This window comes from Phocoena phocoena, chromosome 4, assembly GCF_963924675.1.
Source record: "Phocoena phocoena chromosome 4, mPhoPho1.1, whole genome shotgun sequence".
Classification (NCBI taxonomy): domain Eukaryota; kingdom Metazoa; phylum Chordata; class Mammalia; order Artiodactyla; family Phocoenidae; genus Phocoena; species Phocoena phocoena.
Window position 1 is genome coordinate 24696648 of NC_089222.1, and position 221771 is coordinate 24918418.

At 36.5% G+C, this 221771-nt stretch overlaps 2 protein-coding genes across 4 annotated transcripts; both read right to left on the minus strand.

Annotated features, from left to right (window-relative positions):
* Positions 1-398: 398 nt before the first annotated feature.
* XRN1 (5'-3' exoribonuclease 1) lies at positions 399-97366 on the minus strand. 3 transcript variants are annotated; one of them, XM_065876018.1, is made up of 42 exons: positions 97198-97366; positions 88988-89220; positions 85519-85616; positions 84241-84350; positions 84040-84150; positions 82004-82086; positions 79658-79745; positions 79407-79575; positions 78430-78497; positions 77974-78111; positions 76211-76277; positions 75896-76001; positions 72521-72610; positions 70119-70275; positions 68227-68346; positions 63353-63522; positions 62034-62154; positions 61836-61934; positions 57559-57662; positions 55062-55193; positions 52217-52379; positions 51321-51434; positions 48900-48998; positions 46366-46481; positions 45706-45852; positions 39558-39647; positions 39033-39168; positions 28167-28223; positions 27895-28027; positions 25265-25334; positions 22490-22697; positions 20860-20955; positions 14313-14415; positions 11315-11376; positions 9295-9417; positions 8720-8876; positions 6197-6378; positions 4242-4355; positions 4045-4147; positions 1703-1741; positions 1181-1341; positions 399-698 (listed from the first exon to the last, which is right to left on the minus strand). In XM_065876018.1, the coding sequence occupies exons 1-42, from the start codon at positions 97270-97272 to the stop codon at positions 399-401; spliced, it is 5112 nt and encodes a 1703-aa protein (XP_065732090.1). In that variant the 5' UTR covers positions 97273-97366. The 3 variants fall into 3 exon arrangements, with proteins under 3 accessions (XP_065732090.1, XP_065732089.1, XP_065732091.1); XM_065876017.1 differs by having other exon boundaries at positions 8720-8879; XM_065876019.1 differs by lacking the exon at positions 1703-1741 and having other exon boundaries at positions 8720-8879.
* Positions 97367-98702: 1336 nt separating this feature from the next.
* On the minus strand, positions 98703-194532 carry ATR (ATR serine/threonine kinase). The gene is made up of 47 exons (XM_065875798.1): positions 194525-194532; positions 191617-191708; positions 190333-190482; positions 188011-188888; positions 187011-187189; positions 186205-186396; positions 184666-184859; positions 183804-183956; positions 182858-183050; positions 182370-182632; positions 180660-180850; positions 180431-180531; positions 179606-179777; positions 178810-178980; positions 177022-177216; positions 175265-175450; positions 170643-170735; positions 169011-169141; positions 167456-167599; positions 165348-165441; positions 164235-164360; positions 156728-156934; positions 155536-155649; positions 151247-151362; positions 147402-147522; positions 145910-146047; positions 144868-145078; positions 142661-142839; positions 140640-140804; positions 139482-139573; positions 136962-137053; positions 136548-136725; positions 135181-135360; positions 134575-134734; positions 132232-132411; positions 127806-127948; positions 116584-116681; positions 115767-115999; positions 114697-114831; positions 112981-113181; positions 111488-111631; positions 109100-109250; positions 106310-106466; positions 106042-106195; positions 104657-104808; positions 100115-100220; positions 98703-98876 (listed from the first exon to the last, which is right to left on the minus strand). Exons 1-47 carry the CDS (start codon positions 194530-194532, stop codon positions 98703-98705), a joined length of 7887 nt encoding a protein of 2628 aa, XP_065731870.1.
* Between the last annotated feature and the right edge of the window lie 27239 nt (positions 194533-221771).

The following is a 221771-nucleotide window of genomic DNA, read 5'->3' on the forward strand; positions in this document are numbered from 1 at the left end:
TCCCTCAATGATAGTGTAAAAAATGTTTATAATTATTGCAATATGATGTCTAATTCATAGTTTAGGATGCTTCTAATGATGAGGCCAATGATTAGAGTGGTACATCTGAATGCTTAGTCCGTTGATATTATTTTAAAACAAGGTTGAATTTAGTCTTTTTTTACAGCTTTATTGAGGTATAATTGATGTAAAACAAACTGCACATACTTAAGATGCACAATTTGATGTATAGTCTTTTAAATAGCATGAAAAGTGCCTGACAACTAAAAATTTTAAAAATTTTAATTGAAATATATTGTTTTAAAATAGTACACTGTAATTTGTTATGAAACACAGATACGGATTTATAAAAAGGTGGGAGGAAAGGAATGAAATTAACTTAATTCCAAGTACCAAATTTATTCAGAAGGTTTAGAAACTCCAAAATTGACAGCCAGTTTTCTTGATTTTCTTCTTGAGGAGCTTGGTGTTGACTTATGGTGAGACATACTATGGCCTGCAGAGGCAGCTTCAACTTGAAAAGGAGACGCAAGTTGAGTAATCTGAGGGGACTTTAAGGAAGCTGATAAACTCTCCTGTGGAATCACTTTGGTGACATCAGAAGATGCTGACTGGCTAGTCTGAAGTAGGGTGGCTTGACAACTCTGGGCATCCTTGTTCTCAAAATTCTTTTTGTTTGCAACCCTTTTTTTAGTTACCTTTGAGGAATAAAAGCATCATTAATTAACAATGTAGACCAAAAAAGCTAGTGTCAGAAAATACCATAAACCATGCTGCTAATACTTGTCAATCACTGCTGACTTGTGACTTCCACTTATAACCTCCAAACCAGACTTTAGAAATTCAAGGAATATGGCTACAAATAAAATATTTAAAAATTATCCATAACTTAAATATAAAGAAAATTGATATTCCTGATTTTAAATCCCTTTGTTCTAGAAAAGGATGTTATTACTTGTTGCAATTATTATTATCTATTAGAACACAAACTCAGATAGCAGGGAACAGGTCAGACTGGTCACCACTGGTCAAAATATATTCTCAGTACCCAGACCAGTACTGAATGGACCTCTAGTTGGCACTGAATAATTACTGAATAAACAAAATTTTATCAATGGTCTTTGAGCAGTGAGAGACTAATTCTGTTAAAAAAATATAATAATTCTCTTTCAGGTCTCACCTGTAGAGGTATGAACTGACTGTGCACACCAGCTGGCATTCCTCCAGCCATGGGCATGGTCCCAGCATATGAAGTATGATGGAAGGGCTTCCCAGGAACTGGCACTGGTGGTGCCCATGGCATTGAGCCAAAGAGATGAGATGATGAGGGCATTATATTAGCTGTTAAAAATTATGGAAAAGCTGTTTTAGTAAAATGGTATCATAAAAGCCTTGAAATTTAAGACCTCCTTCTGCTACCCTTTTTTGGCTTTTTTTGCTTTGGCAAAGGGCATATACACTTAATTTCTGATTACCCTTGCTTACAACGTTCAACCTCAGGAGCCCCTTAAGGACTGTGAATCATCTATAGAAGTCAGCTTATCATTATGCTGTCTGGCATACGAAGGCCAATAGTACCATATACTGATATAAGCTTTAGGAATATTTGTAATAATATTTTAAAAAATAATAAAAGGGTCATGAAACTGTCCCTTGGGGGAGAAAAGCCAGGGCACAAAGAGAGAAATCTTAAGAATCTCACCTGCCCCCAATGCTAAGTTGCTTCCATAGTGATCCCAGCCTACAAAAAAACCAAAAAAGCTCAAGTCTTGAAATCTGATCACTTTCATATAACAGTAGAATCTTTCTCCCTACCCTAATATTTGTAATTCAAGAATTTTTTTAAAATTTACATTTTCTTATTAAAAGCACATTGAATCAGTGGTTCCCAAGACTGATTTGTGTATCTGAATCACATAGGGAGCTTATGAAATACAGATTCCTGGGCAAGGCTCCAGACCTAGTACATCAGACTCTGAGGGGCCCAGTAATCTGTATTGTTAATAAGCTCCACAGGTGATTCTTCCACAGTCAGCACCAGTGCAACATTTGGGAACTACTGCATTAAACAATGACAATCGAGACACCAGCCCATTGCCACCAAAGAAGGTATGTACTGTGCTCAAACCTTCTTTTTAAAGCGATAAAAAGGCAGCCAGAATTATAAGACAGTATAGCTTAACTAAAACTCAGCTACTTAAAAAATGTTTGGATCAGGAGAGAGGATCATAATATATTTCAATGTTATGAATTACACATGTAAAAATTCCAGGATAAAGAACAGTCTTAATACAAAACACACTAGTAAGATTTAGAAAGTTATGTGCAAGTTTGGTGGCAGTTATAAGACTAAGAAGATCTATTTAAAAGATGCTACAGTAATCTTATGCATAGGTCAACTCAACAATTTCCCAAAATCACTGTCCTAAATATAAAATATATTTTTCTCCATTGGGACCCTTTCATACCGTAAAGTGGAAATCTACAAAATAACTTTAAAATCTTAATCTGATGCATAAGTTGTTTTCTCCTGATTAACATTCAAATCTCATGGCTTTTATATCATATATTATTATTGGAACACTGGAGAGCACAAAACCAAAAGAACTCCAATTAAACTTTAAAATTCTTGGTAGGTATGAATACACCAATAAACATGATATAATAATGAACGTAAACATAATAATCAACATTAAAAAGGTAAAATATCAAGCTATAAAATATCGATAATAAATGGGAAAACAATCATTCCTTTTAGATAATATATTCTCATAAGACAAATCCTTTTTGAGAGAAGCTTGTGGGTAGACCTTTAGGTAACCTGCATGAACTAATTACTTAAAATTAATTGATATATAGTTGCTGGATTCATTTTTGAAAGTGAAAAAGCAGTTAAATTAGATTTTCCAGGTTATAGTGGACTTACTACCTTGAGCTATATGAAAACTTCAGATCCACTGTGTCATAAAAATTTTACGACTACACATTGTTTATACAGGCAAAGGAATGCCAGTGTAGTACAGTAACAAAATTGTGGGCTTTGTAATTAGATATATTTGCTTTTGAATGCTACTCCTGCTACTTAGTAACTTATGACCTTAGACAAATTGCATTTTTAAACAAATCAAAGTAAAGATAATTATACACATACATATCGTAATAAAAAGGGTTTTCAACATAATATAGCAGTCATCCGGTCCATCCCAGGTTTAACTGTTTTAGCTGTTTATTTCCAAACTGTTCAATAATTTGATTATACTGCTAGTTGATTTTTCAATTTTAGGCATTGTTAGACTTCCTGTTATGATAGATCAAAATTCAGTTCTTTCATACCACCTCTCACTACTTACCCTGTCCTCCCAATGTAAGTATATTACAATGTTTGTTTAAAATTATAAACAGTGTTTATGATATGTGACTGTATAAATATTATTACTGCAAAGCCAAGTAGGGTACTCTGATTATGTTTTTTTTTTTTTGTAAAACTTAAAAAAAAATTCTTTTAAGAGTAATTATCTTTTAAAAGCTCTTTAGTCTTCTATGTACCTATCCTTAATGTGAGAGAATATTAAGAAACATACATAGAGTAAGCTCAAAATCCCCTCTGCTCTTCATTTCCCTCATCACCAAGGGCAGTTTCTTTCAAATCCACAGCTTCTTATTCCCTTCATCTCTGTTTTTTCTTCCCACACCTCCCCCAACTCCCTACAACCAACCCCCGCGCCGCACCCCCCCCCCCCGCCCCCCCGCCATCCCTGTGTTTTTGATGTCTACCTTAAACCCAAATTCATGCGTTGGCAGCTACTGGGCTGCCCAAAACGGAGAACAGTCCTACTCTCTCTAGCCACACTAGAGACTGTAGGAGGGCAAATGGTATTTAGATGAACCTGCAGGCTCTGGTTTCAGGCTTACTTCTCACAACTCCTTAAATTACCTAAACATTTAGGTAATTTTTTTTGTTTCCTCAAAATGATGCTTCTTAAAAGAACTTTCTAAAAACAATATAATTCAATAACGAATATTGAGAAGAGCAAAATACCTTACCAGTAGGTTGGGGAAAAACTGGAGGAATGGTTCCAGGTGGTACAGCAGGAGGATAACTTGGAAATATTGGTGGAGGCAAAGGGAAATTCACTCCTAAGGAGCCCTATGGAAGTATTTAAAAGTTATAAAACAATGCAACAAAAACATCCAGAGGGATTAATTAAAGAGTTAGTAGAGAATTCATGGACAGTTCTCACCAACTGTTGTAAAGCAAAAAGTGCAGCTTTTTCCTTGGCTTCATTTTCAGAATGGCACTGTGGCCCATGTACCAGTAAGCCATTAGATAATTTTACCTGGCAAACTGTCATTGTCTAAAAAAAAGAACATGAATGGTTATGACGTTATCTGTCCAGGAAGTCGACCTCCTCCTCCAAAGCTTAGTTTAAACAAATGGAATAATTTCATCTAACATTTTGTAAAAAAAAATTTAAGAATTCAAAAAGGGACTATCAGCTTAAGTTCTGGTTTATGATGCAAAAACTTTACCATTGTTGCCTTATCTTTCAATGTTTACAAAGTTAAAATGATCTCTAAGCTAGCTGAAGGACCAACCATCATAATGTAAATGAAAGCCAGCAAAACTTTTTTCTTTATATCTCGGATCAGGAAACTAGGTTTTCTACTTGTTTTGTATGTAAGATTTTATTGGAACACAGCCAAGCCCACTCTTATGTATCACCTATGGCTGTTTTCATACTGGAATTGCAGAGGTGAGTAGTTGTGACAGAGATGATATGGCCCACAAAGCCTAAAATATTTACTATCTGGCCATTTATAGAAAATATCTGCTGACCCCTGCTTTCCACCATCCTTTACATAGCACATATTTCGCTAATATGAATTAACTGCTAAAATTTAAAAGACTCAGAGGTTCTGACTGATTTTATATTTACATTTAAATGATAACTCTTTACAGTATGCGCTTTTCTTTTATAAAAAAGATTTTTTAAAAATGTTACTTTTTCAAAAGGTAGCCATTTTTATGTAGTATTATTAGTTTAATCATGCTTTCTGCTTTAGGTGAGAATGTGTCAAGAATCTGGATGTAAAAAGGAGAAAACAGCCTTCCTGCTGTGGTTCTCAAGGTGCAGTGTGGGGATCCTGGAGGTCCCTGAGCCCCTTTCTGGGGATCCTTGAGGTTCAAACTATTTTTATTATAATATGAAAATGCTATTTGCCCTTTTCACTCTCATTTTTTCATAAGTATACAGAGAACAAAAAGTTCATTGATATAATTTCAGATTCTACATTGCCCTAACTTTTAAGAAAATACCATGTTTTAATGTAGTATCAAAGAATATCCACAGTTACATGAAAAGGCTATTAAAATTTTCTTCCTTTTTCCAACTATCTATTTGTGTGAGGCCAGATTTTCTTCATATAATTCAACCAAAACCACGTATTACAAGAGATTGATAGTAAGAAGCAGATATGAGAATCTAGCTTCTCTATTCAGCTAGAAGATGGATAAGGCTTGCAAAAATGTAGAGCAATGCGACTCTTCTCATTAAATGTTTTTCCAAGTCTTTTTTTTTTTTTTTTTTTTGCAGTACGCGGGCCTCTCACTGCTGTGGCCTCTCCCGTTGCGGAGCACAGGTTCCGGACGCGTAGGCTCAGCGGCCATGGCTCACGGGCCCAGCCGCTCCGTGGCATGTGGGATCTTCCCGGACCGGGGCACGAACCCGTGTCCCCTGCATCGGCAGGCGGACTCTCAACCACTGTGCCACCAGGGAAGCCCTCAAAGTCATTTTTAATTAACAACATTAAAAATTTTTTTCAGTTTTAATTTTTAATTTGGTAAATATGGATATTACACAAGTAAACAAAAGTTCTTTGGGGTCCTCAAAAAAAAGATGGGGAGTTTCTGAGACCAAAAAGTTTGAAAACTGCTGCTGGAGACCAAGATCCCTAGCTCTATCAGTCTGAAGAATCTTGCGAGGCTACCTGCGGCCTAGGTTCCTCTACCAGTTTCTCTGAGGGGTCTGGTTATGCATAAATGGAAGACCCAGAGTGAGAGGTATTAATCTATGCTGCTCATAAAGTCAAAAAAATCAGCTCCACTATATTATTTCTAGCCAAAGATTTTCAGTCAATTTATTTAAGCTCAGTGTTCAATAAGTTATGTAAATGGAAGAACGGTAGTATACAATACCTGTGGTGTTCTCAGAAAGGAGAAATCTGGTTGTGGCATTCCAACAAGGGAACAAATTCGAGAAAGTTCAGTTACTGGTGTGGACACAGCAGGAATCTGGCTGGCAGCAGGCCAGCACACACTGTCCACAGACTGAACATTATGGTACTCACTAGCACTGTGAGGCTTGTTCATATAAGATGCTGCCAAAAAAGAGAAAAGGACATATCCACATTAAATGATATCTCAAACTATGCAATTATGGCAGGGCTTTACAGAATAGCAAGGAGGACATTGTTAAAAAGCGAGAAGAGGAATCTCCCATGAAGCAAATATAAGAACTATTTAGTTTTGCCTAAAATGACTAAATTCAATGAAGATTTTAGATGATTAATTACTCATATATAATTAAGACAAAGATTTAAAAATACAAGTAGATGACTGCCAAAAATTAGCATTGTGAGAGATTAATGACTACTTAGCTATTTACAGGCAAAATCTAAACATGCAAATGGCTTTCTTGAGCTGATTTACAATTAATTCTTAAGTTCTGAGGCTTTAGCTTCAGTCTTCTCAAAATTCCATCCTATTTTCTGAGACACATGGATGAATGTTTCTTTTGCTCTAAAATAATGCTTCTTAAAAGTTTTTCTGAAATTAAGTCTTTTAAGTGCCTTTATTATGATATAAAAATTCTGAAAGTTCACATTCTTTATAAACAACAAACTCACCAACAGAACAAAAAGCACACCCCAGTGAAGAATGAATCTAAACCTCTTACTGTTATAGATTAAAAAAAAAAAAAAGTGGGCTTCCCTGGTGGTGCAGTGGTTGGGAGTCCGCCTGCCGATGCAGGGGACACGGGTTCGTGCCCCGGTCCGGGAAGATGCCACATGCCGCAGAGCGGCTGGGCCCGTGAGCCATGGCCGCTGAGCCTGCGCGTCCAGAGCCTGTGCTCCGCAGCGGGATGAGGCTACAGCAGTGAGAGGCCCGCGTACCGCAGTTAAGTGGCTTGCCTGAAGTCACACATTAGTTTTGTTACATGAGCTGGATTCCGAGTTCTTGACTCTAACGTAGATGATATTTTTTACTATACTGAACTATAGTAAAAGTTACTTGTTTTTGACAGTGGGACCATATTTATCCAATATTGTTTTAAAATTTTATTTTGCTCTATTTCAAGAGCATATCTGTCCCTATGATAGATATTGTTTCCTGATAGTTACTGGAATTTAAAATTATTTATCCCAATACTCAGTGGAGTATAAATGAAGTTAGGCTCTGATTTTGATACTTAATAAACGCAGATTAGCTTATTTCAAAATGTTTTTTACCTCTCTGAGAAACTTCTGTCCCCAACCTACTTTTACATGAGTCATTTTTCCTGGTAGGCTTTTGCAGATAATTACAGTCAAAATATTAAAGTAGAGGGGATGCAGAAGGTAGGGGTAATGATGGACATCTACTGAAATCCAGCTATGTGCCAGATGTTATGCTATAGGCTTCTTAGACTTTAGGTAAGTGCCCACTTTCCAGTGTGTGTGCCTCCATTAATTATTTTAAATTGATTTTACAGCTTCTTCTATTTTTATGTTGGTCAAGTTATTTTAACGTAATACTAATATCAATTATTTGCACCTATGATGTGTCAGACACAGTGCTAACTGCTTTATATATGTCATACAATTATCACAACCGTCATTTGCAATGTTATTTTATAGATAAAAGAATTTATAGAAAAGTTAAGTAATGTATTTAAGTTACATAATCATTTTTAAATTACTGAGAAAAAGCTAAAATGTGAAAACCTTTCCAGGTTTGGGATCTCCAGAATGAATATCTGTAATAGTATAATTTAAGTAGTCACAAGGAGGGACTTCCCTGGTGGCACAGTGCTTAAGAATCCGCCTCCCAATGCAGTGGATGCCGGTTCGATCCCTGGTCAGGGAACTAGATCCCACATTCATGGAGCCTGCTGGTCGCAACTAAGGAACACACGTGCCACAAATAAGGAGCTGGCGAACCGCAACTAAGGAGCCCGCCTGCCACAATTAAGACCCGGTGCAACGAAAATAAATAATAAAATAAAATTAAATAAAATTAAAAAAATAAACTTATTAAAAAAAGAAATATTGAAAAAACGCAGAAGACATTTAGGAACTACAGATCTATTGGTTACATAGTTACATTGTTATATAAATGACACAAGTATAAAATCGTACTCTTATTTGTTACTCTTTTTGCGGTATGTGGGCCTCTCACTGTTGTGGCCTCTCCCGTTGCGGAGCACAGGCTCCGGATGCGCAGGCTCAGTGGCCATGGCTCACGGGCCTAGCTGCTCCGCGGCATGTGGTATCTTCCCGGACCGGGGCATGAACCCGTGTCCCCTGCATTGGCAGGCAGACTCTCAACCTCTGTGCCACCAGGGAAGCCCATGTTACTCTTAATTATCCTTAATTATCTTTAAAAATCACATGATTAAAAAATAAATGAACTGGATTTTTGAAGTGATTGGTTATTAGTACTAGTACCTAGCTTACTTACTTAATTTCTTACTTTGTTTAGGCTGTGAGGAAGATCCATATTCATCTCTTCTATTGGAGGAAACAGTGACTTCATTACCAAATTGTTTCATCTCATTCTTATGGTCCACAGTGTCAGAGCCATCAATTTTTAGAATTTCTTTAAGCATCCGAGTTCCCTTCTATTTTGAAAATGATTGGTATGGAGATAGTAGGGATAAGGGAGAAAAGTTAAAAGCTACAGACCTTACTGATGTTTCTTTTAATAAGTTCCATTGTTAAAAATTAAGATGATAACTACATTCAGATAGAGAATAAGGAAAATAAGAGTTGAAAAAAAATTCACATTCCCTGGCAAAGAAACAATACTTATCATTCTGCTTAACTTTTGACCAAATTGTCTAGTGGCAATGTTTGAAAAGCAAGGGAGCTATGGTGGCTAAATTGCCCAGGGCAGCCTGATCTTTCTCACAGGATGACAATAATAATGCCACACACCAGTCTACATAAGAGAAAGTGTTTTAACTGTTGCACAGGGTATGTGTGGCTAACAGTAATGAAATTACCATAGTGTACAAGCTCTTTCAAAATACGAACCATAGCAAATGACTGTGGTGACAAATGTTCTTCGCTTGGAGGCTCTTCATGATGAGATGACTGTACTTCATTTTCTTTGGAGATATTCAAGGATGCTAAGAAGTTCTCAATTCCAGGATTAGGCTAAAAGAATAAATATTTTGTGCATGAAGATGAAAGTACAAGGACACGAAAATAGCTGAGAGTTCTATGTACAAAAATGATCATTTAATTTTCACTCAATCTTCTTCCCAGGTGTTAAAGTTTGGGAAGAGAACTTGTATAAACCAGTCTTTTAGCTTATCAATGGCATTTGGATAACTAGTTTCAACCTTTCGGTTTTCTGAGACTTCTGCACTCTCATTTCTCTTCAAAAGCTTAACATTACATTTGGCAGGCCCTTCAAACGCCTGTTAAGAGAGTACGAATGAGTTTTTGTGCAAATAAAATTATAATTCCGACGTAACAGTATTCTAAATAAATTGCTGCAAACTTTTTAATGTGTTATTTTCTCTTTTATACCATGAGAAAAAAGGGGGCCCATAAACTTGATGAGGGAAAAAATTTCCATCTTTATTTTCATTAATTTCTAAATGAGACTTAGTATTCCCTTCAATTATGAATGTAGGCAATATAACACAATGGTGGTGATTCTAATGGTATTTCAATATTACTGGTTTTCTTTCAAATCTTATGTATTTTACTGTAGCATTAAAACTATTATTCTGAGAAAGAGTCCATAGGCTTCACCAAAGAGGTCCACGGCACAGAGTTTATGAACCCCTTCTCTAGAAGAAAGGAAATTATAGCATAAGAGTTGCAGAAAGAGATGACTCTGAAAGTCATGCAATTCAACCTTTTATTGGTATCTAAAAATTAACGGGCTGAGAACCTGTTATGTGCCAAGATATCTTCTAAGGTATCTCTTTTTTTTTTTTGCGGTACGCGGGCTTCTCACTGTTGTGGCCTCTCCCGTTGCGGAGCACAGGCTCCGGACGCGCAGGCTCAGCGGCCATGGCTCACGGGCCCAGCCGCTCCGCGGCATGTGGGATCTTCCCGGACCGGGGCACAAACCCGTGTCCCCTGCATCGGCAGGCAGACTCTCAACCACTGAGACATCAGGGAAGCCCTAAGGTATCTTTTATAAATGTAATATATTATAGCTTATAAGAGATCTAATTTTTAAGAACTTTGTGTTATATAATATGCATATAAAATGCACATAAGTGTACATAAATATTTTTAGACTTAAAATGTTTTTTGATTATAAAATATATACATACTCCTTATCAAACAACAAACTATATAAAATGAAACATAAATGATCTCAGTTTCCCCCATTAACCTAACTCCACAGAATTAACTGTTAACTTTGCCATGTTGGTCCATATACTTTCATTGACTATATAAACATACTTCTACATATTTTATATATATAATGTACGCACATATATTCATATATGTAGGTATGCTTGTATGTATTTATGTATATACAGACTATATATAATGAGAGACACAAGTGATATATTTTTATCTCCATTTTAAAGATGAAGAAATTGAGGCTGTGAGAAGTGTAGTGAACTGCTCAAGGCCACCCAGCTGTTAAATGGCAGGACCAGAACTTCAGGTCTCTCTAGTTCCAAATCCTGGACTCTAGCTGTACAACCTCCCATCCAAGTGACTGACAGGCTCAGCAACCCTCCTGTCATGCACTTTATGAATCTGGCTGAAAGGGCTGCAAAATTCAGTCAGATGCCACAGAGCCACCAACTACAATAAAAAGTGGGCTACTAGCATAGTGCAGGGAGATCAGCTCGGTGCTTTGTGACCACCTAGAGGGGTGGGGTGGGATAGGGAGTGTGGGAGGGAGGGAGACGCAAGAGGGAAGAGATACGGGGACATTTGTATATGTATAACTGATTCACTTTGTTATAAAGCAGAAACTAACACACCATTGTAAAGCAATTATACTCCAATAAAGATGTTAAAAAAAAATTAAAACAAAAGTGGGCTACTAGAAATGTGATTTTGAGAAGCTTACCTGCCTATTTGATATTTTTTGTGACCGACTCTCAGTTTTAGGACTCTTACACTCTTCTTTAACTAGAGACAAGAAAACAGAAATTCTGTTACATGAAATTTGCTGCACACCAATTAAATTTACCAAGTATCTACCATAGCAAGGCACTGTGTAAAAAATTCACAGAACTCCAAGGAGACAAAGGCCCTGATCTTGAGGAACTTATAATTTAGATGAGGGTGAGAAGAGAAACTCATAGATGACAACCATAAGGGAAAAAGAAAGGTGGCATCTAACTGAGCCTTGCAGGACGGCAGGTTTCCAAAGGGCAGAATAAGAGGCTAAGTACTCCAGCAAAGGAAATAATAGGAGAAAGATAAATAATAGTAGAAGTAGAAAGCAAGGAATATTTGTGGAACTAAAAACAGACCAGTTCTGCTGGAGGTTGAGGAGTATAATGCAGCTTAATTTAACTAGAGAAGCAGGCTGCAGCCACAATCTGCAAAGGACTGAAGACTACGGAATTACACTGGCAGGCAATAGGCACAATCACAGAAAGGTTCTGAGCTGGTAGGAATCTGATCAGAATTGTGCCTTAAGAAAATTATAATATGGCAGTGGCTTATTAGCTAGGTAGAAGGAGTAAGAGACCAAGTAGGAAGCTATTTTAGTATTCCTGTTAAGGGGAAATGACAGGAACAGAAAGAAAGTGAAAAGGTTGGATTAGAAGAGGAAGGAGGAAAGGGAAAAAAGAAGAAAACAAGGAAGGAAGGGAGGAAGAAGGGAGAGAGGGAGAGACAAAAGAGGAAAGAGGATGAGGAAAGAAGTAAGAGGGAGGGAAGGGATGGAATGAGAGAGGAAGGAAGGGACAAAGATGGGAAGGAAAGGGAAGAGAGGGAACAGAGAGGGGAAAAGAAAGGAAGAAAGGAAGGTAAGGAAGAATTCTTGCAAAAAGGAGGAAAATAAAAAGTGACACCACTGCTATTCAACACCGTACCGGTGGTTTTATCCGCAGCAGTTAGGCAAGAAAAATAAAAGGCATCCAGATTGTATAGGAAGAAGTAAAACTATCTCTATTTGCAGAAGCCAAAAAAATTAGGGCAAATAAATAAGTTCAACAAGGTGGGAGGATACAAGATCAATATACAAAAGTCAGTTTTATTTCTATAAGTAGTAATGAACAATCTCCCCCCCACCAAATTAAGAACTCAGTTCCACTGACAATAGTATTACATAGAATAAAATACTTAGAAATAAATTTAACAAAAAAAGTTCAAGACTTGTACACTGAAAACTATAAGACATCCCTGAAAGAAGTAGAAAGGCTTAATATTGCTAAATGACAGTACTACCCAAAGTGGTCTACAGATTCAATATGATCCCTATAAAAATTCCAGCTGCCATATTTTCAGAAATAGACAAGCTGATCCTAAAATTCATATGGCAATGCAAGAGACCAGAACAGACAAAATAATCTTGAAAAAGAAAAACAATGTTGGAGGATTCAAACTTCCCGATTTCAAAACTGATAACAAAGCTATGGTAATGAAGATGGTGTGTTGTTCCAAAAAGATGTCATATAGATAGGTGAAATGGAATTGACAAACTAGAAATAAACCCATACATCTATGGTCAACTGATTTCTGACAAGGGTGCCAAGACAATTCAATGGAGTGCAAAGAGAATTCTATGGGGAAAGAACTGTCTTTTAGCAAATAGTTCTGGGACAACTAGATATCTACATGCAAAAGAGTGAATACAGACCCCTACCTCATACCATGTATATACTTATTCAAAAATGAAAAAAGGACCTAAATGTTAGAGCTAAAACTATAACACTCTTAGAAGAAAACATAGGTGTAAATTTGTGTGACCTTGAATTAGGCAATGGTTTCTTAGATGATACCTAAAGCATTAGCAAACAAAGAAAAAGTAGAAAAAAACAGATAAATCGGACTTGATGAAAATTAAATACTTTTGTACTTCAAGGACACTGTATAAAAAGTTAAAAGACAACCCAGAGAATGAGAGCATATATTTGCAAATCAAATATCTGCTCAGCATATAGGATATAGAATATAAAAAGAAGTCTTACAACTCAAGAATAAAAAGATAACCCAATTTTAAAATGAGCAAAGGATATGAATATATATTTCTCCAAGAAGATATACAAACAGCCAATAAGCACATGAAAAAATGTTCAACACTATTAGTCATTAATGAATTACAAATGAAAACCACAAGGAGACTCCAGTTTACATTCACTAGGATGGCTATAATAAAAAAGATGGATAATAACAAGTGTTATAGAGGATGTAAAGAAATTGGATCCTCATATATTGCTGGTGGGAATGTAAAATGGTACAGCTACTTTGGAAAACAGTTTGGTAGTTCCACAAAAAGTTAAGCATAGAGTTAACACATGACTCAATTATTCCATTCATTCATATATACCCAAGAGAACTGCAAACATATGTTCACACAAAAACTTGTACATAAACATCCACAGCAGCATTATTTATTACAGCCCAAAGGTGGAAACAATCCAAATGTCCATCAATGGATGAATGGATAAACAAAATGTAGTATTCATACTACAGAATACTGTTCAGCTGTAAAAAGGAATGAAGTACTGATACATGCTACAACATGGATGAACCTTGAAAAGACTATGCCAAGTGAAAGGAGCCAGTCTCAAAGGTCCCATATTTTATGGTTCTGTTTACATGAAATATCCAGAATAGGTCAATCCACAGAGGCAGAAGTAAATTAGTGGTTGCCAGGGCTAGGGGAATCACTACTAACAAGTATGGTATTTCTTTTTGGGGAGATGAAATTGTTCTAAATTTAGACAGTGGCACTGGTTGTACAACTTTGTGAAAACACCAAAAAACACTGATTGTATACTTTAAAAGGATGAATTTTATCATGTATGAATTATAACTCAATAAAGCTATTAATTACAAAAATAAAAGGAAGCAGTTAGCACCACAAGTATACTTTCTAACTCATAACTTACATTTTCTGTGAGGCTCATGTTTTCTTTGCTTAACACTGTTCTCATTAAAGCCAGATTTGTGATGTTGAGTTACTTGACTTATTTCTTGAGGTAGAACTGCACCCTGAAAATTAAAATTCTTATAAATGATTTAAACAAACTCTTAATATTAAAACTACTTCTCTTCCTCAATGCTTAATAAATACTTTATTATTTTTATAAAAGTTATAGAGCTCACTAGAAAAAGATTTAAGGAATGCAGAAAAGTATAGAGAATTTAAGAAAACCACTCAAATTCTACCGCCCACAAAATAACCATTAACATTACGATCACCGCTCCAGACGTTTCTCTATGCATTAGTTAGACAGTAAGGTACACAGAAAACAATCATTTTACAAAAATGCTTTCAATAGAAATAATTCAATCTAATTTTGTTTGAAGTTAATACAGAAACTAAAGATTAAACTTTAGGTGAATGTTTCTTCATAACAGAAATATCAGCCTCTAAAGATCCCTCTAGATTTGCTTCAGAATAATCCTATCTCTGGGGTATGTGGGGATAGGAAATGAATAGGTATCATGGAAGAAACAGAACTGGACATGTTCAAGGTAAAGGATGGGTACATGTAGATTTATTATACTATTTTCTTGACTTCGTGATTTAAAAAATTTCCATCAGAGTTTTAAAAAATTCATCATTCCTGTCCCTATGTTATAAAAGTTGAGGATATTATTAGCCCTTTCACATCCTTTCCCCTAATATCTGATTTTTATTAATTAATATTTATAATGTCAAGGTTTTCAAATGCTGGAAGACTATTACTACTACCAGATAGCAAGACTGATTATAAAGCTGCTGTAATTGAGACAGTGCACGAATGGACAAAATTAGCAAAATGACATGAGTAAGTTTCATATAAAGATCACAGCAGACCCTTTTGCTTTCTGATAGGGAGAAGAGACCTGAAGGCAAAAAGAGACAGATAACTTGCCACAGCTGAAGTGGGAAGGGGAAGCAGAAGTAGGGGCTGGAGATGTTCAATACAAATTAATCACTTTACAATGATTACACAATTTTGCTTTTGGTGGGCCCTATTTAATTTTTTCTGAGCACAGACAAATGAACACTGGGTACATGTGGGCTCTTTACTAGGGCTCTTTACTCTTTTAAAAAAAGGGCTCTTTACTCTTTAAAAAAAAGGGCCAAGAGATTTCCATCCACATAGCACAATGGCTTGTGGGGGACTCTGACTCTAAAGAAGGGAATTAGAACAGCAGGTTCAATAAATTGGTGTGAACGAATACTGTGTGTTTACTATGTGCCACGCATGGTTAAGATGTACTTTGCATGCATTATCTTAACATCATTATAATTATGCTATAATCATAAAAATGCTATGGTGTATTTTGATTCCACGTTATAGAGGAGTAAACTGAGGCTCAAAGTGATAATGTAATTGGTTACAGAACTAAATAGGAGAGCTGATATCTGAGCTCTAACTCTAAAACCCATGTTCACAGTACCATTTCAGAGAAAAAGTGCCCTAAGTTTAATTAGAAAGAAAATATCCTACTTTTAAGTATGTTTTTTTGAGTTCTTCTGTTTGATGTCTACATAAAGCTATTTGTGTCAGTCACATTGTCATATTCTGCCAATAAAGACTTGAATGTTCTTTTAAACACTTAAAAAAAAATAAATTTATTTATTTATTTTTGGCTGTGTTGGGTCTTTGTTGCTGGGCATGGGCTTTCTCTAGTTGCGGCGAGCGGGGGCTACTCTTTGTTACGGTGAGTGGGCTTCTCATCGCGGTGGCTTCTCTTGTGGCGAAGCACAGGCTCTAGGCGCGTGGGCTTCAGTAGTTGTGACACACGGGCTCAGTAGTTGTGGCTCGCGGGCTCTAGAGCGCAGGCTCAGTAGTTGTGGCGCACAGGCTTAGTTGCTCTGCGGCATGTGGGACCTTCCCAGACCAGGGCTCGAACCCGTGTCCCCTGAGTTGGCAGGTGGATTCTTAACCACTGCGCCACCAGAAGCCCTTAAAGACTTTTTGAAAGAGCAGTTTTAGGTTCACACCAATACTGAGAGGAAGGTACAGAGATTTCCCCTATACCTCCCGCCCCACACATGCATAGCCTTCCCCATTATCAACATCCCCACTGGAGTGGTGCATTTGTGACAACTGATGAACCTACAATGACATATAATTGTTACCCCAAGTCCTTATTTTACATTGGGTTCACTCTTGGTGTTGTATATTCTATGGGTTTGGACAAGTGCATAACGACATATATCCACCACTATAGTATCATACAGAGCATATTCAATGCTCTAAAAATCTTCTGTGCTCCACCAATTCATCTCTCCCATTCCCAATAATCTCTGGCAACCACTGATATTTTTACTGACTCTATAGTTTTGCCTTTTCCAGAAGCATGAATACCTTTTTTTATAAAAAAAAACATGTTGAGTTCTCTATAATTTGCTTATCAGATGAATTCCAGGCTGCTTATTAAGGCTTCATGGATATAAGTGTTATATGTGGTGGCTCATAATTCTTAGAATATACAAGAGATAAAACATGGGGGTGTTCAGCTGATATAAATAATGAAATAGCACCTAATAATAAGAGATGCATACAGAAGATTCTGAGGAAATATAATATCAAGTGTGGCATTCCATCTCAAGGAAATTGGTGGTCACAGCTAGTAGACTTTTCGGCAGTGAGAGAGGAAAGGGCATCCTAAGTGGAAGGAACAATGCAAACACATAATCTGAAATGGAAATTACCTGTTTATGGGAAAGGGAAAGTTAGGAGACCAATCTGATTAGAACAGACCATTTTACCAAATAGTTGACATACTTTATATAAGAACTAGGCAGAGTTGGATTATAGAAGGCCTAAATATTAGTTTGAGTTGAGGTTGAATTCCACTAGTATTAAACAGGAAGCCCTATACATTCTAGAGTATTTGAACAACACTATTTGAGGGCTGGAAAAGACCTCAGAGTTCATCTAAGTCCAAGCCTTAATTTTATACACGAGGCCACAGAAGCCCAGGGAAATCAGATTTGTGCAACTTGAGGCACAAAACCTGATTTCCTGATTCTGAGTCTAATACCAGATTTATCTTCACTACACTGCCACAGGGTATAAACTGAGTTCAAAAGCAGGAGTCCTTATTAATTATTAGATACGTTGCTCAATTATGCCATGATTGAGCAACACTGGTGAAAGGCTCTTTAGGAAAGATTAGGCAGGAAGTACTATGTAAGAAGGACTAGAAAGGAAAGACGTAAGAAGCAGGAAGCACAGATAGGAGGTTAATCTAGGGCTGGGATGACAATTTAAGGTCCAGTTGTAAAAACTGAGAAGGGGTAAAAAGATTTGGGGACTCAATGCAAAAAATGTTAGAGAGAAGAAGCAAAAATTTTTGACTTCATGCTTTTCAGATTATATGCTTGAGTAAATGGTTGTGTTAGAAAATAAGGATAAGAGAAGAGGCTTTAGATGAGGTCAGTTGTGAGATATCCTGAAGTTGAGGTGATGGCAGAGCATCCATCTATACCTGTATTCTAGAAAGTTGGAGATATTGGGTTAGATCTTGATTGAGAGGTTGGAATTAGAGACATAGATTAAGTGTTAATTAGCAGAGAAGAAAGACCCAAAGTCACCAGTCAAGGAATAAGGCAAAAGGGAAAAGAAAACTGTTGCGTTCTAGGGGACAGCCCCCAGTGAAAGGCTGGAAGAACAGAGGTTAACAAAGAGCCTGAACAAATAGGGAAAGGAAAGAGGAGAGACTCGGGGTAATGTTTTCTCTTAGAGCAAAACTCCTTGAAAGAATTACCCATATTTGCTGCCTCCAATTTCTCTCTTCCTCTTTTCTCTTAAACTCACTCAAATCAGTATTTCGCTCCTATCACTTAACTGAAACTGTTCTCGTCAAGGTTCCCAATGGCCTTCATGTGCTAAATCCTGTGCATAGTCAATTCTCAGTTTTCATCTTAATTGATCCATCAGCAGCGTTTGACACAGTTGATTACTCTGTTCTCTCTGACATCTGTTCTTCACGTGGCATCTAGAAACCACCCTTCCCTGGTTTTCTTCCCGTCACCAGCCATTCCTTCTCAGTCTCCTTTGTTAGTTCCACCTAGTCTCACTGACTCTTGAAGGATGGAATGCTCTAAGGCTAAGTTGTTGAACTTTTTTTCTATCTATCCACTTTCTTGGATATAAATAGATATAGATATATACACATATATGCACACACACATATGCATATATACACACATATATGTATATGTGTGGGTGTATATACATATATATGTATATAATGATTCCCAAATTTCTCTCTCCAGCCTGGACAACATTGATGACCTTCAGACTCAATGTCCAACTCTACATCTCCACTCAAATATCTAACTCCAATAACTCTTCTTAAATGTTTAGTATACATCTCAAACTTACCAAAATTGAACTCCTGATCTTCCCCCACAAACCTACCAGATCTGCAGTCATTCCCATTTCAGTTAATAGCCCCTCTATCCAGACCTTAAGAGTCACGTCCTTTAATACATTCTTTCTCTTTTACCCGCCTATCCAATTCATCATCAGCTGGAAATCCCTTCCAAATATGTTTAGAATTTGACCACTTTTCACAGGATCCTACTACCCTGGTCCAAGTCAATATCAACTCTATCTTGATGATTTCAGTAGTCTCTGAACTAGTCTCTGTTTCCACCTTGGTTCCTCTACGTTCTATTCTCAAGATAACAGGCAGAGTGATCCTATTAAAATATAAGTCAAATCATGTCACTCTGCTGTGCAAAACCCTCTGCTGATTCCCTATCTCACTGAGTAAAAAGCCAATATCCTTATAATGGTCCAGGAGGTCCTACATAGTATCAATCTCTTACCTCTCTAATTACATTTCCTACAACTCACCCTACTGATTCAGCCAAATGGTCTCCTCATCCTTGTGTATGCCAGGGGTCACCACCCCCAACAGGGCCTTTGACTTTGTCTTGAATACTCTCTCCTCAGTTATCTGTATATCCACTCCTCATTTCGTTCAAATCTTTGCTCAAATGTTACCTGAACATTCCACTTAAAACTGCAGGGCATTTCCCTGGTGGTGCAGTGGTTAAGACTCCACACTCCCAAGGCAGGGGGCCCGGGTTCGATCCCTGGTCAGGGAACCAGATCCCACATGCATGCTGCAACTTAGAGTTCTCATGCCACAACTAAGGAGTCCATGTGCTGCAACTAAGAAGCCAGTAAATCGCAACTAAGGAGCTGAGGAGGCCACCTGCTGCAACTAAGGAGCTGATGAGCTGCAACTAAGGAGCCTGCCTGCTACAACCAAGACCCAGCACAACCAAAATTAAAAAAAAAACCCAAACCAGAAAACAAATCAACAAAGCAAAAAACCAAAAACAACCCCCCCCTAAAAAACCAATAACAAGAAAACAAAAACAAAAACCCTGCAAAACCTTGCCTTCCCCCTCCCCAAAATTCCCTATCCTGCTTCCCTGCAATTTTTCTCAAACTTATATTATCATCTAATATACCATTTTTTTTGGTCTTATTTATTGTCCTTTCCTCCCTACAGTACTAACTGTATGAGAGCCAGGATTTTTGTTTTGTTTGCAGCTATATTCTCAGTGCATAGAACAATGCCTGGCACATGGTAGGCACTTAATAAATACATGTTGAATGAATGATAAAAAAGCACTCTTGAGGAATTAGCCATATTAAATAAATAAGAGAGGAAAAGAGGGTTAAAAAATCTGGTTATGGATTACATTTATGTAGAAAGATTTATGAATGATCTAAGGAAAACTTAAAAGAGCATATTGGCAGAAGTGACCTGTGCGTTGTAACTCTCACTTTTTTTTTTTTACTTTGTTTAGATTATTTTTCCCACTTTATTATTATTTATTTAAAAACTGAAGTACAGTTGACTTACAGTGTTGTTGTCACTCTCATGTTTCATGTTTACTTTACGAACATTCCCTTTGCTATTTTCCCCTCCCTAGCACTGATGATGCCACCATCATGGGAGGACATTAGAATAAATGAGGCCCTCATGGTGCAGGCTACTGGTTTATAAACCTGAGAGGACATTCCTTTTTGACCTAAGCTGAGAAGTTAGGTTAGTAATTAGCAAAAAATGTAGTAGGAATTCATTCCTTTTCTTTTTCCTTTTTTTTTTGTGCCTGAGTCTACTCTTTTAGCCGAATTTCTTTCCTTTTCTTAAATTCTATCAAGGAACGTGAATTTGCTCATTCACATCTAAGACAACCAACTGCCAGCATAAAGCTATATATTCAAGTGGAAGTGAGTAAGTTAATGAGTGCCATTCAAGCCTTTATTAAAAAGAAAAATTGTCTACATTCTTATTCATTAGTCCAAAAACACATGTAGCCTAGGAGAACTATGAAAATTCAAGATCAAAGTGTTATTTCTATTTTATGAGATTTCAGGAGGAAAATTAATCACTGTATACCTAAAATAGAAATATAAAATAAATTTAAAAAATTTAAATGTCCATCAAGCAAGGTATACTAACCTTCTCTTGTAGAGGTGGCTGAAAGTGTTGAACCTTTCCAGATCCCTGTAAGGATTGCCAAATGTTGCAAAATTCATCATCATCTTTACCAGGTACCTGGGAAAGTACAAAAAACTTCTTAAGGAAAACTGAAACATGAAAAAATAAAGATTCAGACTAAAAATCAAATAATTTACTTATTAAAGCTATTTAGCAGTAGACAGGATATTTAAATTTCATTATCTGTTATCTTAGTTCTTTTTTTCTGGAGCTCTGTATAGTAACCATAAAAGTATACTGCTGGAGTGAAAATGTTCTTCTACAGATGTAATTGGTTATTAAAAAATATTTAAAGCATAACAAATGCTATAAAAGATTATACTGAATCAATATCCCACCAAAAGATTTTTTTTTGGTCTTCCAGTGTACTGGCATATTATCTTATTCAAGCTAACATTTAATAATATTTATTTAAAAAATTTTTGGGACTTCCCTAGTGGCTCAGTGGTTAAGAATCCACCTCCAATGCCGGGGACACAGGTTCAATCACCGGTCCAGGGAGATCCCACATGCCGTGGAGCAACCAAACCCGTGCACCACAACTACCGAGCCTGTGTTCCAGAGCCCATGCACTGCAACTATTGAGCCCACACGCCACAACTACTGAAGCCCACATGTTCTAGGGCCCACGTGCTGTAACTACTGAAGCCCGTGCACCTAGAGCCTGTGCTCCACAACAAGAAAAGCCACTGCAATGAGAAGGCTGTGCACCACTACAAAGTAGCCCCCGCTCGCTGCAACTAGAGAAAGCCTGCGTGCAGCAATGAAGATCCAATGCAGCCAAAGATAAATAAAATTTAAAAAAAATTAAAAAATTTTTTATCTTACACAAAAATAATCTGATTTAAAAAATCAGCTATTACTTATGGAGAACTGATTTCATGCAAATTAAAAATCTAGAAAAATATGCAACAAAATTTGACAGTGGTTACCTATGAGATTTGAGAGGATTTTTGCTTGTTTCCTTTGTTATCATCTACTTATCTGTTTTCTAATTAGTCTATAATAAACATGTGCTATTTGGATTAAAAAGTTTGGCTAAATGTAAAACAGATAGCTAGTGGGAAACAGCTGCATAGCACAGGGAGATCAGCTCAGTGCTCTGTGACCACCTAGAGGCATGGGATAGGGAGGGTGGGAGGGAGGCTCAAGAGGGAGGGGATATGGGGATATATGGGGATATATATAGCTGATTCACTTTGTTATACAGCAGCAACTAACACAACAATGTAAAGCAATTATACTCCAATAAAGATGTTTAAAAACAAACCAAAACAAACAAAACAAAAAGTTTGGTTAAAATTTGGGGCCATGGAATTAAAGTTAAGTATCTCACACAAAACAATTCAAGTTTTGCCCTCAGGAAGATGAAATAAAGGAAATCACTCATGAGTTATATGGTGGGAATTTGAAAATTGCTTTTGATAAACATGATATAGTCCTCTCCCTTACCTTTCAAATTAATGTCATTTTGTAGGAGATAATATAGGACATTTGGGTGATATAAGACAAAATAAGTGTTAGTCTACCAAGTAAATATACAGAGAGAAAACAGATATTTTCAAGATCATTATTTAAATAAAAGTCTTACTTGAGTAGGAACAAAAAGTGATTGAGGGGAATGGTTCAGACCTCCCAAATGCCCAGATGAAATTGATGAACTTGAGCTATAGTGATTCACAGCTGGCTGTGGTTTCACAATGGCTGTCAACTTCTGATTTCCTGTTTCAGAGCGACTCCCATGAGAAAGGTTCACCAAGGCACTTGTTGGCAGTCGATAACCTCTACCAGGTGAGCACCTAAAGGTAAAAAGTTTTATCAGGGTCAGAGGAAATTAATACTAAAGGGAGCTAAAAGAATCAAATAATTTTGGGGTGGACACTCTGTAATCCTAATTAAGAAATATTACTTTTAAATTCAGTAGAGGAACTTGAAATCATAGAAAGAGCTCAATTTATAAGATTTCTGAAAAGTTTCCGAAAATGTTCTAGAGGTATAGTTGTATGTGTAGAGGTGTGTGTGTGTTAGTTTGTCCTCAGAAGGCTTGCAACATAATAGCTGAGTTAACCAAAAATTCATGAATTAAATGTCAAACTTCTTTAAAAGGTTATGAAGCTACCCTGTGTGGAGCTAGTGTGGCTCTACCTATGCAACAGGGCAAATGTTAGCTTTGATCACTTTTGTCTCCTGATCAATTGTTGAGTCCAGCTCTTTTTATCCTCATCTTCCCATCTTAATGTTCCAGAACTGGGAAGGCTAAGAGACAAGTATTTGCGATTTCCTTCCTTCCCGGCCTTGATAAAAGTGTTTAGATATTAAAATAAGCCTTCTCTGGTCAAAAGTTTTCAACTCTATCACCTCTTCAGAAAGTAATTTTCTTATATTCTGAGATCATGGGGAAGTAGAATTCCTTCATGAGAAATCTTTGTAAGATTTCTAGAAAATATTTTTGTGAGAACTATAGTTTAAGATTCTGCATTATAGAAATGAATATATGGCAGGCATGTAATCTTTTACACAGCTCTCAGTCAGTCAAGAAATCCGGTGTCTCTACGTAGGAGAGGAAAAAAAAAACCCTGAGAAAAAAGTTAATCATCTTAAAAATATATTTCAAAGTTATTTTGCCTGAAGTTATTGGTAATCAAACATTTTCATGAAAAATAAAATCAGATATGGGATCCAGACCCTGCTGCTGCATTTAAGAGTGCAGACAGTAGGGCTTCCCTGGTGGCGCAGTGGTTGAGAGTCCACCTGCTGATGCAGGTCACGCGGGTTCGTGCCCTGGTCCGGGAGGATCCCACATGCTGCAGAGCGGCTGGGCCCGTGAGCCATGGCCGTTGAGCCTGTGTGTCTGGAGCCTGTGCTCCACAACGGGAGAGGCCGCAGCAGTGAGAGGCCCACGTACCATTAAAAAAAAAAAAAAAAAAAAAAAAAAGAGTGCAGACAGTAAAGTCTTTGGGTAATAGGCACATTCAAGTTGAAAAACAATAATAGTATTCTGAATGTGATCACTACTTGTAAGGACTGAAGATTGTGATTTTATGCAAATAGGCTAAATAATAGTAATTAATTTTTTATTTTAATTACCACTAATCAAAACAGAGGAGAAAAAGAAACTAAGCTAACTTCAGTTCAGTTTTCCAGTTGGTGTTTAGAAGGGAGAAAGGAAAACTAGAAAGGATTTCATTTAACCCTCACAATCACCTAGTGAAGTGCACATCTTCATTATAGATGAGGAAATTGAGGGTCAGAATGCTTTTAACTAACCTACCTAAGGTAACACAAAGGTTAAGTGAAAGAGCCCACACTTTCTAATATTCCATGGCACCTCTCATTCTAACATGATCTTTTTCCTATAATTTTAAACTTTCTTTCTATTAATGCTCCCCAAAATAGATTTGAACAAGTCTCCGCCATGTTAAATTAAAAACAAACAATCCAATCCTCTTCCTTTAAACCTCCTCACCCCCAGTTATCTTTTCTCCCCTTCATGGTCAAACTTCTCAAGGGTCAGCTCAGTTTCTTGCCTCCCTTGTTGCACCTGCCATTCACTCCTCAAACCAACCCAATCTAGCTTGAGCACCCACAACTCCACTAAAACAAATGACAAAGACTAAAAATGTCACTCAATTCAAAGAACATTTCTATTCCTCAAGTTATTTAACCATAAAAAAAATGCAAATCTGATCATGTCACATTTCTGATTTTGATGGCTTCACATTGCTTTAATGATAAAGACCATGATACCAAGATCCTTAGCATGTCCTGAAAGTGGCTTACCAGTTCCTGCAGTGTGGTCCTTGCTCTTCTCCCTTACTCTAATCTTACACAGTTGCTGAAGTTGACACACCTGCGTTCTTTTAGTTTTTAAATGAGTGAAAATGTCCTCTGTTGCATATGCTATTCTTTCTTCCTGACCACTTGTCACTCTTCCTCCAGTTACCTATTCTTCATGTCCCATTTTAAACGTCACTGCTTAAAGCCTTTCTAGAACTCTCAGGACAGATCACACTCTTACAGACACCTGAAATACTTCTTCCCAGCACTTGTCACATTTTAATTAAAAAATTAATATTGTAGTAAGTTAATTATTGGGTTGGCCAAAAAGTTCATTCGGGTTTTTGGTACCATCTTACCAAAAACCCGAGCGAACTTTTTGGCCAACTCAATGTATCCCCCCCCTACTAAAATGAAAGCTCCATGAGGGTAAAAACCATGTCTGTCTTATTCACTGTTACACTCCTGGTAGCAAGTATGATGTCTTGTACATACTAGGAACTGAAATTGTGGACAAATAAACAAGTAATGTAGTTATTGGCCACATGGGCATATTTACAAAGTATAATTATCATCTGGAAATACAAACCTTATTGTTAAACCTCCAGGAAATTCTTCATCAAATAACACTTCAAATAGTACATCAGCTTCTCTATTAGCTGTTTAAAAAAGAGAGAGACTGAAAAATCATACGATAAAAGAAAAATCAGCATGTAAGCTTTTGGGGTATAAGAAGCACTACAACTATCAGAGAGTGAATGAAAAGAAAATAAGCTCACAGAGTAAAATAATACTATTTTAAATTAGATGCTGTGAGAATTAATTATATTTTTCTCTCTGTTTTGGTGTACGTTGGAAATTATTCATAAAAAGAGAGTTAATAAGAGATAACTTTGGAATTTGCGGTTTAGAAGGTCTTACAATCAGATAAAGGAAATGAAGATTTGAAGACATGGCAGTAATGAAAGGAACAGAATGGAGAGAACGGATATACTACTAGATAGAACTGGCAGGAGTTTGTGACCTGTGTAGACAAAAAGAACAGAGATGTCAAAGACTACTCCAAAGTTCTGGCTGAGATGACTTGGTAGATAATGGATGGCATGACTGAGACATGAGACACGTGAGAAAGACTGTGGTGCAATAAACTTAAGGAGGAACAGAAAAGAATAAATTTTGGCAGAGAGGATGATGGGATATAACTGGAAAGTTTAAATTTACTAAAATGCCAAGATAAAGTGAAATAATTAACTATAATAATATTTGAATTCTAAGCTCAAATTAATAAGTCTATCACATAACTTCACAATTGACTGTCTCTCTCTCTCTCTCTCTCTCTCTCTCCCCATCTCTATCCCCACCCCTTTCCATGCTATTGGTTCTGTTTCTCAGGAGAACGCTAATACCATACCTGATACTATGTTAGGGGTTGGGGGATGTTTCCCTCATTCTTGGTCCCTCATTGCCCAAATGAAACCAGGCCTGCAGAGCTTACTCATTCTCCCCCATCTGGCTGTACCTTTCACCTGACACTTTTACCTAAAATCTAAACCCAAGAAAGTGGGGCTCAATGGGAGGCAGGAGTTTCTCCTCTGAAGGCTTAAGGTCCACTTTCTAAGTTCCTGTTTCCCGTCTGAGGGAGAAGCCACTTACTCAAAAGATTATTGACAAGAGGATTGTTCACCCCCTTTAGTGGAGATGACAATGGAGATGAGGTTATCAGCTGAAGGCAGTAAGACAAATATTTCCCTTTATATTCCATGTCCATGGCAGACATGGTTAATCAATGACAGAGCTTTTTCCACTCAGAGTAGATGTAGCTTTAAAATTTTTGTCAAGACAAAATTCCAAGTGGTCACTACTACTGACAGGGGTTGTCAGAAGAAAGGAAACTTCTATGTTATCAGAGTCCTAAGGCTTTTTCAGGACAATCTAATTAGAGTACAATCCAATAAGCTCAACATTTGAACTGCCAATGCCTAAGGCTGAACAGATAGCAGCAGGAGGGTTGCTTCATTGCACCCATCTGACCCTTAACATACTTAGCCTGGGCTTAACCTACTTAACCTTCCCGCCTCCATTTTCAGCACCAGAAATGTATCCAAAAAAATTCAAAGAAAAATCAGGGAAGAAAATTTTCTTTTTAGAGGCAGACCCCAAGAAGATGTGCAAATGTGGAGAACCACTGCTCAAAGTTAGAAAAGAGACAGGGCACAGAGTTCAAATCCCAGCTCTGCCACTTATTTGTGTAAATTCGGGCAAGTCACATAAACTCTTAGGCGAGGAAATAATATCTCCCTCTCAGGTGGTTGGGAGGGTTAAATGTAAAGTGTAAAAGTGCTGGGCACAGTGTTGGCAATAAATAAGCAGCTCTCTTAGGCTCATGGCCTGTCTGCTCTTCCTTCTTTCTGGCAGTGAGACCAAGGCTGAGTGCCTGGGATATGGAGGGACAGTGCTGCCAGCGCTCTGACCTCTAGGTACCTGATTTGCTGCTTCATGTTGGGTTGACTTTTTTTGGAATCTATGCTGCAAAGCTACTCGCTCCAGGCATCCCTTTGAGGCATTTTTAGATCCTTAGCTAATTCTTCCCTTTTCTTTCCATACTCTCATTTTTCTTTCTTTTTCTTTTTTTGTAAAAAACATATAAAATTTATCATTGTAACCATTTTTAAATGTATAGTATTGTAGTGTTAACTATATGCACATTGTTATACAACAGCTTGGTAGGTCTGTTTTACATACAATATCTAGTTGTATTCATAAAATTCAAATAAATATGCAAATCTTTTAACCACAAATAAGCTGAAGCACCATGTTTGTTTATTTCTCCACAGATACCAAGAGATTACAATGACAATTAAGGTAAAGCCCTGAACAAGGTTAGATGAAGCCCGATGAAATGTTTGTCTTAGTTTCATGAAAACACAAGTATGTATTCTAAGGTTTTAGATAATTTTAATGTGCTACACATAAGCTACCAAATTTTCAGCAGCCAGTCCTCAAATTCCCCACGTTTTAATCACTTCCCAGATGATTACACAAGATAAGAAGAATTTTCTCTGAAAACCTAAAGCTGGAAAAAACTTAACTAAAACATAAAAGGATTTAGTGTTTTTCCTGATTTATAGTTGCTTACTGCTTACGTATAAGACACACAAGTTTGTGTTTCACTCTACAATATAAACGCAGCTGGAGACACGTCAAATATTGAGTTATTACCCCCTTTAATTCCTATGATGGTGCCCCGAAGGCCAACTGGAACGGAAAAGTTCTCTCTCACATTTACAACTCGGTCAAAGAGACGAAACTCTGCATCCCGATCAGGAATGACTCCATGTTGCTGTTCTAAAGGCTGAAGAGAAGAAAGATTTAATTATTATTATTAACTCTAATTTTAAGAAGTTTTTCTACTAATGTATTGAAAACATTTTGTTCCTTCTATACTTTCAAAGCAAAAACAACAACTTTGAATTCTCTGACAGGAAACTTACTCTGTATAGCAAATGGGGCTTCACTGTCACTCGAACCTTCTTATTATTCTTTCTTTGCTGAGGAAAGAAGAATTTGAAAATATTAAAATTATTTTTCAGTATGTGGACATGCCTGAATGTTAAAAAGCCAAAAGAAATGAGTAATTTTAAGATTTGTGAATTTCTTTAGATGCAAGCAAGGATGAATAAATAAATTCTTACATTTTTTAAAGTAAAATTTTTTTGTTGATATATAAGACATATAGAAAAATGCAAACTTATAAGTATAAAATCTGACGAATTTTTATAGTATGAGCATATGTATGTATATCCACACTCAGTTCAAGAAACAGAACACTACTAAGCACAACATAAAAGAACTTGAAAAAAGAAATTAAAAATAGGGAACCCTTGTATTGTCTTCCAGTTACTACCCCTCCCCAATGTAACCTTATTTCTAACACTAAAGATTATACGTGTCAGTTTTGAACTTTATGTAAATGCTATCCTATTCAAATGCCTTTTTATCCTAAGAAGAATTGTATATAATGGTCAATAAAGATTAATAGTAAAGGAAAAACAGGTATAAAGTATTGATCTATGTCAATACTTTGGGTTTTGTGGCTACTTATAAAAATTAAGGTAACATTGATACAAAGTCCTTGCTTTTGGAAACTGGCTTTGGTGTTTAAATTTTTGACTATCTAAAAATGCCAGAAGAAGAGTTTTCTCCTCTATTTGCTACTTGTTAATTCTGTGACCTCACACTTAAGCACCAGCTTCCTTCAATCTGTAAGATGGAAATAATATTACCTGTTCTACCTAATAAAAATGTGAGAATAGGAGTCAAGATGGCAGTGTGGGAAGATGCCAAGTTAGCATCGCCCCACAACTAGGGTGCCTGCCGGCCGCTGGTGGGGGACCCTGACGCCCAAGGTGGGGGAACTCAGGGGGGAGGAGAAGTGGAGGCCTGACAGGATGGGTGCCCCTGAGGCCAGGGAGATCAGGAAAGGCAGGCAGGAGGGGCCCTCCAAGAGGAGCAGGAAAGGAGCAGAGGGCGATCACCCGGCCCACTCTGGCCCAGGGAGCCTGCTGAGCTCCCAGGCCGGTAGCTCCCCCCACCAATGCCTCCTTCAGGCCACGTGGGTCCTAGAGGCATAGGAGGGAGGCTGGGGAGAGCAGGATAGGCAGGAGGGACGGGCCCTCTGGGAGTAATGGGAGAGGAGCAGAGGCTGTTTGCCCCACCCGTGCGGGCACAGGGAGCCTGCTGAGCTCCCAAGCTGGACCCTGCTCTCCAAAGCCCCCTCCAGGCTGTGGGGGCACAGGAGGGAGGCTGGGGAGATCAGGCGAGGCAGGCGGGAGGGGCCCTCCAGGAGGAGTGGGAGGGGAGCAGAGGGAGTTTGCCCCTCCCAATCAGGCTCAGGGAGCCTGCTGGGCTCCCAGGTGAGGCCCCTGCCCTCTGAGACCAGGGGTGGGGGGTATGCCTGGGTCCCTCCTGTTCCTTTAAGCCTAAGCCCCACCCTCCACCCCACACAGCCCTGAGGGCCTTTTCCGGCCCTGTGGATCCTGAGCACAGGCCCCACCCACTGCCCAAACCTTGCCCTTGCTTAGGCCCCGCCCTCCACAGCCAAGGCCTCCACCCCTGCCTTTTTTTTTCCCTCTTTTCCCTCCGCCTCCTTTTTACAATTGTACTGTTGTACCTTCCAGTTGTTGATTCATCTATATTTTTATTTTTATATTCTTTCTAATATATCTGTTAGCTTCCTAGTGTAATTTTATCTTTTACTTTGTTATTGTTCTCTCTCTCTTTTTTTTTGCCACCCATTTGGCTTGCGGGATCTTGGTTCATGAGCCAGGGGTCGGGCTGAAGCTCCTGTGGTGGGAGTTCTGTGATGGAACCACTGGACTAACAGAGAACCTTAGACCCCAGCGAATATTCATTGGAGTGAGGTCTCACGAGTTCCTCATCTCAGCACCAAGACCCAGCTCTACCCAACAGCCTACAAACTCCAGTGTTGGAAGCCTCAGGCCAAACAACCAGGAACACAATCCTGCTCAGTAAAAAAAAAAAAAAAACAAAAAAAGAGAGAGAGAGACGGCAAAAACATATGTCACAGACGTAAGAGCAAGGTAAAAACCTACAAGACCAAATAAATGAAGAGGAAATAGGCAATTTAGCTGAAAAAGAATTCAGAGTTATGAGAGTAAAGATGATCCAGAAGCTCAGAACCAGAATGGAGGCACGGATTGAGAAAATACAAGAAATGTTTAACAAAGATCTAGAAGGACTAAAGAACAAACAAACATAGATGAACAACACAATAACTGAAATGAAAAATACACTAGAAGGAATCAGTAACAGAATAACTGAGACAGAAGAAAAAATAGGTGAGCTGGAAGACAAAATGGTGGAAATAACTGCCGAGGAGCAGAATAAAGAAAAAAGAATGAAAAGAATTGAAGACAATCTCAGAAACCTCTGGAACAACACTAAATCCACCAACAATTGAACTATAGGGGTCCCAGAAGAAGAAGAGAAAAAGAAAGGGTCTGAGAAAATATTTGAAGAGATTATAGTCGAAAACTTCCCTAACGTGGGAAAGGAAACAGTCACCCAAGCCCAGGAAGCAAAGAGAATTTCATACAGGATAAACCCTAGGAATAACACACCAAGACACATACATACTAATCAAAGTAACAAAAATTAAATTCAAAGAAAAAGTATTAAAAGCAGCAAGGGAAAAACAAAAAATAACATAAAAAGAAATCCCCATAAGGTTATCAGCTGATTTTTCAGCAAAAACTCTGCAGGCCAGAAGGGAGTGGCAGGATATACTTAAAGTGATAAAAGAGAAAAACCTACAACCAAGATTACTCTACCCAGCAAGAATCTCATTCAGATTCCATGGAGAAATCAAAAGCTTTTCAGACAAGCAAAAGCTAAGAGAATTCAGCACTACCAAACCAGCTTTACAACAAATGCTAAAGAAGCTTCTCTAGGTGGAAAACACAAGAGAAGAAAAAGACCCACAAAAACAAACCCAAAGCAATTAAGAAAATGGTAATAGGAATATACATATTGATAATAACCTTGAATGTAAATGGATTAAATGCCCCAACCAAAAGACACAGACTGGCTGAATAGATACCAAAACAAGACCCATATATATGCTGTCTACAAGAGACCCACTTCAGACCTAGGGACACATACAGACTGAAAGTGAAGGGATGGAAAAAGATATCCATGCAAATGGAAATCAAAAGACAGTTGGAGTACCAATACTTGTGTCTGATAAAACAGACTTTAAAATAAAGACTGTTACAAGAGATAAGGAGGGACACTACATAATGATAAAAGGATCAATCCAAGAAGATATAACAATTATAAATGTTTATGGGGCTTCCCTCATGGCACAGTGGTTAAGAATCCGCCTGCCAGTGCAGGGGACACGGGTTAGAGCCCTGGCCCGGGAAGATTCCACATGCCGTGAAGCAACTAAGCCCGTGCACCACAAGTATTGAGCCTGCACTCTAGAGCCCGTGAGCCACAACTACTGAGCCCATGTGCCACAATTACTTAGCCCGCAAGCCTAGAGCCTGTGCTCCACAGCAAGAGAAGCCAGTGTAATGAGAAGCCCATGCACCACAACAAAGAGTAGCACTCGCTCGCCGCAACTAGAGTGAGCCCGCTAATGGCAACGAAGACCCAACGCAGCCAAAAATAAAATAAAGTAAAAAAAAAATGTTTATGCACCCAACATAGGAGCACCTCAATACATAAGGCAAATGCTAACAACCACAAAAGGAGAAATCGACAGTAACACAATAGTAGGGGACTTTAACACCTCGCTTACACCAATGGAAAGATCATCCAAACAGAAAATAAATAAGGAAACACAAGCTTTCAATAACACAATAGACCAGGTAGATTTAATTGATATTTATAGAGCATTCCACCCATAAGTGGCAGAATACACTTTCTTCTCAAGTGCACATGGAACATTCTCCAGGATAGATCACATCTTGGGTCACAAATCAAGCCCCGGAAAATTTAAGAAAACTGAAATCGTATCAAGCGTCTTTTCTGACCACAACGTTATGAGACTGGAAATCAATTACAGGAAAAAAAACTGTAAAAAACACAAATACATGGAGGCTAAGCAGTGCATTACTAAATAACCAAGAGATCACTGAAGAAATCAAAGAAGAAATAAAAAAATACATAGAAACAAATGACAACGAAAACACGATGACCCAAAACCTATGGGATGCAGCAAAAGCAGTTCCAAGAGGGAAGTTTATAGCAATTCAATCTCACCTCAAGAAACAAGAAAAATCTCAAATAAACAATCTAAACTTACACTGAAAACAATTACAGAAAGAAGAATAAAGAAAACCCAAAATCAGTAGAAGGAAAGAAATCATAAAAATCTGAGCAGAAATAAATGAAATAGAAATGAAGAAAACAATAGCAAAGATCAATAAAACTAAAGGTTCGTTCTTTGAGAAGATAAACAAAATTGATAAACCCTTAGCCAGACTCATCAAGAAAAAAAGGGAGAGGATACAAATCAGTAAAATTAGAAATGCAAAGGGAGAAATCAAAACTGACACTGCAGAAATACAAAGGATTATAAGAGACTACTACAAACAACTATATGCCAATAAAATGGACAACCACGAAGAAATGGACAAATTCTTGGAAAGGTACAATTTTCCAAGACTAAACCAGGAAGAATTAGAAAATATAAACAGACCAATCACAAGCACTGAAATTGAAACCCTAATTAAAAATCTTCCAACAAACAAAAGTCCAGGACCAGATGGCTTCACAGGCAAATTCCATCAAACATTTAGAAAAGAGCTAACATCGATCCTTCTCAAACTCTTCCAAAAAATTGCAGAGGGAGAAACACTCCCAAATTCATTCTACGAAGCCACCATCACCCTGATATCAATACCAGAAAAAGATATCACAAAAAAAGAAAATTATAGATGAATACACTGATGAACATAGATGCAAAAATCCTGAACAAAATACTAGCAAACAGAATTCAACAACACATTAAAAGGATCATACACCATGGTCAAGTGGGATTTATCCTAGGGATGCAAGGATTCTTCAACATACGCAAATCAGTCAATGTGGTACACCACATTAACAAATTAAGGAATAAAAACCATCTCAACAGATGCAGAAAAAGCTTTTGACAAAATTCAACACCGATTTATGATAAAAACTCTCCAGAAAATTGGCATAGAGGGAACCTACCTCAACATAATAAAGGCCATATATGACAAACCCACAGCAAGCATCATGCTCAATGGTGAAAAACTGAAAGCATTTCCACTAAGATCAGGAACAAGACAAGGATGTCCACTCTCGCCACTCTTATTCAACACAGTTTTGGAAATCTCAGCCACGGCAATCAGAGAAGAAAAAGAAATAAAAAGAATACAAATTGGAAAAGAAGAAGTCAAACTGTCATTGTTTGCAGATGACATGATACTATACATAGAAAATCCTAATGATGCCACCAGAAAACTACTAGAACTAATCAATGAATTTGGTAAGGTTGCAGGATACAACATTAATGCACAGAAATCTCTAGCATTCCTATACACCAACAACAAAAAATCAGAAAGAGAAATTAAGGAAACAATACAATTTACCATCACAACAAAAAGAATAAAATACCTAGGAATAAACCTGCCTAAGGAGGTGTAAGACCTGTACTCAGAAAACTATAAAACACTGATGAAAGAAATCAAAGATGACACAAATAGATGGAGAAATATACCATGTTCTTGGATTGCAAGAATCAATATTGTGAAAATAACTATACTAGCCAAAGCTATCTACAGATTTAGTGCAATCCCTATCAAACTACCAATGGCATTCTTCACAGAATTAGAACAGAGAATTTTACAATTCGTATGGAAACACAAAAGACCGCGAATAGCCAAAGCAATCTTGAGAAAGAAAAACAGAGTTCGAGGAATCAGGCTCCCTGACCTCAAACTATATACCACAAAGGTACAGTAATCAAGACAATATGGTACTGGTACAATAACAGAAATACAGAGCAATGGTACAGGATAGAAAGCCCAGAGATAAACCCACGCACATATGGTCACCTAATTTATGACAAGGAGGCAAAAACATTCAATGGAGAAAAAATAGCCTCTTCAATAAGTGGTGCTGGGAAAACTGCATAGCTACATATGAAAGAACTAGACTACAACACTCCCTAACACCATACACAAAAATAAACTCCAAATGGATTAAAGACCTAAATGTAAGACCAGACAATATAAAACTCTTAGAGGAAAACGTAGGAAAAATACGCTTTGATATAAACCACAGCAAGATCTCTTTTGATCCACCTCCTTGAGTAACGGAAATAAAAACAAAAATAAGTAAATGGGACTTAATTAAACTTAAAATCTTTTGCACAGCAAAGCAAACCATAAACAAGACAAAAAGACAACCCTCAGAATGGGAGAAAATACTTGCAAATGAAACAACAGACAAAGGATTAATGTCCAAAATATACAAACAGCTCATGGAGCTCAATATCAAAAAAACAAACAATCCAATTAAAAAATGGGCAGAAGACCTAAACACACATTTCACCAAGGTAGACATACAGATGGCCAAGAGCCACGTGAAAAGATGCTCAACATCACTATTAGAGAGATGCAAATCAAAACTACAACGAGGTATCACGTCACACCAGTCAGAATGGCAGTTATCAAAAAATATAGAAACAATAAATGCTGGAGAGGGTGTGGTGAAAAGGGAACCCTCCTGCACTGTTGGTGGGAATGTACATTGATACAACCACTATGGAGAACCATATGGATGTTCCTTAAAGAACTAAAAATAGAGGGCTTCCCTGGTGGCACAGTGGTTGAGAGTCCACCTGCCGATGCAGGGGATACGGGTTCATGCCCCTGTCTGGGAAGATCCCACATGCCGTGGAGTGGCTGGGTCTGTGAGCCATGGCCGCTGAGCCTGTGCATCTGGAGCCTGTGCTCCGCAATGGGAGAGGCCACAACAGTGAGAGGCCCACGTACTGCAAAAAAAAAAACAAAAAACAAAAAACTAAAAATAGAACTACCATATGACCCAGGAATCCCACTACTGGGCATATACCCTGAGAAAACCATAATTCAAAAAGAGTCACGTACCAAAATGTTCATTGCAGCTCTATTTACAATAGCCAGGACATGGAAGCAACCTAAATATCCATTGACAGATGAATGGATAAAGAAGACGTGGCGGGTTTCACTGGTGGCACAGCGGTTAAGAATCCGCCTGCCAATGCAGGGGACACGGGTTTGAGCCCTGGCCCGGGAAGATCTCACGTGCCGCGGAGCAACTAAGCCCGTGCGCCACAACTACTGAGCCCGCGCTCTAGAGCCCGCGAGTCACAACTACTGAGCCCACGTGCCTCCCACGTGCCTAGAGCCCGTGCTCCGCAGCAAGAGAAGCCACCGCACCACAACGCACACCACAATGAAGAGTAGCCCCCGCTCGCTGCAACTAGAGAAAAGCCCATGTCCCAACAGAGACCCAATGCAGCCAAAAATAAAATATAAATTAAAAAAAAAAAAACCTTTCACTTTATAAAAGAACAGATGTGACCCATGTATACAATGGAATATTACTCAGCCATAAAAAGAAACAAAATTGAGTTATTTGTAGTGAGGTGGATGGACCCAGAGTCTGTCAATAGAGTGAAGTAAGTCAGAAAGAGAAAAACAAATACCGTATGCTAACACATATATATGGAATCTAGGAAAAAAAAAAATGGTACGGATGAACCCAGTTGCAGGGCAGGAATACAGATGTAGACATAGAGAATGGACTTGAGGACACAGGGTGGGTGGGGGAAGCTGGGGTGAAGTGAGAGTACCATTGACAATATATACACTACTGAATGTAAAATAGTTAGATAGTGGGAAGCAGCAGCATAGCACAGGGAGATCAGCTCGGTGCTTTCCGATGACCTAGAGGGGTGGAATAGGGAGGATGGGAGGGAGGCTCAAGAGGGAGGGGATATGGGGACATATGTATGCATATGGCTGATTCACTTTGGTGTACAACAGAAACTAACATAGTATTGTGAAGCAATTATACTCCAATAAAGATCTATTAAAAAAAATTAACAGGGAAAAATATACTGTGTAAAAAAAAAAGTGAGAATACTTTATAACCATTGCAATCCATTACTACGATTTACATTAAATATTTTCAAAAAGTGAATTCTTACCTGATAGGAAAAATGGCAGCAGTTTACTTGTAATGATAGTCACCTATTTTTAGACTATAGCTTATGGACATAAGTACAAAAGGGCACAAAACAGCCCTAAGCTACAGAGTCCATGTACTATAGAGTTCTTGTATTTATATACTGTAAAATGCTCCAGCCTTTAAACAGAGTCTATTTTCTTTTATTATAGAGATATTTCATTTCTATCTATCAATAAATATTTACTGAGTTCTATTTATGTGCCATTTATTGATTTACGTACTGGAGATAGAACAGTGAACTGTTCTTCTATTCTAGTTGCAGGAGACATACAAGAAACGAACTAAGGGGAAAAAAATAGCATGTTTGAAGATAAAAAGCATAGAGGAATATAAAGCAGAGAAGGGGGATCAGCAGTGTGGGGAGAGACTGAAATTTTAAATAGGGTGAAAAGTGAAGGTCTTACTGACAAGGTGTCTATGTTTCCAGGGCATAGCAGACTAGAAGTACTGATAGAGTACAACTGGTGCCTACTGACAATAGCAAGAAAAAAGAATATGAGAAAAGATTTAAAGTAATTTAAAAAAGCAGACACAAGAACTGTGCTTGGAGGATTGCATATGAAAAAACAATCCATATGATCTAACACATCCCTAGGCATTATTACTATAATTACAGCATTGATTAGAAAATATGGCATTCAAACCTGACTCATTAGGCAAATTAATAGACTAGGGCATTTTCACTATAGGCCCCAACCCACAGCTACTAAAACGAGAAGTTCTGGGGAATGACTACTGAAACTGTGATCACCTGGGAGCTTGCTAGAAATGCAGAATATCAAGAGCTGCTCATCCTAGAGCTACTGAATCAGAATCTGTATTTTATCAAGATCCCCCAGTGATTCATTTGCAAAGTTCAAGAAGTACTGCTCTGAGGGTAGAGTCCAGAATGCATGTTTTTTAAAAAGCTCCTCCAGTAATTTTGATAATTAGCTGAGTTTGGGAACCACTGTCAATAAGAAAACTAGGAATACTTTTAATGATGACCCTGCATTAAAAAGAAAAGTTTAAATTATATTCAGAATGTTATGTTCATTTTTTAGTTTTTTCTCCTTCTTTTCTTTATTACTCTAATAACATTATAACACTGAAAAGGGAAAAAAAAAAAGTCACTCATAACTGCTCCTCCTTGACTCATTAACAGGTTTAATAAAAAAGTCCTGTCTTATCTATATGTACATACATTTTAAAAATGTTGTAATCAAAATAATAGACTACAACTTTGTATGTGTATCTTCAGTTTGCAAAGTAAGGGGAGAATGTGTAAAACATTTTAGAAAGCTCTGCATCCAAATGGGTTCAAATAAAATTTGAGGGCTTAAAGCTATAAACTTTTGTTAAGTGGAAAACTCATTTCAAAAACCATACTGGACAAATAGACTTTACATTGAAAGACAATTAAAAAGAAATGCAGGCTTTCTATCCTTAGCTGAATATCATTAACCTTTCAAAATATCAAACTCTTGGCTCTGAGCCTTACATTTTTTCTTAAAGAGTCATCTAGTGGTGATTTTCCAGACCAAATTCATAGCTCTTGAGCATGTCATAAGAGAATTCAAATAATAATAGCTAAGTATTATTAAGCATTAATAATAGCTAGGCATTATTAGGAGTTTATATGTATTAACTCAGTTAATTCTTTTGAGGACTATATGAGGACTATTTTATTCTTATTTTACCAATCAGGAAATGGAGGCATGGAAAGGTTAACTATCTTGCCTAAGGTTTTAAGTACTGAAAGAGGGATGGGGGAAAATGACGTGAGAGACCAGTTCTTAACTTACTCTGCTATTAGTTCAAACAAGAGAGCACTGTGTTAGGAAAGCAACATCATTTTAATAAAAAGGCAAATATATGAAAAATAAAATTGTAAGTTAAAAAAAGGAATAAAATTAACCCATTTTCTATTGCATCAAGATTGGGAATCAAAACAGATACAACAGTTAAGCCTACACAGGTTACTGCTTTTTAAAATCAAGACATAAAGGATAGTTTAAGTGGGATTTCAAAAATACTTAGTAATTGAATGAGTTTATCAGTAGGAAATAAAAGTGAAATAAATATAATTTTTATGTTCTATAAAAAGATGAACTGTATCTTTTAAAGAACTTAGAATAGGAAAGAATAGGGAATTAACCTTATTTCTCAATCACAAACTTTCTATTGACTAGACTCAGAAAATATTAATTCTTAAAATTAGAAACACTACAAGGACATAAAATTTAAATGCTATGGCTTTAGGGACTTCCCTGGTGTTCCAGTGGTTAAGACTCCATGCTCCCAATGAAAGGGGCATGGGTTCGATCCCTGGTCAGGGAACTAAGATCCCACATGCCACAGGGTGCGGCCAAAAGAAAAAAGATGTGCATTTATATTTATTTAGACAAACTTAATGGACACTGGAAAAGGCTGGAATATTTTTTTAAATTACAGAATATTTTGACATAATTTAGAATCACTAAGTATATGTTTTATCTGATTGAAATACAAATAAATTATTTGTAGATAACATGTAGTTCATTTAACTTCAAATCTCATCAGTAATCTTCGTTATTGAAAATTAGTACCTTGCACTTTTCAACTTCTTCTTCAATTTTCTCAACAATAGCTGCATCCAGAATTTGTAAATCACAAGAAGAACGAGACAAAGTACTGACAGGATGTCCCTTTAGCCAAGTAATAATTTCTTGAACTTTCTCAGCACTATATTAAAAACAATAATTTTTTCACATTAATTGAAACTTTCTGAGGGTTTATATAAAAGGCCTGATATGAACTTTCTGAGGGCTATGAATTATAAAAGATATCAAATATATAATCAATCACACCACTTAATTGGGGCTAATTATGAATCCAATATAAACATGGACATGTTATTTCTCAGTAATTATAAAGAAACACAAAAATTAGTTTAAAAGTACTTTACTGATATAAATGAAATAAAAAATTATATTAAGATCTTAAAGCAAGAACAAAACAATACAAAACCCTCCCCCCAAGAGTAATATAAATTCTTGATAAACTAACTACTACCCTTCAGTAGAACCACTAAGTTGAACTATGTGGCAATAAATCTCATAAATTTTGCTTACCCGTTCTCATTTTCTCCAGGCCAAATGTCGTCTTCATAGAACACATCCTCTTGGCTATTTTTGGCTATATAACTAAACAGTTCTGGAGCTCTAGCCGAACAAACAAACAAAAATACTGCTTTTAAAAATATGGCTAATTTCATATAAACTTCCTATCAAATTTCTGGATCTTAAGGGGATATATTAAATATACTGAGGACTAATTATGTACACATATAAGGGATAGAGACCAAAAGATTGATAGTATTCATAGGTCCTCAAAAAAAGATGAGGGAGAAATGATTCAATTCTTAAGTATAATTAAACTATGATTTTTATAATTGAAATTTTTATAATTGAAACTATGATGATTCAATTACTGACTCTATCCCTCTTAGACTATAATGACAGGTGATAAATGGACAAAAATAATGTATACAGGTTCATTTTCTAGTTTTCACAATAAAGCTAGAGCACACCACAAAAGAGCAAATGAAAATCCATTAAAAGTTTCTTCGGATATTCCTCAAAATTCCACTGTTCTCTAACAGTGTACTGTAGTACTTTCAAATACACGTAGCAGACTGAACACATGTGCTTATTTCTGCTCCCTTCCCAGCCTGCTAAAAGAATAGTAAAGTATAAAAAAGGGCATGGACCTATAAAGACAGATGAAGAGAGAAGCAGAGAATCTGATAGTACATGTCGAGTTAACAAAATTTTAGAAACTGAAAACTGAATAGATACGTATGAACTGACTTGACAGGTAGGAATAAGCTGTACCCTAAGTCACCAGGGTGGGAAGTCAGCAAGAAGCAAGTGGATGTGAACTGTGGAAGTCTGCAAAAGCTCAGGAGATATGGGCTCCGTACATTTTGATGCTGCAGTATGGGGTGGGTTTAACAGGCTTTTAGTTGAAAATTTTGTATAATAAGCAGTTAGGCAGTCACCTCCACCTCAGCGTAAATCATGTAGTTTACTTTCAGAGAGGTTAAATGGGGGCTGCTCGAGCATTGGGTAATCCAGGCACAGGAAACTGGATGGGTGGGGCATGAGGAAGAGAGGATAGGTGCCCTACTGAAAACAGGGGATCACTGAAAATATTACTATACAACATGCCACTAGGAAGCAGGCTAGGAAGTATAACATCTTTAAGAAGCAGACTCTGAGATGGAGATAAACATGGACAAAGTTTATTAGTGTGTTCTGTGGAAATAACACCTGTGGAAGGGAAAGAAGGAAGGGGAATTGGGCACAGGGAGAAGTTGGGCTGTGGTTCAATCTTAATGAACTCCTTGGCCAGTAGCATAGAGATCTCAAAGTAGGATGGCTCCTCAGACTTATCCTGAACTGGGGCAATCAGGTTGGCTGAGCCTTTACATCTTCTTGTTGATGAGGTACTGGATGTGTGGCTGTTGTGGGAAAGGGACATAACTTTAGGTGAGGCAGTTCTCTTCTGTCGGGCAATTCCTGAAGAGGGCTCACTGCTGAGGGCTGTGAGACAGCAGCATTCCTGCTGCCCAGGGAATAGGTCCTGAGTCGTGAAGAGACATCTGGGTGTGTACCACAGTATCCACTATGTAATGAGACCCCCTTACTCTGGTTAATTTCCAGAACACTGGAAGTCAGTTTTGTTCTCCATATCTGTCCTCCAAGAAAAAGGCTGCAGAATACCTTTCTGGGAAAAGTACCCAGCTCAAGAGAAAAGATATACATATAGGTAGTGATATTTGGAGATGCTCTGCTGAAACAGCCAAGTCCCACCAGAGAAGCCTCACTGAAGCACATTAAATTTCCAGTCAGCATTTTTTTTTTTTTTTTTTTTTGCGGTACGTGGGCCTCTCACTGTTGTGGCCTCTCCTGTTGCAAAGCACAGGCTCCGGATGTGCAGGCTCAGCGGCCATGGCTCATGGGCCCAGCTGCTCCGCAGCATGTGGGATCTTCCCGGACCGGGGCATGAAGCCGTGCCCCCTGCATCAGCAGGCAGACTCTCAACCACTGCACCACCAGGGAAGTCCATCCAGTCAGCTCTTTAATCACTGAATAGTAAATATGGTAAGACACTAAAGAACCACAAGACCAAAAAAAAAAAAAAACATCTTTAACATGAAAGGAGAGATCAAATCAAACACAAAAGGAAAAAAAAGCAATTTGTAGTAAACAGAAAGTATTAAGAATAGAAGAAAATCTAGATTACTATCTTCAGAGAAATACAAGACGACATTTCATTCATTATAAGAACAAGATGCTACAAAAAAAGGAATGCCAGAGAATAAGGAAACACTTCTAGAAATTAAAAATGATTAAATAAAAAATAAGTTAAAGCTGAAGAAATCTCCCACAGAGTAGAACAGGAGTATAATACAGAAAACGGATGAAAAGAGATAAGAAAACTAGGAGAATTAATCCAGAAGGTCTAACATCTATCAAAAGGAGTCCTAGGGCTTCCCTGGTGGCGCAGTGGTTGAGAGTCCACCTGCCGATGCAGGGGACGCGGGTTCGTGACCCGGTCCGGGAGGATCCCACATGCCGCGGAGCGGCTGGGCCCGTGGGCCATGGCCGCTGAGCCTGAGCATCCGGAGCCTGTGCTCTGCAATGGGAGAGGCCGCAGCAGTGAGAGGCCCACGTACCGCAAAAAAAAAAAAAAAAAAAAGAGTCCTAGAAAGAGAGAATGACAACAACAAAATGGTGAGGAGGAAATTATCAAAGAAATAATACAAGAAAGTTTCTCAGAATGGAAGGGCATCAGTTTCAAGTTTGAAAGGGCTGAACAGCAAAATGAAAGAAAAAAGACCCATTCCAAGGCACACATCTTCACATTATTAAATAGTATTGGTAAAGGGAAGATTCTAAAAAGGTTTCAGAAAATGAAAAACAGATCATGCACCAAGATTAAGAATCAGAATAACACAAGGCTTCTTGGCAGCAAAGGAAACATGAGAATGGAGCAGTGCTTTTCAAATTCTGAAGGAAAATAATTTGCAATCTAGGATTCTAGACCCAGGCGAGCTATCAACCAAGTATCAGGGAGGTTTAAAGAAATTTCCAGACATGTAAGCTTTCTCAGGAAGCCACTGGCGTAAGTGCTCCATCAAAATGGAGACATAAATCAGAAGGAATAAAGCATGAAAGCCAGGAAATAAAGGAATCCTATGCAGAAGAATGGTGAAGGGAATTCCTAGGATGAGAGTAAAGAGAAACTTGAATGAAAGCTGTACAACAGCCCAGGAGAGCAATTAGTTCACACTGAAGCAGGAAGAAAGACAGTTTTAAGAGGAAGTATACAAGAAGAAAATGGAACTGAGAGGTCACATGACCTGTTTGACTGTATTAAGTTTTCCAGCTATGGCACAGAGTTTGGGGCCGCATTGGTTACGTGAACATAGATAAGAACAAATGAATAAACAACACAGAAAAGAACAAAAGTGTGTACAAGAAAGGAAATGTAATACTCTACAAGATCCAGAGGTGACCATTTACATTTACCTTAATCAACTAAACCTTAAGAACTGATTTAATTTAAAATATTGTGATAAAACTATAATGAGAGGGGAAATGTGTTCATGTGTGTAGGGGAGGTAAGGGAATGGGGAGTGGGGCTGGTAAAAGAAAGCTAAAGCTTCATCATTCATGGTATGAAATCAATGCATATGTCAAGTTGAAAAATCAAGAAAAAGCAGTCTAAATATGACATTTTTAAGGAAACATGGAGGTAAATAGAAGAAATTATCTAAATTTTTAGATGGTAATATGCAGTTGAAATGTGTCTCCCCCACCCCCACCCCAACTGAAGTCCCAACTCCTAGTACCTCAGAATCTGACTTTATTTTGAAATAGGATTTTAAAAGAAGTAATCAAACTAAAATGTCATGAGGATAGGCCCTAATCCAATATGACTGGTGTCCTTATAAAAAGGGGAAATTTGGGCACAGAGACAGAAACAAAGGAAAGATGATATGCAGCAAAGGAAACCATAAACAAAACGAAAAGACAACCCTTAGAACGGGAGAAAATATTTGCAAATGAAGTGACTGACAAGGGATTAATCTCCAAAATACACAAACAGTTCATGTAGCTCTATATCAAAAAAATAAGCAACCCAATCAAAAAATGGGCAGATCTAAATAGACATTTTTCCAAAGAAGACATAAAGATGGCCAAAAAGCACATGAAAAGATGCTCAAATCGCTAATTATCAGAGAAATGTAAATCAAAACTAGAATGAGGTATTACCTCACATGGGTCAGAATGGCCATCAGCAAAAATTCCACAAACAGTAAACACTGGACAGGGTGTGGAGAAAAGGGAACCCTCTTACACTGTTGGTGGGAATGTAAATTGGAACAACAACTATGGAGAAGAGTATAGAGGTTCCTTAAAAAACTAAAAATAGAACTACCATATGACCCAGCAATCCCAATACTGGGCATATACCCTGAGAAAACCATAATTCAAAAAGACACATGCACCCCAATGTTCATTGCAGCACTATTTACAACAGCCAGGTCATGGAAGCAACCTAAATGTCCTTCAACAGACAAATGGATAAAGAAGATGCGGTACATATATACAATGGAATATTACTCATCCATAAAAAGGAACAAAATTGGGTCATTTGTTGAGACATGGATGGATCTAGAGACTGTCATACAACGTGAAGGAAGTCAGAAAGAGGAAAACAAATATTGTATATTATTGTATATATGTGGAACCTAGAAAAATTTTACAGATGAACCAGTTTGCAGGGCAGAAATTGAGACACAGATGTAGAGGACAAACGTATGGACACTAAATGTTCATCAACAGAGAAATGGATAAAGAAGATGTGGTACGTATGTACAATTGAATATTACTCAGCTATAAAAAAGAATGAAATAATGCCACTTGCAGTAACATGGATGGACCTAGAGATTATCATACTAAGTGAAGCAAGTCAGACAAAGACAAATATATGATATCACTCATATGTGGAATCTAATTTTTAAAAAAATGATACAAATGTACTTATTTACAAAACAGAAACAGACTTACAGGTATCCAAAACAAACTTATGGTTACCAAAGGGGAAATGTGGCGGGGAGGGATAAATCAGGAGCCTGGGATGAACATACACACACTACTTATATAAGATAGATAACCAACAAGGACATACTGTATAGCACAGGGAACTCTACTCAATATTCTGTGATAACCTGTAAGAGAAAATTATCTAAAAATGAATGAATATATGTATATGTATAACTGAATAACTTTGCTGTACACCTGAAACTAACACAACATTGTAAATCAACTATACTCCAATAAAATTTTAAAAAAAGATGATATGAAGACACATAAGGAGAAAACCATGTGAAGATGGAAGATTGGGGTGATGCATCTATGGGCTAAGGAACAAAACTCGTGAGGCTACAGGAAGCTAGGAGACAGGTATGGAACAGGTCCTTCCCTAGCACCTTCAGGGGAGGCATGGCCCTATCAACATCTTGATTTTGGACTCTGGTGTTCAGAACTGTGAGACAATAAATTTCTGTCGTTTTAAGCCAACCAGTTTGTGGTATTTTGTTAAGGCAGCTCTAGGAAACTAATACAGGGATCCTCAAATATAGGAAGGTTAGAAACCAGTGGAACAATGGACAGAACATTCAATTGCTAATCAGAAGTACAGCATTTCCTATGAATCGTTGACACTAATTCAGTAAATCTTGGTACTCAGAGTTCTCATTTTTATAACGAGGAGCTCAGACTTGTTGATTTCTTAGACTATTTATTTCAGCAATTAAATTCAGTGATTCTAGGATAGTAATCTATTGTCCAGCTGGAGTTTTAAGAAAATTCACTATGCCAAGAGTTGTTTTGTTTATCCATAACAATCCTCTTACTACTGCCACAGACATGCAGAGTAGTGAATAACTTACGATAGTAAGTTAAGGAAATTTTTAATTAAAAGGAGGCCAGTTCTCATCATCCTTTTTAATTTTGAATAATATAAGTACAGTATTTTTCTACTCTATTGTAACTAGTGGCTAGGATGCTTCATGACAGTAAATTAAGTTTATATTAACATACGTCACATTTTACTAAAGGAAACATTTTTCTTATCAGCAAGGCAAAATAGTTAATCACATTCCTACGTTTCTGGACGCCTAGCAGGATCTTGCTAGGCACTTACCTCTCCAAGTACTCTGCAAGAAGCTGTTCTGCTGCAGATGAATACATCCATTCACTTCCAACTTTCTTAGTATATCCAGGTACCTCCTCATTTTTTTTGTTGAATTTGAGATTCAAACCCACATTTGCTTTATGGTCTCCATGAGGGCTGAGTTTAAACCACACACACACATACACACAAAAGTTTTAAAATTTTGTTCAAAGAATAAAAAGCTTTGCTTTCAATTTTTAGAAAAGTTTAGTCTTGATTGGTTTTCTACGTTTTAGTTATCATGGTTATTTCCAAAGTAGCAGTAGTGGAAAAACTAGAGGAAAGGCTTCAAAACCCAAGTCAACAAAGCATACAAATAGATTATGTAATTGAGAGGAGAATGAAATAAGGAAATGTAGGGAAATATATAATTGAGATTCACACACACCATCTGATACCTTTTTTCAAGGTTCAATTTGTTAGCTGCTAAAAATAAGAACTGTCTTTCCAACCACCTAAAGCATGTGCCATTTAGATAAAAGATCACCATCAGAGGAATCTATGCATAATTTTTAAAGAAAATTCAGAGCAATTAATAAGAGAAAATAAATACTGAAATATTAACCATTTTATCTTTATTATTTAATTTTTTTCTGTCACTTTAAGTAAATTTCTCTAACATAAACTTACTTTCTCCTAGATCCTCTTCCAATAAAAATACTTCCTGTAAACCTTGAAACAAGGTATCCACTCACTCCAAGGCGACTGGCCAACACATATCCTGGGTTGTACTTTATAGAATATTTCTTTAAATATAAAAACAAAAAGGTCAATTATGGAAACACAAAGCATTAAAGCAGCATTTCTTTACCTTTAAAATCTGGAGATAAGACATCACTAACATTTTGGATTGTGGCAATGTAAGGATTCTCAAAAGTAAGTGACTTATTACCCCCCACCCTGCTTTTTGTTAAAGGATTTATAGGCAGAATATTTCTGCTCCTCTCTCTCCTTAAAGAACAGAATTCCCAAGGATGAATGAAAGGGGGAGGAAACATACAGTTTGTGAAACTGCCTCAAGAAATAAACTCTACAGTAAGTATTAAATGGCAAACTCTGTAGGCAAGAACGATTTTTAAAAAATTAATTTTCATGTTCTAAGAAGGACCTGGTAAAATACCTGGGAAAAATTGACGTCTTGATAATTATTACATTGAATTAAAACATGAGTATGTCATCAAAATAGTTGCTACTGAGCAAAACTGAGTGTCCTTCATATATAGATTTAAGTAATATTTGTTTCCCCAAATCATTTATCATATGAAAATAAGTATGAATAGGCTCATAATTAATACATTGTTAATATAATTCAGTCAATGAAATGTAACCTTTATTTGTGTACTTATGGGAAGAAACTATGAAGACAGTCAAATTCAAAAAAAAATTACCAGATCGTACAATTTTTAACCAGGAAGTAAATTACTCACAAATCCAGTACCAACTATGGTAAGCTACCATATACTCCTAACATTATGTATGTAATAATAATAATACACACTTATTTTATATGGATTTCATATACTATGTTCATGTAAATGAATATATAAATATAATATACTATATTTAATAAATTATACAAATATTTTATATTCTTATTTCATGGGAATGTAAGGATATTTTATCATCAGCAAACAAAATTTACAGAGAATGGTAAGGAATTATTTTCCACCATTATTTTTTTAATGATCATGTCCACAATGACCCCTAAATGGATAAATTTTTTTAGTGGCCTGGTACATAAAGTCACTATTAAAATACATTAATATGCTAGTAAAGAATGCAACACAATCAAAAATATTATCAGATATAGAAATAATTTCAGAATATAAAGGAAGAATTAAGGCAATAGTTCTCTATCACAGGTAGTACCACTTTTCTAATAAGTATCTGAAAATGTGTTGAGGCACATTCAGTTACAATAATTGACACAGGTTAAGAACACTTAGTGTCCAGGCACCAAGATGCCAATTGTCTTGCCATATACAGGGCAGTCCTATTTAACACACAGTAGTCCTGCTCAAAATACAATTAGTACTCCTTTTGAAAAATATTGGATTATGGTATAGTTAAAGTTAATTAAACCACCACAAATATCCTAGAAATTATAAAATAAAAAGTAGAGAAAGAAGGCTTGAGTAAAAGATAAAGAAAATATGTAAAGAGAAAGAAAGTATACTGGAGAAGGCATGCCTAGCAACACTGTACCGTTAGAATTAGGTAGGCTCTGTCAGATCTAAAAAAAGCCAGGGATGAAGCAACACGTTCTTCTGCCTCCACTGACTCCCAAACAGAGTTAAAGCTTCTTCATCTAAAGGGCCATTCTCCTAATTTCCTGACTATGCCTTCTGAATTATTTCTCCAAAAGAGATCTGATGGCAAGATTTTAGGGACTTCTCTGCTTTCCATAAAGGTTCCTCACAGGTATGCTGATGCCTAATGCCTTAAACTCATTTCACAGGAAATGAAGTTTTAGATTTTTACTACTAGCAAAAATAAAATATAAGTAGCAATGTCTGGCTGAATGTGAATTAATTTCAGTCAAGTTAATTATCTAATCAATCAATAAAAACAAATGATAGATATCGGGATTATCCCCTTACTTTAACAGAGAAAAATAAAAGGGTGCCATGAACTTAAGTGCAGTTTCCCAATTTTCTCTAGGGACTGTTCATCTTTAGCTGAGTAGGGACATATAACCTTTGCAAGAAGGTCATTTGTTACTTGTAACTAAAAATGCAGACCTTGATTAATTATGAAAGGTTTAAAAAAACCCAAGTCTATTCCCAGAGGGTATGCTAATCAATGTACCACTGGGAATTCCCTGGCGGTCCACAGGTAAGGACTCCGAGCTCTCACTCCTGAGGGCCTGGGTTCAATCCTTGGTCATGGAACTAAGATCCCACAAGCCACACTACCAACAACCATTAACAACAACCATTATAGATTAACAGCGGGATCTCAGCAGTTTTTCCCCCAAAGATTTGCATGAAGTTTTGAGCACAGATTCCACTTATTTTTAACTAATACTAGATGCAACTGTGAGAGAATTTAATCAGTGTTAAATAAAATATTTGCAATAATTCAAAGGAGGTACCAAAAATATCTTTCTAACACTTTTAAAGGTAATCAATTCTAAATTAAATCACATGGACTATAGTACTCACATGCTGGTTTTGTATTAAAGCATCAAGATTGGGTTCACATGGAATACTGAAAACCACACGAATCCTGCCTTCTGTAATCACATCCCCTGAATCCTGAACCTTGGAGGGAAAAAAAAAAAAAAAAAATCACAGTATGTTTTAGTCTCTTTCACTACATTTTATTTACTTGTTTTTCTACTTATTTGAGTAGTGTTTAGTATTTCTGAAATACAGTAAGACAATAAAAGTAGATAGTGGAAATTTTCTTTGAATTTGTAAGTGGATGTGCTTATAAATTTGAGTCATTGTACCTTGCTTTAACCAGTTGTTAACCAGCCTTTTAAAAAAAATTAACTTTAATTTGCAAATAATTTCAAACTACCAAAAAGTTGCAAAAATAAAACAAGTCAAATAACATTTACCCAGATTCACCTATTATCGACATTTAACTCCATTTAACATTTGTGCTCTATGTGTGTATTTACATACACATAATTATTTTTTGAAACTTTCTGAGGGTATATTATATATATCATGTCCATTATCCCTAAATACTTTGGTGCATATTTCCTAAGAAGGATATTTTACTATATTACCACAGTACAGTTATTAAATACATAAATTTATGACACAATACTTTTATCTAATCCACTGTCCACACACCAGTTTTGTCAGTTGACCTAAAAGTGACCTATATTTATAGAAAACTCTTTACTCCCTCCACTACAGGATCAGGCTAGGATCAGATATTGTATTTAGTTGTCATATCTCTTTAGCCTCTTTTAATATATCCAGAGCCTTTGTCTTTCACACACTGACATTTTGAAGAATATAGTTCATTCCTCCCTCTCTACCCTGACTTTTTTTTTTTTTTTTTGCGATACGCGGGCCTCTCACTGTTGTGGCCTCTCCTGTTGCGGAGCACAGGCTCCGGACGCGCAGGCCCAGCGGCCATAGCTCACAGGCCCAGCCGCTCCGCGGCACGTGGGATCCTCCCGGACTGGGGCATGAACCCGTGTCCCCTGCATTGGCAAGCGGACTCTCAACCACTGCGCCACCAGGGAAGCCCCCTACCCTGACTTTTTAAAAACATTTCTACATTTGGGATTTGTCTAGTTTTTCTCATGATTAGGTTAATGCTATATATTCTCAGCCAGAATAGTGCACAGAGGATGTGTCCTTTGTAGAGTTCCCCATCTGGAGGTACATGATGTTCATCTGTTCCTCACTATTATATTAATTTTGATCATACAGTCAAGATGTTGCTCAATTTCTTTACTGTACAATTATAGTTTTTTGTTTTCCTTGCAACTAAATAAACAATCTGTGGGGAGACACTTTCTAAGACCATGAAAATATCTTGCTCCTGATCAAAAATTCCCCTTAGATTTAGCTTCCAATGATGATTGTTGCCTGATTCAATCTGTATCATTATGCTTGTTAAATGATGGTTTTCCAACTCCCTCATTCCCTCCACAATTATCCCGGACATGATAATATAAGCAAAAGTCTTTCCTTTCTCCATTTATTTACCTATTTATTATCACTATGGAATCATGCATTCCTATTCCCTGCCCCTGATGGTTTATAATTCAATATGTACTCGATTACTTTGGTACTTAAACAGTCCCAGGTTTGGCTGGTAGGAGCCTCTTCAACCTGGTACCTGTGTTTGTCATATGCTCACATCATTCTTGTGAGTACCTCCTTGCTTTCCCGCATAACTAGTAGTTCTAGGCTCATCGTGTACTTATTCTGCCTCAGCCCTGTAATCAGCCATTTCTCTGAGAAGGCCAGTTCCTTTTTGTGGGATATGGTGTTAGAGATCAAGATCAGAGTGTTACATGCTACCAGGGTATCTTTGCTTCCAATCCTCATGAGCAAATAGGGCTAGAAAATATATGTACGTATAGGCACATATGCATTCATATATCTACAAACATACATAAATATACCCATATACATGTGCCTATATACATACACATACGCACGTATAAAGTATTTTAGCAATCATGAGTTCACATTAATACCTCCAATTCTAATCTGTCCCCACAGGTCCTTTCTTGCATTCTCCTGTTCTATACTTACAAGTACCTTTTCCCATGTGAGAGCTGGAGTTCCCCAAAACGTCAACACATTTATCAATTCATCAACCCAATAATACATTGAAAATAATTTCAGAATTGCTTCAACCATACTACAATAAATAAACCTATGAAAAAAGAGATTAGAATCTGAATTCTTCTTCCACCACCTCCTGATCTCAGTGTGCTCAACACTAAAGATATATAGCCAAATATTGTGTTTATAAATTAGATGAATGAACTCTTTTTTTCCCCTTCAGTATTATATTTTATTTTATGCCTAAATGAAGAGAAGTTAAATAACTGTATTAACTTGAAACCATAAAGAAATTTAATAGTAATAATAACAGGTACTAACTTCTCCAGTGCATCCATAATAGGGTGTTCCCAGCATAAAGACCATACTTCTAGGAGGAAACAAGTCATCCAATGTTTTAATATTGGAGAAACGGGAGTCAAAAGCTCGGATGTCCTATGTAGAATGAAATATAAAAGTGAATCGTTACAGTCAAAATTTCTATAGACTGCATATCAAGATTTTTTCCTATGGGATTATGACTATGCTGTCTACAAATGTCAAATGTAAAGATTTTCTACATAACAATACCAGAATCTAAAATTTATTATCTCCTTATATGCCAGACACTCTTCTAGGTACTTTACACATTTATTAGTTCATTTCCTGAAGTTCATTTCATTAGTTCATTTCATTACTGAACTTCACTAATGAAGTTCATTACATTAGTTCATTTCATTTTCTTCATATCCTGAAGACAACCCTCTGTGGCAGAGACCATTACTAGCCCCACTTTATAGATGAGGACACTAAAGCACAGAAAGGTGATCTTGCCCAAGGTCATATGGCTAAGAAGTCAACTCAGTCAGTACTCTTAATCACTATGCTATACTGCTTCCCCCAAATTACAAGATCACTACATGCATTTAAAAAAATTTGCCCCCTTACAACATCTAAGATCACGAACACAAAAGCAAATGCTTTTTGTATTTACTAATTTATTTAAAGCAAACTTTTTGTGAGAATAATAAATAAATACAAAAGAAAAGTTTCCTAACCATACACAGAATGAGTGTCTGAGCATGTTATACTCCTTTTAAACACTACAGTATTTTGCAAATTACATTAAATAATAATATCTATTATATATTGCTGCATATTAATATGATACAGTGTTTTCTTTATACAGTGTGCAACAGTGTACATTAAGATAGAACTGAGACCTGAAGGAGACTTACTTGGACAATAGTTTGATAAACAAATGGAAGAACTTGTTTTGACCACTGTTTCTCTAGACGGACTTCACCATTTTGATTTACTTGATATTTACGACCTGTGAGTAACTGACCATATATAACTGCAGATGTTTCATTTATTATTATTCCTTTTCTTCTCAGGTAGCTCAAAGAAAAAATAAATATAGATGTGTATGAGTGTGCATATATTCTAAGATGATAACCATCATTCAAACTACCAACTCATAATCAAATGCTTAAATAAACTTTAAATAAATATGCTAGCAGTTCTGAGTACCTAACTTAAGACTTTTTGCATTATCCTGTGGCTACCTTTCCCAAAGTCTGTAAGATTAAATAAGAACTCATAGAGTTGCAAGAAACTCCTGTGTTTCATACCCACTAGGCTGGCTATAACAAAAAACTGAAAACAAGAAGCGCTGTGGGACCTCCCTGGTGGCGCAGTGGTTAAGAATCAGCCTGCCAGTGCTGGGGACACGGGTTCAAGCCCTGGTCTGGGAAGATCCCACATGCTATGGAGCAACTAAGCCCATGTGCCACAACTACTGGGCCTGTGCTCTAGAGCCCGTGAGCCACAACTATTGAGCCCGTGTGCCACAACTACTGAAGCCTGTGCGCCTAGAGCCCGTGCTCTGCACCAAGAGAAGCCACCACAATGAGAAGCCCGTGCACTGCAACGAAGAGTGGCCTCCACTCGCCACAACTAGAGAAAGCCCACGTATAGCAACGAAGACCCAACACAGCCAAAAAAAAAGTGTTGGAAAGGATGTGGAGAGACTGGAACACTTGTATACTGCTGATGGGAATGTAAAACAGTTTCACAGTTCCTCAAAGAGTTAAACAGAGAACTGCCAAACAGCCTGGCAATTCCACTCCTAAGTATGTAACCAAAGAACTGGAAACAAGTAATCAAACAAATATTTATAGACCTATGCTCATAACAGCACTATTCACAATAGCAAAAAGGTGGAAAGAAGCCATAAGTCCAACAGATGAATGCATTAACAGAAGGTGGTATAACCATACAATGAAATATTTGGCCATAAAAAGAAATAAGTGTTGACATATACTACAATGTATATGAACCTAAACATGCTAAGTGAAAGAAGCCAGACACAAAAGGTCACATATTATGTGACTCTATTTATATGAAACATCCAGAATAGGTAAATCCAGAAAGACAGAAAATAGAGATTGACAGGGAGGGGCATTCAGTGGGCCTTTTCAGTCTAAAGTAGGGGTTGGCAAACTATGGTAATGGGCTAAATCCAGACTGCCTCCTATTCTTATAAATAAAATTTACTGGAACACAGTCAATCATTTATTTAATATCTATGGCTGCTTTTGTGATACAACAACAGAGTTGAGAAGTTGTGACAAAAACTGTAAAGTCTACAAAGCCTAAAGTATTTACTATTTGGCCTTTACAGAAAAAGTGTGCTGATTCCTGATATGAAGATGCAATCATTCTTCACGTGAGGGATATTTTCTTGTCTCCTTTCCATTTCCTCTTTCTAGAACTCCTCTCAGCTACATATCAGAAATTCTGACTATACTATTTTTATCTCTTTGTGTACTATGTGCTGAAGGAATTCCTCAGCTTGATCTTTTAGCCCACTGATTCAGTTTTCAGTATGCCCATATTACTATTCAGACCATCTACTGAGCTCATTATAGAAATCATAATTTTATTTTCGTATATGTGTTTATACAAAAATATATGTATTATATAACATACACTATATATATATATATAGTTACATAGTATATAGTTAAATAACATTATTATATATACATATATTTTATATAGCAAAATTAAAATTATGGTGAAAAAACCAGATATGTTCCCTACCCTTATGGAGCCTACTATCTATGAAAAGAGTCTTAAAGTAACCACATTCATAAATTTATTATTATGATTCTATTTATGTGCTATAAAATAAAATTCAGAATGATGTGAGCTATGACAGGGGTATCTAACTTACACTATTGGGAGGCCAAAAATGCTCTTCTCCCCCTGACAGCTGTGTTCATCTCCTTTTATGCTGGATAGCTTTTCATGGTCTTTTTATATATTTCCTGTTTAATTATCTTTGAATAAGGATATTATGGCCTGGTATTAGCTCCTATAATTGTAGAAGAGGTGTCTCCTTGAGTTCCCATTTATCAATGGATGCTACTACAGTATGAACAGGAGGGCTGACGGATATACATTTATAACACCATTTCACGTGCCACTGCCAGTTTCTATTATTCTGTTTTGGTTTAGGAAATTCTAGTGTTTGGATGAAAAAGGAGAGGTACTGTTAAGGGGGGATCATGGGACACAAAGCACCTTGAAAATTAGCATTCCAAGGAGGGTTAGCTTCTTCTTTACTTAGTTGGTATAGACCTTGCATTTCTGAATTCAGAGCATAAGGGACTTGGGTATAGGGAGGAGGGAAGGGTGAAGAACAAAGGAGAGTATGCCCTCCTATTTTTATTAGTTACATGTAGCCAAGAAATTCAATGGCCTTATGGTTAGTGAAATTAACTCTCAAATTCAGGCAACTTATGAACTGTGTATTCCTAGTGTAAGTGACTAGGTCTTTTCTTTTTTTTTTTTTTTGTACATCATGAAGTATTTTAGTGACAAACTGGGCAAGGCTCTAACTGCTGCTAACCAGATTTTATTTTAAATTAGAACTCATTACTTTTTTAGACCATAAAACGTAGATGCAGTCAGTATTCAGAGTAATCACACTAAGTGGAAAATAAGTTAAAAAATAAGTACATTAGACCACCACATTCTAGTTCAATGACATTAAATACTATTTATGACACTCACTATTCTGAAATTCCTTGTACTTCTTTTGTCCAGTTAGATTGTTCTTTGTCTCCAAGATGGACCACTTTAGAGGGTGGTGCAGTTCTTCCCAAATAAAGCTTCTGTGTTCCTGCAGGTTCTTCCAAGTAAAACCTTAAAAATTAAAATTATATTACCCGCAAATTTGTGGTTTAATATAGAGTTCTAGTAGTGTGAGTCTTCAAAGTGAAAAGATTTCTACATGGTATAACGGCAAAAACCCAAAAAACCAAAAGCCTCCTTTTTTAAAATTGTAATATGAATTTCAGAACATTTGTAAAAAATTTTAATCAAAATTTAAAACAAATTACAATTCTTTCTCTATAAGAAATTAAACTAAATACATAATAAAAATATAAATTTTTAAAGAATTAATACTCTCAAATTCAATAAAGTTTTTTTTTTCTTTTGGCGGTACGCGGGCCTCTCACTGTTGCGGCCTCTCCCGTTGAGGAGCACAGGCTCCGGATGCGCAGGCTCAGCAGCCATGGCTCACGGGCCCAGCCACTCTGCGGCATGTGGGATCTTCCCGGACGGAGGCACGAACCCATGTCCCCTGCATCGGCAGGCGGACTCTCAACCACTGTGCCAGCAGGGAAGCCCCAATGAAGTAGTTTTGCTAAAAAAGTTTAACTGATTCTAATCAAGCCACTATACCTAACTCCCAGTTTACAGGAAACATGTGGGATGGAGGACCAACCTAAATGACACTAAGAGGAATCAACTAGGTAAATTCAGAATTCTAAAAAATAACTAGCTTGGACTTTAAGAAAAAAGGCAGGGAAGTAAGTTTAGCCAGGTCCTAGGATATAAAATCAACATACAGAAATCAATTATATTTCTATATACTAGCTGGGGAAACTGAAATTGAAAACATAATACTATCTATAGTTGCTCCAAAATATTTTAAATACTTAGGTAGGTATAAATCTAACAAAACATATACAGGTTCAGTATGCTGAGGAAACAAAATAGTGATAAAAGAAATCAAAGATTAAAATAAATGGAGAGATAAATGGATCTTCATTTATCCATTTGGATCAGAAGACTCAACATAGTCAAGATGTCAAATCTCCACAAATTATAAGTTTAGTACAATTCCTATCAAAATTTCTCAAAGATTTTTATAAATATAAAAAAATTTATTCTAAACTATATATAGAAAGGCAAAGGACCAAAAATAGTTAAAACAATTTTGAAAAAAAAAAAAAAAAGTAAGGAATCGCTCTACCTAAGGTTAAGACTTACTACATAGCTACAGTAACAAGACAATGTGGTGTAGGCATAAAAAACAGACATAGAGACAAATGCAACAAAACATAGAACCCACAAGTAGACCCATACAAATATGCTCAACTTATTTTTGACATAGGTGCAAAAGCAAACTAATGGCGGAAGGAGAGTTTTTTCAACAAATAGTACTTGAGTTAATTCAATATTCATAGGTAAACATATGAAACTTGACCCAAACCTCATACCTTATATAAAAATTAATTCAAAATGGATCATGGATTTAAATGTAAAAGGAGAAGGTAAAACTATAAAACTTTTTGGAGAAAATCTTCTTTGGGACCTAGGGCTAGGTCAAAAGTTCTTAGACCAAAAGCATGATCCATAAAACTAAAAACTGATAACTGTACTTCATCAAAAAGGCAGGGGAACTGAATTTTGATGATTAAAAAAGAATGTTCAATACCAGTTCATACTGGTACTGACTTCTCATCAACAAAATTATGCAACAAAACACAACTGAGATACGTTTGCAGAGACCTAAGGAAAAAGGATTAGGCCTCTAACTCTAAACCTATGCATGAGAAAAACAACAAAAAATACCTTTTGGATATGTAATAATTCAGAAAACATTAACATCCTCACATTTTCTCTGAAAAAAAAAATTACTTTAGAAAGTTCAAGACATGATAAATAACAAAAGAACAAGATATCAGACCAAGTAAAAGATGACAAAGAATAGCTTGTCTAAATAATCACTGATAAAATGATTGTGAACTTGAATAAAATGTTAAGAAATTATTTTTAGAAGATACGTGCTTTTTAATATATTATTTAAATGAAACCTGGGAAAGGCATGGAAAAGGTAAGGTTACATATGCTATTTATTCTTGTCAGAAAGACAAGAAAGGAAAAGAAGGCAAAAGGGAAAAAATAATATATGCATCTAAAATATGCATCTCAACAATATATGCATCTAAAATATGCATCTCAACATTATAAAGCAACTAAACTCCAATAAAATTTAATTTAAAAAATAAAATAAAATACTAATAAAAAATATGCATCTCAAGGTATGTACAATAAACTGTCAATAGTGGTTGAACCTGGAGTGGTATGATTAGAGGACTTTCATTTTCACTATAGAGTGTAAATATTTTACAAATATTATATCAGTTAAAATGTATGAATAAAAGCCAACAAATAGCAAAACACATATAAACTTTAAAAATTATAAATAAAATCTTACTTAGTTTCTCCATCTGATACACCAACAACTCTAGCTTCTTCAAGATGAGGCCAATTAACAAAGAGAGACTTCCCAAGCACTGATGAAGCTATATTTTCTACACTCTTAAAGTAAAAACAGAAAAGTTCATTCATGTTTTAGGTCCAAGAGAGAATTTTACAGAGGCAAAATTAAATAATTAAAACTGGCTTGTGTTTATAACAGTGTATTTAAAATCTATAAAAACCATGCCTTAATAATTAAAACAGATATAAAATATTATTTGATGGCTCAGGCCAATTATTCCCTATTAGTAACTGCTCTTCTCAGCTTTATTCCCACTTAATTGTTCCATCCACTTGAATTCAGTTTTTAAAATTTCTCTTCTCTAAGTTGTGCCTTTATTGCCAACTACTCTCTGTCTTTCTAGTACATTTTCCAGAATTTCTGTTCTTTTAGATTTTTGTTTTTTTCCCTTTCCTTTAAGTTTATTTATTTTTATTTAAAAATTTTTTTTGGCCACGCCACGCAGCATGCAGGATCTTAGTTCCCTGACCAGGGATTGAACCCTAGCCCCCTGCAGTGGAAGCGTGGAGTCTTAACAACTGGACCACCAGAGAAGTCCTCCTTAAAAAAAATTTTTTTTTCAGTTGTTTTTACTTACCTGCCTTTCTTTATTCTTTAATTTATTATGAATCTGTGTAAGTTTACCAACTTTACCTTCCCCTCTGCCAATCTCTTCTTACTAGAAGGGAACTATGACCAACTTAACAGTAATTTTCTGCAGTATAAACATCTCAACACTAGGAAGCTTGCCTCCTCATTTTTTCAACAGCACTGGCAGTTATTAGTGAAGGATGGCCCACTGATTTTAATCCTAAATGAAATTGCTTGGCGAGAGAACAGGTTTCAGTAAAATCAAACAGAAGAACACTGACCTATAATGTGAGTATTACTGTTCACAATAATAGCCAACATTAGTAGAAATAATGTTCAGCAAGAAACCTAGGTTCTTAGGTCTGCTGCTAACTAGCTGAGTGAATGTCCCTTTTCCAATCTCCATTTAAGTTTTTTAATTTGTAAAATTAATGAGCTGGATTAGTTGCCTCACAAAATTCCATCCAGTTGTAAAATTCTATGATTCCATTATTCTCATGATTATCAGCTTATTTTTCTCATGGAAACTGAGAAAAGTGAAAAGAACAGCATAGATGTCTAGAAAAGGGCTATTATTATTTCATATCAAATAATCAGATAGCATAAAACAGAATCTAAAATATGTAATTCATTTCAGTTTGTGGCTGGTATAATTAAATAAGAACACTAGACTTATTTCAAGTTAGAAACTATGGGTCCAAAATTGGGTTCTGCCTCTCTTCAGCTATGGACTCTTAGGCAAATCCTTTAATCCCACTGAGATCAGTTTTCTTTTATGAGAAGAAGTTATAACATCTACCTCACAATATTTATTTAAGGATAAAATAATATACACAAAAGCTTTTTTAAACTATAAAACGCTGCACAGTTGGCCCTCTGTATCCATGGGTTCCACATCTGCAGATTAAACCAACTACTGATGGAGAATATTTAAAAAAAACAAAAAGAAAAAACTCCAGAACGTTTCAACAAATGCTGGCAACTATTTACATAGCATTTACATTGTATTTACAATTATTTATACTGTATTAAATATTATAAGTAAAAATGATCTAAAGTATAAGGCAGGATGTGTGTAGGTCATATGCAAATATTACACCATTTTATATAAGAGACTTGAGCATCCACAGATTTTGGTATCAGTGGGGAGTCCTGGAACCAAAACCCCATGGATACTGAAGGACAACTGTATAAATATTCTGTATGAAATAATACCTTAAGTAAAAATTCTTAAAAGGAAACATTATTATTATTATTACTGTTGGTAAGACAACAACTTTGTGGTAGAAACTGAAGTTGAAATATAAATTTTGATTCACATTTTTTCTTTTCATTATGCTTAATCATTATTAGCAAATACTTCTTTAACAAATAGAGATGACTATTTTTAGACTTTTGGGGGTAACTTTTTATTTTATTTACTATATTTAGACATCTCTTACAGTGAACATATAAAAGAATGACTATTCTGATAAATAAAACAAGTTTCAACATTAGAACTAGGCTCCCTTAATTATCCTTTTCCCTTCTTTCCTAGATTAATCCTTTCCCGTAAGCCCTAGAGGCAATCCACTTCACATCCTTTCCCTCTACAGTGCCTTTAAGAGCTCCTTTCTCCTTTAGCTTTACCTCTCTTCTTTTGTACGGATTTGCTAAATGAGCTGCCTCTTCTTTACCTACAGTTATATTTCTAGCCCTCTTTTCAATGATAAACTTCTTAACCAAGGGCTTAAGACTTGCTACCTTGACTTCCCACCTAACGAGTCCCGGATTAGTACTTAGGAATTGGACTTCTGCCTCCAACAACCTATGGGAATGGAATCCTCAAAGTCCAGTAATGATGCCCAAAGGACAAACTCACAGACGTTATTTTAGTTTTCACTCTTCTTGAACTGTATGTACCATCTACTCCATGCTTCTGTGACACTACTAAACATGGAAATTATTCTCTTTCTTCTCTGAACACTACGTAACTTTTACTGGTTCCTTTTCCACCCTTTCCACCCATGGGTACTTCCTCATGCTGGGGCCTTGAACCCTGAGAATCCCCTTTCTTCAAGGAAATGAGCCCCGAGGCCCCAGCCATCACTTCCTTGCTAATGCCCTACATATCCCTATTGCCTTACAAGCTCTAGCTCCAGGTATTCAACCGTGTATAAGTTGCCTTTCTATTTTAATTAATTAATTAAATTATTTATTTATTTTTTCATTTATTTTTTTCGGTACGCGGGCCTCTCACTTTTGTGGCCTCTCCCGTTGTGGAGCACAGGCTCTGGACGTGCAGGCTCAGCGGCCATGGCTCACGGGCCCAGCCGCTCCGCGGCATGTGGGATCTTCCCAGACCGGGGCACGAACCCGTGTCCCCTGCAACAGCAGGTGGACTCTCAACCACTGCGCCACCAGGGAAGCCCATAAGTTGCCTTTCTTCACTGAAGTTTTTCATGTGAACCACAGAACACAAAAAACAATTTGACTATGTATTTCCCCAATTCTTCCAAGGATGGTACATAACTAGTACCATTCTAAATGTACAAAAGGTAAATTAATCTATTATAAACGAATGGATGACTTAGGGCAAGAGGGCTTAAAACTCTTGTGGAACTCTGTTGAGAAAGGCTGAAAGGGCGGCTCCAGTTAAATGTCCTAGTACCAACTTAAAATTCTATTACTGATAATTAATCCCCTCAAGCCAGTGCCTCTCCCATTTTAATTTCTTTATTCCAATAAACAGTAATTGTTTTTCAGTTAATTAGTCTGATATCTAAGAGTGATTCATATTTAATATTTTCTTTTTCTTTTCATCCCCTATTTTTGAACAAATGATGAAACTTGTGAATTTTATTTAGTCCTGTTCATCTAGATCTATTACCACTTCCACAGTTTATGTCCTTATTGTCTAAGGCTTCTACAACCACAACCTCAACTTGCAGGCTTTTCCATTTTCTTCCATTTTTTTGTATGCACTTTAGTCTACTATATTGCCAAATATATCTTTATATATCTTTATTGCCAAATTAATCTTTATGAAAATACCAATTTCAAGATAACAGTCATGAAAAATAAGTCCAAACTCCTTAGCCTGGTATTCAAGGTCCTCCATAATCTGGCCTCAATCTGTTTTTTCAACCTTATTGTCTACTATTTCCCAATACAAGTCCTCTGATTCAGTCAGGTTTATCTATTCCTTCTCCTCAAATACATCACATTTACTCTAAAAAAAAAAAAATTCAGACATACAAAAAGGTTAAAAAAAATAAGATAATGTATCACATTTATTTTTTACTGTAACTCCCAGCTCATGTTATTCTTTTCAACTGGAATACCTTTCCCCTCCTTTTTCCTCTTTGTGATAATCTTTCTTTTAAGCACCCAGCTCAAGCCTATTTTCATTTACAGATCTGTACTTAATCTTTAGCTCACACAGCTCATCTCCTCTTCAAATTCCTACAGCATTTTTTTTGCTCATTATGTCACAATTATATATGTCCTTTAATTTGTGTAAATGTTTCTTTACTTTAGCCTTATTTCCTGTGAACTTCTGGAGTTACTACATGTTATACCACTTTGGAAAACACGTTGCAGCTAAAACAGTTTTATGCATAATAAGCACCTAAGAAATATATAATGAAGAAAATACTTACAAGTTCATCTGATTCTGTATTCACTAATATTTCCAACATCATGTTTTCTCCACGACTGCTTTGCTGGAATACTTGAACCCCACTTTTCTTCAAAAAAAACTTTAAAAGAAGTCATAGAATTTAATTTTAATTTTTTTTCCATAATCACTTCACATTCAATAAAGTGAAAAAATTTTATGAAAATAAATAGCCACTGACTTTGTGTTTGATGTGTTTCAAAGTAGGAAATCCACAGAAATATAATGCCTTTTGGTCAACCCTGGTTATTTTGTTTTTGCTTATGTCTACACGCCAAGCATCTAATGATATTATTCTATACCTAGAAAATAAATGGAGGCATTTAATTTAAAATTCATACATTACAAGCAATCACAGGTTTTCAGCATTCCCTTCAGTATTTTGCCAGAGTCCTCCTTGCTTTTAACAGGAGAACTAACAATTCGTCCTTTAAGAGAAAGAAAATATAGAGCAGCAGATTCTTCATTGATATTGATCCAGACACAACCATGCCTGTAAGATACTGAGTGGACGTCCTCCCCATTAATTTAAAAAAATATATAATATATAAAAATATAATATATATAAAATATATAAATTATATATGTATATATACATGATTTTTATACTAAAGGAACATACAAAACATACTACAAATCTCTATATCCTCCATGTTCCAAAACCCAGAATGGAAAATAAACATTTTATAATGCCTATTTCATCTTTCTCTTTGCTTTAACAAAAGGAAAAATCATAACTGAGAAATGTTTACTTTATCTGCAACACAACTGCCATCTAGATATTATTTGCAGAGAAGATGAGAGAAGAGAAAAAACAAGGAAGACATCTTAATGAGGAAGAGAAAGTAGAAATAGGTTTGAGGCAAGAAACAGAGGAGCTCTTTTTTTTTTTTTGCGGTACGCGGGCCTCTCACTGTTGTGGCCTCTCCCGTTGCAGAGCACAGGCTCTGGACGCGCAGGCTCAGCGGCCATGGCTCACGGGCCCAGCCGCTCCGCGGCATGTGGGATCTTCCCGGACCGGGGCACGAACCCGCGTCCCCTGCATCGGCAGGTGGACTCTCAACCACTGCGCCACCAGGGAAGCCCCCAAAGGAGCTCTTTTATTTCTTGTTCTCCTTCTTTCCAGTTGGGTGGTTGGGGAGTATAAGAGGCAAAGTCATAGCATGTCAAATAATGCTGAGAGCAGACACTGGCAATGGAAACAAAAATTCATACAACTTCTTGAGGGAGAGAACAGATATATACAGGGGCGGGACAACTTTAACAGAAGACGAAAACAGAGAAGCAGAATTGGACCAAAGCAGAGAACTATAGAAACAACTGTGAGAGAGAGAGAGAGAAAGAGAGAGATGCTATGATTCTTGGCAAGTTGCATGTAATTCATTATCAATTGACTACAACTGTCATAAATTATTTGTTAATTCTCCAAGTAGATATTCAAAAGCTTGCTTTTTTTTTTTTTTTTGAGCTCTCTGTTGAAAAATTACCAAACAACATTACCTTGCGCAGCATCGTCCTATGGCAGGGAACTTTTCTGGCCATGGAGAGGGGTACGTGAACTCTGTCTCGCTATCATACCAGCACATTAGGCACTCACTATGTTGGTTTCTTTTCCTCTCTTCTTTTTTCAGGGAGTGGTTGCATGTCTCCATGGCTTCCAACAATCGCTTCTGAATATAAAGATTGGAGAGAGGGGTTAAAAATACAAAAATTCTGTAATCTCAACATACAGAATAAATATTTTCCCTCAGAATACAGAATTACTATTTGTGTTCTTGAAAAACAAAAATCTTAACTAATACAATTCTTTTCCATTTCATTACATGAAAAACTGATGTGCTATTCTTGTTTCAAAGGGCCCTAGAATATTGCTTGTCACTACAAATTCCTCTGAAACTATCACTCCAACAGCAATCACTAACGTGAGGATAAAATCAGCAGAAAATCAAAATTTAAATAGGAATTGATCGTAATTATAATTTATCTTAATTCACTGCTCATTGATCTCTTACTTTACAAATTGTACAATGGTATAGGTATGTTCATCTTCCCAATTATCTTTTGTATTTAACATAATTCCAATCAAATCACAATGGTTTAAAATACTTCCTTTTAAAGGGCAAAATGATGTTAGTGTTCATATTGGAAGGATGAATGTGTGAGCGGCACAAAGCTACCAGGAACTTGTCTTACCAGATCCTATCACTTTTTATAAAACTACCTGTAAGCAAAACATTTAAGTATTGACACCACAAGAGACCCACAGACCAGAAGGACAAAACAGAGTTCAAAAACAAATCCAAATCTACGTCAAACATGGTATTCCAGATATTTAAATAATGCTTTTGTCATAACTAGCTATCCAGCTAGGAGAGAAAGCACATATACTTTCCAATATCATACTGTATACAAAAGCAAGTGTCAGAGTAATGAGACAACAAAAATAATGGGAAAAAATCTAGGAGATTATTGATAATTTGGAGTGAAAAACTCTTAAATAAGGCAGGAAAAAGCTGAACAGCTTTAAGGAAAAAGACATCTTTCAAGTAAAAGAAAATGTATGTGATAAAAGATGTCACAAAAAAATCAACAGGCAAATGCCACACTGGGGAAAAATATTCCTAATATAAAAAGAGTTGTTCAAAATCAAAAAAAGAAAATGAGGAAAAGGATATAGACAGACAATTTACAAAAGAGAAAATGCAAAAGACAAACATACATCAAAATATACTTAAATTAGGAATCAGGGAAAAATAAATTTGAATGAATGGCATTCTTTATCATCAGTAGACTTTATCATCAAAATTAAATAAAGCAATAATATTCAGGACTAGAAAAGCAGAGAAGTAGGCACTTAAATATTGCTGGTGTAAATTAGACCAGTCTTCTTGAAAAAGAAGACTGGTGATATTCATTAAAACAAAAAATACACATTCCCATTAACCAAGCATTCCTGCTTTGGGGATTCTACCTTACAAAAATAAAATCTCTGATATATAAGAATGCATTAACAACAACAACAAAAAAGAATGCATTAACAAACAAACAAACAAAAAGAATACATAAACACACAAGTCCTTTTTTCATAGCATGTGTACAGTGGCAAAAAACATTAAGATTCATAAGAATTTGCAGAATTAGTATGGTGTGTTCCCATGTACCTTTCAATGATAACATCTTACAGCCACAGTACATCATCAAAACCAGGAAATTGACACTGGTACATCACTACTACAGATTTATTCGGATTTCACTAGTTTTTATATCTAAATTGTGTGTGTGTATACAGTACTATGGAATTTTTATCATATGTAGAGATTCATGTAACCACCACTAAAACTGGAATACAGAACTGTCACATCATCATAAAGAAACCCCTTCATGTTATCCCTTTATAGTCACACCCTATCCCCAACCCTAACCCCTAACAACCACTGATGTGTTTTATATTACAATAATTTTGTCATTTCAAAAATATTATATAAATGGAACTATATAAAACCTTCCAAGATTGACTTTTTCACTCAAATGAACTTTTTTCCATCCGTTGTTTATATCAATAGTTCTTTTTATTGCTGAGTAGTATGCCTTTATATGGATGTACTACAGTTTTTTTACTCACTCACTCATTGAAGGATGTTCGAATGTTTTCCAGTTTGGGGTTATCACAAATAAGTTGCTCTGAACATTAGTGTACAGGTTTTTTCAACATATATAGCCAGCTGTTTCAGCACCAATTGTTGAAAAGCTTTTTCTTTACCCACTGAGTAGCTTTGATATCTTAATTGAAAATTTATTAACTGGACAAGTATAGATCTATGTTTGGACTCAATTCTGTTCCACTGATCTGTCTATTGCCATGTAAGTAACATACTCCCTTGATTACTTTAGCTTCATGGTAAGTCATGAAATCAGAGAATGAAAGTCTTCCAGCATTGTTTTTCTTCCTATAGATTGCTTTGGCTACTCTAGATCCTCTGCAATTTCATAAAGACTTTAGGATTTCTGATTTCTACATAAAAATCTGCTGGCCTTTTCATTGGGATTATATTGAATCCAAAGATCAATTTGGGAAGAGGGTACATCTTAACAATACTAAATCTTCTATTCCTTGAACATGGTATGTCCCTCCATTTATTTAGGTTTCTGTATCTCAACACTATTGTAGCATTCAGTGTGCATGCTGTTAAATTTGTAACTGTGTCTTTTATATATCTTAATGCTATTGAAAGCAGAATAAAAATCTTTTTATTTAAAAAAATTTATATTTTCCAATTGTTTACTACCAGTATATAGAAACAATTGAATTTTGTATAGACTTTATATAGATTTTGTATAGATTTTCTGTGACCTTGCTAAATTTCCTTATTGATTAGAGTATCTTTTTGAAGACTGCTTAGAATTTTTTATATATGTAATAGTGCTATGTGCATATAAAAACAATTTTTCTTCTTCCTTTCTAATTTGCATGCCTTTATTTCTTTTCCTTGACTTAATACACTGGACTTCCAGTACAGTAATAGGTTAGAATACACATCCTTGTCTTACTCTTGATTTTACAGAGAAAACATTCAAAATTTTACTATTAAGTATACTGTTAGCAAGTTTTTTTAAGATGCACTTTATCTAGTTGAGGAAGTGTCATCTTATTTCTAGTACTGTATGTTGAGCATTTCTATTAAAATTGGATGTTGAATACTGATAGTGTGGTAAATCACATTGCAAATCAACACTGTGTTTCTAAAATAAATGACATTTGGTTATGAGTATTATCCTTCTAAGATATTATTGGATTCCATCAGGCTTTATTTTGTTAAACGTTTTTGCATTTACTTTTAGGAGGGATATTAGCAAGTAATTTTCTTTTCTTGTAACATCATTTACTATGGGTATCTGCATCACGCTGGTCTAATAAAATATATTGGGAAGTGATTATTCCTATTCTATGTTCTCAAAGTTTGTGTAAAATTAGTATTATTTCTTCCTTGAATGCTTGCTAGAATTCACAAGTCAAGACATCTGAACCTAGAATTCTCTCTGTGAGAAGATTTTAAATCATGAAACTAAATGTCTTTAAAAGATATAGGACTACTCAGATTTTTACATGTTTTTTGGTCAGTTTTGCTAAACTGTGTCTTTAAAGAACTGTGTTCATTTCACTTAGGTTGCTGAATTCGTTGCCATAAAATTGTTCACAATATCCCTTACGGATTCTTTTAATAGCTGTAGAATTTATAGGACACCTCTTCTTTCATTCCAAATATTGGCAATTTATGTGTTCTCCCCTCGTGCTCTGGCTTTTCTCAGCCTTTCTTGATCTGTCTAGCTAGGATTTATCAATTTTATTAATCTTTTCAGAGGACCAACTTTTGGTTTCATTGATTTTTCTCTATTGTTTGCTCATTTTCCATAGATTTCTGCTATTTTTATTTCCTTCATTCTGCTTAGTTTGGATTTAAATTGCTCTTGTTTTTCTAGCTTCTTATGGTAGGAAGCTTAATTTATTTTAAAATGTCTTATTGCTTAGGATAAGCATCTAGAACCTTAAGTCTCCCTTTAAGCCTTGCTTTAGCTTTATCATAGATTACGATACATGTTCTCATTATCATTGAGATAAATATTTTCAAATATCCCTTTTAATTTCTTTAATCTATGGATTATTTACAAGTGTGTTATTTAATTTCAAAATATCTGTAAGTTTCCCAGAGAGTTGTTACTGATTTTAAATTTAATTCCATGTGGTCAGAGAACATTCTCTTTATGATTTCAACCCTTTTAAATTTATTCAGACATTTTTTTTTTTTTTTTTTTTGCAGTACGCGGGCCTCTCACTGTTGTGGCGTCTCCTGTTGCGGAGCACAGGCTCCAGACGCGCAGGCTCAGCGGCCATGGCTCACGGGTCCAGCCGCTCTGAGGCATGTGGGATCTTCCCGGACCGGGGCACGAACCCGCGAACCCTGCATCGGCAGGCGGACTCCCAACCACTGCGCCACCAGGGAAGCCCCAGACATGTTTTACGTCTCACCAAATAATCTTGGTGAATGTACTTTCACTTAAAAATGTGTATTCTTTAGTTGTTGGGCACAGTGTTCTACATATATTAATGAAGTTGAGTAGGTTTACAGTGTTATTCAAGCCTTTGATTTCTGGTAATGCTCCTTGTTCTGAAGCCTACTTTGTCTACTATTAGTAAAGCAATGCCAGCTTTCTTATAATTAGCATACCTACAAGTTTGGATGCACATAATGAAGATGAGAGTAGTTAAAACTCATTAAAAAAACACAAATGGTGATTAAAATCCACTGCTTATTAATTTATGTGAAATAATATCTGATTAAAATATACATGTATATATAACTATTTCATGCACTGACCTCATCAATGAAAGGTATTAGAACCACAGCTTCCCATTCCTGTTGCTTCCCATTTAGGTCAGTTTTAAAATCAGGTGGATAATATTCTATAATTGGCGAGTCTTCATTCGTCATCAAATGCTGTGAAAATATAAAATAGTGTAATAGAAATGTAACAACTAATATCAATGTAGCTTTTTGCTAATATATTTATAATATTTCCTCAATTGTAACAGTTTAAAATTTCTAAGCAAAGCAAAAGTAAATTTTTACATCTTAGATATGTTGTAATATACTTGTTATATTTTGATTTTCAAGTATGAGGCTTCTAATTTCACCACCGTTCACCACTTTCCTGTTCCACTAAGCTAGTTATGTAGCAAAACTATCTTTACTCTGAATTTTATCATTTCTATCTTCTATTGTCTTTTCACTTTACAAGGCCTATCTAAATTGTTTTCCCATTCAGACTTCAGTTCATTTCACACACTCCATTTTTAACCTTAGGCAATTTATTTTCATGTCCTAATCAACTGATTTTATTAAATTATATAAGAACTAAGATAATTAAAAAGAAAAAAAATCCTAAAATCCAAAATCTCTTTACTACCAATAGCAAAGATAAGAAGTTCAATATGACGTTTTTATTAGAGATTTTTTAACAGAAGTAGATAAAGAAAGTTAAAGATGTCTTCTAGGAATAGAATATGGAAGATTATGATATAAAAAATTTAAAGAAATAGCATATTTCTCAAGGTCATATTCAAAGTATTTAATAATCAGCAAGTTATGAGCACAGAACAATCAAAACAGATGTGGCTATAAAAACCTGCACGGTTACTGGTCCAGAGTGGTTGAGTATCAATCCTTAATGTATGTGAAGGTAGGAAAAAACCATCAAAGAAACTTAAGAAAGAAAGGCCAGGGGCCAGGATGAAGGACAGGTTAAATTTCAGAAAGATACAGAAGGAAGCCTGATACTGTTCAAGCAGTGAAGGCAGGTGTGTGTCTGTGTTTATATGTGTCTACTCCAGTTCCTTGTACCAGACCATGGAATTAGAAGAAGAGATTGATGCTCTAGAAGAACTAAATGAAGTTTACTCTCAGAATCAGCTTAGCAGGCTTGGCGTAATTTTGGTGACTCAATTACCCCGAAATATCTTTTTCTGTTACATGAAACACGTTAACCAGAGAAAAGCCTTTTATTCCACAATTTGATAAATGAAATGCTTAAAATCCAAATATAAACGGAGGTAATACTTTTGTTGATATAAATAACTTACTAGAATCATCCGTATTCTACTAGGTAGAGGGTAAAAGAGAACTGAAATGAAATCTGTAAACGTTTGGACAAAGTAGATGGCTTCAGATTTTGCCTATCTCAGTTTACTTTCATCAGTGCAGAGACAAATTGAAGATGTGCTTAAAGATACTGAAAATAAAGAAGCTATGCTCTGAATGGCTTATGAAATTTGTTTGCCTTTTTAAAACAAAGCTAACTTGGGGACTTCCCTGGTGGCGCAGTGGTTAAGACTCCACGCTCCCAATGCAGGGGGCCCAGGTTTGATCCCTGGTCAGGGAACTAGATCCCACACGTATGCTGCAACTAAGAGTTCGCATGCCACAACTAAGGAGCCCACCTGCCGCAACTAAGGACCCCATGTGCTGAAACTAAGGAGCCCACAGGCTGCAACTAAGACCCGGCACAACCAAATAAATAAAAATAAAATATAAAACAAAGCTAACTTTAAATCAAGCAACTACTTTTCAAGGGATTTGTTTAAGGAATCCTGTATTTGAAACTGAATATAAATATATTTAGCTATTAAAGAAATTTGGGTATGATGTTTCTAAGTTTGCAGGAGCTCCTAAATATTAAAAAGACCATAAACACATTTAATTCTAAAACTCACCTGGTAGCATGTAGGAAGTAAATTTTTGCTAGCTGCTGGAAGTACAGCAAGAAGCTGTTCAAATGGCTTAAAAGGTTTTCCTAGTTCAAAATGGATTTTGAGTGTACTGATGTTGCGGATATCAGATAGGAAAGGTGCATAATGGTACGGATAAAACCTATAAAACAAAACTGAGTTTTAAACAATTGGCAATTTTATGAAACAGGTCAATAGTAAGCATATACTTCTCCATATTCTATTTTAACAACACATGGCAATAATTCTAAAGACAAAAAATCGGGCTTCCCTGGTGGCGCAGTGGTTGAGAGCCTGCCTGCCGATGCATGGGACGTGGGTTCGCGCCCCGGTCCGGGAAGATCCCACATGCCGCGGAGCGGCTGGGCCAGTGAGCCATGGCCGCTGAGCCTGCGCGTCCGGAGCCTGTGCTCCGCAACGAGAAAGGCCACAACAGTGAGAGGCCCGCGTACCGCAAAAAAAAAAAAAAAAAATAAAGACAAAAAATCATTCATAATTCTGCTACTTGAATATAAAAAATCAGCAATGTTGGAGAATTTAGGTCATTTGATGGCAACAAATATTCTATTTCCTTAATTTTTTAAGTGCAGTTTCACACTCAAAATTTGGATGCATGCAAGGATATATATATTAATAATATATAAATATATAATTTATTATTTATATATATAAATAAGATAATGGCTGTTCAGTTTCAAAAATGTTGACTGTGAGTCTTCCAAACAATAGGTTCTTAGAATGAAGTAATGAGGTAGTCAGAAGACGTTCAGTTAGCTCATGTGGGCCTGAGCTTCTCTTGTAAGGACAGAGGGAACAGTGAGTCTGAGCTCATATGGCTGTTACTAGTCAGTTCTAAGAACTTTTATCTTTGCATTAGTATATATATATTGTGTTCGTGGTAAGGATTAAACCACTTATCAATCATACACACCAACTATTTTTGTTTTTAATACCTTCCCATATTTAACTACAGAAAAAATATTTTTACAAAACTTGAAACATACAATTTAAAAAAAACTTTCAATGTTCTTAATGTTTGACTAAAGATACCAACAAAACAATGAAGAAATTTTTTTTTTTTTTTTTGCGGTACGCGGGCCTCTCACTGTTGTGCCTCTCCTGTTGCGGAGTACAGGCTCCGGACACGCAGGCTCAGCGGCCATGGCTCATGGGCCTAGGTGCTCCATGGCATGTGGGATCTTCCCGGACCAGGGCACGAACCCGTGTCCCCTGCATCGGCAGGCAGACTCTCAACCACTGTGCCACCAGGGAAGCCCAAGAAATATTTTTATATTCCACAATTATGTCATACTTCAAAAGGGTGGGAAAGTTTAGGAGGCAGAATGGCATGTGAAACAAGGCAAAACGTATAGACTTTGGGAATCAGATAGCCTTGGACTTGATTCTTGGGTATATGTCATCTTGGAAAGATTACTTAACCTCTCTAATCCTCATCTGTAAAAGGCAGAGAACAATGCTTACTTTAAATAGTTGTGAGGATTATATGAGAACATGCTTTTCAAGTGCCTGGCCTTAACGCCTGGTAATATAATAGGGATAACTTATACTCACCCTCTTAAAAAATGGCAAATCAAGGATTTTTGTCATAGAATACTCTTCAGAGACACCCTGAGAATCATGTTAGTTATTGCAAAGATTTGTAAAGGCTATTAGTAAGTGAAATCATGTGAAATTAATGCCACATTATTTTGCACTGGTCTGTTTTGCTGTTGGTGCTTTAAAACAGAGCCTAGCAGGTGTTCTGAAAACAAAACAAAACAAGCTATCTCATCACTTAAAAGTCTCTGCTTTTCCCTGCAGCATATTTTGGCTTGTTATTTTTTCTATAACAAGTGGATGGTTTGGAAATGTAGATGGAACTTGCTGGAATAGGAAACGAGACAAATTATTATTATTTCCAGGAAAAGCAAGTAATTCCTTTCTCCTTTCTTCTTTACCCTTCCCAGTCTAACATTCATATAACCCATTCTTCAATAATTACTCCTGATAGAAAAATTTTTTCAAACACATAAAAATGTAGAGAAGAATATAATAAACAATCCCACTTAACCACTGCTCAGACCCATTAATTATCAAGACTTTGTCACACTTCATTCATTATAACAGAAAATTTCAAATCATTAGATTAACAGAGAGCTTTTATTATGGGCCATCTGCTATAGCTGGAAGTATCTTTGTTATAAAAGGGTCTTTTTAAAGTATTTTCATATAAAAAAAGATTACCTGTATTTCATTTAAACTTGGCTGTATGTATCTTTTAAAAAATACTATCATAAATAGAAATAAAAAGAAAAGAGATTCTCAAATGAGCTTACAGTAGAATGAACCATTATAAAAGACAAAACTTTTTGTTTTTATTCCCTCACCAGCTCCAGGACTGAACTCCATGATAGTAATAATGCAAAATCCACTGTATTGCCTGAACATAACATGCAGCTTGATCAGCCAGAAAGTCACTGAAAATAGAAAAGAATATTTTCATTATAACATTATTTTTTGAAGACAGGCCATTGTGTTTAGAGCATATCTCCTGATATCACATTCTGTCTCACGTTTTAGTTAATCAATGAATAAACCAAAAACTGCAATCAGAAAAACTCCAAAATATTGTTTTTTAAAAATTCCATCATGCCGGATTAAAGGTTTGCCTTATAGTTTTCCTAAACCAACCATGAGAATACTTAAACATGCTGTGCATATTTATTCAATGTACTGTGCCTTTGGTTTAAAGTTTGAGGATTTAGTTAATGAAACTTTCTATAATGTGGCACTACCAATTCCTTAAATATTCAGGGTGTGATGAGAGATAGGGATGGGAATCTTCTTTATTTGGGAGGATGCCTGAGAGAATCACAGGAGGAAATCAGAAGATCTTAAAATCTGGTTATAGAGCTAGAACACACTTTGAGAAGTGCGATATCCACTGAACAATATTCCCTCTAATCCCTTTTTTCTCAAAAACCATCATTTAAGGTAAAATAATGACACACACATTACACACGCGCGCGCGCACACACACACACACACACACACACACACACAGAGCAAAAAAGAGCACTCTAGGTTAGACCCCAAAGTAGCTATAAACCTTGTTAGTGTCTGTTACCAAAATTCAGGTAGAGATACACTTAGAAATTCTAGAATCTACATCATTTCTGGGAACTACGCTTTTTTTAAAAAAAATAAATTTATTTATCGATTTTTGGCTGTGTTGGGTCTTTGTTGCTGCACGCGGGCTTTCTCTAGTCGCGGCGAGCGGGGGCTACTCTTCTTTGCAGTGCGCAGGCTTCTCATGGCGGTGGTTTCTCTCATTGTGGAGCATGGGTTCTAGGCGCGCGGGCTTCAGTAATTGTGGCACGCGGGCTCAGTAGTTGTGGCTTACGGGCTCTAGAGCACAGGCTCAGTAGTTGTGGGCTTAGCTGCTCTGCGGCATGTGGGATCTTCCCAGACCAGGGATCAAACCCGTGTCCCCTGCATTGGCAGGCAGATTCTCAACCACTGGGCCACCAGAGAAGCCCTTTTTTTTTAAAAAAAAATTTATTTATTTTTGGCTCTGTTGGGTCTTCGTTGCTGCTCGCAGGTTTTCCCTAGGTGAGGCGAGCGGGGGCTACTCTTCATTGTGGTGCGCAGGCTTCTCATTGCAGTGGCTTCTCTTGTTGCAGAGCATGGGCTCTAGGCGTGCGGGCTTCAGTAGATGTGGTGTGTGGGCTCAGTAGTTGTGGCTCACGGGCTCTAGAGAGCAGGCTCAGTAGTTGTGGCGCGTGGGCTTAGTTGCTCCACGGCATGTGGGATCTTCCCGGACCAGGGCTCAAACCCATGTCTCCTGCATTGGCAGGCAGATTCTTAACCACTGTGCCACCAGGGACGTCCTGGGAGCTATGCTTTTTAAAATGAAATGCATTACTTTTTTATTATAAAAGAAATATTTCCTCATTACTGAAAATACAGATAATGACAAAAAGCATTTTTATCACCTTATAGCAATCACTATTACCTTTTGGTATTTTTCTCAATCTCTTTTCTATGCCCAGGTTTTTTTTTAAGTATTAATGAGAGGATACTGTGCATTATTTTTGTATCCTGCTTTTAAAATTTGTACTTAATGATATACTGAAAGTATCTTTCTGAATTGTTATGAACTTTCCATAAGTACCAGTTTAACAGTTCCGCATATTCTGGAAACACTGGAAATGGCAGAGATAGTGACTGTAATGAGGAGGAGGTGGAGACAATTACGATGAACATTCTTACTGGACATGTACATTGTTTCTAATTTTTTACTTTTAAAAATCTTTGTAATAAACTTCCTTGTGTATAAGGATCTTCTGTGTTTAACTTTATATTTTTAAGAGATTTTAACAATTAGAATTATTGGGTCAAAGGGATGACTATTTTAAAGGCTTTTGGATATGTAGTTTCCAAAATAATTTTACCAATTTATATTTCCACCAGTAATTAAGGGAAGAAATCTACTACCACTCCTGGACTAACACTGAATATAACAACTTAAAAAGATTTGCTTATTTGCTAGGCAAACAAATAGTATCTCATTTTCATAAGTCTATATTTTACTATATAAAAGGAAAAAGAAATAAAACAGAAGACTAGTTTCCTATCAAATTAAGCATTTAATGTCAACTGCATGTACTACAGTTCTATCTAACTGTAATCAAGGAAATATAAGAATAAAGGAAAAAAGGATTAAAAGCATAACTATTTTAAATATGTTATTTCTCAAGTCTCAGAAGTCCTACTTGCTAATGTAATAAGGGTACATAGCATTTCATGAAACTCTTATTTCACTTATAGAAAAGCAGTCTCATCTGGTGGTTAAGCATGGGCTCTGGAGCCAGACTGCTTGTGTTTAAATCCTGGCTCTCCCACTCACTACCTATGCATGTCACTTCAAGCAAATCACTTAAACCTCTCATTCCTTAATTTCCTCTATTTTAAGGTAATAATAATTCTACTTATCTTAAAGAATTATTGTGAGAATTACAAGTTAACATTTTCATGTTATATATATATTTATATGTTTATATTATTAAAATATAAATGAGTTAATATTTTTCAAATGTTTAGAATAGTGCCTGGCACTTGGTAAGCACTTTATAAGTGTCTGTAAATTAAAATAAATAAAATACATGTAATTCATACTGTGGGCTGTAGTTCAGAAGTGTGGACCACCATTCTAGAGGTCAAGTTGTTAAGGAACTTTTGTACTAGTTATTAACATGGGGCTGAGCCAGGTGCCCTTTGAGATAAGTGTATTGTGAGCTTTAGAAGATGGGAAGCAAAACACTAACCATTTTCTATTTGGCAATTTTTATCATAGGACCCTTGAACAATGCAGGAGTTAGGGGCGCCAACCCTCTGTGTAGTAGAAAATCCACCTATAACTAGTTGGCTCTCTGTATCTGCGGTTCTGCATCTGTGAATTCAACCAATTGGGGATTCAAACAACTGTGAATCACGTAGTACTGCATTAAGTATTCAGTAAAAACAGTCCGTATATAAGTGGACCTGTGCAGTTCAAACCCGTGTTGTTCAAAGGTCAACTGCATAACACATGTCAATTAATGTTACCTTGTCCAAAACGGTACCAGTTGAAAGGCTTACAATAATTTATGAAAACAAAAAATCCTTTCCACCCATTACCATAACTATCAAAATTACGTTGTTTTCACTGCAAAGTCTAATTTTTTTTCTACTTTAAAGTAAAAGCATTGGCAAAAACGTACTCAGAAACTACGTCAACTCCCATCTTTGTCATGTAATATGTTCTTTTATATTGTCTAAACTCGGTTTCAAACAAGTCATCATCTTCAGTCTCATCTTCCAAATTGTCTGGAAAAAAGACAGAAAGACAGTGGCTGACAATTACGAATATTCCGTTTTTACATCTAATGCTTTGTTATATATCAAAGCAGATGCTTATAAACTACCACAGACATCTATTTCATCCAATATTATTGAATTAGTACTAATAAAGGAAAGATATAACAACTATTCTGTCAAAAAAATTGCATCTATTAAAATACATAGTTTGTACTCACCCTTAGAAGTTACCACTTCTTCTCCATTTTTGTCTAAAGCAGCCCAACATATTGAGTTTTCCTGGCCCTATACAAATTATAAATCAATATAAAATTAAGGCAGGATATACTTTAAGGTGAGACATTTAACAGGGAGATTTAAAAAATACTAAAGATAACTGAATGATCCTTAAGTGACACACTGCAAAAGTTTGTTTTAAAAATATTCCTCAAATGCTGTGTAAATGCTTTTGGTTTTATATCACTGTTTCCTGAAGCTAAAAATCTTTATTATGTAGAACTTAACATTCAGACCCCTCAATGATAAATAACAAGTAATGTTCACCAATATAAAAGATAAATATATTTAATTATATATGTGTTCCAAAAACAAAACACTTCAAGAATATTTCATTTACTTAGAGAAAAGTACACAATCAATATCAAATTCTTTCAACTTTAACATTTTTATATGTCAAATTCTGGGCTATTGTTAACACAATCTGTTTGTTTATGATTGAATCCAATAACTACAAACATTACCTATTTTTTTGTATCTCTGGATCCCATCATTCCTATGACTCTACCAGCCACTTCTAAATTTTCTTCCATGTAACTCATCTGCTTTTCTAAAGTTCTTCCATTTCATCACATCCTTCATATCCTGCCCATCTATTCTTCCTCCTTGTGATTTCATCCTTTCTCTCCTCTACTTCTAACTGCCTATCAACTGCCGGTGCCTCTCATTAGTTCTTCCTACTCCCTTATTCCCAATTTCCTTTTCTTCATCCAAGCTAGGGCCTCTGCCAATTTCCTGCGTCTGGGCTGTTTCTCCAGCTCCTTTCAATCTACCAGTGTCTCTCATGTTAACTACACACCCATGGATGACTGGTGAAGCTTAAGGACTGAGCTGAGGTGGGTGGAGTCATGGATTATTGATATTTAAGTTCGTGGGTACGGGTCCCCCAAAAGTTGCAGAGCCTGTTTTATTAAGATAAGAAACAGAGTAGAATGCAGACTGACTACTGCTAAGCTCCACTGAGGAAAAGTTAAGCAATTAGAAAGACTGCACTAAAGAAAATCAGGACAGTTGCCCTTCCTGGAGCAAGAGATATTGGGCTTGAGCCTGAATAAAACCAGTACAGCAAAGAGAGTGCAGGAAACTCATCAGTTTCACCAGAATCCAATAACTATGGGTTAGCTGAGGAAAATTTCAGAAGAGGTTTATTTTCCAAGCTAACACACATAAGACATTCTTTAGGGCTTCTTAGAGGTGTTTTACAGTGTACTAGCATATTCTAACTGACTCTAGTCACTTATTGAGGACCTAACAGTTACCACATATCGTGCTCTTAACTACTCTTAGCCTAGCCTATCACTGTATTTTACACACGATTTTATATATAAATTACTTCTAGAGAAAAATCACTGATCTAGTTAATGTCTCATAACATTAAATGCTATAAATATCCACATTTTAACTAATTTTCTGGGCTCTTATATTTCGAAATGTTTTATACACTTATTAATAGAGTGGAAGAACAAAGAAAACACAATGTTCTCTGATGGTAAAAATAAACTGATTTTTAAAGATCAGATTTAAATGATAGGATCTAATAGAGAAAAAGAAACCAAAACAATTTTTAAAATGTCCATAGAGGAAAAGAAGAAATGAAACTAAAATGAGGCAACCCTAAAATCATAAGAAAGAAAATGAGAAACAAGGAATATCAGTTTTACCTTTACAGCTAAAAACATGAAAGGACACCTAAAAAAATGGACACCTTTGATTTTTTCTTTTCCTTGTAGTTCTTGGCTTCTTCTGCGGCGACACCTGCTGCTTCATTGAGGTACTTGTTACCAACTTTGCTTTCAAACCACTTTAGGTCCACAAAAACTTCACTGAAGTGCTCTCGATCAAACTGTACAGAAATATTTACATTTATTTTAAAATAACTTAAGTATGTTTAGAAGAATACAGACCAAACTTTTAACAGTGACTACTTCTAGGGCATAGGAAATCAGAGGATATTACTTTTTTACATGGGGACTTCATCTATTACTCTGAAAACTAAAAATGAAAAGCAAATAGAAATGAAAATAACTTAGGTGAAATTACTTATACAGAATGACCAACTTGAGTAGAATCACAAAAACTTTTTCTTCTGGTATTATGTAAATGGTTACTGACCATTTATAGCTACCCTGGGACAGGAAAACAAAAACTTCTAGTTACTTACATCTGATAGTTTCACAAGGTATTTCTCAAATCGAGGTAAGTTGAGATGTCCACTTTCATTAATATAACCTAAAAGGAACAAAATCTAAACTTGTACTAAAAGCTGACATTATTTTTTCTAAACCATTCTACAAAATTTTTACAAAACGTTGAGTTTTGACATTCTACTAATCAAGAAAAAACACTCAGTGTTGGACTATGTAAGTGGCCCTAGTTTCTATGAACTTGATGTTACTATAGTACACAGTATGTAAGAACTGAAGGAAAATATAAAAAATTCCAGGTTTACATAGTAATAATCTTCCCAAATTTCCAAACAACACTGGGAGACAGTTAATTAAATTAAATATGTTCTAGAATCTATCTAGGTCATTCATTTGATATGTTAACTTAAGAAAGAAAAGACCAATGTCCTGCTACTCTGTTGATTGACTGATTGATTAGCTGATTGATTTGCTGTGCAGCGTGACTTGCCGGATCTTAGTTCCCTGACCAGGGATTGAACCTGCGCCTTCTGCAGTAAAAATGCAGAATCCTAACCACTGGACGGCCAGGGAATTCCCTGTCGTCTGTTTTATTCAGCATCACCACTATCTGTCAGTTTCCCATTTTAACTTGAAAATCTCTCCCTCATATTAAATACTCTGATGATTATCCATTCAGAAAACTAAATTTCTATGCTTAAATATGAAACGAGCTAAGTGAAACGAGCAACCTCTGCTGGCTTTCTTAAGCCATTTAAGGTGGAGATTAGTTAGGTATCAATAAATGAGACTGCTTAACTGGCATCATCTTCTTTGCTTGTGAACCATTGAAAATTACAACTTTAGAGAGCTTGGCACCTTAGACTAAAAGAAACTCCAAATTCTTTTCCTACTTTAGTTGTGCATGCCATAATCTAATAAACTGAGTGACATTTTTAGGGTTAGTTGAGTGCTAACTTAAAGTAGCTTCAAACAAATATTAAACTTTTCTTACCCCCAAGTTCTGGCAGGATGGTAATATATGTTCCATAAAGAAGAGGCAGTGCATCATGATTAATATGTAAATGAGGTAGATGAGGGATAAAATCATTGCCAACAAGAAATCCCATCAAAATCCAATCATCTATTATCCTTTCAATATCATATTTAAATGTGATCTTGTCCTATGCAATATGAAGAGAAGAGTCAAATCCTATGGAAATTTCTGCATATTCATCTTTGGCCCATGGTTGTATTAATACTTACTTTTAATGCTGAAAACTCATAGTCAATATACTCTCTCATTAAAGACAAGTGTAGAAGGTGAAATGTGGTTTCTTCTGGTGCGCATACCCTGGAATTAGTCAGATGATCAACACAGAGCTTATTATATTTTTAAGGTTCAAGTTTAAAAACGTAGCTTAAAATAGAACATCATTAGAAAATAGTTAATTCTTGTCATTAAGGCATGTAATTTATAGGCAAGCTGCAGAGTAATGTTAAGATAAAAATATAACTACAATTACAACAGAGATAAAGTTCATAGTAATTGGTTTACAATATGCTTTCTGTGGAAGGACTCTCAGAATTGAGAAAGTCTAAGTAATACATAATAGATGTAATAAACCAGTGGGATCTGGTCCATTTAAGGCTGGCCACCAGCAGAAAGCATATAGATAAGTGAGTACATATACTTTTATATCTACTGCAGTACAGTCCAAGGCTTCAATGTTGAGGCACCATCACTTCCTCCTCTTACCTTTTCCGGGCTTGGTATAGGGGTCTATATTCCTGGCTGTGGCCTATACTCCAGGATTAATTACAAGTAAGAATATAAGCTGTTAACAGCATATTAAAAGCATTTATACACCATGAACAAATGGGATTTTCTTCAGGAATGCAAAAATAGTCCAACATAAGAAAATAAATCAATGTAATACACCATATTAATAAACAAAGGGAGAAAACCCCCCGCATAATCATTTAACAGAAAAAGCATACATCAAAATTCAACACTCTTTCATGATAAAAACATTCAGCAAAGTAGGAACAGAAGGGAATTTCCTTAATGTGATTAAGGGAATTTATGAAAAATCCACAGTTAATATCATAATCAATGGTGAAAGACTGAAAGCTTTCCTCCCAAGGAAAGGAATTCTTGTTCCTAAGATCAGTAACAAGACAAGGATGCCCATTTTCACTATAGTTATTCAACATTATGCTGGAAGTCTAGCCAGGGCAAGTAGGCAAGAAAAGAAATAAAAGGTATCCAAACTGCAAAAGAAGAAGTAAAACTCTATTTACAGATGGTGTAATTCTATATGTAGAAATCCCATAGAATCTACAAAAAAAAAAAAAATACTAGCACTAAAAAATGAATTCAGCATAGGTGCAGGGTATAAGGTCAACACAAAAATCAGTTGTGTTTCTACATACCAGCAATAAACAATCCAAAAAGGAAATTAAGAAACAATTCCACTTATAATACCATCCAAAAGAATAAAACACTCGGAAATAAACTTGACCAAGGAAGCAAAAGAAAAAGCCAGAGGCAAAAAAACTGAAATCAAAGATACAGAGAACAGACTGATGATTCACAAAGGTAGGGGATGGGGGTGGGTGAAATGGGTGAAGGCGGTGAAAAGGTATAAATTTCCAGTTATAAGATAAAATAAGCTCTGAGGATGTAATGCACAGCAGGTAACTATATTTAAAAACATTATTTTCAATTAAAGGAAAAAAAAGAAGAAAGGAGGCAAAAGACTTGTACACTAAAACTACAAAACTGAAAGAAATTAAAGAAGACATAAATGAATGGAATGACATTTTATGTTAACAGACTGGAAGACTTGATATCAAGATGTGAATGCTACCCAAAGGGATCTATAGATTCAATGCTGTCCCGATCAAAATCCCAACTTTTTTACAAAAAAACCCAGAAAACCTATCTTAAAAATTATTAACCTCAGGAGACCCCAAACAGCCAAAATAATCATGAAAAAGAAGAATATAGTTGGAGGTCTCACCCTTCCTGATTTCAAAACTTACTACAAAGCTACAGTTATCAAAATACTTGTGGTACTGGCATAAAGACAGACATATAGACCAACGGAATAGAATACAGATCCCAGAAACAAACCCTTGCATATATGGTCACGTGATTTTTGACCAGGGAGCCAAGATCATTCAATGGGGAAAAGACAGTTTTTCAACAAATGTTGTTCAGAAAACTGGACATCCACATGCAAAAGAATGAAGACAGACCATTACCTTACACCACATATAAAAATTAACTCGACATAGATCAAAGACCTAAAGGTTAAGAGTTAATACTTATAAAACCCTTAGAATAAAATGGGAAAAGGCTTTATGACATTGCATTCAGCAATGATTTCTTGCATATTACACTAAAAAGTACAGGCAACAGAAGAAAAAAATAGATTGGAATTCACCAAAATTAAAAATTTTGTACATCAAAGGATGCTATCAACAGAGTGAAAAGGCAACCCACGGACTGGGAGAAAATATTTACCGGTCATATACCTGTTAAGGGATTACTATTCCTAATTTAATTTCTGTTCTACCTTCTGATATATAGGCAGTATGATTTACCTTTGTGTCTTTTTGCCACCAAACCGAACCTCTTCTCTTAAAAGAGAGAAATGTGCTTCATGACTTGTTAATCCAAGCATAATCTGTTGAAAAATGATGAAGAAATGTTTCTATTCTCTCATTTTTTATAGCATCGGGTTCACAAGAGCAAGCAAAAAACATTTCTATATACAGAACATGCTTACTTAAGGAAAATAATTCATTAGCAAATTAAATGTATAAATATCAAAATATGATACATCTACAGGTTATAAATTGGGTAAATTCTGTGTACCTTTCTAAGAAAAAAATGTTCACTTTAGACTCACATAACTTTTATAACCACCCCACTGTACCCCCATAAAAAAATCCCAAAAATGTTCTCTTGGTTTTTACACCTTTCCACTTGCCATGGAGGAATGGGTAAGGAATTAGGGCAACAGCATTTCCATGACACAAGAATACAGGACTCTTCTGGAGGCCAAGATACCTTTAGTATGTGAAAACTCAGAAAAAACTGGAAAAGGATATTTTCAGTTAATATTCTCACATAGTATTCTAATCCCCAAAGTAAGTCAAATAGTCTAGTGAGCCATATCAACCAATCGCAATGTATATTGTTTATTTTCATTTAATCCTGATTCAAAGAAAATAAAACATTTATGAAGCAATCAGGGAAATGAGAATACTAAATTGTTATTTATATATTAAACAGTGATTTGTTAATTTTTGTTTTATGTGGGATATCACTGGGGTTATCATTTTTAATATTCTCCATCATGAAATATTTATAGATTAAATAATACATGTCATATACTTCAAGAATACAGGGGATGGGCTTCCCTCATGGCACAGTGGTTAAGAATCTGCCTGCCAATGCACGGGACACGGGTTCGAGCCCTGGTCCGGGAAGATCCCACATGCCCTGGAGCAACTAAGCCCGTGCGCCACAACTACTGAGCCCACGTGCTACAACTACTGAAGCCCACGTGCCTAGAGCCCATGCTCTGCAACAAGAGAAGCCACCGCAATGAGAAGCCCGCACACTGCAACGAAGAGTAGCCCCCACTCGCCGCAACTAGAGAAAGCCCACGCGCAGCAACGAAGACCAACGCAGCCAAAAAATAAATAAATACATAAATTTATTTAAAAAAAAAAAAAAGTCTTAAAAAAAATAGAATCCAGGGGAGGAGAAGGAAGGAGACAGATGATTAGGGAAAGGAGCTGAAGGTTACTGAAGACAGATGAAGGACACAAGGAGGTTCATTATGCTCTCTCCTTTACATCTGTTTATATTTGCAAATTTCTGTAATAGAAAGTTAAAACAAAAAGAGTCTAGCAAACTTGGGTTATGGAGTCATCAGATCAGGTGGTATTAAAAATTGTGTATTAAGAATGAGGGTAAAAAGGGCCACCTATCCTGATGTCAGCAGAGTATTCATAGCATTAGGGTCAGTCAGGTGTGAACACTAACTATAGAGATCTGTTGATCATAAACTATGGCAAAAGAACTCCTTTTCCAAATGTTTTAGAACTTTGGTAATAGCAGAAGTAACAATCATTATTATATCTCTGATATTTGTTCCCATAGCCAGAAATCTTCTTAAATGTTTTTTTCATTTTTCATTTTTTTTTTTTGGCTGCGTTTGGTCTTCATTGCCGTGCGTGGGCTTTCTCTAATTGTCGCGAGTGGGGGCTACTCTTTGTTGCGGTGCGTGGGCTTCTCATTGTGGTGGCTTCTCACTGTGGAGCACAGGCTCTAGGTGCGTGGGCTTCAGTAGCTGTGACACACGAGCTCTAGAGCTCAGGCTCAGTAGTTGTGGCTCGTGGGCTCTAGAGCACAGGCTCAGTAGTTGTGGCGCACGGGCTTAGTTGCTCCACGGCATGTGGGATCTTCCCAGACCAGGGCTCGAACCCGTGTCTCCTGCATTGGCAGGCGGATTCTTAACCGCTGCGCCACCAGAGAAGCCCAGAAATCTTCTTTAATTAAGACCAAGTTTCCTAGATATTTTAACTACAACGGCATAAGATTAGAATACAATAAACATTATACCTACCAAGTCAGCATCTAAGCCATAAAGACAGTGTCTGGTGTTTGGATCATGATCTGGCTTTGCCTTCTCGGATCTGATAAATTCCATGATTTTATGTTCTCCTTCTCCAGGAGTCTAAATATAATGTTAAAAAAAAATGTGGTAATATGCTATATTTCTCAAGATTAAATTTAAAAAACTCTTTAAATAAAATAAGATAATAACCTCATGGCCTGAGAAATAGATGGTAACTCCTTGCCACGACTTGTCTGTAGAAATTTTCATATTTACAAAATACTTCAGATGTTCGTGTAACCTGGCCATGAATTCAGTTCCTAAAAATAAGGTTTTTAAAAATTTAATCTGAGAGAGATATAAAAACAGTGAGTTCCCAGTGACAACATGAAATTGGATCTGGGTATCCAGGGAATAGCTAGGTATAAGATCTCCCAAGGAGGTCGAAAGCTCTCTTGCTTATCTTGAAAAGCGAGTAATGTTGTATCTTTCCCAACCAAATATCACAACTATTTCCAATTTTACCAGGCACCCCAAAATGAAGTTAATGTCAGATGGGGAAATTCAAAAAAGGTTACTGCTGCCTCAGGACTATGCTTCAAATATTTTCACACAAGGGCAGGGTTTCAACACTCCAACAAACTTCAATTTCTCTGCTGGATTCTAAAGTTTTTTGTTTTTTTTTTAAGGCATGTAGCTTCAATAAGATTGCCAATAACAACAACTATTATCATTACTATTTTTAACCTGAAAAATTACTATTAATCTGGAAACTGAGTCTACAATGATTATGTTTCAGGAAAAGCCCAGATAGTCAATAGTCAAAGGCAATAAGTCTTAAACTGTATAATGATAAAACTGGTTATTAAATTGGGCAATGTGTCATTAGGGGACTTAATGAAAGAGAAAACTACCATAGTAAAAATTAATGAGATAGTACGATTATAAGATTTTTTTTCAATGTAAAGAATTATAATGATGTTAGACAAAACTCTAGGAAGGGCAGACTGTGCTGTTGCATGTAAGATTAAACTTGTAATACTGATAAATTAATTCTTCCTTAAAGTCACAGAAATCTTAACAGCCTCTGAGAAGAAGAGTAAGCACTCTAGACGAGGAAAGTGGGTTTCTTCTCCTGAATTCAAGCTAGCTCTATGAACTTGGGTGAACCACAACCTCATTGAGTCAGCTTTCATACAAATAAATGGCAGGAGTAGGACTGATCTTGTAAGTTCCTTCTAGGTCAGGAATTTTGTGCATCTGGGAGAGTCCTGTCCATAGGTGCCCTTATCAGCATCTGTAAATCCCTACAGTGGGTCTCCATAGGGGCATTTATGACCAAGGTGACCAAACCATCTCATGAAGAGACATAACTGGGAAAATAGAGCAAATATAATCCTAAGGACAAAATAAATAGAGATTAGAAAAGAGAAATAAATTTACATTTACATTTCAAATCTGCCAGAATTTTTCTCTCAGTGAATTTACCTGGTGTAATGCAGTTGGAATCAAATCTGGCCTCTGTAGGAAGAGTTTCTCCTTTTTCTATTGCCTTTTTAATTTTGTCTTCTGCCTCCTTTGCTGACCTTAAATGTTAAGGGGGAAAAGAAGTGCTCAACTTTCTGGAAAAAATAGAGATCTCTACATAAAGTAAACGGTTATTTAGAAGTTTTTGTAACTAAAATACTAATTCATCAATTTTAAGTTCAAAACATATAAGTTTTGAAATGTCTATAATCAATAAAGATGAGCCTCAGAATTGTTTCTTTTCATTTAAAGAACTGAGTTTTTCAGCTAGGGACTATAGAAGTAGAACATTATAACAGTATAAAACTGACAAAGAATGTTACAAATACTTATTATAAAGTAATTCTTTTCTAATCACAAATATACAGCATATTAGTTCTAGAAATAATTTCAAAAGTATAGCATAAACATTCATTATACACACTACATTTAATAATATCAAATAAGTACATCACTAAAATGATCTCTAAGAATATTATATAAAAATAATTATAAAATTGTAATGTATATCTTTGGGTTTCCTCATGAAAACATCTAAAGCGAAAGCCTAATAACATTAATGACATCAGTAGCCAAAATGATCTCATTTTTGAGGCAACAGGATTTACTAAGAAGAACATGATTTTTAGAGTCCGACAGACACAGGTTTGAATACTGGCATCCCAATTCCAATCTGGCTTCTCCAGTAACCCATGTGTGGCACACAAATATGCCACATGGCATACAAGTTAGGAAGTCCTGCTTTATGTACATTTTCTACAGCCTTGTTATTAGCTCTATCTACTGTGCCCTGTGGAATTCTATTTCTGCGATAAACAAACTCTTCTTCGTATTTAACTTCTCTCTCTTACCAACCTCTTCAATATAACAAAGACTCTGAAGATATCAACTCATTTGTAATCTCACCAATGAAAGCCATTCTTTCCTCTTTTCTCCCCTTCCTTCTTTGACTGAAGAAATGATTATTCAATGTTACTATGTGACAAGTTCTTGGGATACAACAAAAAAGAAATGATTCCTCTTCTCGGAATTTACATTCTAGTGGGGAGATAGAAATTAAACAGCCATAATGTCTAACGTAGCTGCAATATAGAGAATGTTTGGGACAGGGGCAAGGCAAAACTATTAAAGTAATCTAGGTAGAAGATTATGGTGGCCTAGGCTGACAGTAGCAGTAAAGATGAAAAGAAGTAAGTAGATATGACTTAGATATGAGGAATAAGGAAGAGAGAGAAGTCCAATTACTCTTGGACTTTGGAGTTGAGCAGCTATTTACATGATGTTATTCACGGAAACATAGAAGGAAGGCAGGTTTGAGGCAAAGATGAGTTCAGTTCTGAATATATTAAGCCTGAAATGTATCTATGGTATCCAGAGGAGGCATTTAGCAGGCATTTGGATGTATACAAGCTCTGGAAAGAGATATCCACCAGAAAGATAAGTTTGGGAGTCATCAGTACAGATTCAGTACTTAAAGTCATTGGATAAGATATCTTAGGACCCAGGACGGAACCTTAAGAAACATCAATATTTGAGACAAAGCAGAGGAAGAGAATATAACAAGGAGATTAAGAAGAGATAAATGAAGATAAATGAAGATAAATGAAGTAATATAAAGACAGTATAAAGACAGTAATATAAAGACAGAATTATTCTCTAGATTTAGCCCCTTTAAGGAGTCTAATAATCTTGTAAGGAAGTTTCAGTGGCACGGTGGGGATGAAAGACAGATGGCAGCAGATTTAAAAGATGGCAGAGATGCGAAGTGATGAGGATTAAAGATTATGAGCGAAGAAAACAGTCGCCATGGAGAATGAGGAAAAGCTGACTGGGGGATTTGGAGGAAACATGGCACACTCGATGCCGCCACAGTACCGAGCGAACGCTTGTGGTGGTTAGGGTCAACTGGCCCTCGACGCCCATTCCTCTCTCCTAGTCTGTCTTCTGATACTGGAGAGGTTGGAAGAAAGCTATAAAAAAATTAAACTCTCAGGCTTCCCTGCAGCTAGGCTTCTGGATATGACTTAGCTTCTTAACCTCTGGATCAGAGCTAAAGGAATAAATTCCTAGAACTACCTGTTCTGGTCAGGGCCTCTGAACTCCTCACCTTCCTGAATGTTGCAGTAGTGATGCCATCAGTGGGTGAGTTCTATGGTGTTGTTCTGGAAGTCATTCTTAAAGGCTAACCTAAATGCACAACCTTTTGGCTTTTACAATGACTTTTATAAGCACCCAATTCTCTGTATTATACTTCTTTCTGCTCAGAATAGTTAAATTTCTATTACCTGCAACTGACTGACACAGTGGGCTTATATAACCCTTTCTCAACACTAGATTATCTAGCCCAGCAGCGTCCCAAAACTAGTTTAACAAATACCAGGGGAATCTGGTAAACATAGTTTCCAGGGCCTAGTTTTTAGAGGTTCAGATTAAGTAAGTCTTGGGTGGTACTTGAGAATCTAAATTTTAGTAAGAGATGGCCCTTGTCTTCAAGGATTTCACAGTTCCAATATCTTCAGTATCTTTTCTCTTTTGATATTTAAATTAGTAGAGTTTACCATCCTCTACCCATTCTCACTGCTAGCCTTCTCCAAGGTACTCTCCCACCTTCCTTGATGATTTCCACATCTGATTCATAGGTGCCCTTTCTACTTCTTTACCTGCCATTGTGATGAAAGGAAAGGATCTATTAGGCTAATGACCTATCAAACTCACTAGACTCAGGGTTTCTTTCCTTCAGTTCCAACAACCCTCTTAACTTTACTCCTGTTACTCATAACAAGGACACTGCATGTTTTCATTGTTATTTAGAAATATTCCACAGGTCCAGGATTTTGACTTTAAAATCCTCTCTGTATACAACTCCTTTTCAACCTTTTGCTTCTACTACCCAAGTTGTACACTGGGCTGATAATATCTCGAGTGTCCGAACTCAGTTCTCTTCTCATACTCTATCCATCCCCTTCTAATCTAATTTGCCTTTCTACCCAGTGGGGACCCATGTTCAAGCAGGGTCAGCATCTAAGCCCAGGGTCAAATTAAATGTCAGTGATTTTCTCATTAGAACAATCTCTCAGTTCACTCTGCAGTTCCACAGCTCAGGACAAAATACTCTAGGAACTTTCTCTACTACTACCATTTCCAAATTACCAAGTTTTAGGAAGTCTGAAAAATTTGTGACACAGAACAACAGAGTAACTTTATACAACCCATCATATACGTTGAGAAATGACACCTCATTTGAATTCCTAATTCATTTACTTGATTGATAAAACATGACAATGTAAGTCTGAGATACTCCCACTTCTGGGGGGAAATTTAAGCAGAAAAGAAACGTGAATGGGAGATGCACTGTGTTAAGTCAACTACCTTTGAAGTAATATATTTTATTAATCTAAATAGTATTCTAAAATAAACCATAAATGTTTACCTAAAACGCCTCCCACGCTGCTGGTTCATCTTTGCTCGAGGAGCCACACCGTCAACGGCCATGAAGAACACTTTCCTAGGTTTAATAATGCGAAACAACACCTCCAAGTAGTGAAAAATATCAGTAAAGATTTTATCATCTGAAATTCTGAAGTGAACATCATCATCATTAGGATGGGAACATTGATGTATAATACCATTCATATCCAGGTATAAGTTATCAAATTCAGGAATCTAAAAAACAGAAAAATGATCAAGATCATTATTATAATCAAACACAGATACCTAGACATCTGATCAAAAGCAGGATATAGGGGTTTATTCTTATATAAAAATTGAGTAAACAATCACAGTTGAATAAAGAAAGTAAACAGGAGGAATAAGTAAGACAGAGACATATTATGTGGTTACATTATGCACCAAAAGCTTGATCACATTTACTGTCAGGAAATTATCTACTTATTTAAGATAACCTCAGAAAACACCAAATAAAGCTCTTGGTTGATTTGGTACTCAAAATATTAGTTTCCTTTCTTCCTACAATTTGACATTAACTCCTCAAAGCCTCAATTTCCTCTATAAATGAGTAACATAATGCCCATTTATATCAAAAGGCTATTTGTACATGGTCATTAAAAGGTTTTACAAGTGATTTAAAGCCTTATTGTATATCTGGTTTCACTGAAACAGAATCATTAATTTGGTTATATTAACTTAAAAAGCTTAGATTATGCCAAGAAATTTAGGAAACTTTGAAAACGGATTTGTTTTTTATAGGTGGATTAAATAGTTTCTAAACTTTGGCTAACAGGCATCTACTTTTATAGAAAGGCCTTCATGGTTCTGACTCTGATTGACGTTTCCTCTATTTAAATGTCTGTGAACAAGCACTATTTAAATGTCTGTGAACACCACTGAAACAAATATAAACTAACAAGGAACTAAAATGGGCACAACTTAATATCTAGTGTAATTAAGGGATCTGAGAGTAGTCTGCCTTACATACTAATTGAAGAAAAGTATTTTGAATTTTCAAACATAAAAACATAATGGGCATTTTTGTATAAACTTAATGAAAACTATCTCTGAAACAATTATTCAAATTTTACCATATGCATAGGTAACAATACATTTTCCTGTTATTGAGAAAATAACATGCCTTTGAGTTTTAGGAGTAAAAAGTTTTGGTCTTTGAATCAATGAACACTGTAAAAATACATTTATAAAACACCTATTTACATAGGATTGGACTAAGTAAAAAAAATTTAAATGCCCTTAGTGAGTATTAGACTCGAATGAAATGACAACTGTGATCATGAGGTTTTAAATGTACATTCAAGATTTACTGTTTGTTTCAAGAAATCTAAAAACCTCGATCAAAATCTCAATGTGATTTTTTTTTTGAGGGGGTGGGGTTACTTTACAAAATGATTACAAAGTTTCCTTAGGAGAATAAACATGTAAGAGAGCATATTAAAGGGAGCGTAATGAAGGAAAACCTGCCCTATATGGTATTTTTATTATAAAATAGACAGTTTAATTGAACCAAATAGTTTAGAAGTAGTCCAAATGTACACAGAAATTTAGTATATAAGAGACATTTCAAATCAGTGAAAGAAAGGGATGGGGCACCTAGGTAACTATTTGGAAACAAAACTGTATTTTACCTTATAACAAAATAAATTCCAGAAGGATTAGAAATTTTAATGTGAGAAATGTAAGTAAAACAATTATATACAAATATTTTGGCAATTTTCACGTGGGAAAGTTAGAAATCATAAATCAAACAAATGATGGAGTTGGCTACCTAAAAATGTATTTTTAAAATCTTGTAGGGAAAAAACAGTGCCATAAACAAGCCCAACTGAAAATGACAAAATGCAGGAAAATACTTGCAAATTAGAACCAAGTCAACATTCCTAATGTACAGAACAACCCTCAAATATCAAGTAAGAAAAAGAGCATATGTTAAAAGTAAGTATGGAAAATGCAAAGCAATTCAAAAGAAGAAACACAAAAGTCTAAATGATATGAAAAAAATGTTCAACATTCCCAAATTTCTAATTAAAATGATACATCATCTTCCCCATCATGTTAGCAAAGATTAGAAAGATGGATGTTACCCAATATTGGTAAGGATTTGGAGAAATGCATATTTCATGTTATTAAAAGGAATAGCTGGCATTTATTAGCTTATTAGGTGCCAAACATTGGGCTAAACACATTCATTCTCTCACTTAATTATGGTAACAATCTTAAAAGAGAGATATTTCGATTCCCATTTTATATTAGAGGAAAATCACAGGGCTAAAAGGGAGAGAGGTGGCATAGACATATACCCAATAGTCTCGGATGGGAATATAAACTGGTGTAACTAATATGAAAATATATATCAAAATTTGAGGTGTGAACATCTTTTGTGTGTGTGTGTGTGTGTGTGTGTGTGTGTATGTGCACATCTGTGACCCAGGACTTCTACTATTGGAAATTTATCCTGAGAAATAATCAGAAATGTGCACAAAGACATAAGTACAAGATTATTCATGGCAGTATTGCTCGGAAAAGATAAAAAATTATATTATGTAACAAATGGGAAAAGAATTTGAAAAAGGATATGTGTCAATATATGTGTAACTGAATCACTTTGCTGTACACCTGAAACTAACACAACATTGTTAATCAACTATACTCCAATATAAAATAAAAAGTTAAAAAAAAGAAAAGATAAAAAATGAAAACAATGCCTAATAATATAGAAAATTGATAATGGTACATCCACACAAGGGAATACTACAAAGCAATTAGAAATTATAATATAGATTCATATTTGGCATGGGATAATGTACATAATACATATGGTCAAGTGACAAAAGTAGTTTATAAAACAGCAGGTAAATTATTATCCCACTTATTGAAAATATTTATCTACATATGTATCTGCACAGAAACTGGACCATAGTGTATGGGCAATTTGTGGTTTCTTAGAATGGTAAATGTTATTGGTCAGAGGGTTTAATTCTTTTCCCCCATCTACCTCCAGTAACGTAGGACATTGAGTAAGCATATAGTAGACGTGCAACTTCCCCTTGGATTTTCTGTATTAGGCTTTGTTTTTTGTTTGTTTGCTATTTTATAATCTTTCTGTAATTTCCACATTCTGGTCTAGTCTATTGTCCTCAACTTTAAGGAAAGTGCTTTTTAAAAAAAATAATGTTTTGCTTGGTTTCATCCCTCCTCCCTCTCCTTTCCTTCCTTTCTTTCTCCCTATTTACTTATTTACTTAACTCCTTACACTCCCAAGCCTTCACTGAACAAGAAATATGCTAACAGTAAGATAAGACTGCACAAAGTATTATATATCTCCGTATTTTTGGATCCTATGGTACATAATTTTTATATTCAATACAGATTTATGAAATAACTATAATTTTATAGTCATAATATACTTCTACCAAACTACTGGACCACTTGAACTAGGCATCAAAAGTAGTCCTAGGTGTGTACACATTCAAACACCAATATAAGTCTTGTATATACTATCCATGTCAAGAATTCTCTAAAATAGGAATAGAGTTAAGCTCTACTATTTGTTTGTGTCACCTTTCTTTCTTTTTTCTAATATTACCAGCCACTGGTGCTTAATGCCTATTTCTATTAACTTATTTGAGGTTGCAAAATGGTGATATTCTATCACTTCTTTTTTTTATTAATTGTAATACTTTTATAAAGGGGATCATTCTGCCTCTTGGTTACCCAGTGGTACAGGAAAGGTTTTCAAAATTGGGAACTGTGGAGCTTCCCTGGTGGCTCAGTGCTTGAGAGTCCGCCTGCCGATGCAGGGGACACGGGTTCGTGACCCGGTCTGGGAATATCTCACATGCCACGGAGCGGCTGGGCCCGTGAGCCATGGCCGCTGAGCCTGTGCGTCCGGAGCCTGTGCTCCGCAACGGGAGAGGCCACAACAGTGAGAGGCCCACGTACTGCAAAAAATAAATAAATAAATAAATAAATAAAATAAAAGACCCTTTAATTAGGTATTTATCATATCACACACACGAGTTTCAGAAAAACAATATTAATATTACCACTAATATGATTAATGGTAATACAATTTTTTTTGCATAACTTTTCCCCATTCTCTCTTACTCCCATTTATTTAATAGTTGTGCTATCTAAACATTGTCAGAACACATAGCCATCATATACTAAACTCTCTCTTCACTCTCATTTTGATTTTGTTCTACAGGAAATTATATTTAATGTTCACCACTGGTATTTATGTTGATATTTCCCCAGTCCTTTTGATTGTCTGAAGCTCATTCTCTAGCAGATTCCTCAAGAAAGTGCTCAAAGGAACAATACTGCCTGACTTCTACACTGATCATTTGACCAGCTTATCGTTTATACTTAAAAGTCAGTTGAGGGCTTCCCTGGTGGTGCAGTGGTTGAGAATCTGCCTGCCAATGCAGGGGACACGGTCCTGGTCTGGGAAGTCCTGGTCTGGGAAGATCCCACATGCCATGAAGCAACTGGGACTGTGAGCCACAACTACTGAGCCTGCGCGTCTGGAGCCTGTGCTCCGCAACAAGAGAGGCCGCGACAGTGAGAGGCCCGCACACCGTGATGAAGATTGGCCCCTACTCGCCACAACTAGAGAAAGCCCTCATACAGAAACGAAGACCCAACACAGCCAAAAATAATAAATAAATAAAATAAAAAAAAAAAAGTCAGTTGAGTATCTTTATGTTACTCCATTTTTTTCTGGCATAAAGGACTACTGTGAAAAACTATGATGGGAACCTGATTTTCTTTCCCTTACAAGTCATATGTTCCTTTCTTGTAGGTGACAAAAGCTTTTTTCTCTTTTTCTTTAAAGTCCATGAATTTAACTAGAACATGTCTTGATGTTGGTCATCTGAGTCAATATTCTTGGGTACATACATGGTATATTCTTTCAACATGGCTTCAATGGTTTTTTTTTAAATTTCAGGAAAGGTTTCTTTAATTATAGTTTTAGTATTTGTTCTGTTATATTGCTTTGAACCTTTTTATCTTCTAAAATTTTCTCTTATTTCCACCTTCTATTTTTTTCTTATGGCATCATTTGTTTTTGCCTTGCTACTACTTTAGGCTTCACTTCTGATGTGATTTCGCCATTTATGTCTAATTTTCTTTAGGTTCTGTCACCTTATTCCTGTGTTTTTGTAATTGATATATGTTGTTCTTTCATGTCTTATTTTCTTAGTGCCTTTAGCTCATTCTGAAATAGTAGGTTGTAGTTTTGGTCTGTTATGTGTGCAAGTTTTTATTGCAAGCTTTTACTGTCTGTATGAATATTATTTTGTTCCCCTTTTCCCCCATAATAACTTTGTATACTATTTGACCTTGACACTTTTCTATCATTCATTTTTATGTAAACTTAATTTTCCTGAACTTTTGGAATGAGAAGGGGTTCAGGAAAGCTTTAACTTTACAAAGCTCCCTCTTCTGCTATTTTGGGGTAGTATTAAAAAATATGGTGGCTTGCCTGGTTTGTTTTCTAAGATTTCTTTTTTTTTTTTTTTTTTTTTTTTTAATAAATTTATTTTTTATTTATTTATTTTTGGCTGCATTGGGTCTTCGTTGCTGTGAGCGGGCTTTCTCTAGTTGCGCCGAGCCGGGGCTACTCTTCATTGCGGTGCGTGGGCTTCTCATTGCAGTGGCTTCTCTTGTTGCATGCAGAGCACGGGCTCTAGGCACACAGGCTTCAGTAGCTGTGACACGCGGGCTCAGTAGTTGTGGCTCGCGGGCTCCAGAGCACAGGCTCAGTAGTTGTGGCGCACAGGCTTAGCTGCTCTGTGGCATGTGGGATCTTCCCGGACCAGGGCTCGAACCCATGTCCGCTGCATTGGCAGGCGGACTCTTAACCACTGCGCCACCAGGGAAGCCCTCTAAGATTTCTTGACTCTGTAACCCTCCCTCACTTTTATCTTGACCTTCATATCTCTCTTGTCCCCTTCCTGATAAAATTTTATTTCACTCCCAGCACTTTCTCCTTAGGGTGGGCTCTGCCTTAGAATGGTACCTTGCCAAGTCAGTTTTGTGGGTTCACAGGAGTTAGACTGCTCCTGCCCTTTAAAATCCCCCAGTTACAGCTACTGCTATCTAATAGGCCTGTAGAGTCTTAGTGAATATTCTGGAGTTCTGCTCTCAGGTTCATCAGATGTTGCCCCATTTCTCCTTCTTCCTCTTGCACACATGCCAGTACCAACTGGCTCTAGAGGCTATCGGTAGTCTGTCCTCACCAAATTGTATCTTGGGGTTTATGGGGATACCCTGTCACATGGTTTTGTTGTAATTGTTCTATGGATTTTAAATTTAGCTATCTAGTTTCTCTTTCTGTTTTCAAATGAGGATTCAGAGAAACCAAAAACTATGCTATGTCACCACTGCCACCATCTTCCCAGAACCCACCCCTCCATCCAGTCCCTTTCCCCAAGGACTAGCTTTTGAACTTCTGTGACTTAGGAACTACCATGTTTTAAGTACTGCTTGAGAGAGTAGCTGGTGATTTCTTTTTGAAAGACATCACTTTGATGAACCAAGTTTTAAACCTATTGTTAGTGTTCGTGTCATAAAATTGCCTTAAAGCCATTATTTTTGTTCAGTAACAAAATTCCTCAAGATGGAGAAAATCCAAGATCCTTACACCAAACCACATTCTGTGCCAAAGAGTACAGAGTAAAAAGATTACTGAACAGATTGTGCATTGTCAAGTTAGTCTGAATTTTTCAATTTAGAGATAAAGTGCCTGATGCATGGCAGGTACTCAAATATTTGAGTGAAGGATCCAGGAAACGCCTAAGTTAGTTGTCACCATTTTTATCCTCTTCTCTAGAAAGAAATGTTTCTCTAAATCTAATTCAACCCATGCTTCAAATAAATTAAAGACAAACCACCATTCTGGAATTTTTGGTAAGCTTTTCCTCATATACCAAACCTGACTGGAATCCAACAACAAAGAATCCTTTCCAGAAGTTTAACCCCATCTTCATGCTTACAGTACTTTTTAAGAATAATAAACCATCATTTAATAGACAGCATGATGGTGTTCACTGTATTATTTCCCTCCATGTTAATACAATGCTATCCATCTCAACTAATTCAATTAGCTGTACAAATTCCAAAAATGACTTTGTGTGTGTGTGTGTGTGTGTGTGTGTGTGTGTGTGTGTGCCTCCATTCGGAGACAAAAATGACTTTTTTCTGTAAAATATAAAATGGGCAAAAGAGCTACCAAAACCATTAAATGTGACAAACACTAGACCCGAAGTCCACTTTACCTAATAGACGACTGCTTACTATTTTTTTTCCGCAGTCCCAATACCTAAACTACATTTTTGAAGTCTGCACATAAACGTTGCCCTGGGGTCATTATATACCGAAATATTACTATTCCTAGTATTATTAGTGCTCTAACAATCTGTTTTTCTCTCCGTTCACCCCACGTCTCCTTCCTCCCTCATCTCCTTCCTCCCTCTCTCTCCCTTCTTTCTTTCACACACACACACACACACACACACACACACACATTCACACAATGAAGCTTCCAAATAACTGCCCCGGCCCCGTCCAAATGTATTTTTATTTCTTTTGGAACAGGGGATTGGTACGGTCCTTGGGGTAATAGAAAAAGAGTAACGAACTGTATCATAAATATGAACCATCAGCCACGTCAAAAAGTCTACGCGTTGGGGGTAGGGCGGGATGCAGCTCTAGATAAGGGAAAGTAAACAAGGGGATTCAACTGCGTTGGCCGAGTACGTAGGCCTGTTGCTCTGGCTGGGGATTGGGGGAAGGTCCTAGGAGGACAACCATCCCACCTCCAAAAAGAAAAACGAAACCTGCAGCTCCCTGGGGAGGAAAGGGAAGCACTCCCGAAAGCGCTCCTCCCCGGGACTTGATTGCGAAGTCGCGGCAGGCCCGGCCCGGGCAGAAGCTGTCAGAACAGCCGCATCCCCGCCGCTCTGCCCACAGGAGAGCGACTTGCGTCTTCGCCCCCACTCAGATCACCAGGGTGTCCTCAAACGTTCTGCTCCCCTCCCTTCGCCACTCAGCCAGCTGACGACGAGCAAGAAGGAGGCGGCGGAGAGCCCCGGTCCCAGGGTGGAGAAAGGGCCGCCGAGCCCCGGGTCCTCCGCCTTCTGGGCCTCTGACCCCTTGCTTACCCACCTGATGCTCCTTCACCACTTCGCTGAGGCAGGGATACCGCTCCGAGATCCATCGATAAAACTTGGGGACTCCCATTTCGACCGTCAGTACTAACTCAAGTCAGGGCCAAACCGAAACCAAACGCCCCGCCGGGGCCTACGCTGCCGCCTCCGGCCGTCGCTCCGCAGATGACAACACACCGCCCAGCCAACCATAGAGAGCGGCCGCCGGGCCTAGAGCGGCAGGCTTCGAGACTGCATCTCCGGGGCGGGGCTCTAGCCCCGGCGCGAATTCGCTGCCGCGGAGCCGCTTGGTTACATTTAAGAGCGCCAGGTGTTTTTGAACGCGTGTGTGAAATCCAGTTCTGAAAATGTCAGTTGACAGACCTGAGCGCTGTTAAGTGGATTTGGAAGGGGGTGAAAACCTCACGAGACGACTGGAAGAGTCCTGGCTGCTTCCGTCTTATGGGATTACTAATCTCTGTTTTTCAACACAGATTTGGAAAGGTCTGATGATTTATTTGGTTTAGTTTGTTTTGTGAGCGGAAATTTTTTCTTTCAGGATACAACAAAAATTTCTCTTAAAAACGTTCTTTTCCAAATTATTTGCGTAAAATGATTTCCTAACTCCCCTCCACCCAGCTTCCTCCTTAACTCTTAACATCAGGCCTTCGATAGGAAAGTATACGTTTAGTTTTCACATTTATACCTCTTGGGTTATTATATTTTCCCCCATCACACTTCAGCTGCACAAAAAGGCAGAATTTTGTAAGGTAAACTTAAGTGAAATTATCTGTTACAAAAAGATTATGTTTTCCTTTATTTGTATGTAATAACCTCTTTGCTTTGGAATTATTTTAAATCTTCTGCAATAAAATGTACCCCCAAATTTAACGTTAAAATTTTTTAGATTATAAAACCTCATGAAATTTTAAGTAATGCTGTTTCCCCCAACCACTGGATTCTGCATTCTGGTACACTTAGTATGGCAGCATCTTTAAAATTACAGAATGTTTATATAGTTTTCATATTCATGTTAATTGGCTAATTTTTTTTCCCTATCACATTTTCAACAAATACAAAAAGAGTATTACTAAGTGAACTTAATGATGTGCTATTTATGTTTACATCTCTCTTACTAGAAGGTTCCCAGAGGGAAGGGGATCTGTGCTTTGTCTACAGTATTTATTCAATATGATTTTTTGTTCAAATGAATCCTTATGTTAGTACTTAAAATCAACGAAAGTTGTAAAATGAAATTAGGCTGGCTTGTTTCTCACAAATACATCTTTTTAAGAGCATAAGAACATATGATATTCCATTTCTCCAGTTATACACAGTATATGTTAAGAAAGCAGTTTATTTAACAACATATATTAAATATTGTTAACAATCAGAGAGAAATATCAGTTACTGTGAGAACATAAACATATGTTGTACTTTGGAATTGAATAGATACAACCACAGATTAATGATCCAAGTGCATTAATTTTAGATTATTAACATATTCTTTGAAGTAACTCCATTTCACATATATGGGGTCCAACCAAGGTACATCTGGCATAGCAAGTTTTCATCAGTTGCTTCTTGTATAAGGTAATGCACATGTCCTTCAATAGATAACGGCAGTCCTGTCACTCTATTTCGGGTCTTGATTACACCTTGTAGTCTCTGCTCAATGTCAAGAACATGGGTTTTGGCCTAAAAAGAAATTGAAAATCATAAGGACTAAGGACCCAATGACATGTAGATGTTTATAATTTGGAATTACTGCCTTTCTTTTATCTAACAAATATTAATGCCATTTTACTGATCATTACCCCTTTTGTAAGAGCAAATGCAGACAAAGGAGAGAAGCAATGAAACAAATACAATAACTTGAGATACTGATCTCGAGGCTTGCAATGTTGATCTAACATCAACTGTTTGGACATTTTTCAGGACTCTGAAATACAAGGGAATCTCTTCCATGTTAGGAGTCTAGAAAAATAATAATATAAAAAAATCTACTCTGAAAAGTGTTTAGGACTTAAACATTTGAATATTAGTATTCTAATAACAGCAACAATACTCTAATGCCTAATGTTTAGATTATGTTATATGCAAATGGGAGTTCTAAGTGAGCTACTTGGAATTCTACATATTTTTCTCAATCAAGAAAGCATATCAGAATGCAAAAGTGAGAATGATGTAATTAGAAAAACAATCCTCAAATCTATTCTAACTTATTTAAAATAACTATGTGGAAAATTTGAGGATTCAACTAATATAGTCAGCTCTCTGCAGCCAATGATTCAACCAACCATGGACTGAAAATATTCAGGGGAAAAAATTCCATAAAGTTCCAAAAAGGAAAACTTCAACTTGCCATGCACCAGCAACTATTTACATAGCATTTACACTGTATTTGCAACTATTTACATGGTATTTACATTGTACTAGATATTATAAGTAATCTAGAGATGACTTAAAGTATATGGGACGATATACACAGGTTATATACAAATCCTACAGCATCTTATATACGGGAGTTGAGCATTCCAGGATTTTCGTATCCACAGGGGGGTCCTGGAACCTATCCCCCATGGAAATCAAGGGGCAAGGGGACTACTTATGTTAGTAAAGAGTTCTACATATTGAAGCTGAGACTTGCTGCTCTATAAATCCAGGCAATTTGTGTTCAAGTTTTTCCCACTCTATATCATAACTGTGATTTGTTTATGGTTAAACAAGCATGTGTTGAACTCTGTTTTTACTATACTAATGATAAGAATGTTAACATTAGTAATGACAATAAAGAAAACTTATGGCATTGTCATACTAGATAGAGAACTAAATTTCAGAGTATTCAATGGTCAGTCACTGACAGTATTTAGAATTAGTTCCCATTTGTAGAGATATACAATATCAGTTCATATCAAGCTACACCTTCTACTAACCTTTTCGTTGACAACTTCCCCTGTTTCATTCAGTGGTGCTTTGGAATGCCCTTTCACTGGTTTACTCCATTCCACAAGAGGATCATGTAGAAAAGTCTTTAAGACACTAAAATGGAAACAAATATTATGGTAATAATACAATGTTATCTTTGTAAAAAGAACTCTCATTAAAGTCAACACTTAGGTGAAGGATAACTACTGAAGGATGAGAAGCTAATGGTAATACTCTTACAAAACACATTACTACCGTTTCAGAAAATGCTATGCTTCCTCCTTCAGAGAACTTGCCTTTGCCTACGTCTAACTATCCAATGTATTCTACCATAATGCCTGGTAGACAGGTTTTAAATAAAAAAGTGAATAAGTGAGCTTTAAATGTCCTTTCGAAAAACTACTTCCCACAGCTAACATCATATTTAATGGTAAAAGACTGGCTTCTTCACCCCTAAGATTAGGAACAAGACAAGGATGTAGATGTCTCACCATGGCTATTTGACATTGATCTAGCTAGGGCAATTAGGCAAGAAAAAGAAAAGGCACTATGATTAGATTAGAAAAAGTAAAACTATCCCTATCTACAGGTGACCTGTTGTAGAGAGAAAATCTTAAGGTATCTGCAAAAATAACTATGACAACTAACAAATGAGTTCATTAAGGTTGCAGGATACAAGATCATTATAAAAATTTAGTTATATTTCTATACACTAGCAATGAACAATCCAAACATGAAATTAAGAAAAAAATTCCATTTAGAAATACTTAGGAACACATTTTTAAAAAGTTAAATACAAGATTTGCAAACGAAAAATTATAAAACGTTGAAAGAAATTGAAGAAGACTTAAATAAATGGAAAGATATCCTATGTTCATGGATCAAAAGACTTAAGATGGCAATACTCCCTAAATTGATTTACAGATTCAATGCCATTCCTATGAAAATCCAGGCTGGCCTTTGCAGAAATTGGCAAGATGATCTTAAAATGCATATGGAAATGCAAGAGACTCATAACAGTCAAATAGTCTTGAAAAAGAAAAAAAAAGTCAGAGGATTCACACTTCCTGACTTCAAAACATACTACAAAGCTATAGTAAGCAGGAGAATGTGCTATTGGCATAAGGTTAGACATACAGATCAATGGAATAAAACTGAGTATCTAGAAATACACCCTTACATGTATGGTCAATTGATTTTCAACAGAAATGTCAAGACAATTAAATAGAGAAAAATAATCTCTTCAAAAATGGTGCTGGCAAAAACAGAAATACATATCAATGGAACAAGGTAGAAAGCCCAGAGATAAACCCACGCATATATGGTCACCTTATTTTTGATAAAGGAGGCAAGAATATACAATGGAAAAAAGACAGCCTCTTCAATAAGTGGTGCTGGGAAAACTGGACAGCTACATGTAAAAGAACAAAATTAGAACAGTCCCTAACACCATACACAAAAATAAACTCAAAATGGGTTAAAGACCTAAATGTAAGGCCAGACACTATCAAACTCTTAGAGGAAAACATAGAACACTCTATGACATAAATCACAGCAAGATCCTTTCTGACCCACCTCCTAGAGAAATGGAAATAAAAACAAAAATAAACAAATGGGATCTAATGAAACTTAAAAGCTTTTGCACAGCAAAGGAAACCATAAACAAGACAAAAAGACAACCCTCAGAATGGGAGAAAATATTTGCAAACGAAGCAACTGGCCAAGGATTAATCTCCAAAATTTACAAGCAGCTCATGCAGCTCAGTATCAAAAAAACAAACAACCCAATCCAAAAATGGGCAGAAGATATAAATATACATTTCTCCAAAGAAGATATACAGATTGCCAACAAACACGTGAAAGAATGCTCAACATCATTAATCGTTAGAGAAATGCAAATCAAAAGTACAATGAGACATCATCTCACAACAGTCAGAATGGCCATCATCAAAAAATCTACAAACGATAAATGCTGGAGAGGGTGTGGAGAAAAGGGAACCCTCTTGCATTGTTGGTGGGAATGTAAACAGATACAGCCACTATGGAGAACAGTATGGAAGTTCCTTATAAAACTAAAAATAGAACTACCGGGCTTCCCTGGTGGCGCAGTGGTTGAGAGTCCGCCTGCCGATGCAAGGGACGCGGGTTCGTGCCCCGGTCTGGGAAGATCCCACATGCCGCGGAGCGGCTGGGCCCGTGAGCCATGGCCACTGAGCCTGTGCGTCCGGAGCCTGTGCTCCACAATGGGAGAGGCCACAACAGTGAGAGGCCCGCGCACCGCAAAAAAAAAAAAAAAAAAAAAAAAAAATAGAACTACCATACAACCCAGCAATACCACTACTGGGCATATACCCTGAGAAAACCATAATTCAAAAAGAGTCATGTACCATAATGTTCATTGCAGCAGTATTTACAATAGACAGGACATGGAAGCAACCTAAGTGTCCATCGACAGATGAATGGATAAAGAAGATGTGGCACATATATACAATGGAATATTACTCAGGCATAAAAAGAAACAAAATTGAGTTGTTTGCAGTGAGGTGGATGGACCTAGAGACTGTCATACAGAGTGGAGTAAGTCAGAAAGGGAAAAACAAATATCGTATGCTAACACATATATATGGAATCTAAAAAAAAAATGTTCTGAAGAAACTAGGGACAGGAAAGGAATAAAGATGCAGATGTAGAGAATGGGCTTGAGGATATGGGGAGGGGGGAGGGTAATCTGGGATGAAGTGAGAGCGTGGCATGGACATATATACACTGCCAAATGTAAAATAGATAGCTAGTGGGAAGCAGCTGCATAGCACAGGGAGATCAGCTCGGTGCTTTGTGTCCACCTAGAGGGGTGGGATAGGGAGGGTTGGAGGGAGACGCCAGAGGAAGGAGAAATGGGGATAAATGTATATGTATAGCTGATTCACTTTGTTATACAGCAGAAACTAACACACCATTGTAAAGCAATTATACTCCAATAAAGATGTTAAAAAAAACAAACAAATAATCCAATTAAAAAAAACGGGCAAAGGATTTAAATAGACATTCGTCCAAAGAAGTTATGCGAGTGACCAATAAACATGTAAAGATGCTCAACATAACTGGTCATTAGGGAAATGCAAATTAAAACACAATTAGATACAATTTCATACCCAGCAAGATGGATAAAATAATATAGATAGACAATAACAAGTTTTGGTAAGGATGTGGAGAAATTGGAACACTTAGACATTGCTAGTGGGACTATAACATATTACATCTGCTTTGGAAAACAGTTTGAAAGTTCCTCAAAATGTTAAGCTTAGAGTTAACATATCCACAATCCTACTCATAGGTATAACCAAGAGAACTGAAAACATATATCCACATAAAACCTGTACGCAGATGTTCACAGCTACACTATTCACCATAGCCAAAACAATCCCAAATGTCCATTAATTGATGAATGGATAAACAAAAGGTGGTATATCCATATAATAGAATATTATTTGACAATAAAAAAGAATGAAGTACTGATACATGCTAGAGCATAGATAAACCTTAAAAACATCATGCTACTGAAAGAAGACAGACACTAAAGGCCAAATGTTGTATAATTCTACTTATATATGAAATATCCAGAATAGGCAAATCTATAGAGACAGAAAGATTCGTGGTTGCTAGGAGATGGTGGGGAGTAGAGTTAGGGAGTGACTGCTAATTTCTTTTGGAGGTGATGAAAATGTTTCATAATTAGATAGCAGCGATGGTCACACAATCTTGTGAATATACTAAAACCACTGTAGTATGTATATTAAAAGACCAAATTTTGGACTTCCCTGGTAATGTAGTGGTTAAGAATCCGCCTGCCAATGCAGGGGACACAGGTTTGAGCCCTGGTCTGGGAAGATCCCACATGCCATGGAGCAACTCAGCCTGTGCACCACAACTACTGAGCCTGTGCTCTAGAGCCTGCGAGCCACAACTACTGAGCCTGTATGCTACAACTACTGAAGCCCGTGTGCCTAGAGCCTGTGCTCCACAACAAAGAGAAGCCACTACAATGAGAAGCCCACGCACTGCAAGGAAGAGTAGCCCCCGCTTGCCGTAACTAGAGAAAGCAGCAATGAAAACCCAATGCAGCCAAAAATAAATTAAGAAAAAAAAAAAAGACAATTTTATGGTATGTAAAATATATCTTAATAAAAGCTATTATTAAAAAACATCTACTTCAGGGCTTCCCTGGTGGCGCAGTGGTTGAGAGTCTGCCTGCCGATGCAGGGGACAAGGGTTCGTGCCCCAGTCCGGGAAGATCCCACATGCCACGGAGCGGCTGGGCCCGTGAGCCATGGCCGTTAAGCCTGCGCGTCTGGAGCCTGTGCTCCACTATGGGAGAGGCCACAACAGTGAGAGGCCCACAAAGCGAAAAAAAAAAAAAAAAAAAACCCCAAAACCCCCCCCCCAAAAACATCTACTTCAACCAGTATAAAGTAGCTCTATATAAAGAAAATAACTTAGAAACCAATAATCACATTCAAAGTTACTACTGTTTACAAAATATAGATGATTACCTCATTAAAGGTTCTCTCTGATCTCGCATCAGCCTCATTGTAACTTCACAAGCTCTTCGAAAAAGACCTTCTGTTCCCATAGGACCCATTCCATTAACCATATTATGAGTCATGCGAAATGGAACAATTTCTGGGACCTCAAAGGTTTCTCCCTTAAAACAATGCATTTTATTAAAAAGTAAAGATGCTGGAATTTAAAAATCTTTATGCAAAACATTAAAAGCTTTTAGGAGAGAGCAAACATACCCTCAAAATATTTGTATGTGCAACTTATGTTAGAGGCCTACATCCTGAAGGAGTCATATGACTCTACCTTTGCTTTTGAGGAGCTGAAACACAACTCCTTGTATAAGATCTAGAGGATGGATGGATTCATCTTTCACTGAATTACTAAAGTAATTATAGAGAATTATAGAGCAATATTTATGCATTCAGTATTTAGCCTTATATTAACTCCCTTAATATCCTTCTTGAATAGTATAAACTACAAACAAAATACTCTCATAATTTTCTTCTTTTCTTTAAGACTTTCACTTTAAAACAGGACGGGAAAAGAAACAGCCAAGTGTTAGATGCTCACAATCCCTGAGACAGGAAATGTAACATGTAATATAATGAAGTCCAGTTCATTTATTTTCTTCCATTCTCTAACACCTGCCTTTCCTAGGGCTTTTTCATCCCTCCAATCAGTTTCCCTAAATTCCTCTCTTGTATGAATCCCCTATACCAGTGGTTTATCTTTGATTTGTTTTCAGTTGGGTCTGTGACCTTTCTTGGTTTCCTGTGATAGCAGACGGCAACCCATAGAGAACTAAGGATGAAGGAAAAAATGGGTTTAATAATTAGTCTGCCTTTCAGGATCATGACATTGGAAAACTGGAGGGGGTCCTTAAGGAGAGCTGAATGACCTCAATTTATTCCCAGACCCCAGCTGGACCTACACAATCTGAATTTCCTGTGATGTTTCCTAGGTACCTGCATTAAAAAAAAAAAAAATTCTTAGATGCTGCTGCCAGGTTTGGAAGCAATCACATTAAACTACTCTGTCTCTCTAAAACTGAGTCTCAGTAAAATGAACTGTTCATATATTATATGAACACCCCATGTTCATATAACCAAGAACCAATAAGTCAGAACTTGGATCTATGCTTTTGGACTTCAAGTTCAGTGCTAGTTTTCCTATATGACTCTTCTGAGTTCTCTCCAACCTAAGTTGCTTTACTGAGGGCTATGGGATCCACTGATCAAAACCAGTCAACACACTCTCAATGTGACTCAACTGTGACTATAGCTGCTACTAACAGGTATGTCTAGGAAGAACAGTTGTTGTGGAAAGGAAGTTAGGAGAAAACATACAATTAACTACAGTAAGTCATATCATATACCTTATTGAAGAGACAGTTGAAATCCACATGTACACATTCACCAGTCAAAGAATCAAAGAGAATGTTTTCACCATGACGGTCTCCAAGGCCCAGGATATAACCAACCATTGACATAACGGCAGTGGAACGGCAGTATGCTGATCTGCTGCTGTACCTAAAGGAAACACAATGCCTATCAAGTATCCTTGTATCATATGGGGCCACATACATCTAAAATATTTTTTAAAAAATCTAACCATAACAATGTATTATATTTTTGGTAACTTACCATGATGTAGGATCAGGGAATGTTCTCAGAAACCACTCATGAAAAACAGGAGGATGCCTGGGCAGGAGAAATTCTTGGAATACTTTGAGTTTTTCAGACAAAGCTGCCGATTTTGGTAGCATACACTGGCGAAGTTCCTTCCCTGTCATATAAACTCCTGCAAGGTAGAGTGATTTCCATTAATCACACAAGCCAAATGAGAAAAGGGGCAATGTATTTTTTTTTTGGTGAAAATAGGACAGGAAATATCTACTTTTATTCAAAAGCAAGAATAAATGGAAACATTTCAATTATGCATAGGTAAACTTTCTTCTGATACTGTATGAAAATAATAAACACATTATCTTCACTTAATACTCATCTAGAGTGAGGCCTCTTGATGATAATCAGTGCCAAGTAAGACCACACATACCAGAAGATGCCACTCAGAATAAATCCAATGTGAATAGTGCCCCTGCATGTAAAAATGCTACAGCCCTCACTAAATTTACAGTGATCTCTCTGTTAATCAGCAGGCAGTATGGGTCCACACTGAATCATTACTAAGAAACCTACAATGGTGCTCTGAAATAATTTACTCTGTGTGAAGGCTAGCCTATAAGATTCACAGGATATGTGATTTTAAAACTAATCTTGTACAATTCAAATCATAAGTGGAAGCAGAAGAAATTTTCCCTCTGATGTATTTGTGAGTTCATATTATATGGTTGACATGACTCCAGTCTATAAAGTGCCTTTTAGGCCCACCTTGGTTTGGTGCTTTTTGGACCCAAGGTTCAGCTAAAATTTCCATAGACAAGTTTTGAGATTAGAGATTTTTAGCCTCAAATGTTACACAGTTCAACTATGTTCATGATAGGATGGAAAATATATATATATTTTTAAAAATCCAATAGCAATAACTAACACTTATATAATATTTCATCTTTAAATAAAATAGTCAATAGCAAGTTCCTTGAAATCAGATTCAAGTGTGCTTGAACTTCAGCTCTACAACATATTAGTAACTTGGATTAAGTTACTTCACTGTCCAAAAATAGTGATAATTAGGCTTGTTAACAATAATAAAAAAATGATATATACAAAATACTTAGCATAATACCCATAATATAGTAATTTATCAATATTACTTAATGCTATGGGTTGATTGTATCCATCAAAAAAATAACCCTTGTACATGTGAATGTGACCTTATTTGAAAATAAGGTCTTTGCCCATGTAATCAGGTTAAGATGAGGTCATTACGGTGAGCCTTTAATATAGTATGACTGATATTTTTATAAGAGAAAACAGGGACATACAGACTTAGGGAGAATGCTGTGTGATGACAGAGGCAGAGAATGGAGTGAAACACCTACAGTCAAGGAATGTCAAAGATTGCTGGCAACACCAGAAACTTACAGGAAGGCATAGAAAGGATTCTTCCCTTTGGCCTTGAGAGATATTGTGGCCCTACTGACACAGTGATTTTAGACTCCTTGTCTCCACAACTGTGAGAGAGTAAATTTCTGTTGTTTGTGAACAGTTTGTGGTAATGTGTTATGGCAGTCCTAGGGAACTAATATTTTTTACTTTACTCTAGTAACTTGATCTATTTGTTTTTAATGTATTACATCATAAACATTTTATCATAAACATTTTAAAAACGTTTTATTTTGAAATAATTTTAGTCTTACAAAAAATTGCAAAAAATATACAGATTTCCCATATATTCATCAGCCAGATTTTGTCAGTGTTCATCTCTTTCATAATAGAATGCAATTACCTAAACCAAGAAATTATTTTTTCATAGTATTATTAACTAACTTTCAGACTTTATTCAACTGTCCCACTATCATCCTTTTTCTGGGTCAGGATCCAATTCAGGATCCCTTACTGCATTCAGTTGTCATGTCTCCTTAATGTCCTCGAATCTGGGAAATTTCTGTTTTTGTCTTCCATTACCATGAAATTTTTAAGGAGTTCTGACCTGTTATATTTTTGTTTCTTCATTGTAAAGTTACTACTTTTTCCCTTTGTAATTAATAAGTATCTGGTGGAGAGATACTTTGAGATTCTGCAAATAACCTATTTTCCATCACACTTTTGCCAACGAATTTCAGCAGTCATTGCTAATCACTGTCTGCAACAATTATTACTGTGATATTTACTAATTGGCAATTTTCTGTTTTCATCATCTCTTCTACATTTATTCATTGTAATTCTACTCTAAGGAAGAACTTGTTCCTACCTTCCTACTTATTTATTTATTAATTCAAGTATTTGTTTACATAAGTGTGGACTCCTGTCTATTTTATTCCATGGGTTATAATCTAATACTATTATTATTTATTTTGGTGCTCAAGTTATCCCAGGTTTGGCCAGTGGGAGACTCTAACTCTGATCTAACACTTTCGGTTTCATTCTAGCTTTCCCTTTCTTTTTCTTTCTCTAATATGAAAAACTAGCTCTCATTAGCCACAATGTATTTACTTATTTGCTGAAGTCTAGTTTACACATAAAGTAGTTTCAGAATTGCTAACCAGTAACTCCTAGAAAAACACATTTTCATATACAGTTTTGTAAGCTACCTCAAATTCTTTTGGGATAAAGATAGAGAAAGAATTAAAACGCAAGGAAGGAAAGAAGAAATCACTTAACTACTTCTGTATGTATCAATAGTACCAAGAAATTTTACTATGGCTTATACCCCCAAAATGTACAATGATAATAACCATTATACCTATATTATATGTTAGCAGCTATTATACCCATATTACATACTTATTTTGTAAGAATTAATTTTAGTACCCTTTTCCTTATACAGTTTGGTCAGAATAGGTCTCAAGCCAGCAGTGTTGTTAACCCATTCAATAATCCCACATTCATCATTCAGTGGAATAACTGCATATGTTCTAATATGAAGTTCTCTTCTACGAGACTCAGCATCTTTTCTTAAGCACTATAAAAAAAAAGCACACATAAACTTAAAAGTTAAAAATTTCTAAATGTTATATCAAACCTATCTAAAGATTGTTCATTTCATAGCAAAATAATGTCCATAAAAGCTTATTATGTAGTATAGATGAATAATTCTTCAGAAAGGTAGAGCAGGAAACTACTGGGACAATATCCTTAATTTATTTCCAAATCATTAAAAATGACTTGGGTAAGTACTTCTTTTAATTATTCAGTACTAATGTGACAACAATACTGGGTTCAAAAATGTTATAGTTATATATTTAACAATGACAAAATACTCTTTAAAAATTGCTTCTAAGATATTACTGAAATAGTAAGTCCTTGGGCGCAGGGAATGCTGTTTAATTTTATTTAAAACAATGCATGAACAGAAAAGTATGAGTCTTATGATATCCCCAAAACATATATCTTATTCTTACAGTTTAATATTATAGCTTCATTTGAAAAATTATCTCCTAGCAGAAGAAAGCTTTACATATCTCATCTGATTAATCCTGAAATATACTAGGTAAGGATAAACAGTATTTTGTTTAATTCTGGAACTGTATGAAATAAACAAACGAAGCACACATCTATAATTGTAATCTGTCAAATTTTAAAGCACAATCACTGACCAAAAATACATTTTAAACTTTAGGAATAGATAGGCTACATAAATGTCAGCCAAATAGTATGGCATGAGAATCACATGTAAATATCAGTATACGGCCTCCTAGACCAACGCAATGAGAAGAGTTTTTCACAGTCAGGCTATTTTATTTGACCATGTTAATGTGGGGGAAAGGTAATGAAACAACTTAATTGGTAACAAGGCTGATTAAGATAAATTTATAAATTAAAGCCAGGCCACTTGATACTCCCAACTAGAAAAACACTCCAGGAGCTTTGGGAATTAAGTTACCAACTTACCAAACAACATTTTAAATAAAAATATTCTTTCCCTTAATACCTATGAAATGGGTTTTTATTGTGGTATTAATTTTTAAATTACTTTTGGTTAAACTAAGCACAAACCGTAATTCTCCTTTTTAAAAAATGAACTCATCTGCTGCTATTTATTTTCTATGTTAAAGGTCCATAACTTTTTCCTGTTAATAAAAGAGGTACCAGTAAAATGCAGGAAGGGGATAGAGAGGCAGAACAAAGAGCTTATAGGAAAACAGTAAAGTTTTCACAGTATGGTTTAATTTTTTACCAATGGAAAAACAGATGCTATGCACTTATAAATACCTGGCTAGCGAATAATTCAAAACCCCTAAGACTATACATTTATAATAACCCTTTAGTGAGATTTCTCATATCATCTCTGAGATAGAAATCAAGCACTTACCAACAGAACTGAAAAAAATACTAATGATCACCTCTAAAAAGTGTGTTGGTAAAAACAGAACCTAACCTTTTTTTTTCTGGCATCAAACATAAATCTGATAGAAAAAGTATATTATAGATAATTTAAACATTAAATAGAAAATATTTTCCTTTGTTAATATGTCTTATACATTTTTCTCAATATAACAAAAGTATCTTATTTTTTAAAAATTAAGTGAAACCAGCAATTCCACTTCAGGGCACATATCCAAAAGATTGAAAGCAGGGACTTGAACTGTTATCTGTACACTTATCTTCATAAGCAGCAATATTCACAATAGCCAAAAAGTGGAAGCAACCCACATATCCACTGATGGGTGAATAGATAAACAAAATTGGTATACACATGCAACTGTATATTATCCAACCTTGTAAAGGAAAGAAATTCTGATGTGCTATAACATGGATGAACCTTGAAGACATAATGCTAGGTGAAGAAAGCCAGTAAATACAAATACTGTATGACTCCACTTATACAAGGTATCTAGAGTAGTCAAATTCATAGAGACAGAAAGTAGAATGGTGGTTACCAGAGCCTGGGGAAAAGGGGAATAGGGAGTTACTGTTTAACAGATATACAGTTTCAGTTTGAGAAGATGAAAAAGTTCTGGAGAGGGATGGTTGCACAACAGTGTGAATGTACTTAATGCCACTGAATTGAACTGAACACTTAAAAATGGTTAAGATGGTAAATTTTATGTTATGTATATTTTATCCCAATAAAACAAATTAAGTGAAAATGAAAAAGGCAGTGTACTTCATTTCCTCTTTTTAAGAGAGATCTATTTGCCCATATCTCATTGATAGTAATTATGGCAATTCTAAAATAAAAGCAAACTATATCCAAACCTTATTAATCAAGGAATTGAATTCCATTAGTCTACAATCCTTTCTCAAGTCATCTTTTGGCTTACACATCATAATGTAGAACTTTCCATCAGATCCTTTTAAAGAGATCTTCTTTGGTTTCTGAAGAGAAGCAAGAATTTCTACCTAAAAGATGATGAGTTATATATAAATAAAGGTCAAAATTCTTTGTTTAAACTTCTATGTGTATTATAAATATTGTGTTACCTAACACAATAAAAAGGAAGATATAATAACCTATATTATGTAGCAAATTTATTATTTTAATAATTTATCTTAATTACGATCTATGAAAAGAATGGTTGGACATAAATAGAGACACATTTTCACCCATTAGAAATGGCTATTGAAGTAAAAGGATTACTCTGTCTGGGGCTTCCCTGGTGGCACAGTGGTTTAGAATCCGCCTGCCAATGCAAGGGACACAGGTTCGATCCCTGGCCTGGGAAAATCCCACATGCCATGGAGCAACTAAGCCCGTGTGCCACAACTACTGAGCCTGCGCTCTAGAGCCCATGTGCCACAAGTATTGAAGCCTGCGCGCCAAGAGCCCGTGCTCTGCAACAAGAGAAGCCCGCGCACCTCAACAAAGACCCAACACAGCCAAAAATAAAAACAAACAAATAAATAAATAAATTTATTTAAAAAAAAAACCAGGATTATTCTGTCAGCAGTGTAAGTAAATACATACACATTCAAATTTAGGCAGCCTCTTAAAGCAGCCGTAATGTTTAAAAGGTTTTTGAAACATTTTCTTAGGACTTTTCTGCAGAACCTAAGATGGTTTTTAAATTTCTTTAATGGTAAGAAATGTTTATCAATGGAAAGTAATTTTATTTTTGACAAAAGAAATGCCTCCAAAATCATGTCCAACTAAAGATGTAAGTAAATAAGTTGAATAATATTAAGTTAAAAACAAAGCATGACTATAAGTAACGAGAATGATTTTATTATGTGGCTTATTAACTGGTCTGAAGCAGTTAAACAAATGTTTTGAGCCACAGAAGTACTGGAATAAATACAGAGTTTTCAAAAGTATTTACTCAGAAGTGCTCTGGTACCATTTCTTTAAGATAGTAACAACAGCAACAAAAAAGAATCAAGCTCTTCCTAGCTGAAATTCACTTCCTCCCAAAATACAAATTACAAACAAAAATTGTATTTCGTTCTCTTTCTGTTCCCCATTTTTAGGACAAAGATGAATATGGAAAAATCAAATTATGGAAAAAATAAAGATTTTAGTCATATTAAAACAGTATGAACATCTGAAAAAATCAAAATACTAGGTTGAACATGAGATTTTTATCACTTAATTTTGTCCCATCACTATATAGTTTTACTTTTCTGTATTTCCAATCATTTTTTCTTTGCAAATAAAATCCACTTCGTCTCTGAGAAAAACACTTTTAAACTTAATTTGAAATTTCAACTTAATTTTAAAAGCATAGTTACAGTTATATAAAATTGCAGTTTACCATATCATCAAAGCCTGCAATATAGGCCCAATGCCCAGGAAATGGCTCATGGTTAGCATGGGCACCCGGAACTGATGGAAGAGTGGGTATCATGACTGATTGTAAAGGAATGAGGATTTCACTAAATGTTGCTTCTTCTACCAGCTTTTTAAGCATTTTAAAATGAGTGCTCATGCTCAGCGTGGAACTACTTCCATCCACCTGGGGGGGAAAAATAGTACATGTTAATTTCTCTGTTTACCTTGAATTATAGAATGCTTACTTTTACTCAAAACAAAAATTTCACTTCTATAATATCTTAATTACAATGGATCAGCAGTCTGTACTTTTCTAATTTTTAAAAATACATCACCTCATTTAAACCTCTCTGTACTCTTTTACTTATCAATAAATAGTACCTACATTATACGATGTTAAATGACTAAGGTAGGTAATAGCGGCCTACAATTTGTTATCACACATTACAAATTCCAAAGAGCTCTGTAAATCAAACTTTTTTTTTTGTACCAAATCTCATTTGGCAGCAAAAAGATATCTGAACTCACTTAGTACAAAGATTAATATGTTTCACTGAAGAAATAGCTATGTATCTGATTACAGGATACTCTACCAGATTACTCCTAGTGATGATACTTAATAAAAAGTATATGTACTGCATTACCTTTAAAAATCTAAAAATCCTGAATTTCTAAATGTAGTTGGCCACAAAAGTTTCACATAGAGAACTGGAAGTTTGTACAAGTAAAGCACTTAGAAAAGTGCCAGTGTTTAATAAATGTTGGCCATTATCATAACACTATCTCTCATAATGTCAAGAGTGTCAGGGGACAAACAGGATTAACCCAGCTAGCAAAAACAGATTACTCTTTCAAGATGTTTATTGGAAGGGAAGGTGAGAAATAGGGTAGTCTCTACCTTCTCACCTGTAAATAGATGATAGAGTGAATATTTGTAAGGGAAAGTCTAGTTATTTACCTTATAGAGTCTGTCCCTCCTTATAATTACTCCTACCCCCACTTTTACCCTTCCTACACATTCTTCAGGATTTTTTCCCCTCCAATTCCTTGGGTAGAATACTAGTTCATTCCTATAAGCATGTCTATACTCTAGTCATAAACCTACTGAAAAAAGTAGTTATACAGTATATGATAACCATCTGAGTGGCTTCCTATGAGACTGTGAGCACTTCAAGGCAGGAGAACATGTCTTACTCATCTTTGTTTCCCTTAGGCACAGTGCTTGCTCCCTGGTAGACAATGAAATGTTACTGAAAGGATGAAACCCAAAACTCCAGTCTTCTTTCCTATCATGTATGTAGGTTAATGTATATGAGCTTTGAAAGTTCAAAGATAAGACAGAAAACAATCACAGAGAGAACTTTAAGTGAGTATCTTATATTCTTATATTTCATATCCTCTATTTAAAAAAACTTCTAATAAATATGGATAATTTACTCTCAGAAGAATTTACATTAAGAAGAACTTTTAGAAATTTAGAGGATATTTGAGCGAGGGACATATGTTAGAAATTTTAAAAACAGCTTTATTAAGGTAAACTGCACGTATTTAAAGTATACAATTTGATAACTTTTGATATATGTGTATACCAACATATATGAGAATTTAAATTTAATTAATCAAATGAAATACAACCAGCTGAAATCATATAGAAGTTTCATCCAACTTGGTCTATAAGTAGTAAGATTTATGATAGTACCGATTTATTGCACAATTCTAGAAGCTTATCTGTTAGGCGAGTTGCATCTCCAACAAACTTTTCTAAGGATTTTTTCATATGAATAGCTTTATTTAGGATTTCCTTGCATCTGTTTACACGCATGGGATAAGAAGACTGTCATAAAAAAAAAAGTTAAATGCAATTGTTAAAAGATAACAAAACTTCTGATTGACAAAAATCAACTTAAACAGTATGCATGATGAAAGTTTACAGTGATAAATATTTCCTGGAAATCAATTTGGCAATACTATCAATAGCCATAAACATGCTGCTATCCTGCGACCTGATGAGTTCCCTTCTTAGGATCTATCTTGAAGGAATAATCAGAAATGAGAATAAATATAGATGTGTCTAGATGTTTTGCAACAGCAAAGAAAGTAAACAACCTTAATGATCAACAGCAGTTAAGTAAATTATAGATGGCTAACCATTATAGAATTTTATAAAATTTAAAAAATTGGTTCTTCAATGAATATTTAACATGGGAACATGATTATGGTAACAATTTTAGGTGAAAAATATGAAATTACATATCTATGCAATCCAAATTTAGTGTTAAAATATGCATAGATAATAAACATACAAAAATACATCAAAATATTAATGATATAAACAGTGAATTTTAATTTTCTTTTTTATATTTCTCTGTATTTTCTAAATTCTCTAAAATATTTATTAATTCAATATATTTACCAATTTGTACATTCCTATTAATAATGCAATAAAATTTTCTAGTATTAATAGTTCTGATACTTTGGATTAAAAAACTTGGAAAAAAAATAGGTTACTGTTTTATACCAAGCACTAACACTTTACTATACTTCATAAAGAAAACACATGATAAATCCTTCAATCTTAAACATACTAGTCACTTCATTTGATACAGTAAATATTTCTAAATTTTATAATGAGACATAGTACTATAGTTTCTTTTTAAAAATACTTAAAATTTATCTTCTTGCTACAAATCTAACATAAGAGAAACCCTGGAACTTGTATCTACATATTAGCATTAAAATGGAAAGACACTATTGTGATTAATATATCACCTTTGACACAGCTGTCATCATCCACATTGCTTGTTGAGGATAGGCCAGAAACACTTTGGCTATAATTTCCATCAAGACAACAAAAACTTCATCATGAGAATGACAAATTCGGGAGATCAATTGTGAAAAGGCGGTCAAAAATTGATATGGAGCTAAGTGATTTGTGTGCTCTGTGATAACTTTGTTTATCTTAGCTAAATCATTTCTCATTTGTACACGATCAGAGCGGCCAGCTGGAAAAAAAAAAATCAAAGTTAAAAATACCAGTAAAAAAGTATATCAATTTCACAGAAAAAAAATTTTGTTTTAAAAACAGCTTTAAGATATATGTTATTCCCATGTCCAAAGCTAGATCACTTGCCTATTTGTGAAAAGATACTTTTCTCTGTCCAGGTAGGAAAAAATATTTAAGTCCACTGAAAATATCAAGGCCCATTTCTTTTTAAAAATTTTTAAACAGACTTTATTTATTTAACATCTTTATTGGAGTATAATTGCTTTACAGTGGTGTGTTAGTTTCTGCTGTATAACAAAGTGAATCAGCTATACATATACATATATTTTCACTAGAAGCAAACAGAACAAGCCACAATCCATTGTAATTTTTAACGTAAATTATTTGGCTTAAACTAATATTTTTCAAAATGTGTTAGGTTTACCAAGGAACGAGCAGGTTTACACTTCCAGGCCCTGCAACTCCAACTACTTTAAAAAGTCTATGCTTAGTCTTTCTCCTCTTTTTTAACATTTCGTTTCTTGCTCTCACATAAATCATAATTCTTCTCAGTCCCTTAAAAATTTTACCAAAAAATTATACCTTTTTCCCATTCATATGCCTTAGCACCAAAATCAAGCCATAGTGATAACATTCGTGGCATTGATTGATATATGAACTGATTTCCATACTGTAAAGACCTGCAATTACATAGAAAATATATTAACGTAGTATTCTTTTTTACATTATATGAATTCAATATAAAGATTTAAACTATCACTTGAGAAATATATGGCCTCTGACAAAAATTTTTATAGCATCAGTATTTCTTCCTAGTACACATTATCTTTGACTCCTCTCTCCCCACTTTTTTCTTTCTTCACTCCTCACTAACGTCTATAGTATCAATACACTGACCAAAAATAATTCAAGTTTTGACCTGGTCAAACTCCTGTCAGTACTTCTTTTAAATTGTCCTTAGGATCTGTGCCTTTATTTGTATTCCATGGTCATAAGCCTAGGTCAGGCCCAATCACTCAATTTCTGGGAAATTAAAGTAACTTGGTCTCCCTAATTCCACATTTCTTCCCTTCAATAAATTCCAGGCTACCATTTCTGAAATTCTAGCTTTATCATACTCCCCCCGTTTAAAAACAGCAATCACTTACCTTTAGATTAAGACTATATGAATGACTCTGCTCGGGATTCAAATATATACAACCCTTTTTCTTTATAACTTTGCAATCTTAGTCTCTCACTATTCACCACATACATCTTCCACCAAGTTCAATTTCCTCACCATCCTCTCAACAAACCACTCAACCCTGTGTCTCTGCCAAATCTGTGAAAAGTTAGTACAGGCATACCTTGGACATATTGCAGGTTTGGTACTGGACCACTGCGATAAAGCGAATATCACAATAAAGGGAGTCACACGAATTTTTGGGTTTCCCAATGCATATAAAAGTCATGTTTACACTATACTGTAGTCTAATAAGTGTGCAATAGCATGTCTAAAAAAAGCAATATACATACCTTAATTGTAAAATACTTTATTGCTAAAAAATGCTAATCATCACCTGAGCCTTCAGCGAGTTGTAATCTTGTTGCTGGCGGAGGCTCTTGCCTCGATGTTGATGGCTGCTGACTGATCAGGGTGGGGGCTGCTGAAGGCTGGGCGGCCGTGGCGATTTCTTAAAATAAGACAACAATGAAGTGTGCTGCGCTGACTGACTCTTCCTTTCATGAACGATTTCTCTGTTGCGTGCAATGCTGTTTCATAGCATTGTACCCATAGGAAAACTTCTTTCAAAATTGCAGTCAATCTCTCAAACCCTGCCACTGCTTTATCAACTAAGTTTAGGTGAGATTCTAAACCCTTTGTTGTCATTTCAACAGTGTTCATAGCATCTTCACCAAGAGTAGATTCCATCTCAAGAAATCACTTTCTTTGCTCATCCATAAGAAGCAGCTCCTCATTCGTTTTATTGTGTTTTTATCATGAGATTACAGCAATTTAGTCACATCTTCAGATTCCACTCCTAATTCTAGTTCACTTTCACCACATCTGCAGTTCCTTCCTCCACAGTGGTCTTGAACCTCTCAAAGTCATACATGAGGACTGTAATCAACTTCTTGCAAGTTCCTGTTGATACTTTCACATCTTCCCGTGAATCACAAATGTTCTTAATGGCATCTAGAATGGTGAACACTTTCCGGAAGGTTTTCAATTTACTTTGCTCAGATCCTTCAGAGGAATCACTATTTATGGCAGCTATTACTTGTGGCAGCTATTACAATATGAAATGTATTTCTTTTTTAAAAAATTTACTTTCATTATTTATTTATGTTATTTAGGTTAACATTGGTTTATAACGTTATACAAGTTTCATGTGTACGTTACATTTCTACTTCTATATACCTTATAGCATGCTCACCACCAAAAATTTAGTTCCCATCCATCACCATACGGTTGATCCCCTTTACCCATTTCACTCTCCCCTTCCCCTCTGTAACCACTACTCTGTATCTACCTGTTTGTTTTTATTTGGTTTGTTTTGTTCATTTGTTTTGTTTTTGTGTGTCTTTGTTTTTTTATATTCCACATATGAATGAAATCATACGGTGTTTGTCTTTGTCTGTTTGACTTATCTCACTTAGCATAATACCCTCAAAGTCCATCCATGTTGTCACAATGGCAAGATTTCATCTTTTTTTAAGGCTGAGTAGTATTCTATTGTATACGTGTATACACCACAACTTCTTTGCCCACTCTTCTGTTGATGGGCACTTTGGTTGTTTCCATATCCTGGCTATTTTAATAATGCTGCGATGGACATAGGGGTGCATATACCTTTTCAAATTAGTGTTTTCATATTCTTTGGATAAATACCCAGAAGTGGAATAACTGGATCATATGCTAGTTCTATTCTTAAATTTTTGAGGAATCTCCATACTGTTTCCACAGTGGCTGCACCAATTTACATTCCCACCAACCCTGTAGGAGGGTTCCCTTTTCTCTACATCCTCTAACACTTGTTATTTCTCTTGCCTTTTTGATAACTGTCATTCTAACAGGAGTGAGATGATATCTCATTGTGGTTTTGTTTTACATTTCCCTAATAATTAATGATGTTGAACATCTTTTCATATGTCTGCTGGCCATCTGAATGTCTTTTTTGGAAAAATGTCTATTCAGCTCCTCTGCCCACTTTTTAATTGGGTTGGTTTTTGTTGTTGTTGTGTGAATTCTCATATATTTTGGATATTAACCCCTTATTGGATATACCACTTGCAAATATCTTCTCCTTTTTGGTAGGCTGCCTTTTCATTTTGTTGATGGTTTCATTTGTTGTGCAGAAATGTTTTAGTGTGATGTAGTCCCATTTGTTTATTTTTGCTTTGGTTTCCCTTGCCTAAGGAGTCATATCCAGAGGGATATTACTGAGGTGGATGTCAAAGACTGTACTGCCTAGGTTTTCTTCTAGGAGGTTTGTGGTTTCAGGTCTTACGTTAAAGTCTTTAATCCATTTTGAGTTGATTTTTGTGTATGGTATGAGATAGTGGTCTAGTTTCATTTTTTTTTTTTTTGCACATGGATGTCCAGTTTCCTAACATCATTTATTGAAGAGACTACCCTTTCTCCATTGTATATTCTTTGCTGCTTTGTTGAATGTTAGTTGTCCATAGAAGCCTGGGTGTTTTGCTGGTCTCTCAGTTATGTTCCACTGATCTATGTATCTATTTTCTGCCAGTACCATGCTATTTTGATTACCACAGCTTGGTAATATAGTTTGAAATCAGGGCATGTGATACCTCCAACTTTGTTCTTTTTTTTTTTCTTTTTTTTACGGTACGTGGGCCTCTCACTGTTGTGGCCCCTCCCGTTGTGAAGCACAGGCTCCAGATGCACAGGCTCAGCGGCCATGGCTCATGGGCCCAGCTGCTCCACAGCGTGTAGGATCTTCCTGGACCAGGGCATGAACCCGCGTCCCATGCATCGGCAGGTGGACTCTCAACCACTGCGCCACCAGGGAAGCCCCCTATTCTTTTTTCTTAGGTTTGCTTTGCCTATTTGGGGTCCTTTGTGGTTCCATATAAGTTTTAGAATTTTTTGTTGTATTTCTGTGAAAAATGTCCTTGGGATTTTGATAGGAATTGCATTGAATCTGTAGGTTGCTTTAGGTATGGGCATTTTAACAATGTTAATTCTTCCAGTCCATGAGCATGGAATATCTTTCCATTTATTTGTGTCTTTTTCAATTTCTTTCAGCAATGCCTTATAGTTTTCAGTGTACAGGTCTTTCACCTCCTTGGTTAAATTCACTGCTATGTATTTTATTCTTATTACTGCAATTGTAAATGGGATTGTTTTATTAATTTCTCTTTCTGCTAGCTCACTGCTAGCATGTATAATAGAAATGCAACAGATTTTTGTACACTGATTTTGTATCCTGCAACTTTACTGTATCTGTTTATTATTTCTAATAGTTTTTTCGTGTATTCTTCAGGCTTTTCTATATAAAAAATCATGTCATCCACAAATAGTGACAATTTTACTTTTTCCTTTACAATTTAGATGGCTTTTATTTCTTTTTCTTGCCTATTTTCTCTGACTATGGCTTCCAATACTATGTTGAATAAGAGTGGTGAGAGGGGGCATCTTTGTCTTGTTCCTGATTTTAAAGGGATAGCTTTCAGTTTTTCATGGTTGACTATGATGTTAGCTGTGGGTTTGACATACATGGCCTTTACTAATTTGTGGTATGTTTCTACTATACCCACTTTATTGACACTTTTTATCAAAAATGGATATTGAATCTTCTCAAATGCTTTTTCTACATCTATTGAGATGATCATATGGTTTTTATCCTTCATTTTGTTAATGTGGTGTACCATGTTGGTTGATTTGTGTATGTTGAATCATCCTTACATCCCTGGAATAAATCCCACTGATCATGGTGTATGATCCTTTTAATGCATTGTAGCAGCTGGTTTGCTAATATTTTATTGAGGATTTTGGTGTCTATGTTCGTCAGAGATATTGGCCTATAATTTTCTTTTTTGTGTGTTGTCTTTGTTTGGTTTTGGTATCAGGGTGATGTTGGCCTCCTAAAATGAGTTAGGAAGCGTTCCTTCCTCTTCAATTTTTTGGCAGACTTTGAGCATTAAATCTTCTTTGAATGTTTGGTAGAATGCACTGTGAAGCTGTCTGGTCCTTCTATTTCTTCATGATTCAGTCTTGGAAGGGTGTATGGTTCTAAGAATTTGTCCATTTCTTCTAGGTTGTCCAATTTGTTCATAATATTCTCTTACAATCCTTTGTTTTTCTGTGGTATCCGTTGTTATTTCTCCTCTTTTATTTCTGATTTTACTTATCAGACCGGGAACTCTCTTTTTTTCTTGGTGAGTCTAGATAAAGGTTTGTAAATTTTGTTTAGCTTTTTAGAGATCCAGTTCTTATTTTCACTGATCTTATCTACTGTCTTTCTAGTCTCTATTTCATTTATTTCCACTCTGATTGTTATTATTTCCTTCCTTCTATGGACTTTGGGCATCATTTGTTCTTTTTTTTCTATTTCCTTTAGGTGTAAGGTTAGATTGTTTGAGATTTTTCTTGTTTCTTGAGGTAGGCCTGTATTGCTATAAAGTTCCCTCTTAGTACCGCTTTTGCTGCATCCCATAGATTTTTTTGGTATGTCATATTTTCATTTGTCTTCAGGTAATTTTTAATTTCTTCTTTGATTTCTTTGTTGACCCAATAGCTCTTCAGTAGCATGCTGTTCAATCTCCATATACTTGTCATTTTTCTACCTTTCTTCTTGTAGTTGACTTCTAGTTTCATACCATTGTGATTGGGAAAGATGCTTGATATGATTTCAATCTTTTTAAATTTATTGAGATTTGTTCTTTAGAAAGTTCCACGTGCACCTGAGAAGAATATGTATTCTGCTGCATCTGAATGTAATGTTCTGTATAGATCTATCAAATCCATCTGGTTCTGCTGTTTCCTTGAATTTCTCTCCAGATGATCTATTCACTGACACAAGTGGGATGTTAAAGTCCCCTACCATTACTGTGTTGCTGTTAATTTCCATTTTCTTGGTAATTCCTTCACTTTCAGCTGATGTTTGTCTTTAGAGCTGAGCTCCTGGAGGCAGCATATAGTTGGGTCTTGTTTTTCTTAACCCATCCAACCACTTTGTGTCTTTTGGGTTGGTGAATTCAATCCATTTACATTTTAGGTGACAGATGAGGACTTAGCACTGCCAGTTTAGCTTTTGTTTTCTGGTTGCTCTATATATCCATTGTTTTGTTTTGTTTTGTTTTTTCCTTGTGTTTCTGTCTGCCATTTTGGTTTGGAGGTTTTCTGTTTTTCGTAGTTTCCTCTTTTTTTATGTTTCATGTCTCTACTCTATATTTATGTTTTGTGGTTACCATGGGGTTTGTATGAAATCTCTCATAGATAAAATAGTCCTTTTTCTGCTGATAGGATCTTACCTTCATTTACCTACGTAGGTTCCATCCTTTTCCTCTTCCCCTTTTATATTTTTGTTGTCTCAAATTATCCCATTTTACGTTGTGAGTTTGTTACTGAATTGAAGCAGCTATATTTGTTTTTTCAACATTTTCCCTCTTTAACCTTTACGCTATAACAAAGTGTTTAAAAACCTGTTGCGATAAAGACTTGCAACTTTTGATTCTGTCTACTTATCACCTTAGTCAAAGTTTTGTGTACTTTTTGCCATTCTGTTTCTGGTAGAAAAGCTCATTTCAACATTTCTTGTAAGGCAGGTCTAATGTTGATTAACTCTCTTGGCTTTTGGTTGTCTGGGAAAGTCTTTATTTCTCCTTCATTTCTGAATGATAACTTTGCTGGATAGAGTATTCCTGAGTGATGACTTTCAGTATTTTGAGAATGTCACTCCACTTCCTCCTGGTCTGTAGAGTTTCTGCTGAGAAATCTGATGGCCCAATGAGGTAGCTTTGTGGGTTACCATCCCTTTTTCCTTAGCTGCCTTTAAAATTCTTTCTTTGTCATTGACTTTTGACAATTTTAATACAATCTGTCTTAGAGAAGGTAATTAGGTGTTCTCTTAGCTTCATGAACTTGTATACCCAGTTTCTTCTCCAGGTTTGGGAAGTTCTCAGCTATTATTTAAATAAATGCTTTGCTCCCTTCTCCCTCTCTTCTCTTTGGGGATACTCATTACCCTAATGTTGCCCTTCCTAAAAGAGTTGAATAGCTCTCTAGAATTTCCTCATTTTTAAAATATCTTCTCTTTCCTGTCCTACTTGTACCATTTCAAGTTTGCTAATTCTCTCTTCCATATGGTCTGCTCTATTTCCAATGCTTTTAAATGTACTCTTCATCTCATTTATTGAGGTCTTCAACTCGAGAATTTCTGTTGGGTTCTTTTTTAGAGTTTAAGTACTCCTTCTGTTCATTAATTTTATTCCTGAGCTCACTGAACTGCCTTTCTAAGTTTTCTTGCAGCTCACTGGGTTTCTTCATGACAGCTATATTGAATTATCTATCAAATTGCAATATTCTGCATCTTTAAGTTTGGTTTCTGGAAAATCATCATTTGCTTTTTGTGGTACTGTCACTGTGGTTATTCATGGTGCTAGATGAGTTGTTCCTCTGCCAGTACATCTGAAGTAGGGACAGGTTTGAGATTAGAGGCCTTTCTTTTGTTTTCCAGTAGGTGGCACTATAGCATAGGTTTTTGGTTTCTTTTACCTGAGGCGCCTCTGGCTCTATTTGAGTCGGCCCTTTCCACCTTCCACCTCCTCTGTTAGAGGTGTGACTCCCTGCCCTCATTATCGCACCCTGTGCCTCTGGAGTCGATGGTAGCTCCTTCTCCCACTGTCACTGGTGTTGCTGCTTGGTGCATCTAGATGGTAGGCTCTGCCATCTCATCTGGGATCCCATGAATTGCAGGCTCCACTGCCATGGGGGGAGGGGAATGAGGAGAGTTGGGAGGTGAGCTGAGGTTGCATGGGCGTCTCTGCTGTGTCTGGTATTGTAAGGTTCATGGAGCTCTGCCACAGTGGACCTGGAGTTGTTGGCGCCTCAGTGGCTGGAGGGACAGGGTCTCAGGCCCCACTGCCACTGTTTCCCAGTTACCCGTGGCCACAGGAGCTGCTGGGGTCAGGAGGCTAGAATCATGTGTACCTCCCTCCTCTGCCACTGTTCAGTTCTCTGGGGCTGCAGACTCAGTTGCTGTGGCTGGAGGGCTGGGTTTTGCAGGCACCACCTCTGCCGTTCCCTTGCTTTCAACTTCTCTATGTGTTTCAGTACACCCACCTTTAGATGTACCAATGTGTGGATTCTCCGGTGTGCTGGTGTATTGAGCGGAAGTACCCTTGTTGTACTGTGGATGTTTTACTGGTTGTAGATTGATGGGGTGAGACAAAGGTAGCTTTTCACTCTGCCATAATGCTGACATCACTCCAATCACAAAATGTATTTCTTAAACAATAAAACTTGAAAGTTGAAATTGCTCCTTGATTCATGGGCTGCAGAATGGATGCTGTGTTAGCAGGCATGAAAACATTAATCTCACTAAACATCTCTATCAGAGTTCTTGGGGGACCAAGTGCATTGTCAATGAGCACTGACATTTTGAAAGGAATCTTTGTTTCTGAGCAGTAGGTCTCAACCGTGGGCTTAAAATATGTAGTAAAACATGTTGTAAACAGATGTGGTGTCATCCAGGCTTTGTGGTTCCATTTACAGAGCACAGGCAAAATAGACTTAGCATAAACCTTAGGGCTCTAGGATTTTCAGAGTAGTAAGTCACTAGCTGCATTAGGCCCTAATAAGAGAGTCAGCCTGTCCTTTGAAGCTTTGAAGCCAGGCATTGACTTCTCCTCTAGCTATGAAAGATGGCATCTTCTTCCAATATAAGGCTGTTTTGTCTACATTGAAATTCTGTGGTTTAGTGTAGCCACCATTAATGATCTTAGCTAGATCTTCTGGATAATGTGCTGCAGCTTCTACATCAGCATTTGTTGCTTCACCTTGCCCTTTTCTGTTATGGAGACAGTTTCTTTCCCTAAACCTCATGAACCAATGTCTGCTAGCTTCAGACTTTTTTTCTGCAGCTTTCTCTTCTCTTTCAGCCTTCTTAGAATTGAGGCAAGTTAGGGCCTTGCTCTGGATTAGGCTTTGGAAATATGGTGTCCAATTTGATCTCTGTAAACTACTAAAATTTTCTCCATATCAGCAATAAAGCTGTTTCACTTTCTTATTATTCATGTGTTAACTGGAGTAGCACTTTTTTTTTTTTTTTTTTTTTTTGCGGTACGCGGGCCTCTCACTGCTGTGGCCTCTCCCGTTGCGGAGCACAGGCTCTGGATGTGCAGGCTCAGTGGCCATGGCTCATGGACCCAGCTGCACCACGGCATGTAGGATCCTCCCAGACCGGGGCACGAACCCGCGTCCCCTGCATCGGCAGGCAGACTCTCAACCACTGCGCCGCCAGGGAAGCCCTGGAGTAGCACTTTTAATTTCCTTCAAGAACTTTTCCTTTGCATTCATAACTTGGCTAACTCTTTGGCACAGAGGCCTAGCTTTTTGCCTGTCTCAGCTTTTGACATGGCTTCCTCACTAAGCTTAATCATCTCTAGCTTCTGATTTAAAGTGAGAGATGTGTGACTCTTCCTTTCAACACTTCCTTTGAACACTTAGAGACCATTGTAGGGTTATTGATTGGCTTAACTTCAATATTGTTGTCTCAGGGAATAGGGAGGCCCAAGGAGAAGAAAAGAGATGGTGGAATGGCCAGTTGGTGGAGCAGTCAGAACACACACAGCATTTATGGAATAAGTTCGCTGTCTTGTATGGGTGCAGTTCATGGTACCCCAGAACAATTACAATAGTTAACATCAAAGATCACTGACCACAGATCACCATAACAAACACAATAATAATGAAAAAGTTTGAAATATTTCAAGAATTACCAAAATGTGAGTATACAGAGACCTGAAGTGAATAAATGCTGTTGGAAAAATGGAACTGATAGACTTGTTCAACACAGGGTTGCCACAAAACTTCAATTTGTAAAAAACACAGTATCTGTGAAGCTCAATAAAATGAGATATGCCTGTAATGCCCTCTCTTTTTTGAATTTAATTACCTTTTAAACCCTACCTTCTTCACAAGGCCTACCAAACTTCTCTGGCAATGCAGTGCAAAGAGATACTTTTGATATCATGAAGCCAGTGGTTTGAGTTTTGACTTCAGATTTGCCCCAAATCCATGACTCCTGGACTTGTTTGGTTCATTTTTGGTATCTTGCTAATATCAAAAAGATATTTCTAATATTTGTACCACTTATTTTGATATTTGATCACATTCTACTATGTACCATTATTTAAATATTTTGTGTGCTAAGGTTTCTCTACCCAATTGGACTGTAGCTCCTTAAGGGCAAACACTAATGCTTAATTAGCAATAACACAGTAATTCAATGACTCAGAGGAAAAGCATCGATAGCTGAGCTTATTTACTCCTTTAAGCATCCATATGTTTTATTTTAACTACTACGGATAAAATATATTCTAAAATAGTCTTACTTTCTTAAACTGTACTTTTAAAAATCTCACACTATACCTAATAGTTTTATGCATATCAAGGACTCCAAATAACTCGTTTTAGAAGAAATGTATTAAATAAATTCTGTATACCAATGCATATGATATATGTCAAGACTAAAGAGCAAATGAGAGGTATTATTCATTTTAGAAAAGAAAAATGAATTTAATAACTGTCCTCTGCTTATGCTTCCATTTCAAAATGCCAATATGCCAGGAATTCTTCCTCAATAACAAGTCATTAATAATCAATAATAAATTAAATTAGGTTTGGATTTTATAAAACTTGAATTCCAGGGAGTTCCCTGGTGGCCTACAGGTTAGGATTCTGGACTTTCACTGCCGTGGCCCAGGTTCAATCCCTGGTTGGGGAATTGAGATCCCACAAGCCATATGGCATGGCCAAAAAACAAACAAACAACAAAAAAACAAACAAGCAAACAAAAATTGAATTCCAGTTTGGGAAGAAAGGCTTGGCCAAATCTTGCAATCCTAACACTGCTGATGAACAAAAATATATTGCTTTGATTCCTGAAAATATTGAACTGAGAAGTCAAAATACCTGATAATAGGCAACTTTAAATAAATTTATTAGTATGAAGTAAGTTATTCATCAGTAAAGCAATGGTCCACGAGTATGACAAGAAAATGAGTGGAACGTTATTATTACTTCTTAGGAATTAATAACTTGTGATAATATAAACAGTAGGCATGGGACAATACACTATTTGACTATAATACACTAATATACGAAATTAAGTTACATTTCACCTGTTACCTAGTTTAAGCGATAAGCTCTTTCTACAAGTCTAATGTCAAAACCATTTTTATATATACTACTTCTTAGAGAATGGGCTGGAAGGAAACATTCCACAGGCAATTAAATAAAACCATTAAATGTACTAGATTTAGGGTCTTCTGGAATTCTAGGGAAGGGGACTCAGAGGATGAGGGTCCAGAATGGGAAGGACACTTAATTTTCATTGTATATTCTTGGTACTACTGAATTAAAAAAAAACATGCATATATTACTTATTCCATTAAAATAGTTATTATTTAAAGGGAAGGAAAAAATTGTACAAAGAAAAAATTTTTATCTTATCTAAGGTGATAATCATAAAGCAGAAAACATCCTACATAGGCTAAGATCTGTGATAATAGTTCAACATCAACAGAGTCACCTTGATATATTTAATCAGCAAACATGCAGTTCTCACTCTCACCTTCCAAAGTGAAGGACTATATACCGAATGAGATCACCCTGCTTTTCCATTTTGTTGTCTGTGACCATAGGCATCAATTTGTCATAGTACTTGGCAAGGTAGAAATGCCCATCCTCCCACTCTGGCAGGAACAAGGTCACATCCTGTAAAAGATAACAGAGAATATCCACTTAATAAAACCCCCCACTATGCTGGGAAGTAAAGTATAAATAGATAATTAGGGATCAAAAGTATGAGACCGACATCTAGGCAGAGCAAAGTCAAAGGTAGACTGACTCTAGTGTAAATAAGGAAGACTGACTCTAGTGTAAATAAGGAATAGCTACTTTCTTACAAAGGTTTTCTCAGGATAGCTGGTGGGTTCTGGTGGGTTGCCCGCTGATTAACATGTCATGCTAATTTGCTATATAGGGAAAAACACTCCACTTACATTGCCACTTTATATGATACATCAAGATAATTTTCAGATGGATTAAGGTATTTCATGTATGTGTGTACAGGTATATTTTTATTGTTTTAAAAAAAAACCTCAGAGAAAGAATATCAAATCTCTGAAGAGGACTGGACTTTAAAGGCATTCAAATATGGTTTAAAAAAGAAATCACATATCATTTTTCTCTAAGATCTACAAGTTATTGCCCTCTCTCTCAACTCCTTCATAATCAGGCTTTTGAAAAGAATTCTCCAACTCACTGTCATTCCTCAAACTATTTCTTTTTGGTTCAGTAGACACCACTCCACTAAAGTAGCAACTTAAACAGACATACTTTCCAATTCTGATCTCACGTGAGTGACCTCTCTTCAGCATGTTTCTGTTGTCCATGCCATTTCTTCTTTGAATCACTTTCTTCCTTTTGCTTCTGCGAGGCCACAATGTTCCAAGTTTTCTCCTACCTTTCTGGCCACTCCTACTCAGTCGCCTTTGTAATTTCCTCTCCCTTTCCCTTATATTTGTATATTGTGTGTGGTTTATTAATTTTTAATTATATTACTTGAAATGTGATGGAAAATACATAGAACAGCTGAGTAAAAAAATTTTTTTAAATAAAGCTCGACTCTTAATTCAAGCACATTTGAGAACACAGTTTAGACCAGGAACCTTAAAATGAGATTGTAAGTTTCCTCCAAATCTAATCCTAAAACCTTACAGATACAAACCTGCTTGTGGATAGAGGACAGAATGACATGATTAGATATATGGAACAGATGCTGGATTCATGTGCCTAAAACGGGTCACAGGGACGAGGCTCCCAGTGTGCTTTTCTCATCTAGTCAAAGGAGAAGCAAACGGAATGAAGGAAAATGCTAATTAAGATTGCTTCTAAAAAGATATTTTCAATCTGGTTTCATCATCTTTCTATCTCCCTTCCTTTCCTTTCTTCCTCCCTCCCTCTCTCCTTCCTTCCTGGTTTAAGTTAAAATTTTATTTTAGAAAATAAAATCTACATACAGAAAGATAAATCTTATATGCAAAGCTTGCTCAATTATCACAAAGCGATCACACTTATATAAGAACTCCAGAAACACGAGCTTCCCCCTTTGCCCTCCCAAACACTACTCCCTTTGTTCTCCTCCCAAATAACCACTACTACAGATTAAATATTTGTGTGTTGTCCCCCCTCCCCCCTCGCCCAATTCATATGTTGAAGCCTAATCCCCAATGTGATGGTATGTGGAGGTGGGGCCTTTGGGAGGTGATTAGGTCACAAGTGTGGAACCCTCATAAATAAGATTAGTGCCCTTATAAAAGAGGCCCCAGGGCCCTCCCTTGCCTCTTCTGCCATGTGAGGTCATAAGGAGAAGATGGCTGTCTATGTAAGCAGGGCCTCACCAGACTGAATCTGCTAGCACCTTAATTCTGGACTTCTCAGCCTCCAGAACTGTGAGAAATAAATGTTGCTTAAGCCACCCAGTACATGGTATGTTTGTTATAGCAGTGCATATGGACTAAAAACAACTACTATCTCCATTTCTGATACAATAATTTTGTTTTGCTCATTTCTGAACTTTATATAAATGGAATCATACTACATGTATGATTTTTTCATATGACTTTTTTCCTTCAACATTAAGTTTGGGAGAACCATTCAAGTTGTTGGATGTAACTTTGGTTTGTTGGTTTTCATTGCTATACATACAGTATTCCATTATAGGGATATGTTATAATTCGTTTATCCATTCTATAATTGATTGACATTTCTACTTCCAGTTTAAAATCTACAAATAACGTTGGTATAAACATTTTTGTACATGTTCTATGGAGACGTGTTGAGCATTGATAAAGTGGCTGTCACAGTATTATCACCTTTAGGAGAAAACACCAAACTGTTTACCAAAATGATTGTAATAACTTATACTTCCAGCAGCACTGTATGAGCGTCTAAATGCTCTATAGCCTTGCTAACACTTGAAAATATCAATCTTTTAAATTTTAAGCATTCTTGTAGGTATATAGTGTTAGCTCATAATACTTTTCTTTAAACTGAACGGCAGTTGATTTATAATATTGTATTAGTTTCATCATAATACTTTTTAAATTTGCATCTATTCCTGTCTACTACAGTGAAGATATTTTCTTTTTTTGGGTCATTTATATATATCCTTCTGTTAAGTCTTCTATTCAATTTTAAAATTGAGTTGTCTGTATTTTTCTTATTGACTTTTAAGAGTTCTTATTATATTCTGGATATAAGCCTCACCATTTATGTATTGCAAATATCTTGTAATCTATTGCTTACCTTTACATTCTTTTAAAAAATACTTATTAATAAATATATATTTTTATTTTTTAAGTAAAAAATAAAAGCTGATGTACAATATCATGTTAGTTTCAGGTGTACTACATAATGATTTGACATTTGCATACACTATAAAATGATCACCATGATAAGTCTAGTAACCACCTGTCCCCATACTAAGTTATTACAATATTATTGACCATATTCTTTATGCTGTATGTCTCCACGACTTATTTATTATATAATTGAAAGTTTATACCTCTTAATCGTCTTCATCTATTCCCCCCTACCCACCTCCCATCTTTCTTGCCTTTACATTCTCAATGGTATCTTTTGATGAACAGAAATTCATAATTTTAAGTTAGTCAAATTTATTAATCGTTTCTTTTATAGTTATTGTTTTTGATCTGTTTAAGATGTCCTGAGCTACCTCTAGGTTTGAAGATACTCTCCTATATTCTATTTTGGGACCTTTATTATTTTGCCTTTCACATTTAGATCTACAATCTACCTGAAGTTTATTTTTGTTTATGTTGTAAAGAAGGGATCAAGTTTGACTTCTCCTCCCATAAGCTATCCAAATAACACAACAATGTTTACGGAAAAGATCATTCTCTCAACTCTACAATACCACTTAGAATCTGTTTCTGGGTTCTCTCTTCTGTTCTATTGGCTATTTGCCTAGCCTTACATGAACACAACATCATCTTAATTTCTATACCTTTATAATAAGTCTTGAAACACATCCTGGTTATTCTCAGTTTGCCCCTCTAAAATACACTTGTCACTCCACTCTTTTCTGCTCTATAATCCAAAAGATTGACATTGTTGATTTCTATCAGTGGGCCTATTTGCCTTCTGGAAATTATTGTTCTTATAGTTGCCCCATGATTGTTCTTTCCTTAGCAGCTGTTTCCAGCAGGGCCTCATCGTTTTGAGTTATGCATGTGTATCGTGGTATTCAGTCAAAGACTCAGTGGTGATTCTAATGCAGATCTAGAACTTTTTGTCTAACTCCTTTTTCCAGGTTAGTCTGCTTCACAATTCTAGCCATCCACTCTTATTTTATTATTTTGTATCTTCTATATTCCATGTTTTTAATTTTTTTTCAGTTCCTTTTCTAACTCCTTGAGATGGATTCTTAGCTTATTAATTTTGAGCCTTTATTTTCTTCTAACATATGTAAATAATATTTCAAATTCCCTGTAAGAATGGCTTTAGCTGAATCCAAGTTTTGCTATGTCATATTTTTATTATCATTCAGTTCAAAGTATTTTTCAATTTCCACTGCAATTTTTTCTTTGACCCATGGGTTACTGAGAAGTATCTCTTTTCTAACACCATCTATGTAAGGCTTAATACGTAGTAAGGAAGGTAAATACTGTGTTTGTTCAAAAATTTTCAGGCCAGACTGTGGTTAACTTTGGGAAGGAGGATGAAAGGGTGAGTTCTAGAGCATTAAGAACATTCTACTTCTTGATATGGGTGGCGGTTTCATGACTATATTTATTTCGTGATAATTCCTCCAACTATACTTATGTTATATATTCACTAAAAAGTCAAAAAAGCTTCCTGGCTATTTTTATACATGTGCTCTTCCCATATGGACCTTAAAATAATTTTATCTATTCTCAAAAACAACAAAAAAAGTGAGTTTCTAACTGAAATTGCATTATACATTCACTTACCTTATATTTTTTCATAACTGCATTGCTTTCAAAGTTAGCTGTTTCTTCCATAAAACGGCCCACTAGTAGCATAGCTCGTCCATGGATTAACATGTTCTTACTTTCAGTTGGGGTTTTATTTTCAGGAAAACATAACTCAACACCCTTCTGAAGAACAATTAGTGCCTGGTGAACATCACCCTGAAAGAAAAAAGGCAACAACAAGCCTTTTAATTTAAGAACATATTTCCATTTTCTGAAAAGCAAATAAAATTGTTAGAATTTAAAGTTCATAAGGTATTTTATGTATAAACCTATTTGTAATTTCATGTTCATCTCTCATTTTCCTCCTATGAAAGTAAAATCCTAAACAGGAATCATTGCTTCATTTCATATAGAACTCCTGTATTCATTCATTCACTTGTTTTTTACAGTCAGTCAAAGTGCAGGAAACTGAAGATATATGTAGATGATTAGGGATAAACAAACATAAATATGTCAAAATCTCTAGCTTAAAAAAGTTCACAGTATGGGCTTCCCTGGTGGCGCAGTGGTTAGAGTCCACCTGCCGATGCAGTGGACGCGGGTTCGTGTCCTGGTCCGGGAAGATCCCTCATGCCGCAGAGCGGCTGGGCCCGTGAGCCATGGTCGCTGAGCCTGTGCGTCTGGAGCCTGTGCTCCGCAATGGGAGAGGCCACAACAGTGAGAGGCCCGCGTACCGAAAAAAAAAAAAAAAGTTCATAGCCAAGTGAGGAAATAAACTATAAAACAACAACACAATGTGCTAAGTGTTATTAACAGAAGAATATACATGCATATTATGTAGGAAAGAGAAGACAGTCTGCTAAATCTACCTGAAGATATAGGAAAATGGAGTTGAGCAGTGGTCAGGCAAAGTAATCACATGAGGAAAATCTAAGTTAGGTCTTAAAAAATGAGTAGAAATTTTCCTGGCAAAGAATTCAGTGAAGGACACTCTTGGTAGAAGTGTGTCTCAATTTTAGTTGAGAAAAAGGCAAGTAGTCTGGTTTTAGCTGAAGATTAAAGGGTTGTGAGATAAAGGGTTTGTGAAGACTAAAGGGTTTGTGAATACTAAAGGGTTTGTGACAACTGAACCTGAAGAGGTAGGCTGAGACTCGATGAGAAAGGGCCTTGTGTACTTTCTAAAGTTCTGACTTAATCCTATAGCCATGAAGAATACTTTGAAGGATTTTAACTGGGGGAGTGACATGATTCAGGGTACATTTTAGAAAAATGACAGAATGCAGTAATGAACACCAAGAAATGGTGAGACCTCAAAAAAAACTTAATATTCCCAGAGGGTGTAAATGCTAAGGGCATGAAGGAAAGCAGCAACGATAAATAAGAGGGAGAGGATTCAAAAGATATTTCTAAGGTCAGTTTAGTCTCCAACTTGATGTGGAAAGTGAGGGAGAGGAAGAAGTTCAAGATGATGCCCAGATTACTGTCATAAATGAGAGGATGTGCTAGAGTCCTACTCAGAAAAATAAGGAATATGGGAGGAGAAACAGGCAGTGAATTTTACATGATGAATTGCATTTTGAGCATACTGAATTTAAGATATTACAATACATACATGTTCCAGCACTAGCTCTGAAAATGACCTGACTAATGCAGGCTGAATTATTACTTTCATCTCCCATCCAGGAAACATCTCCTCCCCTGTCCTTTCTTAGCCACCATAAAAGTTGGTTTAATCACAGATGGCACCAACTATAGTTGCTAACCATCAATTTCAGAACATGCTATGCCTACTACTAATTCTAGACTGGTGGCAAGCATGAGGAGATATGAAAGTAAGAGTCCTTTAAATCTGCGGCATGAGCTTTTCAAGGAGTTTGTATATTTTAAAGCCCCCTTCTTATAACTGTAGCTTTAATCTGAGGATTGCTGAGGACGTTTGTTCTGAAGCTAAGCCCTTTCTGACAGGCTAGATTAGAAGTGGATCTTTACAGCAACAGTGGCAAGTCTACACAAAACTAATTATCTGCCAAGAATGTAATAAGGACAGTGTTATGTTCACCTAAACATTTCTTGAGTGCACTCATGTATATATATATGTATATATATATATATATATGGTAAAAACAAAGGAAAAATTGGTCATTTCCCTCAAGAAAAAAATGGAAGACAGATGAAAACAGAGAGAACTGCACTCTCAGTCTTGAAATTGGGGACTTCAGGATAGAAGGAAGTTTCTTCCAGATGATAGTAGATAAATGATGCAGAAAGGTGACAGAAAAAGAAGGTTCTGAATTTAGATTAGGGATCTAATCTCTGTCATGCCTTTGTAGGAAGTACCTATGATGGAAGTACGTACAATGACGTCCCCTTGGCCATTACCTTGGACCACAGCCACTTTGCCCTTTCCACATACAGTTCAGCAAGTCGTGATTCTCCAGCATTAAGGAGAGCATTGTAGGCTGTCTGGTGGTGACCAGCCTTTCGAGCTACTCTGGCACTCTGTAGCCAGCATTCTCCAACCATGTCTTTGTAATCTGGTCTAAAGGAATGTGACAAAATGGGGGGGGGGGGGAAGAGCATTTTTAAGTATATTCAACAGCTTAATTAAAATATCTCTTCCTAATATGGAACCTTCTCAATATATCTTTTCAAAGGAATCAAAGAATATTTATTTGTTAAAAAACTAATTTTAATTTTCTTAGAGTTCTCCATTGTTATCAATTACAAGCCTATGAAGACCTTACTATTGACTTATATCTGTACCTCCCCCAGATACGTTTTCAACATTAAAAAAATGATATATTGCACATAAAAGTAATTTTTAAGTTCTAGGCTCATTTTAACTATATAGTGTAGACTTGACAACTGACAATAGAAAAATACAGATTCAGAGAGAAAATTAGGAAAGATAAATACTCCCAAGTAATATGCAAATATAATACTGAATTCACAATAACTGACATGAAAAAAAAAAGTGTGTAAAACCTTTTGTTGAGGCTTAATAAAGCTCTCCGGAGAGCCAGTATGGGCTCCTTTGCTCTGTAGGAATTCTGGGTCATTTCTAGTCGAGCTACCCAATTTAGTGAATCTTCTTGAGTACTGTCACCTGGAGACTGGTGAAAAACTGGTTTGACGCTATGCTCCAACTCACACAACATGTGCAATCTGAAGACACATAGAGCCTATGTTAATATGTTATAATAGTCAGCCATATTAATTTGACATATAAAGCATGTACTTTAAATTAACCATAAAGAATATGAAATGTGCAGTTTTCTTTAGAAGAACTTTAACCAATATATATTCTTGGTATATAAACAGTAACATTTAAAACTTTTCAAATTGGGTATAAACACTAATTTATGTTGATTTGAATAGTTAGTGCTTTGCTATGATCCCTAGACCCCTCTAATTAAATTGGAGAAGGGTATATAAAACTAAATTCAAATGTATGAAAGCCAGACTTTACCACCTGTATAAAGATAAAAGAAAATATAAATCAATGTAAATATTTGTATATATTGCTGGTGCTATTGTAAGAGGACCTGGCATAGTAGATGCCAGTAAAAAATTGTGAAATGAATGCAATTAAAATTTTTTTTTTTTTCCTAAGGCTGATGGAAACATTTGTGATACATTCAAATTAACTTTTTCCCATGTCTATAACCCAGTGTTAAAGCATGCAGTTGAGTAGCTACATAACTGAATTAATCCCAGTGGTTCAATCTCTGGTTTCATTAAGCTGTTACCAAAGGGGCTGATACAAAATATAATTTAAAAAATAGCGTATTTTTCTTTTTAATTTACTGTTGTTCAATTACAACATATGTTTTATTCTTTTCTTCAGGTAAATTAACAGACCTAAAATGTTTTCCATCATTTTCTTCCTTACCTCTAAAAATTAATATTACTTGTGAGTAATATTAATATTACTTGTGAGTAATGTAGTACCTACATTTGAGGGGGGAGTGGGAAATGTCAAATGCATTTCTCAAAGAGAAAAAGGAAAGGGAACCAACAAATACTGAGCACCAATGTGCCAGGCAGAGTAGACGTCTAGTTATTTAGGTTATATAGAAAATAAACTATGACATCACAACAAGACAAATGTAAGATATTTTTGCTATTTTTCAGAAGTCTCATATTTGCCTTTCTAATTAAAAGGATGTATGTTAGGACATTTTTAAAAAACTATACATAGGGTGATTGTGAGGTTAAAAAAATGAAAAGAGCCATTTTGTGAGCTCTGCGTAACACCAAACACACTATCACTTATTTAGCGAGCACAAAATTCCAAGCCTGTCATATGACACCTACAGGCCAGGAATATAAAAATGGAAACCTCAAAATACCTCACAATATATTCATATCCTCGTTGGTAAGAGCCTCTTTCAAAGCTTGCAGCTGAAAGAGGCACAATTTGTTCTGCTCTCACTAGTTTCAATGTGTCATAAAAAGCTGTGATATCTTTTTTTTTAGCTGATAATAATAACTGTCCCAGTCTGACACTCCATGTTGTAGATTTCCCATCTGAAAAACAAATGAAGAGTCAAGGCATGCCATGATAGCTGGATTCCAGAACAAGCTTTATTTCATTTGATAAAATGATCAACAGAAATCCGGAACAGATAGTTTCATTCCACTTTGAACTTAAACAAGGCAATCATAAAACAAGCTGAGAGATTAATTACGAATGTTGCTTAGCTACTTAAGTCTAAATATTTATGGCATATTAAAACTGCTTATATTTTAAGAAGTAATTTTACCTGCTGCCAAATAGTTTTCTACCAAATCCCACTGTGACAATTTCCAAGCTGCTTCCACTCTGTATGTGTTTAATTCATCTGTCCATTCAGACCTGTTAAAAGAAATACATATCACTTAAACATTTATTTAAAGTAGCATTTAGAGATTTTTTCATTGGTTTAGATACTCTATTTATTGTAGTTATTTATTGCTCTATTCATTGTACTTGTATGGTATTGTATTTTGTATGTAGGTACAAAATAATTATCTCTAGCCAAAACAATCCCCCAAATTTTAATGTTTCCAGTCCCCCAAAACATTTTTTTCAATAATCACTTCTGATACAGCCATTTAAAAATGCCATTTTTTGGGACAAATTTGTCATATATTAGAGCAGAATTAATGCCTGGATAATTACAAAGAGCAGTTGTAAAATGAGTTGCATGCTTAACTTGAACAAAGAGCAGGGAGAAAAAAGAGCCAACTGAACATACATGCATTCAGAGGTAAGCAATTCTAATAACTTGGTATTTTGAATTAAATTTAAGACAAAAAACATAGAAGCTGGTGGGGTAGGTTGAGTACTGGGGTACATAGGACACTCAATAATAAAGGCATAACAATGTTACAAATTATGTGTCCATAGTATGACAAAGGATACAAAATTAGCTACCTAAAATACATAACTATTCTTAAATTATTTTCAGTTACTTTAAAATTGGGGTTTTTTAAAGCAGCATTATATAGGTAATTATTTTTTCTAAGTATCCTACTTATGTGACACTAAGATGGCTAGTGATGTTTAGATCATGACTGTGTAGAAAAAGCTATACTTCCCCATGTTTCTTCTTTATTAAATCATATCATTTGAATACCTGCTATATACTAGACCCTCAGCTAGGCACATTTTTCTATTTAATTACCTAATAATACCAAAGGTACACATACTATAAATAAGGTAACAGACTCAGGGAGGCTGGGATCAATGCCCTTAAAAGCCCTCCTTGTTCTTTCTGTAGTAAAAACACATAAAGAAAACATAACAAATGAGTCAATTAATTTTTACTAAAAAAAACTAAAGTAGTAGCATAAATATCGAATATTCTCTAATGTCTAAATACCACCAAGAACAATTTAGAACAAAGCTAAAAGAAATACAATAGAAATATAATTTTCAAAAGTCCAACTTTGAATAACTTCACTAGCTTATCACTCGATGCCAAAGTATCAAAATTTTAGGATACGAATCTGAGTAGAATTAGCAGGAGTTGCTCTCCAGAGGGGATATATCACACCAAGAAGTACCAAATGGCAATGAGGATCAGGCTGTGAGAACTTACTTCCATAAATGTATTAAAAAAATGACTGTGTAGGTTAAGCACAGTCAATAATTTTGGAGAAATATTTGTTTAAATGCAAATATTCTCTCCAAAGAAAACTCGTCCCCTCAATGACCATTTGCTTCAAGGATACAGTATCCTTCATTTAATATTGAAACTTGCCTTTCCACAAATCGAACGATCAGGAGGCTCTGTGTATCCCAGATCCAAAGAGAAGACTGTGCAGTGTGCATCATAAGGAAACATGACACCTCGGCTTGAGCCAAAACAAACTTTCCCAAATTTCTGCAACCCCTTTATTCACAGGGTCTCTCAATTAATCTGGAGACACATATCTAAAACATATAACAAATCTTTCCTTGCTTCTGTAAAGCTTCTTTCATCATTTCGTAAATCCACTAACCATCCAACTAACACTGAGCTTCTCTACTCCCAGACACTGTAGAACAGTGGTCTTTAAAATCAGTTTGGAATTTATAGAAATTATAGAGCTGTTTTCAGCGTGAACTAACTAAAAACAGTGGCCTGTGCTCTTTGGCAAACTAAGATCCCATCACTTTTGACCAGATCTCACTGTCCAGAAAAGTCAACTGGGGTCTGGTAAATACATTTAGGAGTAAGGCTTTTTCAAGAGCGCAACCAACCTTCCTAGTAATTCTCTAAACTAGAAGAACCATGCATGTCTTAATCTCTGCCACATGTAAGTACTTTTTTGGTGGGTATCGTTTGGTTTGCTATAAGAAACCATTTTCTTTAGGAAAGGGAGGCTAATTTCATTTTTACTAGTCTTTTAGGAGAAAATCAACCCACACATTCTAGAGTGGTATTCCTTAGTTCAGTCACAAAGTTTCCCTCTCCCCAGCACAGAAAATAACTGGTGCTGATAATGTAGGCAGAGGTTAGATAATCTTCTGGAAATACTAATATGAGCTTCACCAATAGTAGGTGAAGTCTTGCAGGTTCCTGTCATAAAGCAAATTTAATTCAAGGATGACTCTTTGCATAGACGATAAGCTGTTAAGTGCTAGATTGACTTAAGAGACAGTAGGAAAAATTATTTTTTGGTGTTTATCTCCAATACCATGAAAACAAAAAAGATTTCATTACTTTAGTAAACATTATTTCAACCCAATTAATTAATTAAAAATTTCCCATTCCAAACTAACAACAAAAGAAAATCATTCTTTTAAAAAACATTACCTGTTAGCATGCACTCCATTCACCTGAGTGATTACAGTAGACAGCTGACCAAGACCTAACATGGACTTCACTACGCCATGATAGTGAATGATCTGGAAATTTAAAAGTATTTAAAATAGCAACTGTTACTTCAAATACATCTTAGGAACCAAAAAGTGTTTAACTGATATTCATTAAAAAATGCTATCTACCTCACTGAGCCTACCTTTCTTAGTTTAACAACTGACTTGCTTGGCTATATGGCAGAGCCCTCTACTGATGTCCTAAACACAACTGACTTTTTTTTTTTTTTAATGGAGATAACCTATAAAAAAATCTCAGATTGCATTCATTATCTTTTCCAGATATGGTCTGGTTTTTGGTTCAGATCAAATATAAAAGTAACAAGTACTCCTTAATACTTTGTTTAAAGATTATTTGTCATATTATTTCTCACATAAAAATTAAAACTCAAACGTCACAATATTATTAATATCGATTTTGGGCTTCAGTAACTGAAAAGTTAAATAGGATTGTGAAATATTCTTTAAAATTGAAAGCAAGCCTGTGAAAAATAAAGGCCCTACACACTGAACTTCTGAGAAAATGAACATGTCAATTATGACAAAAAGGAATACCCTGAGATTAGAGAGGATCTAAGTCAAGATTATAAATCAATGATTCTAAACCCCTTTCCTGTTCCAACATACATGAGATATGCAATGTCCCCCCATTAGCAACTGTAGCCCAGTGATTCTAAGGGACCATTTCAGAGATTCCCAGATGGTGATAGGGGGCATGTGTAATCTGAAAAAGTTTCTTAGGCTGTAGAGAATCACTATTATTATTAAAAATTGATGCAAGTCTTATACTTTTAATAGCAATCTAAAATTATATCAATTTTAGAGTAATGGAACATAGAGTTTAATGTAAGTATACTTCACAGTAAATCTCATTTATTTGGGAGATTTGTAAGGTCACAGAAATTTGGTATTGGAAGGGATCTCTGAGATCCTCTAGCATGTCTCTAATTTTATCAATCAGGAAACTCAAGTTCAGAGAAGGTTAAATATTTTCCAGACACACTGTGACCCTGGTAGAGACAGTATTGAAATTAAGGTTTCCAAAGTTCCTAGTTCAGAGTTCTTTTTGTTACAAGGCCTTTCATTTATCTCTTACCTGGTCTGGTTCTAACTGAATAGCCCTGTCATAACAAGCAGTGGCATCCCTCAGTAAGCCGATGCTTTCATGTTCAAGGATCTGTTCTTTTAGAGATGGTTCTGCCTTTCGAATTGCACTTACTCCAGCCACTCCATCTGGTTCATGCATAGCAGCATACAATTTCTTTGTTCAATCATTAAAAAACAATCAAGGGAGGAAAAAAACACAACTGGAAATAAAACTATAAAGCCACCAGTTTATGTAAAAAAATATATAAGAATTTTTTTCTCAAAGCAACAATATGTATTTGTTTCAAGATAGATTCACAGTGAAACTGCAAACTTATTTCCAGGCATTCTGTTCCACTTAAATATACTCATATTCCGCTTAAATACAACTCTATACTAATAACTGTTATTGATAATGAGAGCTGTAAAGAACCTCAAAGTCCTGAACTCTTTTAAAAATCCAATATATAATAAATTCTGTTGAGTATAGTTTATAAGTATTTTATTGCATTTTAAAACTTAAAAACATTTTAAACAGAATTTTAATATATTCATATTGAGATGCTTTCAAGAAACACAAGAGACTAAATCTGGGTTCAAAGGAGATATTCAGGATGAAGATAAAAATTTGGGAGCAATTAGCACAAAGATGGCAGGGGAAAGGATGAAATGATTTAGGAAATGAATAGAGGGAGAGAAGAAAAGAGGACTGGGGAAGGACATCAGAGTACCTGTATATTTATAGACAAGGAAGAACTAACAAATGAAACTGAGAGGAGAAGCCAGAGTAGTTTGAAGAAACCTGGAGAATGCGGTATCCCAGAAGTTGTGAGAGAAAAGAAAATACCTTAATAAAGAAGTGGTCAAATGATGCCATGAGATTAAGAAAATGAGGACTGGGAAGCATTTATTGGATTTGGTAACATGGAGGCCACCAATTTTCTTAGCAAGAGTAGTGTCAGTGCAATGGAGAAAGAACTCTTGTTGGAACGGGCAAAGAGTAAATGGGAAGTAAAGAAGGAATACAGAGAAGATGGGCAACTCTTTTAAAAACTGACTGTGAAAGGAAACAGAAAGATGGGAAGTATCTGAAGAAGATACTGTAAGATCAAGGGAATTATAAAAAATTAAGATTTTTTTACAGGCGACACCAGAGCATGTCTATATGCTCTATGTACTCTGGATGAGAAAGAAAAATTAATGATATTGGAGAAAGCAGGAATATCTGAAGGATTGAAATCAAGAACAAAAGTAGAAGAACTGAATTTTGGCAGGAAGGGATCCTTCCTTAGGAACAAGAGAAGGGAAGAAAGAGAATATGGTACAGAAGCCAATGTATTCTCGGATTTGGTAGACATCTGGCTTCTACTTTCCTAATGAACAATGAAGCAAGATCATCTCAACAGAGTAAGTAAGGTGGAAGCAGAGAAATGAAGAGAAGGTAAGAAATAGTCATCTTGAAGAGTGCGAAAGTAGTCTTTACTAGAGAAACATAGAATGACTGAAGGCAGTGTTAAAGAGTCCCACTGATGTTTGAGATTATGAGTTGAAAGGAAAACCAGTTAAAAATCCATTGTGTGATTTTTCTCCAGTGATGTTCAGCTGCTTACATGCAGACACTGGGAAAGCAGATGGGTGAGTTTATCCAGCACTGGAGTCTTACAAAGTGAATACAACACAGAGGGAGAAAGATGAGGGAGCTGAACATCCTTGTAAAGGAATGACTTTAACAATGAACAAGAGACTCAGAGCTAGACAAGGGAGAAAAAGACAGGATAGGACTAATCATCCAAAGACTACAAGCCACTCATTTTCCAGTTCTCTCACCACACTCTGCTTTTTGACCTGAAAAGAAGCCCAACAATCTTGACCTCTTATTTAATCCATTGTATTAGGCCCACTGGCCCTTACTTTCTTTTCTACCCTACACAGTCATAGTATTATTGTCTAAACCAATAAAATGAACAATCTAAACATAAAAGACTGGCAATATTAAATGTCATTATTAAGTTCACTATATTAATATCAAACCTGTAAAAATCCAAGATGCTCTTGAATATTTTGCTTCTTTTCTGTAATAAATGATTCAAAGTGCATTACAGCTCGTGTGTATGCTTTGGAGCGAAAGGACGCTACTGCCAGAGTATCCTGAGGTATGAGGTCTAGAAAACGAGTTACACTCTGATAGTCTTCATAATCCACAGTAGGTACTAGATTATAAAAAGACAATTGAGTAATTAAAGACTGAGAAGATGAAATTTTAAAAGTATCCGTTTAAATTTCAATTTATTTATTTTTAATTTATTTCATGAAATAAATTAATCTAAATGTATTAGGGTATCTTACTTAGAAGGTAACTACCAACAAGAAGATTGCTCAGAAGATTCCTGCTCCAACAGGAACAGGAATATGACTTATCTTGCCTTGAACAGTCATTTAACTTATTTGAGCTTCTGTTTTATTTATAAAAGGGAAATATTAGTATCTGTCTTGCCTTACTTACAATTTTGTTGTGACAATTAAATGTAAATTTATATTAAATGTCGAGGAGATATAAAGATGATACAAAAGATACAGAGATGAGTTATTTATTATTAATAACTATAAAAACACTGATAAAGTATAGCTATTAGGAGGAAAAAAGTAGAATTATAGAAATAGCCTTCTTTTTAATTTTAAAATTATTTGTTAACAAACTATTTTTTTCCTGTGTTGCTATATATACAATATTAACTAATACAATGGAAATAAAAAGTAAAAGTACCTTTCAAGTAAAATCACAAATACTTTAAAATGGTAATTTTTTAAAGAGTCTAAGAAAAGACCTAACTGAGAAACTTCTGGACTATCCAGTTTAAGAATTCTTATTTAAAACTTATAAATTTTAATAACGACTCATAACAGCATGTAGAAAACAGGAAACAAATAAATTTCATAATCAAGATAGTAAATTTAAAAGAAATTATATTTAAAATAAATTCTTTACTTCCATCAAAATTTGTAAATCATTTCAAATTATGAGAAATGTTAAAGTATTGTACTTTTGAAACATTACAAATGTTACTCTTAAAAGCTAGAGTTTTCATTACTATGTTAGTAAGAAATGGTAATAACGGAGTTCGCGTTTGTTTTTTTTGTTATCATTTTCACATGCAGAAACAGAAACAAACATTCAATAATGTAAAATATATCAATAATTAGTCTTACTGCAGAGAAAAACATTCCCCTAAACATAATTATTTGCAAGTCCAAAAAATCTTAGAAAAATAACAAACTGTTGTGCTTAACAACAGGAATGTATGTGCTTCCACAGATATAGTAACAAGAGGGAGATGCTCACAAACTGAGAACTTGGTGTAAGTGAAGGCCTCTTTAAGGGTCTTAGTTTTTCCAATTAGCCTCGAAGCTTTGGGGGAAAATCATGTGATTCCACTAAATGGCTAAAGTATACGAGAAGCAGAAGTATCATATACTTTACCCACTTGCTGCAAGAATGAAAAACACAAAAGTTCAAAGACATTAAGAGTATCTATTAATGTCTGATGAATATAATTCTTCTCACCAAGTGCTTGTATCATAGGGGCAAGTGTCATTTTAAACTCTAATGAGATTCCTCTTTTAGACACCTTTGTGGGAGTTGTAATATCACAGGGAAAGAAATAGCACGATAGTAGGTGTAGCAGAGTATAGTATAGTAACATATATTAAGCATATTTGGAGAGCCTGCTGGATACCAAACACTACCAGAGAAAGGGAAAAGAAGAATAAAAAGAATGAGATGAATTTAAAAAAGAAAAAAAAAATAGGCCATGAAATGAATGAAAGTAAACTCTTTGAAATTTAAAACTTAAATGTGAAAAAGACTGCAAAGAGTATCTTATAAGTGAAAAAGTATAAAGAACACTTCACTATTCATATATATACGCACTTAATTTATATCATCACCATCCCAATTAATCCTCAATCTTCTAAGGGAGATAAAATCAACCCTATTTTATGCAAAGAAAAATTAGGTATGTGTTTTGCTTAAGGAAGTGACAGTAGGAATTTAAAGAGAGGTTTTCTAACTATAAATTCACTGCTCTTTCTCAGTAAAAAGGCCATCTTAAAGGGGAAAAAAAGGCATGCAAGAAAACATAGGTCTTTTAAAAGCTAATGCTTAAATTACAGAACTGATACAGAAAGGAGCTAACTTGTTAATAATGAAGAGAAGGAAGTATAAAGAAGTTATGACTTACTCATGGAGTCCACCTTATTTCTGTTTGATTTGCCTTGTGGAAATTTTTCAGCATTCAGTGCCTGAAATTTGTGCCTTGCCCACTGTGTGAGATGGTCAAGCATGGAGAACACAGTCTGTGTACTGAGCTGACACAGATCAGATGCACTGTCTTGGGTACTTATGGTATGCTGATCGTCATGCTTTAGAACTGCCATAATTTCTGCATAAACCTAAGAAGAATCATTTTATGGTGAATAATATGTCTGCATAATATCATTTTACAATTACCTGACATATAAGACTAACCACTTTAAGGCAATAATTTTCAAAAGAAAAAAATCCATCATACATTAATAATAAATCATTTTTCTCATCTATAATTAAGCCAATAAAATGTTTCCCTGAAAAGAAAATATACTGTAAAAGAGTCACGAGAGTAAATATAAAAATATTTAAAAATTCTTCTAGATTATTCAATAAATGATCACGAAACTACTTGTTAACCAGTAGAAAATAAAACTTTAAACAATATCTCACAGTATCTGTAAAAATCAATTTCAGAGTAATTGAAGGGCATGTTAAAACAAAAGGATCAAAAAGATGTAGGAAAATATGTTCATGACATTGGATAAGAGAAGGCATCACATAAAAGGTTTAAATTAAAAAGCTACAAAAGATTTATAAATTTGGCATTTATATTTAAAATTTCTGCATGGCAAAAGGTATAAACAAAGGTTAAAAAGAAAACCACTAACTGGAAAAAATTTCTGTGAGAGATGACTGGCACAAACTGGTATCCAGAATACATATCAAACTACCAATTATTTAAAAAGGACACACACATACACAACCACAAATAGGTAAAGGATATGAACCAAGCATTATATAACTCTTTGATAAATAAAAGTATAAAAAAAGGATTTTGTAAGCATTTTCATATGTACTTACATATTATAGCATACCTCGATCTACATTTCCTACTAATATGTAGCCTTTTTAATACTAATCATATTGCATAAATGTCTGGACAAACAGAAACCAAATAAAATGATATTTCTTACCTCCTGCTGATCTTCTTGATTACAACCCAACAAAACATACACTAGAATATGTGGAAGAAGATAGATGGTCACCTTGAAATCATGCTTCATCATAATGCTACAGCAGGTGAAGATTTTACTGGCAAGATCATGCCGCACCTATAAACTCCAATGGTTTAGAGAGAGTAAGTAGTTTTATTCATTTTATTCTTTTGATTAATGCCAAAAAATAACATGTGAGCTAATTTAACATTGCAGAGTGGGTATTCTATGGAGAAATGCACTCAAAGCAGGGAGAATTTCAGATCACCATCCCTTTGGTCAAGTGCCTGAACTGCTGACACCCCTACAGGCAATATAGCTACCTGGGCTGCCGACTATCTCAGCAAAAATGGTCTTTTCCCCTTACAGTTCATTTTAAAATGAATCACGTTTTGTTACAGATTAACTTCCCTAAATACAGTATATTTTACTTAGCTAACTTTAAATTTAGTATATTTATTCCTTGAGCACATAGATGAGGAAAGTAACCAGAAGGTATTCTCTGGGCCAGCACATTAAGTACAAGATCACATTTTTATTAAGTAATAAACAGTGATTAACTATAGGAAACAAAATGAAAGAAATAAAAAAATTAAATTACTTGGTGTTAGAGTCAAATTTTATTGGTATAATCTAACCTTCAATTTACCAACATTACTGTTCTCTTATAAAAATTTAAAGGTTTTTTCTTCTTCAAATACAAATCCTTCACTTAAAAAAAACCAAACTAAATTACAACTAAATAAAATATTCCATAGCTGAAAATAATTAAAGAGTATTAATTTAATATTTCACATATTATATTTTCAGTATGTTCATTAAAAAATGAGAGACACTTTCTTGAAATTACCAGGTACAAATTATAGTAATATTTTAAAACACTAACAGAAATATGAATTAAAAACAAAAGTTGTGAAATTTAAATACACCTTAAACATTTTGGGTGAACACAGGGTACCTTTTTGTTTGTCAGGTATGTAAAAATTTCATATTAGGAAAACGTCAGAAATATACCTCTATTTTTCCATGGAATTTCATTTTTAAAAAACCTCTACTTTTATTTTGGAGGAAGTTCAGATAATGTATCCTCTTTTAGAAGTAGCCACTAAGGGATAATATTATCTTTTTATTACCTAAGAAATCGTTTTATTATGTAAAAAAGTCTGATAAAGCATTTATATCCTTTTAAACAGTATTATTTTACAACCTTAAATGAACAGACATAATAGACATTTTACAAACACATGAAGAACATAGCAATTTGCTTGATAAAACAACTACCTTCTTACTCAGAAACTGTTACTAGTAACAACAGAGTAATTGTTACTCTCTAGTAGTAAACATTTCCTATGAAAACTTCTATATCAGCACAAATATTACAATTCCTACTGTGTGTACTATGCATTCAGATAGATGTTCTCATTGCCTTTACAATTTCTGTTCAGTTAAAAATTCTGAACAGAGTTCTTACCTTTGTTATAAGATAACCTGCCCAAGATGCTGACCATTCTGCAAAGTTATTACCTAATTTACTTAAGTAAATTGGCTTCTTTACTCCAGACCAATCTGTTGACTTCTGCGAACTCTTATATCTGTAATTTTAAAAATTGTTTATTAAAAAAAATATATATATATATTTTATAATATTATATATATATATCCATCTGTTTAAAACTTTAGTAAAGAAAGCATAAGAAACTACATCAACTCTTTCACTGACTACCTCACTACTGCCTTGCCTTTATTGAAATCTGGCTAAAGACACTACTTTCCCTAAAGCCTTCTTAATGGCAGGGCAGTAGGTCATTCACGCACACCCCAAGTACTTCAAAGGATTTAAGTCTGCTTCCTCCCTTCCTCAATGCTCCTTTCAGATCCTTCCAACCCCATCATTGTACGAGAAAGATCTGTTCCTTTGAGGTTCAAGCCACCCAGGTATATATACTATTCTCTACTCCTCATTATGGGCATCTACCAAACCCACTGATTACCAAACTCACTGATAAATTTAGTAAATTGCTCTGCATTTTCTTTCTTCACCAAGTTTTATCATCCTGAGTGACTTCAATGTCTGGCTGGACCATCTAGTCAAAATGAAAACTTCTCAATGACTTTCCCCTCTACTTCTTTATCGGGACTCCCTTGCCAATACAGAGAAAGTTCTTCACTTCCAAAATGTACTATTTAGACCTCACTTTATGGCCAGTTTCCCAAAGTTCCAGTTCTTTTGCTCAGTTACTCTGACACATCTGTTCTCTCACTGAAACCTTTTGTCCCTTGACTCTGCCAAACTCTCCTGATCTGTAATACCCTCCTTTCATTACCTCTCTCCCTAGCCAGCTTGGTCTCCACAGTGCTTCACTTCAAGTACTCTCTTGGTAATATCCTGTATGCACTCCACTCCCACATTTTCTTTACCAGCTGTACCCATCCACCAAGCTCCCAACCTTGGATCAGTCTAAATGCCTGCCTTCACTGAAATGATACCTAGGCCACTGCATTGATAGAGGAAAAATCATTAAATTGCTTATGAGATTAGTACTACTACATATCTTAGTCTTCAACGTCAATGGACCTCTACGCTGCCCAGGAATCCTTTTAAGTTTTCCTTATCAGCTCTCTCTTCTCTTTCCACAGTGGCTATTTCAAATCATCACTGCTCTCCTTACATCACCTATACCAACTCCACTGCCACTTTCAGCCAATAATCTCATCTCCTATACTTCTTACTTCATGAAAAAAAAAAAAAGAAGAAACCATTAACACAATCCCACAACTAAATCTGTAAAATTTGCTGAGTTCCATCCATTATTTTATCTTCCCCTATTACAGAGAAAGAGATTTCACTTCCTCTAATCTAATCTCCCATTAGATATATGGCTACCATTTTGGATGCCCCTCGGGGTCCCTATTATATCAATTACCACTTCTCTCTTCCGTAACTTCAACATGATCCTTTCTATTTGCTCCTGAGTGTTAACACTTAAACATGTTCAAACAGGTCTCATCTTACCCATGTGTACAGCAATTTTTTGAGGTGAGTGGGTTCCTTTTTAATCACCAATGCAAGGTTAGGAAATGACAAATGTAATTAATGCCCTATACTCAAGGTTCTCGGCAAACATTATATATTTCACTGTATCACAAATTGCTAAAAACTGAAAAACCCAATAATCTCTCAGTTAACCATCACTATTTTGAATCTTCATGAATTCTCTAGATGATTTTACCAAGTTTTATGGTAAACTTAGTTAGAAAACTACTGATATTGGGGTACAAGTCAGGTTCTGTCAAGACACATCCTGATATTTTCTCCTAAAATTATTTCTGTGGCAATTTTGAACTGTAGTTGATCTATCTAGTTCTAAAAATCAAATCTCCCAAACATAGCCATCCCTTTGACCTAGGTTTAGTGACTGCGTATAAACAGCCCAAGTGAAAAAAAAATAAATTAAAGGAGAGTATAGGAGTGTAACTTTAAAGCAGCAAAAACAAGGATATGGTTTTAGGAAGTCTTTTATTTCTCCTAGGCCCTGTGGAGAAAATATCAAGCAGTCCAAGCTATAAAACTGCCCTACAGGCTAACCTGGTATCTTGGTGTTTCATACAAAAGTGAGTCAATTCCATTAATATTGCTCTCTATTGATTTCTTACATTTATGAGGTGGTGATTTCAATGAGCAGATTCCAGCTAGATAAATTGAACTTCTACCATTGAGGGACCATCTGAGAGGTTCCTTCAAACTCCCAGATATAAAAGTAGAAGGATCATAAGAATTCTCATTGCTTTGCTAAGATCACTCTTATAAATGACCACTTAAATATTCTTCTTATGAAAGAATAAGAAGTTGGCAGGAAATGTTGGCTTCTTAAGAAATACTAACTTGAATAACAAGTAGGCAGAAAATGTTGGCTTAAGAAATACTAAATTGAATAACAAGTGGGCAGAAATGGTGGCTTCTACTTCACATGAAGTAGGGAATAGCCACACTACCCCTTCCAAAAAAAAGCAAAATTCAACAAGCTGACATTGAATAAACATTTATTATTGAGTCTAAGTCAAATGTCAGGCACTCTGCTAGGTACTTTTTAACATTATCTTCTCTATTCCTAACAATCATATAATTTAAGTAAAGCTATCCACATTTTCAAGATGAAAAAAACTGAGACTTGGAAATATTAAGTAAATTGCCCAAGATTTTTAGAGTGAGCAAATGCAGAGTCAAGATTCAAATTTCGGGGCTTCCCTGGTGGCGCAGTGGTTGAGAGTCTGCCTGTCAATGCAGGGGACACGGGTTCGTGCCCTGGTCTGGGAAGATCCCACATGCCGCGGAGCGGCTGTGCCCGTGAGCCATGGCCGCTGAGCCTGCACGTCCGGAGCCTGTGCTCCGCAATGGGAGAGGCCACAACAGTGACAGGCCCGTGTACAGCAAAAAAAAAAAGATTCAAATTTCGGTCTACATGACTCTAAAAACCATAAACTTTCCACGAGATCACAGAAACTCTTAAGCATCTATATGTGCTATAAAATATAGATAAATGGAGAAGTATGGAATCCTCAAAAAAGAAAACACAAACATTTATTTTACATCTTTAAACAATGCTCTTCCTAAGAAATAAAATGATGTTTAAAAGGTTTCTAAATATTAAAGGGTATCTAGCAAATAAGTATGCATACTTAAGGGCTTTTATAAAGGATTTTACTACATGTCTACTAAGGCTCAAAGACTACATTTATGCAAGGTCACATATCCAATAAGCTTGTGACTTAGACTACCTAAAATTAAAGTTTCTAACTAAAAATTATTTATGGCCTTCAATCAGTCCTAACAAAGTTATTAAAATGGGGAGGAAAAAAGGTAGAAAATACTTTTTTTAAAAGTAGAAGGAGAAAATATTTTCATGAGGAGAAATTGGTAGGGCTAAAAATCTCTAATCTCTAACCGGGATTACTAAAGGCTTTGGGACTAGCTTTAAATTCTTAAATTTCTGTGTTAATTAGACCCATCAAAAGTTTCAACTCACATTCAATTTAAAGTAGATTTTTCAAAGTACTACTGACAGTTGAATTAAAAAAAAAAATCAATCCTTTCAGTTTCACTGAATTTGTCTAAATACTAAATAAAGTTACAGAATTTAAACAATGAGCAGACTATACTTCTCATTTTGACAATATTATAAGCATAAATCTTAGTGCAAAACACATATTAGAACATACTAAAAATAATTTTAATGCTAAAAAGTTATATCAAGGATAACATTTAGTTTATAAAGTTAAAAACAATTTTATGAAAATAGTTTTAATGAGTCTACAGACCTAGTATTTAGATGAGGTTCCAGTATTTCCCGAACATGCTCGGGAAATCTCCTCCACAATTGGTGACCTGGGCCATCGGTCTGCATCTCTCTACAGTCATAAATAGAAAGTAACTCCTACAAATACATATTTTACAGTTGTAAATCGTCAATGAAACAGATAAACCTTTACATCCATCAACATTCTTCACATTACAGCCATAAAAATACATAGAAAAATACATAAAATGATACAATTTTGGAGTTGTCTCAATGCTTAAAACCATTTAGGTGACTTACTCAAGGTCACAAAGCTGTGGTAATATTTGAACATGCAATTTCTGTGCTGTACATAACATGTATTGAAACAAATGACTAAGCTATTTGGAGGAAAAAATTGGAATTTTCTATATTTGTAGAATTTTTAGAATTTAACCTTTTCTGAATTTTAATGAATGTAACTACAAATCCAAAATAGTTCAAAAATTCAAGATATCTCAAATTCTATATATAAAGTACTGAGCTTAAAATTCTGAAAATAAGATGCAAATGTTAAAGACCAATTTACTATTCAAGTCCATCAATGAAATGGTTATATTTTACTTTCCTGAAAATAAAACAAGTGGGATTTTATAAAGAAAAAAAAAAATCTTTGTCCCCAATATCAATCTTTAAAACAAGACAAATATGTTAGGGTATTATATCTCCCATCATCTACTATTCTTTCTTTCTAATTTCACTGAAAAGGACCACATGCAATAGTTGTATTCCTAATAATTATAAAGTATAAATACTGTCTAATAGAATATGTACTTTATACTTATATTTAGTATTTTTTAATAAAAGTAAGGAAGTTTATGAAAGTTCAAATACAGAAATATTCAAAACATTTTCATTTAACTTTAAAATGTTATTAAAATTTTGTTTGAAGCCAGCTTTTTCTGATGTTTGCAAAGTCACTCTGGCTACAGAAGTCCTCATAATCAACCTCCAATAACAGACTTAGTAAATCAGCAATCGGCTAACTTTTTGGTCTTGGGACCATTTATACTTTTAGTGTTAGGGGAGGGGAATTAGATAAAGGCAGTCAAAAGGTACAAACTTCCAGTTATAAATAAATACTAGGGATGTATTGTACAACATGATAAATATTAATTAACACTGCTATATGTTATATATGAAAGTTAAGAGAATAAATCCCAAGAGTTCTAATCACAAGGAAGAATATCTTTTTTAAAATTTAATTTTGTATCTATATGAGATAATCGATGTTCACTAAACTTATTGTGATAATCATTTCACAATGTAAGTCAAATCATTATGCTACACATCTTAAACTTAGACAGCTCTGTATGTCAATTATATCTCAATAAAATTGGAAGAAAAAACAAAAAACACATATACTTACAGTTGTAGATCTTGCTTCATATTTCACTGAGAAAACAAGCAATCACAAGAGATCTCCACAATTTCCATGCTAATATCTCCCCAGCCTGGCAATATCAGTATCAGTGCTTATATGCTCTGCTTTCTCTTTTGTTACTACAGATGAATTGGTTTTTTCTTTTTAATTTACTCTAATTTAATGAGTCACAATTATATGTTTTATTTTTTAATTAATTAATTAATTAGTTAATTTATGGCCACGTTGGGTCTTCATTGCTGTGCGTGGGCTGTCTCTAGTTGTGGTGAGCTGGGGCTACTCTTCGCTGCAGTGTGCGAGCTTCTTTTTTTTTTTTTTTTTAACATCTTTATTGGAGTATAATTGCTTTACAATGGTGTGTTAGTTTCTGCTTTATAACATCAGCTATACATATGCATATATCCCCACATCTCCCCTCTCTTGTGTCTCCCTCTCACCCTCCCTATCTCACCCCTCTAGGTGGTCACAAGGCACCAAGCTGATCTCCCTGTGCTATGCGGCTGGAGGGGGAAGGGTAAGCTGGGACGAAGTGAGAGAGTGGCATGGACATATATACACTACCAAAGGTGCACGGGCTTCTCATTGTGGAGGCTTCTCTTTTTGCAGAGCATGGGCTCTAGGCACGTGGGCTTCAGTAGTTGTGGCGCATGGGCTCAGTAGTTGTGGCTCGTGGGCTCTAGAGCACAGGCTCAGTAGCTGTGGCGCATGGGCTTAGTTGCTCTGTGGCATGTGGGATCTTCCCGGACCAGGGCTCAAACCTGTGTCCCCTGCACTGGCAGGCAGATTCTTAAACACTGCACCACGAGGAAAGTCCCTTGTTTGTTTCTTTTTCTTTAAAAATTTTTTTTTTTGGCTGCGCCAGGTCTTAGTTGCGGCATGCAGGCTCTAGTTCCCTGGCCAGGGATCAAACCCAGGCACCCTGCATTGGGAGTGTGGAGTCTTAACCCCTGGATACCAGGGAAGTCCCAAATTGTGTTTGTTTTTAATTAAGGCTACTCTTTCCACTGGTACACTATATTCCACATCTCTTTACCTATTTAAAATAGTATTATACCAATTCTCTTATACAACAATGCTGTTCTCCTCCCACTGAACTGTTCCCAAGCAACAGATAAACATGTTGTTTTTTTTGCCATCTTTACGCCCTTTCCTCCCCAGCTACTATCTCATTCTTCCGCTCTCCTTGATAGCAACACTCCTCAAAAGAGTTTCTGTAATTTCTCTAATTCTCTCTTCCCACATGTTCTTAAAAATACTCTAATGAGGCTTTCTAAACTACACTGAAACTGCTCTTGTCAAGGTCACCAATGACCTTTATGTTAATACAGCCAATGGTCAATTCTCAACCCTGAAATTATCAAACCTATGATCAGCATTTGGATCACTCCATACTTCCTGAAACACTTTGTCTTCCAGAACACCATATTCTCCTACCTTATTGGTAGCTCCTTCTCAGTTTTCTTACTTTTTCCCTCTTCTCACTGAGCTCTCATTTTCCAGGTCTCAATTATTAGAACCTTTTAATCTATACATACTCCCTCTCTTGATCATCCCATCCAGAATCACAGTTGTAAATGCCATCTCTACTATGAACTATGAAAACTTCCAAATATGTTTAAATCATACCTCTAACCATGAATTTCAGACCTGAATATCTAACAAAATAAAAAATCTTTTAATTAAAAAAAATATCATGAAAAGGGGCAAAAGAAGTCAAACTGGAAAAATATTTATTACATGTATGGTAGACATAGGGTTAATTTCCACTACATCAAAATAGGTCTTAAAAAATCAGTTAAGGGCTTCCCTGGTGGCACAGTGGTTGAGAATCTGCCTGCTAATGCAGGGGACACGGGTTCAAGCCCTGGTCTGGGAGGATCCCACATGCCACGGAGCAACTAGGTTCGTGAGCCACAACTACTGAGCCTGCGCGTCTGGAGCCTGATCTCCGCAACAGGAGAGGCCACGATAGTGAGAGGCCTGCACACCGCGATGAAGAGTGGCTCCCACTTGCCACAACTAGAGAAAGCCCTCGCACAGAAACGAAGACCCAACACAGCAAAAATAATAAATAAATAAATAAACTCCTACCCCCAGTATCTTAAAAAAAAAAAAAAAAATCAGTTAAAAAAAAGACCAATACCAAGGAAAAAACAGGAAAAGATCATGTAGAGAAAATTCACAAAAAAGCAACAAATATATAAAAGATGTTACATCTCTCGCATAATTAAATGTAAATTAAAATGAAACAACATCATTTTTTATTTGTCACTGGCAAAGACTTAAAATTTTAATTAAGGGCAGGTTTGTCAAGGGAATATAAACTGGTGAAACTTTTTTGATGAAATCTATCAAACGTAAACTCTGTATCTGCTCTGAGACATTTTAATTTCTGGATATTTATATTATTGATATATATTCACTCAAGTACTTAGAAATTATGCATGTTTTCAAAATCATTTTTTTGTAAAAACAAAACACTGAACACAACCTAAATGTGTTAAATAAATTTCTTAAACAAATTACGGCATGTTCATACTGAATATTAAGTCATTGAAAAGAATGAATTAGAGATATATGTACTGACATGGAAAATTACACAAGATAAGACTATTAAGCACAGAAGAAAATCAAGTACTATGATCTGCTTGTTTGGTGGAGGAAACATATATATTTGTATATACACAGAAAAAACTTCAAAGTACATATAATAATCTGTTAGGAGGGTACATTTCTGTACTCTTTGAAATTTTTGTTAAGAACTTGTATTACTTTGATAATAAAAATGACAGTCAAAAAAAAAATAGGAGTTTCTAAAGCATAGAATTTACAACTTTCTTACTAGAATTTAATAACATAAAGCCAGTAATGTCTATATGCACTCTTACCTGAATGGCATAAGCAGCTGAATCTTGAGCTCGGCTGTTATCTGCATATGCGAGGTAAGCTCTTGTTAGTTCCATCAATAATCCATAGGCAAAGTTTGCATCTTCTACTCCAGTCTCAATAAGAACAAGAAAAAATTACAGGCTAATTTGTATACATTTTCTTAAACTGTACCTCATTCCATGGTGAATTTAACTTAGTCACCTAAGTCAATTTAACTTAGAAAAGGAAAGCTCAGTAAGGTTTAAACAAAGTTTCGTACCAAGACTAAAATATAATCTGTAGCTAAGAAGCCAAATCTAAGGCTTTTCAGACCATTTATAAAGTGTTAGACTCATTCAACTTTTACATAAATCCAGCAATTTGCATTTTTTGTTTTTTACCTCTTAGAAAGCAAATTGTACATATAGAATTTCCTAACTTGCATTCTGTAGAACCTTGGTCAGCTGAGAAGCTCCAAAAAATAATTTTCACACACTCTTCTCTAGGAGATTCATAACATTCCCAAATATATTAAAAGTTCTGTTTAATTTTGTTTTACAAGATTTCCCACACTCATTCGACTATGGAAACATTTTTATATACACACTATTAAAACACCCTGGGAATCAGTTTCCCATGGAGACACTTAGCAATTGTGTTTCAATAGTAAAATTTAAATAATTAGATTTTAAGTATCTGTCATGATTAGGTTAGAAAGCTTATTCATTGTTTTTGTTTTATTTATTTTTGGCTGCGTTGGGTCTTCGCTGTGGTGCGTGGGCTTCTCATTGCGGTGGCTTCTCTTGTTGCGGATCATGGGCTCTAGGCGCGGGGGCTTCAGTTGTGGCACGCAGCCTCAGTAGTTGTGGCATATGGGCTTAGTTGCTCCACAGCATGTGGGATCTTCCCGGACCAGGGATCGAACCTGTGCCCCCTGCATTGGCAGGCAGATGCTTAACCACTGTGCCACCAGGGAAGTCCCTAGAAAGTTTATTTAAAAGAACATAGCACACTAGACTGGACTCCAACTTTATAGTTTTTGGCTAAAGGTCTCTGCAATAGTATTAAGGAATAAACTCAGAAATTACCTAAATTGTCTAGTTTAGATCAAGCTGCCACTAAGGATAACCTGAACAGTTTCTTGTAAATGTAATATAGAAACCCCATTAGGACAGTGAACTCTTCTGGTCATTCCAAATTACCAGAACTTACCACAAATGTAAAATCTTTTCCTTGGGTTTCAGTGGTTGAGAAATCTAGCCGACCTGGATCTATTGCTCCCAATTCCCCTAAGCATTCCCCACAGAGCAACCGAGCTTGAGAGTTTGCATCTTGGCAACCTTTCAAAAGCACTGTCACCAACTGTGAAATAACAGGTTCCACTGTTTCACTATCTGTTGCATATCTGATCAGTTTTTCCTAAAATAAAAGTAGAAAGTTTATATATAACTTCTACAAACTAGTATATTGTCCTAACCAGAAAGCTTAAAAATATTAAGGAATATCTGACAAATATTGACAAAATTAAATTACTATGTCTTTAGTCTTTTCACCTAGTTTTTGCTGAGTTCACATAATATAGTCCACAATATGTTCTGTGGGATTAGAATCATTAAGTGTGCTTAAAAGTTTTAATCATTAATCCATTAAATAAAGTTACTGAGTATTATTACATCAGTATACAGAAATAAGACATAGTCTTATCCCAATGGGAAAATAAACATGTAAACGAACAGATAAAATATCATACAATATGTATAATAACAAATATGTGTACAAGGTAAAGAAGAAATGAAGAAGATGAAAAAGAGCTCAGAGTATCTTTTCAAAGATAATAGATATTTTAGTAAATAAGTCAATAAGGAAGAGCTATTAATTAAAATAAGAAAACTGAGGAGTGTATAAAAAGCTAGTACAGCAGAAAAAGATATGGGAAAAGAGTCCTGTGGGGATGATTTAAAAAAAAAAGACGTAGGAAGAAAGAGGTAGGCTTTATGAAAAAATATGTTGGTTCAAGTAATCTTTTTTCATCTATCTACTGAGGATGCTGTAAGAAAAACTGTTAGGCATAAGAAATGACTATTCTCAAGCCAGTTAGATCTAGATATTGTACCTGTGTGACCACTTTAGAACTACTTTGTTTACATAATTTTCCTTCTAGCAAAAGTAAAGCATATATGAGCATCTCAAACTCCATGTTAAAACTGATTCAAATTAGAGTAATACGTTTCAAAAGAAAAATAAAAAGACATTTTATGTCATCCAGAAACTTCAACGTTAACTCATTTAAATAACATTACAGGTTTATTCAGGCATAAATACTTAAAATAGATGAACTAGTAACCAATAAACAGCAAAACTAATATAATTATAGACATACATTACCTTGCTAAAACTAGAAAACAATAAGGAAAAGAACATTTTAGTTGGCAAAGATAAATGCAGTTCATACTCAAGACGATAAATACATGAACACTAAATGAAAGGTAATTTTAAAATATACCTCTCTCCTAAGTGCTTAAAAATGTTTTTACTTCACTTCTAGGTTAGATAAACTGGGTTTCATTTTTCAGCAAAAAATATTCAATTCCAAAAGAATTTATAAAATGAGTGTGTGTTCAATAAATAAAGAAAGAAAGAAAGAAAAGAAAAAAAAAACAAATCCATGTTTTTATCATGTCCTAAATGTCCATATACACTTGGGTCTGTTTCTAGACTATTTTTTTCCCACTGGTCTGTCTGTTTACTCATGTACCAGTATCACACTGTTATATAGAGGCTGTAGAGTATATTAATGTCTGGGAGGGCTACTGAACTCCCACAGTTGCTTTTTTTTCAGATTTTTCCTAGCTATTTTTTACATGTTTGTTTTTCCATCTTAACATTAGTATGAACTTCTCTAGTTAAAAAAACAAACAACTTGGCATTTCTTCGGGATGGCATTAAATTTATAAACTATCCTAGGGAGAATTAAAATCTTTGTAATATTGAGTCAACCTACCCAATAAATAAGGGGTGTTTCCGTTTGTTTAAATCAATTACATTTTTGTGTCTTTCAGAAGTGTTTCAGTTTTCCTCTTATTGGTTTATACATTTCTTGTTACGCTTACTCCTAAGTATATTGTCTTTTTCTGTTACTACTGTAAATTGGGTTTTCCAACAAGTCTTCCAACTGGTTATTGTTGCTATATGAAGATTATGATTTTTATATTCTCCTATCTTACTGAATTTGTTTGTTGTCTGAGCTAGTTTATTGATATTTTCTAGAGTTTTCCAAGTATATTAGCATGCCATCTGCAAATAGAGATAGTTTCATGTCTTTTCCAATTCTTATGCCTCTGATTTTTTTCTCTTATCTAAATTCATTGGTCAATATTTCCAACTGAATGTTAAATTGTAGTGGAGATAATGAGCAAGCTTGCTTTCAGTGGGAATGCATCTTATTTCCCCATCAAGTGTGCATGCGTGCATGTGTGTGCGTGCACGTGTGTATGCAGTACACATAAACACACATATGTATACGTATACATTTATAATATATTAGTACTATCCATCGATTCCTATTTTCTTTAGTGTTTTTATCTGAAATGGATAGTACAGTTTGTCAAAGGCCGTTTCAGCATTTATGAAAATAACAGTATGATTTTTTTCATTAATTCTATTATTAGTTCACTCACCATTTCCTCCCAACCTCCCAGGCCCAGGCAACCACTAATCTATCTTCTGTCTCTATGGGTTTGCTTGCTCAGGAGTATATATATTCATAATGTATCATCTTTGTAAGTTCCGTATCTTCTATTGTATTTTTGTGAATTACGGCTTTTAGTATTATAAAGTACCCTTTTTTGGTCACATTTCATACTTTTTGGTTTCTATTCTACTTTGTCTAGGGGCAGAATCAGAATTCTTGCTTTCTTATTTCAACTTAAAAATCTGCTCACTCCTTTATTTTTAGCCTTTGTAAATAATTTATTTTATATGTGTGTATTACAAACTGCACAGAGTTGTTTCCTGCTTTGTAAGTCAATTTGTAATATTTTTTCTTTTAAGGTCTTTCACATTTATTAATATGACTGATATGCTGGGCCTCAATTCTATAAGTTTTTTAAAATTATAATTAGCTCCTAAAATTAATTTCTTTTGGTATAGAAGAAAATTTATACTTTTGTTCTAGAGGTACCCTTTACACAAATATCTTTTGTAATGTCTCTGGTCTCTTTATTTAACCTTCTTTAACTGTTTACCAGTTTTAAATAGTATATTTTGATTCCTAGTTGTTGCCTACGCAATAGTGACTAAGCTCATTTAATTTATATCTTAGTCTCTTCTTCTCCCATTTAAAAACTTGCATAATTTCTATTTTATTAAAATATATAGCATTTACATAGAATTCTCCCAAATTTGTCCCCACCGTTGTTTTAGTTAAATATATAACTAGTAACCATAAGTTCTTTTGCCAAAGTCTCCCCAGTCATCTCTTGATTGAGTAAAGCCATTCTCTAGCATACCTCTTAGGAAGGGCTTGCTTGTGAAACTCACATTTCTTCAATTCTTTTTTTCATTGCGGAGAACAGGCTCCGGATGCGCAGGCTCAGCGGCCACGGCTCATGGGCGCAGCCGCTCCGCGGCATGTGGGATCTTCCCAGACCAGGGCACGAACCCGTGTCCCCTGCATCGGCAGGTGGACTCTCAACCACTGCGCCAGGAAAGTCCATTTCTTCAATTCTTGTATGTTAAAACTGTGTTTCTTATCTGTGATATTCTAAGGACAGCTTGGCTTATTTTTGTGTCCCTTACGTTTTTGAAAATGCTGCTATCCTCTAGGCTCACTCTGTATATTGCTGTTGAGAATTCTGATACTAACTTACTTTTCTTGCCCTTTTAAGTGATTTTTAAAAAATATTTCACCTGTAGGTCCTGAAGATTTCTTATTATTAAAGTCTAAGATATGTCTCAGGGTTGACTATTCTGGCGTCAATGTTCACAGGTACACAATGGATCATTTCATTTTATGAAATGAAAGTCTTTTATTTCCAGAAAATTTTCTTGGATTATAGTTTTAAATATTATGTTCTATTGTTTTATTTTTCTTTTTGAGAAACTCTATTTGTATGTGAAATCTTTGCCGAGCTTCTATTTCACCTACTTCTTTGATCCTTTGTACTCCTTTCTCTAATCTCATTTTTGTTCTCTTGATAATTCTTCTGCCTTTCGTCAATGCTCCTTACTAAAGTTTTAGTCATATATATTCTCCCCCCACGGTCCTTATAATTTAACCTTCATTTCTTCAATTTCTTTGGTTCAGTCACCTCTTGTTTCATATCTTGTTTTTTTATCCATTTCTCTGTTTAAATTTCTCACTTAATTCTTTTTTTTTTTGGCCACGCCACACAGCTTGCAGGATCTTAGTTCCCAGACCAGGGGTTGAACCTGGGCCCTCAGCAGTGCAAGTGTGGAGTCCTAACCACTGGACTGCCAGGAAATTCCCTTAATTCTTTTTTTATATCTGCAAATGCTTGCTTGAAATATTTAATTCAGGTTATAGTGCTAAGTCCAGTTTACTTATGCTTTATGATTGGTTTTGGGGTAGAAATTGTCATCAACCAAAGATTTAATTTTCATTTTCTGTTTTTGTCTTATAGTAACTTAGTATATGTATAGAACATATATTTTTTTCTATTTATATTGTGGGCCCTTCATAATAGCTGTATGCAGTTAACAGTAAGGATTTTGTAGTGGCTTACAAGATTCTGATTTTGTAAGTACTCTTTTCTGTCAGCATAGCTCAGTGTAATTTTTTTCATAAGTAGCTTTTACTGGCAGGAGAGTAGTATGGGGAGGTATATCTTTGATTTTGTGGATTTCTTTTTATTTCTGCAGGACCCTTAACATTCTCTCTCTTACTTTCTTCCTTCTGTTTACTACTCTCTCCAAAAAGTGCCTTCCCCTACCTATTCTTTTACTTCTCCCCAGAGATAATAGCTTCCAAAGACTGCAACCTTAGGATCTACACACTTTCAAGTACCTTCCCCGTAACCAATTCTCTGATGTACCACCTCTTAGACCAACTTTCAGTATCGTTGCACCTAGAGTGGGATCGTCTCGGTTGGTGATTTTGTCTTTGCTTTATCATCATCCATAGTTCCTTCAGTCCACTTTTTTTTCATAGGGTCTCCTCAGAATCTAACTGCTCTCAACACAAGCTTGTGGCATGAGCTCCAGAGATAGCTCTGCTGATTACATGTAATTTGAAGTTCATAGTATTCTCAGTCTCACAGTTATGCTGAAGGTGTGACTTATGTGTGGTTTTATTTGCTCTCCTTTTTGCTGTTTATGACGTTTTGCAGGGTATACAGAGATTCACATTTAGACATCCACCATTATCCTAGGATAACTTGGAAGTCCCTAGCAGCTTTATTTTCAATGGGCTCATTCTCAGATTTGTAATTATTAGTAAATATATCTTTTTATTATTTATTCTGCATTGTCACCCAAGTTTATTTTGGTCTCAACACAAACAACTTGTCCTTCTGGGATTTTACCATAGGGATTCACTTCAACCTGAACAGCATCTATTTTCATAGAGTGGTTATATGGTTGCTTAGTTTGATCTATAGCCTGATTTTTTTTGACACAGAAGTTAAATTTTTCTGCTATCCACTGAGCTTAGCTGTCCTCTATTCCTTCAAAAATGTATATTCCTCCTTAAAAGTAAGGAGTAGAAGCTGTCATTTCTTTAATGTCAATGATCCTCTGGTGACTACCCTAGAGTACAGCACTTTTGCAAGGTCAGTCCATCAAAATAGTTACGCATCCAAGGCTCCATTAGCCATCACCTTATTAACTGTCACACCATCTTTAAGTGTGCTTTATTACTACGTTATACCAAATTATTTGTTTATACAGTTATACAACTTTAGATCTATTTTTAGATAAACACTGTCTTTCAACGCACTCCTAAAGTATCTTTTCCTTTCTCTGTGGCTAAGATTTGAACTTTTAAAAGAATATCTTTTGTGTTTGTTCTTTCACGGACTCTCACAGCATTGCTACAAAGACTCTCTTGATCTCTAACCCTGTTATCTTACATCATTTTCCTACTCTGGTTATTGCTGTAGGTTCTTCTAGAGCTGCACTAAGATAGTCCAATAAGATAGCCACTATCCACATGCAGCTGTTTAAATTTAAATTAAGCAAAATTAAATAAAATAAAAAATTCAGTTCTTCAATCATACATTTCAAGTGCTCCAGAGAGCCACATGTGGCTAGTGGCTGCAATACTTATACAGTGTGGTGCAGAACATTTCCATCCTCACAGAAAATTCTTTTGGATAGCACTATTCAAGAACTTAACTGAACTGCTTTCAACTTTGATGTTACCTTCTTGCTATAGTTGGAAAAGAAACCATTTCCTTCTCTCTTTTTTCCTAGTGTTTTGGGCCAGTATACTGACTGTATTATCTACTGATAATCTAGATCTACAGTTAGGAGGGTGTGAAACCTACAGTGAAGGAGATTCAAGGCTCCTCACATGTGGTAGGATCATCTCCATGTTGGCTGTTTCCCACACTGGTTACACAAGTGCACTGACTCTGAAGCATGTACTTGTTACCATCATGTGTATCTTTTGTCCTAAGTAAATGCTTCCTTCTATCATGAAAACAAATATAACACAGTTTTGCAATTCACTAACTCCCGAGGGTCTTAGGCTCTCATATCTTATCATATGGGTTCTTTTTCCTTTTTTTAAGATTTTTTTTTTTTTTTTTTGTGGTACGCGGGCCTCTCACTGTTGTGGCCTCTCCCATTGTGAAGAGCAGGCTCAGCGGCCTCCGCGGCATGTGGGATCCTCCGGGACTGGGGCACAAACCCGTGTCCCCTGCATCAGCAGGCGGACTCTCAACCACTGCGCCACCAAGGAAGCCCTAAGATTTTTTTGATGTAGACCATTTTTAAAGTCTTTATTGAATTTGTTACAATATTGCTTCTGTTTTATGTTTTGGTCTTTTGGCCACAAGGCATGTGGGATTTTAGCTCCCTAACCAGGGATTGAACCTGCACCCCATGCATTGGAAGGCGAAGTCTTAACCACTGGCCCACCAGGGAAGACCCATCATATAGGTTCTTGATATGCAAAAATGAATACCTCATTTAAAATTTTTCCACTTTATGATTTATAGTCTATAGTTATCTGGTATTTTAAATACCAATTCTCACTCTTACCAAGGTTAGGGATAATCTACATTATGCTAAGAATAAAGAATAAAGAACAAAGAAAGAACAAAGTCCATGGTCCCATAAAAAAGGAAATTTAAAAATTTAGCTTCATTAAAACACAGTTAATTCCATCAAAATGTAAAATGGCATAATTACTGAAATTGTATATGAAAGATAGCTACAGGAAGTTATATGAGAAAACTCACAAAAACTGCTGCTGTACAAACACAAACAACCCTTCCTCAGGAAGATGCAGTAAACCTAAAATATAACCGCCAAATCATGACAATTCAAAAACAACAAAAAAATATGCAAAGCTCTTCAGCCTCAAAGGGTATCTCATGAATTACTGATTCTAAGTCATATCTGATAATCTTGGTAAAATAAAAATCACTTCTTTCATTGAGCCTACTGAATCTCAAGCAAATACACCAATCGGTCATCTTTTCTTTAAACTTCCAACCTTTGTTTTCTATAGCTCTTTAATTATATCTTGGTATACCTGATTTTTATACAAGGTTTCCTTCAAGCTTGTAAGAGCATGAATACGAACATCTACATTTTCATGTTGAATTGCTTTCATTGATAGCTGAAGAGTTGTCTGAAGATCAGTACTCTCAGAGGTCTCCTATATAAAGAGCACAGAGAGATACACCTTATCAATTAATCACTTCAGGAACCATTTCAGAAGGCCTGTATTTCCTACATAGTTACCATTAAAGTAGTTAAACTGTACCCCAATTGAAAGCAGTTTTAAAAAATACTTTCTATCTCTTCCTTTGTATCGCATATGAACTTTTAGTAATTCTCAGGGAAAGGGATTTCATTCAAAAATCTTTAGATCTGGAGAAAAATTTTATTTCAACTAAAGACTTTACTTATCCAAAATAAATCCTTCTTGGTAAGAAAGGCAAGTTTCCCTTAATTTACAAAGGGCTACACAATAGCCTTGAACGAGGTCTACAGATTAAGCAGATAATTCACCCCTTATTTTGACTACTTACTTTCTTATGACTGATGATTTACCCAGTAAAAAAGCATATAAAGTCTTCAGAATCAATCTTGCGATCTGTAGTAAATACATCTGCTATTCTGACCCAAGGTCAGGTATCCCACTTCCTGCCCTAAAATTCTATGGAATCATCACTAATATTTTTATAATTTCAGAGAGTTCACTGAAGTTCAGGATGTTGGAACTACAGATGATTCCCCTTGTAAAGCTCAGAATCAGATCTGACACTTCCATAACATGGTTTGTAGCACAAAAAAATTGGAATCCTCCCACAGCTTTTTTTCTTTACTCAGAGTATGCAGCTACAGTCACTTCTTTTAGGGACTGTAAGTAAGAACACAGTGATCTGGGTAGTAAAGGCATAAGAACTGTATCCTTTGCTCTCTGTTCTATCTAATCCTATTACATCTTTGCTCTAGATGAAAACTTCCTTCTAAAAATCATGGACTCAAGATAGGATTATCCAGTCATCAGAAATTAGCCATCAGAATATGACTATAATATCCTTAGATATGATTCTAAAGAATCTCTACTCAGTGCTCTGGAACTCAGGAATAATTTTGTATCAATGATCTCCTAAACCATACATAAAAAATTAAATACCTTTCTGTATTCCTGTAGAACTGCTTTTATTTTTTTTAATTCTGGATGATCAGGTAAAAAATATATTTCATGAAGAAAATCTTGCACAGCATCCCTAATAGTTAGTTGGAAGAAAAAGAATTACTTGCCAAATATGAAATAAAAAAAAACACAAAGCAGAGGTTGAAACTAAGGCCAACTTAATTCACACTTGAAAGTGCTAGTTGACTGTTGACATGCAAATTATTTTTCCTAACCATGTCTAGGACTCTCAGGTAATAGTGACAAATAATCAAATCTAACAAAATCACCCTGTGGCAGTCTGCTACATTGGTGGCCCTGAATAATCTCTATGTCTTGGTATATACTCCTATGTGTAGTCACTTCACCTTCAATTTGGGCTAGGTGTGTGACTTGCTTTAAAAAACAGAATGTGGCAGAAGAGATGTTGGGCCTATTTGGGGCCTAAGTGTTAAAAAGGTCTGGAAGCTTCTGGTTTTATCCTCATGAGAGTCCTGAGTCACCATGTAAGAAGTCTGCCTACCATCAGAGACAGGTTACATGGAGACAGAGAGAAGTTCTGAGACTAAATGAAAGAGGGAGAAGCCCAGCCAAGTCTACCTGCTGGCTGACTGCAATGACCATTGGTAAGAACAGCCAAGGAACTGACCAGCTGAACCCAGCCCAGACTGCAAAATCATGAGTAAATAAAAATGCTTGTTGTTTTAAGACACTAGGTTTTGGAGTGGTTTATAATGCGGCAATACAAACCCAACCCCAAAACACAAATTCTCACAAAGATATACTAGAGAAAAATATGTAAGTAATTCTTACTGAGGCTGCAATTTTTAACTTGCTTCAAATATAAAGCCCTAATATTTCTGGGTCCAAATAAAAGTGTTTCTAAATTCTAGTCTTCATTAACTCATGCAACAAACAGGTATTAAGTAACTACTGTGTGCTACTATTTGCTAGAAATTGGGGATGTAAAAATAAAGAAAGCTGTGGTAACTCCTTCACTCAGAGAGCTTAAGGTCTTCTATCTGGCAGAGTGAAAGAGAATTTTTTTATTATATGAAAAGGCAGAGAAATAATTCCTCTAAAATAAACAGCAAAGATATGCTATTTGCTTAATAATCCAAAAGGTATTTAAAAAGTAATCTAGATCAGTGATTATATTGTTCCATTATGTACAAAATACCAAAAATAAGAGTATTTTAATTGGAAAAAAACTCCATTAACCTTTTCTTCTGTATTTTCTCCCTGACTGAACAGTTACAGAAAATGATTAATGGGACTGCAACAGAATAAGGATAAGTAAGTAAATAAATAGTACTTAAATCCTAATTTTTCAGAAGTAACTATGACATACAACAGTATGTATAAAAATGGACAAAAAAAATTTCAGTGTATAGAAAGACATTCCAGGCTAAAAAGCAGCCTGAGTGAAAAATAAAAATGGGAAGGAGTAATGTATATTCTTGCATTAGCAGTCTGGATTGGCTACAGCCTAATATCTGCTTTGAAAAATCTTGGGAAATGATTTTAAGAAATAAGATGTGGCCAGATTTTAGAAAACCTTGAATATCAAAATAAACAATTTGGAATTTATCAGCTAGGAAGTGGAGAAACACAGAGTGTCTCTGCACGCTGAAATGATACAGATAAAGAGATGTTTTAAAATATGAACAATATGAAGAAACATAATAAAAGCTTAAAGGAAGGGAGGCTGGTTAATGCAATGAATAAGGGTTTCAACTAAGGTAAGCTGTAGAAAAAAAGTTATTAGCTCTCCTAATCTTTCTCATGCATTCAATTGTCTGCCTTTTAACTGTGAGAAGAAAGGTAATATTAGTCTCACCCCTTTCAAAATTGATGAAAAATAATTTTGAGTTATTGACATACTAACAACTAAGCTTAAAATATAATAATAATAAAAGCCATGTCACAACTGAAAGAGCATCAGTTTGGTATGTACTGACTTAAAGCATGTCAATTACTTCTGTTAACGGACTCTAAATTAAAAAGAATGTGAACAGTTCCACACTACCAACAGTAACCTTAATACCCTGAGACACAAAAATGCAGTAATAGAAAGCTGTTATCTTTATTAATTTCATTTACAATACCTGTTTTCAATTATGAGGTAGTGAAATATAGCTGCAGTTTCTTTAGGCTGGATGTGTATGAGAGGTAACAAAGCTACTATTACATGACTGAGAAGGGAGCCTAGATAAGCGTGATCCAGGCAACGAACAAAGCAGTCCCAAGCCCTATGTGAAAAAACAAAAGTTAAAAGTCACATCATTTTTATTATTTGCAAAGCTCCATCAGTTAATTATTAGATGAACAAACAATGATACATACAAGCAAAAAGATTACAAGGCAGCTGTAAAAATGGAATAAAGATCAGTACTGTATACTCAAATAGAATGATCTCTGTAATACACTAAGTCAAAAAAAGCAAGGTGAAAAACAATGCTTATAATATGCTACCTTTTGGTGCAGGGTTAACATGAAAAAAAAAAGTATCTGTGAGTAAGTGTGCATTTGCTTATACTTTTAGAAAGGGGGGGATTATACAAAAATTAATAAAAATAGACACATCTATTTTTAGCAATTCAGGAATGAAGGCTAGATTCTCTGAGTGTAACTTGTTACATAAATTTGAATTTGGGACAAAGTAAATGCTTTATATGATTTTTAAATTAAATAAAATAGAAGGAAAAAGCAACCTCTAAAAATTTTAAGCAAACTTAAATTGAACCTAATAATACCAAGTAGATGGCACAGCTATATAGGAAAGAATTCTTTCACATGACTTTAAAACATATTATTTTTTAAAATTCTTTCTAATATTCTTTTCCATTATGGTTTATCACAGGATTTTGAATATAGTAAAATATATTATTCTGACTGTACATCTCCAATAAAATATAGTCAAGAACAAAAAGAAACTTTCAGAAGCTTAAACTGCATTCAGTAGTTTTATTGTTAGCAGTATTACTGAAATTAAATTAAATTAGCAATCAGCTAAATCCTACACGCCAAAATCTCAGTGGCCTAAAAGAAATGTGGAGAGGAGACTTAAGGGACGAATCTGTTTCTAAGAGTTACTTAGGGGGTCAAACAACCAAACGTGTGACATGTGCATCTTATGTGGATTCTAATTCAAGCAAACCAACATCTTTGGGAAAAAACATCTTTGAGACAATTGGGGAAAGCTGAATTTTAGATAATATTAAGGAATTCCTATTAGTTCTGCTAAGTATAATAATTTATGATGGTTATATATATTTTTTAAATGTCCTTATCCTCTAGATACATCTGAGGTATATTTAGAAGTACAATGATATGATACTGGGTTTTCTTTAAAACATTCCAAGTAACAATAAAAAAGGTAGAGGTGGAAAGATTAAATAAGATTAACAATATTGATAACTACTGAGGCTGGGAAACGGGTATATAGGGGTTCATTATATTATTCTATTTCCCAATATATTAAAATACTTCACAGAAAAATGTTTTTAAAGAAGGAAACACAGTCCCTTTTCAATACAAATAGCCTTTCTACCTTAACTATTTCTTATTTCTGGTTTGAACCCAAATTCCCTCAAAGAGATTAAGAAATCAAGTTAGTATTGGGAAATGCAAAAAATCTAATGGACTCAGGCAGTCATTTACCTGCAACACAATTCAGGAAAATCATCCTTGAATCGAAGGCCAGTTCTCAGTGTGGTCATCATCTTCACCCTCACAGAACTGACATGTTTGGGTCCCATTAATTTCATCAAAGACATCAAACTGTTCAAGGCCTATAAAATAAGCAGGGCTTCAAAATAAAGCCATAAAGAAGCTGGCAGGAGCAGATGAGCCTTAAGGACAAGTGCTTCCCACACTAATCTCAGAGTACCTATTCTCTGGCAACACAAGGTCTAATAAATATTGGCAGTTTATTCTGTCCAAGTGCTTATGTAAGAGTTATAAATTTGAAAAACACGAGTTTAGTTCTTTTTTTTTCCCCTCTTTGAAGGTGATTTGTTATTTTGGTTCTGATGGTCCTCTTAAGCAGTAATTTTCCAATTTATTAAGAATCTAATACCTACTGTTTAATCTTCTTCATAGCCATCCCAAACTGCTATGCAGCACATGCATTTTTGTCCTAATGGTACTAAATTCAACATGCTCTAATTTAGTAATAAAACAAATAGGTAACTAATGACATACTCAGAAAATAATACACACATTTGTATTGGTGTGGAATACAGAATCAGACTTGTATGAATAGCTCCAGATTCTAATGAAGAGGTAAAGAAACTCTCCAGTCAACCTTAACTATGTGCCAAAATATGCAAACTCTTTATGGTTTAAAACAAACTCTAGTATTCTTAGATTTGAGGTTATTCTCTCACTTGGGATAACAGTAAGAAAGATTTCACATAGATACAAGTTATTTGGGGGATTAAATTTACCAGTTGACACCAAAAGGACAAGTATTGGTTGCTGAAATTTTTAGAGGTTAATTAATTAAGAGAAGGGGAGTACAGACTGAAATACAAGCTTCCATTCATGGGCTTTCATTATAATTTTACTGACTGAAGAGTGGAGACAAATAAAAAGGGAAATTTAATCAGTACCTAAAATTCTATCCCAATCTACAGACAAAAATTTCCAGGGGTGACCAATTGTGACAGCAATCATAAGGAAATTTCACTGTGCCAAATGCATTTAAATATACACTGACAAATACTGAAGTTACTTTACGTTCTGTACCTTAACATTTTTGGTATTCAAAAGCACCATGGGCCATGACTCACATGAGACCAATTTGGGCCAATGCATTCAATAATGCAACTTCTGTTTGAGCTATCAGGGAGTGCTGGTCTCTTTTCTTCCCACTGAGCTGGATGTTGTGACGACATGAGCCTGAAGCCGTTGGGGCCATCACCTAGCACTTAAGTTAGAGCCAATCCAAAGGAATTTGAGCTAACTGATTAATTCTGAGAATACTGTGTCCAAAATCAAGCTATGCCCGAAGCTATATTATCTTTACACTTTTAGTTACAGAGCCAACAAATTCCTTTAAGCCAGTTTGGGTGAGTTTTCTGTCCCTTATAAACAAAAGAACAGTAAATGATATAATTTTTCTTTTTAGATTCCCCGAAAGCTTATGTGAGTTGTTCAGGAACACAGAATATCATGTGTTTGATTATTTTTCATCTTTGAATGTCTGCAGCTAGAAGGAGAAGTCATGTCTCCTGCATATTCTATATGAATTCTGTTCTGGCACTTTGCAACTCAACTATCACCACCTACCATTTTCTTATCTTCAATGCCAACACTGGAGCTCAGTAACTGCATGTTAAAAAAGGCCAAGATGCCCAACAACTTGGGTTGCAAATAATCAGCCTAAGGGAAAAAAAAACCCACATAAAAAAGGTACTACATAAGTTTTATACAGATCAAATTTCATAAATCAACAATTTATTTATATTATTTCTATTTTATCTAACTACGTTAGAATATTGAAAATAAACAGTCGGTGAATTACATTTTTCCCAAAGCATATATTTTCACATGTAATACTTTAAAAATTAGTGAAACTGATTTACAATCAAAATATGATTAAACAGTACTGTACAGTGAGAAAATCATAAGCTTTTGAATTACAGTTGAGCTACGGTGGGATTTTCAGGATCTGACTCATGTCAGCATCCAGAGTGGAGAGGATATTTATCTTAAGGAGAAGAAGAATAGAGAAAGACAAGTAAATGTCCTTATCTAGAGCATTTAGAGCTAAGGTGGAAAAAAAAAAAGTACTTGATTACGGAACAGGTACCCTGCCAGAATGAAGGTCTGACATAGAGGTCAAATCCACTGATATAATAGTAATAAAGGGGTACAAGCCTTGGGCATCAACAATTACAGGTTAGGTATCACTGTCCATGGCACTTTGGGTCTCCCGAAGTGGACAGGGTTAATTCTTTCTTGAAAAAGGGTCCTAGAGGAGTGGGTATGGGCTTTAAATCAGCCAAACCTGGGTTTGAATCCCAGTTTTGACACTTCCTAGTATTTGATGCTGGATAAGTTACTTAGCTCCTCTGGGTCTGTAAGATGGGACAATGAAAGCACCAACTGCATAGAGTTTGTTGTAGAGATTAAATAAGATATCACGTGTTAAGCCCTTAGAATATAGTAAAGTGTTAAATAAACTTAAGTTAGTATTATTAAAAACTGGGAATGTGAGTACTCTGCAAAGAAGAATTTTCCCCTCTTTAAAAATCTTTATGTATAGGCAAGAAAAGGGACCAAAAAAAAGGGGGGGGCTGGGGAGAAGTAGCAATTAGAATATTTTCTAACTCCAGGAGAAAGTTGCATTGTTTGGCATTGAGGCACCTAATTTAAGTATCTCTAGGTTACACACACTGCCAGGCTGGGGTCGGGGGGCAGTAAGAAGGGTGTGCACTACCTCACAGTAGAGAGGAAATTAGGTGTCCAACACGTTCTCCAGGTTAGATGTTGGGATAAACTTTTTTTCTCTTCCAAAGCACAGAGAATCATCAGTTTTACCAAAGCCTAAAATTACATTTAATTTACAAACTTCTGATTTGGATTAAGACTCAACTTAGGTTTAATAAGCCATAATTCACTAATCGCATGGTTCCAGCCCATTCTTAAATGAAAAGCAGATATAGATGATACTCACATTGTCTGTGTCAACATTCTAATTTTAAAGCTCTTATATTTAGACAAATAGTTCGTTCATCTGCCACTCACCAAATATTTATTATGTATGCCTAGAATACTGTGCCAGGTGTACGAGATAAGCTCTCCCTACTAGTTTACATGGGACACTGATATGAGAAGAAGACATTAAACAAGTACGTACATAAGGTTGTGATAAGTGTTATAAAGAAATAAATGTGATCACATGAGAGAGAACTGGGATGAGGTGATCAGGAACTTAGATAGGGTGATCAGGAGACTCTGAGATCTAAAGAATGAAAAAGATCCAGGATAATATTCCAAGTAAAGAAACTACGTATTGCAAAGGCTGTAAAGCAGGAAAAAACTTGACATGTTTAAGAAACACAAAACAATGCTGAAATACAGGGAGAAAGGAAGATAAAAGTTGCACAATATGGGGCCTCCCTGGTGGCGCAGTGGTTGAGAGTCCGCCTGCCGATGCAGGGGACGCGGGCTCGTGCCCTGGTCCGGGAAGATCCCACATGCCGCGGAGCGGCTGGACCCGTGAGCCATGGCCACTGAGCCCGCGCGTCCAGAGCCTGTGCTCCGCAACGGGAGAGGCCACAACAGTGAGAGGCCGCGTACCGCAAAAAAAAAAAGTTGCACAATATGAGGGTGGAAAGATATACAGACCACGTACAGCCTTATAAGAGCAATGAAAACCATAGAAGGAATTTAGGCAGGGGATAATGTGAGTATAAGTTGTAAGAAGAGTACTTCAAATGCTGTGTAAATAACTGACTAAAGATGCAGGAAAAGAAGAGCAATAGGAGAGAACTGTTAGGAGGTTTTTATAGTATTCCTGGAGAAAGATGACGGTCACTTGTATAAGGGCGGTGGCAGCAGAGATGGAAAGATATATTTTGGGGCTAGACTTGAAAGGACTTGTTGCTACTCAATTTTAAAGGATATAAGAAATGAAGGGCTCATGAATACCTTCCAGGTTTTGAAGCAACTGAGCTTCTAGGTAGACACTGGTACCATCTCCTGAGAAGGGAAGACTATGAGAGAAACAGGTTAAAGGGAAAATAAAGATTTTTTAACGGACATGTAATGTTTGGAATTGAGATGTTTAAAAGACGGACAAATAGAGATTACAAAGAGGAAGCTGGACAGTCTCTATCTGTCATCTTCCCTCATCCTCAGATCCATTCTCTGCTCTTTCCTGCTTTGCTATGTGCCTAGGAGGCTAACCAGATTTCATCACTCAAGATATCTTTCCCTCTGTCTTCCCACTAAATTCAGTCAACAGGAGGCACCAACAAGGGAACAAAGGGCAGGAGGAGAGCGTGTGGTATTTATACTTCCTGTTCTCTCTGCGTTGTGCGGTGGCCCTGGCAGTGGTTATATACAATGAGAGCCCTTCCCCCGCACCATGATTCTAGCTCTCAACCAGGCTCTGGTAATGCCATTTCTTCCTGCCCAGGACTAAGGGGAGCATATGTTTTCTGCCGTTTCTAGTCCCCGGGCTCCTTAACATTCCATGCTGGTTCTCTTAACCTTACCCATATCAATGAAAATAGTCCTTTCATTAAATTCTTTTCAGTGAAACATTTTTGTGTATTCCATCTGTTTCCTGCCAGGACCTAACTTGCATAAGCCCATAAGTCCAAAGCTCAAGAGAGGTCTGGACTAGAATTTCCACTATGAAATCATCAAAATGTAAATCATATTACAGGACCAGATGAATTCAGATTCTTTCTCATTTAAAGAGAGAATATTTATAGAGAAAAAGACCCAATTACACAGTACTGAACCAATCTAACATTTAGAGGATAAAGTAGATAAAGTAAAGATTAAGAATGAGTGAACGAAAAAAAGAAAAAAAAAGAATGAGTGGACAATCAACAGATGAATGGATAAAGATGTGGTACATATATACAATGGAATCCTACTCAGCCATAAAAAAGAATGAAATAATACCATTTGTAGCAACATGGATGAACCAAGGGATTATCATACTATGTGAATACTATGTGAAATAAGTTAGAAAGAGAAAGACAAATACCATATGCTATCACTTACATGTGGAATCTAAAATATGACACAAATGAACTTTATCGACCAAACAGAAACAGACTCACAGACATAGAGAACAGACCTGTGGTTCCCAAGGGGGAGGGGGTGGGGGAGGGATAGATTGGGAGTTTGGGATTAGCAGATGTAAACTATTATATATAGAATGGATAAACAACAAGGTCCTACTGTATAGCACAGGGAACTATATTCAGTATTCTGTAATAAACCATAATGGAAAGGACTATGAAAAAGAATATATGTATGTTAACTGAATCACTTTGCTATACAGCAGAAATTAACACACTGTAAATCAACTATACTTCAATAAAATAAATTAAAAAAAAAGAACGAGTAGACAGTGAAGCAAAAAGAAAATCCAGAAAATGCAGTGTCACAGATGCCACATAAGAAAGGATGGTCAGTTGTACCGAATGCTACTGGAAGCCGAATAAGATAGGAAAAGAGAAGTGACCATTAGATGTGATAGCAGGAAACTGCTTTTGACCTTAAGATGAGAATTTCAGTAGAATATTTAGAACAGAGTCAGGCTAGAATAAGCTAAAGAATGAATGGGAAATGAGAAAGCAGAGATAGAAACCTCTCAAGATATTTTGCTGATAGTCAAAATAAAATATCAGCAAAAATTGAGTCTCTTGAAAGAATGAAAGCAATCAAAAGAAAAAATAGTAAGCCTCAGGATTTATGTTTTTTCAGGTGAAGAAATAAAATAGTAAGATGATTTCAGATACGAATTTAAGACAAGGAAAGAAAAAGGAATAACATATTTTCTAACTTATCTTAAATCTAACAATGGATTTAAATATAGTTAGAAGTGATAAAGTTAGCATGTCATGCCACGGAAGGGGTAGCGCGGGGAGCTACAAACGCACTCTAATCTACAGTGAAAAAGTGGTGAAGAAAAATGAACATTTTTACCGAATGAAAAAATAAAGTCTAAGATCATATGAAAATGCATATTTTTCAATGCTAATATGTATGCTGTGACCATGTAATTTAAATCATCAGCCTTTTCAAAATAAAAATCCCAATTGAAAATTTAAATAAATCTCTAGCATTTGGAAAATATATAAAACACCTGTTTCTCCAATTTCATAATTAAGCTACAAAAAGGAGAAAAACCAAGCAAAAAACCCATACAACATATTCCTTACCATTAGTTCGGGTGACGTGATATCTCTTGGGCCCTGATATGGATCATCACTAGATGCAAATGAGGCAAGTATTGACAAACCATTGAAAACCTGTTGATAGTGTTCTCCAATACGTAGCAATAGTTCATTATGCAGTCCTTGGAAATCTTGTCTCAACAGGCTCCCGAGTTCAATTTCTGTTTCATTCTAACCCAAAGACACATTTCAAAAATTTAAGAAAAAAGTTTTTTTTTCTCCATACTAATATCTTGGAAATAAGTATACTGATTTTAATACACTATTAGTTAATCAGGAGCTCTAGATCAGGTGACAAGAATTACTAATGATATAAAAAAGTCATTGGAAAAGGATTCTGACCTTGATTTCTCCTGGTAGGTCTGCCATGGGCTACAGGTAATGAAAACAAGTGATCAGACTTTATTTTGAAATAAAATTTTTAAAAGGGAGTCTAGTTTTCTATAAAGGTTCAAAATGTCATTCACTCATTATTCATGGAAATGTAACCCTGACAGGAAAATCAGTGGCTCAGAGCACAGTCTTTCTGGACAGACTGCTGATATCTAAATTCCAGCTTTATCATTTATTAGTTGTGCTGTGACTCAGACAAGTAACCTAATCTGACCTTTCTCTGCCTTAGTTTTCTCATCTATCAAATGGAAAAATAGTACTTTTATCTCACTGGGTAACTGTGAGGAGTTATCCAAGTGAAATGATCCATAAAAATTGTTTAGCAAAATTTCTGGCATGTAGTAAGAAGCACTGAAATGTTATTAACATTCCACCTTTACAATAAAGATTTTCTTTCTCAAAATGAATAAATACACTCAATATTCAAAAAGTCTCATGTGGAAAGAGATCCATAGCTGGCATATCATGAAATATGTGAAATAAATTAACATCAGAGAAAAAGAGTAGAGTTACATATGCATATCTGATAGGTTCTCTTGTTCCCATACAGCCTCTTATTCCTCAGATATTGTTGCTACTATAACACCAAAAAAAGAAGCATAAGCTATAATTTTAAATTTGAAAACTAGCAAGAAACTGGGCCAAACTGTAATCAGAGCACTAAGTAACTAAACTCAGTGCTGACACTGTACTACAGTTGAAGGATACTGCCTCTTCCGATAGATGTAATTATTTGCATATCATTAGTCATTTTACAGCTCCAATCAATTAATAAATTCTAAAATGAAATTAGCTGGGACTTCCCTGGTGGTCCAGTGGAAAGGACTCCATGCTCTCAATGCAGGGGTCCCAGGTTTGATCCCTGGTCGGAGAACTAGATCCGACATGCATGCCACAACTAAGAGTCCGTGTGCTGTAAATAAGAAGCCCACATGCCACAACTAAGAAGTCTGCATGCTGCAACTAGGAAGTCTGCATGCCACAGTGAAGATCCCGCATGCCCCAACTAAGGCCTGGCACAGCCAAAATAAAAATAAATAAATAAATAAAATTTTAAAAAAAAATGAAATTAGCTGAGAATCTGATCCACGAATGGATGACTACCTATCATATACCATTATGGTAAAACAATCAAAGAATATAACAAAAGAATAATTCTATTTAATACTTTCCTTGGCCCAGGGCAAAGCTTATTTACGTACCATTTGAACTTATATTACCCTAGGATAGACTATAAACTACGGATAGACTATAAACTACTCACTCTATTTCCTATAAGAATGTCACAACAGCTTTCCTATAATGCTAATTTAAACAAAAGAGTAAAATATAAACAAATATTCAATTACCTTTAGATAATGAAGGGCACGTTCTAATTCATCCTTGGAACAGGAACAGACCAAATGGGAAAAAATATACTTGAAATTATTTATTAAAATCTCTCTACGATTGACATTTAATTGTTTTCCTAAAGTTCGAATGAGAGCAGAAGCTGCAGGGCTTGCTTTGGCAGCAAGGTCAGGTAGCAGAACTTGTAACGTTCTCTGAAAAAGAAACACTACAATTACTAAAAAGTACATTTGTCCAGGTGATAAAATATTCATATAAGCTATGTTCAAAAATAATTTAAAATGCCACACAAATTTGGAGTCCACATACAACATATCTGAATTCAGATATACCATTTATTCATTCAACACATATTTAATGAGCATCTATTATGATTCAGGCACTTCAGATACAGCAGTGAAAAAACAGACAAGGTCCCTGATGGCACAGAGTTTACACTGCAGAGGGGGAGAGACAGACAATAAATAAGCTAATGTACAAGTAGCAAAGAAAATAATTTCTCATGAGTATGTGTTAAAATGTACTCATGCTCTTAAGGCAGTGGTTCCAAGCCTGGTTTACTATTTGAGCTAACTATAGTATTTAGACAATAAGCAAGAGTAGCCATAAATACAATATTTTAAATTTTTTAAATTAAAAAGTTGATGCTGCAATATTAAAGAAAACCTTTTTAACACACCCACCATTCCAACGTGGCAACAAATCTACTTTGATTTTGGTCTGTTTCCTTTAAGATCTCGTTCATAAAATAATACACAAAATTCCAAACATAAAATGGTTGATCTTTCATTTATTATGTATCTAATGAACAACTACTACATGTCAGCCACTATCCTAGGCACCGAAGATGTGACAGCAAATAACACTCAGGCCCTGCCCTCAGAGACACTTAAACCTTATTTCTGTTATGCCTTTCAACTTAATATTAATCCTGTAAGACTGTTATGACATTATAAGGTAGTTTCTCTAAAGTATTTATAACTATTATGTTAAGGTACATAATATTCTAGGACCTAAATATTAGACACCTAGTTTCTTCTCTGGGTTTTGTCTATTTGCTACTTGGAAAATGTTGCAATAAACATCTGTGCTTTGGGGCTCCCAGATGGAACTACTGAGGGAAAAAGTAAAAATATCTTTGTGGTCCTTAGTGTATAGTATCATATTTCCTTCTAGGATTTGTCCAATTTACATGCAATTTAACTTTGTTAAAATATGATAATACTGTAGAGAAAAATTCTGCATGGATCACTATTATAATATTAACTAAGAAACATAAACTTTGCCTTCAGGAAAACATAAGAAGATAATCTACACCATCCATCTTTCAAACCTCAGCCCCACTAATGACTTTTCAAAGGCTTCCCAAACTACTCCATACTACAAACTCTATCATCTGAATTCACAGGTCATCTATAGCACTAGTTTGTACTATATTACTCCAACTCCTTAGGGCTAGGTAAGATCATATTAGACTTTCCATTACCAATGGAACCAATCATAGCACTAAAGACATAAGGGCTCAGTAAACTGAACTAATTAGCATTAATTAAATAGTATGAACCTTTCAAGATAGCTAACTCTATAGAGCAATGACTCAAATCAACACGTATTTCACTTTTATAACGTAAGTAATATTATATCAAAGTCAAAGGAAAACATGCAAATTTGAAAATCTATGGTCTACATTGCACTTGCCAGATTTTCTTTAAAAAAAATCTAGAATGGAATAAACACAAAATATTAATTGAAAACCTCAATTAAGTCAACTATACTTTGCAACTTACAGTAAGGAAACGATTAAGATCAGGAAAGTCAAAAACATTGGCAATTTCAGACAAGGTATTTAAAGCCATTTCTCTCTGGTGAGCCACATCTTGTTTCCGCATCTCAGCATTCTGGCATGGAGTACTAGGAAGCACTGTCATCTGACTGGAGTGGAGGGATTCTACCAAAAACTAAAGAAAGATGATTTATTAGTTTTCACACAAGGAAGAACATTTAACTAATATGTTTTAAGTTAACATAAAGGACAGTATTGGACAGTGTTCTAAACATATTACCTAAATTAGTTCATTTAATTTTTGTAACAACCTTAATGAGGTAGATTGTGCATATACTCCCTTTTACAGATGAAGTAACCAGGCTTAGTTAAGAAACGAATATCTTGCTAAGGATTACACCACTAACACAGTGCAAAGCCTGTATTTTAACATATCCTTACTTTTCAGCCTTGAATCAACCTTTTTTTTTTAAAACAAAGTGCCTTATCCATAATATCAAGGCATAAAAAAGTTTATTATCACTAAAAGAAAGGCTAATACAGAAAGGCTTCTCTTAACAGATTAACAATAGAGAGTAATAATTATTATAAGATGATTTTTCCCTTCTCCCATTTATAAACAATATCTTCAGACCAAGATACGAAAATATAAAAATGATGAGATTTACATTCTTTTAAATAAACCATTTTTTAAAATACCTCTTTTTTAAAGCAAGAAAAGTAAAACATATATGTGTTCTTTTTTTAACTTTTGCAAAGTAATTCTATTTCCTATAGTCAAGGCCAATGCTGACTCTCACCTGACAGATGGGTTTCTTATACTGGCTGAAAAAGTTTTGCAGTTTAACACTTTTAGCTGCAACCAGAGCTCTAATTTCTGTGTATGCTGCTCCAGAGACAGATGCTGACTTGGATAATAAACAATGCAATAAGTGCAAGAGTGCAAAAGGTACCAAATCCCCTTTTGCTGCCCTAAAATTATTTAAAAAAAAAAAAAGTTACCATCAATGTTTTGAAAATAAATGGAAATCCACAAATAAATGCATACTGATATCACACTTCTTCCTATAACATTACATCTCTCCTAATACCATTTCTTTTTTTTTATACTTGAAAATCTTTTATTAGTCACCTCTTAAGCTTCTCTGCAACAAAAATGTACACAAATTAGAATTTTAACTGTTTTATGTTCTTGATTCTTTTTTTTTTTAACATCTTTATTGGGGTATAATTGCTTTACAATGGTGTGTTAGTTTCTGCTATATAACAAAGTGAATCTGTTATACATATACATATGTTCCCATATCTCTTCCCTGTTGCATCTCCCTCCCTCCCACCCTCCCTATCCCACCCCTCCAGGCGGTCACAAAGCACTGAGCTGATATCCCTGTGCTATGCAGCTGCTTCCCACTAGCTATCTACCTTACGTTTGTTAGTGTATATATGTCCATGCCTCTCTCTCGCTTTGTCACAGCTCACCCTTCCCCCTCCCCATATCCTCAAGCCCGTTCTCCAGTAGGTCTGTGTCTTTATTCCTGCTCCTATCACCATTTCTAACAGCAGGCAAACAATAAAGGAAAATGGCCAAAATAAGTAAGGAAGTATACAAAAGCTGCCAAACATACCTTCCAATATCCCCTGTTGTAAGAATCAAGGTATCCTTCAACTCATTATTTCTTGAGATCTGAGCATGTGTATATGCTTCCTTCATTCTTAAGACAAAAAGCTAGACCAATAAAATTAACTAGTTAAAATTTTAAAGTCAGGTTTATGAAAACACACAAAAAAAATTTAAATAAAATTTTAATAAAATAAAAATAAAGTAAAATTAAATTTAAAATAAAAATCATCAACCTCTTTTATAAATCCATCTTCAGCATCCAAGGATTCCAATATATGCTTGATATTTCCACTAAAAGCCACTCTAACATCCTTGTCTGGATCTTCCATTAAATTTAATAAAGTTCCAAGAACCATTTTTACATCTGTTTCATCTTCTCTAAAATCAAGGTGCTTACAAAGATGATACAGATTATCTATGAAAGCTAAAGGGCAAAAGCATAAAATACTTAATTTAACACAGTAAACAGAAAAGTTTTACTATAAAAATACTGTCAATAAATAATATACTACAAAGAATGCTAAGTTGTCTAATAAAGTCAATATTTAGTGTTTAAATTTGTAAAGCACACAGAATTGTGGAGGATTAAAACGAATAAATACTGAATACTTATGAAACTGAATACTTATAAATTTAAATTTACTTTTACTTAATAAAAGTTATACATAATTTAAATCTAAAATAAATTCTAGAATTTTTTAAAGTTTTAAAATGACTAGTCACTTAGATTTTGTAGATCATTATATTACTGGGATAGATTTAAAAGCACATTTCACTAATCTAAAGAACTGTGAATTAAGGGCAAGCTTAGCCTTACTGTTAATCTTACTTTGTTTTTACAGATTTATTATTTATTTATTTTATTTATTTTTGGCTGCGTCAGGTCTTAGTTGCGGCACGTGGGATCTTTCATTGCAGTGCTCGGGCTCTTCGCTGTGGTGCACAGGCTTCTCTCTAGTTGTGGCATACGGGTTTTCTCTCTCTAGTTGTTGCGCGCAGGCTCCAGGAAGCACAAGCTCAGTAGCTGTGGCACAGGGGCTTAGTTGCCCCGCGGGTGTGGGATCTTAGTTCCCTGACCAGGGATTGAACCTGCGTGCCCTACACTGTAAGGCGGGTTTTCTACCACTGGATCACCAGGGCAGTCCCTGTTAATCTTATATTACATTACATTACATTACTAGATTTAGGGAGTCCTAGAAATCACCTATCATACATTGTTTTGAAAACTTGAGGGCAAGTTGTAATTTATTACACAAGCAATCTTCCAAGTATGTGTATAAATCTCATGCTCCCAACAAATCCATACACCATTACCATCGGAAAGCAGCAAAGATACAATCCATACTCCTCAGCTGGGCAAAGTATCTAACTATTTGAAGTTTTAAGGTCCAAAGTAGTGGCAGGGGACACATTAACAAGGTCCCTGGGATCACTGAAGAGGATACAGAATACTGAAACTCACAATATTGAAACAAACATCAGGTATGCCCCACTATACTGTCAAATCACAAAAGCATTTAGAAAATCTAAAAATTACTTCCATTGTTAGTTCTGTGATACAGTCTAATACCAGACATCCCTTTTATGAATGATCATTACATAAGCATTGACTCTATCAAGCAAGTCTAATTTTTTAAGGCTTTAGCCTAATTCCACCACTGATTTTAAAAACAGAGCTTAAATCAGTTTTTGTGTGTGTGTGTGTGTGGTATGTGGGCCTCTCACTGTTGTGGCCTCTCCCGTTGTGGAGCACAGGCTCCAGACGCGCAGGCTCAACGGCCATGGCTCACGGGCCCAGCCGCTCCGCGGCATGTGGGATCTTCCCGGACTGGGGCACAAACCCGTGTCCCCTGCATCGGCAGGTGGACTCTCAACCACTGCACCACCAGGGAAGCCCTTAAATAGGTTTTAAAATATTAAATAAATCATAACAAACCACTCACCAAGTTTCACAGGACTAGGTAATTTTTTTTTCAGTAGGAAAAGGAATGGCTTGCAAACAGACACTTTTAGTCGAGAAGATGAACATTCATGTTGAGAAGTGACTTTTAGGCTCTTACATAAGAGGTCAATACGTCTATGTTCAGAGAAAGGCTCCGATAAAGAACTTGTCAAATAAAACATGCCATGAAGTGTACAGACAAGCTGACCAAGTATAGATGCAAATTCTTTCTTGACAATGTCAGAATCATCTTTGACTTTATCTCTATGGGGAAAAAAACAAAAAGTACTAAACCTTCTTGCTTAATTTTGTGGTCTAAATAGTCTTGTTTAATTTGAGGCAAAAGTACTGGTAAAACAAAAGGTAGAAGGAAAAAATTTTTAATTCTAAAGCAATGTTTGTTCTATATACCCAGCAATAAACATAAATTTGCATATATGATATCTGTCCAATCAAGTGGTATATTCAAATTAAAATATTAATACATACATAAGAATCTTGGGAACTCTGTTATAAGAATTCTGCTGCTGTAATAAGATAAAAAATCCATTAATACAACTTGTCCGGATTACTTCATGGGAGCTCTGCAGGGCCCAGCTGTAAACTGCGGTTCTCCACTCAAGGTATATTCTTCTTGGAAAAAGAGTTAGAAGAAATACGCATCGTGACTGTGCCTGTGGTGCTGAAAAAATTAAGTCTATTAATCAAGATTTCTAAGTGTTAATTTTATATATACATATATATATATACACACACACACACACACACACACACATATATATTTACTCTCTGTTGTAAAGTCAAATAACATTTAAAATACATATAGTATTTAATTAAGAGCTCCTTTTCCAAAAATAAAGCATGTGCACTGAAAAAGGTCTATGCCCAATCTTACTAGATAATCAGGGAAATCCAAATTGAAACACCCATCAGATAGCAAAAAACATATGTTTGTTTAGGTAGTTATGTCTCTGACATTTTCTTTTTTTTTTTAGCTGCACTGCGTGGCTTGTGGGATTTTAGCTTCCTGACCAGGGATCGAACCTGGACCTTCTGCAGTGAGAGCACAGAGTCCTAACCACTGGACGGCCAAGGAATTCCCTCTTTTTTTTTTTTTAAGATAACAAAATTTTAAAATTTGACAATGCCAAGTGCTGGTGAAGATATGAAACAACAGGAACTCACATATTCTGCTAACAGAAATATAAACTGGAATGACATCTTTGGAGAACAATGTTGGTAGAATAGAGTTGAGGATGTACAAATCCTACAATTTACTCCTTTCTATATGTCTAACTCCTTCTTTTTAAATTATTAAAAAATGTACCTTCTCTTCTAATTATTGAAAAAATAGAAATGATAAGTGTTAGAAGTCCTATATAGAGATAAATGAAAAGAAAACAAATCACATATATAGAATTTTGTGACCACTTACAGTAGCTATCTGAAATCCTCTGGCTTACTGTTAGAAGGCTGGTGGCAAATGTGGTCAACTTTAAAGAGCCATCATCAGAATGGGAACAAATCCACGGAAGCGAGAGCATTCCACATAAGTCTTCCAGGATATGATCTTCAAATGAAGTTTTTACTACAGAAATACACAATAGGTGATTAATTATACCTTTTCTTTAATCATATTTGCCTGTGTCTTCTTTCAATAAAAAAAAGACATTCTAAACATCTTTTACAAGTGGAATTACAGCAAACATTCAATAAACAGGGGTTCTTAACACAGAGATGATGTTCTGAGGTCTGTGAATTCAAAGGAATTAAATGTGACTTTATAAAAATATGCATTTACAGGGGCTTCCCTGGTGGCGCAGTGGTTGGGAGTCCGCCTGCCGATGCAGGGGACACGGGTTCGTGCCCCGGTCCAGGAGGATCCCACGTGCCGCAGAGTGGCTGGGCCCGTGAGCCATGGCTGCTGAGCCTGCACGTCCGGAGCCTGTGCTCCACAATGGGAGAGGCCACAACAGTGAGAGGCCCGCGTACCGCCAAAAAAAAAAAAAAAAAAAAAGCATTTATATGTGTTTTAGGAGAAGAAGCATAGCATTCTTCAGATTCTCAAATCAAAAATTTTAAAGTTATAGTTTCTATTGACTGAAAAAGAATAAATCAAAATGTTAGACAAATAAATGTAGAACTTACAAATTACTCAGCTTAATAGAACTAAAGTCAAGAAAAAACTTTTGGGTAGTCCCAACAATTGCATATTTAAGCCTCAGGCAAAAGAGAAAACCTATTCTATACTGATTACCTTTTAAGGTTATTTTGATCTATTGGGTTTTTGTACTCACCTTGAATATACATCAAAGCATCATATATTTTTACCACTTTGTCAATAATTGTCTCCAGGTCAGGTTTCTGAACAGATTCTAACAAAGTCCTGCAGCTCTTAAGTACTTTTGTGTAAAAATCCAAAGACATCCAAGTTATCACTACTGAAAGTTTCTTCTTACATTTCTGTTGACAGTCCTTGAAATCACAGTAGCTGCAGTTAAAACATTTTTTAAGACATAGAATTAAAATGAATTTTGTTATAGTCAAAACTAGTACCGTAGTAAGCCAAAAGAAACTTTGAGTATGGGACTTCCCTGGTGGTGCAGTGGTTAAGAATCCACCTGCCAATGCAGGGGACACAGGTTCAAGCCCTGGTCCGGGAAGATCCCACATGGTGCAGAGCAACTAAGCCCGTGCGCCACAACTACTGAGACTGCACTCTAGAGCTCTCAAGCCACAACTATTGAGCCCACATGCCACAACTACTGAAGGCCACGCACCTAGAGCCTGTGCTCCGCAACAAGAGAAGCCACTGCAATGAAAAGCCCGCGCACCGCAAGGAAGAGTAGCCCCGGCTCGCTGCAACTAGAGAAAGCCTGTGCGCAGCAGAAGACCCAACGCAGCCAAAAATAAATAATTAAAAAAAATTGTGAGTATGAAACTAACCTATAACTTTAAACTAATTCAAAGTAAATGTGCATATCAATGAATGTATCATTATTATTTTAAGTTTAATCCCTTTATGCCTAAATCACTCAGGATTTGGTAAAGCTAATCTATGATACCTAAATGTGACACCACCAGGCTTTAAAATAATAGAAGATATGCCTGTGTAAACCGTTTCTTAATTATATGAGAAAGGCAGACTTCAACCTAATTAGCTATTCCTTCAAGTTATCTCAAATTCCAAATTTAATGCAATCTGAATTAATATAGTTTCTTTAAAATCTCCTTCATAACTTTGTATTAGCTAGTTAAGAGTCAGAAAATACAGAATAAATGATTATGTAAAAAATTAACAAGGAGTGTTGGTCTATAATGTGGCAGTAAAAATAAGACTAAATCTTCAGAGGGGGTTCACACTTTGTTTCTTCTGATAATTAGCCTATATTAAGAATGCTAAACGGAAAATATACCTCTAACGAGTTTTAAATTCCTACTTTTATGATCAAAGGGCAAAGTTCTCTTGACGAAACGTTTGGCTAGAAGAGCACTGGCTTCTGAGTTGTATAAAAATGTGTTCTACTTTTCTGCCCAGGAAAGTTAGTTTAGGCTTCAGACAAAAACGAGCCTCAATTTCTCTGAGCCTCAATTTCTAGTGTGTAAAGTGGACATAATAGCATTTACTTCACAGAACTGTTGTAAAGATTAAATAAGATATGTACAGTACCTAACACAGTATCTGGCATTTAGCAGGTGCTCAAAAAAAAAATTTCTATTTCACTGAAATGTTTGTGTTCTAAGGTCACAAAAATCAAGTGAATAAAGAGGTCTTCTAAAACAATAAATTCAAATTTATTACACAAAACCCACCCAGAAAATACAAGTTGTTTTACCAGTCCATGTTTTGATGAGAACAATGAACAGTACACAGAGCAGTCAGTTGTAGGATGACAGCGATTCCTTCTAAAGTCTCAATAACAGGATTCTTCAGGTTATTGAATTCAAGGAAAACCTGAAGGGACTCAGCCTTCTGTATCAGTGCACTCCATAATATGCTCTTTTTATTCATATCCACATGTTTAATTCTGTAATTAATTATAGCCAGAGTATAAAGATATTCATATTCACTTATATAATTTTGCTCACATATGAAAAATATTTAAAACAAAAGATAGCATGTAATGGCAACTACTGAAATTTTTTTTTTTTTTGGGCCACACTGTGTGGCTTCTGGGATCTTAGTTCCCCAGCCAGGGATTGAACCTGGGCCACGGCAGTGAAAGCGCCGAGTCCTACTAACCACTGGACTGCCAGGGACCCTACAACTATTGAAATTTAAAACAACTTTTATAGTTGGCTGAAGCATGGGAATTCTTTGGCTACATTACAAAAAAATAGTTCGTTAACGTTTTTTAAATTGCTTATAGATGTAAAGTCTCAGAGATTTTTCATGTATTAAAAAGTTAAATTAGGCAAGTAAAGACTTAAAAAGTCTTTTAAGTAACCATATTTAGCCATGAAATCTCTTATACTAGAATAGACTACAAGCACTATTAAGATATTTTAAGCATTCCTTTGACTACCTATAGAAAGAACAAATGTTCTTTGTGTATTTAAGTCAAAGCACTTCCGTAAAGATGATTTTTAAGTGACTAAAGTTTTATTAAGTGGCTAAATACAAACTGAATGAAGGTCATACTCCTCTGTCTGTTTTGGTGCTCTTTTGGAAGAGTTAAGAGATGAGCTGAGTCGACGCCTTTTGGGTGACAGTCCATCGCTATTACTGCTGAGGTTTTCCTGTTGAAATTGGCACTGAACCTCCTCAATGATTTCCATACTTTCCATTTTTAAGGCTGCATAAAGTGGGCCCAACAAATACTGAGAAAGCAAAAATAATTTAAAAGACTAATTCTTAGAAAATAAGTTTATATTATTCATAGACAGCAAAAATGCATTAGGTATTAAGATGTCAAATAAGGTAAATTATTTTCAGAGTCTCATCAGACAAACAAAAACCTAAGTTAATCTATATTATTTCACAGTCTATACATCGACATATGTATAGTTCTATATCTAGAACTATGGTCTATAGTCTTAGAAGGTCTAAGACAAATCCTTCTCTCTATAACCTGTTTTTCCCTAAACCAAAATGACACAAAGAAAAATTCTACAAGGGAATTACTAACTTCTTTTATACTACAAATCTAGCAAGACTTACAGATAAAATAAACTAAAATATTTAATCAATTTATTGTATATCTATTTTATTGTAGTGTCTCCCACAGTCTAAATAGAAAAAAAAGGCATAATTTGGCATGACTAGTACTATATACCCATAGGTTTTCTAGAAGTGACTGATTATAACCTGTCAAAGAAAAATCTATGTGAGTGCTCAAAGTTTTTGCAGTGAAGTTGATAACTGGCTCCTTTTTAATTAATAATGCAACGAACATGTTTACACTTCACAAACTCTACTTTAAAACTCCATTGGCAGTTCATTACCAATGTAGTGCACAAATGTTTCTAAAATCAAATTAAAAATCCATAATAGGAAGCCAAAGTACATTATGAAAATCATCCCATTCTGAATGTACATTATTAAAGATATTTTATTTTCTCATTATTAATCTTGCATATATGCATACACTTAAATTAAGAACAAATTACATGCTTAACAAGTAACCTTACAAACGACTTACCTCTGCATCTACCTGAACTCCAAGCACATCCACAAGAGCTCTACAAATATTTCTCACATGAACCTTCCTGACTTGTAAAGCAGATTCATACCCAGCTGGCACATATCTAAGGAAATACTGCAGTAAATGGCACAAAGCTGCTTTTAGCAAATCAGACTTAAGCTGCATAAGCACACCATCTTCAAACATGACACAGAGTTTTTCTAGCAGCATATTTAAATAGACAGGCTCAACATTTCTATAAGCTTCTGCTTCAAAGGGGAATAGTGTCTTTATCAGCTTTGATAATGGCTCTTCATAGAGTTTCAACTGGTCAGCATCCATTTCTACAAGGTGTTTTAATAATTCCAAAAATGAGCTGAAAAAAGTGCTGGCTGGTTGTGCCGGTAGTCCTCCAAGCTCAAAGAGTTCAGTTAAAAGGCTAATTGCTAAGGATTTAACTTTTGGACTACCATACTCTAGCAGAACACAAACTATCCGCCAAAGTAAGAGTTCTTGCCTTCTAAAAAACACAATTGCAATAATACGAATAAGAACCGTTAATAAAGTGACTTCGATAAACTCTAAATTTTGCATGTTCATGAACTGCAAAGGAGCTGGTTGTAAATACCCTACATGTTCATCTAACTGACTTAAAAATCGGCTAACTACCACTGGCCATTCCACAAAGTGTCCCGTTGCATCTCTTTCGTGGAGGTAAATCAAATCTTCAAAAAGATGTAATAATTCCTTCGTCAGTACTCCAAAAATGGCAGGACTCTTGCTTTTAAAAAGAAATAATAATGAGCAGATGACTTCACAGATTTTTTTGTGTAACATGTGACAGGATGGAGTTGCTGCAATCCGTAGAAGTCTTGTTATGATCCAGTTACTGAATTCTTTGAAATAAACAAACAAAAAAGATATTAAATAAATAAATACATCAGAGTGCCAATCAATTTGCTAAATGCTTGATGATTTATTTTTAAAGTGTAAACTTCACTAATAAAATAGTCTAAAACATTCCCTACACAATGGAAACATATTATAATAATTTAGAATACCAATTTTGGTGTCAGACAAGTTCCTAGCTCTCCACTTATCAGTCATGTGAACTTTTCATTTCTCTAAACTTCTGTAACTTCATCTATGAAAGGGGAATAATGATACCTACTTTATATGCTACCCTGATCAAGTAAGATAATATATTTGAAATTCTCAGCATAGTGCCTCAAGTTAAATAAAGGCTCAATAAATAGTAATTATCACTCCTTCAACAAATATTATTGAGTAGTGACTCTGTCTCAGATGCATAAGAACAAATCAGTCATAGTCCTGTCCTCCTGAATCCTATAATATAGTTTCTCAAACTTCTTAACTGCAACTAAGAGATATATTTTATATCACAACCCAGTATACATATACATATTTTTAAAATTTAAATATGTGAAACAAAAGTTTCATGTACTTATTACATGTACATTGCATGTACTTATTACATGCAATGTACTATGATATTTTCTAGTCAATTATATTTCATCTTCAATACCCACTAAATGGGTTATAACCTGTTTTTTAAAAATCAGTGTAGCAAAGAATATTAGACAAACAGGTATTTATAATATAGTTTAAAAACTACTATGACAGAAGAAATATAGAACACTCTGTACTAACAGCATAAAGAAAGAGCAACTAAGCCAGTCCTAGAGTAGGCAGTCAGTAATGGTCAGAAAAGACTTTTTAGAGGACATACTATCAAAGTTGAGTCTTAAATTCAAGCAAAAAATTTTTAAAATGCTCTATGCATTGTACAGAAAAAGAAAAAGCTATGTGCTTTACACCTCTTTATGAGGAAGCCAATAAAGGGACAAAAGTAGCATTTTAGGCTTGAGGGCCATATGATCTCCATGTCCACTACTCAGTGTTGCCTTTGAAGTAGTTGCAGACAATAAGTAAACGAATGATCATGGCTGTGTTCCAATAAAACTTTGTTCACAGAAACAGGCGGCCAGCCTGTGGGCCATGGTTTGCTAACGCCTGATCTAGAAGAAAGAGATTACCAAAATCAGAAAAAAGAAAACTTCTAAAGTTTTCAATGGCATATGAACATATTCAATTACTTCCACTCCATTCTGGGTACCTAGTTCATAATAAAAGAAAACAATAAGGATGCATGAAATAAAACTAACCATTACCATTTTGCTCCCTCAGTTTATACCAAATTTGATGAAAATATGTGTAATAATGTGTATATTGTTATATTTATAATGTTATATTTCAGAAGAGAAGAGGGTAGAATTCATAGAAGAAATTGAAAATGAATGCACAAACAGCAGGACTTACCAATACAACTGCCTTTGGCCTCATTTTGTCCATGGCTTCCATTCACATTTACAAACATAAGTGGGGAGGACTTCATGATATGCTGGATGAAATCAAGCAACATCACAGAGGTTGGCTGTGAATCAGTCTTCTTTACAAGTTCTAAAGCAACTAAAACAATAAAAGATTCATTTTAAAGAGTCATGACAAATTAAATGGCAGTGCTTTTAAGAAACTAAACTTTGGTGACAAGAATTATGTCCAACACAGTGCTCATGATAAACCGATGGGCCTAAAAACACACTACAATCCTATCTTTCTAATTTTAAATGTTTAATAATCACATGTATTCATCTGTTATATATCCATTCACCAAACATGTGCCATAGGCCTACAATACGCCTGGCACTGTGTGAAAATCTGAGGATTCAAAAAACTCTCAAAATCAGGTGAGGGAGTCAGACAAATAAACTAGTCATTATATGTTAACTGCACTAATCTACAAAAGAGGAAACAAGTGTCTGGGAATATGCTTGAAGGAGTTGATTCCTAGATGATGAGGAGTTGGTCAAACAAACAGGGTAAGGACAAGTGGTCTAAACAGATGGAGTACCATATGAAAACACATCCTGCAAGTATTCAGTAGTCATTTGTTATTTTTCAGGAACTTATAATTTTACTGATTGAAAAAGAAAGGCTAAATGACTATTGTTAAGTCATGAAATCTGTGTCAAATTTGGAATTAAATTTATAAACCATGAGCCAAATGCCACTCTGTATTATCCTTTCCACGTAATTTTAACAGACATGACACATATGACACCATCTTGCCAAGTTGGTAATATTTGTCTTTTAGATTGCCACAAACAGGAAATAGTTGATTCGACAACTCACAGAATCTTATTACCTCCCATAGACAAAGGTGCCAACCCTTATTTAAAGAGGTTTTTTTTAATGGCATTTGCTGTTTCTCAACCACTGACACAAGACCTAGCTAAAACAGAACTGGCCAAATATTTTTACCTATAATAATATCATATATCAAAGAAGAACTCATAGCAAGCAGCAGAAAATCTAGATAACAAAGAGGAAAACAGAATTACTTTAAAAGCCTAAATCACATTAAGCCTAAATCACATTATGTAACAAGTAATATTGTAAAGAACTTGCTTGAAAATAGTAACTAACATAAACACTAACTATATATCTAAAATTATATGGAGAAAAATGCTAGTATAATGTGTATACATGGAAAAGAAAACAATTTAAGTTATAAAATTTATACCAGAAATAATTGTTTCTTACCAACATTTACATCTGTAAGTATTCGGTCAATGAACTGACAAAGAATTTGTCTTGGCTTCTGTACAATGGTATTATATTCCTCTGGACTGGAACTAAAATACAAATAAAATGTTTTTAACCCTTAAAGGGACTCACAGTGTCATTTGTAAAAAATTCTCTAAAGTTGAACTTATCAAATGTGCTTAGTTTTAATGTTGACACTGATAGTATTCTTCTGCAAAGTATCCAATCTGCAAAGTCTAGACCTGCCCTGCGCAATATGGTAGCCCTTAAACATGCTAGTGAGAACCTGATATGTAGTTAGTCCAAACTGGGATGTGCTACAAGTATAAAATACACATTGGATTTTGAATATTCATTACCAAAAATGTGTAATACCGCATTAATAATTTTATATTAATTACATGTTGAAATGATAATACCTGGATATACTGAGTTAAATAATATACATTGGGGTTTTTGTGAGGTTTTAAAGTTTTTCTTGTTCTTTTTTTACTGAAGTATAGTTGATTTACAATGTTGTGTTAGTTTCTCATGTACAGCAAAGTGATTCATATTCTTTTCCATTATGGTTTATTACAGGATATTGAATATAGTTCCCTGTGCTATACAATAGGACCTTGCTGTTTATCTATTCTATATATAATAGCTTGCACCTGCTATTCTCAAACTCCCAATCGAATCCTCCCCTCCCCCACCTTTGGCAACTGCAAGTCTGTTCTCTATGTCTGAATCTGTTTCTGTTTCATAAATAAATTCATTTGTGTCATATTTTAGATTCCACATATAATATGTGGAATATAGATTCCACATATAATATATTTTAGATTCCACATAGTAATATAATATGGTAATAATATATATTGTTAAAATTAATTTCACTTACTTTCTTTTTGTAATGTAGCCACTAGAAAATTTCAATTACATACATGGCTTGCTTTATATTTCTATTGAACAGATCTAGACATTTAGAAAATCAAGAGAAAACAGTTTCTTCAACAAAGAAATTCCAAGGGAAAAAAGAGAGGAGGAGAAACCCATAATGAACTTAAGGGTCATATCAACCAATTATAATATATGACTCTACATTGGATTCTGAATCAAAAATAAATATAGCAAACTATATATGACAATTGGGAATATCTGAACACAGACTAGATATCTGATGCTATTAAGAAATTATATTATTAGATGTGATAACGGTATGTGGTATGTCAAAAAAGTCTTTATCCTTTAGAGATAAATACTGGTATTTATTGATAAAATGATGCCTGGAATTTGCTGCAAAGTACTCTGAGGAGAGGAAGCGAGCCATGAATCGATCATTATTAGGTGAAATGGGAAATCAGTTGTACCATTTTCTCTTTTTTTTTTTCTTTTTTGCGGTACGCGGGCCTCTCCCGTTGCGGAGCACAGGCTCCGGACACGCAGGCTCAGCGGCCGTGGCTCACAGGCCCAGCCGCTCCACGGCACGTGGGATCTTCCCGGACTGGGGCACGAACCCGTGTCCCCTGAATCGGCAGGCGGACTCTCAACCACTGTGCCACCAGGGAAGCCCCATTTTCTCTTTTATTGTAAGTTTGAAACTTTCCACAATAAAAATTCAATAAATGTTAGGGGAAAATACACATATTGAGTCTTAAGAACAATCATGAAAAAATAATATTAAAAGGAGATAGGGCCTCCCTGGTGGTGCAGTGGTTGAGTGTCCGCCTGCCGATGCAGGGGAAGGGTTTGTGCCCTGGTCCTGGAGGATCCCACATGCCGCGGAGCGGCTGGGCCCGTGAGCCATGGCCGCTGAGCCTGCGTGTCCGGAGCCTGTCCTCCTCAACGGGAGAGGCCACAACAGGGAGAGGCCCGTGTACCGCAAAAAAAAAAAAAAAAAATTATTAAAAGGAGGTACAATAATTAAGCATTGGAAGAGTATCCTAGAATCCTGAATGAACTCAACTTGAGTTCCATGATTTGTGTAAATAACCAAGGAATAGAACATAATAATAGAAAGCCTGTGTTCCACTACATAATGAGGAATCATACAGTTATTCGTGTAATCAACAAACATTTACTGAGTACCTATAATGCGCCACACAACACATCAGAAGCTACTGTTGGGAAGGTAAAAGACAGTTTAATGGAGGAGACTGATAAATCAATCTAGCCCTCTATCCAGGCTGGATTATGAGGCCATTCACCCAAACAGTTAACACAGGTGGAAGCATATATACGGGAAGAAAAGAAATTCAGTTTTAGAAATACTGAGTTTAAGGTCTCAAGGGAACAACTAAGTGGAATGTCCAAAAGATTTTTGGAATTACAGTTCTAGACCTCAAGTTCTAGCCTAGAGATATAGATTAACTTATCGATATATAATAGTACGTAACAAGCAAGGCTAAACACATTGTATTATTTCATATTTCACAAGAAATAAGATAGGGATATTAGACCCTAATTTGCATATGTGGAGACTGGTGCTTACAGAGATTATATAATCTACCACTATTAGAGCTAGTAGTAGTGGAAGCCTTGAATATGAACGCAAATGTAATAAGTAATAAGAAAGCCAGAGAGAACCCAAAGTTAAGGTTAGTAGAGGCACGAGGAGAAAAGGAAAGGGCCAGAGAAACAGAAAGAAAAACAATGAGAGATGTGTTCTAGAATCCAAGGAGGTTAGAATTTTAAGGAGGGAGCTGTCAACACAATCAAATAAAATTAGTTTGTTAAAATGTCCTTTGGATATATTTTTTTATTATGGTAAAATACACTTAACATAAAATTTACCATTTTAACCATTTTTAAGTGTACAGTTCTGTGCCATTAAGTACATTCACATTATCCTACACCATCACCACCATCCCTCTCCAGAACTTTTTCATCTTCCCAAAGTGAAACTGTACTCATTAAACAATACCTCCCCATTCCCCCTGCCGACAATTCTGTCTCTATGAATTTGACTACTTACATCTACACGTTGAATCCTATATTTGTCCTCTTGTGACTGACTTATTTCACTTAGCATACATCTTCACTGTTCATCCATGTTGTAACGTGTCAGGATTTCCTTCCTCTTTAAGGCTAGACAATATTCTACTGTGTTTATACCACATTTTATTTATCTATCCATGTTTCCATTGGCACTTGGATTGCTTCCACCTTTTGGCTACTGTAACTAATGCCTCTATGAACATGGGTGTACAAGTATCTGTTTCAGTCCCTTTCAATTATTTTCGGTATATACCTAGAAGTGGAAATGCAAGATCATATGGTACTTCCATGTTTAGTTTTTTGAGATACTGCCATACTGCTTCCACGGTAGCTGCACCATTTTACATTGCTACCAACAACTTACAAAGTTCCAATTTTTCCTTATCCTCACCAACACTTGTTGGTTTTGTTTTTGTTGTTGTTTTAAAATAGCAGCCATCCTCATGGGTCTGCAATGGTATCTCATTGTACTTTTGATTCACAATCCCCTAATAATTAGGGATGCTGAACATTTTTTCATGTGCTTTTTGCCCATTTGTCTTTCTTCTTTGGAGAAAGTCTATTTAAGTCCTTTCCTCATTTTTGAGAGTCTCATACTCTACTGACCCTTTCCTCATTTTTAAATCAGGTTGCTTTTTGTTGTTGATACTGAGCCGTAGTTCTTAATATTTTGGGGATATTAATTCCTTATCAGATATATGACTTGCAAATATTTACTTTCATTCCATAGGTTGTCTTTTCACTCTGTTGATACTGTCCTTTGCTGCACAGAAGTTTTAAATTTTGATAATTTTTAATTTTAAATTTGATCTATTTTTTCATATGCTGTCATGCTTTTGGTGTCATAGCCAAGAAGTTACTGTCGAATCTAATGTCGGGAAGCTTTTCCCCTAAGAGTTCTCTTCTAAGAGTTTTATAGTTTTACATTTAGGTCTTTGATTCATTTTGAGTTAATTTTTTTTGTCCTTTGGATTTTAAAGTTTTAGTGTAGAGATAAAGGCAGAAGCGAGATTGCAAAGGGTGAAAAACAGATGAAATGTGAATATTGAGAATAGCATGCTCTCTCTAAAGCTTGACCATGGAATGAAGAGAAGAATTGGGAGTTAGTGGTAACTAAAGGAATATATGAGGTCAAGAGGGTTTTGTTTTGTTTCCCTTAAGATGGAAAGACTTGAACAATTTATTCTTGAAATTTGGCTTTCCTTCCTGGGACCATGTATAAGTAAAGAGATAATCCTTGGACAGGATGATTATCATTAATCCTAATGACAATCATTAATATATATTTATTAATACAGGAGGAAAGGATGAGTACAGACTTCAATAATACAATAAATTCAAAACACAAATAAAGCCAGATGCCCTGCTTCAAGGAAGTCACTGGGGAGAGGGTAAGAAAGCATACAAATAATTTTAATCAGGTGTCATATACACCCAAAGCAGGAAATAACTAACTCTGCAGAGAGGATTCATGGAAAGTTGTGTATAAATGATTAGCTCACTCCATCACTTCTACTGACAAAACAGCTGAGGATATAGTAGGTAAGCTGGTTATTTACACAAAATAAAATTATGTATTTCATATAAATAACAACTTATAACATCCACATAGTACTATAAATGTACATATGTTTTCCCACTTAAACAATGCTAAAAGAAAAAATGAGAAGGTTAATTATTTTCTTGATTATTCAATCACAAAGTCCAATCCTAATTGATTACGTACAGGATCCAAGGCATCTACAGCTAATAACTGCCATGATGGAAATGGTCCTGGTACATAGTAAACACTCCAAAAAATTTTGCTGAATGAATGAACGGTTCATAAGAATCTTTCTGCATCTTGTGTCTCCTTCATCCTTAATGTATAAACTTTTTCAGACCTGTGGAATATCCATCTACCTGTTCTCTGCCACTAGACCATAGGCTCCTAGAGGTGGAGACTATGTTTTATTTCTCTATGAATTTCTGCAGCACCACTAGACCATAAGCTCCTGCAGGAGAGAAAATGTGTTTCACTTCCCTTTGCATCCCCTATACCACACCTAGAACTGTGTCTTGCTTGATAGAAAACAACTAAGTTACTGAAGTTAATAAATATTTGCAAGTAATATAAACTCTAGGTGTACAGAATCAAAGAACAAGTAGTTGTATTTATATGTGAAAGAGAAAAAATTTTGTGTTTCTTATCTTATTTAAACCAGCACTGACCAATAGAAATACAATGCAAACCACATGTGTAGTTTTAAATTTTCTAGTAGTCACATTAAGAATGTAAAAAGAAACAGGCAATTTTAATCCCAATAATATATCCGAAATATTATCTGAACATGTAATAATATAAAAATTATTAATGACATTGTTTATATTCCTTTTGGAGGGGGGTGGTAATTAAGTCTTTGAAACCCAGTATCTTACATTTAGAGCACATCTCAGTTTAGATTAGCCACATGTGAAACGCTCAGTGGCAACATTTGGCTGGTGTCCATAGTAGGTTATAGGACATCACAGATTTAAATATAACAAAAAAAATTTTAAGTCTGAAATTACAAGATAACATGAATTGTTTTAGACAAAGTCAGGAGATTTTGTCATAAACCAAGTGTAATTTGACAAGTGTCATTTAAAAATGTTAATGAGGAGGTTTGTGGTGGAGAGGAACCAGGATTGTGGCTGGTGGTCAGAGTTTCCTATAAAGTAACTCTGTAAAAAAGGTTATGCATTCATATTTCATTTGCATAATTTTTAAAAATCAGTTTTTTTTATAAAGGTGATGTGATTGTCATTTATTAGAGGTACTATCAGAATAAAGAAATTCATGGAAGAGTAAGGATTTCTTATTTTGCAACCTCTACCTTGGAACTGAGCTAAGAGGGTATACTTTTTCAAAAGTATACAGTAATATTTGGGTGGTAATTTATCACATAAAGTTTGGATACATTTAACAAACACTTGAAAACCTCCTGTGGGGCAAGTATCAAACGCCAGGAAAACCAAGGTACCATATATCTGCCCTAAAAGAATTCGTAGTTTAAAGGACAAAAAAGTAAGCAGGCAGTTTTAACACAGCATGGTTAAGTGTTAATAGAGCCAAGATAGAACGTAAGAGGGACACTCAGCCCTGAGCAGGACCTATCAGTCAAGGCTCCCTGGAGGAGGTGATACAAAGCTGAGTCCCTAGGGGGCTAGGCAGGTAAAATAAGGGAAGGAAGGTGAGTATTCCAGCAGAGGAAACAACATGTGCAAAGGGTCAGGAACAAGAACATAAGCTGCTCTAGAAACTGTCAGAGGTTCTACATGGCCAAAGAACAGGGAGGTATATCTAGAAATGAAGCTGAAGAGGGAAGATAAGGTCAAAGCGCAAAGGACTAACGAGTTTGAATTTTGTACTGAAGGCAATAGGACACTGAAGGGTTCTAAGCAGGTGAGTGAAGGTTAAACATGTCTCTAAAACATGAATTCAATTATGTTATTTCTCTATTTAAAACACCCCAATGGCTTCCCACTGAACTTAAAATAAAATCTAATTCCTCATTCTGCCCTATAAAGTGCTAAAGGATCTGGCCTCTGCCTACTCGTCCATTCTTAATACTACTCCCATCTTTGCTCCCTATGTTCCAGGCTTCTTCCTCCTCTTTAAAAAGTAGCCTCATTCCCACCTAGAGATCTTTGTATTTTCTATTCCATCTCAGATACTTCTCCTCCCAGTTTCACATGACTGGCGGCTTCTCACCATCCAAACCTCCTCTAGTGGCTAATGTTGCTGCTCCCCAGCCCCTCAACTCCCTCTCATTTCCCATTTAACATTTTAATGGCAACTATCACTGTTGGAAAAGATCTTGTGATTACAAAGTAATTTTAAACAGGAAGGTCAGAGAAGGTTCTTGGAAATGACATCTGAATGGAACTAGCCAGTGTTCAGAGAGAAGAAACGAGTGCAAAGGAATGAAGGCAGGAATGATCTTGGTGTATTAAAAAAAATAAAGCGAATGTCATTGGAGTAGAGTGAGCAAGGGAGGGATGAGGTAGGCAGGATGAGCAAGGCCATGAGGTCAGAGGTAGGCAGAGGCCAGATTATGGCAGAATTTAGAGGCCCTGGGAAGGAATTTGGATTTTATTCTAAGTATGTTGGAAAACCAAAGGAAGATTTTGAGCAGGGGAGTAACGTTATATAATCTACAATATGATTTATAGCTGTAAAAATCACTTTGGTTGCTAAGTGGGAAATCCACTGTAAGTGGGTAAAAGTGGAAATGGAGAGATCAGCTGAGAGGTTACTGTAATAGTCCAGATAAGAAATTTTGGTGATAGCAGTAGAGATGGTGAGAAGTGCTTTTTTTTTTTTTTTGCGGTACCTGGGCCTCTCACTGTTGTGGCCTCTCCCGTTGCGGAGCACAGGGTCCAGATGCGCAGGCTCAGCGGCCATGGCTCACAGGCCCAGCCACTCTGCGGCACGTGGGATCTTCCCAGACTGGGGCACAAACCCGTGTCCCCTGCATGGGCAGGCAGACTCTCAACCACTGCGCCACCAGGGAAGCCCAAAAAGTGTTTTTAAAGGTACAGTTGACAGGACTTGCTGATGGATTATTAAGGGGTAAGGGAAAAAAAAAAATCAAGGATAATTCTTAGGCTTTTGGTTCCTACATTTACAATAAGCTGGGGAAGGAACAGGTTTAAGGACAATAAATCAGCAGTTCTGCTTTGGATATGTTAATTTTCATTTCTGAGTATAGATGTTGAATAAGCAACCTAATATATATCTCTGGGCTAGAGTGATAAATTTGGGAGTTATCAGCATATAGATGGTATTTTAAGTTATGGGACTAGACAAAGTTACTGAGGAAGAGAGTGAAGATTGAAAGAGGACTAATGATATAGGCCGAAAGTACATACGGAGTCAAGAATGATTCCTAGATTTCCAGTCTGGAAAAATAAGTGAACACGGTATCATTTACTGAGATATCCCTACCTCAGTGAATAAGAGGAATTAAAAAAAAAAACTGAAAAGAAAAACCACTTGGGATATGCAAAGAATTTAAATTGGATATATTGAGTCTTAACTGCATATAGGACACCCAGGGAACAAATGGGTTATACTAACATAGTCTGCCAGTATACAGTTGCATATATGGTTCTATGTGAAAGAAACATGGCTTGGAGACACGGATTTGGAGTCATCAAATAGCAGGTGGTAGTTGAAGGCACCTGCGCCACCAGGGAAGTGGATTGGATGAGAGTGGATGAGATCACCCAGAGAGACTAGACAGAGAAAAGAGTGCTAACAGAAAAAAACACTGAAGCAAAATTTATCCCTGAGAGACAGAGGAAGAAGAGCCCACACATTAAAACAGTAACATCTTACTTTTTTCAGAAATCTAATTGCCATGGTCAATGAAGAAAAAAAAAAAAACTGAGGAGATAAGGTTTTGATGGCTTGAATCTGAAACCCAGCTCTAATACTAACTGCTATCTCTCTGACTTTGGTACTTCAATTTCTGTGACTCTGATTCTTAATAAACAGTGATAATATTTGTTCCATTCTATATCATGGAGATACTGTGAGACTGAATAAGCTTGTATGAAGCAGTTGCAATGAAAAAGTCATGACAATTAAAAACTATTATCAGACAATTCACTACGGGTCAGTTTTTCCATTCCATCTCTTAGAATGGCTACAAATGAGTGAAAGGTAACTATAAGCTCTGTTGATGAAAGCGACTAAAAATAAATCCAAGATCCTATTATTTTTACTAACAAGTAGCACAGAGAAAGAAAGAAAAGGGAAGAGAAGTACTAATCAGCAAATTCTATATTAAAGCAAGGTGGGAAAAGTACACTGAGCTTCACATCGAGCCTGAAAGATGAAATCTGTACATCAACTTCCTATATGAACACTTGCCTTCATCTTCTTTTAGAAAGGTAGATGTTACTTTACAAACTGTTAACACAAGTATGCTTGCAACATTCATACAAAGTGGAAAAAAAATCATACACACAACAATATGATGATTCAGTTAAGACAAGTATGGTCCCTTCATTTATATCCTCTTATGTATGTAATCGAGGAAGACTAAATGTCAGTGTCTCTGTACGGTCAACAAGTGGAGATGGACACAGCTGCACTGCAAAAAGAAAGGGAATTAAATATCCCACGGGCTTAACATCTTAACTTGGCTGCGTGCTAAGTTTCCAACCAGTTCAAGAAATCGGAAAGCAACTATTCCAATTGATAGTTCAACTGAAGCAGCGGTACAAGCTCACTTATTTTCTGTTCACAGTGGGTTACAAATATTTTTTTTTTAAAAAAGCAAACAAACAAAAACCCTGCCTTCTCGTCTTTAGGTCAGGTTTAGGAAAGGCTGTGTGTGTCCTGAATGGGGGCAGCAGCCATCAACATCTACCTACTCTCTTCGGGCAGAATACTGGTTTACACGATTTTACTCTTGGGTTTACAGAAAGGAAAAAAAAAAAAAGAGCTTTTGCAAATGGAACGTTATCTTCAAATGTTGGCAATACTCTGTGCACATTTATATTCTGTGGACTTTGTGGCCGATCCCTGGGGTTTCTGACTAAAATAACGGATTGAGGACTGGATGATCGATACGAAAGGGGTCCCATCTCCAGAATGGCATATGGTTTCACTTAGAAACGAACTTTTCCTAGCAACTGGCCTTCCTTGACAGAAATCAGAACTAGTGATTTTTCTTCCGAGGGTAGTTTTGGGTCAAAACGTAAAGGTAAAAATCAATCCCTCCACCAGCGATCATAAAGCACAGAAACTGGGGAAAGTCCATGCGTCAAGTACTCCATGTAAGGGAAGAGGCTTTCAAGAAGCAAATGAATGTAGGAAAGTGACCAGAAAGTGTTCGGAAGGGACCTTTCCCTCCCGCTGCGGAGGCAATCCCCCTGGGGTTTGGGGGGGGCGGGGAGAGGGACGAGCTCCCCGGCGCCGCTGAGGTAAAGTGGGGCCAGCCGACTACCCCTCCCCTCGGATCCGCATCTCGCAGGTTTGCGGCGACGCCCCGCGTCCTTTCAACGGCCTCTCTGAGGGAGAAGCGCTCAAGTCAGCGGAGGAGCATCTCCACAAGGGCCGCGGCCTGGGTTAGGGGATCGGAGCCGGGACGTGCGTGCCTGGGAAAGGAGAGCACGTGAGACGCCGGCCCGGCCCTACCTGCCCAGCTCCCGCAGGGCCGGGATCATAGACGCCAGCTCCAGGCCATGCTCGCCCATGGTGAGGACGCGAGGTACTCTTCAACCACGCCGAGGCGGGCTCCTGGCGTCTCCTCAGCTCTCGCTGGTGAAAAAGCGCGGCGCCCGACGGGGGCTCGCAGGGCCCAAAACTCCTCCCGGAAGCCGCGGCCGATCCGCTCTCCAGGCCAGAGTTCTTTTCCGCGTAGGACTCGAGGGGGGCGGGGCGAGGGGCGGGGCGAGGGCGGGGTGCGCTCCGGTCAAATTTCCAGCGTCGGGGGCGTTCTGAGCCGGGAAAGCTCGGCAGGCGAGATTCGCGAGAGTTTTGGTTTTTTGCGGTCCTGCTCTGTCACTCACTCCCAGCCTGAGCGGCTCAGATAAGCCTGACCCCTGGATCTGGGGAGGAAAGGGGCGTGGTGGGCACCAGCGCAGAACGCCTCCCATCACAAATGTGAAGACTGAGACAATTCAGCAACTAAAGGCCCAGGATTAGACCGCAGGTCTCCCCGCGGAGTCACACCACCAGGTCCCTCATTTTCTACCACTTTCTTGGCATCCTTTCTGAGAGATACGGGGCAAAAGATGGGCTCCTCCTTGTCCTTTTTGTTTCAGCAGGGTTTTTTTTGTTTGTTTTTCCCAACTTGAAGTCTCCCTTAGGTTTCCTTGAGGATTCTCCCAACGTTTAATATTTAAAAAGAGGGTTGAATTATATTTATTTGTGTCTCATTTAGTCAGCAGCAGTACTATGTATTTTTATGTCACCATTACGGGCATCTATTACCTATGATTTAATTTTTAAAGTAAAATCAGTGGCTTTTGGCTGTAGACATTTCCTACCTCAACCCAGTTTGTTTATACGAAAAATGGTCATCATAAGAAGCTGTTAACATGTCAAAATTATGTATTTAATCAGGCAAGGCCATGCAGTGTGCTTACACTGGTTCCTTACACATGAGAATAATCGTTATACAGTATGCTAAAAAAATCAAAGTGATGGAATGACAGCCAAATACGCTTCCGCCTCAGGGATTTTACATTTGCTGTGCCCTTTGCCTTGACCTTAAACACCCCTCTTTCATCACTCCTCTTCAGATGTTTGCTGAAATGTCACCAGAGAGCACATAGACTAGCACACTTACACTCACACTCTTTTCCCATCCATCCTGCTTTATTTTCTTCATAACACGTAGAAACAAATTATATACTATTTTATTGACTGTCTCCTCCAATTAGAATATAAGCTAAAATCCTGAGAGCAGGATTTTGTCTGTTTTATTCACTGCTTAGATACTCGGGACCTAAAACAGTGCCTGGTACATAGTTGGTGTGTACTAAATATTTGTAAAATTGTGGAATGCTATAGTGGGAAGAACATGGGATTAGAAGTTGAAGCCCTGTGCAAGTTCTCATTTCACCTGCTAGCAACTATAGTTACTAAAGTTACGCAGTAAAGTTACTTAACCTCTCTGTACTTCAGTTTTTCATCTATAAAATGAGATTAGTAATATCTATCTTGTAAGATTACAGTAAAGATTAAATAAGAGGAGCCTCCCTGGTGGCGCAGTGGTTGGGAGTCCGCCTACCGATGCTAGGGGACACGGGTTCATGCCCCGGTCCGGGAAGATCCCACACGCCGCGGAGCGGCTGGGCCTGTAAGCCATGGCCGCTGAGCCTGTGCGTCCGGAGCCTGTGCTCCGCAACGGGAGAGGCCACAACAGTGAGAGGTCCGCGTACCGCAAAAAAAAAAAAAAAAAAGATTAAAAAAGAGGTGGTAGTGCCCTACAGTGGAATACCATTTCTTAGTTAAAATGAATGAAGTATGAATTCTGAAAACGATGTTGAGTGAAAAAAAAAGCAAATGGCAAAGGGATACATAACAATATTAAATCACATACCATTTTAAAACCACAAAATAAGACTTTTAGTGAGTGAATTTTGTATACATACATATATGATAAAAGTATAAAAACATGGTTGGGAAGGATATACATCAACTCCAGGAGAGTTGTACCTCTGCAGAGGGAGAGAAGGGAATGAAATGAGAAGGTTTCAACGTATCTGTGAAGGCTTTCTTTTAATAGGATTGGATTAACCATGACAAATCTACAATTTGTTATATTTGGATGACATGCTGATCTCTCCCAAATTCTTCCTTCTGTTCAGATCTCTCTCTGAGCTTTATATTTCATTATGTCTTCCTTTCTACTGAATTATTTTCCCTTGAATTTTTCCCAGGTATTTTATTTTATTTTATTTTATTTTCTGCCATGTGGCACGTGGGGTCTTAGTTCCCCGATCAGGGATCGAACTCGCACCCCCTGCATTGTAAGCGCAGAGTCTTAACCACTGGACCGCCAGGGAAGTCCCCCCAGGCATTTTATTTTTGTTTAAATTTTTATTATGGAAAGTTTCAAATATATACAAAAGTAGAGAGAGTAGAATAAGGACCCCCTCCTTATGCCCATCATCCAACTTCAGCAACTATCAGCTTATGAGCAGTCTTTGTTTCATCTATAACTACCCCTCCCATTTCCCCTGTCTCTAATTGGATTATCTTAAGGAAAATCTCAGACAACTCATCAATTTATCTGTAAACACTTTATTTTGTATCTCTTAAAGATAAAGACTAAATTCTACCTACTAAATATCAAACCCATCCACTTCCCTCCAAATCCCGTTATCACCATTCTAGTTTAAGACCATCACTGTCTTGTGCCCAGATTACTTACATGACATTCTAGCTTGCCTTTCTTCCTTTGGGCTTGTTTCCCCTCCAATGTATTCTCTACACTGAAGTATTACAACTTTTTTTTTCTCTTCAACAGTATTATTGAAATTTTTAAAATATGCACCCTAATATGTGCATATTTACTAACCACATATATTTAGTAATATATTCTAATATGCATGGACATAATGCAGCTGTTGATTGCTTCCTGTCTTCCTCTCACCCCCTCCCGGTTTTATCATTTGGGAAGTTGGGTGTGTCGGGAGAGTGAAGCAGGAAGCTGAGAGGATGAGGTGGGTGGGTTCCTATGTCCTTGGGACCTTGGTTTCCTAAGCCCAGCATCTCAGATCAAGTTGACCACAGGGCACCAACCAATGTCCTGGAAGTTTCAGCCGGCCTGTGTGTATAGAATTGTCCCCAAAGATGATTAAACTAGAGTGGAAGATGACCACCAGGTGGCACCACAACCCAAATGAGACCAAGATGGACTTCGTTCTCAGTCAGATGCCCAAACCCCTGCCTGCCTAGCTCTGCAAGTTCCATTGTAATGCATTGGATTTTTTTTTTTTTTTTTTGGCTGCGTTGGGTCTTCGTTGCTGTGCGCGGGGCTTCCTCAAGTTGTGGCGAGCGAGGACTACTCTTCGTTGCGGTGCGCGGGCTTCTCATTGCGGTGGCTTCTCTTGTTACGGAGCACAGGCTTTAGGCACAAGGGCTTCAGTAGTTGTGGCGCACGGGCTTACTTGCTCCGCGGCATGTGGGATCTTCCCAGACCAGGGCTGGTACCCGTGTTCCCTGCATTGGCAGGCAGATTCTTAACCACTGCGCCACCAGGGAAGTCCCTGGATTTTTTTTTTTTTTAACTCCATTTTGTCAGGATTTTACTGCGTACACTAAAATAGAAATCTTAAAAGAAATGAGATTTAAAAATATAAACAATTTTCCATGTTCCTTTCTACAACTGAATGGACTTCAGTATACACCTCCTTGGTACGCACACACACACACATTTTCATTTTAAATAATGTTTAATAACTTTAATTTTTAATAATATTTATTTATTTGGCTGCATCAGATCTTAGTTGCGGTACCTGGGATCTTCGTTGAGGCATGTGGGATCTTTCGTTGTGGCGCGGGCTTCTCTGTAGTTGTGGCATGCGGGTTCTTCTCTCTCTAGCTGTGGCTGTGGGAGCGTGGGCTCTGTAGTTTGTGGCACACGGGCTTTCTCATTGAGGCGCATGAGCTCTGTAGTTGTGGCGCGCAGGCTTAGTTGCCCTGCGGCATGTGGGATCTTAGTTCCCCCACCAGGGATCGAACCTGCATCCCCTGCATTGGAAGGCGGATTCTTTATCACTAGACCACCAGGGAAGTCCCTCATTTTTAATAATTTTAAAAGTTATTTATTTTTTATTATTTAATAATTTCCATTTTTAATAGTTTTTAAAACTTTGCTCCTAGATGATGCCAGTGTTGTTTGGAATTGTTCTACATGGCAGACAGAGCACCTTTTCAAAACCCAGGTATGATTATGCAATTACCCTGCTTCAGTAGCTTGACTGTGTATTGAATATTGTCAGATTAGTGCGTAAAAAGGGGCACATGTCTAATGGTTTTCATTGGCTAAAGCCTCAAATAACAGACCAAAATAACCACAAGTCAACATTCTGAAACTTAATAAAGCAGAACAAATGATCCTGTACAGCCAAACTGCATTAATGAATTAATTTAATTCTATTAAACCCATTTATTTAGTAGAAACACTGAAAAAGCCCATTATCAAAAAACACCTAGTTGTCATAGAGGAACTTAAAATATTGAAGAAACTTAAATGTAAAGCTATTTGTCTTCCTATCCATGTGGCAGTTTCACATCTGCTAAGGCTGTATTTTGGAGAAGAACTCCATTGTATTTGGATACAATTCAGAAATGACATGGAGTACCTTTGCATGTGTCCAGGAGATTTCTATCTCAGTAATGAATTATTGGCACTTACATTGCTAAGGTCTCAAGCATGACCCTAAGCTTATATCAAATGTGTTTAAATGGTAATGATTATTTGCATTTGCAACCATTTTTTTACTTTTCTCAAAATCCTTTCATCTGTTTCATCTGCTGTTATCCTCCCAGTAGCTCTGTAATGTAAATAAAGCTTGAGGAGAGGTTTCTGAGTTCTCGAACCTGAGCATGCAGCAGAATCACCTGGAGGGCTTACTAAAACAGATTTCTGAGCCCCAGCCCATTCGGATTCAATGGGTCTGAAAGAGAAGGCAATAACTTGCATTTTAACAAGCTCTTAGGTAGTGCTGATGCTGCTTGTCCATGGACCACACTTTGAGTTAGCACTGTTATAGAGTAGCATTTCTTAACCTTGACTATGCATTGAAATTATGTGAGTGGGAAGCTTTCTTTTGCGGTATGCGGGCCTCTCACTGTTGTGGCCTCTTCCGTGGCGGAGCACAGGCTCGGGACGCGCAGGCTCAGCGGCCATGGCTCACGGGCCCAGCCACTCCGTGGCGTGTGGGATCTTTCCGGACCGGGGCATGAACCCGTGTACCCTAGCATCGGTAGGCGGACTCCCAACCACTGCGCCACCAGGGAGGCCCAACGAGTGGGAAGCTTTTTAAAAGTATCTGGGTGATGATGGAGCCTCATTAGGGTCCAAGATGGCGGAGTAGGAAGACCTTGAGCTCACCTCCTCTCACAGGCACATCAAAATTATAATTTATTTTTTTATATTTATTTTTGGTTGCGTTGGGTCTTCGTTGCTGTGCGCGGGTTTTCTCTAGTTGTGGCGAGTGGGGGCTACTCTTTGTTGTGGCGAGTGGGGGCTACTCTTCGTTGCGGTGCATGGGCTTCTCATTGCGGTGGCCTCTTGTTGCGGAGCATGGGCTCTAGATGCGTGGGCTTCAGTAGTTGTGGCTCACGGGCTCAGTAGTTGTGGTTCGTGGGATCTGGAGCACAGGCTCAGTAGTTGTGGCGCACAGGCTTAGTTGCTCCGCAGCATGTGGGATCTTCACAGACCGGGGCTCGAACCCGTGTCACCTGCACTGGCAGGCAGATTCTTAATCACTGTGCCACCAGGGAAGTCCCCCAAATCATAATTATTTACAGAGCAACTATTGATGAGAAAGACTGGCAGACTAGCAGAAAAGATCTTCTACAACTAAAGATATAAAGAAGGAACCACCGTGAGATGGGTAAGAGGGGCAGAAAGAGGGGCAGAAAGACGGTATAGTCAAGACCCAGGTGGACAGCCCACAAACTGGAGAATAATCACAACTGCAGAGGCTCTCCCCAAGGAGCGAGGGGTTTGAGCTCCACATTGGGCTCCCCATCCTGGGGGTCCTGCACCAGGAAGAGGGACCTCAGAAAGTTTGGCTTTGAAGGCAAGTGCGGGAGAGCTAGAGGGCTGGGGGAAATAGAGATTCTACTCTTAAAGGGGGCACATAAAATCTCACACGCTCCAGGACCCAGGGCAGAAGCAATAATTTGAAACAAGCCTGGGTCAGACCCACCTGCTGATCTTAGAGAGCCTCTCAGAGAGGCAGGAGCAGCTGGAGCTCATCCTGGGGACAAAGGCACTGGTAGTAGCCATTTTGGGGAGCACCATCTACCCCATGGACACTGGAGCTGGCAAATGCCATTTTGAAGGCCTCACTCTAGCTTATTAGCACTAGTGCCCAGCCCTGCCCACCAGCCGTTTGGCACCAGTACTGGAAAACCTCAGGCCGAGCAACTAACTGGATGGAGACACAGCCTCACTACCAGCAGGCTTGCTGCCCTAAGACCCCTTGAGCCCATAGACACCCTAACCCAACCCCACACAGCAGAGGGCCCGGGAGAGTGCACCAGCACTAGCCCTGGGACCCCACAGCCCTAGAGCCAGAGACCCTGGGATCTGGCTCCATCCACCGAGGGGCTGGCACTAGCCCAAGGACCAGCCTAGCACACCAGTGGGTAAGCACCAGCCCTAGGACCCCTTGGGCTCCAGCCCCACCCACTGTGGGCCAAAACACCAGCTCCAGGACCCCCAAGCCCTACAACCAGAGACCCCAGGATGCAACTTTGCCCACCAGTGGGCTGGTACTAGCCCTAGGACCCACCCTTACTCACCAGTGGGTGGACACCAGTCCTAGGACGACTACAGCCCTGCACCCTACCCACCATCCTGCAGGCCAGCACCAGCCCCAGGACCCTCTGGGTCCCAGTCCAGCCCATGAGCAAACTAACACCAGCCCTAGGACATCCCCCACCCGGACACTGACCCTGCCCACCAGCAAGCCAATACCAGCTTTGAGACACATTGTACCCTTCAGCCAGCTGCCCTGGGATCCAGCCACACTCACCAGTGGGCCAACACCAGCTTTGGGACACCCTATATCAGGAACTGGCCTCACCCACCAGCAGGCCAATACTAGATTCAGGACCTACAACCCTGTAATCTCATACTCCAGAACCTGACCCTGCCCACCAGTGGGTCAGCACTAGCTCCCAGACCCACCAGGGCCCCAGAGCCAGCAGCCTCTGCACAAGGCAGGACCTGGCAACCAACCAGACCAGGGACCAGCCATGCCTAACAGACCGCCCACAGTAGTCAGCCCTCCACAACAGAAGGGCCCATGCAGCCCAAATGGGGAGCACCCCTAGAATATATAGGTCTGGTGGCCGGAGGGCAGTGTGTTGTTGGGATACATAGGACATCTCATACAAAAGGCCACTTCTCCAAGGTCAGGAAACATAACCAACCTCCCAGATACATAGAAATAAAAGCAGCCAATTTGGCAAACAGAGGCAACAGAGGAATATGTTCTAAATGAAGGAAGAAGATAAAATCCCAGAAGAAGAACTAAGTGGAGATAGGCAATCTACCTGATAGACGGTTCAAGGTAATGATCATAAAGATGTTCAAAAAACTAGGGAGAATACTGGATGAACAGAGTGAGACAGGAGAAGTTTTTTTTTTTTTTTTTTTCAGAGGCCACTATGGGCTCTTTTTTTTTTAAAAAACAGTTTTTTTTTTTTTTAATGTATATTTATTTTTGGCTGTGTTGGGTCTTCGTTTCTGTGCAAGGGCTTTCTCTAGTTGTGACAAGCGGGGGCCGCTCTTCATCGTGGTGCGCGGGCCTCTCATTATCACAGCCTCTCTTGTTGCGGAGCACAGGCTCCAGACGCACAGGCTCAGTAGTTGTGGCTCACGGGCCCAGTTGTTCTGCGGCATGTGGGATCTTCCCGGACCAGGGCTCAAACCCATGTCCCCTGCATTGGCAGGCAGATTCTCAACCACTGCGCCACCAGGGAAGCCCCCATGAGAAGTTTTTAACAGAGTTAAAAAATATAAAGAACATAGAGAGATGAAGGATACAATAACTGAAATGAAAAGTATACTAGAAGGAAGCAACAGTAGATTAGATAATACAGAGGAACAGATTAGCAAGCTGGAAGACAGAGTAGTAGAAATCACTGAAGCTGAACAGAAAAAAGAAAAAAAAAAAAGAAATGAGAACAGTTTAAGAGACCTCTGAGACAGCATCAAGCATACTAACATTCACATTACAGAGAACCCAGAAGGAGGAGAGAGAAAGGGACAGAAAACATACTTGAAGACATAATAGTTGAAAACTTCCCTAACAGAAGTTAGGAAACAGACAACCAGGTCCAAGAAGCACAGAGAGACCCAAACAGGATCAACCCAAGTGGAACCACACCAAGACACATTGTAATTAAAATGACAAAAATTAAAGATACAGAGAGAATATTAAAAGCAACAAGGGAAAAGCCACAAGTTATCTACAAGGGAACTCCCATCAGCCTATCAACTGACTTTTCAGCAGAAACTCTGCAGGCCAGAATGGAGTAGCATGATATATTTAAAGCGATAAAAGGAAAAAACCTACAATCAAGAATACTCAAGCTGGGACTTCCCTGGTGGCGCAGTGGTTAAGAATCTGCCTGCCAATGCAGGGGACATGGGTTTGAGCCCTGGTCCAGGAAGATCCCACATGCCACAGAGCAACTAAGCCCGTGCGCCACAACTACTGAGACTGTGCTCTAGAGCCCGTGAGCCACAACTACTGAAGCCCACACACCTAGCACCCGTGGTCCACAGCAAGAGAAACCACTGCAATGAGAAGCCTGCGCACTGCAACGAAGAGTAGCCCCCGCTCACCACAAATAGAGAAAGCCTGCGTGCAGCAATGAAGACCCAATGCAGCCAAAAATAAATAAATAAATACATAAATTTATTTTAAAAAAAAAACCTCAAGCTGGCAAGGCTTTCATTCAGATTTGATGGAGAGATCAAAAGTTTTACAGACAAGCCAAAAGCTAAGAGTTCAGAACCACCAAACCAACTTTACAAAAAATGTTAAAGGGACTTTGCTGAGCAAAAAAGACCACAACTAGAAACGTGAAAATTATGAAAGGATAAAGCTCAAAGGCAAATATACAATAAAAGTAGTAAATCCACCATGTATAAAGCTAGTAGGAAGGTTAAAAGACAAAAGCAGTAAAATCATCTATATCCACGATAAGTAGTGAAGGGATACACACACACACACAAAATGTAAAATATGATGTCGAAAACAGTAAGTGTGGGGTGGGGAGAAAAAAATGCAGCCTTGTTAAAATCCCTTTGAACTTAAGGGGTCAGCAACTTAAAATAATCACATACATATGGCTATGTGTAGTGTGGGATATATAGTCTATGACTATGTAACATCCTTGTATGGTGATGTATCATAACTAGATTTATTGTGGTGATCATTTTGAAATATATAGAAATACCAACTCACTATGTTGTGTAACAGGAACTAATATAGTGTTTTAGGTCAGTTATACTTCAAAAATAAACAAACATAGAAAAAGAGATCAGATTTGTGGTTACCAGAGGAGAAGGGTTGGGGGAGGAGGGATTGGATGAAGGTGGTCAAAAGTTACAAATCTCCAGTTATAAGTAAGTACTAGGGATGTAATGTAAAACATGATAAATATAATTAACTGCTATATGTTACATATGAAAGTTGTTAAGAGAATAAATCCTGAGTTCTCATCACAAGAAAACAAATTTTGTTTTTATTCCTTTAATTTTGTATCTGTGAGATGATGGATGTTCACTAAACTTATTATAATAAACATTTCATGAGGTATGTTAGTCAAATCTTTATTCTGTACACCCTAAACCTATACAGTGCTGTATGTCAACTATATCTCAATAAAACTGGAAGAAAAAGTTATAAAATAATATAAAAAATAAAAAGTATCTGGGCATTCCCAGAGATTCTGATTTGATTGATTTGGAGTAAGGTATATATATATATATATATATATATATATATATATACGCATTTGTCTACTTACCAACAAGCTCAAGCATCTACTCATATGTCTATTAATCATTTGGATTTTGTTTTCTGTTAATTACCTACTCAGGACTTTATGAGTTTTATTTTGGTTTTATCTTTTTATTGATTTATAGGAGCATTTTAATATATTATGGACATTAACCCTTTTCTGATAGATACTCTGAAAATATTTTCTCTTTGTCAGTTGCTTCTTGTCATACAGAAATTTTAATTTTTATTGTATCAGATCTGTCCATATCTTCCCTTACAGCTTCTGGGTTTTGAGTCTTGCCTAAGAAGGTTAACCTCAAGGTTACAAGTGTTCTTTTGTACTTTTTACTAAGATTTTTGTATTTGAGTTTCCTAGTATTCATTTTCTCATTTATTTACTGATCATTTTCAAGTAAGACAATGTGTTTCCCAGATGGAACATGCATTTGTCAGTATCAAAGTCCCTTTTGCTAGTTTAAGAATAAAGAGGTTTATTACGAGATGCAGATAATATATGGAACCATTGGGAGAAACAGACTTCATCATGAGAATCCAAGAACTCCCCAAATTACCATAAAGGCAGTTGCTAACTCTGACAGGATCAGGAAGCTGCCAGAAGAGGATCATGCTTTCCCTCTCTCCTCATGCGATTCAATTTTCAACCAAAGTCTTACATGACCTGATGAAACCTAAATCATATCTGGAACTATACCTACAAGTAAATCTGGGAAATGTAGTTTTTGGCTTTCCAGGAAGGGATTCAAGAAGCAAGTTAGGGCAATCCACAGTGTCTGGTTAATGTTTTATCGACTAGTCCATCACTTTCCCATTATTATTATTATTATTATTATTTTTGTGTGTGGTACGCGGGCCTCTCACTGCTGTGACCTCTCCCATTGCGGAGCACAGGCTCCGGACACGCAGGCTCAGCGGCCATGGCTCACGGGCCCAGCCGCTCCGCGGCATGTGGGATCTTCCCAGACCGGGGCACAAACCCGTGTTCCCTGCATCAGCAGGCGGACTCTCAACCACTGCGCCACCAGGGAAGCCCTCCCATTATTTTGATGTATCATCGTTTTCATAAGTACAGCACAGATGAAAAAATATTTGAGGACAATCAGTCTTTGCCACACTCCACAGCTGTTTTCCTATTTCCCATCTGTTTCAGTTAATGTTGTACATGAGTTTATTTTTTTCAACTAAGGATGGGCAGGGTGTGGAGGGAGGATAAAGAATGTAGTAAACTGCCCCAGACCATCTTTCTATGCCCTGAAGCCGTTCCCCCCCCCCCCCCCCCCCCCGCCATTGCCTGTTAGGCTGACTTCATCCTGAAATAATTCCTCAGCTTGATCTTCCAGTCCCTACCTGCTCATCATCTGCATCTTTTCTGAAACCTGGATCATCCATTTGGTTCTTTATCTCAGTCACCAAAGTATTAAATTCCCAACTATCTGGTCAAAATTTCTGTACTTGCGACATCTTCTCATGATTATTTGAAGGTATTAATTATACTTTCCAAATGTCATCTGATGGTTGCCTAGTTCTGTTTTCTCTACTATTGTAGAGATGGTGCTTCTCTCATAGTTGTTTTTTCCTCAAATGTATGATATAATGTTTAGTTATCTGTTCAATTTTGTATTTTATTTTGTTTATTTATTTTTATTGAAGTAGTGTTGATTTAACAATTTTGTATTTTAGAATCTCTGTTCATTTTACCTTTTTATTCACTGTAGCCATCCTTTGCCAATTTGGGGTAAGGAACGGTACTCGAGAGGCCAGGATGTATTGGCAGCTCACCCTCCAGGAATGGGAGACTCGTGTTATTCCTGGAAGTCCGTAGCTACCAGGACCACAGTTTAGACCCGGCTGCAGAGGAAAAAGGTGTTGACTAGCCTAGCTGCTCTAAATCTCTTTCCCCAGTTACTCTCTGACCAGTGCCTCAGTGCCCTCCTTCCATTTCTTGATCTGTTAGCTGAGTTTGCACGCCCTTACCCCAGCTGCTCCATCCTTTGCCTTAGCCTCCTCCTCTGTATGATTTGAGCTGAACGTTCCTTCCATCTTTGTTCTCTGAGATATGATCCTCTCTGTATTTTGTCTTTTCTCAACCTTTCTGGTTTGTTCATGGCAGTTTTTCTTGTTTTTCTGGGATATTTTTTTCTTTTAACAAGTATCTTGTGGACTTCCCTGGTGGCACAGTGGTTAAGAATCCGCCTGCCAATGTAGGGGACGGGGGTTCGATCCCTGGTCCAGGAAGATCCCACATGCTGCGGAGCAACTAAGCCCACGCGCCACAACAACTGAAGCCCATGCGCCTAGAGCCCGTGCTCCGCAACAAGAGTAGCCACCGCACTGAGAAGCCCGCGCACCGCAACAAAGAGTAGCCCCCGCCCGCCTCAACTAGAGAAAGCCCACAGGCAGCAGCGAAGCCCCAACGCAGCCAAAAAAAAACCCACCATTTTTTTCTTTACCTTTATGGGGAAATAATTTATATAAAATACATTTAATAAATTTAAAGTGTACAATTTAGTTTTGACAGTTGGAGTCTCCTGTGAAATCTCCACTATAATCAAGACAAGATTTCTTTTCCATCATCCCCAAAAGATTTTTACTGCCCCTTGACAGCCTATTCCTCCCTTTACCCCTGGCTCCAGGCAATTACTGGTTTGCTTTTTGTCACTTTAGGTTAGTTTGAACTTTATATAGATGGAATCATATATTTGTCTCTGGCCTCTTTCACCCAGCATAATAATTTTGAGATTTATCCATGTTGAAGCCCATATGAGTAATTCTTTCCTTTTTTTTTTTTTGCTGAGTAGTATTCCATTGCATAGATGGATATTGCACAATTTGTTTATCCATTCACCTGTTGGTGGGCATTTGGGTTCCTTCTGGTTGGGGCTATTGTGAAAAAAAAAGCCACTGTGGACATTCATATTCAAATCTTTGTGTGAACATGTACTTCTCTTGGGTAATAACTACGAATGGAATGGATGGATTATATGGCAGATGTGTGTTTAACGTTTTAAGAAATGTATTGTGATAACTCACAACTCCTTTATATCTGGGCTCAGATAAGGATACTTAAGCCACTGATTTCTCTAGGTGTAAGGCAGGGAGATATCCTTATTCTCCTCAGCCTTAGCCCACGTACTTCCATATTTAATTGATTATCGATTCTGTTGGGTTCCTAAAATAATTCCAACATCCTTCTTTTTCATCTCTCAAGCCATACTAATATCGTCTCAGGATTTCTTGGGTACCTATTTTGTACCCAGTATTGTGCTAGGCGCTAAATGGTCACACAGGACTTTGAGTTAAAGGGGCAACAAATTAGGGCCCCCTCCTGTTGCCTGGACACAGCTGGAGACACCACAACCATAGGCCATGCTACAGGCAAAATACGTGAGAACTCATTGCATTCCACTTACTTGATTCACATGCTAGAGGAACTATCCCACCTTTGCGTGTGCGCTGTAGTTATTTATTTTTTAAGCAGGTGTGGCTGTTAAATGGAGAGGAAGTGTTATGTGAAATCCCAAAAAGAGGGAGAAGGGGAGAGAAAACTTTCCTCTTTTAATACCAAATATGTATATCTTTTCTTTTGACCGGAGGTTTGCAACATGTGGTATCCAAGTTAGTAGTACCTGTTTCCCCTGTGAAAATGTTAGGCATGCGAATGGTCCCACACTTGAGTGTGGGAACTGTGTTTCAACAAGCCCTCCACGTGCTTCAGATCCACACTCAAGTTTGAGAAGTACTGTGCTAAGATCATTCCAATTGTGTAGATGGTCATCTTTAGGCTTGGAGGAAGGTGCGTCCTGGGTAGCTTTGGGCAGTAAGGATAAGGTTGCCGCAGCGCCCCTCCACCACTCCCCGCCTCTCCTCTCCCAGCACCTGCAGCTCCACTTCAGCTCTTGGCCTCGGGTCCTTTCCGCTGGGAGCCGCAACCAAAACCCGGCAAGTGGATTTCAAGTTTGCTGACCCGGGTGCCGGCCGGGCATGCGTAGTGACGCGAGCGCAGCAGCTAGGCGGGCGCGGCCAGGGTAGCCGCGGAACTGACCTGCGGGTGCCTGGAGCGGGAGCGGGAGCTGCAGACTGGAGGGCAGGTACGCGGCGCGGCGGTGGGGTCCGAGAGGAAGCCTGAACCGACAGGCAGAAAACAAAGCTTTACTTCCTCGCAGGCGCTCCGCGGCGGCTCCAGGGGAGTCTCTCCGGGTTTCCCTCGCTGGAGAGGTGGCTCCCGGAGCCCGCTGTGCAGTGCGGCGCCCGCCGACCTTAGGGCGCGCTCCTGCTCAGTCTGGGCAGCGTGTAGTGCCGGCAGGTGTTAACTCGTGTATTTATGCTATTTACCCACTAAGCCTGAGTACTGCATTATGATTCTCTGCATGAAGTTAGGCATTGCGTTAACTTTTCTATTTTCCTCTCTTTTAAACTTTGAGTGGCCGCTGGTGAGGCTTTCTGATCCAGCCTGTTTCGCTGGACTTCTGTGACTGGTTTATTTGCCTTTGGTCTTTTGGTGCATAGGATCAGTAGGACTAGAGTGAAATCAGCATCCGTGGTTTCTGGTTTTGGTGCCTTTCCTGGAGCAGGGGGTCCCTGGATGCGGCATAAAAAAAAAAAAAAACTAACTTTCAGCGCATTTCAGTGCCCAAAACTTTCTGCATTTCAGCTGCATTTTTAAGTAGAGACTTCGTAAAGTTGAAGATTCCCCCCCTCCCTACTTTTCTACATTGCTGTTATTTCAGGCATCGTTTGGTCTTAAAAGGAAGCGGTCTTTTATTTTATTTTTTTAAATTAATTTTTATTGGAGTATAGTTGATTTACAGTGTTGTGCTGGTTTCTGCTGTACAGCAAAGTGAATCAGCTCCACATGTACATATATCCATTCTTTTTTAGATTCTTTTCCCACATAGGTCATTAAAGAGTACTGAGTAGAGTTCCCGGTGCTATACAGTAGGTTCTTATTAGTTATCTATTTTATATACAGTAGTGTGTATATGTCAGTCCCAATCTCCCAATTTATCTCTTCCCCCCTTACCACTTAGTAACCATAAGTTTGTTTTCTACATCTGTGACTCTATTTCTGTTTTGTAAATAAGTTCATTTGTACCAATTTTTTTAGATTCCGCATTTAAGTGATATCATGTATTTGTCTTTCTCTGTCTGACTTCACTCAAAATGACAATCTCTAGATCCATCCATGTCGGGAAGCGGTCTTTTAGATGAGTAACAGAATTCTCACTTTTCTCCCCTTTATTTACCCTGTCACATTTAATAGTTCACAGAGGTATTTTACCCTGGGGCTGCGGTATTGGAAACGCGTGTACGAAGCTAAGGTTATATGCTGCACAAATTTCTTGGATAACCTGTAAGCCATAAACAAAATTTGGGGACCCCACACTGAACATTCTTTTTTTTTTTTTTTTTTTTTTTTTTTTTTTTTTTTTTTTGCGGTACGCGGGCCTCTCACTGTTGTGGCCTCTCCCTTTGCGGAGCACAGGCTCCGGACGCGCAGGCTCAGCGGCCATGGCTCACGGGCCCAGCCGCTCCGCGGCATGTGGGATCTTCCCGGACCGGGGCACGAACCCGTGTCCCCTGCATCGGCAGGCGGACTCTCAACCACTGCGCCACCAGGGAAGCCCTGAACATTCTTTAAGTGTTAAATTTATGATGTGGGAGGCGTGTACATAGAATTAATAAGTTTAGGAAAAAAAATTTCTAGTTCAGGAGGAGAAACCTATATGGGAAGGGAATACAGATATCTGACTTTTCCTTCACCCCCCTCCTGCCCCCGCCCATGATGAATGTTTTAATGGCAGAAATAATATACAGTTGGTTTAGTTTTGGCCAGGGGAGACCTTCGAGGTCAGCCAGTTCAGCTGCTTCAGTTTACAAATGAGAAAACTGAAACCAAGGAGGTTAAATGACTTGCTGTGGCCGCTGGAGCCCCTCCTTGGCAAAGCTGGGCCCAGGCCCCAGGTTTTCTGATTTGCAGGGCTCTTTTTACCATCCCTGGCCAATACTCTCCTCAGAGTTTGGTTAGATTATTACACTTTCTTTTTCTCTTCTACCTCCTTATACTTTGTAATCTGGCTTAGGCAGAAGATTAGCTATTCCTGCTACTAAGCTTGCTAGTACCTTGTAAACTCCTTTCAAAGAGTACCCTCTCATTCAAGCCCCACATAACAATTGGCTGGTCTTGAAGACGCCCTCCTTCCTTGCCTCAGAATGCTTGTTTGCCTCCCTCCATGTTGAAGTCCTGCGTATGCTGCAAGGTGTAGCTCACGTGTGCCTCTTCCTAGAAGGCTTCCTTGATTACTGCAGCCAGAAAGTAGCTCTCCCCCTTCTGAACCCTCTAACGTTTATTACTGTTGCCTGTGCTAGTATCCCTCGTCTTTAGTATCCAGGATTGTTGAATTTTAGTACATAACCCAACTTCCTGACCAGTGTGTGTAAGCTCTTGGAGCTTCAAGCCTATGACTTAGACAGCCCACCCAGAACTAAGCACCAGTAATGTTCTTGGTACTGTTTGTGGGAGGGAGGAAGTGAAGTAGGGACGGTTTGGTAAAGGGATTTGATGTGGATGTTCTGTGAAATGAGGGAGGCCACCTTAGAGCTATAGCAAGACAGTGGCCAAGTCAAACCAGCCTGATGGGATGATTCTCATATCTTCGTGAGAGGTCATGATGGATCATTTAGGGCATTTCTGGGGACAGGAGTCAAATCATAACAGGGGAGAGTTGCCTAAGGCCTGGACTTAAGCATGTGATTCTAAATGCAGAGTGGAGGGCACAGATGTGAGAAGTGTTGTAAAGGGGAAAGCATTTGTAAGAGACTAGATGCTGGGACTTCCCTGGCAATCCAGTGGTTAAGACTTTGAGCTTCCACTGCAGGGGGCACTGGTTCAATCCCTGGTCGAGGAACTAAGATCCCGCATGCCGCGTTGCCAGAAACTAGATGCAAAGAAGAAAAGATACTCTGAAAGTTGCTTTAGCTTCAGGTTTGGGGTGTTGGTAATGTTCTTTTTATTTTATAAATAACCTCCAACAGTGACATGCTCTCTTTCTGTTTCTTACAGTCGTTGATGTGGTTGTCTCATTTGCCATTCTAGATGATAAGTTCTTTGGGAGATGACCTTTAATCCCTCACAGTGCCAGGCACGTAGCTTTGCAGTATTAGATACTCAATAATTATTGCATTACTAAATAAACAAGTGTACTATAACATGGGGAGGGTGGGAGTTTAGGATCTTAGAGCTATAAGGTAGCACTTTATCCAGACCATCCCCTCACGATGTAGAGGTGGAGCTGAGATGTACTTAGCTAAGCTAGTTAGTGGTTTAGCCAGAGCCTCTGCCCTAGTTTGTTTCATTGCTACTAGTCCTTAACTTTTCAAGATTGATGACCCCAAGATTAATTTGAGTTGGAGATGTTCTGTGGATCAAAAGCCCTCAGAGACCTAATCTAAAGAGGGGAACTTGGTGGCCAATGGGAGGATGTCTGTGTCATTGGAAGAGATGACACACAAAGGATGACTGGCCAGTTCAAGGTTGAATGAGGGGCAAGGCTGCAGACCTGGGGATCTGGAGTCGAGGAGGAGTCTGGAAAGGACATCGTGGCTTAGCTTGTCAGTGGCAGAAGATACAAACGGGTGGGCCCCAAGTCCGTGGACTGAGAGTGTATTTGGGAGAGATATTTTACACTACGGGGAGGTAGTGAGTGATGGCCGTGGTGTTTATGACCCAGGAACGTGAGGTAAGCTTGAGAGAAAGAGAATTGTGATCAGACTCTCCACCTGGAAAAACAAGACAGAAGGCAGGGCTTCCAAACCCCAAATCCTGGATCAAGAAGTAGTTTGGTATATATGTTTACTTGGAACAGATGTTGCAAATAGCCGTTTTGCAAATCAAAACACAGCCTTTTCACTGAGTTGCACACAGCATTGAGGGAGCTGTTGGAGGGCACACATCCTTTCTGTTGACAATCACACTGTAGTTGATCACCATCTTCAACTGGCAGTGATGCCTCTTCTTATGAGTCAAGAAGAGAGAACACTTGGGAGGAGATACGGAGTTTGAGAGATGATTACTGGGGGGGCAGGGAAGGGTTGGCTAAGTATAGAGGAATTACTTTTTTTTTTCATCTTGACGTTAGTCCAAGTTGATTGGACAGTGAAATGCAAGGTCAAGCAGTATGTTGAAGTTAATGTCACATACAGTTAACACTCAGGTATTAAATTCCAGAGTAATGTATCATAACCCTGTGTAAAATGACTGTACTATGTAACTTTCTCCAAATAATAATAGTAATATTAGTAGCTAGTATTTTAAAATGTTTTCCACGCATCAGACACTGTACTAAACACTTTAAAAGCAATATGTCGTTGAATCTCTACAGACCATCCGATGAAGTTGGTGCAAATGCTATTCCCATTTTACAGCCAGGAAAACTGAGACTTAGGTAAAAATCACATTTCTGAGGTCACATCATGGACAAGTGGCTGAACTGAGCTTGGATCCCAGACCCACCTGACTTCAGGCACTGAGAGCTAAAGTAACTTAATCAAATAGCTTAACAAAATGCAAAATGGATAAATGTGGTAACCCTGACAGATGCTTAGAATGGCTACAGATTTTATCTGGTGACACTCCCAACATTCACTGAGCCAGACTTTCATAAGAGAAACAAAACAACAGTGATGAATCTTTCTGGGTTTTGTTTTTAAAATTATTCCACTCAGTCTTTATCTCCTTTTCACCCTTGAAGCCTTCCTGGAGGCAGAGACAGCAGCTCTTTCTCTGGGTGCACCATAAAGCTGTTTTGGGGTGATGGAGGTGAGTTGGTAGGGATCCAGGAGATGCCTCTGGAGTTGGGGGGTGAGATACCTTGTGTATAAGCCTAAGGACTCTAGGGTGAACAGTTCATAAGGATTTTTTCACCTGGGGTGGCAGGATCCATCGTTGGGAGCTCCTGGAAGATCTGTGGGTCCTGACCCTAACCCTGATCTCAGATCTTTGAACTGTGGTCAGAACCCCCAGGCTGAATCCAAACCTGGACACTTCTGCTGGGATCCTTCAGTTCAGGTAGTTCTGACGTCAGTGTGGACACGTTGCAGTTGGAGGTGGGTGTCGATACCTCAGGGAAGGCCCCGGGGTCAGAGACAAGTGATTTAGGGTCAGGGCTGGCAGGCGTCAGCCTTGACCAGCTGACTTGGCTGTGAGAAAATGTCCCGTACCTCCCTGCTTGGTGTGCCACATTACTCTCTCATGGGAGTCTCAGAATAGAATCCAGCTGAGGATGTTCCTCTCCTCCCTGTGCTGCCTGAGCCCCTCTGTCCGTTTCCTGCTTCTGCCTCTGTGCTGGTTCTGTGCATTCTCAGGGCCTGTCTCTGGACGCGAAAGGAAAGGCCGCCGCCTGCTTCAGGCCCTTACCCATTACGTGTTTCAACATCCAAAAATCCAAATCAACCTTTTGATGAAAATCAGGGAGAAAGAGGCCTTTGTGATGCCTGCCGGTTTATTGGTTATAAAATGGTTATACAGTTTTGATTGCTGGAACTGTTGCTGACATATAAAGTCACATGAGATGTGAGGCTGTGTTAACTTTGATCGTCTTATTTCTTTTCAGTACTACCGTGTCTGAAAGTGCCTACTTACTTTTTCTGGTGAGAAACATGTAGCGTGGCTTCTGTGAAAGCGAGTTGCTTTTTAGTAATACTGTGGGCACAGAAAGGGCGAGAGAGGACTGATTAGGAGAGTTTTTCTCTTATTTAAAACACTTGTTTCATCAGAAAGTATTTTCTCTTCTGAGAGTTATGTGTTATTTGTTCATAAAGTCCAGTTGTGAAGGAGACTTTAAACTTTATAATAAACTAGATTTTTCTTTTTGAGCAATTCAGAGCTATAAAACTACAAGAATATTTGGGTTATA

Excerpts from the sequence above, each read along its gene's own strand:
- XRN1 (XM_065876017.1), bottom strand. The coding sequence starts at position 97,272 with ATGGGAGTCCCCAAGTTTTATCGATGGATCTCGGAGCGGTATCCCTGC. Across the intron at positions 45,853-46,365 it reads GGAAGAGGATCTAGGAGAAA|CCCTCATGGAGACCATAAAG; the intron begins GTAAGTTTATGT and ends GTTTAAACTCAG. Across the intron at positions 28,224-39,032 it reads AAGAAGTTGAAAAGTGCAAG|CAAAGAAAGAATAATAAGAA; the intron begins GTACTAATTTTC and ends TTCTTTCCTCAG.
- ATR (XM_065875798.1), bottom strand. Across the intron at positions 151,363-155,535 it reads CAGCTGCTTATGCCATTCAG|GAGTTACTTTCTATTTATGA; the intron begins GTAAGAGTGCAT and ends ATGTATTTGTAG. Across the intron at positions 127,949-132,231 it reads CAGTTATGAAAAAATATAAG|GATGTGACCTTGTTCCTGCC; the intron begins GTAAGTGAATGT and ends TATCTTTTACAG.